Raw genomic sequence first — 250,450 nt, forward strand, 5'->3', positions numbered from 1 at the left:
CAGTTACCTTTTATGAGAAGTTCCTAAGAATAAAACAGTAATTACAGACTAATAATTAGTAATTACTAATAACAGTAATTAAGCACATGATAGGTTCACCCCTCACCTGAGCACAGCCATTAGCTACCCACTCCATCTCACCAGGTTTCCTTCACAAAAAAATCTGCACAGTCCACCTTTAATACCTACAACTCTTTTTCTAAGCCATACCTTGAGGTTCTGATGATTCTTATTCCACAATGGATCCAAAAGTGTGCCTCTCTTCACCTGTCAAAACTATCTTTAAACACTCCTAAAAGGGTGTTTCTCCTTCTCTGTTCTAGTTTTGCTCTGCACAGCAGGACCTTCATTTATTTCACTCACAGTTATATATAATACTGGGTGGCTTTTTTGATGTGACACAAAGTAATCTATTTAATATAAAAATGATTGCACAAAACAATACATATTTGCAAAAGTTGCAAAAACAAAGAAAATGATCGTCAGTCCTGGCTGAGCTTTCAAGCTCAGTTTTTTGTTGTTCATTTACCTTCAGACACTGAGTATTTTCCAATAGCTTTTCAGTCACCACTGAGACACCTTCCTCACCTGAAAAACCGTCCCTTACCTGCGGGGCTCCACTGACACCAAATTTCTCCTTCCTACTGTGTATCCTGAACCCCCATTTACAACCTGGTTCTCAGGACTCATGATCTCCCTTGGCTTCAGATGGACATGCACCTGAGGCGGGGGCTGCAGGTGTTAGTGGGGCGGAAGCCTGGTACCAAGTCGGCAGCCCCAGCCCTGGACTGAGATTGGGGACAAGGCGAAATAGGGGATGGTGGGTGGAAAACCCAAGACCTGAGTGAAACAGGAAAGGGGGCTAGGGTTTTCAGCTTTACAGGGCTTCTGGCAGGAAGGGATCAGCAGAAGACCCACAGGTGAAGATCACCCCCTCTACACTCCCAGACTCTCTCTGTCCAGCATCTGGCTTGGCACCTGGGCTTTTATGGTTGCCCTTCACAAGCCTGGCCAACCAGAGGCTGAGGCCCAGACATGTCACAACAGGACCCTCTGGTTCCCATCACCCATATGGACCTCATCGTTTGAGAACCCTCTGAAACTGCCCCGATTAACCTATTCCTCCACACCCTTCCCCTTCCGGCTCCTGCCTCAGTCTCCCCGGTGCCACCTGCTCTTTACCATGCATAATCAGATGTCCCACATTTACCAGAGAACTCGTAGCACCTCAGAGACAATGACTTGCAACGATCACGTTAAATGGAAAAGAGGAAACCCCCCCAAATTCGGAGTCCTGGGGCAGCTGATTGCAAGAGAGGCCAGAGCCCAAGTCCTAACCTGGGCAGAGGAGCCAACCAGAAGGTCTTCCCGGAAGGGCTGGAAGACCCCTCCTCTTTGGCAGTCCCAGGACCTTGTACCCCCAGCCCCTTCTGAAGCTCCGCCCAAGGTGCCTGCCCGGTTTCCATGGGGACGGCAAACAAGACTGCAAGCCGCCCATCCCCCACGCAGTTGAGTGACCCAGAAGAACAATGCAGATACCCAGATGGGAGAGTGGGACCAATGTGAAAGGGAGCCCACGTGAGAGCGAGACCTGACTTGGGGCGTGGGGGTCAGGACACCAAGACCTGGCTCTGCTGGGTAGTCGCGCACACCTCAGGAACTGGCAGCAGCTCCCGGGAGAACCAGGAATCGGGCTTGAAGAAAGAAGTGCAGATGGAGCCCTGGTAGGCACATAGCCCCACAAGACAGGGCAGGAGAGGGTGCCTGGGCCTCATACCAGGCAAGACTTTCTGGTGCTAGCGTTTTCCTAAGGCTGAGGGCCCTGCCCAGAACAGGCGCCCGCAGGACAAGGAGTGTGAGCAGAGGCCTGAGAACTGCGTCAGCGGCCCCAGCACTGGAGGGTGGTCAGAAAGAGCTGATTCAATGTGAAGTGTTTACTTTGAAATCAAATTACACATTGACATTGTTTGAAGTGTACACTTTTAGAATCCTTTTTTTTTTAGCAGTACTTTTATACGCTTCATCCCATGACTTTTCCTACATGACTATTCCTACAGAATACCCTTTTCCAACATGCCACTTGTATTTTATTTAAAGTTTTTCCCTCTGAGCACTGCTACCTGTATCTCCTCCTGGTGTCCTTCCCTCTTTGGGGCCCAGGGATCTGCAAGTATGTCTCATGTAGAAATGGCTTTAAAAAAAAAAAAAGAAAGAAATGGCTTGAGTTCAGTAAGGGTTGCCCATTTTTAATAAAAAATGGGTACAGTGATAGTTGGCTCATACTACCCCTCCACTGCCTGACCCTTTCCTCTCTCCTACGCTTCTGAAATTCCATTTCTCCTTTAACTTCAGCTCTAAGGTCATCTCCTCCAGGAAGGTTCCCCTAGCTGCATGGTTGATATCCAGTCCCCCACCTTACCCACACCCATCCCCATTGTCTTTGCTAATCACACCTTGCACTTGTCCTTCGCATACTCTCTCTGTTACAGGCAATTGCTTGCGGTCTGTCTCCTGCAATAAATAGCCACTCCATTAGAACGAGAACAGTATTTTTTACAAAATTGTAATCCCCGTGCCTCTGAGCCTGGTGTATGCACACAGGAAGTCATTAATAAATGTTCACTGAATGACCTCAAGAACTCATTAGGAGAAACCGTGTCATGTGTAGCGTGGGCACTTGAATCAAGTGTTTATTGATCATCTGTTAAGAACCAGTGCAGGCACATGTATGGCCACTGGGAACACAACTCTGAACAAAAGACAAACACATTCATCTCCAGGCAGCTTAAAGTTATTATTAAGTTTCCGAATGTGTGACCTTTGGGGATTCCCCAGGTGTGCTCTAATGGAGAAGTCCCCCACGAGGAGCCTTGCCTGACCCCAAATCTTCATGACTTCACAACCTACATTTTAACATTAGAGGTGGGATGTTTTCCAATCAGCCACCAGGGGACCCTATAGGCACTGAAAAAAATCCTTTTGGCTGTTTTTTTTGTTTTCTTCAGACAGTAAACAGATGATCTGCAATTTGATTACAGCAGCCAGACCCTCAGAAGGTAAGGTCTGCAGCTGCTGGCATCTCCCTTAGGGGGAGAACCAGCAAGGAAACTACCAATAATGTGCCTGCCTTTTGAGGAAGAGTAAGAAAGATCATGTACTGCTGGATTTATAACAGGTGACAGGCACTCAACGTAGATCCATGCTATGGTGTCTATTTCCAAATCCTGAATTGCTTTGCCATCCTGGACTATTGGTTCTTCATTTGGTCACACATTCTCCACCTGTAAGGTGGAAATTTTTGGGAGGGATGGTGTGCAAGATCAGAAATTGTGGGAGTCATGGTTTTGCTTGGTGCAGTGAACTTCAGTCATGCAACTGTGCATTTTTCTAGGTCTTGAAGACTTGGTGAATCAGATAAATGCAACAAGCCCTCTCTCCATGCATGCACTGTTAGGCCCACAATCTTAATTCATAATTCCGATTCTGATACCAGTACCAGTGGGTGGCTTTTCCTGCACCACCAAGCAATTCTCTGACACCAGCTGGGTGTCCTACTCAGTTCTGACATATATACCTGGAGGTAGTATCAGATCCCACAGCTTAAGGGCTCACTCAGTTCTACAGGACTACCCCTGTGCCCCACTCCAGATGCCAATTGCAAGTCCAGGTTATCACCTGGGCCTCTGTCCCACTATAGCAGGAGCCTCCATGGACCCTTTCCTTGGGTTCAATAAATTTGCTAGAGTGGCTCACAGAACTCAGAGAAACACTTCATTTACTAGGTCACTGGTTTATTATAAAATGATGTAACTCAGAACAGCCAGATGGAACAGATGCATGGAACAAGGTATGGGGAAGGGGCGCAGTGCTTCCTTGCTCTCTCTGAGCACCCACCCCCCAGTACCTCTATGTGTCCACTAACCCAGAAGCTCTCCAAACCCTGAGTTTTTGGGTTTTAAGACAGGCACGATTGATTAAATCATGGACCATTGGTGATTAAACTTAGTTAATATGAAGTTCATAAGGCAAAACTTATCCCCATTGGAAAAAATAATCAGTACAGTGATCATCTTTGTGGGGATACAGGTGGAGATAGGCTGGAAAAGGGTATGAGATGATTTTGTGGGGTGAAGTTTAATCTTTAAGTTCATAGGGGCTTGTGTTATTGGTGTACGCATTTGTTAAACTCATAACATTTAATTGTAAGCAAATTTAAATTAAGTCTGTAAAAATGTTGAACTCTAGTTAGAAGGCATTCTGAATTATTTAAGGAAATAAATTTGAAATGTAAAGTAATAATATGGGTTGATGAATGAGGGATGGATATCCAACAAAACAAATACACTTAAATGTTAATGATAGAATTAATGTCCTGGAGACACAGGTGTTATCTGTAAAATTCTTTCAGTCCATTGTGGTTTACAGTTTTCATAATCAAATGCTGGGGAAAAAACTTTATGAAGCCCTCCCTACTGTCACACTTTGTGGTGGTCCCCATGCAAAGGGATGTGAAGTTTCAGGGTAGCTGATTCATGGGGATGCCAAGACAATGGGGGAAGAAGCCTGTCCAAAGCAAGAATACAGTAATAAGTCATTACTCAGATTCCTTTAGGGACTGTCAAAAACCTCCTGCCCTATATGAGAGGTACCCTCTCAAAAAAAAAAAAACCTCCTGCCCTCACTGTTCACTTCCTTCCACTATCTGAACAGGTGGATGGGGGCCTTACACAGCTCAGAGGGGAACTGTGGCACACAAGGAGCATGAATATGACTCCTTGTACGTGGTTGGGTGTTAATGTCACAGGTGGGACCACCTTTGTGCTGGCACCACCTCCCTGAAGAGATCATTAGTGTAGACTCACTTGTTCATTCATCCGCTTGATGGAAAAATGCCTTCAGTGAGGCTGAGTGTGCCACATGCCTTCTTCCTTGTGCAGACCCACAGCCTCTTGACTATGGTGCTCATTAGGGCTCTGACTTTTTTGTTTCAAGATTCTACCTACATCTTCCTCTCTGGCTTGTGCTACATACAGTGAGCACCTGACATGAGTCAGCCTCCTGAAGGTTCATCCAGCCCCTGCTCACCTGCTCTCTCCATTCTCCTGGGAAGAGGTCTGAGCTTAAAAGTCTTGATGTGGGAAATAGCTGGTGTCTGTTCCTTCTGAGGATCTTTTTTTCACGCTGGTGTTCTGCAAACAGATTTTACTGTGGACAGCATTTCCACACCCTTGCTTCTATTTCCTTCAGCAGCCAGAATTCTCTAAGCTTTCTGCACTTTCCCATAAGACTGGGGTCATTGAGCTCACGATGTTGTTCATTTGGGCAGTGTGCTTCCTGTTGTCATGCTCCACCAGCATCAGAATTTGGGTATTTCCTTCCGAACCTAATGCAGCTCAGCTTGGTGTTTCTCTGCTTTTTCTCTAACTCCCCGAAGGCGTCAAGAAGGCAGATATGGTGAGAAGTGGGAGGCCAAGTCTACCACCTGAGACTCCGAAGAGGAGCTGTGGGTCCGAGTGGTCAGCTTTAAAGCACTCCTGGAAAAAGGGATCCCAAGAAAAGGAGCAGGAGCTGGGGGGATTCCTCAAAAGTGCAAAGACTGTGTATAGTACAGGCCCTGGAAACCTTGGCTTTTATCCCCACCCTGCAACAGCCAGGGCCAATCCCCAGCTAAGGCTCCAGGCGCGCACCCCCAGCCTGACTCCCACGGGTAAGTCATCCTGGAGGGTCCTAACTCTCCTCCATCCCACCTACTCTCTGCCCACTGTCCAGTCAGGAGGTATCTCAGTTTATTGGTGAATTTATTGAAGTGCAGAGATGATCACACTGTTCCCGGGAAGTCGACAGACCCTGGAATCCAGTTCGCGTGGGCGAGCTGACAACCAGTAGAGGGCGCCCAAGCCCAGCGCTGCGTAAGTTCTGGTGGTCATGGGCAGGGGAGCCCAAGGCCCCTCAGAAGCCCGACCCTGTGCTCAGGATGTCCTTGGTGACGGTAAATAAGCCTTTTCAATCCTCTTCTAATCTCTTAATTTGTTCATTAACCCTTTGCTTTGCGTAAGTATTTCTTCTCGTTTGTCATTCGTCGGCCTTAATTACAGAGCTTTTTTTCTTTTCTAGCTCGGTGTTTCTATTCATTGACCTTTATTTTGGCAACAGATAATTATATTATTTAAAATTAGGAAGATGTTTAGTAACGAAAAATAGAATTGAAGGGGCCGACAGAAGTTTTGACCCGTTTGCTGTCAAAAAATAAAGACTGATGGGAAGAAGACTTCCTGGAAAAGTGCCCTTTTAGATATATTGCCCCTGGTGTTGGGTGAACTGATTTAGGGAGAACACAAAAAAGGAACGCGAACAATTCAGGAAAAGAGATAGTAAAACTCTGAAATCAACTCTTATTTTCTGAGGTGGTATGAGGTCGCTGTGGGGTTTGTCTTGAGATTTACTGTCACCTACACCCCAGTAAGTGAACACAGCCCCTCGGAGTGGATAATTCACACAGTGAGTGCTGCGAATCAGGCTTTTCCCTGAAACTCTGAACCCCCTCTTTGTTCCTCACGAGCTTTCCATCAATAAATCTGGGTTTTCTTTCTGCACATTTGTCACCATAATGATCCATCCAAGATACACCATCTTCTTCCCCTTTAGAGGAGAATTTAGAGGCAATGCCACATATCTCCATTACCCCGTGACTCTGCGCCCCCTTCCGTCTCTCTTGGGCATCCACGCCAGCACAGCAAATTGGCGCAGCACCATCCATTTTCAGAACTTACCTCCAGGGTCACTGTCCAGGGTCTAAACCGACACCGTTTCTGGAGGCTGTTGAACGTTGGCATCTGCCAACCTGGCTTTGGGTTCATGCCCAGCACGGTTCTGTTGAACCGAAGTGCCCACTCCTCCCGTGCATCCACCGCGCTCAGCCCCAGAGGGCTGCGCTTCTTACCCACTTAAAGCCTGAGAACAAGTTTAGATCCGTTGGGCCCCAAGACCTTGAATCGTTCGCTTTACCGGAGACAGCCGCGTTTTTCCTACTAGAGAGACAGCTGCTAGACCGTTCGATTACTCCTTGGCCCGTATATCGCGGCATGACGGCCGATTTGCACGCAGGACCCTGTGGATAGCCACCGGCGTTCACCCTCTTTCCAGTCCTGACACCAGCGCTCCTGCGCCACCTGCCCGGGCCACCTGCCAGTGGGCCACTGTGCTCCCTGGTTGGGCTGGAGGGGCCTCGCGATTCCCTCACCCCGTCCCCGCCAGCGCACTACCCTTCCTCTTAGCGATTCTTTGGTGGCTTCCGTGCATCTCCCTCCTGCACTTGTCAGGGTTTCAAGACATCCAGGTGGGAGGCGACGTCGCTGCGGACTGGGTGCGCTCGCTAGGCCGCGAAACTTGCTCCTCAGAATACTGGCGGCTGTGGCGCAGGGGTAGGAGTCTCCTCCCTTCCAGGTCCCGCTTGTGGGGACAGAGCGGGTGGGTAAGCGCCGTGCCGTGGGAGAGGCCGCTCCATCTGCTAGACACCGGAGCCACTGCGTCGGAGCGGAGAGGGAGCCTTGATGTGGAAGGCGGGGAGGGCCCCTCGACAGTCCTGATATGGCGACCATGGCTGTTGGCGGCTGTAACACTGTCCCTCAGGCGGAGGGGGGAAGTTGGCTTCTCTCCACCCTCCTCTCCCCCGCGCCCCGCCATCCCAGCCTCCCCGGAGCAGGTCCCAGAGCCCGGAAGGGTGCAAGTGCGTCCCCACAAGGCGCCACTCTACAGCTCGGAAAGGCACAGAGGAGTTGGGAGGAGCGCCACCTGTTCCCTGTACGCGACCCCTCGGGGCTTGATTCCCCCCCCCCCCCCCCCCAACAGGCAGTCTGCGCGGACTCCTTCCTTTTTAAAAAACAAAAACAAAAAAGTCGTAATGGTGTCATTGAACTCGTTTGCATTGAGCGGTGCCCTTGAACGCTCCCTTCACAGTTCAATTTCAATTTCTCCTTACGGTGCTTATTGACCAGGGACAGTGGCTGCGGTTTTGACCGAACCTCCCATGGAGTTTACCACCCTCTTGAGGCTGCTGTTCCCTAGCACCTGGAGTCGGCGGAGACTCTACCCTTGCTCCAGGGTCTGTAACTCCCACCCTCCAGGAGCGGATCTTCAGCGACGGGATCTGAGGCTCGCCAGAGGCGCAGGGACCAGCTCTTCCCCATCCAAGGGGTCCGCCCTCTGCGCGACGGGGCTGTGACCCCGTGCTCCGCATTCACTCGCTTCGTTCACCGAGGGAGTCCTTGTAATCACTGGACTAATTTGCTGGAACTCAGTGGGCGCAGTCCGGTCCGAGGGTCTGATCTTAGGTCGCAGCTCGGGGTGCCGGTGGGGGCCTGGCAGCGCACAACTGCTGCGGAGGCTCTCTCGGGGGCGGGGAGGCAGGAAGCGCTGTGTCCCCGCACAGGGAACTGGGGAGCAGGGAGTGCGGGGCCGCAGAGATGCTGCCGGAGGGACCTCCCAGTTGCACCGGAGGGGCGCCAGTGGCACCTGCGTCACCCTCTCCATCTCCCCTTCCCCATGCCTGCCACCCGACACGAGCGGGGTCCGCAGGCACCATCTGAACCCACCACGCAGACGCCCGGAGTCTGGGAGGCCCTGAGAGCCGCTGCGGGAGAGCGCCACGATGACGCCTCCGTTGGGTGGAGAGCTGAGGGGCGCGCACTTAGTTTTATAGGTACAAATGCCACGGTTTTAGTGAAGGAACGGGGCGCGGGGAGAGCAGTTTATTTCAGGGGGACTTGTATTTCCCACTACAGGATCAGCTGCCTATGCGTTTCTGCGTTGGCAGTGTTTATGCATTTTCAGCCAGATGTAATTAACCACGAGATAACTGCCTGTTTACTTAAAGTTCTGTGCATTTCATGGTGGGAGGTCTCAGGCTTGTTCCTGCCAATTACGCTTCATAGCGCATCACAGGCCACTGGGTGGAGAGGGCACTGAACAGCCATGTGGGAAATTGTATCTGTAAGAGAGAGTAAATCGCCTATTATGTCATGCTGCTTATACAAATACCTCCTCTTAAGGTGGGGCATATACAAGAGATAACCTCCATCTATGAAATGGAGCTGTTTGAACATTTCACTTCCAAGAGTGACCCAGGAAAATGGACCTTCCAAAACTGTGGGGGAGCTTGTTCACTCAAGAGTCTGACTAAGTAAGCAAGAAAGGAAATGCAGGGAGGGCCTTCCCAGGGATGTCGCTTCTTAGACGATTCACTTTGGGCAGCTCCCTCCTCCTCTCTGTTTCCTCTTCAGAAAAGTGGGACTTAACGAAAACAATGTCTACCACATAGAGTGGGTAAGAAGATTAATACTATAGCGTGCTTAGCATGGGCAAGTGGAACATAGCAAGCATTCCACTTAAATGTTACATGTTACACTTCATGAATTCATTTACACTTTTTTGTCGAGATGTAATTGACATACAAGTTTATTAGTTTCAATTATACAACATAATGATTTGATATGTGTATATATTGTGAAATTATCACCACAAGTCTGATTAACATCCGTCACCTCACACAGTTAACACTTATTTTATTGTGATGAGAACTTTTAAGATCCACCCCCTTAGCAACTTCCAGATATACAGCACAGTATGCTAACTATAGTCACCATGCTGTATGTTACATTATTTCCTCTCATTCTTTTTTTTTGTATCATTAATCTACAATTACATGAGGAACATTATGTTTACTAGACTCCCATGATCACCAAGTCCCACCCACATACCCCATCACAGTCACTGTCCATCAGCGTAGTAACTCTCCACCCAGCGTAGTTAAATCACTACTTGTCTTCTCTGTGTTGCACAGCCCTCCCGGTGCACCCCCCTACATTATACATGCTAATCGTAATGCCCCCTTTCTTTCCCCTCCCTTACCCCTCCCTTCCCACCCACACCCCCCAGTCCCTTTCCCTTTGGTAACTGTTAGTCCATTCTTGGGTTCTGTGGTTCTTCTGCAGTTTTGTTCCTTCAGTTTTTTCTTTGTTGTTATACTCCACAAATGAGTGAAATCATTTGGTACTTGTCTTTCTGCGCCTGACTTATTTCACTGAGCATAATACCCTCTAGCTCCATCCAGGTTGTTGCAAATGGTAGGATCTGTTTTTTCTTATGGCTGAATAATATTCCATTGTGTATATGTACCACATCTTCTTTATCCATTCATCTACTGATGGACACTTAGATTGCTTCCATTTCTTGGCTATTGTAAATAGTGCTGCGATAAACATAGGGGTGCATCTGTCTTTTTCAAACTGGGCTGCTGCATTCTTAGGGTAAATTCCTAGAAGTGGAATTCCTGGGTCAAATGGTATTTCTATTTTGAGCTTTTTGAGGAACCTCCATACTGCTCTCCACAATGGTTGAACTAATTTACATTCCCACCAGCAGTGTAGGAGGGTTCCCCTTTCTCCACATCCTCGCCAACATTTGTTGTTGTTTGTCTTTTGGATGGTGGGGATCCTTACTGGTGTGAGGTGATATCTCATTGTGGTTTTAATTTGCATTTCTCTGATGACTAGCGATGTAGAACATCTTTTCATGTGTCTGTTGGCCATCTGAATTTCTTCTTTGGAGAACTGTCTGTTCAGCTCCTCTGCCCATTTTTTAATTGGATTATTTGCTTTTTGTTTGTTGAGGTGTGTGAGCTCTTTATATATTTTGGATGTCAAGCCTTTATCGGATCTGTCATTTACGAATATATTCTCCCATACTGTAGGGTACCTTTTTGTTCTATTGATGGTGTCCTTTGCTGTACAGAAGCTTTTCAGCTTGACATAGTCCCACTTGTGCATTTTTGCTTTTGTTTTCCTTGCCCGGGGAGATATGTTCAAGAAGAAGTCACTAATGTTTATGTCCAAGAGATTTTTGCCTGTGTTTTTTTCTAAGAGTTTTATGGTTTCATGACTTACATTCAGGTCTTTGATCCATTTCGAATTTACTTTTGTGTATGGGGTTAGACAATGATCCAGTTTCATTCTCTTACATGTAGCTGTCCAGTTTTGCCAACACCAATTGTTGAAGAGGCTATTATTTCCCCATTGTATGTCCATGACTCCTTTATCATATATTAATTGACCATATATGTTTGGGTTAATATCTGGAGTCTCTATTCTGTTCCACTGGTCTGTGGCTCTGTTCTTGTGCCAGTACCAAATTGTTTTGATTACTGTGGCTTTGTAGAAGAGCTTGAAGTTGGGGAGTGAGATCCCCCCCTACTTTATTCCTCCTTCTCAGGATTGCTTTGGCTATTTGGGGTCTTTGGTGGTACCATATGAATTTTAGAACTATTTGTTCCAGTTTGTTGAAGAATGCTATTGGTAATTCAATAGGGATTGCATCAAATCTGTATATTGCTTTGGGCAGAATGGCCATTTTGACGATATTAATTCTTCCTAGCCAAGAGCATGGGATGTGTTTCCATTTGTTAGTATCCTCTTTAATTCCTCTTAAGAGTGTCTTGTAGTTTTCAGGGTATAGGTCTTTCACTTTCTTGGTTAGGTTTATTCCTAGGTATTTTATTCTTTTTGATGCAATTGTGAATGGAATTGTTTTCCTGATTTCTCTTTCTGTTAGTTCATTGTTAATGTATAGGAAAGCCACAGACTTCTGTGTATTAATTTTGTATCCTGCAACTTTACTGAATTCCTATATTAGTTCTAGTAGTTTTGGAGTGGAGTCTTTAGGGTTTTTTATGTACAATATCATGTCATCTGCAAATAGTGACAGTTTGACTTCTTCTTTACCAATCTGGGTGCCTTGTATTTCTTTGTTTTGTCTAATTGCCATGGCTAGGACCTCCAGTACTATGTTGAATAACAGTGGGGAGAGTGGGCATCCCTGTCTTCTTCCCGATCTCAGAGGAAAAGCTTTCAGCTTCTCGCTGTTCAGTAAGATGTTGGCTGTGGGCTTGTCATATATGGCCTTTATTATGTTGAGGTACTTGCCCTCTATACCCATTTTGTTGAGAGTTTTTATCATGAATGGATGTTGAATTTTGTCAAATGCTTTTTCAGCATCTATGGAGATGATCATGTGATTTTTGTCCTTCTTTTTATTTATGTGGTGGATGATGTTGATGGATTTTTGAATGTTGTACCATCCTTGCATCCCTGAGATGAATCCCACTTGGTCATGGTGTATGATCCTCTTGATGTGTTTTTGAATTTGGTTTGCTAATATTTTGATGAGTATTTTTGCATCTATGTTCATCAGGGATATTGGTCTGTAATTTTCTTTTTTTGTGGGGTCTTTGCCTGGCTTTGGTATTAGGGTGATTCTGGCTTCATAGAATGAGTTTGGGAGTATTCTCTCCTCTTCTATTTTTTGGAAAACTTTAAGGAGAATGGGTATTATGTCTTCTCTGTATGTCTGATAAAATTCTGAGGTAAATCCATCTGGCCCGGGGGTTTTGCTCTTGGTAGTTTTTTTATTACTGCTTTAATTTTGTTGCTGGTATTGGTCTGCTTAGATTTTCTGTTTCTTCCTTGGTCAGTCTTGGAAGGTTGTATTTTTCTAGGAAGTTGTCCATTTCCCCCAGGTTTCCCAGCTTGTTAGCATATAGATTTTCATAGTAGTCTCTACTAATTCTTTGTATTTCTGTAGGGTCTGTTGTGATTTTTCCTTTCTCATTTCTGTTTCTGTTGACGTGTGTTGATTCTCTTTTTCTCTTAATAAGTCTGGCGAGAGGCTTATCTATTTTGTTTATTTTCTCAAAGGAACAGCTCTTGGTTTCATTGATTTTTTTCTATTGTTTTATTCTTCTCAATTTTATTTATTTCTTCTCTTATCTTTATTATGTCCCTCTCTCTGCTGATTTTAGGCCTCATTTGATCTTCTTTTTCCAATTTCGATAATTGTGACTTTAGACTGTTCATTTGGGATTGCTCTTCTTTCTTTAAATATGCCTGGATTGCTATATACTTTCCTCTTAAAACTGCTTTTGCTGCGTCCCACAGTAGTTGGGGCATTGTGCTGTTGTTGTCATTTGTTTCCATATATTGCTTGATCTCTATTTTAATTTGGTCATTGATCCATTGATTATTTAGGAGCATGTTGTTAAGCCTCGATATGCTTGTGAGCCTTTTTACTTTCTTTGTACAATTTATTTCTAGTTTTATCCTTTTGTGGTCTGAGAAGTTGGTTGGTAGAATTTCAATCTTTTTTAATTTATTAAGGCTCTTTTTGTGGCTTAGTATGTGGTCTATTCTGGAAAATGTTTCATGTGCACTTGAGAAGAATGTGTATCCTGTTGCTTTTGGATGTAGAGTTCTATAGATGTCTATTAGGTCCATCTGTTCTAGAGTGTTGTTCAGTGCCTTAGTGTCTTTATTTTCTGTCTGGTGAATCTGTCCTTTGGAGTGAGTGGTGTGTTAAAGTCTCCTAAAATAAATGCATTGCATTCTATTTCCTCCTTTAATTCTGTTAGTATTTGTTTTACATATGCTGGTGCTACTGTATTGGGTGTATATATATTCATAATGGTTATATCCTCTTGTTGGATTGACCCCTTTATCATTATGTAATGTCCTTCTTTATCTCTTGTGACTTTCTTTGTTTTGAAGTCTATTTTGTCTGATACTAGTACTGCAACACCTGCTTTTTTCTCCCTGTTGTTTGCATAAATATCTTTTTCCATCCCTTGACTTTTAATCTGTGCATGTCTTTGGGTTTGAGGTGAGTCTCTTGTAAGCAGCATATAGATGGGTCTTTCTTTTTTTATCAATTCTATTACTCTTTGTCTTTTGATTAGTGCATTAAGTCCACTTACATTTAGGGTGGCTATTGAAAGATATGTACTTATTTCCATTGCAGGCTTTAGATTTGTGGTTACCAAATGTTCAAGGTTAGCTTCTTTACTATCTTACTGTCTAACTTAACTCACTTACTGAGCTATTATAAACACAGTCTGATGATTCTTTATTTCTCTCCCGTCTTATTCCTCCTCCCCCATTGTTTATATGTTAGGTGTTTTATTTTGTGCTCTTTTGTATTTCCTTTAACTACTTTTGTGGGTATTTGATTTTATTTTTTGCCTTTAGTTACTATTTGGTTGGCCTGCTTTCTTTGCTGTGATTTTATTTTCTCTGGTGACATCTATTTAGCCTTAGGAATGATTCCATCCAAAGCAGTCCCTCTAAAATACCCTGTAGAGGTCATTTGTGGGAGGCAAATTCCCTCAACTTTTACTTGTCTGGGAATTGTTTAATCCCTCCTTCATATTTATATGATAATCATGCTGGATACAGTTTCTTGGTTCAGGGCCCTTCTGTTTCATTGCATTAAATATATCATGCCATTCTCTTCTGGCCTGTAAGGTTTCTGTTGAGAAGTCTGATGATAGCCTGATGGTTTTTCCTTTGTAGGTGACCTTTTTCTCTCTCTGGCTGCCTTTAATACTCCGTCCTTGTCCTTGATCTTTGCCATTTTAATTATTATGTGTCTTGGTGTTGTCCTACTTGGGTCCCTTCGGTTGGGAGTTTTGTGTACTTCCGTGGTCTGAGCAACTATTTCCTCCCTCAGTTTGGGGAAGTTTTCAGCAATTATTTCTTCAAATACACTTTCTATCCCTTTTTCTCTCTCTTCTTCTTCTGGTACCCCTATAATGCAGATATTGTTCCATTTGGATTGGTCACACAGTTCTCTTAATGTTCTTCATTCCTGGAGATCCTTTTATCTCTCTCTGCACCAGCTTCTCTGCATTCCTGTTCTCTGATTTCTATTCCATCAATAGCCTCTTGCACCTTGTCCATTCTGCTTTTAAGTCCTTCCAGAGATTGTTTTATTTCCATATTGTCCCTCCCAACTTTATCTGTTAGCTCTTCCATTTTTCTCTGTAGCTCCATCAGCATGGTTATGACCTTTATTTGGAATTCTTTTTCAGGAAGATTGGTTAAATCTATCTCCCCAGGTTCCGTCTCAGGTGATGTCTGTGGGATTCTAGTCTGGATCAAATTCTTCTGCCTTTTCATGGCAATAGAGGTAGTCATGGGCAGTTGGTGAGTGTGTCAGCTGGGAGAACAAAGCCCCTTCCTGTTAGCTTGTCGCCTTCCACTTCTGCAAGAACAGCAACCCCTAGCAGCTTGTGCTGGGCAGCTGCGTGCTGACAGGGCCTCCTAGTCTGGCCCGGAGGGCTGTGGAGGTGGCTCTGCATGGCTGCTATGGGCATGGCCAGTCTCAGGCTGCTGCTCTGCTGTGGTGGGGTTGCACTAGAGGGGGAACAGGCAGGAGGCTGTTTATCACTGTGAGGGGCCTCAGAGCTCTGCTGCCACCCAGGAGGTTAGGGCACCCAGAGTTCCCCGGGATTCCCAGCTGCTGGGCTGAGTGTGCCAGGAAGCTTCTGTTCAGATGTGAGAGTCCTGCCCCTTTAAGACTTTCAAAAAGCACTCACTTTTGTTTTGTCCCAGGGGTGCTGGCTGTGGGAACCTGCTCGCAGATTTTACTGTTCCGTTTTCCTAGTATCCGGCACACCACGCACTGTGTGTCTGCGCTCCCAGTGCAGATGACTAGGGCTGGGTATTCAGCAGTCCTGGGCTCCCACTCCCTCCCCACTCTGACTTTTATCCTCCCACCAAGGAGCTGGGGTGGGGGTGCACTCAGGTCCCACCAGGCCATGGCTTGTATCTTACCCCCTTCATGAGGTGCTGGGTTCTCACAGGTGTAGATGTAGCCTGGATGTTGTAGTGTATCTTCTGGTCTCTCTTTTAGGAATAGTTGTACTTGTTGTATTTTCAAAAATATATATGGTTTTGGGAGGAGATTTCCACTGTCCTACTCACACCGCCATCTTGGCTCCTCCTCTCCTCTCCTCTCATTCTTAAAAAACATTGACAGTAGATCTTACAATCATAAATTTACAGTGAATGAAGGTCCTTTTCCAAGGAACCCTTTCACTCAATTTATTTTGGGAACATTCTTTACTACTGAGGTGCCTGTTTGCTATCATCATCAGTGCTAGTCTCTCTGCATCTTTTCTTAAAATTCAGTAGTCTGAGCTGCTACAGATTCTACTGATTCCTTGCTTGATGTCCTGACTGCACTCTCCTATCCAGCTAGACTACTTATACAAATACTTGCACTATAATAGTTCTTCCGCCTTGTCCAGACCCATAATCCATTATTCCAAATCCTGTTTCTTAAGAAATCAAATACTCTCCCCTAAATAAACAACAGCAAAAACCCCAACAAGCAAATAAACAATTGGTTTTCTTCTCCCTGACCCACTTTAGCTAGTTGCTTCCTTATAAGTCTTTTGAAACTGGCTTCCTGCTGTCTCTTTTCTCTGGTAGAATGCCGTCCCTGGTGAGCCCATATCATTTACCTGTAACTGCATGATGTCAGCATGCAAGTGAGCATTGCTGGAGAAAATAACAAAAAGTGGCCAGATGCTATCAAGAATTCAAAATTACCTACACACCAAATGGAAAAGAAACATTGTGCAGTGTCAAAAGCAAATCTGGATTTAGATAAGGGGAGACTTTATTGGAAAAGACTAGTGCAGTGGGGAGAACACTCTGACGTCAAAATCTGCAAGTATCTCAAAATCAAGCAGTAAAGGGGTTCTTTTATAGAGGAGAGGTGAGAGGGCTAGCAGGAACTTTGTGAGGAAGGAGGGGTGAACAGACAGCATGAGCAGAGGGGATCAACAGGAATGTTTCTCCAAATGAGCTGCTCAGAGGGGATTTTTCTGCATTTCACTGCTTTAGGGCTTGTAGGGTTCATTCAAACCCACGCTGAGGGGCATGTGGAGGGAAGAGAAGCCTGACCACTCTGGTCAAGCTGAGGTTCCATTTTCCTGGGTCACTCTTGGAAGTGAAATTTTCAAACAGCTCCGTTTCATAGATGGAGGTTATCTCTTGTATATGCCCCACCTTAAGAGGAGGTATTTGTATAAGCAGCGTGACATAACATGACATAGTATAACCCCCACATACATAATGGATGACTGAGCAGTTCATCCCTAGAAATCAGTAAGTTAGCCCCTATTCCCTCTTCCCTCACCTGGTAATCTTGCCTAATAATTCAGTCAGACGTAGGTCCCCTTAGGTGAGAGCTGATCATCTTCCCACCACCCAGCAAAAGAATAGGCACTGGTCTCTTCTTTCCCTGATTATAGTACAACATAGTCTGCCCTCTTGATAGAAAAGCCAAATCAGAAATAAAGATTTAGATTGCCTCCAGCCTCGCATTTAAAGGGATTTGCTCTGTTGGTTACATCTTTCTTTTCGTCATCTTCAAATACTACCCTTTCATTTCATCACTTCTTCAGTACGCTAACATACCCTTACCTGTCATCTTAAACATTCTATTAAAGCACCTTGGCCTCTTCAAGACCCCTGTTTCTCTGAGTCACTTCAGATATTAAACTTCCAAAAATACTTGTCAACACACGTACTCATAATTCTCGCCTGCCACTCACTTGTTATTTCATGCCACTTTTATTTCTACCAACTCCAAAAAACTCAGTGTCTGTGAAAAGAAACCAGTGGACACTGTCTAGGGACCATTATCCTAGATGTTCATCTCTGTTTCTTAGATTCCTCTCCTTTCTGAGCTTGTTTTATTCCCACCTCTCTTGATGCCCCTTCACAGCATTTTTTTTTTTTTTGCCAGCAAGTATTCCCCTACCTGAGTTTTACATTTTGAAGTGTATTGTAGTTCAATCCTGGGCCTTGTTCTTTTTTCTCCACCCACGTGTTTTTCTTACATTGGTGATCTCATGCCTAGTTTCTAAGGCTTTAAAATATCAACTCTGTGGTAATAAGCCACAAATTGTTACCTCCAGCCAGAATTATGTGTACAATTGCTGCACTGACTTTTCTGACTTGGATGCCCCATAAATATTACATATTAAAAAGATAACCCAACGTCAAAATCTTGTTCTTTCTCTTATTTTACCTTTGTCTTAAGATTTCTCATTTCAATAAATTGTATCACTGTTCACCTAGATACTCCATTCCATACCCTGGAGGAATTTCCTCACCATCTATTTCCCAGCATCAATAATAATCCATTTAAAGTCTTGTGCATTGTTCTGCAAACACATAACTCCAAACAGCATTTCTTTCATGTATACTACCATCCTAAGGTGTTAATCAGTCTTCTTCCCCCCTGGACTATCTCCATAACCCATCTCTGGAGGTCATTTGATGTTTTAAGTATGATGTTGGGATCATGTGGTTTTTGTCCTTTTTGTTGATGTGGTGGATGATATTGATGGATTTTTGAATGTTGTACTATCCGTGCATCCCTGGAATAAATCCTACTTGATCATGATGGATGACATTTTTTTTTTTAGATAATTATTTTTTATTGAAGGGTAGTTGACACACAGTATTACATTAGTTTCAGGTGTACAACACAGTGATTCAACATTTATATACATGATAATTCTAGGTACCAGCTATCACCATACCAAGTTGTTACAATATTTTGATTATATTCCTTATGCTATACATTACATCCCGGTTACTTATTTATTTTACAATTGGAAGTGTGTATATATATTTTTCTGTGAGGGCATCTCTGATGGATGACCTTTTTGATGTATTTTTGAATTCAGTGTTGAGTATTTTTGCATCTATGTTCATCAGGGATATTGGTCTGTAATTTTCTTTTTTTGTGGGGTCCTTGCCTGGTTTTGGTATTAGAGTGTTGCTGGCTTCATAGAATGAGTTTGGAACTATTCCCTCCTCTTCTATTTTTTGGAAAACTTTAAAGTGAATGGGTATTAGGTCTTCACTAAATGTTTGATAAAATTCAGTGGTGAAGCCATCTGGTCCAGGTGTTTTGTTCTTAGGTAGTTTTTTGATTACCAGTTCAATTTCGTTGCTGGTAATTGGTCTGTTCAGATTTTCTGTTTCTTCCTTGGTGAGTATTGGAAGATTGTATTTTTCTAGAAAGTTGTCCATTTCTTCTAGGTTATCCAGTTTGTAAGCACATAATTTTTCATAGTATTCTCTAATAATTCTTTGTACTTCTGTGGTGTCTGTAGTGATTTTTCCTTTCTCATTTCTGATTCTGTTTATGTGTGTAGACTCTCCTTTTTTCTTGATAAGTGTGGCTAGGGGATTATCTATTTTATTTATTTTCTCAAAGAACTAGCTCTTGCTTTCATTGATTCTTTCTATTGTTTTATTCTTCTCAATTTTATTTATTTCTGCCCTAATCTTTATTATGTCCCTCCTTCTACTGACTTTGGGCTTCATTTGTTCTTCTTTTCCTAGTTTCATTAATTGTGAGTTTAGACTGCTTATATGTGATTGTTCTTCTTTCCTGAGGTAGGCCTGTATTGCAATATACTTTCCTTTTAGCACGGCCTTGGCTGCGTCCCACAGATTCTGCAGTGTTGCATTATTGTTGTCATTTGTCTCCATGTACTGCTTGACCTCTGTTTTTATTTGGTCATTGATCCATTGGTTATTTAGGAGCATGTTGTGAAGCCTCCATATGTTTGTGGGATTTTTCATTTTCTTTGTGTAATTTATTTCTAGTTTTGTACCTTTGTGGTCTGAGAAACTGGTTGGTACAATTTCAATCTTTTTGAATTTACTGAGGCTCTTTTTGTAGCCTAGTATATGATCTATTCTTGAAAATGTTCCATGTGCACTTGAGAAGAATATGTATTCTGCTGCTTTTGGGTGTAGAGTTCTGTAGATGTCTGTTAGGTCCATCTGTTCTAATGTGTTGTTCAGTGCTTCCGTATCCTTACTTATTTTCTGTCTGGTTGATCTGTCCTTCAGAGTGATTGGAGTGTTGAAGTCTCCTAGAATGAATGCATTGCATTCTATTTCCCTTTTTAATTCAGTTAGTATTTGTTTCACCTATGTAGGTGCTTCTGTGTTAGGAGCATAGATATTTATAATGGTTTTATCTTCTTGCTTTGGATTGACGTCTTTATCATTTTGTAATGTCCTTATTTGTCTCTTGTGACTTTCTTTGTTTTGAAGTCTATTTTGTCTGATACAAGTACTGCAACTCCTGATTTTTTCTCCCTATTAGTTGCATGAAATATCTTTTTCCATCCCTTCACTTTTAGTCTGTGTATGTCTTTGGGTTTAAAGTGAGTCTCTTTTAGGCAGCATATAGATGGGTCTTGTTTTTTATCCACTCTATTACTCTGTGTCTTTTGATTGGTGCATTCAGTCCATTTACATTTAGGGTGATTATCAATAGGTATGTACTTATTGCCATTGCAGACTTTAGATTTGTGGTTACCAAAGGTTCAAGGGTAACTTCCTTACTATCTGAGAGTCTAACTTAACTCACTTAAAATGTTATTACAAGCACAATGCAAAGTTTCTTTTCTTTTTCTCCTCCTTTTTCTTCCTCCTCCATTCTTTGTATATTAGGTATCATATTCTGTACTCTTGGTCTATCCCTTGATTGACTTTGGGGATAGTTAGTTTCATTTTGCATCTGCTTAGTAATTAGCTGTTATTTCTTTAATGTGGTTTTATTGCCTCTGGTGATAGCTATTCAACCTTAGGAACACTTCCATCTATAGCAGTCCCTCCAAAATAGACTGTAGAGATGGTTTTTGGGAGGTAAGTTCTCTCAGCTTTTGCTTATCTGGAAATTGTCTAATTCCTCCTTCAAATTTAAATGATAATCTTGCCGGATAAATTAATCTTGGTTCCAGGCCCTTCTGCTCCATTGTATTAAATACATCATGCCAATTCCTTCTGGCCTGTAAGGTTTCTGCTGAGAAGTCTGATGTTAGCCTGATGGGCTCTCCTTTGTATGTGATTGTATTTCTCTCTCTGGCTGCTTTTAACAGTCTGTCCTTATCCTTGATCTTTGCCATTTTAATTACGATATGTCTTGGTGTTGTCTTCCTTGGGTCCCTTGTGTTGGGAGATCTGTGGCTCTCCATGGCCTGAGACACTACCTCTTTCCCCAGATTGGGGGAGTTTTCAGCGATTACCTCCTCAAAGACACTTTCTATCCTTTTCTCTCTCTCTTTTTCTTCTGGTAGCCCTATAACGTGAATATTGTTCCATTTGGATTGTTCTTACAGTTCTCTCAGTATTCTTTCATTCTTAGAGATCCTTTTTTCTCTCTGTGCCTCAGCTTCTTTGTATTCCTCTTCTCTAGTTTCTATTTCATTTGTCGTCTCCTCCACCGTATCCAATCTGCTTTTAATACCCTCCATTGTGCTCTTCAATAATTGGATCTCCAACCAGAATTCATTCCTGAGTTCTTTAATATCTTTCCATACCTCCATTAACATGTTAATGATTTTTATTTTGAACTCTCTTTCAGGAAGAGTCATGAGGTCCATGTCATCTTTCTCAGGGGTTATATTAATTTAACTCTGTACCATTTTCCTTTGGCATTTCATAGTTGTGTATGGCGCCCTCTAGTGTCCAGAAGCTCTACTCTCTGGAGCTGCTCAGCCCCTGAAGCAATATCCAGGGTTTCAGGGGAGTGGGATTGGTGCCTGGGGGAGGAAAGAGCTCTTTCCTGCTTCCCAGCTGCTGTGCCTGTCTCCACTGCCTGAACCAGTGGGCCAACCACACGGGTATAAGCTTTTGTCCCAGAGCAGCCAAATATGGATCCCTGCTTTCCACAAGCAGCTGGAATCTCAGTCTCTCCAGGAATTCTGCTTGTCTTAGCTTTCCAACCCCGTAATCACAAGAGTATCATGAAAGCACCATGAAATGTAGGTTTGTGCTCCCAGAGCAGATCTCCAGAGGTAGGTATTCAGCAGTCCCAGGCCTCCTCTCCCTCCCTGTTCAGTTACTCTTCCTCCTGCTGGTGAGCTGGGGTGGGGGAAGGGCTTGGGTCCCACCGCAACACAGCTTTGGTACGTTACCCTGTTCCATGAGGTCTGCTCTTTTCTCCAGGTGTGTGCAGTCTGGCGCAGCCCTCTTTCCTGTTGCTCTTTCAGGATTAGTTGTATTAATTATATTTTCATATTATATGCGGTTTTAGGAGGAAGCCTCTGTCTCACCTCTCACACTACCATCTTTAATCCTTATTACTACCTTATTCTTTTTAATTGTTTCATAGTATTTCAACTTATGGAAATACTGTTACCTATTCAACCAGACCCCTGAAAAGGTACAGTTACATTATTTCCAAGCTTCTGATATTTAAATAATTCTATAATCAACATCCTGTTATATGGCTTTGATTATGCATGTAACATTAAGTCCTAAAAGTAAGCCTGTTGGATCAAAGGGCAGGTGCATCTCTAATATTGGTGATCACTGTTACACTGCCTTCTAGAAAGCTATACCAACTGACACATTCACGAGTAATACATGAGAAGCCTGTTTTTGCAAATACTTTTACAGTTTCTATTTTACATTTAAATCTTCAGTTTACTTGGAATTATGTTTGTCGAGTAATTGAAAAGCTACTCAAGCTCCTTCAGAAGAGACACAAATACTGTTCTTCACATGTCAAACCGGTAAAACCCAAAGCTATGACAACCTAATCCACTGGTGAGATCGTGGAGAAAGGGCCCTCCCATTCACTGCTGGTGAGAATGCTAAATGATCCATAAGCTAAGGGGGGAAATCTAACATCTAGGAAAATTACACATGCATGTAACCTTTGACCTGGAACTCGTATCTCTAGGAACTTATCCCAGACGTATAATGACTAAAGTGTGAAGAGGCATATGAACTAAAGTATTATTTGTGGCACCATGTGTAATAGCAGAAACTACCCGATGTTTATCAATAGACAATTGGAGTAACTATGCAGTTGTAAAAAAAAAAATGAATTTCTATATACTGCCATTATCTCTAGTATATAGTAAGTGGAAAAAGGCTCAAACCTGTATATATTACCATCTGAAATGTTAGAAGGTGGCAGTTCACAGACAGACACTGATTTGAATACAGTTTTGAAAAAAAGAAGCAATGGAAAGGATAATTGGAGTCATAAAAGTGCAGAGAGAAGGAATAACATGGAGTGTGGATGGAAACTGGACTTCTCTGAGTGTATCCTGTTTTATCTATGGTCTTTGGAGCAATTTAGGTATTTTACTTTACATAATTAAAAACAAACACTATCAAAAAGAAAAACATAAAAATCCCTAAAAGGTTAAAACATACTGAACAAATCAAACTAATTTTATCAAGTTGGTGATGTAACCAACTAAGAAAATTCATGTTACTTTAAAACAATTATGATTGTGTTTTGTTATCTCCAGTATCCACAGAAGGATGTATACTAATGATAAATGAATCACAAATAATTCTTACACTGATTTCAAAACCTTACTGTTAATAATGACATTGATGTCATTTTGAAGTTGTGTGTACTAAGATTGCTCAGATAATTATGAAGGAACATTTGTGTAAAAGTAGATGATAATATAAAATCAAAGAAATTATGTAAAAAGTCTGTAATCCTAAATCTTAATTTGGAGTGTCATATGAACTAGTCATTTGGAGTCTTCTTCCTAGAGGATATGTGTATCTTTACCTCCCCAAAATCCAAATTACAATCTCTAAATAGCATTTCCAACTGAAAGAAACCAGGGCTACTTGAAGAAATAGCCAACTTCAGTCTGAAAATGTACAAGATGGATACTTTGTTTCTGGCAAAAAATCAATGAAGCTATCTATCAAAGACTACTGTGGTCAAACAAAAGAATAGAGGAATCAGTTTGAAAGGGCTCTCACTGGCCAAAGTTGGAAAAGTTGCATCAGAAAGAGTAGCTACAACATATTGTGAATCATGAAATGTTTATAAAATTTCACCAGTTCATAAAGATAACACAGCAAGGACCTCACTGGTCACCTTTGGAGTTAGCTATGGCATCAGTGCCTACTTATTATCCTGCCATTCCTATAGGTAAGGCCATGTTCTTCTATCTAGAATTACACAGACCTTCAGTTAACAAATGCAGAAGGAAGGGCAGACTTAGAACATCACCATTTTGCCACAGTGGACACAGACAAAGGTGATAAATGGCCGCTAAAATCAGCAGCTGAAAAGCTCATAGGAACAATAAATGGAAGGATCAGACTGACACTTGAGCCCAAGGATCAACATTAACATCGCAAAAGGGAGACAACCACAGTGCTCCCGATGTGATGCCATCAGAAGTGCACAGCACCATCTACGAAAGACTCTGCCCAAATCACGGAACTTGAAACTAATCAAGCCTCAGGAGCCAACTGCCCATTTACAGGGAAAATAGGGATAGAGTACATGTTAAAATGACACCATGACGATGAAAACAAACTCCAGAACGTAGTAAATTCTATAGAACAAAATGACTCGGTTTTTCAAAAGTATAAGAAAAAGCTTAGTAGTAGTATCGCAGATTGAGAGTCTAAAGAGAGGCCCGACGTCCCCGCCGGTGGGGAGGGCGCGCGGCCGCCACCCCAGCCCGCGTGCTCCGCGCCTGCGGCCGCAGGGACAGAGCGCCCTCGGCTCCCGCGGGGGGTGCGACGCGGACACTGGGCTGGGCTTGCGGGGCGGGCTCGCACCCTGGCCGCGCCCGCGCCTCCCGTCCCCGGGTCGCCCAGCCGGGAGATGGCAACTTTGCAGAAAGAATCATCAGAAGCATCTTCCAGATACAAAACGCAGTTGGAGAACCCACTGACCCCGAACGAATGACAGGCCTGTGCTGAGAGGCAGCGGTAAAAGGCTATTATCTGTGGAGACGGTACCCTCGGCACCCAAGCCTGCCTTCACATGAACAGTGTGAGCACAGAAAGGACAGAGTTGCTTTTCATTATTTTGTCAACTACTGGTGTTTTCACAGTACTTTAATGCCTGATTTCAAATTACAGCAATACAATATTTATTTTGAAAGATAGGTTTCTGTATAGCAGATATTAGCAACTTCCAACACAATCTCTAGGAACAATTCGCGGTTCTGAATCATGCTTTAGCTAAACATTTCCTGTACAAACAAGTATTTAAAAGAGCACAAGTTATCTTAACATTCCAACAATTATCATATACAACAAAGTAGAAAAGTACAGAAGTTCAGTCATTATCAGAACCCAAATCCATGCTTTTTATGGTGTGTCCCTCTTCCCTTCACATCATTGCAACCCTTTAAGTAAGCCATTGAACAGTTTAAGAACACTAGCCGCATTGCTAACAATACACTCAGCAGTAACAGTGTAAATTAACATCAATACTTGCTTTAATACACAATAAAATACCTAAGGAAAGAAAAAAAATAGTTAAGTCTAAATTACCACAAGTGACAAACATTTAGAAACCCGACCTGACCTGTTTTTGTTCAATTGCCTGCTGAATTTTTCTTCATGCCCCATGGAAACACAATTCACCTTGTAAGGGTAATGTTACAGGCAACATGTTAGACTAAGCAGTAATTCAAATTAAGATAAACTAATGAACACTTCTAGAATAAGAAAAAACAAAACCTATATTTAAAACCCAAGTTTAAGGGCATCTGTACAATAAACACCTCATGATTTTCAATGAATATAGCCTTTTTAATAAAATTATATGTACATTACGCTACTGATTAAAGTGAAGATAACTTACAATTGTAAGTCCTTCTTCATTGTATGACTGAATTTCAATCCTATGAGGACAATGTAATTTTGTTGTGATACAAAAGTACTTTATAATAATTTAAACATAACTACTGCTCAAGACTGAGGTTACACTATGTGAAAACATGCTTAATTTCAAAGCATTATAATTAGATTATAAGCCAAAAAGGGTACATCTAAAAAATATAAAACAACCTGTGTCGGAAGTCGGTCCGAACCTGCCAGCCTGATGACACAGTCCAGGCAGTCGGAGGGAAGGGACTGCTCAGCGGCCTTCCCAGAGGAGCAACCCCGATATCCCTCCTGCTCAAAATGCCCCTCCTAATAAATTTGCTTATTTTGGTTTCAAGTCAAGCTGCCCCTTCAGGGAAGAGGCCATATCCAATTCTCCCTGAAAATTTTAGGTACCGGCCCTAAAGGAAATTGGAAAAAACCACTACTGCCCTTGTGATTACCCCTGATGATGGGAAAGTGAGACCCCATGAGAACTGGACCCAAGTTTATGGGAAAAAAGATATGGAAAATTTACTTGGGTTGAGGTTCCTTCCCCCGCCCCTACGTGGCTTCCAAATGACATATTCAATGATAAATGGCAACAGGTGGGTACAGAGAACAAATGATATTCTTTGGCTAGCCCGCCAAAGAACAGCCTGGCAAAGTATAAAACGAATGAGAACAGGGCATTTCCTAACTCCAGATCAGAAAAATCTCCATTGTAAGTTTTACTGAAAATGGGTCCAAAGCATAGTCTATAAAATTTGTCCCTGCCTGCCAAAAAATCATTGTGTTATTTTAGAGACAGCCTCCTTCTTTCCTACCGGAGATGAAGAATGGGAGTATAGCTATGAAAGAATGAGAGCCTTACATAAAAACAATAGAATAGTGAACTTTAGATAGTCATCTGTAAAGAAACCAAGTGTCTGGCACCTACCTAACCTTTGTAAGATTTTCTAGCTGCAATAACTAAAAATCAAGGTTACTTAGAAACAAGTTAACTGCTAAGACCTGCCAAATGATGTAATCTCATTCTCCAAACTCATGTAACTGTGCTATGTGTCAATTATATGATTAATATCTATACTTTACTTTATGTAATCAAAGAGTATATAATCAAGCTGCTACTTTTCATTAATGGTCAGGCTCAGCTTTTGCTAGTGTCTGTGTCCTCACTCATTCAGTCGCCAACGCCGTTCATCCTTCATCCTGGACTTGCTGGAGCAGGACTCCGGCAAGTGGCGCCTGATCAGGGACCTGAAGGTAAGCATTAAACTACGGTCGCACCGTGGAACAAATAGGCCTCCACCTGAGGGTGCTGTGGACCCCCCTGTAGAAGGTAGGCAGGGTGAGTGGGGTGGATAAGTCAGAACTTGAGAAGTCATGGACCATACTGAGTCTAAAGAAAGAGGACTCTTCATTGAAGTTTTAATGCATATGCTTGGAGGTAGGGGTATAAAAGTCACTAATGAACAATTAGCAAAATTCTTACATTTTGTCCAGGAATGTTGTCCTTGGTTTCCTGACCAAGGTACAGTGAGTCTCGCAACCTGGCAGAAGGTTGGAGAAGAGATAAGGGAACATTATGCCAGCCACAGACCCGAGAAGGTCCCTACAGATGCCTTTGCACTGTAGAATTTAATCAAAGAGGTTTTAGAACCTAAAGAGCAGGTAGAGACCCTCCCACAAAAACTATCCAACTCCAGATCTCAAGAGGAAAGCAATAGGCAATAGGCAAAAGACAGAAGGTAATAGGAAAGGATATGGCACTAATGAAGTAAGAGACAAAAAGGATAATTCCTCTGAGGATGCTGATGAGGATACTCCTTTAGTTCCCAAAAAGGGGAAACAAACACCACCTAAAGTCATACTGGCATCAGCTCCCCCAGATGATGATGACATCCTTGACCCCACAGATCAGGCAGATTTGGAGGAGGAAGCTGCCAAATATAATAAGAATTATCCACCTAAATTAGTTGCCTCTGTTTCAAGGAAAAATCTTTCTTCCAAGAATCCCTTTGTAGGACCTTCTGAGTCTATTCCTATTAACAAAACTCAGAAACCACCACTGTTTCAGTCTCCTCCCCCCAGATTTGATCAGAAGACTCCTACTGGAGTAAGGGCTGCCTTAAAGCAAGCAGAACTAGGAGACACAGAATTTATGTGTTACCCAATTATTTTTGGAAGAGAATTTGAAGTTGAAAGCGTATCCTGGGAGCCCATCCCATATAAATTATTAAAATAATTAAAGATTGCCTACAAAGACTATGGTCCCTTGGCACCTTACACTTTGACATTGTTAGAGGCCTTTCTAATAGATGGATGACACTGCTACTCTCTGTAGCAAAACTTCAAGTGATGCTGGCCTCTGCCCCCACTTATGATGAAAGATTAATGCCAGAAGAAAAAAAAAAAGAATTTAGGAGAAACTGCAGCCCAATATCATCCCTTTTGGAATAGGTGCTGCTCAACTAGCTAAAAAGCCTCCAGATTCCAAAGTACTATAATCAAGCAAACTAAAAAGAAAGAAGGCAATTGAATATTAGTAACTCAAATCTTTGTGTCAGTTTGTCTATCTGTGTATATGTTCCTTTGTGAAAAGTGTTGCTAACTGTAGTCATTGCATCTTAATCTGTATGTTTGTATGTCTAAGTGTGTAAGTGGAATATATATTTTTTTACTTCCAGATGGCATTAATAAAAATTTATTTAAAGACAAGGGCTTGTAAAAATTGGGCATTCTAAAACTTCCAAAAAATTCTAATAAAAAATATTAAGCATTAATGCTAATTTAAGTTAAACTGAAATGGACATGTCCTTACGGTTATCAGCTGCCTAAGTTTACCTAAAGTCATTGAAGTTGATATGATCTGTTAAATCTTTCAAGATAAAAATGCTTAAAGAGAGGCTTGACTTTATTGTTTGGTAAAAGTTTTGTGAGCATGGTTGTTAGGAATGGATAAACTAAGTGTAGCAAGTAAACATCTTAATAATAGTGTGTTAATGTATTACAGTGTGTTACAGTGTGTATACCTACAAACCACCTGAAATATGGACTCAAGCATTTAGGGCCATCTAATTATACTCAAGAGTCCATATTTCCTGAGAAGAAGGACATGGTTTTAAATAACCACAGTGCAGCCATCAATGCAGCCAATGTAACATCCGTGTGAGGTTTTTGTCTAATCACTCACCATGCTCCCTTTCTTCAGTTGACCTGGGGGCTCCTTCCATGGCTCTTCCCCCCAGTTCAGGATCCAGCCTGAGGGTTATTGCATTTAGTTGTTATTTATTGCAATCAGTGGTTTTAAGTCTGTAGTCTCTTTTAATCTGGGACATTTCCTCTATTTCTTAAAATGTTTTCATTATCAAAAAATAATTTGTGATTGTTAAGTTTTTGCTGGCTTTTGATTTTCTTCTCAGTTTAAAATCCTTATTTTTCTCACTGATTACATCTTCTCAACCTTCCAGGTGTTCACATCTCACAAACACCATGTAACCGGGGTTCTGTGGCTGGGGTCAATCCTGTGTTACAGCTGAGCCAGTGAGCACCCCCCACAAGGAGGATAAGCATGGGCTGGAGGTCCCACAGCTCATGAGTGGCAGGAGGGAGGGCAAACCCAGGCCACCTGGCCGAGTCTTGCCAACTGCTTCCTGGTCTCCTGGCTCCTACCTCCACTTGAATCCGGGAGGCCACAGCGCTCTCCTAAACGGGATGCATCCCCTGCTGTGCCTGCAGGAGCCCTCAGGCTGCCCAGTGTATCTCCCTGCTCTTTTACAGCAGCTTTTCCCAATCCTCATTCCAAGGGATTTGAGAGACTACGAGCCTCTAGGTGCAAACACCACCCTTGATTTACTGAAGCACATGGTCTCCTAGACTCTCATGCTGCCCAGCCTTTCTCTGAGGGCCTGCGTATGTTGGGATCTGTGGTCTCTGACACCCACAGCCCTTGGCGTCAGAGCAGACTATGCCAGGAGCGTGCCACGCCCTGGAGGGGGGCTGGGCCAGGGCTTCCTCCAGTAGGGCGCCTGGTCTGACCTGATGCCAGAGTCCTCATCTCTGGCACAAGGGAGGACAGGAGAGGGTCTGCACCAGGGCGATGGGGCAGCTTTGCATCAGGCAGTCCTGACGTAGAGAACAGTCCAGTCCTGTTCTCCAAAAGGTTGTGCAATAACTGGGCCACCATGTTACACAACTCCAGGGGTTGCTGTTCACACAGTGCCATGTGGGATCCTCCTGTAATGGGCTGCGGGTCAAGGAGCAGCTGGCTCTTAAAGAGTTTATCCCAAATAGGGACCATCTTTGGGGTCATCCCCTACCATTGCTTTACACGTGGGCTCCTGACTCAGGCCGGCAGCCAGAGGCCCGCCCTGGCACTTTGCCACCGAGAACAGCACCGGCCCCCAGGAGCCCAAGGGATGAATGTGCAAGCTTCAGGTTTGTTTCATCTCCTTCCCAGTCCTGCCCACCAGCTGTAAAGAACAGAAAAGTAGCAGACAGTTTAATAGAGAGAGAGGAGTGTGGTCGATCTGTTACCGTGAAAGACGCCCCACAAAGAAGTACAGACTGTAGAACCTCATGTGTGTATGGACCCAGACAGGCGGCAGTGAACCCCTCTGTTGGGAGCCAGGGTAGTTTTCCCCCAGGGTGATGACTAGGAGGAGGTATGTGGGGACCTCTGGGGACCCCGTGTCTTCTATTGCCTTACCTGGGTGCTGGACACATGCAAGCGTTCTGTTCATGAAATCCACCATGCAAAAAAGAAAGAAACCTTCCGTGCTTTCACTTAGGATTTCTGTGCTTTTTTTGCATGTAATATCTCAATCAAACAGTTTTTTAGGAACAAAAAAGGAGGCATTCCCCGGCAGTCTGACGATGTGGCTTTTTCCTGATCAGGGTGCAGCCTGCCTGCTAATTGTCACCAGCAGAGGGCTCTGGCTGCCCTCCCAGGTCGGCCCTGGGAAATGAATGCTCCAGGCTTCTCCAGACTGGTGGGTGCCAGCCATTGGAGCACGTCCCCCGCAGAGTTCCTGAGGCCTGACTTCTGCCATGTGATCCCAGAGGGTGTGCCAGGGAGCCACCTGGCTCACACCTGCAAAGCGGATGCCCTTCTGTGTGTCCCTCTTGGTTCCCTTTTCATTTTTTAACAGCCTGCTTGAGATAAAATCACATACCAGACAATTCACCTGCTTAAAGTGCGATAGTCACCAAGTTATGCAACCATCTCCACAGTCAATTTTAAAACATTTCCTTAACCCCAGGATTTAATAATATGGGTAAACTGTTAAACCACTGTGCTGTACATTTGAAACCAACATAAGATTGTATATCAATGATACTTCAATTCAAAAAAACATTTTTCTCACCCCTAAAAAGGGAACCCTGTGCCCCTTGGCCATCACCCCCAATCCCTCAATTTCCAGAAAATACTGCAATTACCTGCTAATGTTGTGCTTTTATCTTTTAGATAAAAATGGATCATGTTTCCTTCTGTGTACCAGTTGCCAAAGATTTCAAAGGGAAATGTGTGGCACACCTCTGACACTACTGAGCCCTCACCTCTGGCTTTGTCTTATTTTCCCTAATTTCCTAGCTCACTTTTGTTTTGTTTTGTCTTGGCATATAAAACCCCACTTCAAGATTTGGTTGGGTAGCACTGCATTAATAGATGAATTCAGAGGAGAACTACCTTCCCACCTGTAAGCATGGTAGATGTCCATTTATCTAAGTGTTTTTAAAATTTACATCACTTAGTTAGTTTTACAATGTTATCTGTAAAGGTCTTAAGCAACTTTCATTAAATCTACTCCAAAATACCTTATATTCTGTTTTGGACTATTTAATACATGATGCTAGGACAGTTAGCTATCCATATGGAAAAGAATAAAATTAGATTCCCACCTCCCGCGTAAGCAAAACCCAACTCCAGATGAACTAAAGAACTACCTTTGAAAAGTAAAGATGTGAAACTTTGAAAAGAAAATGTAGGCTAGGGAAGTGTAATAGACTAGAAAAACCCTAAGCAATAAGTTGCTTACATTAGCTCTCTTATTTATGATCACTTCTATCTCAGGTATCATCACTCCAGATGCAGGCAACAAAACAAAACCAGAAAAACTGTATGACTGATGCACAGTGATATCAAGAATTAGGCTTCTAACTTTCTGCCCTTCTGTACTCAGCATGTTACTTCCACATGGAGGGAGGTCACCTCTGAGTCTAAGATAACTGCTGGAGCTCCAACCATCACATCTACCTTCTAGATGGTAGAATAAGAACAGTGAAGAAGGGAAATGTCCTAGAAGTCCCACAAAACACTTTCATCCCCATTTCATTGGCTGGATGTCAGTCTAACAGCCACCCTGAACTGGAAAGGAGACTGGGAATTGTAGTCTTTTAGCAGTTAGCAATATGTCCAGCTAAAAACTGGAATGCTGTTACTAAGGAAGAAAAGTAGAATGGATATTGGAGGCTACCAACAGAATCAGCCATCAAAAGTTTTTCTGAAGTAAGATGCAATAAGCACGAACATGGAAAATACTGACAGGTATGACTAAATTAAAGTCTAAAACTTAAAATATATATATTTATTTAATAAATAAAATACTTAAATAATTTTAATAAATATTGAAAACAAAATGAAAAACAAATCCTAGTTTGGGAAAAGATTAGCAGAGCATATGGCTGGCAAAGGGTTGGGATCTATCATATATAAAGAATTCCTACAAATCACTAAGAAAAAGATTAAAAACCCAGTACATGAAACTTATTCTCATGCACCCAATGGAGACCAGAGAGCACGGTTTTGGTCTGGGTAGGGGGTTCCAGATAAACCATCAGTGGGGACACTGAGCCCAAAGTCCACAGCTGGGGGCTGAAGTGGTGACTTTAAGGACTAAGCCCCTACAATGGGACAAGGTCACTTCATAAGGCACAGGATGACCCTAAACTAACTGCCATGAGTGTTACATGCCTGTGGTTACAAGTGGCTTTAAATCCTCTCTGAAACAAAGGGCAGTCCAAATAACTGAGTAAATGAAAGGATTTCACACAGACCCTTACTTCGAGGGTGTCTCAACCTATATAGCTGCAGTCACCCCCCTTCCCTGCGGCATCTGCAACTCCACCCTCAGACTGCTTCCACCACCTTGTCTATGATGCTTGTTCTCCTTCCCAAAGAGTCGATCCCAGAGAAACAGGACATTCTGGCTGTCCTCACTCAGATTCCCCAAGGATATGGGTGTGAGGGATTGGGAAGTGACCCCAGGATGCCTGTGATGGGTGGGACAGTGGAGAAAGCCAATGATGAATGTGTTAGTGGGCAGGTGACCTTTGGGACTCAGTCTTGCTGGGGACGCTCAGAGAGCTGGGGAGAATGTGCCCCTGGATCGTCCCACCAAGTGGGGTCAGCTCGGGGCTCAGTCACCAGCTCCTGTGCCTCAGTGGGTGAGGGTCCTTCTCTGGGCATTCAGGCACTCCCCTGGGACCAGACGTCATCCTCAGGCAGAGTCACAGGAAGCTGCTGAGGTGGCTGCAGGTGGTCTGAGGGCATACAAGGACACCAGCAGCCTCAGCCACGTGGGTAGAAGTACCACAAACAGTGCCACGTCCCCTCCGACGTGACTGTGAGGGGTCCAGTCCCCCACAGCAGGGCCCGTCCTGACAGGCCTGCTGCTTCCCTTTCGTGCCTTCCTTCCTGCGGTTGGATCACGCTGGACCTTTCCTGTGCTGTCCCCTGGGCTGTGCTCAGGCCTTTTCCTCCCCCTAGTCTGTCCTCACTCTCGCATCACTGATGTCCTGCTCAGAAACTGGGGCCTCTGTCTTCTCTCTCTCCCCTTCTCTCTCTAATTACGTGGTATGTCTGTCTCCCCAACTAGGCCTGGGCTCTGAGAAGATGCAGATGCTCAGATCTGCTTCCCCTGTGGGTCCCAAGGTGACAGATGCCCTGCATGTGACAGATGCTCCATAAAATTCTCCTGGACTCTCTTGGCCCCCTCCGGGTGCATCCAGCCTAGCCAAGGAGAGTGTGACCAGGCGCTCAATCACATGTCCAGCTAACATGGTGTGTCCTGCCACATGTTGGAAATGGAGGCATTTGGGGGCAGTCAGTCCCATGTGCCCAGGCCCGTGCTAAGCCACATGTGGAACTAGGAAGGCCTCTTGTCAACTGATGCTTTTCAGTGGAAAGCAGAAGCCCTAGGTCCTAAAGATGCCTTCCCCTGTGCCATCTTTCTGCATTTTCCTGGGGTGTCAGGGACCCAGGCAGTGCAACCACCCAGGCTGTAGTAGGTGGGAGCCTACAGGAAGCTCAGTGGAAGATTCAGGGGTAAGGGAAAGCAGGCGTGATGGGACCTCACGACTGCCCCTGGATCTAGCACCTTCTTACTTACCCTTCATCGAAGATTTTCAGTAAAGTTACATGAAAGCCAGAACTGGGTTATTGTTATAGGGCATGTGGTGGACATATTGCTGCATATAGTGTAAAGGGGTGAGATGTGGTGGTTAATTGTCTCCTGAAAGATCCAAATTTGATTTAAAACAAGTATCACCAACATGAGATGAAATAAGACCTGCTACGTGGCTATCCCAAGGGCCAAGCCTCTAGACCTTGCCCATTGCCAGTACAAAGGCCTGCCTTTCCCTGGCAGCAGTGCTACTTCCTTTCGTGAGTTTCATTTGTTGAGAGGGGACAAGCAAGCCCTAACATCAAAGCTTTTTGCCAGGCAGCTAGTGCAGCCAGCATTAAGAGAGTCCTCTCAGCATGGAGCCCCAGAAGGAACAAGATGCAGCTTAAAAACACACTTAAAACAACACTTAAAAAAAGCACTTAAAAAACAAGTTTTAATCAGTTTCATAAAAATTGTTCCTGTAATTGAACTTGGATAGGCCCACTTGCCCAGCAGGGTGCAGGTGACAGTTTCACATTTACAGGCTCAGGCGGGATGGTCTCTGCAGGCCAGAAGTGTTTGAGTGACAGTACAGATGCTTGACGGGGCGGGAGGTAGGAGCACAAACTACGGCATCTGTCTATGGGGTGGTCTGCAGCTCCAGCCTGAGGTGTGCCTCAAGCACTGCCCAGCAGGTGCCCCAAGAAAGTAAGTCCAGATGAAGAAAACCCTCACACGTAGAGTCCTGCACCCCTCCTCTCAGCTTCTACCACCATGGAGAAGGCACAGCTTCTGAACTCGGCAGGATGCGGAGAAAGTAGGTATGACCTGGCCTCAGCTTCACCTGAGGCACCAGCCCCTGGGGTCACCAAGAGCTGGTGTTTAACGAGGCCCTGAGGGGAAGGGCCGTTTTCCATACAGAACTGCTGAGCATAAACCCTTCCCTGGTGTCCTCCCCTCCCCAGGGGGCGGAGTGTAAAGAGTCCCAGACAGGTGCTGATGCCTACTTGAGGAACCAAACTGGAGCACATGTCCCCTTTAAAAAAAGAAAAGGTTACAGCAAAATGACAGGGAAACGGAGACACATCCCCACAGAAAGTAAACCACAGTGTGTGCCTGCCGGCCAGCTCCAGCCAAAGCTGCACCACGCTGGGGTTAGAGAGTTAAGTGCACACTCCCAAGGATGGCTCAGAGTTGTCCCCAACCACCAGGCCCCTCGGGCTGCTCTGAGCTTGGTCCAGCCGCTGTCACTGTCCACTGAGGAAGGCCAAGTGCCCTTTGGTGCATCTGTTGGCATAGTGTCCTTTTTCACCACACTGGGAACGGGAAGGGGAGAGAAAAACAGTTTTCAAATGCTATTTTCAACGACAGCAGCACCCACCAAACACCAGATTGGGGAAGGGGGAATCTCAATTCTCAGGGAAACTTCTCAAACACAAGGGAACAAGAGCTCCAAGGGCACAGCAGCACAGAAACTGCAGAAACTGCAGCCAGCAACTCAGCAGGCAGCACCCGAGGATGAGCTGAGAGCACAGCAAGGAGCTCCTTCCTGCCGGCCGTGTCAAGTAGAGGGCCCGGAAGGGCTTGCGCTGGGTGGCAGGATGAAGAGAAGCCCATGACAGCAGAGTTCCCCGCCTGTCTGAGGGCCAAGCCCCTCTGCACTGCTGGCCAGTCACTTACCTCTGAGGCACCGCTCTGGGATTCCCTGGCGGCAGGAGGCGGAGCATGAGAGAAGCCGCCGGGCTCTCCCCCAACTCGGGGATTCATGGCTGTGGACCCTGAGGGTGGGCTGCACCTAAAGGGTTTTCCCTTCTGCTCCTGCCTACTTGCCTAAGCTACCCGAGGACAGGTTTTGGTCATAGGATCAGAGAGATGGGACAGTGGTTACATGTGGGTGAAAAGACCCCAGAGAATCACCTCATGAAATCTTATCACTGACCCTAACTTGTCTCTGTTCTGATTATCTAGGCCCTTCCTTAGCTTCTCTTCCTTCATTCCTGTTACTCCTCAAAAAGCTGAGGGAGAATTACAAGGAAGGGAACCACAGCCTGGAGCATTAACAAGGGGTCAGGAGTCAGGTGGGCACCTACTCTGTGCTGACCACCTGGTGCCTCCCAGCCTCTGCTTCCTTGGCCTGGAAGGCAGGGCTCTACTCGGTCAGGGCAGAATGTTTGCCTGCTCAGTTCCCAGTCCCACTGACCCATGTGTTCAAGACTGTCTCATCTGTAGGTGTGACCTGCAGCCTGAGTATCGGCCAGTTGGCCCTTCAGCTGATAAGATAACCAGAGGGAGGGACTAAGCAGGCATGTCCGTGGGCCTCTGCGGCATCTCTAATGTTAACTGTGAAGAACTGGCTTAGTGAGAGGTGTTTAGGTCCTGTCTCCCACCCCCCTACTTTCAGGGTTCTAGGACAGAGGAGAGCTCGCTTCACAGAGGTGCTGCTGAGGAGTCCTGGAGTGCATCAGGATGAAGCTAAGCTTCCTTATTGCCCTTGAGGAGCTAGCTACCCTCCATGGGGCAGGTCCCCCACCTGCCTCATCACCACAACCCCCTTTCTGTACTTCCCTCACCTGTTAGGGCTCAGGCTCATAATCTGAGGCGCCCCCTGAAACTGCCCACACTTGCAATGTTAAGTGTTTCAGGGCACGTGCCTTCCCTTTCCCCCAGTACACAAAGGCCTCCCAGGAAAGAGCAACGGCACTCTGCGTCCTCAGCAGGGCTGGACCCAGCAGGTGCTCAGTGATCACATGTGACGGCTGTGGGAAGTGACCGGCGACTCAGCCTTGCCTGAGGGCAAGTTCTATGAGCAACTGGGACCTTCTACTTGTAGGCATGGATGATACTGACATTAGAAAAAAACTCACAAATGCCTAAGTATCAGGTTCAGCACTATTTTTAGCAGCAAAAACTACAAATAACTAACTGTCTACCAATAGAGAACTGGTAAAATTAATTGCAGTCATGTTATGCAGCCACTGAAACAGACTGGATTTACATATGCTGACACAGCATGATCCACAACGTTATAAAGAACACAGATTATGGAAAGTTACACTATAGCCCTGTTTATGTTAAAGTATCTACTACCCTTGTGTTTGTGGGAATAAAAGTTTAGAACAGTTCTCCTGGTGGGGGCCCCCTTTAGGAGTTTTGTAGTGTAAACGTGTACCAAAATCAAAAAGTGTAAGAAAAGAACGTACTGAATAAAGTAGCTGTTTTAGGAAAGGTGGGAATAAGGAAAACACTTTGTACCCTAACACTTCTGTATCTAAAAGTTTTTAATGAAAAACATGAAGTAATTTATATTTTGTTAGTAATTCCCAAATATGAAGTCTTTATGCATCTAGTTCTATTATCGGTTGTTTCTGCTGACTCACTTGTTGCTCATTTTGTGACTTTTACTTATGAACTCATTCTTCAGAACTCTAGCTGTGGGAATTCTGTGCAGCCTGGGTTGAGAATAAATTCCTCAAAGAGCCAGGTGCCCACCCATGTGGTTTTAGATTAGAAAACTAAGTCTGTATCTTTTCAGCCCTCATCACAGCAGGAACACAGGCCCAAGGTCATGAAAGGGCTCACCAGGGACTTCAAACTCTTCCCCCTTTCCATCTAGAGCCAAGAATGAGGCAGATAAATTTTCGAGCAGGTTGTTTAACAGTTTATCCTTTCCCTGAGGGTCTCATTTTATCTGTGTGTGTACGTGTGGGTGGGTGGGGGGTCGGTTCTGATCTGACTGCTCTCTAAAGCTTTGTTCTCCCCTGGGCGTGCCCAGGGAGATGTGAGAACATGCAGAAGCTTCGGGGCCCAACCTCCTCCCTGGATTGTGCTTCCACTTTGTTCCTAGTTTCTGGAAGACTTCCCTCCCTTTACACAAGCTCAATCGTTTGATCCAACAGTGTGTGTTTAATTGTTCACCTGACCTTGGTGTGTCAGAGAAGGGAGCAGGATGGTCTCTAGTCCACCAGAGTAGCTCATTTTTACTCTTACAAACAGAAAAAACAGAACTATTTTCGTCTATCCAAACTATCTGGGGAATGAGGGACTAGCCACTGGCTGTGAAGACCCCCCACTGCTCCCCCCAGTCCCGGAACTCACCTTGTAGCAGGTGACCTGCTCCAGCGGCCGAGGTCCCCGGTTGCCTGCACTGCTGTTTTGACTCTGCATGACCCCGATGACCTGTGGGGCTCTCTGCTGATTGGGAGAAGAGTTCTGACTCGTTAACTGGATCAAGGAGGACGACCTTTGTAATGGCGGATTGTTACTTTGCTGGAAAGAGTTACACAACACGGTTTTACTGCGGAAAACACGTGCACGCAGACTACCAACAGGGATAGGAAAAAAGAGAGCGGGACTGCTCCCGCGTGACCAGCAGGAAGGACTTCCGCAGTGGCCCCGCTCAGGAGAGCAGGTGGAAAAGAAAGATCTGGTGGTGATGGCAGGAGCCGCTGCCCGAAAAACACCATGCAGACACACAAAAACGAAAAATAAAAGTAGAAAACAAAACAAAGAGACAAGGAGGTCTCTGGGGCAGCAGGGCGAGGGCATGAGCAGGCCTTACTTTTGTTTCTGAGGTTCTAGCTTCAGGTCAGGATGAACGCTTGGTTCAGCCAGATGTTTAGCAGCCTACACGGCGAGCAACAGTCACAGAAAAACAGTTGGAGGCTGACGTGCTGACCTGCTGTCTAGGGGCTGAGAGGGCCCTCCGCTAGGGAGTCATGTGAGCAAGGAAGATGGGCTCCTGGGGTGGGACTGGACAGCTAGGTTGGCTCCCAACCAAGTGGGTTCCTGGCTCTGGCCCCCATAAATGCAGGAACCCTGAGCTAGAAATCCCAAGGTTGTCATGGCTGCACCTACATTCAGGAATTCCCGGCTTTGCCGACAAGGAGTTCTATTTGACTTATCCCACAACGTCTGGAGGGTGGGAGTCACTGCAGCAAGCATAGCACATGTCCTCCTGGCTGCTCAGCCCCAGGCACTGAGGAGGGCTGGGCAGGGCTTTGGCAGTGGGCTCAGAGTCCCACCAGCTAAGAGGTAAGGCTTCAAGATTGGTGGGCAGGTTTGTTCAGCCTGTTGAGACCCTGTCTCACTCACCTGGCTAGCCCTTCCTCTTGGCCCCCAACCCCCAACTCCTGTAATCAAATCGGAGTGACCTTGGTTTTGGGGGGACTGCTGCAGATTCCCATTTGTCTAGTTCTAACTGGGCAGGGCACTGCCTGCACTCCTCATGCCTGAGGGAACAGCCCACTGCTGGGTGGTGGGACCCACTTGTCTAAAAGCGAGCCAACTGGTCCTCCAGCACCCTGCCCCCAGCTCTCCCTCCCACGGTCAGGAGCCTCCAGGCACTGCGGTTCACACACAGGCCAGAGGACCGGTCAGCCCTGGTTCTGCTCCCAGGTCTGCTCCTGCCAGCTGGTCCCTCCCTCCAGGAGCCTATCTTACCATTGGTACAGGGAAGGGTCTGAACCAGTGGCAAGAGCAGCAGACATGTGGCACTTATGCTGCCCCCCACGCTGGCACCTTGAGCGCAGCCTCGGAGCTGCCACAACACTGGCCAGGATGAAGGGAAAAGCCAGGTGAGCTCCTGGCTCTGGCAGCCCTCATGCTGCTTTGATCCCAGAATTCCCCACTGGAACTTGGGTGTCTCCGCAAATCCTCCCCTGCCATCACGAGGTCTCCAGCAGGGGGGGGTAGGGCACCAAGGTCTCTGCTGAGGGGTGCGGCCAGGGCAGGCAGCACCACAGCACCCGGGAGGGGCCGGAGCACGGTACCTTTGCTGGAGGCTGTGTCTGCTGTGGTAGTGGGGGCTGCTCGGTGGTTCCCATGGGCAGTTCAAATCGAGGGCTGGTCACCCCGCAGCCAGAGAGGGTCAGAACAAGAGAAGGAGAGGCAGGGATGAGATGGCGGGGCCAGGCATTGGTCTCAAATTCTGGCCTCTGGAATATCCCAGCCAGCCTCTGCCCAAGCACAGAGCAACAGGAACCACCTGGATGAGATGGGTGCTGGCTCTCTGCTCTGCCCTGAGGCTGAGGGACAGCGGGGAGAACAGAACTGAAACGCCTGAGCTCAGACCCAGCTCTGCCCAGATGGCAATGAGACCCGGGCAAGTGCTGCCCAGAGAAATGATGTTGGTGGCAGTCAGCGCCGTCAGAAGGCACAAGGGACCCTGTACACAGAAGCCCCTCCTGGCACACACCCTTCCCCAACTGCAGTGTAGACCTCCTCTGACAACACAGTCCCTGGGGGACATACCTGCCCGCCCCATGAGTGGGGCTGTCCGCAGCCTCCGGGGCTCACATCTAGGGAGTGGGATCAGCATCAGCCACCTGCCCGCCGTGGGGCGGTGACCAGGACACCTGAGCAGGTGTCAGGGTGCAGATGCAGGCAGCATGGGGGTGTGTGGGAAGGGGGGAGATTGTACTCTGGTTCCAGTGCTGCCCCAGGCAGAAGTCTGGCCCCCCGACCACCCAAAGTGACCGACACGAACCGAGGCCCAGGAGAGGAGCACTGAGCCCTACTAGGCAAGGAGATCCCGGCTCCAGAGGCCCACAGACCTGCCTTTGATCAGGTGCTGCCACCCGCCTCCATGTGACCCCAGCCAGTGGGTGTGCTCTGAGCCTCAGGGATGATGTGTGTGTAACAGGAATGTTCTCTCTCACACTTGTAGTTACATGAGTTAGGAGTCTGTGGAACCCCAAGCTCAGGGCCTCTGTACAATGGGCCTGAAACTGTAGTTCTCTTTCTCTAGGGCACAGATTGTTTACCTGAGGCCCCTCGATGTGCAAGGCTCTGTGGCAAGAGTTTTTCTGCAGCACAGGGCCCGTGGCTTTCATCAGGTTCCCAAATGGCCTATGACCCAATAAAGGTCAAGTGCTAGTCTAGGCAGAGCCACCTCTGAGCTCAGGAAGCTGTGGTCCCTCCCTGACCTCCCACCCTGGCCCCAGGCCCTGTTCTGATACCACCCAGCGACCAAAGCCCAGCTGGACCCAGGAAGGACACAGATGGCAGCAGGCCCCAGGTGGGAGCAGGGCTGGGGAACAGCGGCTGGCTACTCACTGCATGAATTTACACGAGGGCCCCTCCGGGCAGAATCCCACGAGGTAATTTACACAGATGACTCTCCGTGTGTGCCGGTGCCGGCAGAGGGGACCTATGGGGCCAAGCCTCTCGTCACTCAGACCATCCCCTCTTCGGGGGCTGCCCTCAGCTCCTCTGCCCACACCACGCCCTGGGGTGCAGAGAGCAAGGGCAGGGCTTCACATGCTTGCTTTGCCTCTTATTCATCAGGACAGTGGGCAGGGCATGTGGCCTCTCAAGCATTCGTTTCCTTATCAAGTGCAGCTGAGAACATGGCCCCCACAACAGCTCTAGGAGGCTCGAGGTTGCTGAGTGTCATGTGGGCCCAGGGAGGGTGGACTGGCTTCATACCAGGGAGCCCAGCCACCCCGACACCTACCATGCTTGCAGAAGCCTCGGTCATACCAGGGGCAGTCCTTGATCTTGGACTCAGGGTCAATGTGTAGAAAGGGGCACTCCTTGTTGCTGCACTCCCCTGTGGGGAAACCCACAGGCGTCACCTGGGAAGCCAAGGCGCGCTGCACCAGACGCCCCCCAGCTCCCCCCCAGGCCAGGCCTGCTGTGTGACAAGGATGGCTAGGTGGTTCTCGTGAACAGTCCTGGCCTGGGAGCCCTGAGACCCAGGGCACAGTGTCTCAGAGCCTGTTTCCTGACCTGTACATGGGCTGTGAGTCCTTCCCTCACACATCCGTGTTACCGTGAGGGTCAAGGACACAGACAAAGCCGGGCACAGGGACACTCATCAAATAACTCATGGCTCCATCCCTGACCCAAAGGGGGTCTCCTAGGCTTTGGGAGGTCTAGACAGGCAAATGCACCAGTTGAGACCGAGAAATCATTGTTCTACTCTGATCAGTCCTTCACATCTACTAGCTGGCTCAGGGGCAGAGCCTGAGGATTCTACCTTTGAGAACAGAAGTAGGGAAGATTTGCGAACTCAAGGCTGGGTCCCTGTGGCAGATGCCAGAAAGCCTTGGGATGAGAGCTCTTCTCAGAAGTGATCAGCCCTGCTGGCCACGGGCATCCGTCATCCAACTTTAGGAAGCACCTGGCTGCGTGGCCATGCCACAGCCACACTTGCCCTCTCCAGTCCATAGTCGACGCGAAAGGCCAGTCTGATCTCTCCTGGCCAGAGGAAGTGCAAACTCCTTCCAGACCCATAAGCCCTGAGGTGGTCAAGTCCATCTCTACCCTTCAGCCACACTGGCCCCCTCAAGCTGTTGTACTAAGGCCAGTCCTCTACCAGGACCTGCCCCGTCTTAGCTTCAGATCCCAGCTCAAGTCTCATGTGCTCAGAGAGGCCTCCCCTGACCATCCTGACCCCATTGATGTTTTCCTTCAGAGCACTTACTGCCAACAGTTAATCCTCTCCTTTGTTTCCCTGCTGTATTGGGCCTCTAGAGCAGAGCACCAGAGAGCAGGACCAGATCGGTCCTCTTTACAAGTAGCACCCTCACCCGTGTCACCTGTGGTACAGGGAAAGGGCAGCAAGGGAAATGTCATGGAGGCCTGGGGGCTGCCGGGACCAAGGCCATCAGTGGGAAGGAGGGAACCCATGCCAGCCTGCAGAGGCGCCCTCGGAAGTCTGCTCAGGAGGGCTGGCCTGCTGCCTTTTGGGCCAGATGGGAGGTGCTCCCACGGAGCAGTGCTGCCCCCCTTCCAGTGCTGGTTCTAGTGCTGCTATAAGGAGGGACGGGGCACGGACAGGGGACTCAGGAAGCTTGGGCCCTATTTCTGTTTGTGCTTTGACATCTCAGTCTATGCTGCCTGTACAACAAAAGCCACACTGTTATTAATAAGCCAGCAATCCAAGCCTGTCGGGCTGCTGAAATAGTTAATGTCTCCTCTAGAAGTGCTTTGAAAGTCTGCAGCATGCCAAGCACCCTTTGGCCCAATCGTACAGCAGGGTTCCTGCCTCCCGCCAGGCCCCACAGAGGGCCTGGGGCTAACGCCAGCCCTCGTCATGATCAGCAGGACTTCTTCCTGGGCGACAGAGAATGGGGGATCCTACTTCCATCAGGAAGCACAACAGTTCAGCAAGCCCTGTGCCAGCCCCAGCCCCCCAGCCCACTCTGCCTCTCCAATGGGTCCACTCTGGACAGCGGAGGCTACATGATCTCTAAGCAGGGATCAAGGCAATCTGTTGCAAGGTGAAGAGCAGGGTTCTTTGCCAGCAGAAGACAGTCCCCAAGACCTGCTCTTCTTAAGGGGTATTTAGGACAGACAAGGTATTACCTGGGATCATGTTCCCAAAGAGAAGAACCCACACAAGCCTGAGGGCAATAAGTCACCAGGCCTGAAGAAGCTGATTTAGAGTAGAAGGCCGACTGGAGCAGCAACAAGACTTCCAGCCAGCTGCACTGATTACTCACCTACCGTGAGACCCCCATTAGTGTCAACTACCCAAAGTACCTGAAAGTGCTCAAAAAACAGAAGCACTACAAAGACGTGGGAATTATCAGTGAGTAACCGCAACCCCCCCGCAAAGAAGGGGACCAGAGGAAGTGGCCAGGCACTGCCCAGGGGTCCCCTCTGATGCCAGAAAGATGGGAGGTGGCAGATGCCACAGGCACCCTCTGGGCTGGGCTCTGGGTGGAGCCTCCGAGGCTCCTGAGGCTGGGGGTCTGGGCAGAGGGAGGGGCCTGGCCGCAGGCTCACCGAACTTGGAGTAGAAGTAGCACTCAGGCATCTTGGTCATGTCGTACTCGTGCAGGAACTCGCACTGGTCCCCCTTCTTGCACAGCCCCCGCAGCCAGTGTTTGCACACAACCGTCTTCTCGCCGCTGATGTGGCGGAACGGACACATGCCCCCTGCCAGGGAGACGGGGGTGTGAACACAGAGGTGGCCCTGGGCCTGGGGGCCAAGGTGCCTTCACCTCACACTTCCCTGAAGCCAGAGTGGCCTGCAAGGTGGTTGCCCCAGCAGAAAGCAGTGATTTTAGTCAGTACACAGGTGCATACTTTAAGTTTTAATTGCAATATATTTTATTTTAACATATTTTGGAAAAAATCTAACTAAAACATCAAGTCATGACTTCACAGATAATTACTGTAAGATGGAAACTTAACATACGTAGGACTGTATATGGGTGGGGGGAGTTTATTTTTTCATTAATTAAAGAGTTCCAGTGATACACAGATATGGCAAAAATTGTAGGGGTAGTATAAGACTAGATTTGGGAAACACAGCCCCAAAAGACAAGGTATAGAGGACCACTAGCAGCCTGGACTCCAGGTGGCTCTATCTCTAGTTATAAGTGCCCACTCAGCCTCCAAAAATTAGGAAAGAAAATCAACTTCAGAATCGAAGAAATGTACTGTACACAAATCGGGGGAGGTCTGCCTTCAATAGCAAGACCTGAGAGATTATCTTCCCACAAGGGACAAAGCCACACCCTGGGAAAGTCATGTTTCCATCTATTGACCTGACGGACTACTGGGAAGACCCGACCAGAATAAAATTGGGCCTGGGGAAGATTCAGAACATCCCTGTCCAACAGAACTTTCTGCAACAAGAATGTTCTATATCTGTGCTGTCCAACATGGCAGCTACTAGCCTCCTGTGGCTACAAAGCACCTGAAATATGACTTGCATTTAAAACTTTATTTGATTTTAATTGATTTAAATTTGAATAGCCACATGAGGCTGGTGGCTACTCTATTAGTTAACAGACACAGTCATTACCGATCAAATGTGGGAATGAGCCCAGGAGCCCACGGGGTAAAGTGTTCTGACCAGACAGCCTGAGGTCAACATGATTGACCCTACCTGACAGGTCTACTGCTTCAGAGGTAAATGACTGAGTTATAGAACCAGAACTTGCCAAAATCATCCATTAAAACCATTCCCTTGCTCTAATTCTGTGCTCCCTACTCAAGCTTCCAATAAAATTTAGTTTCCAAATTTGTCTATAGCAAGAAAAATGCCCAGGCCTATAGATGGCATGTAAGGTTCTTTCCAGTGATAATTTCTTATGAATTAGAGGATAGTCTGGCTCATGCAGCCTCTGTTGGGGTCTGATTAGCAGGAACAAGACAACATGAGACAGACTGTTGGGAGGTTTTTTTGAAGCTCACGGAGGACACTGAGTTTGTGTAGTCTGTAGAATCAGAAAGGCCTGGGTTCAGACACTGGGCCCTGCTACTCACTAACTCTGTGACCTTGAGAAAGTTCCTGAACACCTCAGTGCTAGGGGCCTCTGTCCATGTCACAGGTCAGCTTGTGGTCACAGGCAAAGTGAGTTGAGAAGGCAGACTCAGAGCCAGGTTCAGTCCTGTGTTTTAGATTTCAGGTAAAACACCCATCACGTTCCTCACCTATGAAAGCACCACATCATCTAGGAACACTGTTAGTCTGCAGAGAGCAACGTAAGCCAGAGACCTGAGGGCCCACGCGTCTGCTAGGGGGCAGGGTGGCGGTGAAGGCATCTTAGGAGGAAAGTTGGGGCTCTCTTACCTTTGCCACAGGCAGCTTTCAGAAAGAATTCACAGACAGCAGCCCCCGACTCTGCAGAAAAGAGAGAAAAGGCATCACAGTGAGGTACAAGAGCTACTGGGGATGTCTGAAGATGTGGGAGGGGCCCTTCTGGCCTTTAACCCACAAAGGATTTGGGGCAAACCCAGAAAACAGGTGGCAAAAAAATGCAAAGCCTGACTAAGAGAGGAAAGAACTGTGGATTTTAGTCACTCTGCAGAATGAGATGCTTATGTTGAGACCAGACATTACTCAGTGCTGAGAGCCTCCCATAAGCAGGTTGCTTTCAAGGAGTTAGGAGTGGGTGGGAGAAGGGAGGATGGAGCACAGGATCACAGAAATTAGTACCCCAGCTCGGAAGTTCGAGGGCCAATTCAGGGGCACTTTAACGTGATGCAGAGGGATCTCACAGGAAGCACAAATAAGTGAAGGGGACTGTGGGGAGGTGGCTCCAGAGAAGAGGTTGGGTGCACTGGAGATGCTCTTCTGGAGATGACAGGAGGAGGACTACTCTTAAAATTCAATATGGATACACAATTAAAGGAACACAGTCTTTGGCTCTCACAAAGGCAACCAGTCCAGTTGAGGGGAGCAAGAGAATAAAGGCAGAGTACAATGGGAGTCCATGGGCTCCCCAGGCAAGCTGGCCCAATGAGCCAGGAATGCACAGGCATGGTTACCAGAATAAATCATTCAGGGTTTCATCAACTGTTTTCTCTATCATCAGGCATCTTAGAACTGCTGAAAGTCCACTGACAGCATCTCTGAATGCCACTTTTGTGCTTCTCCTTCCTAACTTGCAAGATTCCTTGGCTTCTTGGTAGCAGGCAGATTATGCTAGGATAGACTTAAGGTTGTAGAACTGGGAGTCATGGGAGTGACATTCATTTGCCTTCAAAAAGCCTTTAAAAAAAAAGTATCACTGAAGAGTATGTCTGGACCTTCACTCTTTTCAGAGGTTAAGTCTGCTTCATTCCTTAAAGCCAGTCCACAGTCCTAAGGACTGAGTCTCAGGCAGACAGAATAAAAGAGTATGCCTTCAGGGCAGAACTAAGATGGGAATGAAGTGTGGGGACAAGGAAGAAAGGCGTGTGGATTCCCTGGACATTAACACACTAAACTTGATCATGGGCAGCAGTGAGTACTGAGGGCACCTACCTGCACCAGGGCAGCACCATGGCTAGACATGTCATTGACCATCACTAAAGACAGGTATGTGGGCCCTCATCACTGTGCCTGCTTTCACAGACTCAAGTATCTCTGGTTCCAGGCTGGAGAAGAGTCGGGAGGGAAAGAGCTGCCCAGGAGGATCGTTCCATGGCCTGAAGCCAGTGCCATCAATACAGGACAAGGCCATGTGTGCAAAGGTGGATGTCTGTGCACTAGCATGGAGTGACCATATGTTGAGGGATAGATAATAGAGTATGTATATCTAACATTAGGCAGCTGCTTTTGTATGTGTACCCTAGAGATGGCGCTTGTGTGTGTATAAAATAGGGTTGCTTGAAATGGACAAACAGTTACCAAAGGGAAAGGGACTGGGGAGGATGGGTGTGAAGGGAGGGACAAAGGGGGAAAAGGGGTATTACGATTAGTAGACATAATGTAGGGGGTGGGGGGCACAGGGAGGGCTGTACAACACAGAGAAGACAAGTAGTGATTCTATAGCATCTTAACTACACTGATGGACAGTAACTGTAATAGGGTATATGGTGGGGGGAGTCTAGTAACCACAATGTCGTTCATGTAACTGTAGATTAATGATATAAAAAAAAATAGGGTTGCTTGAGATGTGTCTCTTGGGTATAATATCTTGTACAGAAGTGTCAGCATGAGTGGGACAACTCAGAGATCATGTGTGCAAGAGAAGTGCGGCCACTGGAAGGGGAGGAGGCTGCAGGGAGGCTCTTCTAGCCCTGTGGCCAGTGGGAGAACTCAGGCTGCAGTCCTCTGGCGGTTCTGGGAGACAGCACAGGAAGGTCAGACAGAATGGGTCAAGAGGGCTGGAGAGTTCACCAGGCTCTCAGCCATGCACTGAGGGGTCTTCAGCAAGTCCCTTCTCTGACCCAGGACTCAGTTGCCCCATCTGTGAATTGAACTCAGTGACCCCTAAGCTTTGATGTGACAGCATTAGATTTCAAGTGTGTCCAGAAAGGAGAGGAGAAAACTGCTGCTTTCTTTCAAAGTGCTAGACATCCAACTAAGTTGTGGGGTGCAAAAGGGGAGAATGAAAGGAGCTCAGCAGCTGCCTGAGTGTGATGAGTGACCCAGAGATGGGGGTCCAGAGAAAACGTGAGGGATAGTCTCTCCCCGGCAGTGTGAGTCCCAGTTGAAGAATGGTGCTTGAGAATCTAACTTGGGGTCTCCTACAGGAGAGAATGATGGTCGTTGCCTCAGCAGGACCCCTCCAACGGCCCAGTGCTGATGAAAGCAAAGAGAGGGCGCTCAAAGTTTGGGGGCTGAAGGTGGGGAAGGGGGCCATCAATATTTCCTGTAGTTGGCGGAGGAGACTAATTCCTAATCCAGGATACCCGCCTTCGTTAAAGAATTATTTGAACTACCGGACATGGTCCTGCCCTTCTGCAGACTGTCTTAGAACGGCCCCGAGGGATAAAAAATCCGAGGAAGGGGGGCTCCCGAGTCCGAGTGAGTGGAGTTCCAGGATCGGGGAGAAAGGAGCCCCGGCACCGAGAGAGAGGGCGTCCCGAGCCGAGGGGCAGCAGTCCCGGGCTGAGTCGGTCAAACCCCTCGTCCCCGGCCCCAGACCCGCGCTCACTGTCCATGCCGGGGAAGGGCAGCGGCTGCGCCCCGAGCTGCTGCTCCACCGCGATCTCCAAGTCAAACTTGATGTGGTCCACGCTGGCGATGATTTCCTGCATGGCGGCGGCGGCGGCCCACCGGCCCGACTCCCCCTTAGGTCCCTCGCCGCCCTCACACCTCTCCCCGCCGCCGGCCCCACCGCACAAAGTCCTTGTCCGCCTCGCCACGATTCGCCTGGTCTTGCTGCCGTCGCTGCCGCCCCCGCCACCGCGCGAGGGTTGCCGGGAGCGCCCGGAGCCTGTGAGGCCCTTCGCCTTCCAGACTGGACCAATAGAGCGCGGAGAATGGGCCGCTCTGGCAGGCCTGGCTAGCCGCCAGCCGAACGCCTCGCTGTCGCGGGTAACGTTAGCCCACGCGCGCGAGTAGCTGGCTTCGCGGGCCGCGCGTGCGCAAGGCCGGCTCGGGTGCGCGCTGAGAAGGAAGCTGCGAAGGGCAGGTGGGTGCGCGGCGCGGTGAGGCGGAGACCCGGCCGGGAGGACGCGGGGCCCGGTGAGGGGAAGTTTTTTTTTCCAGAAAGTTCCTATTTGACCCTCAGGAGCCCGGGTCCCAGGCAGAGACAGGCCAGAGGGGCAGCGAATGTCTCAGCCGTGCTCAGGGTCAGGGGTGTCCGGTGAGAAAACCGAGACTTTAAGCCCAAGTGACGGGGTCGGGTTGGCCAGTCGGTCCCGGGAAGGATCTGGAGACCAGCGGGTGTGCTTGAGAGAGGGCGGCGGCAGCGTGGCTCTAATTCAGGGGTTATTAGCCTGGACGGTTTCATGGGCTCAGGTAGGAAGAAAATTACACCTTTATTGTTGCAGTGCGAAACCGAGCATTTCCTTCTGTGACTGACCGAGTAGCGTTAGCACTACCTGAAACTAGGTTGTGATTTCAGGTAGGGAATGAGTGTAAATAGTAGTTGGAGTATCTGCAGCCACCCCAGGCTGGCATGTACACTCAGCACTGCTTTTGATGAGGAAATCATGGAATGGTGAGGAGGATATTGCTTCAAAATGGCTGGTAGAGCCAACAGGGGAATTCCAGTGCCCCCCTTCTCCCCGGAGGCTCTTCCGGGTTCTTCTTTCTGCCCTGCTTGCCGCAGGCGCGCCAAACTGCCACACAGAAAGAAGTAGAAAAGTATGAATTGCTCCCCTTGCTTGTGCTCTGGGCTCAGAATTTTAGAGATCGCTTTCCTCTGAGCCCGCCGGTGTGAAATAAACCTATCCTCCTAGACCTCCGAGTGCCGCTTGGTTCTTCCGTCGGGTGATCCAGTCCAGGTTCCGTGACATTTGTTCCCTGACCGGGAAACCCAACCGCGCTGGCCCGTTGTTGCCACCTGTTTGGGGCAACCGTGGGGCGGTGACGGAAGGGACGGTCGTATCGGAGAAGGCGCGCCGTGCCTGCTCTTTCAGCAGTCTCCCACCTGGTCGCCTTGGACCAGTCCAGTTCCGCTGTCGCCGCCAGACTCAAGGCTTGGAAGGTGGGGACCTGGTCCTGACGTCGGATTACAAGGTAAGACCTGGGGCCGCTGACGCAGTCAGACCCTGGGGCCCCTGACAGAGTGGAGGGAGAGCCTGATAACCTCCCAGAGACCTTTTAGAGGTGTCACAGGTAGGGATTCCCAGGGAGGGAATGTTTAAAATCTGGTCTGAGTGTGTGAGTATGCAGACCGACTTGACTTGTCCAGTCAGGACTGATTCTGTGGCTCCACAGGGGGGCGCCTTTAAGGTTCCCAGAAGCCTACAGAGCCTAAGTGGGCCCGTCTGCAATTCCATGGTGAACGGCATAAAGTCTATGGTGGTAGCGGAATAGCTTTCGATCAGAAATCACACTGCTGAGACCGCTACGGCTAAGCGTCATCTAAATTCCTTGGGAACACGGCCAGATGGGCATCTGACTGGTATCCTCTCTGAGGGAGACACCCCCCCTTTGTTTGTCCTTGCGACACCGCTATACAAAAATGGGGATGGGCCACAGTAATATGACAGTCCTTGAAACTGGGGTCAGGAATTTCAAAAAGGGCTTTTCCAGGGATTACGGATTCAAAATGACTCCTGAAAGGCTCAGGACCCTATGTGAGTTAGAGTGGCCCTGCTTTGAAGTGGGGTGGCCACCTGAAGGGACCCTAGACATCCAGGTGGCCTGCTGTGTTTGGCAGGTAGTCACCGGAAAGCCAGGGCACCCAGACCAGTTTCCCTATATAGACCCCTGGCTTGAAATAGCCCAAACCCTTCCCCCTTGGGTACGATTCTCCTGTAATAGGCAGGGACAGGCTAAGGTTCTAGTCACTTCAGCCAAGCAGTCAACAGGACACTGCCGGAAGATCGTGCAACCTCACATCCTCCCCAGTGATCCAGAGGAAGAGCCCATCTTCCTCTGTTCTATGCACCACCAAGGCCATCAGCACCTGACCCCACCGACCCTAGACACACTGCCTCCATCAGCCTCCCTGCCTCTGCCAAGCCCACCTGCCCCAGGTCTGGCAGCCCGACTGTGCTCACATCCAAATTCAAGTGCCCTCCAGATGCCGGTCTGAGAGACGCGGGAGCCCAAGAGGCGTGATGAAGATGGGACCATCCAGCCTGGTCAGTCCATGCTCTACTACCAACCCTTCCCCATGACTGACCTCAGTTGGAAACACAACACCCCATCATACTCAGAAAAGCCACAAGCCCTAGTTGATCTCATAGAGTCTCTCTTCCAAACCCATCAGCCAACCTGGGAAGACTGCCAACAGCTTCTCCATACCTTGTTCAACACAGAAGAGAGAAGGCGAATTATTAAAGGAGCCCGCCAATACCTCGAAGAGCACACACCAGCCAGGGTCCTTGACCGAGGTGCATGGGCCAAAATTGCCATGTCTGATGGGGGCAGCGTGTCCAGGGTCGGTGGGGTCAGGTGCTGATGGCTTTGGTGGTGCATAGGACAGAGGTAAGATGGGCTCTTCCTCTGGATCACGGGAGGATGTGAGGTTGCAGGAACGTCCTGTATGGGACTTCACCACGACTGAAGGACAACCCAGATCTGTCGGTATCAGGAAGCCCTCCTCCCAGGAATCAAGGCTGGGTCAAAAAGCCCATCAACATGACCAAGATATCTTCAGTCACCCAACAATCGGAAGAGTCCCCTGGGAACTACTATGAGAGGCTGTGTGAAACTTACTGTATCTATACTCCCTTCGACCCTGAGTCACAAGAGAGCCAACAAATGGTCAATACCTCGTTTGTGGCCCAAGCTGCCCTGGACATCAGATGAAAGCTCCAGAAACTTGAAGGCTTTGCTGTAATGAACATCACCCAGTTGATAGAAATTGTTAACAAAGTATACATGAAAAGAGAAGTCCAGGCTGAGAGGGAGGCTGAGAAATGGATGAAAAGAAAAGTCAGTCTCCTTGCAGCAGCCCTAAGGGATGATCAAAAGGTAGAGAGAAACCGGCCGCCAAGAGGGGGGAAGCCTCAAATCCCTCTAGCACAGGATCAGTACGCCTACTGCAAAGAAAAGGGGCATCGGAAAAATGAATGTACCAACTGAGGAAAAGTCCCAAGGCCCAGCCGGTACCTAAAAGAACCTCATGAAAGGGGACTCATTGGCCTGGGAGGGGCAGAGTTAGATTGACAAGGACTGGGCCCTCTCACTCTGGGCCCCCACAAGCCCACGGTCACAGTAAAAGTAGGGGCCCAAACTGACCTTTATAGTCAACACTGGGGCTGAGCATTCTGTGGTTACCTCCCCTGTAGTCCTCTTCAGCAAAAGGACTGCAACTATCCTTGGGGCCACAGGGACATGGGCAATACAACACCCTTTTTCCAGACCCATCGATGTGAACTTGGGGGCCACAAGGTCCAGCATGAATTTCTTTACCTACCCTAGTGCCCCATTCTCCTCGGCTGAGATATGCTCTCAAAACTCGGAGCCCAAATAACTTTTGAACCAACTGGACTCACCAGCCTCAAGCTAAATCCGGGGCAAGAAGAGTCAGGGTCCCTCACACTGGCAATAACCACACCCTGGGAAGAGGAATGGAGGCTATTCTGTATCCAGGCCCCATCAAGTAGCCCACTTGAATTCAGAGCTGCCTTCCCCTTGGTATGGGCTGAAGACAGCCCTCCTGGACTTGCCCATAACCTAGCCCCTGTCATTGTAGAATTATCTCCATGGGCCCAGCCACAGAGACAGCTGCAGTACCCTCCTTTCAAGAAGGAGGGTACTGACCAGTTAAGACCTGTGGGCCATCAATAGGGTGACTCTTTTTGTACCCAGTGGTCCCAAACCCATATACCCTCCTCAGCCAGATCCTGGGGTCCACCAAATCCTTCACTTGCCTAGACCTAAAGGATGTTTTTTTCTGCCTCCGGCTTGCCCCCCAGAGCCAGCCCTTGTTTGCTTTTTAGGGGACTGAACCGGACATGGGGCAGCAAATGCAGCTAACATGGATGTGGCTTCCACAAGGGTTCAAGAACTCACCCACTCTCTTTGGAGAGACATTGGCCACAGACCTTGCCAGCTTTCCGAGGGAAGCCATGCACTGTGCCCTCCTCCAGTACGTAGATGACTTCTTCCTTGCCAGTGACACCCAAGAGAACTGTACAGAGGGCACAAAGGCCCTCCTGCAACTCCTGTCAGACTTGGGATACCGAGTCTCATGGAAAAAGGCACAAATCTGCCAGCAAGAAGTCCGGTACTTGGGCTTCCTCCTCAGCCAGGGAAAGAGGGCACTAGGGCCGGAGAGGAAAAGTGTCATTACCTCCTTACCCCACCCCCAGGCAAAGAAGGGCCTACCAGACTTCCTGGGGGCTGTGGGTTCTGATGATTCTGGATTCCTGGATTCTCAGGGATAGTGAGATTCCCCCTACAGTCTCTTAGGGGGGTCAGACCGAGAGCACCCTGTCTGGACAGAAGAGGCAAAAGCTGCCTTCCTAGGAATAAAGGCTGCTTTAGGACAGGCACCAGCCCTAGGCCTGCCAGATATAGAAAAGCCCTTCAATCTTTTCATACATGAGAAGGAAAAGGTAGCCCCTGGGGTTCTCACACAGACTGTTGGCCCCTGGCAGTGGCTGGTACCATACCTGTCAAAGAGACTGAGGAAAGTGGTTGCGGCAGGATGGCCTCCATGCCTTGGGGCACAGGCGGCCACAGTTCTACTCATTAAGGAGCTGGACAAACTTACCCTGGGACAAGAACTAAATGTCAAGGTCCCCCATGCTGTTGTGTCCCTCATGAACACACAGGGACACCACTTTCTCTCCAACTCTCGGCAAGCGCAATACCAAGGGCTGTGAAAACATGCAGGTCACTCTTGGAACAGTACAGACACTGAATCCAGCAACCTTCCTTCCCACTGAAGAAGGAAACCAGATCATGACTGTTCTGAGGTAACTGATGAAGTCTATATGAGCTGTCTGGATCTGCGGGACCAAACAATATAGAATCCAGCGCTCACACTATTTAGTGATGGCAGCCGTTACCTACAGGAAGGTATCCAGAGAGCAGTTTATGCAGTGACCACTGCCACTGAGGTCTTAGAAGCTAAAGCCGTACCGGCCAGATGATCAGCACAATGGGCCAAATTGCATGCCTTAATCCGAGCCCTCACCATCAGTGAGGGCAAGTCAATATCTACACTGACTCCTGATGTGCCTTTGCCACTGTACACATTACATACATGGGGCAATCTATAAGAAAAGATGTCTCCTCACTGCAGCAGGGAAAGCAATCAAAAACAAGGAAGAGATACTGAGACTCCTCGAGGCCATCTGGCTCCCAAAAGAAGTAGCAATTCTACATTGCAAAGGGAAACAACCCTACGGTGCAGGGAAATCACCTGGCAGATGAAGGAGCTAAAGCAGCAGCCAGTAAAGAGACAGGTGAAGCTCCTTCCCTCACCATGGCCCTGACGCCCCCAGTGGAGGCCTCTCCACCCAAATACACTGGAAAGGAAAATGACTGGGCTGTGGCTGAAGGAGCCACCCTAATCAAGAAAGGGTGGTGGATGCTGCCCAACAGACGCATCTTTGTCCAAACTGCAACTGAGGGCATCTAGTTAGTGAGTACCACCAGCTCACCCACCTAGGAAAGACTGCACTGGAAGCCCTCCTCAAAAAGCAATACTACATCAGCCAGTTGACAGCATTGTGTCGGGCAACACGTCAGAGGAAGTGTGTGACTTGTGCCAGAAATAATGCTCGATCTGTGCTGCAACCCCCGCTAGGTGTCCAAAGGGCAGGAGCTGCCCCCTTTGAAGACCTAGAAATAGACTTCACAGATGTCCAGCCAAGCAGAAGGTTCAGATACCTCCTAGTAATGGTGTGTACATACTCTGGGTGGGTCAAAGCCTTCTCAACCAGGACAGAACGGAGCTGAGAGGTAGCCAAAGTTCTCCTGAGGAAGATGGTACACCAGTTTGACCTACCGTCCACAATCCACAGTGATGATGGATGTGCATTTGTAGCAGATGCTGTACAGATTTTAACCAGATCTCTCAGCGTCGCCTGAAAATTCCACACCACCTATAGGCCCCAGAGTTCAGGGGAAGTGGAGCAAATGAATCATACCCTCAAGGGAAACCTAGCCAAGTTTTGTCTGGAAACCAGCCTCCTGTGGCTGGACCTACTACCCCTGGCCCTTCTGCATGCCCATTGCACAGTCAGAATACAAGGGTTCTCCCCTTTTGAACTAGTATATGGACGTTCCCCCCTCCGCCCATGTCTGAGGAGCCTTCCAGGGAACCTACACCAAATAGGGGATGAGGGAATAAGAGAACAGCTCCAAGCCTTAGGAGCCACCCTAAATGAGCTACAACAATACACTATAAAGAGAGCCCTGATCTCCTCAAGGGCCCCAGTACATTCCTTCCAGGTAGGGGACTCAGTCTGGGTCAAAGATGGGAGAAAAGACCCCCTCAAACCTCAGTGGACTGGGCCCCACATTGTTGTTCTAACCACCCCTACTGCCCTCAAGGTCTCAGGCATCACCCCGTGGGTCCACCACTCCAGAGTGAAGAAGGCCCATCATCCTAAGGAGGGGCTGCGCCAGTGAGAAATCCAGCCAAACCACAGGCTCTGGCTCCCCTCCACCTTTACATCCGACGAGGACCTGTCAGTGGACATCTGCACGTGTGGTTCCTGGCCCTCGTCAGTGTAGGATCCCTCCTCCTGGGGACTGGACTCTCCCTTGCCACCCCTTCTGATTGTATCTTTCCCCACAAACTTGCAATTACTGCTGCCTATTGGGTGACTGTAGGATGCATTGCTGTGCTTACTTGTTTACATGTCTTCTTTCCCTTCCCTTCCTCCCCCTTGCTTCCGGGGAACCTCAGTGTCAGTGCATAAAGACAGACAAGTGGGGAACTGGGTTCAGTGCCTACACCTTCATGCCTGCCAAATGTTATGATAAAAACAAGGCCACCCTTTGCCTCCAAGATGGGAAAAGGTATTGGACTGGGACGGTAACTAAACAAGACTCAGACTGCATAATTAGGGGAACAAAGAGGGCCACTGTCTGTTGGACCTACCTCACCCACACTGGGACGTCTGATGGAGGGGGAGTCCAAGATCAGGCACGAAGGAACAGGGACAAGAAGGTCAAGGAGGTCCTTAAGGCACTGACTGAGGGATAAGCCTACTGCAGTATTGACCTCAGGAATCCAAAAAGTGACTCAGACCCTAGCCCTCATCCATCAGGTCACCCAACTCTTTAATGCAACATACGAGTTAATTCAAAATATCAGCAACAGTATGCAAGCTTGTTGGCTATGCTTACACTTAACTCACAGGGCCTATATTGGCACCCCCGTGCCCTCATACTGGAATTCCACCCGAACAGTCAAAGGTAATAACCAGACTGAACTAATTGGTCCAGTAGTTTACAACATCCAGTTCCTCAATGCAGGCAATATAACATGCCTGACTGACCCAGGGGTGGGCAACATTAGCCGTGGCTCTGTACCGGCCCAGCTGCGTTCCAAAAACCAAACCACCAACCAGTCAGAAACTTATTGTGCCTCCCCCGGGAGTTTCCTCCTGTGTGAAGGTACTGTCTTCTGATGTCTCCAAGTCAATTGGACAGGTTTGTGTATGCTGGTCTTCCTCACCCCCACCACCTCACCCCCGACATGTCTGTCCAGTCTGACCAAGAAATTGAATGGGCCCTTGACCCCCTTCCAAAGATACAAAAGCAGGCAGTTGTAATCGGGGCTCTGTTGGGTGCAGGAACACTCTCAGAAATCAGAGCAGGGTCAGCCAGCCTAGGCTCCTCACTCCATTTTTATCACAAACTTTCCCAAGAGCTAAACGAGGACACAGAAAAGGTTGCAGACTCCCTCCTCTCCTTACAAGGTCAGATCAATTCACTTGCGGCCTGCAAGCTCTAGACCTGCTCATGGCTGAAAAGGGAGTAACCTGTGGTCCTAGGAGAAGAATGCTGTTACTATGTAAACCAATCAGAGTAACCACAAAAATCAAAGAACTAACTGCATTTCAATATTTCTAAGACACACATTTTTTTCATACTTTAACAGCTCTGAAATTGCATCTTGTAATGCATCCTAAAGTAAATGGCACGTCATAGTTTAAATGACTGTATTATTTTCTTTTGCAGTAGTAAAGAAAATTTTGAGGCATCTGGCATCCAGTGCATTCTAGATTGGATGAAAATCTGCAATAGGATATTCTTTTTCTGTTTATTGCATGTTGGATGTTCATCTTTCAGCTGATTTGTAAGAGCAGCTTATCAAGAGAGTGTGTCTCATCATTGTTACATTTTCTGTTTCTGCCCTGACTTTTTGTTCTTTTGAAATTGAACTTTAACATATTTCATAGTAAAATTTGTTAGTTTATATCCTTAAAAAAAAAATCAAAGAACTAAAAGAAAAAATATTAAAGAGGATAAATGAATTAGAAACAGGGCATATGGGGGCTCAGCCAGTGGTCCTCCTGGTTGCTCCCATTGGCTGGGCCCTTTGTCTCTATCCTCCTCCTCCTCACTGTGGGCCCCTGCATACTAAATGCCCTTATAAAATTCATAGAAAACACTGTCATAAATTGAGTCACCGCTCGTGTACTGGCTTTGCAAAGCTACCAGTCTATCATAAATCAAGATGATGCCCCTTAAAAACAAAATGTTTAGAGGGGCATCAGGGGGGAATGATGAGGAAAACATGAATGGTGAGGATATTGCTTCAAAATGTCCAATAGAGCCAACAGGGGAATTCTAGTTCCTCCCTTCTCCCCCAGGGCTCTTCTGGGTTCCCTGCCCTGCTTGCCACATGCCCCAAACTGCCACGTATAAGGAAGTAGAAAAGTATAAATTGCCTTCCTTGCTTGTGTGTTGGGGGCTCAGACCTTTGGAGATCACTCCTCTGAGCCCACCGGTGTGAAATAAACCTCCTACCCTCCTAGACCTCGTGCCGTTTGGTTCTTTCGGGCAATCCAGTCCATGTTCCGTAACACTTTCACAAGATGACAGGGTCTCATTTTTTTAGTGTGCAGAAAAAGAGGTGTATATACTGGTATAGTGTAAGTTAAAAAAATTTTTTTTCACTATTGACATTATTTGGTATTGTATTTTTTTGTAATCCTGTGTATTTCATGTAATGATGCGAACACTTTATTTAACATGGTTACTTGAAAATTTTAAATTACTTAGGTGCTGTCATTATATTTCTGTTGGAGTCACAAGCATCACCAGTTAGGGACTGGTAAAGGCTCTCTGCCCTAGTGTCACTAGGGTGCTGGTCAGAAGAGGCTGTCTATTATGTGGACCTGAATTCAAAGCAGCGGCCGGTCTGGCCCACCATCCTGCTGCAGGATTCCCAGGAACAGTTACTAATCTCTTCAATCTGCTGTCACTTCTGGGGTCTTCTCAGTGGTGACCATCTAATATAACTGGACCTTAACATATTTTCATGCTGGCTGTTCTGACATTTTGTATAAAAGAGTATCCGGTATAAGGAAGTACAGCACGGAGAAGACAAGTCACAGCTCTCTATATAGCATCTAACTATGTTGATGGACAGTGACTGCAATGGGGGAGTGAGGATAGATACTATGGGTGAATGTTGAAACCACAATGTTCATTTGAAACCTTCATAATATCAATGATACTTTAATTCAAAAATTCAAAAAAAAAGTTGCTGGTATACAGACCAGGATCTCTAACTGTTCAATAAAAATACAATCGGAGTACGTCAGTAATTTAAAATTTTCAAGTAGCCCCATTAAGTTAAACAGTTGTGAAATGAATGTTAAATTTTCTTTAGCCAGGTATAGCCAAAATACTGTTATTTCAACGTGTAAAAAAAAATATTCTGTATTTCACCATTTTTTTTTTGTACAAAATCTGTAACATCAGATGTCTGATTTACACTTGAAGTACCTCTCTGTTCAGACTAACCATGTTTCAAGTGTTCAGCAGCCACAGGTGGTCAGTGGCTATTACATTGGACATTACAGCTGTGGCCCATTTGTCCACAAATTTTGCAGGAAAGAAATGCTTGCATTAGAGGCCCAGAATGCTTTTCCTAATAATAAGTAATAGCTACAAATTTTTCAGCACCTGCTAAAAATCAGGAACCGTGCTAAGGACATCTCACATAACTTTCATAACGTTGTGGTGAGGTGAGAGAGATTACTCTCTTGCAGCTGAAGAAATCCAGGTGCAGGAGGGTCAAATAATGGGCCCAATTACACAACTCTGGCCAGAACTCAAACTTACCTCTGGCTTCAGTGCCCCATCTCTTGGATCATGGCTTGATAATATCATTCGCTTATGTCTATCAAGGGCTTACAGTGCCAGCACTGTGCTACATGTTGTATTATCTGAGACCTCATTTGATCATTGTTACAGTGCTGTGTGGGCAAAGGTTAACCCCAATTTACAGGTGAGGAGACTGAGGCCAGAGCAGTGAGTGCCCTGGAACTCATGGATGGTTGTTTGGCAAAGCTGAAGTCTGAACCTGGGCTTTCTAATCTTAGGGCTGGGACTTGTAACCACATCTCTGTCTTCTTTCTGCCTTTTGTGATTATGAACCTAAGTTGACTTCATTATTTTTTTTTTGACCCACGCCAGGCCCTGGAGGGGAAAGCCGGAGATGGACTTCATGAGAATTGCCTGGCTCTTCTCTGGCCCCCGTCCTGTGAGCCTGTGTGCCCTGCAATGCCCTGGCCCTCTCAAATCCAGGTGGGCAGGAGGCAGAGAGGGACCTTCGTGGCTGAGGGCCATGGGGCTGACCTGGCCAGCGCCAGCAGCCTTCAACAGCTCTGTCTCTCAGCTGCCTCTCAGCCAAGGGAGCCAGAAGAACATGGGCAACCTCAGCTCGGAGAGCCAGTCCGGCCCCACCGCCACTCAGGAGGAAGAGGAGGAGGAGGAGAGCTTTGGGACAATTTCCACCAAATACTCCTCCTGGAGATTGTTCCGCAAATCGACAGCCCAGTTGTATAACCTACGGCTCAGAGAACAGAGTGTTGAAGATGAGGAAAGGGAGCTGGAGCCAAAATCATGGCAGGGCCGGAGAAACACCCCTTACTGGTACTTCTTTCAGTGCAAACACCTGATCAAGGAAGGAAAGGTGAGGATCCTGCTTCCCTAGTTGCTCAGTATTTTGTGAGGAGCCCCTACCTTCCCAATCTCTAAATGTTGGGATGCTTAGGGCTCTTCTCTGTCTTGACTCACCTCCTGGAGACTTCCAGGGTCCCTTCCTTGCTGCAGTTCTCATGCCCGTGGACTCCTGATCTGCATATCCAGGGATCTCCTTGCCATCTCCCCTACACATTGGCCTGGAATATTTGTTCCCAACCTTACACTTTGTTCTTCTTACTAAATGGCAACCCTGTTACTCCATATACCAGGCCAGATGCCTTCAGTCATTCCTAACTCTCCTTTTTCTCTCACCAGCTCTAGCCTCAAAATGTCGCCAGTGCTAACACTTCTTGAAACCCGAGCCCTGCACCCCTGCGCCTAGCCTTCTCCTTGTCCCCCTCAGCTGTTCCAGCACTTGTCCTGCCTTCTTGCCACCTCTTGCCCATGTCTTCTTGCAGCACAGAACTGTCTTGTTAAAGCAAAAAGCAGATCACATCGCTCCTCTCTCCAGAACTCTTGCTGTATTCAGTGACATTGGTGTTCATTTCCTTAGGTATTGATAAGGTCGTTGGCGTTTAAGTCTCTTAGAGGAACGTGTTGGAAGACTTTATGAATGAAATGATAGTATGTCTGGAATTTGCTTTAAAAAATTCAGTTTGGGGAGTGCAGAGTATGGATGAAACAAGATTGGCCAAACGTTAATAATCATTATAGTAATAATATTCTCTTTACTTTTGTGTTATTCAAACTTTCCCATAATGAAGACTTGAGAAATAAACAGAGAAGCCAAAGTTCTAACAATGGCTTAGGAAGCCTGCAAGATCTGCCCTCCATACCCCCCCACTTACCCCTCACTGACTCTGCTGCAGCTGCCCCAGCCTCCTCTCTGCTCCTCCACCTCCTAAGCACACTCCTGCCTCAGGGCCTTTGCACTGACTGCTCCCTCAAGTGACCTTGAGGCTCCTTTCTGCAACTCCTTCACAGATGTGTTCACCTCTCACCTGAAGGAGGCCATGCTTGGCTGTTGTATCTAAAACTGAATCTCCTATGCCCTTCTTCTGGCACTTCTTTATTTTGGTCCATAACCTCCATCACCATTTGAAGTACCATATGTTTTTCTAGTTATCTCATTTGGCATCTGTCTTTCCACCCTAGAAGATGCGTCCTGTGAGGGAGCTTCTCTTGATTCACAGCTGTATCCCCAGCAAATACACCCTGCCTGGCACAGAGTAGGACTCAGTAATTACTGGTTGAATGAATGGATAGAAAAAACAAAGTGGTAAAGGAATGAACTGAATATTTAAAGGGGATGGTGTAGGAGTAGGGATGGGACACAGGTGGCAGCAGGCCAAGGGGATTTGCATTTGGAGGGAGCTGGTCACCCAGGGCTGCTGTCCTGTGCCATCTTAGGACACACTTGCTGTGAGTGACCCCCTGTGACAAGTGTGGCACAGTGGCCTGCCATCCAGCTGAGACCCATGAGCTGGCATGGGTGAGATCACCAAGGAAACGGGGTAGGGCGGACCCCAGGATTCACAGAATTCATGCTTTCATTAGTGCCAGGCCCTGGCTTCACTCTCCACTTGAGGCCCATGGGTATGCAAAAACATGGCCCCACCCTCGAGTCCACCTTTCCTCTGGCAGGAAGGCAGCCATGGCAGTGGGGCTGAGAGTTTTCATACGTAGGAGTCAGGGGGTCTTTTCTTCCTGGCTACCATGAAGCTCCCTTGGTGCAGAGCACAGGGACCAAGAGTCTGGTTGCAAAAGCCTAGGCTGGGTGTTTGGCTCCTGGGCAGGCCTGGTCTTGGTCCTAGGGAGGGTCCCTCAGCCCCAGGCTCCCTCCCTCTGCTGAGGGTCTCTGAGGCCACCCTGAGCCCCTCCCTTTCCCACCCCAGCTGGCTGAGGCCCTGGACCTGTTTGAGAGGCAGATGCTGAAGGAGGAGCGCCTCCGGCCCCTCGAGTGCAACTACACTGTGCTGATTGGTGGCTGCGGGAGGGCTGGCTACCTGAAGAAGGCCTTCAGGCTCTACAACGATGTGAGTGTGGGCGTGGGGCGAGGCTCCAAAGAACATTGGCTTTGGGACCAAAAAGAGTGGGGTGCAGATCCTGAAATGTCACCTGCTAGTGTGTTCCCTTGGGCAGATGATTTAACCTCCTCAGTCTCAGTTTCCTCATCTCTGAAGTGGAGGTGACCTTGGGTAATTACATGAGATGGCGTGGGAAGACCTCCAACACCTGCCTGGGGACCTTGGCAGGCCCCACCCATCCCACCTCCTTCTCCCTTGCTACTCCCAGTTTGTTCACGTCCCCCTTCACCCCAACACCATGGACACACACACTCACCTTTCTTCCAAAGCTGGTCCTTTGAAAAAGGTCTTCAATTCTTCTTGGGAGATAGTTCTACTTTATAGTCACCCACCTCTTGGTTTATATTTGTCATTCTTAGAGCCAGGAAGCTGTTTCTTTCTTGAGTCAGGAAAGAGCTTTGCCTGGGAGGACCATAGGCTCCAGCAGAAGTGGCCCCACCTTCTCCTGCAGCCAGAACTTGGGAACATCCTTTATCCCAGCAAGAGATTTTGGGAACCCTGGTCTTGCCACTTGAGACACTCCTGCTCCAGGCCTGATCTCTAGCTGGAAGCAACAGGGAGAAATCGTAGGTACAAAAGATAAAATAACATGTTCTCTGAAAGACCTAATTCAATGTCATGGCATAAAAAGATAAGAGGCTTCCCTGACTGACTAGCCGGCAGAAAAGCATCAGGATGCTAAGTGAGGGGGTTGTTTATTGCAGTTCTTGTTAACAGACGACCAGCAGCACTTTCTTACACTTGGAGGTTCCTTAAGTGACTTCCCACATGTCATCTGCTCAGAGAAGCCCAGGCCACTCTCTTTAACCTTAGTTGCTCTCTGTCACTCTGCTGTTTTTTTTTCAATAAACCTTTTATTTTGGAGTAATTTTAGATTTATGGAAAAGTTGCAAAGGTTAGTATAGTAAGTTCCCAGATGCCCCTCACCCAGCTAACCCCCATGTTAACTCCCTACATTAAGATGGTTCACTTGTCAAAATTCAGAAACCACCTTTGGTACATCACTCTTAACTAAATCCAGACTTTATTTGGGTTTCACCGGTTTTCCCACTAATATGCTCTTTCCAGTCCTGTATCTAGTTTGGCTCCCCATCCTGGCTCCTCCACTTGGTGATGTTTTCTGAGTTTCCTTGTTTTTCATGACCTTGACAGATTTGAGGAGCACTGGTCACGGATTTTGTAGAATGTCCTTCAGTTGGAGTTTCTCATGACCAGACTGGGGTTATAGGTTTGGGAAAGGAGATCACAGAGGTCAAGCACCTTTCTCATGTCAGGGAGTACACAGCGTCAGCGCGTCTCATCACAGGTGACATTTACCTTCGTCACTTGTGGAAAGTGGTGTTTGCCAGGTTTCTCCACCTGTGCTGCTTTCCCTTTCCATCCTCTGCTTTGGGGGTGTCCTCCATAGCTGTTGTTACTGTTGTTGAGTTATTTGTCTGCTGGGTGCTTTGCTGTCTAGAGCAGAAGCTCACTGAAGCCAGGCTGTGCCTGTCCTGGTAGGTGGTGGCCAGTACCTGGCTCCGAGCAGGTCCTTAGGACACATCTGCCGAGCATGTGAACGCACAAAGAGCACATGTCCTCCCTGAAGCTGGCATCCCTGTCCTCATTTTTCAGATGAGGAAATGGAGGCTCAGAGAGATGAAGTGCCATGTCCAAGGTTGCCTTGCTTAGGAACATTGGGGCTGAATTTGCACCCCAAATGGCCTGACTTTAAGGAAGACCAAAGCTTTTTACACTCCTCTGCAGCAGCTTGTCGCCTGCCCTCTCGGTCAGGTGGCCCTTCTCTGGGAAACGGTGCTTGGCTTTCCCAGCAGCTTCTCCCACTCGAGTGTTGGCCTCGCCCCAGGTCTGTGGCTTCACATGACTGGGGCCTGAGAAGGGCTGCCATCACACGCTCCTGCTGCTGCTCCAGGAGCCCCTCTCCCACCTGACCCTTGTAACAGACTTTCATGGTGATGATATCATCCCCATTTTTCCAATGAGGAGCTAATGTGCCCCTGGCCCTTCAGTAAACGCTAAAGCTAACATTTGATTGCCCCCTCCCGCCCTTTTCCAGACCAGATCCACCCAGTGGACCTTAACAGTCACGGCGGCCTGGTCAGCCAGAGGGTGGCAGCATTGGGAGGACCCTGTTGCCAGCACCTCAGGCCCAGAGTGGGGCGGACGAGTCTCAGGGCATGGATGGCTTCTTGCTTGGTGTGTCGGGGATGTGGACTCAGTTTTCAGACTCCCTCTGGCTGAGTCGATTTGGAGAGCTGAGCTTTGACATGTTACATGGCTCTGCCTGAACACGGGCGCAGCTCCCACACCTGTTTAATGCAGTAACAGTCTCTAGCTTCCACCCGGTGAGCCTCTCACCTGTTCAGCTGATCAAAAGCCATCTCCAAGTTTCTCCCCATCTCTACAGATGAAAAAGTGGGACCTGGAGCCCTCAGATGCTACGTACACAGCCCTGTTCAACGTCTGTGCTGAGTCCCCCTGGAAGGACTCCGCTCTGCAGAGCGCCCTGAAACTACGGCAGCAGCTCCAGGCCAGAAACTTCCAGCTCAACTTGAAAACATATCATGCCCTGCTGAAGATGGCTGCCATGTGTGCAGACCTCAGAATGTGCCTCGATGTGTTCAAGGTTGGGGGTGCCCCTTCCTGCTGGTTCTGGGGCAGGTGTGAGGCTGTGGCCATCTGCATCCCTCATGCAGGAAGGCTTGGGCCGATGAGGGGTCCAGACCCAGGCTGGACTTGGGTTCACAGAGGACTCTGGCTCTGAGGCCTGTCTGATAGAAAGGCCCCTGTGAGGGTGGCGGATTGCGTGCAGTGCCAGGAGTGGTATCCTGCTGTGTGGGACTTGGTGGTCCTGCAGGGAGGGTGGGCTGCACAGTGCTAAAGGTGAGCCCGTGCTCGCCAGGGAGGCCCTCCTGCTTAGAAGGAGCAGCAGGGCAAGAGCCCCAGCGTCCAGCAGCTGTGGAGTCCAGTGGTAGGGGAGCCGGGCTTGAGGGAGCAGCTGTGGAGGCGTGGGGGTGTTGAGCGGGGGCCCATCTCTATCAGCTCCTCCTGCTCCCTAGCCGCCCACAAGAAGGATTTTTATTCCCAGTTCACAGAGAACAAGGAGAATAAGGAGGTGAAGTGAGGAGGACTGTGAGCAGTGTGGCGATTCTGCCTTCTCAGGTTGCAGCTAAGTGAGACAGACTAGTTAGACCTAACCAAAGGCTTATGGCCAGCAGGGAAGGTCCTAGGGCCCCACACCAAACCTCAGGAGAGCCAGGAAGTATTGGCACAGCATGCCCTCTGCAGCCTTTTCCTAGGCCTGGCAGGCAGGGCTCTCTCTGCTTGATGTTCTGCCTGTCTTGCTCCCTCCATCTCTGACCTACTCCTCATGAGGTCTCACCTGCCCATCCCAGGAAGGAGGGCCCGATGGACTGTCTGGGCACCACATAGAGCAGGGCAGCCTTTGGCTGCCTTCAGTGGCCTACCCCGCCAGAAAGGCAGGGCCACAGGGCCTTGAGCCTGGAGACCTCCCTGTGAGTGACAGTTCCATTCACGGGGTGCTGTGTGCAAGGCAGGTACCTGAGGCTTTTGGAATAGGGCGGTGTGGATGATAGGCCTCTGGCCTGACTTGTCCAGAGACATCAGATGGGTGTTTTTAGGCAGGTCGCTCTGGCTGATGGGAGACAGCTGCGATTATCCAGGAGGAGAGCCCAGGCTGCAGGCTGCCTGAGGTGGAAGGGTGGGCAACAGAGGAGAGGCAGGAGAGCAGCAGGGGTGAAGCAGGAGCACTCACCTGATGAGAGGGACAGAAGACGGGCCTGAGGAAGAGACCCAGCAGGGCTGAGAGGTGCCAGGAGCATCTCCAAGCAGCAGCTAACCCCAGCTGGCTGTAGCTGGTGCCGTGAGCACTTGCCCTGTGCAGGCACCACCCCTCAGGGTCGTTCCAAGGATTCTCCAGGGCAAGTCCTGCCCATGATCCCACGGCAGATGAGGAAACAGATTTGACGCCTTGCCTGCTCCCACAGCTGGCCTGGGATGAAGCTGGGCCTGGAAGTCAGCTCTGTGCAGTCCCAGTGCCTTCAGTACAGCAGCTAAAAGTGGCTGCTGGGGTGGTCTTTGCAGAGGGGCTGCACAGAAATGATTGTAGCAGCCAGGAAGAAAGGTCTGGGCAGGAGAGAAGCACAGGCCACAGTAGGACAGCTGTGCTCCAGGGCTGGTTCTGAACCAGCCACACAGCAGGTGCAGGCCCGCCTCTTCAAGATGTGCACACCTGGGCCTGCCTCTGTGGTTCTGCCCAAGTCAGACCCATCAGGCTGGGCCTTGGATCTGCCATGGGTTCTCAACAAACCACCGTGTTCCTTCTCCCAGGAAATCGTCCATAAAGGGCACGTGGTCACAGAGGAGACCTTCAGTTTCCTGCTCATGGGCTGCATCCAGGACAAGAAGACTGGTTTCCGATATGCCCTGCAGGTCTGTCCCTCCCGCTCTGCCTCCCTGCCTCCCCTGCCGCCCTTACCCTGCATGCTGTGTGGGGTGTAGATGATGATCCTGTGTGCTTTTCTTGAGCACCACTACTGCCCTGTGCTGGGTGTTTTTACAGTTGAAATCTTTCAGCCTTCCCAGAGCACACTGCTCTCCCCATTTTACAGATGGCAGGGAAAGGAACCTTTGGAGGTGACATGGCTACCATGTGAGTGGGGGCACAGCCCCACTCTCCCACTCTGCTGGGTGGCCCTTTGTGCAGCAACCCAGATCTGCCAAGCTTCCGGTCTCTGAATGCCTACAGCATACTCACCTGTGGTGCATGTTCAAGCCATGCCCCATCTCTGCAGCATCTCTGCAGGTGGGACCCTGGAGTCTGCCTTTGGTCCTGAAAGACTCTCACGCTGCTCTGACTCCACCTCAGATCCCCAGAGGGAACTCCCCGGTCAGGTGGGAGGCAGGCCAAGCAGTGGCACCACGGCTGCTTTCCTAGCTCCTCTGAGTTGGGAAGAACTGGTGCTCACCTCGGGCCTCCCACTTAAGGTGGGGCCCACACACTAGCAGCATCAGCCTCACCTGTAAACTTGTCAGAATGTAGGCTCTCTGTCCCACCCTGGCCTACTGCATCCAGATTGGCATGTCAGCAAGACCGCCAGATGGTTGGTCCACTCAGAATCTGAGCTCCAGGGATCTGGGACAACCCTGGACCAAATGCTTGCCTCCCTTCTGCAGACTCCCTAGAAGCAGTGGCTACTGGCCATCCTCTGGCCAAGGTCTGGTTCCTCCCTTTCCTTGGCCTAGATCTGTTCTATTTAGAAACAGCCTTTGATACTAATAATCAGTTTGTGCTGCACACTTGCTAATCTGCTCAAGCTAGGCACCATGAGTCCTGTTTTACAGAGGAGGAAACTGAGGCTCATAGAAGTTAAGTAACTCACCTATGGTCCCACAGCTACTGAGCACTATAGGTGAGATTTGAACCAAGGTCCATCTGATTCCAGAGCCTGAATCCCTGCTGCTGTGTCCTGCCAATCCTCAGTTCTGTCCGTGTACCCCATGGAGGTTGCTGCCAAGATGCTTCCCTCCTCAAGACCCTGTCCCCTGGGCAGTGGCCCTCTTGCTTGCTGCACCACCTGGGCCTGACCAGCCCATGCCTCATCTGCGCACTCGTCCCTTATGAGGGAGTGAGGTGGGAGCACTCAGCCCCAGTGAATGTGGTCTGCCTTTGAGCCTACAGGCGGAGGGGCCAGCGAGACCATTGGCATCTTAGAAGCAGCACAGTCCGGGTTTCAGAGTGACCCAGACATGATTAGAGTGGCCCTTTGTGGAGAACACAGCAAGTAAACCAGACACTGTGCTGCAGGGTGAACACGATCTCATCTCAAGAGGAGCGGCAGCAAACAGGGCTGCTGGGCCCAGAGCCTGAGAGACATTCTTCCTGGCTGAGTTCCCTTCACTCATGCCTTGTCCCTGTCTCAAGGAAGCCTGAGAAGGGCTTCAGTAGACACTCAGGAAGTGCAGCTAATTCAGTCCTTAAACCAGCCTAGACTCTTCCAGAACCTAGCCTCTGGTTGTCCCTCCCCAGGGGGATACAGAGAAGGCAGGCAGAGACCCAGGGCAAAGTCTGCTTCTTGGTACCAGGGCCTGGGGAGAGGGCTGAGGGGTGATACTGTAGAACAGTTGGGGTGAACTAGAGAGAGGGAAGGCGTGGTGCCCCTGTGGAGTCTCCTGGAGTGTTCCCAGGTTCTCAGCATTCTCTGCCATCCAGAGCATGGTGCTGGCTGCCTGTGGTCCTTCCCACGGCCTGTGCATCTGCCGGCTGGGTGACCCAGGACCTGCGGCACCAGAGACTCTTCTCACAGAGCACAGAGCTGACGCTTGTTTCTCTCGGGCAGGTGTGGAGGCAGATGCTGAGTCTGGGGCTCCAGCCAAGTCGGCATGGCTACAATCTGCTGTTGGGGGCAGCTCGAGACTGTGGCTTGGGGGACCCAGAAGTGGCCTCAGCTCTGCTCCTGAGGCCAAGGGAGGAGATGGTCCTGCTCCAGCCCCCAGCACGTGGACGGTGGGCAAGGCGGAGAGCTCGGGCCAGTGTGGGTAACAGTGGGTCAGCCAGGCTGCATGTTGAGGCCCTGGAGAGGCAGCTGTTTCTGGAGCCTTCTCAGGCATTTGAGGGACCTGCAGGACCTCAAGAGGCCAAAGTCCCTGGCAAAGCCCTGTCAGAAGTGGAAACCAAGGTAGAACCTGGCCACATGGTGGCCGTCACCCCCGTGGCCCCGGAACTGCCTTCCTGGGGGCTGGAGGCCAGCCTCCTGGGCCTGGAGGCTGTCCCACCGACAGTTGTCTCCTTTGGGACTGTGACCACACCAGCTGACAGGCTGGCCTTGATGGGGGGCCTGGAGGGCTTCCTGGGCAAGATGGCAGAGCACGGGCTCCGGCCCGACATCAAAACCCTCACACTGCTGGCTGAAGTGGTCGAGCCTGGGGGCCCTGAAGACTCCTCACTGCTGACCGTTCTGGACACACACCAGGTGGAGGCTGACGTGACATTCTTCAATACACTGATGAGGAAGAAGAGCAAGCAGGGCGACTTGGAGGGGGCAACGGTGAGCAGCTCAGAGGCAGGCCCTGGGCTTTCTCCTGGGCCCCTGCCCCTGCCCTCCTCTGCCCCTCCGGCTGCAGACCTGGCTCCCCTGTCAGGTGTGTCAGCCATTCCTGCAGTGGGTGGGCAGACACTCTGGAGCTCTTGGTGAGCCAGCCAGCTGCTCTGCCCACCCCGAGGAGCTCACAGGTTGGGCGGCAGACACCAAACACATCCTCACTGACGACGGGCACAAGGCACACAGGCTGATGGCACCTAGTGTCCTTGCAGTCAGCCACCTGCACCTCACTGATGTGGCGTGTACTCTGTGCTAGACGCTGTCCTAAGAGCTTCACACCTGCTGTTTCTTTACCAACCACAGTAGAAGCCCTGCTGGTGTGTGGCTTTCTCTATTTCACAGATAAGAATCACCAGGGCCCTCACAGGATTTTATCCCTTCATCCAGCACCTTCTATGTGGTGCCTGCCTTTTTTTGCCAGAAATACTGACCTGGGCACTGGTGAGCATTAAAAATGGCCATAGCACAGCCCCTGCCTGCAGGCCCCCAGTGCAGAGCACACCTTTCTCTAGACCAGCTGAGCATGGGGGAACCCTCCCTGGGGCACCCCTGACCCAGCTGGGCCAAGCAGGCATCCTCTTCCTCAGCCCCAGCCCAGGCTTCCTTGAGCACTTCCCACACTTGCCACAGCCTTGGACCACAGGACTGAGAGTCCCCGACACCCCTGGTGCTCGATGGACATAAGGCCTGAGTGCAGGGATAGATGGCCGAGATGGCAGGAATAGAAGGGGCATTGGGGAGGAGGGACAGCATGTAGACAGGCAGGCTGGAAGGCAGGGTGTATTTGCAGAGTGGCTGAATTCTGGGCACTGGGTTCTGAGAGGTGGCTGGACAGGACACTGGACCCTTGAACGCCTGTCTGAGTTCAGTGCCCACTGTGGTCAGCAGAGGGAGTCATGAGGCCCTGGAGCAGAGCTGTGCCACAGGCTTTTCCAGAAAAGGCTCTTGCCAGGGCTGGTAGGTTACAGCTTTTGGTGATGCCATGTCCTCCCCTGCAGGCACTGCTGCCAGTTCTGGCAAAGAGGGGAATCACCCCCAACCTGCAGACATTCTGCAACCTGGCCATCGGGTGCCACAGGCGACGGGATGGTCTGCAGCTGCTTGCAGACATGAAGGTGAGCAGGCCCAGGCCTGGGCAGGACCCACGGCTCCGGGGGGCAAGCTGGGGCTGTTCAGGAGGAGAGCTGGCTAGGAGGCAAGCCTGTATATGCAGGCAGCATAAACAGTGTGTGTGGGAGCAGGGGGAGCGGGTTCACTCGGCTCCATGTGTAGAATGAATGGTGATTGCCCTGGTATGGGGAAAAGGGGAAAGGGAGCTGCTGTAGGAGTGGGCATTGAGAGCAAGCAGTGTTACCATCTTGAAGGTGGTGGCGGTGGGGTGAGACTGAGGAGTGGGGACAGGTCTTGGCCCCAACACTGAAAGGATTCAGAGAATGACCAGAGCAGGGCTGTTTCAGAATTCTTGGGGGCGGGGGAGCAGTAAACCCACAGCCAAGAGCCAAGGAGGTGGTCTCCTGACGACAGGCACAAGGCACACAGGCTGATGGCACCTAGTGTCCTCGCCAGTCAGCCACCTACACCTCACTGATGTGGCCTGTACTCTGTGCTAGAGTTTACTGCCTGAGTCCATTGATATCTGTGAGCAGCATTTCTTTTTCTCTGAGTTCTTTGGGGATGAGAGGGTAGGCCCTGCTTGGGACGGGCCCACAGGGGCACATAGGCTTTCCTTCTGGAGGAGAGAGTAAGGTCACCATTACTACAAGGTTCTGCCCTGTCTCTGGCTGCTGGTCTACAGAGCAGATGTGACTGGCCAGAACTCCCCAAGAAATTGGGGACGTGCCACACTGGGCCACCTTTCTTCACACTGTGTCCTATGTCACCATCCCCTTGATTGTATTTGTGATGTTCCAGAATTGCCAGATGACTCCCAATACCCACATCTATAGCGCCCTCATCAATGCGGCCCTCAAGAGGCTGAACTACACCTATCTCATCGACATTCTGAAGGACATGAGGCAGAACAGCGTCCCGGTGAATGAAGTGGTCATCCGCCAGCTGGAGTTTGCAGCCCAGTACCCACCCACCTTTGACCGGGTAGGTGCACCACGCTCTAACATGCCCACCACTACCTTAACCAGCACCCCCTCTCCATACGCCTTTCTGTGGTTCTGGCCTTCTGGGATTGGCATTCTCTTGCTTTAAATTCTCAGTGGCTTCCCTCTGGAGGAATCCCAAACTCCTTAGACCAAGGTCTGCAAATCCTTCTCTATGTGGCATGGTCATCTCAGGCCACTCTTCCCTTTGTTCACTCTGTTAGTCCCATTGGCCTTCTGTCATTTCTAGATACCGCCAGCCTCTTTCCTGTATCAGGGTTTTGTATTCCCTGGTGCCTTCAATAGGCTCCCCTGCTTTTCACGTAACTGTGAAGGCTCTCTCATCCTACAGGTCTCCACTTATGTGGCTCTTCCACAGAAATGCCCTGCTGTTACATACAGCACTGTTCCTTTCACATGTTACACAGCCTGTAATTACATGTGCATGTGTGACTCTGGCCCTCATGAACCGTAAGGCCCTTGAGATGGAGACTGTCTTGCTGGCCTAGAGATGCTCAACACTGTCTGTTGAGTGAACTGGGATGGCTGCCGGGCAGTGATAGAATCTGTTTTGTAATGGCCACTTCCTGCCATTCTGAGGCTATCAGGCTGTGGTGGTTTAGTTGTTAGTTACTGAGTCAGACCCTGTGCTGAGTACCTCCAGAGCAGCTATGGCCTGGAGGAGCACAATCCTGACGGGGAGGGAGGCAAGTCGACAAGGACATGCCATGCCGTGCGGGCAGAGGTCTGGGCAGCTGTGCAGGTACAGCTTTGAGCATCATTTTGAAGGTTCAGTAAGAATTAGCAGTGGAGCACATGCCAGGCAGAGGGCATAGCTGTGTACCTTTGAACAGTTAGTGGTTAGTTTTATCTTACTGATTTCTCAAGAGTTCTTTATGTATTCTGGATACTAGTCTTTTGGTGGTTGCATGCTGCAAGTATCTTCCAGTTAGTGGATTGTCTCTTCACATTATAGTGTAGCGCCCATTAGGGGTCTTCTCAGGTTTAATCAAGTCACCAGACACCGCAGGCCTAAAGCTTACTGTATTCATATCATACATTCATACTCCCTTACATCAGTGGACTTGTTTTTCTTTGTGATTACGAAGTTTTTGGTTTACGTACTTGCAGGCTACATCAGGTACATCCAAGTTTAGAATTGTTAAGTCTTCTGAATTAATCCTTTTCTCTTCATGTGCTGACAGTCTTCATCTTAGATAATTTTTGTCTGTTTTTTCCTATGTATTCTTCTACCAGCTTTCTTTTGCTATCTGCCTGGTCCATCTTATTTCTTCCTTTTCTTCCTCTTCTCTAGAGACCATAGCAGCAGTGCTGAGATGACAGAAGAAAGGCAGTGGCTGTGCCCAGGGGGAGGCACTCAGCAGACTATGGGTTGGTGGCACCCAGCGATTCTAGCTTGGGGGGCTGGGGTGACATCCCTGGATGTAGGAGCACAGCAGCACCTATTTAGGAAGTGTTGTGAGCAAATGGGACTCTGTCTGCTCCATGGTGCAGCCACTTTTGTTTCTCTCCAGTAAGCTCCTCAGGTATTCCACGGCTTTTGTGCCCTCCCTGCTCAGCCACCTGGAAGAACAGCTTCCCTGAGGCTTAAGCCAGCTGCCATATTTCAGCACCTGCTGTAGGTAGTGTGATGCTCATCATGGCTCCCCTGAACCCCATGCTTTTCCAATTACAGTACAAAGGGAAGAATACCTACTTGGAGAAGATCGATGGCTTCCGAGCATATTATAAGCAGTGGCTGAAAGTGATGCCAGCAGAGGAGACCCCCCACCCATGGCAGAAGTTCCAGACCAAGCCCAAGGGGGACCGAGACACTGTCACCAAGGCTGATGTGGATGGAGGCCTTGGGAGCAGGCGATAGTGAGGCCCCTGGGGACCTTCAGCAGGACTGGAACAAAGCACACACCTTCACAGTGCATTGTGGGAGCCCCAGGAGTCCCTTTCCTGTTAAAGCCAGGTGAATATGCTGGGATAGCCTCAAGCACCGGGAAAGGGTCTGGCGCAAACTAACAGCTGCACCATTCTACAGGCACTGGAATGAGGACAAATGCTAGGCCCAGGATGCCTGACACATCCTCTTACACCATCCTTGCCTGAGAGGTTATCATCCCCATCACTGATGAGGAAAGTGAACTTGCTTAGTCACACAGCACCTACGAGGTCAGGTCAGGACTGAGTCTCAAGGGCGAGTGCTCTCCAGTCTCTTCCCACTGGGCTCCACAGACTGCTGACTCTGAAAGAATGAACACAATGCCCAGAGGTTTCAAAGTTTTATTTCTACAAATCACAGCCAATAAACACCAAAGCCTTCATATGTAGAGACTATGGTCCAATTCAGGCCTGGGGCACTACCCTGTGAGAGGAGCTGCTCCCAGGAAAGTGGGTGGCACAACAGGCAGAAAAAGTCCATGGTGGAGAGAGGCCAGGGCCAGTAGGCCTCAGCCAGAGCAGCCCCGGCAGCCGCAGTGCGTGCACTCGATGATCCGGCCCTGCAATAGAGGACAGCTGAGATGGGTGGTGCCCCCACCTCGTGCCCCACACCACCCACACGCCACATGCAGTAATCCTCCCCCATGAAGGGTGGCAACGGGACATTTCACTCCCTACAGGACACTTCTTGGAAACCCCTAACAAACAGTTCTGGATGGGAAATTTGGTTCCCTCGTGAAGATAAAATGGCTGCTGTTGACACTGAAGTTATGTATGTGCATTTATCTAATTTATGCAAACGCAGTGTGCACACTTGCCCCCAAAAAAGCAAGAGCTGTGTGGATGATGCTTGTTATTCCAGGAAGTAAACAAGACATACTCTGCGTTGAGCTGGTTGTGGGTCCCCTACTGCTAGGGGGCTCAGCACCAGGGCCTTCAGAGCCTCCTCTGGGCTGGGGAACTTTCTAGTGGGAGTCTGGGGAAAGAAGGGTTTGCACTTGAATCTGGCAGCCTAACAGTTCTGTCCCCAGGCCACACATGGCCAGTGTCCACCCAGGGGGCCTGCCCAGCAGGCAGACAGGCCTAGAGTAGTGATTTGTGATTACTTTTTCCTCTTTCTTAGAAGAACAAGACCCTTATCTAAACTTGCAAGATCTGGTGGTGAGTCTGACTTGAAGCACCCCTGACCAAAAGCCACCACAGAACCCTGGGGTCCTCAAAGGAGGGAAGCTTCTGCTGCTCCGCCATCCTCTGTGCCCCCACTAGAAAAGCAGCAACCAGAGCCTTCCTTCAAGAAGGCAGCCCTCGCTGCCTCTCCACTGCACAGCATGCCCATCCTGACCTTCCAGATGATTCAGGGAGACAGGGCTGCCTGCTGAGCTAAAGCCCTTGGCCCTGAGCCCAAGCTCTACAAATTAGTCTACAGAGTGAAGGGACCCTGTGATGAGGTGCTTGTGTGTAAGAAGGCCAAGCTGATAGGTAGGCAATATGGCAGGACCTCCTAGCTAGGCCCACAGCAGTCAGCCAAGGGGCCACATACAGGCCACGAATGGCCAGCATCCCTTCTTTGGCTCTACTTCGGAGAGGTTTGCACTACTCCTGAGCTGCTCAGCCTTGTTTTGGAACAGAAAGGGACGGGAACTCCTGCTGACCAGGCCACCCTTCCTTGGCTTAGCCCGTGCAACCCCGTGTGGGGTGTCGCCGCACCCACTTTGTGAATAAAGAGGATCTCAGTAACTTGTCTGAAGTTGGAGTTGAGATTGGTCTGCAGACATGACTACAGCCATGGAGACCTCAACAGAGGGACTCTCTCCCTGGGGGAGTGATATACAGAGACCACACTATATTCCTACCAAACAAAAAAATCCCTTGGCATCAACTAGGGCAGAATTCTGAACTGCAAGTAAATCATCAGACATTATGGGATGGAGAAATTACCACTTCCAGCTTGCTTTTGGGGACCCGGCAGATACAGTTTGTCCCAAAATTGGTGTCCCTTGTCTGAATGCACCGCAGGCAGCACAAATTCTCATAACCCTGCTTTTTCCATTTTGCAATCAGGTTTTTATCTGCATAGCCTTCTTTAATACAGTATTCATACAGTTCTGTCAAAAAGATGGGGAAAAGGCATCAGACCATGGCTTAAAAAAGCTTCCCCACCCCTGGTCCATCACTTGAATCACTTTCTTTAATCAAAAAGAAAATGTGGCCAACATTGTCCCTTTCCCCTTTAGTGGCAAGAGAAACCATGACGCTGAGGTTGCAAGAATGGAGCCATTATGTAAACAAATCTGAAAGCTACTCAAGTTAAAAAGGGCAGAACAGAATTTGGCTGATCACCTCTGCTTATGGCTTTCCGCTTGTAGAAGAGGTCAAAAATATAGCGGGTTTTCTGGTGGTGGATCCTGAAGATGGGCCACAGGGATTCCACTTTCCTCTTTCCTTCATGAGGCTCTGTCTCAGCTAGGGAGAAACAAGTGTGTGTGTTTTTGTCTTGGCAGGTAGGACTGATCTGCACAGGATATAGCGTTATTTTTTTAATAACTAGGAATAAAAAAACGAATCCTACTTTATACCCACAAGGGTAGTTACAATCAAAATGACAAGTGGTAAGGATGTGGAGAAACTGGAACCCCATGCACTACTGGTGAGTGTGAAATGGTGCAGCTGCTGTGGGACAGCCTGCTAGTTCCTCAGGAAGTTAGTTACCCTAGGACCCAGCAATTCTCCTCCTAGGTAGACACTCAGGAGAACTAAAGGCACATAATGTGCACACAGAAACACATATATGCACATTCACAGCAGCATTAGTCACGACAGGCAAAACAGAAACAACCCTGTCCCTCAAGTGATGGATTAACAAAAGGTAACATACCCACATTATCGCATGCTGCAATATTGGTCAGTTGTTAAAAAGGAATGAAATACTGATACCAGCTACAAGCTGGATGAACCCTGAAGACATTATGCCAAGTGAAAGGAACTTGGCCCCAAAGCCCACCTATTGTTTGATTCTATGTATAGAGACAGAAAGTAGATTAGTGGTTGCCTAGGCTTGGGAATGAAGAGAGGCCAGAAGTGGCGGGCATCATGGTACAGACCAAGGTTTTTGCCTCTGCTAATGCCAAAAACTGCACAGTAACATCGAAACCTGAGCAACAATTCTTTTAAAGTCCTATTCTTAAAAAGTCCATATAAATGTTCATTATGCAAATGTTAACTGTTTGATTTCAACTAGTTCTGACAAAAGCAAAGCTACTTACAAGTCCTGGTTACAATCTACAGAGATAGTGCCTTTATCAGTCCCCCTTACACCCTCTGCCACACATAATTTCCCCTATCTCTGCCTCTCAGTCCCTATAACCAGGCTCCTTTTGTTTGGGAACTTGAAGGACAACAGTGACTGTACAAAACCTGAGTAACGAGCTAACAGATACAAAGAGCTGAATGGTGTGCTGAGCCAGGAAATACTGGGGACAAACTTAAGAAGACAAGAACCTCCCTTCCTAAGATAACAGCACCAAGCACTTCGGTAGTGAGCATCCTGTAAATGGTCCTCAGCTCAAAAGCAGCCTGGGAATGCCACTGGCTTTGGCCTCCCTGTGCCAAAGGCCAAACGAGGTCCTCCATGGTATAGGAGTGTGGCCACAGACCCCAAAACAGGTAAAACTTGCACTCAAGGCCACCAATGAAGCTGGCAGCCCTAGCCAGCCTGAAAGGCAGCTTTGTTTGGCTCCTCTCTCAAATACTTTTAAGTTAGAAGAGTTCACATACAACAGCTGGATTTCTGGCTTCTCTTGGAGGGAAAAAAACCTGCAGCAATCCTGGCAATGCTGATCCTTATCCCACATGATACAACGGGTTCTGGTGACGAGCAGCTTCCGCCCCTGCCCAGTCTGCCCCTATCCTGATATCCCTATTGTTCTGACACTGAAGCCAAGTCTGGTATCACCCACCACCCAGGGTTTTCTTGATAGTGGAAGTAAGAGCAACATCAAACTACATCTTAAACCTGTGTATTGTATCAAAAATGGAAAAGCAAAGAAATGCTGAAGAGCTATATGGCTAAATAAAAATGGGAGAAGGAATACACTTCTTTTGGAGGTAAGGAATCACATATGTCCTTACACTCTCCCCCAAAAAGTCATCCCCTAAATGAGGAAGAAAGATCTGTTTATGAGGAGTCACAGAATCTTTTCTATTAAAGCACTTTCCAAGTTCCATTATTTTGAACAAAGATCTGCTTGGGGAAGAAATCTCTCAGCCCAAAATAACCCTGAGTACAACAAGTTCGGGGTATTGAACAGGTTACCTGATAACAATCTGTTCTGAAAAAAGGCAATCTAATTCAACACTGACTTTGTAATTATTGCTGTAGGTATATGACTTCATAATGACAAGAGTTAGATTAGCTACCAAAAAGCTTTAAAAAGGAAAAAAACAAGCCTGCTTTAAAAAACAATTCAGTAACTGGTCATGGATCTTCTAAGACCAACAGACACTAATGGCTTCAGAGAGAATTTCCAAAAACAGTACCCTACACTGATTCACAAACTGCAAGACTACACAACATTCAGAGGGAAGTGAAGATAGTATGTTCTAGAAAACTGGTTGGTAGATGGTGCAAAAACAAGATGATGGTTACAGTGCCAGAGAATCACACACACACACAAATCTGAAGGAAAATGTTTCAGAAAATGTAAAAGTGAAAACAGGATTTTCCAAGTAAATGTATTTTGTGTGACTTTAACCACAACAGGAAATAATTATAAATAGACTTTGATTTACATGCCATAAGGCTTTTACTTTCAAACTGGCCCCCAAATACTTTGAGGATGTTTACATTAGGGCTTTGTTGCTTTTCCTGAAGTTACAGTATTCCTATGAGTTAAGTAATAAGCAAACAAAACATGTCAGCATCAGGAGGCCACAGTGGTATGGTCTGCTCGCATTTATACCTGGCCCCTAGAGGGTTGTAAGCCTGTGACCCTGGGACTGAGCCCACCCAGGTAGGAACTCCCCAACTCACCTTCTCTCATCTTTTGATCTAATTCATCCAGTGTTGGCTCAATCAACTCCCAGCCATCTGGAGGAGCTTTCCGGCTTCTTTTGACTTTAGGCATTATTTCCCCACAAGATAATTTGCAAAGATCTGGGAGGAAAAATTAAATGAATTGGTTTCTGAAACTCATCCCCAAAGGCCTTCATCAGCCACCATTTTGGTGCACATTTACTTTCCTAAATCTGTTTCCTCATCTCTAAAATGGGAGTAATAGAACCTACCTTAATTATAATTATATGTAATATGCCTGGTGTTTAATATGTGCTTAATAGATTTATGGCTGTTATCATTAACGACAGCAACTATGAGCCTGACCCCATGCTGGATGTTGAGAACATAGGACAAAGAATAAGACACAACCTCTGTCCCTAAGAAGGTGACATTCTAAGCAAGAAGGAAGGAAGTGAAAAGACAGTGTGGGGGAGCAGAGAAGATGAGTGTTTAAAAGGGAAAAAAACAAGTACCTTTGGGTCTGCTTCCCAAGAGTGTAACAGAAAGATCTCTGGTCTCTTCAGTTACACAATTTGGTTTGGTTCTTGTCCAGCTCTACCAATTACTCTGTGATTTGGGGGAGGTCACATTCCCTCTTTGGTCCTCAATCTCTTCTGTAAAAATGAGAGCAGTGGATTAGTCAATTGTCAAAGCCTCTTTTAAACTCAACAAGCAAGTTACATCAAGGCAAGTCCAAATCTAAACAGCAAAGCATTTCCAAGCCACACAGCATTTCCCAGCTGGCAAAGAGAACTCGTACCTTTAGGCACAGCAGACCCCTCTCCCCCAAATTCATCAGTTCTTCCCTTTTGTACGGTTCCTGACTTTACAAGGCCCACCTCCCACCCTGACACACACACACACACAGCCTCCTTTCATAAGGCCTCCATAACAACCTTACAGATGAGGAATCAAACTCCAAGCGGTAAAATCAGGACCGCACTGCTGGAAATTGGCAACGCCCGACTCTGACTGGGGAGGTCCTGACTCCCAGGTCGGTGGTCTTTGCACTTGTATCCTCTGCACTGAAGCTAGAAATGTCTAGAATATAGTCCCTGCCCCATCGCGCAAGGGCTGGGAGGACAAAGACACGGGACTGACCACTTCTCTATAATCAGGGGAAATTCGAGGGCCCTCGCCCAAGTCTGGGAGTCACAGAAAGCCTCCCAGGGAAGATAACAAGGTCAATACGAAAGGGGTGTCGGGCGGTTAAGAGAGGTGGTAGCGCTTGGGAGAGACGGCGAGTGGAACGGCGTTCAGAAGAGGGAAGACTTTACAGCTGGTATTGGGGAAAAGGCTCATACAGAGGACGGCATCTGCACCGGATTCTCAAGAAAAAGCAGTATTTAGACAAAAAACGTTATCGGCAGAAAAAATAGCGTGGGGCCCGAGGGGAAGCCCGAAGTCCGAGACCCCCAGTTTCCCGCCCCCTGGGCAGAACGAGCGAGGCACCGCCTCCTCCTGGTCCAGAGGCCCGCACCCGTCGCTGTCCAGCTGCTCAGATCGCCCTCTGTGCCAGTGCAGACCGCCGATCCCTGACCCAGCCGTTACCAAAGTCCTGGAGAACAGAAGAAATACACTCACTCAAACCTACAGCGCCGTCTGCCGCCACTTCGCCAATGGGCGGCTTCCGCTTCCCAGGTGATGTCTTCAGGATGAGGTCCTCGCTGAGCCTCTCCCTCTCGCGCGTAGAGTGCCGCCATCTGAGGTGTCTGTAGCTCTGCCTGTATAGAATTCCACAGCTAAGGTTGCCTTTTGCGTTCACTTCCCTAGGGATGGCCGGCAGGCTCACGCGTCTCCTCGGGCGAGGAGACTGGGGGCGCTGTTGCCCGGCAACGAACGGGCGTGCCAGGACTCAGGCGGCGCGCGGGACAGTCCAGCTTCGTGCGCAGGCCTCCCTGAGGTTCCGGTGCTCGCGGCGACGGCGGCGGCCCGCTGAGGGGACTGGCCTGGGCGGAAGAAGTCAAGCCCGAGGCATTTCCGGTTCCGGTGTCAGGCCGAGGCCCCGCCGCCGCAGCCGCCGGAGCCGCGATGCCTAAAGGAGGTGAGGGGCGGGAGCGCGTGGCCCGCGGGCCTCGAGGGGCGGCCCGAGTGCGGCTCTCGTTGCCCTCTCGGTCCGCGGGCGTCTCGGAGAAAGGCGCAGAGGAAGAACATTCGCGCCGGCTAAGGGCTAGGGCTGGGCTTTGACGCCCAATTGTCCTGGGGAAACTGAGGACCGTAATGGCCTCGAGCCACTCCCTCGGGGGTCTGGGGAGAAGCAGAGGCTCGGGGTCCTTGCCCACTCGGGAGGTCGGATCTAGGGCGCGCTTCTCCTGGCTTGTGGTGGTGGTGGTGGTGGGGTGGTCTGGAGTTGCCTCCTACTTTGGGCTCGCCGGGGACTGAGTCACCGCATCCCGCGCCAGTGCCGGGCCCGCCTGCCTCGTGTGTAAAAGTTGGGCCCTCTCGGCCTCTGAGCGAACCAGATTTGCCTAGTGAGACGTAAATTGATGCTTTTGAGCCTGGAAGACCTAGCTTTGCCGTATTGGGTTAGCGGCTCGATGTGTTCTTTTGAGCCAGCCGCTTAGCCTTGTGTCAGTTTCCTTATTTGCAAATAGCGTTATAGTAGTGCCTATTCATAGTACTGATGGGAGGCTTACACTAGGTGATACACGTGGAGTGCGCTGTACAGTTCAGAGCAGTCATTAAGTGCCCAGTAAGCATTAACTGTTGTAAGACTGCCAGTCCCTTGGGCAAGAAGGTAAATAATCCATAGCTTCCTAGTATACTGGAGACTGTCCTCAATCCTCCTTCCTCAAAGAGTCAGTAGTTCTAAATTTGAAGCCCAGCTGTGTCACTGCCTAACCTTGAAGTCTTGAACAAGTCATTTAACTTCTTCCAGCCATCTGGAACACCTGGCTAATACCGCTTAGCTTGGAGAGTTAGGTATAGGGGTCATAGAATGACAGAGCACTCGAAGTGCCTGGCTAACTTCTGGGACAGAACAGGTAGATAGATGTTTGGTTAATATTAGTAGCTCTTATGTTGGTTAAGATGCATCAGCCTCAAACCTGCATGACTTCCTCTCTGCATCTAAAGATATTGGAGTTTACAGAGCTGAATCCATTTAAACCTAGCTCTCTACTAATTTATTCTATGTAGGAAGATCCATGCTCTATGTTCTGCAAAAGGACAGTGCTAATTGAGCTTTTTCTGCTCCAGAATCCTGGCTCTAAGAATCCTACTTAATGGATACTTTGAACCAAGGTTGGAGGTTACAATGAGAAAATCCAAAATAAGAATTCTTGGTTAAATTATTTGGCCTTTTGGCTTGTTAAGTGTGTGGGCAGACAAGGTTTACACTTCTTTGTGTTAATTTGCTTCAAAATCAAAAGAAAACGATTTTTTTTTTAAAGAAAAGGTATAAAATTCCCCAAGAGCAAATAAACAACTCTTTGTTATCTGTGAAGCATTTTTAGAGGAAAGAAGAGCTTCTGATACAGGTTACATAGACCAAGCTGAGGTCAGTATCCCATAAACAAATGTGCAGGGTGAAGGCCTGTATTAGCCAATTTTGAGTTGTTACTATTGCTTGGAATATTAAGAGGGCAAGAAAGGGTGTTGGCTTTTTTTAATGGCAAGCTTGATCTCTCACAATAGGACTTTCATGAGCGTAGATGGAGACACCCCTGGGAACCCAAGTAGTCATTAAAAATGGGTGGTGTGGTCTAGCAATGCAATTATGGCTCTACAGCTGCTATCTAAGAAATCAGGAGGGGAGGCCAGTATCTCTGTTACTCTGCAGTCTGAAGCATCTCTGGTTAATTACATATTTTTTGTGCTGTTAGTGAGAGACTGGAAATCAGGTGGGCCCCTGCTTCCAGGAGAGGTGTGAATGGATTGAGGCAACAGCCTCCCCAGTGTCTTCCAGGACCAGCAGAGGGTGTGCCACCCTGCTATAAAACTGGCAGATGGCTTTCCCAGGGGGCAGTCTAGTATCCTGGCTCAAGACTATAAAATTGATACTCTTAGATAAACTCTAATTGCTAGTCACATTTTTAACTTAGTTGGGTTTATTTCCAACTTCAACTTTGTTTGCTAGTTGTGTTTCTTTTCCAAATATAAAGAAAGTTTTCTCCTATAGATTTGAAGCTTTAATTTACCATACATGACCTAGGCGAACATGAAGTATTATATTCCCTCACATCTGTAGTGAACTGCGGATGTGGCCAGTGGCTTTGTTTTTATCTCCCCACCAAATACTGTATCAGAAAGAAAAGTAAGAGTCATAACACATTTTTGTAGTGCTTATCCAGTGCCAGGCACTGTTCCAACAGCTTTACATGTATTAATAAATCCATTTTCATGACAATCCTGTGAGGCAGGGACACTAGTACAGAAAGAGACTCTTGAGAGGTTAAATACCTGCCCAAAGTCACAAAGCTAGTAAATTGTTGAGCTGAGATTTGAACCTAAGGGTCAGACGCCAGCAATGGTGCTCTTAACCACTCTGCTTTTATCTTAAGTTCTCCTTGTCTATAGAACAGGACCTGCCATGATTACTGCACCACAGCTTTGTTCTGAGGATCAAATGAGCCCCTGGCTGTGACAGAACATTGCAAATAAAAAAAGCACTGTAGTGACAGGGGCTTAAGTGTTACACATTCTTGTGATTGCATCTGAGTCATCTGTGTTTGGATTCTAAGGGACCAGGGGATTTAACCAGTCACTCGATGTGGTGCACCCTCCCCCATATCTTCCCCTCAGGTCTTACTTATGGGAGCCTGCGTCTGGGACACAGCATGGTACTGCATCACGTGCTCATGTGTTGCCTCTTTTTTCCCTTTGAACGCCTCAGGTTGGGGGAGTATTGGTTTGGGTGGTGCTTGGTGAGGGGTAGGTGGGGTCTTGTAGCTTCTGGTAAGAGTATCTTGAGCAGAGCACAGCCCTCTGGGGCTCAGAGCAATCATAGAAGCTGCTTCCCTCCTGCCTCCCTAAACTCCAATCTCCGTACAGGGAGAAAGGGAGGCCACAAGGGCCGGGCAAGGCAGTACACGAGTCCTGAGGAGATCGATGCACAGCTCCAGGCTGAAAAGCAGAAAGCCAGGGTGAGTACGTGCCTGTCCAGGCCAATCCTGTGGTCCAAGGTGGTGCCCTGGAGAGGCCAGGCAAGGACTACCCATTCTCAGAAGCCAGCAACTGAGGTTTGTTTGGGGTAGTGGGGTCAGTGGGCAGTAGAGGGGAGTTCCAGACCAACGGTGACAGTCAGGAGGGGGCCATCCTCTGACTGGCTCAGTTAGAACTTTGCTCACTCAGCAGTAGTTGCCTTAGTGGGTCTCCGTTCTTGGTCCTGTGTTCCTGCCCTCCTGGGGCTCACTCTGCGAGCCTCTGCCCATCCACAGCTTGAGTTTCCACAGCTGGAGCACCCTCCACTTGTCTGCTCCAGCCATGCAGGACTGCTTGCCAAACCCAGCATGACACAACACTCTGCCTTCTTACACCTCCAACAAGCAAAGTACCATTCAGTCTAGACCTTGCCCAGTGTCACCTCCTCCGTGACTTACTGATGCCACCCACCCTTCCCCTCCAGTCCAAGCTTAGTAATTCCCTCTACTCTGTTACCACAGTGTTTTTTCCAGCCCCCTTGTCAGAAAGTAGAATATGTTTCCACATTGTTGGTGTTCACATTCACCCCCACACTGTTAGATCCTCACATGGATAAGGGCCAAAGGGAGCACGATCAGGCCAGATGAGTGGCATAACTGTGAAGTGCCTGGGTGCCCCGGGGAGGGAAGGTCACATCTAACCAGGGGAGAAGGGAGGTGGGCTAGGTGGAGCTGCTGGTAGCTGAGCAGGACCTTGGAGAATGTGTGGGCAAGTGCTAAGGGGAGAAGGATATACAGTTTTTGTAGGTGATATTTTTAGTGGGGAGGCAAGAAAGGCGGAGGGAAGTGGTATGCTGGGGTGTTGTCTTGGGAAGCCAGCATAACAGGGTGTCTGCTTGGACAGGTTGGAGGGGCTGGCCTGCCATTGACCATGCATGTAGAAAATAGGGGAGGGCTTGCCCAGGAAAGTGAGAACAATTTGGCAGCTGCATGTGACAGCTGGGGAAGCAGGAGGAGAGCTGAGCAGGACTATAGTGCTCAGTTCCATGGCTGAGTCCTTCTGACCCACACTGCCTGAGATTCCTGGGCTGAGAAGGGGAGCAGGGCCTTTCATGGCTGTGTGAGAGGCTTGGTGGACTTTGGTAACAGATTCCAGGCCATGAAGCTGAGTGGATAATCGGTCTCTGAGCCAGGTTTCCCGCTGGGGCCAGAGTAGCAGAGTAGGACCCAGCCTTCTGGGCGCTTAGTTTCTCAAGGTCCACAGTTTGGGGTGGTGGGGACAGGGTCACAGTCTTGGGGGTTTGTTTTGCATTTTTGATTCTGCAGGTTGTCCATTTCTGAAACAGGAAGAAGAGGAACAGGGAGAAGAAGGTGGAGATGGGGCTTCAGGTGATCCCAAAAAGGAGAAGAAATCCCTAGACTCAGATGAGAGTGAGGATGAAGAGGATGATTACCAGGTGCTGAGGTGCATGTGGGCCTGGGACCTAGACTCACTCATTCAACATTTATCAAGAGCCTATTGATTACCAGTCCCAATGGTTGAAGCAGAGTTCTTGCTTTTAAGGGTTTATGTTCTATGGGAAGATATAAATAATGAAGTAAATAAGCAGTGTAATTCTTAGTGTTGAGAAGTAATGAATAAAATGGACTATGATTGAGGGTACTTGGAGTACTGTGGGGTGAGGAGGTGACTTTTTTTTTTATTAAGGTATGATTGATATACACTCTTATGAAGATTTCACATGAAAACACAATGTGGTTACTACATGTACCCATATTATCAAGTCCCCACCCATACCCCAAAGTAGTCACTGTCCGTCAGTGTAGTAAGATGCCACAGATCCACTATGTGCCTTCTCTGTGCTACACTGTTCTCCCTGTGATACACCATGAGTACTAAACATAATACCCCTCAATCCCCTTCTCCCTCCCTCCCCACACCCCTCCCCTTTGGTAACCACTAGTTCATTCTTGGAATTTCTGAGTCTGCTGCCATTTTGTTCCTTCAGTTTTGCTTCGTTGTTGTACTCCTCAATGAGGGAAATCATTTGGCACTTGTCTTTCTCCCCCTGGCTTATTTCACTGAGCATAATGTCCTCCGGCTCCATTCCATGTTGTTGCAAATAGTAGGATTTGTTTCTTTCTTATGGCCGAATAGTACTCCACTGTGTATCTGTACCACATCTTCTTTATCCATTCATTTACTGATGGACACTTAGGTTGCTTCCATATCTTGGCTATTGTAAAAAGTGCTGCGATAAACAGGGGTGCGTATGTCTTTTTGAATCTGAGTTGTATTCTTTGGGTAAATTCTAAGGAGTGGGATTCCCGGGTCAAATGGTATTTCTATTTTTAGTTTTTTGAGGAACCTCCATATTGCTTTCCACAATGGTTGAACTAGCTTACATTCCCACCAGCAGTGTAGGAGGGTTCCCCTTTCTCCACATCCTTGCCAGCATTTGTTGTTTTTAGTCTTTTTGATGCTGACCATCCTTACTGGTGTGAGGTAATATCTCATCGTGGTTTTAATTTGCATTTCCCTGATGATTAGTGATGTGGAGCATCTTTTCATGTGTCTGTTGGCCATCTGAATTTCTCCTTTGGAGAAGTGTCTGTTCAGATCCTCCACCCAATTTTTAATCAGGTTATTTGTGTTTTGGGTGTTGAGGTGTATGAGCTCTTGATGTGTTTTGGATGTCAACCCCTTATCAGATAAGTCATTTTACAAATATGTTCTCCAGGAGGTGACTTTTAAACTGAGTTCTGAAAAACACAGTGGAGCCAGCCATGTGAAAAATTGTCATGCAGAGCAGTTGAGGTAGCCAGATAAGGAAATGCAAAGGTCCTGGGGTGGGAATGACCTGGGCATGTTCAAGAACCAGAAGAAACTGGTGGGTAAGGAGGAAAGTGGCTAGGGCTGAGGGGGAGAGCTTGGCAAGGGTGGCTCCTTATGGCTGTCAAGGGTTTGGGGTTCACTGCGGTGGATGGTGGGCAGCTGGTGGAGGCCGTGAAGTGGGGGAGAGAGGTGACCAAATTTGGTCTTATAGGATTGTTTTGGCTTCTCTGCAAAAAGTGAATTGTACAGTGTTGATGGTAAAGCAGGGAGAAGGCAGCATGTATCCAGACAGGAAACTGTGGCTTGTGTTTGGGTGGTGGCAGTGGCCATAGAGAAATAGGCAAATTCAAGCCATATTTTAGAGACAGACTCATTGGGGTGTGCTGAGGGTTGGGTGCAGGGGTGGAGGGAAAGGGGAATGAGGCCACGCTTAGGATTGTAGGAAGGAGCAGGTGGGTGAGGGGTGAATCTTGAGTTGTATTTTAGCCACATTCAGTTTGTGATGTCAGGTATTAGCTGGAGGTGTGTATGTAGCTGGGGCAGGTACTGGTGTCTGGAGCTCTGTACGGTGACCAATGACTGGTGTTGGGAAGCCATCTCTTGGTTGTATAAAGAGGCTGACAGGGCCTGAAACTTTGGCCAAACCTGCTACATTGAAAACTTGTGCTCCCATTCTTTTTGCACTTCCCCAGGGGAGGTGGCAGGTGCAAGCTCCAAGTTCTCAGGCCAGCTCCCCAAACCCATAGACTGTGTGATCTGATGGCTCACTCTCAAGTCGCATGTCCCCCCCTGTGAACTGAGATGCCCAGAATTGGAGTTGGTCCTGAGAACATCCTTGGCACCCCTGCTCTGGGGGTCCAGCGCTGCATGTGCAGTCAGACATGAGATTCCCTGGAAAGGCGCTTTCAGGGGCTGAGCTTGAAATGGGGGAGAGGTGCTCTGTGTCGAGAGCTTGTAAGCTGGGCTTGGGTTCCCATTTCATCTACTGCCTGCTTCCTGGCTGGCCTTTGACAGATTATTTAACCCTGTGCCTCTCTTCTCGCCTCTGAACCCGGTGTGATGGTCCCTGGAGCTGGACCTTGGCAGAGGATGGGCTCTTGTCACGCGCACTCGTTCTCCCAGGCTGGTGACAACCCTGCTGAGTGCTTGCTGTTCCTCTGTGAGGCTGGCAGCAGAACAGGGGTCTGTCCCCATCCAGATGGGCTGTTGGGAGATGGGTGGGAATGGCCTTCAGGGGCTCTGCAGAGCCAAATCTCCCCAACAGCCAGCATCTTGTCCTGTCTTAGCAAAAGCGCAAAGGTGTGGAAGGGCTCATCGACATCGAGAACCCCAACCGGGTGGCACAGACAGCCAAGAAGGTCACACATCTGGACCTGGACGGGCCCAAGGAGCTTTCTCGGAGAGAACGGTAACCTCTGCTGAGGGCCTTGTGACCTGGGTGCACAGTCCAGGAGCTTACCTGCGGGGGGTTAGGCACCCAGCTCCTCTGCCCTTGCTTCCTGGAAGCTTCTCCAAAACAAAACAAAAACCAGTATGTTTTACGAGTAGAAACATAGCAAGGAAAATAAACAGCAGACTCAGACCTGAGCATTACACTTGAAGTAAGGCCCAGGGATAGAGGGTTATACTACCATCCCTTCCTTCAGAGCACCCCACTCTAGGGAAACCCCTTCTCTGGGCTGATCTGACCATTCCTGGCCAGCAGCCACATCTCATGTCCTGGCCACAGGGATTGGGAGGGGATTTGGGGCCTGTGCCATCTGGAAGGCGGCATAGCCATCCCTGAGGCCAGGTGAGAGTGGAGCCTGAATGGTGGTCAGGTACTTGAGTGCCCTGCATGGGCCAGCCCTGACTTGACAGCTGCCAGATGACATCAGGGGGCTCACAAGAGGTTGAAAGCTGCTAAGGGAAAGCCGCCCTGGTTTGTCTCCTGACTAGGCTGCTAGGATAGAAGTCCACCTTCCTGTGCTGACCCTGTGATGGCTAAGGGCACCATGAAAACCACATGAGGAAGACCCAAGCACTTGGGGTGTGACTGGAGGTTGCTAAGGACTCTACCCCTCCAGTAGCTTCCTTCTTTCTCATTAGTCAAAAGGGATCCTGTTGCTATCCCTGCCCTCTGAGGTTACAGTGAGAGTCATAAAGGCCAGCATTCTGTCTGACACTCAGCCTGTACTGAGGTGGCCCTACAGAGCCTTCCAGCGGCGTTGCTCATCATTCCAGATGCGTCTGTGGCTACCATAGGTTTGGAGCCCTAGTGCTCCGCTTACAGGCTCCTGACTCTGCACCTCCCAGTATAGGATCTACTGGGCTGATGGCTGTTCCATTCTTGCCACTGTAGCAAGTGTCTTGTGCAGAGTCTCCTGGGCAAGGTCTGCTCAGCTGACTTCCTCTAGCTGGGTTTCTCCCTCCCTTCTGGCCAGGCCCCAGGCCTCATTTCTCATTACTCCTCAGCCTTAGGTGCTGTGAAGGCCTCCAGCAGGCTGAGTCCCTCCCCAGGCTTCTGCTAGACAGGGTTCCCCTTGCCCCTCCTCCAATATTTGGCTTTTCCAGGAACCTGGTGCAAATGAGCCCTCCAGTCTCACCCTGAAGGGCACCCAGCCACACTCAGAATCTCAGGCTTAGGAAGGAGATCCTCAAAGGGAACTGTGGACCCTCACCTCTCTCTGTATCAGTGAGTTGGTGACTGGTGCCTTTGTCCCATGAGAGTCCAGCTCTTACTCCCACCCCCCTTGGTGGCAGCCTCTTTTAGTCATCTGAGCTGCTCTGACCAAGTATGTGCCACATCATATAGACCTGAGATGGGGTGTGTCTGGCTCCCAACCATGGCCACTCGGTCCACTCCATATAGAAAGTGGCTTCCCATGCCTGCTTTTTCCTGGTCATCTCCTCTGACATACAGTTAGTTCACTTGGTTTTGGTCTCCCTTTCTCACTGTGGACACCAGAGCCTAGTCATTCACCCCCTCACCAAGTCAGACATGTTTACTCCATGCTAAGGCTTTCCAAAGGCCACTGGTGCTGAGCTCACTTCCATCCTGTCTTTTCCATCTGGGGAAGCCAAGTGCACTGCTTGAACTCTCCCTAGCCACTGAAGCCCCTCTGTGCAGAGGTCCAGGCCTGTCCCTCTGCTTGCTCGTTTGGTTAGTGTCCATTAAGATGAGGGCACACAGAGCCAGGGCCCTTCCCTCAGCCAGAGTGTCCTCCTCCACTTGAGTTCTTGGCCTTTATTCTGGCTCCCATGTCCAGCTCAGTTGATAATGGTAGAGAAGACATCCCCTGTGACGTTGTTTTATCCAAACAGAGAAGAAATTGAGAAGCAGAAAGCAAAAGAGCGTTACATGAAAATGCACTTAGCTGGGAAGACAGAGCAAGCCAAGGCTGACCTTGCCCGGCTGGCCATCATCCGGAAACAGAGGGAGGAAGCCGCCAGGAAGAAAGAAGAAGAGAGAAAAGGTAAGTCCTGAGTCACAGTGCGGCTGCCTCGTTCTGATTCTGGGTAGGCTACCAAACCCTGCACTTAAGTGTCTTTGTTGTAAAATGAGATGGGGTCAGATTATTCAGTAGAGGCCCACCCAGCATGTATGCCCGCACGCACCTTCCTTGCCTGTCAAGGGGAGGTAGGTGTTCATGCCCACCACCTCCCAGAGTGCTGGGGGCGTCCAGCAGCAGCATGAAGTCAGATATGGGCTGGAATCTCAGCAGAGTACTGTCCATGGCCTCTCGGGGAGGCCTCAGGAATGCATCTAGTGCAGACATTTGAGGCTGGGAGGTCCCACAGGCTTCTGGTGCTTGGTAGAGCTGGGAGGATCGCCTAGGGTTAATGCTGTCCATCCCAGAAGCTTGGGAGGTGGGGTAGGAGTGAGGGAGATTTCACAGTGCAGACCCAGAGAAAATCTGGCCCAGGTGTCCCTCTTCGCTGTGCCATCCTTCCAGAAGGGCCAAAGGTGGTAGGGGGTTCCTCTAGGCCAGGTTGTCTGTGGGCAGTCGGTCTGGTCTACAGGAGCATTTAACTCATGACTCTTGTCTGCTGGCCTCACGCACTCTGTCCACATGCAGGACCACAAGAGCCCTTAGGGATCCTGGTGTCCTGCCTGCCTCCTCACCAACTCATGGAAACCAAGGACTAGAGAATGGAAATGAGTGCCCTGGTGCATTGTCACCACACTGGATATACCAGTTATCCCAGCTCCCCACTAGTAGCTCTTGCTTCACAAACCCCACGTAGGAAAAGACCTCACGTGTAACTATTTGAGTATTGCTGCTGATTGTAGGTGTCAGAACCCAGGGAAGATTTGGATTATGGGGTTTTGCCTGGGGGTGGGGTGGGAAGTTCCCATTTGCCCAGTGGGTTGCAAGTTGGTGGGTCTTTGTGGAGGTGACATGGGAATGTCTGGACTGGTGGTTCCAGCAGGAACTCGCTCCTGTGGGAGAGTGTTAGGCTGCGCCCTTCTGGGTCTTTCCTCATCTGCCAGCTGTGCCAGCTGCAGGGTATTTTCTGAGGTCTTTCAGACCTACAGTGCTATGATTTGGGGTGTGGGGTGTGTGTAACTAGGAGGGTGGTTTTAATTCCTTCTTTTCCCACCCCTCAGCAAAAGATGATGCAACTTTGTCAGGAAAACGAATGCAGTCACTCTCCCTGAACAAGTAGCCCGGCCTGTGGGAGGAGATTCCAGGGAGCAGGGCCAGGCTGCCAGGACCTCTGCCGTGTCTTGCCTACCCTGTGCCCTGGCACCGCTGCAGCAGCCCCCACGGCAAGGGGCCCCCCACAAACTGGGGCCTCCCTTTCATTTTGGCACAGAAATAGTTTGGGGGGGATGGTGGGAGGGCTGGGGGGAGGGGCAGCCACTCTCTTTGAGACAGAAAGACGTGGGACAGCATTTCATATGTAACCATTCAGATGTTTTTGCTGTTTTTAGAATTCAGAACCCTTGTTGAGGGTACTTGTTAGGCGGGGTAAGAAGAGCTTGCATTTGTCCAGTGGATTGCGCAGCGGAGGTAGTTGTGCTCGGTGGCTGCGGCTGAATATTGCCTGGGTGCTTGCTTACAGGGCTGTCTGCAGGCTGGTAGCCTGGGGCCCTGGGGCCGTGAGGGTCATGGCTTATCCCTGGCCAATCCCCCCCGAACAGAAGCCTCCCTCTGCACTCCCCACCCAATTCCCATCTGTCTGGCGAGGGCCCGGGCCCATTCTTAGCCCCAACCATTGATCATTGAAAGAAACCTCTGTTTACTGTGCAGCACCCAGGCAAAACATGCTCCAAAAATCCAACTTGTATATTTGGCAGATTAAACTTGATGTTATCATAATCCTTGTTCCGTGTTCTGTCATTGGACCCCCATGCGTGGGCCATTTTCACCTAGCAGGACATGGTGTCACTCTCAGGCCCAACCCACAAGGTTCAGGTAACATGGAGCAGATGTGGGGGCTGGACCTCAGGCATTTGAGCTGGGAGAGACCTCAGGTTACGGGAGCCAGCCCCCTCCCCTGAGTAGGGACATTCAGAGTGGCCAGGGTCTGTCTAGGGCCCAAGGTGGCAGCAGCCCCTGACCCTCCTTGTCCTGTCCTCCAGGTGCCCCCTGGTGGTAACAGCCTCAAGGTTGCAGTGCTGGGAGGAAGCGTCCCCACACCCAGCAGACTGCCAGGCATTATCTCATGCATGCAGTCCTCACCACCCTTTATGGTGGGGACGATAAGGTGGAGGAAGGTACAAGATGTTTCACTGACAGAGTGCTCTGTCATTGACTCCAGAGGCCGCTAGCCAGCAGAACTGGAGCCACACGGGGAGTAATGGGGTGTATTGTAACACACTTGCTGGAAGCCAGAGGTCCCCATGAATGGCTGGCACGTAGAGGCCATGTTTATACCCAGGACAGTCCTTGTTTGACCTGGGGCCAAGGCCAGAGGCAAAGACTTCCTTAGTGTCTGTAGGCCTGTGGTGGGTTCTGCAGACCTCACCTGTGTACATGGTGATGTGGCAGTAAGGGTTCCTGGGGGCTTGGAGCCTTTCCCTGCTTGCTTAGCTGGAGACCTGGGCTCACACTGTGTGTATGTGAGCAGATGCCCCTCCAGCAAGACTTGGAAGTTAGACTTAGGTTTGGATCCTGGCTCTGCCACCTTGTGCCTGAGAGTTGGGGAAAGTAACTTCTTTATCCCCCATTCAGTTTTCTGTTCTTAAAAGTGGGGATAAGCCCTGCTTCCCAAGGTGGGGACACATTGGCTCTTAAGTGTTGGGACTCCTCCAGGTGCCCACCATTCACCTGAGTCACCCAGGCCATCCCAGCAAATCCCTGCCCCTCACCTCCTATATCCTGTTGGTCCCCAGAATATGTGCTGCTCATGTCCTCCCACCCACACAACTGTAGCCGCAACCTCATGGGCCTCTAGATGCAAGCCTAGCCACGTCTCTCCTTAAGTGGCCTGACTCCCAAAGGCAAGGGCCTCCAGGAGCTGGTCCCTGGGGACCTTCCCAAACTCATCTCCATCTTGTACTCCATGAGTCCTTCCACTCCTGGGAAGTCCAGACTCTTGCTCATAGCCCTTCCTGCATGCTGTTACTTGCCTGGGACCCTCCCTTCAGTCCCTCTTTTTCCTTGCCCCACTGGGACACTGGGATGTCGTCACCTGCTTCCTGCATCAGATTGAGCTGCCTCTCCTCAACTATCTCAGCATACAGAGGGGCCTGGCACAGAGGAAAGCCTAGCCAGGGGTCCTCGTGTTGACTGGTGATGTGTGCATCATGAAGCAGGGGCCAGGGTCCCTGCCTTTCCTGATGGGATTCCTAGCTGCCACAGGTGCTTCAGCCACCCTTGGAGGAACCCAGCCTTACCCAATGGTGCCACGTAATATCTTTTCCTAAAGGGAAGCAAAAGACTCTAAGCCTGTTAATTTGCAGGTGGGAGGGAGGCTCCTGGGTTTAGGGATACATTTTGATGGCAAGAAAAATTAAAGTTCTCTTTGACCAGCAAAAACCAACCTCCTCTTCCAGACAGGCAAGCATGTCTACAATTGCATTTTTATTACCTCTGTGTTTTGAGGCAGTTCATAACCAGCAGAGTGCTTTGGGACTGTTTTTCACCATAAATGAAAGTTTTTTTTTCCTTCTTAAGAAAAAGGCACATATTCCTTCAATAGGTAAGAAAAGCTTCCCATCCCTCCCCTCCCCTGCAGAGGGAGCAGTCCCTATGGGACCCAAACTGGTACCCTAGAAACATCAGCAAAGCAACCTTAGCCTCCCTGACCTCTTCCCCCAGCAGCTGGGATGAGGGCAGCACACTCCTCACAGGTCATTTGATCTTGAGGTCCTTCAAGGCCGATTCCAAGCTCTGGAAGGAGAGAGAACAGAGAGGCTGGTTCTCAGCTGTCTTGTAGAAATGCTACCTGCAGGGAGGACCTGGCAGACAAGAGTTTGACTCCCAGCCCCAAAGAGAGGTATCCCAGAGCATACTAAAGCCTAGATGTCAAGGGGCCACCCCTTATTCCCCCACCTCATCTTAGCCAACTGCTTTTTTCCTATAGGAATGAAGGATAGGGGCATCCAGGGTGTCTGACGGAGAAGGAGGGGTTTGGGAAGGGGCCCAAGGGCCTGGCAGGAGCCAGGGTGGGCCAGCCTCACCTTCACATCCCAGATGCTCATGCCGCCGTCCATGCCCGTGGTGCAGAACTGTGAGCACTTGTCCTTTCCCCCGCTAAGCACTGAAATCTGGCTGCAGAAAGGATGAGGGCGTTAGGGATCCCAGCTATAATCATGCTGGACTCAGGCCACCCTGCCCTCCAGAAGATCCCACACTCCGTGGGGAGCTGACCCCAGTGAGAAGTGCTGAGATGTACTGCTGGGTGTGCAGCAGGGACAGCCTGGGAGGTGGGCTAGGAAGGACCCCAGGGGACGGGGCTTCTGAGTCTGCTTTAGGGACCAGCAGTGGTGTGTATGGAGCAAGGAATAGAGGGCAGCCCAGGCAAATGGAACAGTTCATACAAAGGCATGAGCAGGATGTGAAGGGCGTATGTCTGGGAATACAGAGCGACAGCAATTTAGCAGGATGAAGGAAAAAAAGGCAGAAGCCGGGGCTGGTTCTGAAGTGCCTTGAAAGGGGGCAAAGGTGTTTAGTCTGAAGACAGGGCAGCCAGAGGAGGGCTTAACTGGCCGAGGGGCTCGGTCAGAAGTCGTCACACTGCCCTGATTTGCGGCGGGGACGCCCGTGGCTGGCGGGGCTTGGGGTTGTGGCAGGCTTCTGCTCCCTCCTATCCGCGGAGATACTCAAGGCGGCTGCGGCGGACCCCTCGGTTCCGCTCCAACTCACCAGGCTCCGGCGCTGCCCGTCGGCTGTGGCCGCGCCCGCGAGCAGCCGGCTGGTCAGTGCCCGCCCCGCCCATGGCGGCACCCCCGCAGCCGCGTCCTAAAAGTGCGGTGCCAGCCTACCCCACCTGACGCTACTTACGTGCCACCTGGGACGGCGAGCGGCTCCCTAAGCCACAGGGCCGCCGCTATACTGCGCCGCGCCGGGCCCCGCCCATTCCGGCCCCGCCCCTCACCTGACGCTGTTCTTGTGCAGCGAGTCCACGCCCGCGGCCGGGCCGCCCTCCGAGCTCGCTTTCTTGTCCAGGTTCTGGAAGCGCTCGCGGGCCGTCAAGCCGCGCTGCGAGCTCTGCTTGGGCACGTCCAGCCGCCCGCCGAAGCTCAGCGTCCCCGCGGCACCGTCGTAGGTAAATAGCACCGGGAAGCAATCGTGACCCTGCGGCGGGGCGGGGGTGCTATTGGAGAGCAGGCGCAGAGCCCCCTTCTTCCGCGCGGGGAAACCGAGGCCGGAGCGAGGCACGACAGCGAGGGGCTTCTGGCCACGAGTCTGGAGGCCCGGGAGGCAGGATGCAGGACTTTGGTGGAGCTACCGAGAAGCTGATTCCAGCTAGGGGCACACTAGAACTAGTGCCCCTAGAACTAGGGGCACACCCGGGCTGACCTCAGGTGTATCAACAGGGACCCCAGGAACCCAGGAATACCAAATAGGGACCAGATGTTGAGGGTGAGCATCTAGGGGCGGCCTTCTGCTGACACCTGCTCTGCGAAGGCCCCCACAGCTGGATACTTCTCTAGGAAAAACAGGCCTGATCCCCCTAAGGACTCCCAGTGTGGCTGTTACAGGGGCGAAAAGGTGGGCAAGAGGAGGTAAGGAGTAGCACCTTTCTGGACACACGGTAGAAATGCATTCCCTACACACACTCACTTTTGAGTTCCCTGAGGCCCCGCCCTTCCCACTGGCCAACAAAATCTAGGCAGAAACATTAATCTAAGCATCGGGGCATGATTCTCCACTTCCCCCTCTCCATCCATGGCAGCTGAGGACCATGTTGGAGACAAAGCATCTGCGTTGAGCAGAGGTCCCCTCACCATGCCCATGCTAGACAGAAAAAGGGAGCGAAGAGTTAACTTTACTGTGTTAAGCCTCGGCAGTTGGGGTTTTGTTTCTGCAGCAAAGCCCTACCTATTCCGACCAGAACAGAAGGATGGATGATGGATGGATGGGTGGATGGGAAGGAGGAAGAACAGGAGCGAGGCCAGGGACAAGCAGAGAGCTAGCTGCCTGGGCATCTCTGGGCTCACTGAGGGACCTGCTCTAACTGGCCACTGCTCCCCGCCCTCCCTCCTCCTCACCGCTGCCACCAGACTGTTTTCTGTGATGAAGGTCAGGGCCAGCAGCGGCAGCGTTTCAGAGGCCAGAGTCGCAACCCTGAGTGAGAGAGAGATATCAGCCACAGCGGCCCCCACACTCTGTGCCTCAGTTGCCCCCTCTCATAACCTGTACTCACGCCATCTTCTTGTTGGCATCGGCCAGGCACACGGTGCTGTCATGACTGACCCAGGCCACTCTGCTGCCACTGGCTGAAAAGCAAACACCATGCACCCAGCCGCAGCTGCTGCTGGACTCAAACATCAGCTCTCCGAAGGGCATCTTGGAACCCCATGGGGTAGGTGCTGGCCGCTCCTCCACTTCCTTGATGTAGGCGGAGAAGATCCTAGAAAGAAGAGGCAAAAAAAAAAAATGGGATTGTGGGGTGCCTGGGACCCGGGAGAGGCCTGACAAGGAACTCCCTTTCCCATACCCGCCTGGCAAGGTCAGAGCACCCAGTTAGGAGCTCATGGGGACCAAAGCCCACTTTGCAGGACCTGCATCTTCATGACTGGATAGATCTGGGCCTCAGCGCTCTCTGGGTGATGCAGTGAGGCTAGGACGTCTTTCAGCTCAGAGTCCTGATAACTCCTGGGGCCCTCACGTGAAGAGCATCCAGAGCTGATGTGGCGCCCCCAGTGGTGCCCTGAGCCCATCATGCTGGCCACTCCCCAGCCAGCCCCTGGATGCCTCTCCTCCCTCCTGCTTCTGCACCTTGAACCAAATCTGCCCTGCACACTGCTCTCCCACTCCTCCCCATCCCAGTGCCGGTGTGGGGTCACCCAACAGATCTGGGTGCCAGTAAACCTGGGTGTCCCTCATGCCCCACCACCGCCCTGCAACAGAGCCTCATAGAAACACCATCCTCTCCCTGCCCGGGCCTCCAGTGCCTGCTGGAGCCTCGAGTCTCAGAGATTCAGAGACCCAGGCCTTCTGCCTGGAGCTGGAGGCGTTGGGTGAGAGACTCGGGGGTACTGGGCCCAGAAGTGAAAAACAGCCAATGACAACTGGAGGTGCTTAAGCAGAGTAAGGCTAAGTTTGTCCCAGCATATCAGTCATTTATACTTTAGCGTGAAAAAGTACACCCACTCGTTTTCCCTCAGACAGAAGCCAGGAAACTGAAGGGATGTGGGTTCCAAGGAGGCAGGAGAGGATGGCTTAGGAAAGAAACCTCGCAGACATTAATAGATGGCAAGTGGCACATCCTGCTACAACTCTCCCTGGGCTGGAGACAGGACCCAGTGACGGACCCTTCAAAGAGCAAAACCTCACAGGCGCTCAGCCAAGGCCCCAGGCTCCCCTGCCAGCAGCAGAGCTGGTCTGGAAGGCGGGGCATGGGGTACCCAGGATAGGCTCTCCCCCACCCCCCAATCCTAGTTCCTGTGCTGTCAGGGCCCCTCCTCTCACCGGCACTTGAAGTCACAGGAGCCGGCAGCCAGGAGCACATTGTTGGGGTGCCAGTCCAGGCTGAGGACTGTGGAGCGAATGGGCTTCTTGATGTGTTTGCACACCCACCTGGATACAGTGGTCAGACAGGTTGGGGGACAGGGACAGACATGTGGCCACCCACCCACCTCAGTGCCCAGGTCTCCGGGCTCCCACTGCAGACAGCTGAAGTCCCAGGAATGAGGGGCCTGGGCACTGCCAGCCCACGGGTGTGTCAGGACCCTGGTTCAGGCCAGTAATGTGCTGGGGCCCCTTAGGTGGGAGCTCTACCCCTGGTCTCCTTTACACCTCACCACAAGCCTTGGGCAGGCTCAGCAAGGAAAATCACAGCTACTGACTGGCAGGGTGGAATCTGAACTCGGGTCTCCCAGACTCGAGCCTGGGCTCCTGCCTGGCCTCTGCCTTCAGAGACCTGGGGGAGAGAGGATGTGGCTGAGAGCTTATGTGTGGGCCCTGGAATGTCACAAGCTGGGTGCCTCGGGTAAGGGACTGGGCCTTACTCTGCTCCACTGTAAAGTGGGGACACCAGCTGACCCCCAGTTGAGATGGTGGGGGCATCGATACCAGGACGTGTGCAGGGCTTAGTGGATGCCTGGAGAGGTGGCCTGGTGTGGTGTGTGCCCTTGTTACTGGGACAGGTCTGTGTAGAGAGCCCCTTGCCTCCCCTATGAGGGTGAGTGGACACACTTCCCTGGGGTTATGACACGTCTCTGGGGTTATGTGAACAGAAGCCTAACGTCCCACCTCCTGCCCTCTGGAACTCTAGGCCACTGCCTGTTGGTCTGTAGCCTCAGTCCCTCCCAGCCCACCTGGCCCTACTTAGGCACCCACCAGTCATTTTCTCGCTCAAAATAGCAGATGGAGATGACACGGGAGCCGCTGCCCACAGCGAATTTGTTCTCCTGGGGAGCCCAGCGCACACAGCGAGCTGCCCGGTTGATGCGCAGAATGACAAGCGTGGGCTTCCACGTGCGGCCCTTCAGTGTCCACACGTAGGCATTGCGGTCTGTGCCACAGGTCACAATGCGGTTACTTTCAGGGGCCCAGTCAATGCCTGTGGGGTGGGGGAGGACACCAGGCTGAGGCCATCCAAGCAGAGGCAGCTCTAGTGTCCACATAGGAGAGGTTTAGAGGCCAGTATGGGTGAAAGCTGCTCAAGGGGGTGGTAATAAGCCACCAGAGCTTACTGGGAGTGTCACACCCTCCCATCTGCTACCAAACATAGTGGAAAGCCATGCAAGGAAAAGAAAAATGGGTTCTTGGTAATGCTGAGCTGCTGGATCCAGCCTTTTCTGAAGCCCACAAATCTGAGTTTTTCAGGAACAGGGACCGACATAATCCTCTATAGCTTAAGCCAGTTTGAATCATGGCGGTGTTACTTGGAACCCAAACTCTCCTACCCGGCACAGTGAGTGGGTAGATGGCCTGGTTGGCCCTGCCCTGGCCTCAAAGGAGGGAGATCCCAGCCAGCCTAACCCACCTGTCACCTGCCCGTTGTGCTCCTTGAGCTCGTGCACCTTGACCCACTTGGCGCCGTTCTTCTCATAGATGTGCACCTCATGGTTGTTGGGGCAGATGGCGATCTCTGCGGAAGACACAGGCAGGGAATGGGGGTGGGAAGCACGTGTGCCCAGGTTGCCCACTTCTGGCTTGACTGCCTTCCAGGAACACCCTGCACAAGCAACATGTCCTACGAGATGCTTTCTTCCTCCTAGGAGGGATCCCCTGAAGGCTCTCAGGCCCTGCTGGGCCCCCATTGGGACACCTCGCCAGGGACGGCCACCCCTCACCTGCACCCACCACTCCCGGATGCCCCCGCAGAGGTGCATTGAAATTCTGGTAGCTCTGCTCCTCTCCCGCTACTGCCCTCTGCTTCCCACCTCTAGCCTGGCTCCTTGCTGCCCCTGGTCTCCTTGGTGTCCCTGATGCTGCCAGGCTCCCCATGCCCTGCCCTCCCCTCCCCTCCCGCGGCACCTCGGGCTCCCTTCCCTACTGGCCATGGCAGGTTCTGCCTTCATTTGTCACCCCCAACTGCTGTCCCAACCTATGAGCCCCTTGCCCACCTGGGTCCAGCGCCCACAGCAGGGCTGGTGTGGGGTGGGGCTATGCTGTCACCTCAACCCTCATGGCCCACTTGGCTGGTGGCCCCTGCTCGTTCCCTGAGCTGTTCATGCATTCCCTCCTAAACTCAGGAACAGGGGTGAAGGAGGGGGATGGCGGCCCTGACAGAGCCCCCAGGCCAGGCGCCTGCGGCTTTACCCTCCCTGTCACTCAGCCGGCAGAGGGCACTCACGGGTGCGGTCCTTGTTCCAAGCATGGCAGCTGATGGGCTCCACCAGGAAGCTGTGGTAGGCCATGGCTGCTCGGCTCCTGTGCCCAAGAGAGGGGAGGGACCCCATGTCAGCCCTACCCCTGCCCCAGACCAGACCCCAGCCAGCCTGGTGAGAGGGCAGCAGGGCCACCCTGGGCTCCAGACCCTGGCCTGGTGCACTGCTTCCTTCCATGGCTTCAGTTAACCTCATGAAATGGGAGCTCTCACAGGAGGTCCCCGAGGCTCCAGGCAATGAACATAAAGGATGGGGTGGGGAATGCAAGATGTGGGTGAAACTGCCACCGTGAGTGGGGTATGCAGGGACCTTGTGCCACCAAATGCCTGCCCTTGTTCTGCGCGGCAAAGGCCTACTCTTCCGTAAAGACCTGAAGTGAATGTCACTTCCTCAAACCCATTCTGCTGGACTCAGCTCTGGGAGTCGCAGGCACTGGGCAGGGGCAGGAGGGGGCGGGTGGCAGCACCCATTCCCCAGCTCTGGGACCCCAGGCACAGCATGCACTCCCTCTCAGCCTTGATTTCCACATCTGCAAAATGGGAACTCAGGAATCCTGCCCCAGAGGTGTTAAGAAGGTTTTATAAGATATATAGTAGGTGTTCATGAAATAGCAGCTCTTTGTCCACACCAGATGGGGTGGCACTCAGCCACCACCCTCCTGTTTAGGAGTCACCCTCCTCAGCCAGACCAGCGGCCCATCCTCGAGCAGTGGGCCTCAGGCCTTCGCACTAGCCGTTCGCTTGGCCTTTGAGTCTCTTCCCACAAGATCCCTCCCTGCTCTTGCAGCTACCATTCAAGTCTCTGCTCAAACGTCATCCTCACAGGGAGGCCCTCCCTTACCTTGCTGCAGCCCCCACCCAGCAGCCCTGTTCTTGACTGGAATGATCTCCACAATCACTACAGAATGTTCCTTATACTGAAGCATTTCTTTTATTTTTCTCTGCCAGCTGGGCTTAACAAGCTTGGTGGAGACAGACAATTTTGACTCTCTGGTTCACATTTCTTTCCCCTGTGCCTAAATGCTTGGCATATACTAGGTGCTCCATAGATATTTGATGAACACAGTTGTTTACTGCCATTAGTGCCCCACAGAGTAAGTTCTTTATTAAAAAATGAACAACAGCATCACCCAGCATTTCCTTGCTTCCCAGCTCTAAGCAGGCTACATAGTCTTGACTTTGGTGCTTAGATGCCACAGCCCCAGGTGACAGATGTGGAGGCTGGGGTTCGGCAAGCGGAAGCCACCTGCCCAGCAGCACACATCCCCCATGTGGGTGTCACCAGGAACGTGGCTGTCCCCCCCCACCACCAGACTGGCAGGTTTGCGTCCATGGACTGGCACAGGAAGGTTGCTCCCCAGCTCTGGGCCTGAGCCCTTAACACCCTGGGAAGGCTGGCTGGTGGGGAGCCCTGCTGGAGCCCTGGGGTCTCTTCCTCCTTCTGCTGGGGTCTCTGCCAAGGCTGCTCTGGGAGGGACAGCATGGAGTTGGGCGCAGGCATGAGGGACACGCAGCGCGATCCATGGTACAGTGGAGGAGTGGGGGGCTCCGTGACCAACTTGCCCAAGGTCACACCACAAACCCTCCTGGGCCTGGCTTCATGCCTCCCAGCCCACCACCTGGTGGCCCTGCCTGGCTTGCCCACCTCCAGCTTTCATTCACAGCAGGAAGTCCTGGGGAGTTCCTGGGTGAGTGTACAGGGCAGGGACCACGTCTGGGCTCCCAAGCCTAGAGCAAGGCACCAAGTGGCTCCTCAGGCAACATGTGCTGAGAAAGAGAAGCACACCCACACACACCCCAGGCTCAGGCTGAGCGTTTTCATGCATTGTCAGCCTTGCACGCACACACAACCTGCTTCCACACACACAAGTGGGTTCATCCTTGCACATGTATACAAGTACCTGTTCCCACATGCACATGCCTGTTCAACCTTGCGCACAAATGCAAGCATGCTGCTCTTACCACGGCTCTTATCGCCTCCCTCTCCTTGTAAGGCTAAGGCTCCTGAAAGTGGCGCCTGCCCCAGAGCCAGCAGCCCAGGTCAGTAGGCCTCATGGTGATTTCCCCCAGCACTTCCCGTGAGTTTGTGCTGGGCCAGCACTGGTGTCCAGTGTGGATGAGGTGGGGTGTCATCACCGTCTACACCACAGTCTCAGGAGTGGAAGCACCAGGCCTGTGTGACCACTATATGGTGCTAATTGGCCCATCCCGTTTTCCTAGGTCACCAATGGGGCAGGGGCAGGGTTAAGGCCAGAAGCCTAATTCCAAACCCTAGTTGGGCTCTTATTGGCCCCTGGGCTCTAGCTGAGGCCAGCCACCCCTGACCCCTTTAGCTCCATGTGGCCCAGAAAGGAGAGGCCCTCTGGCTGCAGCCCAGGGAAGGGTCCCTGGACCCTAGACTGGGGCCTTGAGCTAGTTAGCAGAACCGAGCCCCCAGCTCCAACTATCACAGACTGGCCATGTAGCCGGGCACCTCTGCCCATTGTAGGGTCTTTTGTAAGAGTGTCCAGATATGGGGCCAGGCAGAAAAGCCTGTCTAGTGTGATGTTCTTAAGTTCCAGGCTGTGAAACGGAAAGGTCAGGCTGAAGACAGTGGCCCCCATACTAGCAAAGAATGCAGCTGAGAGGACCTGGGGCACCCTGACCATTGTTTCCTGGGACACAAAGATTCCTGAGTAGAAGAGGGAGGAGTGGGTGAAGATGGCCACAGGCACAGTGGGACAGGCAGGGGAGGGAGGTTCTGACCACACCTAGCAGCTAGTCTCTAGCATGAATTCAGACAGAATACTTCCTAGTCCACTAAACTAACACCTTAAAGGGAGTACGGGGAAGGGTTGAAGGAAGAGGGAGAGAGGAAGACACATTTCCCCCTTTTCATAACTTATGCAAAGCAACTGAAACTAGCAGGGCCTCAGCGAGTACTCCCAACCCCCAGGTTACAAATGAGGAAGCGGGAGCCCAGCTGAGGAGGGAGTGGTTTCTCCAGCCACTGTGGCCTCAGGGATGTAACCTCCAAGCAGCCTTCACACCGGACCAACCTGCCACAGGACCTTTGACTTAGTGATCCCAGGACAGCCTCTGCCCTGGGCGGCAATGGCCGAGGAAGATGCAATTAGGGCTGCTCTGCGTTCACAGCTGGATGCTTCAGCTACAGCTCCTGGTGGAGACAAAGGCAGGCTCTGGACACCCAGCCCCCAGTCACCACGGCCCTGGGAGGCAGCACCCTGGGTCCATTTGAAGACAGAGGAGGGGGCCCTGGGATGGCCAAGGCTCCTGGGCTTCAGCACTCCTGCCTAATGGTGCTGGGGTCAAATTCTGGCTCGCTCCACTCTGGCTGGGCACCCTCAGCCAATGTTTTCCTCACATTCCCGTCCAGAAAGGGCTGGGGCTGGATGAGGCACTCACTGTAGGTTCTTTCTTGCTTTCAGAGAAGCTTTGCCAACCTTCTGATTCCAGAGGTTTGGCTGTATACTTGAGGCTAAATCAGGCAGGAGCTGCCTGGAGCAAGGATCTCAGCCCTACAGGCACTCAGGGAAGTCCCCACCCAGCTCACACTGCTCAAGGGAGCTGCCAGGGAGCCATTTTGCACTCAGGCTAAGCGGTTACTCAACTTCCTGTTGTGTGTGGAACAGCTTTTGCCACCCCTAACAGACAAGCCCATCCCCCTTCCCTAACTGTGCTTTTGAAGTCTCACAAACCAGGCAAAATCAAGGCAAGATTTAACATAGACTAATCATAAGGCACCGTGAAGCAGTTAAAGTAATCCAAACAAAACAAAATCTAAAAACCCATAAAACTCAGTGCTAGCAGGGTTGTGGAGAAATTATCGTTTGTTGCTAATTTCTTCAGCCTTTTCTGAAGAGCAACGTGATAACAATTCAACGACTGGGTAGGTACAAACAGAACAGAACAACATGAGCAGGAACTTAAAGACTGAACACTCTCTGGTGGCATAAATTCTTTTTGGTGCCAAGAAAATAGCCACTGACTTTTTAAAAGCAAACATGTTCATAATAACCCTCTTTATAAAGGTGACAGAGTGGAAATATCCGGGTGACTACAAATATGAAAAGGGTGAATTCTGATATTAATAGGTTGGAATGCTATTTATTGAAAGAACCTATATGGATTATGTACTAAGACATATGTAATAAACTAAACTTCACTGGCATCTTTAAATGCCCAGGATTTGCGCTGCACTTTGATATATACTCTCTTTTACCGCGTAAAGCAAATCTAAGATGTTTTTTTTTTTTCTTTTAACTTCAGGAGGAAAAAGACTCAGACAAAACCAAGATTTGCCCAAAGTCACAGAGCTCCTAAATGGCACAGCTGGGGATTCTGACTCCAAATCTCAGAGGTTTGGTTCTGGTGGGCAGGCTTTATAATGGTAATGCAACGAGAAAAACACGCTGATACGCTGTTTGCGCCTGGCACAGGGCCAAGTGTCTCACACACGTTATCCCGTTAGCGCCTCCCAACTTAAAAGGTCCCCCTTTTCCGGGAAAGGAAAATCGAGGCTCAGAGGTTGGGTGGCTTGCTTAAGTCACCGCCAGTGAAGGGAGAAGCTGGCACTCCCACCAGTCTGCGAAGCCCGCAGGGATGCGTGCCTGGCAGCACTGCCCACCAGGCGGAGGAGCCCGGGACGTCGGGAACCACCCGAGGGGGGCCCGCAGCTCGCGCCCGCGCCGGCTCGCCGCGCTGGTCATCACCGCGTCGCTGTCCGTGCCCCAGCCCCGCCCTGGCCGCCGGCCGCCGGCCGCCAGCCCGCACCGCCACGAAGGGGCCACTCGGGCTTTGCGCCCGGTCGCGTCCCGGAGCGGGGCCAATAGACCCTGTCCCGGCCTCCCGGCCCCTTCCCGGGGCGGCAGGGGGAGGGCGGGCGGGGGCGCCAGCTCATTTCCCGGCTGGAGCGACCCGGAAGGCTGGCGGGCGGAGGGGAAGTGACTGGGCGCGGGGCCCTCGCGCACGAAACAACGGGGGCGCCACCGCGGGGCGGTGGGGGCCGGGGCAGGGGAAGGCGGGAGGGACCCGGGGGCGCCCCGAGAGCGCGGGGAGCTGCGCTTCCCCCGCGTCCCCTCACCTCCCGGCAGCCCCCGGCGAGGTGCCCCGTCCCCCAGGCGCCGCCACGTCCCCGGCGGTCCCACCTGCGCGCCCCCCACTTGCGCGCGCCCCTCACCTGGGTCCCCGGCCGCGGACTCTGGGCAGTCGACGCGCCGCACCGGCTCTGGGCTCCGCGCTGCGCCGCAGCCACTTCCTCGTGGGCGGGGGCGGGGCCTCGCAGCTCAGCCCCGCGGGGACGGGGGCGGCGACCTGGGGCCGCGGTCGGAGATCAGAACCCCGCCTGCCCCCCCTTTGAGGGCCGCACCGACCCAAAGCGCCGCGGAATCGTCCGCGACCGGCCCTCCCTACTTTTAGGATGGGGAAACTGAGGCTCCGAGACAGGCGCGCAGCCCGAGCAGCCGCTGGGCGGGCCCGGGGATCGGCAGGGCGGGGTAGGAGAGCCCGGGCCGGCGGGCTCGGCGCTCACGGGCTGGGGCCCGAGCCGCTTAGCGAAGCTCTGCTGCCGCCCGGGGACCGTCCCTTCGTTCGTCCCCGCCCTCGGTGTCCCCGCTACAGAGCGCGGCCGCTGGCCCCCGGCTGCCTGGCTGGCCCAGCACCTTCTCTCAGTGCTGGAGGCCTTGCCGCCTGACTCTGGGGCTTGGGCCAGCTGGGCCCCACGGGTCTCTTTCCAGCGCTACTCTCGGCCCCACCCACGGAGATGTGGCCAGGTGGCCCGGCAGATGGAGACCCTGGGAAGCCCTGCACCCCCCCAGTTCACAGGACCCCTCCCTAGGACTCCTCTCCGCCTAAGCTCCAGGCAGCAAGCAGCAGGAGACGTGGCCGGGTGGGGTCTTCACGGTCCCAGGAGACTGGGGGCCTGACCCACCCTGTCAGGTCTAGGGGGCTGTTCTTTTTGCCTAGACCCCGTTTCCCACCCTGTCCCCACTTGGCCAACTTGGGTTCATCCTGCAGGACTTGTCTCTTGGGTCACTGTATCCACGACCCCCTCCCCCCCATTAGAGGTGTCTACTGGACTCTCAACAGGACCCTGTGCTCACCAGTCTCAGGTCCTGTGGGGCGGGTGGGAGGATTAAACGTCCAAACATGGGGAGCACTTCAAGCAGGGGGCACACCTCGAGTGCCAGTTAACTTTAGCTATGGCCTGTTGGACCATGAGCCTTCCTGGCTGAGGAGCCTGCGGGGCTGTCACCAGGGCTCCCACCGAGCCTTGGCAAAGCCCTGCAACAGCTTGCGTCTAACCAGAAAGTTTCCCACAGTCTGTACCAGCAACCTCCTCCTTGTGGGCACAAGTGCAGTTTTTTTTGGTATCATTACTCTACAATGACATGAGGAATATTATGTTTACTAAACTCTCCCCATCACCAAACAAGTGCAGTTTTAACACTGAGGTGACACCTGTTGTGTCTCTGGCTTCATTCTACCCTCACCAGCTTTGTAGATGCCCGAGCAGTGACCCCAGGTAGGACTGACCCTCCACTCTGACGGAAGGCCCTGAATCCTCTAGCCCAGTCAGGTTCTGCTGTCCTGTCCTGCACGTGTGACCTAAAAGGACCAGGCCAAGGCAAAGCCCAGGACTTTGGATGATGATGGAGGGGAGGAAGCCCCTTCCCAGGGGAGTGGTTTGAACCTGAGTACAAAAGTGGAGCAAACTACAAGGGAAGCTCAGATGGAGAGAATCCCAGAGAAATGACTGGTGCCCTGGTCAGCCTCCAGCTGAGGACCCACCTGCTCCCACAGTGCCGGATACGTGAGCCAAGGATCTTAAGCTCATTTGAGTTTTTGATCCCCATGGCGAAGAGCATCCTGACAAACACATTTGAGGACTTCTTTTTCCTCATTATGAAAACTGAGCTCACAAGCTCAGTATCAGCAGAACCCTAGTTTGTATTGCCCCAGGGCCTACGACAGCGCCTGGCAGAGGAGGTACTCAAATGAGTGAATGAACAAGTGTGAACAAGTAGTGTTAGAAACTGAATTCAACCCTGGCTCTGCACTTGACCTGTAGCGTAACTTCAGGCAATCATCCTTCCTTGCAGGGCCTGGCTTCGTGTCTGCTAAGTCCCGTAGTCACTGTGGGAATACAGGATGGATGCAAAGGCATGCCTCAAACCGGCCAGCTGCAAGAGGTGTTCTTTGAAATGGCTCCCTCGGTGCACAAAGTTCCTAATTTTAAGTGAAGCCAACTCTTGGGTGAGGGGAGCGTGAGGGTGGAAGAATGTCATTAGGAGCTCTGAGAACATCTCAGGAAGCTGTTTCTTCTGGGCCCGCCTCCGGTGAATGGGATGAAGATGCTGAGCTTTGCCTGCTCAGGTTTCCAGGAAATGCAGCCACACCCCAGGGCTGCCCGAGTTGGAAGATGGGTCACTGGGGGCTTGTGCGACCTCTCCAGGTCGGCACAGTTCTTTCTGCTCCTTCCTCCTCACTGCATTAGCCTTTCTGCCTCCTGGTCACTAGAGGGCAGCCAAGCCCCAGAAGTCTGGACTCAGCCGTAGTGGGGCTGACAAGGCAGCAGGAGAGAAGGGAGACCTCCCAGAAGCACCCAGCATGATGATCTCCTTTGGCCTCAGCATGTGCCTACCTCAGAATGTGGGCCTTGGGTCTGCCTCTGAAATCAAGGGATTGCCAACTGATTGCTGTCCCCAGCCACACATACATGTGAAGCAGCCAAACCCCAAAGGGAGGATGTTCATCACAGCTGAGGCCCAGCAGGTGCTCAGCATCCCGCAGCAGGGCCCTGCTGCAGGATGCAGGTCCGATGGGAGTGGCACCCTGTAAACTGAGGTCTACAGTGAACCCCCCCAGGTATCCGCAGAGGGGCCCCTCCCACCACTTCCAGTGCCAGCAGCCTGCCCCGAAGCTTGGGTGGACTCTACTGGGTGGGCGTGGTCACTCAGCATCGCTGCTCCGCCCCGTGCCCAGGAGGGAGCATGCTGAGTGGCCACCGCTCACTGGGGCTCTGGAGAGGCTGCCATGATGCCAACATAGGCTGTCAGTCCCCTCTGGACATGAGTTCTGTCATCTTTAAAATGTGGCAGTAACAGTTCCACCCCTACAGGGTTGTTTTGAGTAGTTAATGCCTGTGGATCTCTTACCTGTCACCCTCACAGCTGTTCTTCAGGTAAACCATATGCAGCAAGGCTAACACCCCTCCCTCTTCATGGGCTCCCTCAGGTGGCTGGCTCGATCTTAGTGGCTTTCGAACTGTTTTTGGTCCCCACCTGCAGTGATACACATTGCAACCTGGTACACACCCACGTATACCTGAAACCATCACTATCATGAAACAATACTTACTACATGGACCACAAAGTGTGTTCTTTCCTGTTTCTTTTTTTTTTTTTTTAATGCTAGTCATGACCTACTAAATTGATTTTTACAACCACTAATGGGCTCTGATCCTCCACTTGGAAAACTGCTCTGGACCACATTCCTGCTCCTGAATCGACCTAGTGTATTTATTTCCCATTGCTGCTGTAGCAACTTACCACAAACAGGGTGGCTTAAAATGGCACAGATGTGTTCTCTCACCGTCTGCAGGCCAGAAGTTCCACAGTCCCAGTGTTCAGGGTGGTGTTCCTTTTGGAGGCTCCGGGGAGAACATGGCTTCTTGCCTGTTACAACCTTTAGAGGCTTCTGGGCAGCCCAGCCTGACTCCATGGTCACTTCACCTTCACCCTCCTGTCTCCCTCTTAAAAGGCTGCTTGTGGTTCCATCGGGTGACCCAGGCTTCCTCCCCATCTCAAAGGGCTTCAGTTCAATCACAGCTGCCAAGTTCACAGGTTCTGGGGTTCCAGACCTGGACATCTTTGGGGGGTCAGTACTCTACCCACAACAGCTAGTGTTGAAGCTAAACACACACATACCCTAAATGTCAAACCCTGTGATTCATGTCCTGATCTGCCCTGACTGTTCCACATGGGATGGCCCCACTGCCTCAGCGACAATGCAGGCACCTGGTGGAACCCAGGCCCTTTGCATCACTGCTGCTAGAGTTGCACACACCTGGGAACTAAACCATGTATGCAATGACTGTTGGGCCAAACTGAAGAGTCAGGCCCAAGCAGTTCATCCAGGTTGAGACTGAACCATTTTCTCAACATAATATTCTTTTTTTTTACCATAATATTCTGGAAAGAACTACTGAATATTTTTGGTTAGCAAAATCCTTCACACACCGCTTCCTACGCTAGCCCAGTGTAAGGGTCTTCAGGGCCTAGTACAGGGCCGGTGTCATGCCTGAAGGAAAACTGCAGCTCTGCTGAGTAGCTGAAATTACTAATCCTGGCCCCACTTCACAGGTGAGGACCGAGGCTGAGAGGCCAACTATACTGCTCAAGGCCACACAATTTGACAGAAGTAGTCTGACATCAAAGCCCAAAGCCTGGAACCCCAGGGACGAGGACCCCGTCCAGGCGTGGTAGTCGCTGTGGCCCCGAGCCTCGCTGTCTCAGGAAAAGGACGCGTCCACTGCTGCAGGAGAAGCCGTGACCCAGGCCTTTTGCTGCCCTGACGGGAATGGGCTTTCGTCAGGAAAGGTAACTCTGGCTGAATTCTGGGGGCAGTATGTAAATTTTGTCTCCGTTGCTGTTCTTTCATGGAATACATTGTTTCTCTAAAAGTCTCTGGGCTTGCCAGCCAAACCATGTGGTTTAATCACACTAAAAAGCCATTTCCGGCTGACTTGTATTTTGGCTTGCCTTTGTCCCTTCCCTGCAGCAAACAGGAAGGAGGCAGGCCCACTGAGCTGGCAGCCCAGGCGCTGGGGTTCTTAGGTGGGGGGATGTAATACTTTCCTTGACTCACTGAAAGGGCAAAATTATTTGGTTGAGAGTATCACAATGTCCTCTGAGAAGCCCTGCTACCAGTCCTAGAACTAGAGTCGGTCCGAATGACTGCTCTCTCCTTGGCCAGCAGGATCAAGGGCATGGCCATGCTCAAGGCTACTCTGTACTTAGGAAATTTGCTATCCACTTATATTTGCATCTCTCAAGATTCTCAGCCTTGGAATGTGACACTTCATGCCTAATTATGATGAAAATACCTAGCTTGGGCACAATCATCTGTCAACCCAAACGATAACGTGTCCCTTTCCTCTTCCCATTGCACACACCCTCACGGGTGTGTTGAGGGCACAGAGGCCGGACCTCGGGTCTCAGCAGGTTCCAGTTTGGGCCTGGATGCCAGGGTGGTGGGTGTCTCTGGTGCTCTGCGTGCGATATGGTAACAGGACACCTACTTTGCAGAAGTATTGCGACACTACAGGATGGCATTCAATAAATGGTTCATTTGGCTAAAGGATGTATAGGATGGCTCAACTTAAGAAACTAAGATTTTACCCTAAAAACTAGCCTAATGAAGAATTTACCTGTATTTCTTTACTAAAATTAGGAACAGTACAAGGAAACAAAACCAAAAACATATTCAGTATTTTTATTTTTTAGCAGACAATTTACATACCTCCCCACCCTTTCCTTTAAGTTAGTGTGACAATTTTCCATAATAAACTACTTAAAGAGAAGCTTTGGTCAAGAATGGAATGGAATAGCAAAAACAAAAAGCAAAACAGAAAACAACCCACATCACTTCTGCTTTAAAAAAACCAACACTTTCACCAATTATATTCAAACAAAAACACACACACAATAGTTGCGATACGTGTCTTCAGTGTTTCCTGGCGGCTGGCTCTCCGCACCAACATGCAAGTGGCGGGGCTGGCGTAGGTGCAGCTTGTCAGTTTGTCAGGCTGGACCTGGGAGGCTCACGCAGCTTCACATTATCCGAAGGCCCTGGATAGAAGACTCTAAGGTCTTGAAGGCGGCAGGAAGCACACAGATCATTACTGCGGACCGTCCATGCTGGTGGTCTCCCCAGGGCACTGCAGCCCCGCCCCCTCCCTGGCTGAGGCACAGGCTCCTGCACCCTAGTCTGGCCCCACCCCATCTCTGGGACCCACGCTCCCAGGTCTCTGCCTTGTGGAGGCCCTAGGACAGCCCCTGCTGGCCCCGCCACGCCATGTGCTCTGTTCTACAGCCCCTGCCCACAGGCTCTGGGCATAGTCCTGTGCCTGTAGGGAACACATCTGTCTGTCTGTGTTACTGGCCCTTACTGGTGAGGGCCATCTGGAGCATGTCCCTTGCCTCTTCACCACACTCCAGATGCCTCAGTGGCAGCTACCCCTATGTTCAGGCAGCACAGCAGCCAGCCTGCTACACAGCACCCAGCATGTGCTCCAAGGTGGATGGGTAAACAGAACACTGCACTGGGACCTCCTGGCTTACGTGAGGACAAAAGGAGAGATGGGTGATGTCCTGAGGGATCAAAGGATAAAGGGCAGAGCTTGCTGCCCAGGTGTAGCCGACCACACAGTGCTGCTGTGCCTGGGATGTAAAGCTCATGAAGGTAGAACAGGGCGTGGGGGATGCGGCTTTTAGAGGAAGAGAGTTTGCCCAGAGTATTCTGAAGGCTTTTCCATACTATGTGTTTGACCCAAGAAGGGGGAAAATCAAACATCATGGAAATGCACAGGCAGTAGCAAAATTCAATAAATATTTACCTTTTTGGAGACTAACACCCAGGAGATTTAAATTCCCAGGGCCACACACAGGAGCCACCCCCTCCCCCTCCCTGTTCCTCCTCCCTGGCCCCTCATCTCGCCCACTGTCTACCTAATCCCCAAGGATGTGCACAGTCCTCCTGGCTGTCTCCCTCACTGTCACAATGCCCTTCAATCTGGCCTTCTAAATCTCTCTTGAGTCCACAACCTCCTGGCCGCTGCTGGGCTCACCTGTTCACTGGACTCAGCAGCCTCTGCCTAGAGCCACAGCTGCCGAGCCATCTGCACCTCACAGCCTGGTGCTTCTCTGCTTCGGCTCAGAACAGCTCCTAGCTGTCTGCAGACAAGGCCCAGCTTCCCCTTCCCGACTGTGCTGGCTCCTCTCTCTAGGTACAGCTTGTGCTTTTGTAGGACCCACACCACAACCCAAACCCTGGCAGTGCCTCGAACACAGCCCACACTCTGAGCATGCTGCTGCTCTTGCAGCTTTGACGCTCACTGGCGCCCCACCCCTGTGCACCCGGAAATGCAGCTCAGGTGCAGTCTCTCCCCTGTGACGCGGGTGGTCCATGCACCCCCCAAACTCCTCAGTGTAGAAGAGGCACTGGCTTGTCTTCTTGGGCAGGCTCCACCGACCCTCACCTTCCACCAGACAAGCCCCTCAAGGCTCCTTCCCCTCAGCGTCCTCAGGGCCCAGCAAAGGCCTGGCAGCCAGCAGGCACTTAGTGGATATACAGAATTTTGGCACTGCCTGTGCATCTTCCTGATGCTTGATTTCCCACCTCCTTGGGTCAAACACATAGTATGGAAAAGCCTTCCGAATACTCTCTGAAAGTTCCATTTCCCTTTCCCCCTGCCCCTTTTTACCTTCACGAGATTTATGTCTTGGGCATGGCCACAATATTAAATTAATTTGTATAAACCATAAAAAGATATCTATATAATTAAACACACTGGAGCTCAACTAAGAGCCCATCATTCCTAAGAGTCTGTCCTCAGTGAATAAAGGGGCGCCCGGAAGCATGGGCTCCATCACCCTGAGGGAATAATGGTTTTCTCCCAATGACTTTTAGGTTTCAAAGAGAACTATAGTTAAATGTACCATATTTCTGATGAGCACTGTACTTGAAATTTTGTTTTAAGAAATGAGAAATATCCTTCTCTAGGAAGAGTTTTAGCATAAACAGGACTTGCTCTGAAAAGTACACAATACCTTGAAATCCCAGATAGTCATGGCTCCATCAATGCCAGTAGTGCAAAATTTGCGACAATCTTGCTTGTCCACTTCATAGATAGACACTTGACTGAAAAAAAGCAAAAACAAGACAGTGTAAGGTATATGGTGAAGCAAGATAACAGTGTCCTAAGGGACTGAACCGGCAGATACTGAATATTAAGTTGACCATCGATATTAGACAGCAGCAATCTGACCCAGAAAATACCCAAATGCATTTCCTTACTAGACGTCCAGAAAAGACAAGACTGAAAAGAGGGAAGAGTTGAGAAGCCGCATTAGTTAGTGACATGGGGAAGCAGGACAGTCCAGGCCATGCAGCATGCGAACTGCCTGGGCGCAGGGCATGGGCAGGCCCACAGCAATGACTGAAATGGAAACCAGTTTTTAAAAAATAACTAGAGGCATCATGAAACACGCCTGAAACATAACTGGCTCCAAAAAAACCCTCCCAAATCACCCTCTTAGACAGCGAGGCATATAGGCCAAGTCCTCTCCTTGCATTTGAGATTAATCATTATAAATGTTGGCAACATTCAGACACACCACAGGATTCCAACCAGGCAAAGCAGAGGGACAGATTAATGCAATAACTTGCCTTAGCCTGAAAAGCTTTAAAGAAATCAATTCCATAGCTTAGACAATATTTTTCTTTCTCCTCTGAAATGTCTAGAACATTCCTTCTAGGGAAGGAAATGGCAAACTAGAGCACATACTGTTTCTGTACAGCCTGTGAGCTGAGAATAGCTTTTACAATTTTAAATGGGGATAAAAAAATTTACAGAGTATTATTTCATGACGTGAAAATTATGTGCATTTCAAATTTCAGTGTCCATAAAGTTTTACTGAAATCCATCCATGCTCATTTATTTACATATTGTCCATGGCTGCGTGCACGCCATGATAGCAGAATAGAGTAGCTGTGACGGAGACTGTACGGCCCCTCAGAGCTTTACTTTCTGATCCTTTATAGAAAAAGTGTGCTGACCCTTTGTTGTAAAGAGTTTAGTATCTGCAAATATAAGCAGACATGTCAATCTGTAAGGGTTTGTCTTTTTATTTTTAACCTAGAAGTCTCCAAGTAGAGAGTTGTTTCCTTCCTGATACACAGTCTGCATAGAAGCTGAAGAGAAATTCCTAAGAAATAATTCTGAAAGTCATTCAAGACACAGAAGCTTGATAAGCGTGGAGACCCGTGTGCTGTGCCTTCAAGTTCTTGCTTTTCAACAGCGTGCAGGCACTCTCAGCCCGCTTTAGATCCAGTGGCCCTTCCCGCTGAATATGAGGAGAAGCACAACCTGCACTTAAAAACTCTCGCCAAGATAAGGTCTAGAGGTTTCCATTATTCATCCTGCCATCACCACCGTGACACAGGTCTCTTAACACAGGTCAGAAAGAAAATCCTACGATACCCTACTCTCAACATAATTCAAAAGATCAAGAATATATTGCCATTTCTCCTCTAGATTAACAAGAAAAAAAAATCTTTTTGGACAAAACACAGTTCTCACAGTTCTGCTCTCTTTTATAATCATATAAGCCTGATGAAAAATATATCAACAAGTGCCTCAGCTCCATCCTATTGATGCTAAGGGATCCTACCTCTCCAGTTGAATGGTCTTACTTGTACACATTACCTGAAATCCATGGTTGGAATGACACCTGGAATTTCAAACAGGTTACAACTAATCTTCCTGGTTCACAGCCAGAGGAACATGACATTCAGGAAGTTCTCCTTTTGTTCTTGACCAAGTTTTAGAGAAAGCAAGCCCCACGAGAGGCCGCAGTGGCTCCAAGCCCTCATGCGGGCTGCCCTGTACCACCTGCACCTTGAAGGACAGAGTGACAGGTGGGGGTGGCTCACTCTCTGTCACATGATGAAAATAAGAGCCACAGTTGGAAAAAAACAGGCTTCTCACTGATGCTCTTGTTCCTGAAGAGATGTCTGGGCCCAGAGTGCACAGAGCTTTCATAGGGCCTCAGTCCAGGGAACAAAGGGGAAGAAAGGCATCTTGGTTACTTAAAAATTCTCTGCACATGGTCAGGGCCCTGGCCATAGGGGGTGCCCAGGGACTCAGATCCCAGTCCAGGGGCCCCAGGGGAGGGCTGGCACCTACGTGATGCTGTTCTGGTGCAGTGTCTCCAGGGCCGTATTGCGGTCCTCGGTCGTGGCCCTCTTGTCCATGTTGCGGAAGCGTTCCATGGCAGACATGTTGCGCTGGATGCTCTGTTTTGGAATGTCTAGCTTGGAGACGAAGGTCAAGCAGCCACGGTCATCGTAGTTAAAGAGCATTGGGCAGCAGTCGTGGCCCTGCAACCAGATACCAGTCAGTCCCAGAGGGTACATGGCCTGCCCGCCAGCTCCCAGCTAGTGCACAGCCACAGAGCACGCAGTGTTGCTGTTCTGGAGGACCGAACACAGCGTACTACAGCGAACAGTGCAGAGAGATACTCACAGCAGCTACAATGCTATTCTCCGAGACAAACGACACACTCAGGAGGGGCAGGAACTCAGTTTTCAGAGTTGAGACCCTGAACACAAGAACACTTGTTAAGCAGAGATGAAATGGACACAGATGACAAAGGACCATTCTCCCAGGAACCCTGGCAATGTAAACGAGCACTCTTGTTTAAAGGCACTCCATGACCTAGACTTTCAGGAATCTCAAGCATGAGCCAGCCCTGAGGTAGCCTGCGGAAGCAGAGGTCTTTGGCCCTCTCTGGTCTGCGCTCCATCTGCTTCTGAGTCCCTCCCAATGACAAAATGGCCTACAGAGTGGTCGCCAGCGAGCCTGCTCTTTCCTGTATCTGCCTTTGCTCCCATGTGCCGCCTCTGCTCCTGCTTATCCAAAGTCCACCCTAGTCTTTGAAGCTCTAATTTGATCACCTCCATGACACTTCCCTTCAGCCTTCCTCCTCTGACCTAGAGTTCTTGCCGCTGCTGTCACTTGAGACAGACGCCTTCCTGTTACCTTCTCTGCGCCTGTGCTCACCATGGGCTCCCAGAGTCACTGGGGAGAGCCTATTCTCGCTCCTCTGCCAGGCCCTGGGGTAGGAGCCAGGGCCACCGATGAACAAGACAGTCTTAGCTAGCTGGGAGTTCACAGGCAAATGGGCCGGGGGTTTGTGTGTGTGTATATGTGTCTACTAAGTTATCTGCTCCAGCACCTGGCCAAGTGGTTACACAGGTAGGGATGAGGGTCACAGAGCTTCACGTGAAAGATGATGCACTCTGAACCAACTAGGTCTCAGGAGACCTCTTTACCCAACACTGGTACTGGATCAAAGTTCGAACACCTCACCTTATGGACCTACTGTGGCACTCCTGGCTGTTACTATGTGAAATATCTATGTTTGAGAAGGGGAAGGGGCAGGATTGGAAAAGCTAAATAACAAATCAAGATAAGAGCAGACAGGGGCTTATAATAAGCATATGCTAAGAGTTTATTATGTGCTACAATAAACTGTACACAAATCAAAGAACTGTGACATCAAAACATTATTGAATGACAAAAGGCAAATTACTGTACAAAATGTATACCATAATCCCATTTGTGACAACAGAATTGCCTCTTATATGTACAGAAATCCTCTGGAAGACTACATCATCTATAATGGGGGAAGGGGTAAGAAAAGAAAAATTCAATCCAGCTAGGGAAGGAAAATCCTCTCTGAAATGTCACTTTGTTGTCACTGTGCAGCATAGGCAGAATCACTGGGTGTGAGCGGTTCTTGGCATTCAGGTTGGCAAGTCAGGAAACCTTTAAAGGTACATTACTCTCAGCTGCCAATTTTCAGAAAAGGATCCACCAGGACAATAAAGACTCTTATGAGGAAAAGGATGCCAACATCTTTTCTCTTCCTCCAACACATGATGAGCAAATCCTCTCACGCTGGACCAGATGCCTACTGCTCTCCCCAAGGGCAGCAGGCAGCTCACTTACAAGCGAGGCATCACATTCAAGTTCTTCCAGCAGCCGCAAGAGGAATTGCCATCGACGGGTTAAGTATTACTGAATGGAGCCCAAGTTCATGGAGTCATTGTTCACTGCCTACCCAGAACAAGAACTTATCTCCTATTTAAGGCCAGTAGATGGCATTTATGTATCGTGAGAGATTCACAGTAATAGACCAAATGAGCTACTTGAAGGAACTCTTACCAGTAGCAAACCAGGGGGCTTTCAAAGGAATCACTATTTCCATTAAGAAGTGTTCCCAGAATTGAAACCTAACTCTTTAAAATTTGCTCAAATGGACAATCTATACATGTTTCTGTAACTTTAAATGTAGCCTTGCAGCTCTGGGTGGGATCTGTCCACCCCCATCCCGCACTGATGCTCAGGCAAGGGCAGCCTTAGCCGAGTTCACGAGAGGTCACCCCGAGCCCAAACTCCACCCGAAGGCAATACTCACTGCACGGTTTTGGAGGCATCGGCGACGGACACGGTGCTGTCGTGGCTGACCCAAGCCAGGCGGCTCCCGCTGGCAGAGAAGCTGACCCCATGTACCCAGCCACCAGTGCCACTGCCACCAAACTCTGACATCAGCTGACCAAAAGGCATCTTGCTGCCCCACGGTGTACTGGCTGGCTTTTCATCTACTTCTTTAATGTAGGCAGAAAATACTCTATAGTTTAAGGGGCAATGAAAGAAAAAGTGTATGAAAATATATGTATATTGAAATAGGCCACAGGCAGCTCCATAGGTGTCCCAGAATGCCCATAATGACTCATAAAAAATGACTCATATAAAGCCAAACACTATGGGCAAGTTCAGATGTACCAACCTCTTAGGAAATAGAATGATCCTAAGGGCTGCCTGCAAGCTGATCGAAGTTTGGCAAATCTATATTCAATCAATGGATCATAATAGAGGGTTTAGGAGGAGTCAGGCACTGCTCCGGGGACACAGTTCTAAAAGTCATGAGCATGAAGCCCTCCCTCCAGAGAGCACAGGCTGGGCGAGAAGCACGCTGTCCTGGTCCTCCCTGGCCTGCAGCAAACCTTGCTAAAGGAGCCCAGCAGCCCTTCCGGTCTACTTCGGCCTCAGTATCCAGGGGCCTGCACAGCTGAATGGTTGGGGACAGGGGACTGTCTGCCGCCCTGCCATAAACCTACAGCACTAGCCCACTTACAGACAGGGACTTCCAGAGAGAATGCCAAGGCAGGCCAGTGAGAAAAGCAGGCAGGCTCTCCCTGCAGCGTCAGCTGGAGGGCTGGGCCCACTGTCTGGCCACCAGGTACAGTCTGGGCTGAAGGCAGGTCCTTTACAGCCTGGGGTCATCAGCCTCATTCTCTAATTCCATGAAGCTGTGTGTGGATGCTTGACCCAGATTTGGGAAGCAGAAGGGATAAAGAACAGCTGGGAATCTATCCTTATAGTCCCCTCTGCCCTCCAATGCTGTTTCTACTTTGTACAGCTTCTCTTCAAAAACTTCTGAACCTAAAGACTCCCTGAACGATGCTGGGTACGTTCCCTCCAAAGTACAGTGGCAGCCACGCTGGAAGGGTAGGGTGCTGGAGGTGAAGGGCACGAGTTACGTGTGCAAAGGGCACGAGTTACGTGTGCGTTAGGATGTGACCTGAGAATCGCCGTGTTCTACGTCAGCGTCAGGATGGCTCCTGCTTGAGTTACCGGGAGCCAGCCAAGAACGGGTGGCTCTCAGCCATCAACTCAAGTGTGCGAACGGAACAGACCCACACCCACAGGACCACAAGTCAAAGCAGTTTATTTCTGGAAATTTATGTTAACAAAAGAATTGCAACCTGTCTTCACAACCAGATGTTTTGACACAGCCTGATGATGGTATGGATCACTTAGTTCCATTTTCAAAGGTAGCTAGAATGACTGGATAACACATCACATACAAAACTCCTGAAAATATGAAAAAAAAATCTAAAGAATGCTTATGTATTTTTAGTGTTATACTGGTTCTTCAGCAGAAGAACCACACTTTTCCCAAAAAGTGCTCTGACGCTACTGCACTCCCAATGCACAGCCAAATTCCTTCACACATCTTAAAAAGAAAAAAACAACCCCAAATAAAGAACCCTGGGGCAAGGGGAACAAAAGCAAAAATGAACAAATGGGACTATATCAAGATGAAAAGCTTCTGTACAGCAAAGAACACCACCAATAGAACAAAAAGGTATCCTACAGTATGGGAGAATATATTCATAAATGACAGATCCGATAAAGGGCTGACATCCAAAATATATAAAGAGCTCATGCACCTCAACAAACAAAAAGAAAATAATCCAATTAAAAAATGGGCAGAGGAGCTGAATAGACAGTTCTCTAAAGAAGAAATTCAGATGGCCAACAGGCACATGAAAAGATGCTCCACATCGCTAATCACCAGAGAAATGCAAATTAAAACCACAATGAGATATCACCTCACACCAGTAAGGATCACCACCATCCAAAAGACAAACAACAACAAATGTTGGCAAGGTTGTGGAGAAAAGGGAACCCTTCTACACTGCTGGTGGGAATGTAAATTAGTTCCACCATTGTGGAAAGCAGTATGGAGATTCCTCAAAATGCTCAAAATAGAAATACCATTTGACCCAGGAATTCCACTTCTAGGAATTTACCCTAAGAATGCAGCAGCCCAGTTTGAAAAAGACAGATGCACCCCTATGTTTATCGCTGCACTATTTACAATAGCCAAGAAATGGAAGCAACCTAAATGTCCATCAGTAGATGAATGGATAAAGAAGATGTAGTATGTATACACAATGGAATATTATTCAGCCATAAGAAGAAAACAAATCCTACCATTTGCAACAACATGGATGGAGCTAGAGGGTATTATGCTGAGTGAAATAAGCCAGGCGGAGAAAGACAAGTACCAAATGATTTCACTCATATGTGGAGTATAAGAACAAAGAAAAACTGAAGGAGCAAAACAGCAGCACAATCACAGAACCCAAGAATGGACTAACAGTTACCAAAGGGAAAGGGACTAGGGAGGATGGGTGGGAAGGGAGGGATAAGGGCAGGGAAAAAGAAAGGGGGCATTACGATTAGCATGTGTGATGTGGGGGGATACGGGGAGGGCTGTGCAACACAGAGAAGACAAGTAGTGATTCTACAGCATCTTACTATGCTGATGGACAGTGACTGTAATGGGGTTTGTGGGGGGGACTTGGTGAAGAGGGGAGCCTAGTAAACATAATGTTCTTCATGTAAAAAAAATATATATATATATATATATATATATCATTTTGGGGGAAAATAGAGGTATTGAAAAATAAATAGGAATAGACAATGCAAAAAAAAACACAAAACCCTGGGGTATTCTCAGATATAAATCACTAGCCAGGTTTTCTGGAAATTCTCCACATAGCCTAGTAAGGAAAGACACATCCCATCTTCCAACCCACCACAAAGCCAACAGGAAGCAACATTTACTGGTTTTTCTTCTGGCTAAGGAGAAAAATGCCTTCTTGATACAAACAATTTTAAAAAGCAATTACACTGTATGACCCTTAAAGCTCTTAGCAAAGTGGCTAAGTGTTTCTTCTAGCCTCAAGCTAATGACAAAAGCTTTTAACTGAAAAGGAGCTGCACTATAATAGCCCTGCAGTACACTGTTCAGCTATGTTTTGTTAATCTTCATTTCTCTCTGGAATTTGCCAAGACTGCTGCCTGAGTCATCAAATGGGAAATACTGTAGTAGGAGAGCAGGAGCGAGCAGGAAACCTCCACTCCAAACCCCGGATGTTCTGCCTGAGGGAAACTTCCTGGCTGCAGTGGGGCTCCCTCCCAGTGCCCCTCCAAGGCCACTTCTTTCCATCTCAATGATTTATGTGCTTATTTTAGCTCTTTTCCTAGATGATAAGCTCCTTTCATCTCTAAGGGCTCACAGTGCCTAGCATAGAACCTGGGAGATAAAAGGAACCTTAAAGTATCTGTTGAAAGATGAACAATGAAGAGCTCAAGCCTGTCTGCCAACTCTCATTTGTTCCCACCTGCATTTGAAATCGCACGATCCTGCTGCCAGCAAGACATTGTTGGGGTGCCAGTCCAAGCTGAGCACTGTGGAGCGAATTGGCTTTTTAATGTGCTTGCTTACCCACCTGCAAAAGGAAAAATCCATTTCAGTTTATCCACACATCAAGCAGTGGTCCCCAAGTGACCTACTAATGTGTGTCAGGTCAACACACCTCCGCGTGGTTCCTACGCAGCTACGCGTCTCCTGCCAGAGAAGGTGCACTTCTAGAGGACAGAAGGAACCAGAGCCAGCAGAGGTCCTTTCTGTTCTCCTGTCTTTCAGGCTTTGACGTTCAGAGTGGCTGGTTCTGAACTTTCCTGCTACCAGGGGGATCCTCCTTAGTAAATGTGTTTACAGATGAACTCTGGTACTGTCCATGGAGTTTCTGATTACATGTGACTTTAACCTTTGAAGTAAAAATTGAGGTCTGAAATTACTTGAATTTCTAACTATGAATACTCAGTGACTTACTTCATTTTGGGGGAGGTTTGGGTTGTAAGATGACTTAGCTTTCTACTCTCCATAGAGCTACAAATTCTTTTTTATTTTTTGTCACAGAGAATTACAGCTAAGAAATCAGCAGACCCTCTTGTTGGAGGGTTTAACTTATTCTCTAGAGCCACCCAAAAAGTTTATGTTTCTAAGATCAGTTATTATTCTAGCTTGACTAATTTAATTTCTGCCCCTAAACTGTGGCTTAAAAACCAATCATATTCTGCTGTTCAAGAGCTCAGAGACTTAATATCAAGCCAAACAGCTTTCCTTGAATGCTAAATTACTTCTCTATAGAATGTTTTTTTTTAGGAATCTAAAATTTCATTCTGAAAAAATAGGCGTATTCTGACTTGTTTTATAATGCAGTTATTTTAAATGAAAGGCTTTTGGAGGTTGTTTTAAAGCAGTCACATCATACCAATAAAATATTGTTCCATAGCTGAGAAACTCCCCTGAACACACAGCTTGTTCAAATGACAATATCTTGTACTACAGTAAAGTCCAATTTGCCTATATTTGAGACTTCTTTTCAACAAATAAAAAATATCAACAATCTCTGAGGTTGAAGGTTTATCTAGGAAGAAAAGCTGTTTATCATTTGTTCATTACACTGAGCCTTCTAAATTATTTTTGTCAGGCAACGTTTTGCCCACCCTATTGAAAGAAAAATGCATGTCTTAAATTCATAATCCAATCTTGTTGCAAATTCACTTTCTTTTCGAAGGATAAAACTTTCTGAGGTTTTACTTAATTACAAAACGTAGATGGTAATCTCTTCCTTTCATTGTTTCAGCAGAAAGCAAACTGTAACACTAAACAAACTAATGTGTACTTTGCTATTTTTAGTGCAAACACAAACACTGCCAGTTTCATACTAAATGATAATTCCATGTTGACAGGTATTTACCACCCTTTCTGAATGCATGCCAGACAGAATAGAGTCGTTTTCTTATCAGAGCAAGCAGGAAGGAGTAGTTAAAATAAGACTTGGCCATAAAATAAATCTGCTATTTTGAGTGGCTCGGCTGCAAGTGATTTATAAAAAAAGGTAATCCAGGTTGATTATATTTACAAGAGTCTGGTCAATTTTTACTTCAACAGTTTAAACAAACAAAAACGTTATACCAAGACACAGATTTGGTTAACAAACTTTAAAGAAAGGAGACCACTGTTACCTGTAAGAATCCTAGATATTTTAAGTGGATAAAGATAGAGAGGGGAAAGTTATTTCCCAGGGTACTGGAAATCTTTCAAGTTTATGATTTATGTATCAGAGTAAGTAAACAGCAATCTGGACAGTAGAGTGAGAAAAGTAACAGCTTCTTACAGAACAAACAAGTTAGGAGAGCAGGACATGGGAACTCTAACTATGTTAATATGGTAAAGATGCCAGATTTGACTCCATGGGCATGTAAGGAGGGAAAATGTCCAGAGACAAGGGAGAATTCCATAGGGAAAAAAATCTCTGGATGAGGAAAAACTGAAGTTATTGTTAAGTCTTCCCCCAGTGCCTCAAAACATCACCAGTAACACAGTGGTCCAAATGCATGATTCTGCAGAGATAAAAAATGTTCAGATGTTGCTCACCAGTCATTTTCGGACTCAAAGTAACAAACAGAAATGAGTCGTGCTCCACTTCCCACTGCAAATTTGTTCTCTAGTGGGGACCACTTGACAAAAGTGGCTGCACGGTTAATTCTCAGGATCACCAGGGTTGGCTTCCAGACACCATCTTTCTGACTCCAGACGTAGGCATTGCGGTCTGCCCCACAAGTGACGATGCGGTCGCTCTTGGGAGCCCAGTCAATACCTGCAAGTGAGACACGGTGTCACCTGCTTTGCCCCACCAGTGACCGACTGACATGGCACAGGCAGGAGGGCTGGCACGGTGGGGCTTGAAGTGGGCTTGGTACCTTCCTGCCCAGCCTTTCTGTCCCCCATCATGGTCCTCACCACCTCACACACAGAGGTGAGGAAGTCTCTCTGCAAATTGGGGAACTAAGGGTCCTCCATGAGGCCAGGTAGAACACAAAACACAAATGTTTTATAATGCTGTTTTGTAATCGTGGAGGTTACAAAACCAAGTAAGCACATTCTTTCCACCCATTCATAGGCTTCCTAAGAGATCTGGTCAGAAAACCTTTCCTTCCCTCTTTTATTAGATTTCTTTTTTCTTCCCTCTTTATTAGACTTTTTTCTGAAAGCACCTTTATTCATTCATTAACAGATCTCATTCCATATTTGCTATATACATTCAAATAAAACAGCACACAGGGTAAATAACCTTCAGGATATATAGGGGAAAATATAAATTGTGATTCTTTATATATTCTTCCGAAGGTCACTATCATTTAAACTAACCTAAATAACTTCTCTATATGATACAGTTTCCATGAAAGCATCCTTGAATTATCTTTGGATCTAAACTAGGAAGAGACCTAAATATGTATCTGAATGTAGGTTTTTTTCTTATTTGACCAGACTTCTACTTATTTGGTGCCTCTGTGAAGGACCCCAAGTCAACGTCAGTTTGTTATATACCAAGAGTAAAATCTGCTATGACTTAGTCATTTTATAGTTATCTGATGAGGTATTTTCTATAAATATAATTTTAAAGGTATAGAAATATTACTAATAAGCTTTTATTTTATAGGTATATCCCCCTAAATTAATCATTAACATTCTTAACACTTACATGGAAAAAAGTAAGATGAATATCAATCAAAGTCTCTATTATTCATAAGTCACTGTGACTTTAGTAGCATGAAGAGTTTATTCATTCACCTACAAGAATAGTCAGCTCAATTATTTGTACCAATGAGGGGAAAAAGATATGGGGGAGTATATTCTAAGTGATATGTATTTTGATTGTAAGTCTATTCATTACAAGGTAATTTTGCAGCCCTCTTTATTAGATTTAAAAGTTATTTTTAATTACAAACGCAATCTCCACACTTTGTTATAAGACAGACGTCACAAAGGGACATGCAGAATGCCCTGTTCTCCACGTCCCTCCCTGAAAATGATATTACTACTATGGCAAACATTTTCTCCTGCTTTTTATAAATTCATGGTGGTTATACATTATATTAGACCATTGATCTTAGCATAATAATTACCCCAAATATCCCATTGTTGAATGTTTTGTTAGTTTCCAATCATTTATTAGAATAGATGAAATTGGAATAAATGTTCAAGCACATATTTGCTCTGATTAAAATGATCTTTGATAAATCCCCAGAAGTGTGATGCAAAATAGTTATTTTTTATGAATGCTTTGTTTTCCTAACTTGATTACAAGCTTCTTGACAATAGGAATCAAATCTCTGAAACTACTGTGGTGGGTAGATCTTGGGTGGCCCCATGACACGGCATGTTCATGCCTCCATGTGACTCCCTCCCCATCTGTGTGGCGCTTCTAACCCATGGAGCGCTGTAAGGGTGGTAAGATATAACAATCAGTGTACAAGGTGACATGAGAGGGTGGGGCTCCTCTTGCTGGAAACTCTCATGCTGTTTCTCCACTGCCGGCTTTGAAGAAGCAAGCTGCCACCAGCCTTACAGCTGCAAGGAAATCAACTCTACCACCAATAACCTGAAAGAGCTTGGAAGTAGGTCCTTCCTTGGTTGAGCCTCTGATGAGAACGCATACCCGGCTGAAACCTTATAGCTTGTGATATCCTTCAGAGAGGTCCCAGATAAGCCATGCCCAGACTCTTGACCCACAAAAACTGTGGGTTAATCAGTGTGTTTTGGTTTAAGCTGCTAAGTTTCTAGTATCTGTTACACAGCAACAGAAAGCCAACCCATCCTCTAATCCAGAATACTGCCTTATAATGAGCAAGCTCAGTGATGTTTTGATGATTTGACAATCTAAAGTTTTACCCCCTTTTCCCTATGACCACCACCCTGTTTAAATATATGTGTGTTTTATAAGAGTTCCTGTGGTGCTTAAGCATGAAGGACTTAAAAAAAATCAACAGATGCTTATTCTCTAAGAAAAACACAAGAGCCGTCTTCTGCTTGGTTTTACAGTTCTAAGTCTGCTTCTGTAGCTAAAACTTTCATTTGAATACAGAAGCTGTAAAACCAGGTAGAGCCTCAAATATTTTAGGTGGCATTAGCTTTTAAATCTTTTTAAACACATACTTGTTAAAGAGCAATGAGAAGCGCAAATAATCAGTAAAAGGCAAGTTCTTGTCTCTTCCTAATTTAGTTTTGCATCTTTTTTCTGTTTTCCTGCTATCAAAAGACTTTAAGACTTAACCTAGACTTAGTGGGAAGTTGTGGAAGCCAGAGTAAGTGAGGGCTTCTTTAGAGAGCAATATCTAAGATCTGACGGTGGTTTGAAATGTTTGATTAGGTACAGGATGACTGAGGGGCTGGTGGATAGGAGGGTCCAGACAGAAAGAACAGTGCTGGTCAATCCTGAGTCAGAAAGGACTATGGCAATTCAAGAACTAAAAGGCCAGTAGAGCCAAAATACAAAGGGGTGGAATGAAACAAGGTGAACATACAAAGATCATGAAGGATCCTGAAGTACCTGTTAAGACTTTTGGTCTGTATACTTCAAGTGACATGAAAGCCACTGAATCATTTTATGTAGAGGAATGGTATGATCATATTTGAGTTTGTAAAAATCACTCTAGCTTTAGTATGGAAAGGAATTAAAGTGGAGAATGGTTGACATTCAAGTCATTTTTTGTGTTAGAAGCATTGAAAAACACTTCTAGTCCTTCATATAAAGACTTAGGAAAACAGTATACTTTTTGATGGTCAAATTCTAGTTTAGCATTGAAATATTCACATGATTAAATTTACTATTTGAGGTCTACAACCATTTTATATCAGATATTTCATATTTAATAGAATGTTATAAAATGTATATATGTAAAAACATACAAAATAGTAAATAATAATTTTAAATAAATAATTGTGGTAGATGCTGCAAAAAATACAGTATAACTATTCTTATTAAGATAAACTTTTCACTAATGCTAGGAATTAAAAAAAAAAAAAGACTTTAAAGGAAAAGGAAAAGACTCAAGCATCTATCCTGTGTTTCCTGTACTAACTACATCTCAGGGGAGCCAAACAGTAAAGGTAAGCACCACTTTTATAAATGTATTGCAGCTAACAGAGAAGAAATAATAGATTTAGAATGTTACCACGTTGCAGCCACTATGACGTTAATGGGCACTGATCATCAACAGTTGCTAATATCACAGAAAGAATGACAACTAGACATTATGTGCCCCCTTGATGAAAGAATCTACTACCACGTAACTTTCCATTAGCAATTTACAGGAAATACAGAAGACAGAGAAATATGTAAAGTACCATGGGCTTACAATCAGTAAAACGTAGGTTCTCGAAAACACCTCCTCAAAGACAAACAACATGATTTCTCAATTTTTTAAACAAATAAATTGCAATGGAAAAGAAAAAGAGAAGGAACCTATAAACAAAATAGAACAAAAGACCTGAACTATATCAACTAGTCACAATCATGTGTGCACCTTATAGGATCCCCATTAAAACCAACTATTGGTTATTATAAAAAAAAAAGTCCTTACATTTTTGACATACAAACTGACATATGCAATGATACAATGTCTGGAATGTGTTTCCAAATAGTACCAGGAGGAAAGTGAGCTGGAAACAAGGTTGGCTGTGAGTTGATAATTGCTGAATCTAAATGATGGATTTACATAGGGGCTCATTACATTATTCTGCCTTTTTGTGTTATCTGTTTAAAACTGTACATAGTAAAATGTTTTTTAAAAAGAGACAGTGATCACTTAACACAGAAAAATAAACTCAGAGAGAAAAGCCCTAAAACTCTGATATCCCTTTGATGTTTGCCTTACCCTGTAGTACTGACCAGTCTTTTCTTCTAGTAAGCTTCAGAAGATAACTTTTTTCTCTATAGTTACTAACTTTATGAGAAAATACCTTTGATCCTTGATCTCTTGCCATATACTTGTATTTAGATTTTTCCAACAAGTTTTTTTTCAGATCTAAGCATTTGGACAGAAAACAGGCCGAAGTTCAAAAGATTCCAAGAGAGAAGCAGGGGAGAAAAAAAGAGGTAACTAAATATTTCACTCTTTTGGTTATTTCATCTTTTATCTTAGCCCTTTCTCATTTAAAAGTTATTTCCCAATGCTAAAATTCCAATTTAAAATATGAGTGCTCTTATTTTTAGGCCATAAGGCCATGGGTAAAGGAACTTAAATAGGCCAAACCTAATAGAAATAAAGTTGTGGGAAAGCAATAGCAACAAAAATAAAAGTGATATGTTATGTCTTTGTGCCTGCTGGGTTATACAGTCAGCCGGCTCCCCGTGGACACAAGCATCACAAACAAATCCCTCCTAAATGTGAGATGGGATGGTCACCAGGGTTTGCTGGGGAAGACAATGTAGAGAGTGCAGAGGGTCAAACATGGTTTTTCTCTCATTTGGGGGAAGAATATCTTTAAGCTAATCAGTGAATTAGGGAATTAGAGGCAAAATTCCAGGGTCCGATAAAAAAAACTTCACTAGCAGTCCCTTTGCTGCCCACTTAAGTGCAAATGTCACTGTCAAGAAAAGACAAACCTGAGACTGCAGTGAGAGGTTTGTGATGGGAAAGTTGGATCAACTCTGTCAGAAAACAGGATAAGAGACTATACTAGTAAGGCTCAAAGAATAGGAGTTCTTTGTGAACATAGCAATACATGAATTTTTTTGTTTTTGTTTTTTTTACATAGCCAGATATGACTTAACAGCAAAGCAATACATTGTCTTGAAATTTGGTATCAGAATTTGGTTCACTAAATTCTGAAAACCACTGTAAAAATTCTCTGCTTTTGCCTCTTCCTTCTCCTTTGACACTTGCTTAATAAAACTCAGCACTGGTCGGCTGGCCACCTCTATCTATTCAGGAGAGTTTTTGTCAGAGACAAAAGTTAATGTATACTCAGTAATCTGCCTCAGAGCCAAAGCTTTAAGACCCAGTCTTCTACAAATCAACAAGAAAAAGACAAAAACTCAATGGAAAAATGGTCAGAAATTATGAACAGTAAAGTCACAAAAGAGAAAATCCAGAAGGCTAGTAAACATTTGAAAATATGCTCAACCTTTCTGCTAAGCAGGAAAATGCAACCCATAGAGACACTGCCTTCCGTTCATCAGTCTGACCACTTGAAGGATGCACAAGGTGTGGGAGAATAAGCACCCCACACAGCTAGAGGGACGTGGGTGATGGGATGGTGCCTGACTAAGCTGAAAATGTGCACACCCTGTGGCACGAGTCTACCATAGATGAGCATTCACACGTGCACAAACAATCTGCACAGGTGATGCTGGATTTAGGGTCTCAATGTAACAAGAAAAAGCCAGAAACAATCTCAAGTACTCCAAAGGAGGAAAGAGTAAATAAATGAGGTCTAAAATGTGAAACAGTAGTTCAAAGGAATAAGCCTGACCTAGATACACCAACAGAGTTCAGAAACTATGTAGAGTGCAAAAGCAAGCTATAGCAGATACATGATATGGAGCCATTCATGTAGCATCATTAAAACCACTAGCCAATAGTCCTAAGGGTGGCTTGGGTGTGTGAGAGGATTAAAAATGAACTGGGACACGGTCATACCAAATTAGACTACTTCCTGGGGACAGGAGCAGGACTAGTGCTGAGAGGGGATGTTACCATTATCTGGAATAATCTTCACTATTGTTAAACCTTTGTTTCCTAAGTGTTCTTGCACAGGAAAAGAGATACATAGCTGTTGATTCTGGGTGTTGGGGAATTTGGGCTTTCCTTATATTACTCTGTGTCCTTTTCAATATGTTGGAATGTCTTCCGTGCCCCAAAAACCTACAGGAAGCCTGGAAGACTTTGTGTTTCCTCGGCATCCGGGAACACCGCATGTGGGACCTTCTCACACCGCTGATGTCCTGCCTAGTGTCGGCCCCCGTGCTTCATCTCCTGACATACAGCACTAGGACATCAGTCCCTGCAGTAGGTAGAGCACTGGGTACCCAATGGGCTAAAAAGCACTTACAAATTGAGATCACTATTACGACTGTCTAGTTTTCTAAAGAAAACTCAGTAAATGCTAAACTTTAAATATTATGGCTGACTTACGTTAATTAAATTTAATTAAAGGCTCTTTAATTAAACACAAGAGGGCTACATTTGGAAATACCACACATAAGCTCACAGTTATCTTCTTTACCTGTGATGTGTCCGTTGTGCTCCTTGAGTTCATGAGCTTTCACCCACTGGCTCCCATTCTTCTTATAGATGTGGACTTCATGATTATTGGGGCTAAGGGCAATCTCTGGGGAAAAAAGTCAATGGTTAATACCTGAACTTGAGATTGTCACCGGAAAAGGGGAATGTTACGGTTGGCATTAAAAAAGGATTGAAGGAAGGAACAGGAAGTGTTTCAAAAGAATGGTTCCCAATATTCACCCCTGAAGAATTCTTTCTACTATTTTTACCTCTCCTTGGACGCTGTTATTTTTTAATGTTTTATAGAAAAACTAAATTTAAAAATTCATTTTATCAGAGACATATACAACTGTCAAAGATTCTAACCATTTAGAAATAAACAATGCTGCTATATTTAGCTGACATACTTGTAGCTCACAGTAAGGATATCTGACATTTTACTTCACTTATTATATACATCAATAGTGATAAATACTTAATTTGTTAGAATTCCTCAAACACTGAAAAAAGCTCATAGGTTCTCATTACTGCTATCATGGACCCAGGTTGCAACCACTAGTTTATCCAAAACACTTGATTCTGCTGGTAAAATGTATCAAAAATTTCCTTTATAAAGCCAATATAAATCACAAAATAAAGTTCTGTTTTTAAGAGAAAACTCTTGGACTAATCTGAAATATTAAGAATATACATACGTATGATGGATTTTTAAAACTTAAATATTGGTTTTTTTCCCCTTTCTAGTTCATCCATTTGGAAAAAAATCCATTAATTTCTTAAAATTAAAATTAGGATCTATGATGCAAACTTTAGGCCAATCATTCCCCCTTCTATTTTATCACCTTTCCTCCCCTCCTGAGGAAAGCTACATCTGTTTTACAGGTGAAACTGTGGAACTAGATAAATATTTAGCTCTAAAATCCTAAGATTTTAAGTTATTTCTGGAAACCAGTTACATTTTTCTCTAAATTCCTAAGATGCCTACAGGGATTTCAAAAGCCAAATCCAAATTTAAACCTGGAAAATAACATAAACTTCAAGTTATAATGTGGCATAACAAAAAAATTGACTTAATATATTGAATTTATCAAATAGTTTAACTGAGGACAATAACTTGCACCTCTTTTAAAAATAATTGGAAATATTCCAAAAACTTATTTTTAGATGGGAAAGTAGAGACAAGAGATGTAGGAAACTCAGTTATGAAGCTGAGAGGATCATGCAACAGCAGCTCTAGGTTCACCACCCTGCTAAGTTACATATTTTGAAATACCCGATAGAGATGCTTGTTTCTAGGCTGTCTCTCTGCCCAACAGTAACTTGGGAGTGTACTGTTTATATACCAAGGATTTAAGTAAAAGAGTGAACCATATCTGAACTGTTTTAAAAAAGAAAGTGAATCTATAGATTCAAAGCAATCCTACCAAAATCCCAGCTGGTTGCTTTGCAGAAATTAGTAAGTTGATTCTAAAATTCATATGGAAATGCAAGGGACCCAAAAGAGCCAAAACAATCTTAAGAAAGAAGTATAAAGTTGGAACTCACACTTTCCAATTTCAAAACTTATTACAAAGCTACAGTAATCAAGACAGTATGGTCCTGGCATTAGGATAAAGATCAATGAAATTGGATTAAAGAGTCCAATAAACCTTCACATTTACAGTCAATTGATTATTGACAAGGATGCCAAAATAATTCAATGGGAAAAAAACAGTCTTCAACAAATGGTGTTGTGACAACTGGGTATCTACAAGTAAAAGGATGAAGCTGGGCCCCTACCTCCCAACTTATACAAAAACTAACTTAAAATGGATCCAAGACCTAAATGTAAGAGCTAAAACTATAAGACTCTTCGAAGGAAACATAGTTACACATCTTTGTGACCTTGAATTAGGCAACAGTTTCTTAGATACAACAGTAACAGTAACTTGCATTTCTATTAAAAATGAACAGAAATACTCCAATTATCTGTTGCATAAGCAACAAAAGAAACAAGTATTTTGGACTTTTTCAAAATTAAGAACTTTTGTGCTTCAAAGGACACCATCAAGAAAATAAAAAAGACAACCCACAGAATGGGAGATTTTGTAAACCATATATCTGATAAGGGACCTGTATCCAGAATATATAAAGAACTCTTACAACTCAACAATAAAAAGACAGCTAAACCAATTTTAAAAATGGGCAAAAGATCTGAATAGACATTTCTCCAAAGATATACAAATAGCCAATAAGTATGTGAAAAGATGCTTAATATCATTAGTCATCAGGGAAATGCAAATCAAAACTATAATGTGATAGTACTTTATACTCACTAGCATAGTGATAGGAGGCTATTATAACAAAGACAGATGATAACAAGTGTTGATGAGTATGTGGAGAAGTTGGAGCACTCATACAGTACTATTGAGAATGTAAAATGGTGTGCCCACTTTGGAAAATTGTCTGGCAGTTCCTCAGAATGTTCAACATAGATACCATATGATCTAGCAGTTCAACTCCTAGGTATATACTCGAGAAGTGAAAACATGTGCACATAAAAACTTGTATGTAGCAAGTCTGGTGATACACACCAAGTGCTGTGTCAAAGGCCAAGACAGAAACAGACTGAGATATGGTCCCTACATTGTAGGAGTTCAGTCCAGCAGGGGAGAAAAAGACAAAAAACAAAAAACAACTTGTATGTGAATGTTCATGGCAGCATTATTCACAATTAGCCAAAAAGGGGAATATCCACCAACTGAAGAATAAACAAAATATGGTATGTCTATACAATACTGTTCAGCCATACAAAGGAATAGAAGTACTAATATATGCTACAATGTGGATGAACCTTGAAAACATTATTCTCAGATGTAAAAAGCCACATATTTTATGATTTCATTGATATAAAATGTGCAGAATAGGCAAATCCATGGAGACAGAAAGTAGATTAGTAGGTGCCTAGGACTGAAAGTTTTGAAGAAAACTGGGAGTGACTGCTAATGGGTATAGAGCTTCTTTCTGGAATGATGCAAAATTCTGAAACTAGAGAGTGGTGATTCTGCATAACTCTGGGACCATACTAAAAACTGCTGAACTGTATAAAAGACAGTGAATATAATTTAACTTTTTAAAGTAACTCATGGGCAAAATACTACACTTCTCTGTTTTTTTTAATGTTTTTTGCCTCTTCCTTGTCATCCTGTTATTCTGCTTGTTGTTCTGTGCTTACTTCTAAGAATCTTGTCCATCCCTTTCTAGTTTGCTGGAGCTAGAAAACTAGAAACTCAAGCTTATTACAAATAACACAGTAAATGCTAGTTGATGCTGCTCTCAGTGCCTCAGGAGTAACCGTATGTCTCGTAACAGTTTATTTCTAGGTCCTGGTATGCTGACTAAATGCTGAATGAGTGTGGTGTTATTGCACAATTATTTCATACACTGGGCTCTTAGGGCAGTGCAAGGTGTCTGTCCTCCAAGCAATGCTGCAGAAAAAGAAGTGTATGAGGAGCCAGAAGGCAAGGTGCTTACCAATGGCTATGACACTGGCTCGGTGTGCAGCCGCTGGGAAGTCTTTCGAACACTCGAGGCCTTGGTTTCTCCATCTGTAAGCCAAAGGGCTGACCTAGTTCCCTTCTGAGTCTATGTCTATGTCCTTTCATAAGTGACACTGAAGTAAGTGATCCCTGAAAGTGCCTTCATCTGAAAGTATCACAGGCACTGAAATAAAAGGGCCAAGTTAAGAGCAGACTTACGGGTACGATCCCTGTTCCAGGCATGACAGGTGATTGGCTCAAGTAAAAACTGATGCAGGGCCATTATTATTAGTGTTTTCCAAGGATAGAAAGCTGCAAAAGGCAACAGAAAAAAACATTAAAAAATGGCAGGCAAACCATATTTAAGTTGTCTGGAGATCAATAAAACAGCATTCTCCCATTAAGAAAGAATCAATCACAATGTTTAAATATGACTGGCATTGTAACCACCAATGCATAATTTAGTCTGTCAAGCATCACAGAGGGGCCCTAAAACCATGGTTTAATGATTGTTGGGGTACAGGATACTCACAGTCTTGAATTACCATCCCACAAACTACTTACTAATTATAAAGAGAAAAAACATGCCTTTATGGTAAAAAGAAAATCTGGTAGTCAACCTCCTTAACCAAATAATCAAACTTAGAATCACAGATAGTGAAACAATCCAATCTGATGGGCCTCCTAATGAATGGCAAGAAGTGCCCATCATCGCTTTTAAATGGCGACCAATGAATTTACCATCCAGACCAGAATAATTTTAAGAAAGTAAAAAGGGGCACTCTAAATAATTATGCTGTACAAGTCACAGGACTACTGTGGAGAAACCTGGTAATATGGCCAAGCTACCTATGAAGTATCTATGCCAAACATATTTACCCTAAATCCGATCAAGATCCAGACCAAATTTCCAGTTTACAGGAAATGAAGGGGGGTGCGATGAGTTAAATAACACAAAGGGAAATAAACTGTTACAATTGGCCTGGACTACTCAAAGAAGGCAAGGGGGTTGGAGCAGGGTTGAGGGAGCACTGTTCTAGATTTAAAAACTATGAAAACCAAATTTAGTAAGTGAAACTTGATTGTAATCTGTATTTTAAAAATAGCCATAAAAGATGTATTTTGTACAATAAGGAAAATCTGATTTTGGACTACATTATTACATAACTGTATGGTATTATTGTCAATTTCTTAACTATGATACTGGCTTGCCATTAGATAGGAGAATGCCCTGTTAGGAGATAAACATGACAGTGTTTAGGGATGAAGTGCCATGATGTCTTCTGTAACTTATTTTCAATCATTCAGGACAAGCAGATATGTAAAGAGTAAATGGGGCAAAAATTTAATAACTGGTGAATCTAGGCAGAGTATGCAGGGTTTGTTGTATTACTCTTTAAACATTTTATTGTAACTAATGAAAAGCAGGGATCTGTGAAACATCATTAAATTAAAAATCAAATACAATTCTGTTTTATAAGTACCCAAACCTAGACCCACTAAAGCAGCAACCATTACCTGAAATAGGAGAAATTGTTTCAAAAAGCAGCCAGCCCCGGCACCCCCACCATCCCTTTTTTATCGCTCTCCTAACACGTTGAAGTTTCAATACACTTCAGGACAAGTCATGTTAATCATAGGGTGGAGACTGAAATGTAAGATAGGAAGCTGATGCAAACACGAAATGAATGGAGGGGCCACCAGAAGGTTGTGAAGTGAACAATGGAAGTTCAGCAGACAGAGCAGAAACCAATCTCAATGGAAAGCAGAAGACATGTCTCTGCTGTTGTAAAGAAACCCAAGGGTCAGAAAGAGAAAAGTGCACCCTTAAATAAAACATCTGATATCTTGAACTGGCAGAGAGAAATGTCAGTGTTTCACAGTCTATTCTGAGTCAAGGTATTTTGGTCATTAATCTTTTACTTTTATGTGTTCTAGAAAGCAAACTGCAACTCACAAATGAAGAAAAACCCATTAACTGGAAATTTTAAACACTTTAAAAAAATAAATTCAAATGAGACCACTTAATTTGTTTTAAAAAAAAATAAACTTCCAGATAATTATGCTCACTGCATAATTTTCTGGTATCAAAATGTTCACCCATCACAAAAGGATTGATTCATAGTTACTCAAAATAACACATTTGTGTCACAAATATCTCCTTAAGTACAAGCAATTTAGTTCAAAAGCCACACTATATAGGTGCACTTGTTAAATGAAACAAAACTGACCTGCAAGTTAATAGTATGTGAATATCTACATGTAATAAAAGCACATATTTCATGTACAGTTAAAAAAGAACAGTTGCAGACAAAGGCTTTCTCATTCTTCAACTCAGTTTTATCAGCAATGTAGCAAAGCCTTCAAAAGAGGTAAACATTTACACATTGGCATAATTACTCCCAAAATTGCATTGATAAGTTCATTACATCATTCAAGTTCCCTATGTGGACATGCAGTCGGACCTGTACTTTTTTTATAACCTAAAATATTTAAATAATTTTATGTGGTTAAGTCTCTTGGGCAAGACAACACTCAACATTTGTCAAATTTATAAGGCACCCAGGGAACACAGCCTGTATTCATCAAACTCACTGAATGCAGAATAAAAGCTTGAATTTTGTACCAAGAAAAAGATACCTTCTGTCATAGGATGATAATTACCATTTCGAAAGTCTGATTCATATTTAAGTGATATCTGAAAATCTTTGTCTTAGCAAGGGTAGAGAGAAGAAAAAGAGACAGGCAAAAAGGTGGTGACATTAAATTTATTGAGTTTCTAATGATGACCTTTTACTGTCCAGCACTGAGAGAATGATTTATAGCACAGTCTGATTCCAGGAACTCCCTGCACCTCCCAACTCCTTTTTTGAACCTATCACTTTGAATACAGTTATTCTGATGTTTGGTTAGCAATGGGCTCTGAAGCCAATGGCGCCTAGTTTGAACCCTGGCTTTGACACATACTAGCTATGAGACCCAGGCAGATCACCCAGTATCTCTAAATCTCATTTTTTGCATGTAAAATGGACACATCAGAAGGCTGACATCCCAAGGCTGTTGGCAGGAAGCAGTAACATGTGAAAAAGCCCAAAACAGATACTCAGTAAGTTAGTTCCCATTCTTCCTTGACCCAAGGCTTTTGAATCATCCCTAGAAGTACACACCAGTTAGTATATCTGAACTTGGAAATGTCTACATATGCTTTAAATTCTTGGCTCTGGAGCTTTAAAGTATTTTGTACACTGGGAATTTCAGTTCCCTGTTGAGGGTTAATTTTCAAGACTGTGATTCACCCAGTTTCTAGTTGCGTGATTGCCCAACCCAGCAATACCAGGTACTCCAACAAGGTCACCACACCCTCCACAGTGTCCAAAGACAAGGTCCCGATACCAGGCACCTCACCAGCAGACCTTTTATGCAGAATTTGTTTCAGCATAGGATTAGTTAACTAGATAAAAATACTGCTACTCTCCCTCCAAGCAGGAGTTTTAATTTTCCAAGGTGATCCCCTCCTTTATTTTTTAAATTAAAGTATCATTGATATACAAACTTATGATGGTTTCACATACACAACACAGCGGTTCAACATTCACCCATATTAGACAATCCCCTCCTTTAACTGTGATAAGTAGATGAAGTAACCTTGGAAGGTACCCTAATATTTTGTGGTAAGAAACAGCCAGTTACACCCACTTCCTAACAGAGCAGAAACACCCTCCTGATTGATCTCTCCTCTTTTCTTTTCTTTTACCTAAAAATGCCAGGGCCTCCTCTAAAACCAAAAAGTTAGATAAAATTGATGAAAGAGGGCAGAACTAGGATAATTTAGTTAATTTAGGCAATGAATTGAGGTAGAAAAAAGTAGGTTAGCATTTCCTTCAGGTTCCAAAGGCACAGTATGACAACAGATGGCTTTATAACTCAAGGATTCTAAGCTACAATTTATTAAGTGCCTACCATGTTCCCAACAGTGTAGTCAAGTACCAGGTTGGGGCCAGAAACAAATAAATCTGCCACTTTTCTGGTCCTCAGATCTCGGGGTGGGGGTAGGGGGGTAGGAAATTACAAGCACAGAATGTCCAAAAGCAGTAATAATACCTAATATTTACTGAGCACCTACTCGGGGCCAGGAATTATTCCTAACAATTTATGCAAATAAACTCAGTTAGTCCTCAGAAAAGTCCTAAGAATCGTCTTGCTGCAGATGAGCAAACGGGGCCTCAAAGAAGCCACCTTTCCAGGGCCACCCAACGAAGTGACGGTGCCAGGATTAGAATTTTGGCATCCCTACTGGAGGGTTGAACAGGAAAAGTCGCTACATAAAAAGTTCCACGGAGCGATCGGAAGCGAATACGGGCAATTCTGACTTAGGGGAAAACGGCTCGAGTAGGGGAAATCTTAAAAGAACTCGGGGACAGGTTTTTCCCGAGCTCAGGCGGCCTCCCCCATCTCCAACAACTGAAGGGCTGGGGGCTGCGCTAGGCTGGAGACAAACATCCCATGGCGCCTACTGTATGCAGGGACCTATTCTAGGTACTAAAGAAAAAAATGTTCCTAGTGACATTTGATAAGGGGGAGATCGTCTGTTTATCAAAATTTTACAGGTTGTGACAAACGCCCACTAATACAAGTGGAAATGGGGCTATGGAAGCGCAGAAGGGGCCGTTAATTCTGGCACCGGAGGAAGCTTGGAGCTCCAAAGTCTTTGAGAGAAGCAACCTGTGAGCGCGGAGACCGCAGGGGCTCGGCGGACCCCAAGAAGAACAGGGATCTCCCCTGCAGAGGCCGGGCAAGGAGACCGCCGCCCCTTGGCCTCCGGCCCCCAAGGCCCAAGTCCCCGCCTGATCGCCCCCACGGGCTCAAGCCCTGTGCGAAGCCGACCCCATGGAGGCCGACAAGGCCAGAAGCTCACCCCTGCCGCCCCTTATCTGGGATCGGGTAGGTCCGGACAGGCTCGGAGCGGAGAATTCGCGGACTCTGGTCAGTCGACGCGAACAGGCTCCGGAGGGCGCGGGCGAGGACCGAGGCCCAGAGGGAGCGGCTGACAGATCCCGGAAATGGCCACGGCGCCTGCGCAGCACGGTTGCGCGGGCTATCTGCGCATGCGCGCCGCTCGGCGCGCGGCCGATCTCCGGAGCCTTTGGGAAGGAAGGTCGAGCGTTCGGGCGGCTGCGGCCGTTCTGTGGGGCGGCGTTACAAAACAGCTAATGGTGGTGGCCAAGCGGTCTTACTGCTTTCTTCGAAAAACTTCCCAGACTCGCGGACAGAAGTGTAGAACCTTGGCGCTTTCACAAGTGCTTATCAGGAAATGAATGAGAATTGGGGCCTCTCGAGCCACAAGGACCCAACCAACTACTATGTTTTTTTCTCCCCTCAGGGAGCCCCCGTCAGAGCCAGTCTCCTAGTGGGGAAGCCTTTTAGGCTGTCTTCGAGGAACTTTGTCGACCCTTCCACAGTCAGAATCGCTTGTTCTCTGCTCCCAAGATGGCGCCACAGGACGGAGGAGTTGGAGGAATCCAGCAGTTACCCGCAAACGTGTGAAGACCGCGCTCGCCGTACCGGCTTCCACCAACTGTCCTGAACCCCAATTCCAGTCGCCCTCGAACCAGTAGAAATTCTGGAGCAGCACTTAGGTCCTCGGGGCCACTGCAGGTCGCTAACTGAGCACTTCGTTCCCTTTCCTGGTTTATGAGTTTGACCCCAGTGCTTGGCTCTAAGGTGATGAACATGTCAAGATTTTCCAGTCCAGAGCCACACTGTGTTCTCTGGGGGTAGTTATCCAGCTGTTCATGGAGCACTAATGCACTGGAAATCCCATGGCCGCAAAGTTTTTGGCCATAGGGAGATGGAGGACAGTTTGAGAGAGCCGAAAAGGATAATGTTGAATTGATAACTCCTTTGCAGGGGCAGCAGCACCACGGAAGCAAGAATTCCTTGTGTGCCTGCAAGTTAACGGAAAGTAAGCCAGAAGTATGCTGAGTTGGCACCTAGAGTCAAAATACCAAGTTTTTTTTTCTACATCCCACCTCTTTACAAAGGACAGTTCCTTTGAAGGCGTTTATGTTTGGGTAGGTGAGAATAACACATACAAATCAATAATGCCAGACTCTCTATGTAAGTAACAAGAAAAGTAATTTAGCCCCAGGAAAGTAACAGTAAGACATTTAATACTAATCTCCAGTTCTATTTTTCTATTGGTATTTTGCATTTTAGCTCGAACAAAACTTGTCATTAGATACATTTCATTTCGTATTTTGAGTCATTCCAGTTGGTAGAATCTTAGCTGTAAATGAGTGGTTTAAGTGAAACCGCCTTATCTGTAACTGAGGAAACCGTACCAAAGGATTTTGAGACCTGATGAAGGTCTGATACAGGTCAGTGCCAGGGCTGATTTCCTGACGCCCATCCCAGAGCATTTCCCATTATACCATGGTGCCCTGGTGTAAGAACCACTGGAGTTCCAAGGATGGTGAGTTATTTTTAGTGTTTTAATTTTCAGACTTGCATAATGACACTGATTTCACATCCAAAATGAGGGCTCCTTAAAAAAATTAGTACCAGGGAACATACTTAGCAATGGGAAATGGGAAGAAGGGTTGGAGACTGTCAGAGCAGGATTTTGTTTGCTTTATTGATTTTATTGGCATTGGAGCAGGGTTGAACTGGAATTTGTCAAACTTGAAGTCATCAGTATTTAAGGAGTACTCACCAAGTGCCAAGTATGTTTTAAGCATCATGCAACGTACAGGAGAGTTCACATAATAAATTTATTATGACCAGTTCACATAATTTTAATACAAAGATATGCACAGTTCCTTGAATCTGGAAGGTCTTAATTAATGTTTGTTGAATGAAACTACGTATAAATGAAACAATGGAATTTCAAAGAACAGAGATTACCATCAGTTGTAAATGGGAGGAGCTTGTATAGACACATCAGGAGCAAAATTAGTCAAGGGTTGGAAAGGTGGTGTGTTTGTAAAGGCCTAAGGATTTCCTTCTGCTCAGGAGAGCTTTGATTTAGAAGAGAGGATCTTGCTTGTGCTACCAGCTGAACAATAGTGAATAGTTACTGCCAGTCTGACTCCTGTCCCTTACATGGGCTGATGTCTACCACCTACTTACCACAAAGACTGTTGGAAATATTATTGAATCAATGCCTATAAAAGCTATAAGTAAACAAAAGGCCCAAAATATAAAATGCATGCTCTGTATTAAAACTTAATAATCCTTAAGCTTTAGATATTTTCCCAATATGATCCCAAGGAGTTAAGTTTCCTGCAGGAAGGATCTTGTACAATTCAGTGCAGAGGGACTGAAAAATGCATGCAGTTTTCCACTCTAAGATGTTTACCCAGTTCATTTTCTTAGTGCAGGGATGGGACCAGTTTATGGGGTGTAGGAGCATAAGGTAGTCCTGATGGTATATAAATAGCACACTATTACGAATACCGTACTTATAAGACAGGCACATAAGCATACATCTGAATACCAGGTATTGTTTTCTTAAATTGGGAAGTGAAGTCTGTAGTGCTAGCCTGTAAATCTCCTGGAAGGCCCACTTAAATGTTTTGTTTCTAATACTTTTTTCATGTTGTTATGCAATTTTAGATTACTTTAATAAAAAGGTGGTGTGATGGAGTGCTTAAGAGAGTTCTTTAGAAAGAACTAAAACTGGGTTCAAATTCTGACTACAGATTACCAGCTTCAGTGACTTTGGGCAAGTCAATCAACTCAAAATTTACCTGTCAAATGAGGATAATAGATCCCACTGCTTAGGGTTGTTCTAAGGATTAAGATGGAGAATGTATATATAGTGCCTGACAGTTCTTGGGACATTAGAAGCAGTCAATAAATTGTGGCAATTATTATCTAAACATACTGTACCAAGTTGATTGTCACAATTATTTTCCAATTGTGGCTTCTCTCCAGGCATTCTCTTAATATCTTTCAGGGAGCAGAAGTTCTGAATTTTGAGGAAGTCCATTTATCAGGTATCATGCCCAAGAATTCTTTGCCTAACCCAAGGTCAGGTAGGTTTTCTCCTATTTTTTTCTAGAGATTTTATAGTTTTTACATTGATTTACAGTGTTAAACTAAACTTTTGTTGGGAAAAGTCCTACTTGGTCTTGATGTATTATTCTTTTTATACATTACTGTATTCAGTTGCTACGATTTTGTTAAGAAACTAATAAGTTAATATCCTATTTAACTTTTTTTCTCATGAAGGATATTATTTTGTAGTTTACTTGTAATTTCTAGTTTTGGTATGAGAATAATTCTGGCATTTTAGCATTCAAAAGTATTACTTTCTCTTAAATTTTCAGGAAGAATTTGTGTAGGATTGCCATTTCTTAATTTCTAAGCATGGAAGTTTTACGTTACGTTTTATTACTGATTTCTGCCTTAATTGCGCAATTTCTAGCTTAATTACTGACTTATTTTTGCTTGCTTTTCTTTCAGTTACTAAGAAAGGTGTGTCTCCCAAATGATTGTGGATTTGTCTGTCTACTCTAATTCTATCATTTTTTCTTTATGTATTTTGAGGCTATATTATAGATGCCTCTGTGTTATAGAATTATCATGTCTTCTGATAAATATTTTATCATGAAATATCCCTTTCTAACAGTGTTTTTTGTCTTAATGTTTACTCCTCTGATATTAATACAGCTATACCAGCTTTCTTTTGGTTAGTATTTGCCTAGTATATTTTTTTCTCTTCTTAAACTTTCAACTTTTCTATTACCTTATGTTTTTGGATGTGTTACTCATAAACAATGTATAGTTGCTTTTTATTTTTATTGTATATTTATTTTTTAACTGAAATATCTAGTCTATTTATATTTAAAGTAATTACTGATATATTTGAGTTTAACTCTACCATCTTATTATATGCTTTATTTTTGTCCTGCCTATTCTGTCCTTTTTGTCTTCTCTCCTTTCTTGCCTTCTTTTGGATTTTTAAAAATTATTCCATTTACAAGGACTAATTTAAAGGTGTGCTGGAGCCAGCTCACACTGACTCAGGACAGCTGATTGTGCCCATCTCTTCCCAACTCCATGTTCAACAACCACTTGTTGAAATTGGCCATGGTGGGAGCATTTACACCATGGAGAGTGGCAAAGGCTATAGGACTTTTGTCCTACAGAGAGCTGGTTGTTCAACATTTACCAGTATACCCGTGGTTAGTACTTTATGCAAAGGTCTTAGAATATCTTCACTCCATTATTATCCTTCCCCACAGTTATATGCTATTCTTCTTATGTATTTTAATTCTATAGTAAATACTATAAATTTACCATTTTCTTGAGGTCCTGTGGGATTTGTTACCAACATGTTGTTCTGACTAGTTCTCATTTATGTTCTTGTCTTCTCCTATGCTTGGTTGCCAGCATTGTGTCTAACATTTTATTTTTTTAATTGTGTAGGAATAATTTGAGACCTAAAATGATTTTATCTTTGCCCAGATAAGATTTCCATTTTCATTTTGCCAGGTGCCTGAGTATGTCAGCAACCTGGGGTCACCCTTACCTAATTTTAGGATTTGAGATTTTCTGGGTCATCCAGGTGAGTCAAAACTAGGCTCCAATCCTTGGAAGAATATTCATCTTCTAATTCACCCTTACTCCTAGTGTCCCAACCCAAAGTACAGGTGTCATGGTTAATTTTATTTTTCAATTTGACTGAGCCATGGGATACCCAGATATTTGGTGAAAGGCTATTCTCGGTGTTTCTGTGAGGGTGTTTGGGATGAGACTGGCATTTAGATTGGTAGACTGAATAAAGCAGATTGCTCCCCCTAATGTGGGTGGGCCTCACCCAATTAGTTGAAGGCCTGAATAGAACAAAAGACTGTCCTCCTGCCTGACAGCCTTTAAACTGGAACATTGTCTCTTTCTAGTTCTACAGCAGCTTCTGGCCTTTGGACTTGAACTGGGACATCAGCTTCTGCAGATTTTTTACTTACTAGCCTCCATAATCACTTAAGCCAATTCTTTATAATAAATCTCTTTATATCTATCTCCTTCTCTCCCTCTCTCCCTCTCACTCTTGCTTTCTCTCCTATTGGTTCAATTTCTCTGGAAAGCCCTGACTAATATAACACACACTTATCTGGACCCTTGTTCTTGCAGAGCTCTGAACTCTATACCTTTTGTGTCTGTAGATATGATAAGCTGTTAAAAAGTATTGCTCAGCCTCTCAACCATTTGTTCTGAAATCAGTAAATAGCCGTTTAGGTAAAGCATTCCTAAAATGCTGTGCTCACTCTCTGATGTTCTTTTTTTTCTTGGGTATTGATTTATATTTACTACTTATTAGTTCTTTCTTATCTTTGAGTAGATGTTTTGTATATTCTGTCCACTTCTCTAGTTACCATTAGTGGGAGAGTTGTCTGTTGTCCTAGTCCTCCATTACCAAAATTATTTGGTAAGTAACCATTTTAAAAAATTACTGTATTTGTCTATTTTATTTTGCCAGATTTGATTGCATGAATTATATGTCTGTAACACATTATTACATTGTTTGCTTTGCAGTATATGTATAGTGATTGTTAAAAGAGAAGTTTAATTCTTATCTGATATGGTGCATATCACTGTGTACTGCTCACAAATGTGATCACTATGGAGTTCATTAAATGTTAAATAATTAGGCAATTGGTGTTTAAAAATGTTTATGTTGTGCAGAAATGGTTGGAGAATTTTTTATAGGTGTTGAGGGTTTTAGTGATATTTAGAGAAATTGGTTGGAGTTTTTGGACAGGCAGTGAATGCATTCTTAATTTCTTATTTAATATAATATAAAATAGGTTCCTTTGATTTTAGAGTTGCTTTCAGGAATGCATTAACCTGGGATGACTGTAGTTCTGTAGCATATAGCATGCCTCTGATTTTGTGTGCGTGTATTTGTAGGCTTCTTATGTCACACTCCCAAATGAAGATGTTGGCAAATGCTGAGTAATTCCACACCTGAGGTGAAGTTAACCAACACAGAGTGTTTCTTCAGGAACAAATTTTGAGGTAGCAGAAAACTACCTATAATCAGGATAGTGATTATTTTGCAAGAGTGCTGAGTGAAACAGCTGGTTTGCTCCTGAGCATAGCTGTTCGTCTTTGGTCCTGCTGTGGGCCTGAACAATAATGCATATGAACCCAAGTTCTGCCTCCCCCCATACACACCCTAAGTGATCACACAGGCTCTTGGCTTCAACCATCACCCTTAGGTTGCTGACCCTCATGTCATTTCATTCCTGACTCCTGATAGTTCTGACTGCGAGCTGCTCTGCCTGGTGTCTCATCAGCTCCCACTTCAGTTCAATATGTTTAAGACCCATTATTTCTCCTCCCCTCCCCACCTCAGCGTCTACTCTCTTCTTTACTTCCCACTTCAAGGTGTCATCCCCTACCATAGATTGGTTACTGCCTCCCAGGCAGTCAGTCACCAAGTCATATCACATCTACCACCTATGTATTTCTTTTATTTCCCCCTAAAAAAGCTTTCAAACCTACAGAAAAGTTGCAGGAATAGTATAATGAATATCAGTATACCTGTTTACTTAGGTTCACCAGTTAACATTTTGTCACATCTGCTTTATCATTCTATCTTATATGTATACATATATGTAAATAACAACAATGGTTATTATTTTTATTACTCATTGAACCATTTGAAAGTCAAAGACATCATGACTCTTCATTCCTAAATTTTTCAGTATGTAACTGAACAACAAGGACCTTCTCTTATGTAACCGTAACACAATGGTCAAATTCAGGACATTTAACATTACTTCAATATTAGTATAACAATAATTAACATAAGCTAACTGCAGAACTTATTTATATAACACATAATTATAAGTTCACCTTCAAATTTCACTGATTTTCCAATAATATCCTTTTGAGAAATTTTTTTTCTTGATCTTAAAGCCAATCCAAGATCGTTTGTTGCATGTCATGCATGTTTCTTCAGTCTTATTTAAAACAGTTTCTCAGCCTTTTCTTCTTTGCCTTTCAGGACATGAATAGTCTTAAAGAGCTCATATCAGTTATAGGTGTTCTTCAGCTGGAGTGGACACCACCTTCACTGAGAGATCACAGCTGACATCACTAACAAAGCACCCACTGACATCATGTGTCATCCAGCAATGCGGTGGTGGAAAACAGCTCTGCTTCCGTAGTATTCCTGCCAAAAATATATGACCTGAATTGAATCATGACAAACCTCCCTTGCTTTCTGCATAAAATCCACACTCCATAATAGGTCACCAAGGACTCTCACCATGTCTTTTTTGTGGCAGACACTCTGGCTATCCACACATCATCTTTCCTCCCTTGGCATCCCCACTTTTGTTCAGGTGGCCCTAAGGGAAGTCAGGCCCTTTCCTAGTCCAGGGAATGAACCACATTTGGTCCAACCCCACTGCCACTTGCTGCTGATTAGGAATGGGTATGTGACTCATTTCTGCCAATCAGGACTTAAGAGGAAGTCTCCTGGGGAGCTTCTGGGGAGAAAATATGCTCCCTGATAAAAAGAACGATGAGGAAGTCTTATCTTTTTCCTGTCTTGAAAATGGTTGTGGGAAGATATGATGCTTAGAGCTGTGGCAGCTATACTGACAAAAGAGTAAAGTGATGTGGGAGGATGGAAACTGGAGTCCTTGACTTGCACTAACTCTGAAACTGACTGCAGGGTTTGGAGTGTGTCTTGCCAATGGGTTTCAGCCCGTGGCAAGAAATGACAGTAGATTGTTTCTTTGGGGTGAAAGGGTTTTATTACCCGGCATGTTCTTCTGGCAGTAGGTCAAGCACTAGCATCTCTGCCTCCACCCAGAGCACTGGGCCGAGCTCTCTATATAGTGCAATAAGAGCTTATTGCGTAAAGGTGTGGAAGCGGTAGCCTAGCAACAGGCCAGTTACATCATCAGGTGGTGTAAGTTCAGTGAGGATCCTGGCCATAGGAACCCCAACTTCCCCACAGAGTGTAAGACCACCAAGTGCCTCTCTGGCTATGCCGCTCTTGGTTGGTGTGCTGCTGCCTGCCACCGAGTACCCTATTAGCTGGTCCTACTCCCACCTTCTGTCCCCACATACTCTTCCTCCCCTTTGTGCCTAACTCATACTCATCCTTAGACTTTGGCAAACATGATTTCCTCCAGAACACCTCCCTTTATCTTTCAGGACTGGGCTTAGTGTCTCCCCTGTAGCATCTTGTACCTACCCCACAGTAGCTTTCCTAATCGCTAAACTAATTCTCATAATACAGGTTTCCCCTAGTCTAAATATCTGTTTACTATTTTGCTACCTATTTTTAAAGGTTGGTTTTTAAAATGTCTGTAGAGAAAGTTTTATGGAATCACTGCTTTAGAGTCACAGGATACATTTTTCATGAGGCTAACGCAGGGTTCAGGAAGTAGGGGAAATACGGGCCCTTATAATAGCCAGCAGGTTCCATTTCAGCCTTGTGATTCTATGATAACTCAAAGTTGGCCTTGAGTTCACAGCAGATCTCCAACCCCAGTTCCTGGTAGTTTGTGGGTGGAAGGGTCAGGGAATCTTTGTGACAATTTTGTGATTCCTGGAAACACCTAAAGGTGTACTCCACAGGGTCCGTGGGGCAGACCCAAAACCTGCTGGTTTCCCCACAAGGACCCAAGATTGCTTCACATGTGAAAGGAGGAGGAAGGCAGTTAGTGTTTTTAAATGTACCTTGGATTTGTTTTACTCAGGTAGGTAAGACACTGACATGGAAATGACTGTCTTGAGGGAAGAAGTTTTTATACTCACAGACCCATCCCTGGAAGCAGGAGGCACAGCATGGCATGCCACTGAGGGCCACGTTGGGAAGCACCAGGGCTGGTCAGGAGGCAGAAGGCATGAGGAGAAAGCATGGGCACAAACCTTTACTGTGGCTTCCCTGGGAAGGACCAGGTGAGGCAGGGTAAGCAGGTTTAGAATTGGCTAGTTTGGATAATTTCATCAGACTCTGGGGTATAGGGGCTGTCCCTACCTGCCTTGGTATTTAGCCCTGGGATAATTAGGGCAGGTGAGAATTGCCTCCTAGAGTATGAGAGCTAGACAGAGAAGGTGATTAGGAGTGTGGCCTCCAGATTGGTTAGTCTGTGTGTGAAAGCTGTTTCTATCTTTTTAAGAATTGGCTAGCCCTGGAAGAGGCAGTGTCTCCTTAGTCAGGGAGGCCCCCAGGTGCTGGAGCATCAAGAATACAGAAGATAAAATACAGTTAATACAATTAGTGATACAGATATTAGCGGCCTTCAAAGTCAGCTCAAAACATTTAGCAAAATTATTTAAATTGTCTTTGCTCCATTTACTCTGCAGAACATGGTACCAGTGCCCTGATTTCAATCATCATGGACACTAACTAGTGTTACTGTTTTGCAAGGCCATAGATATTCTTTGAGGCTGTCTTGCCAATGGGTTTCAGTCTTGGGCAAGTTCGCTATGGATTCAATGTGACCAAACAAAATGACAGCAAAACGCTCTTGGGGTGAAAGAGTTATACCCAACTTTATTTCGAGGTGGCAGGTCAGTCACTAAAATCCCGTTCACTCAGAGTGAGTCTGTATGCAGCAAGCTGGTCTATGCCTCTGGGCCTCTCTGCCTGCACAGTCATCCCGCACAGCCATCCTCTGGGCCTCTGTCCTTGGCGCTGCCACCACTCCAGCCTCTGCTCTGCTCTCCTGCAGCCTTGCATCCCTGCCACCGTGTTGCACCCAGAGCACTGGATGGAGCTCTTTTTTATAGAGTCAACAGCCATGTATTGCCCACAGGTGTGCAGTGAGCCAGTCAACCACGGCCAGGTGAGAATCCTGGCCACAGGAACTCTCATTTTATCCACAGAGGTCTTCAAGCCATTCTGAAATTACATGTCCTTAGGTAAAAACAGCATGTGTAGCTAAGTGAATACTGGGTCAGAAACCTCACCTCATCTCATGGTACAAAGAATTTATAGCTGTGCCATTAACTGAATGGTCTTGGGCAAGTCACTGAGCCTGTCTGCACCTGCCCCCCTCCTCCTCCCAAAGTGATGAGTTGCTCTGCAATTCTCTGGGTGTGGGGAAACCACGTGTGGACTATCCTCCCACGGAATGCAATTGCATTTCTCTAGCAAGAGGCCTGCTGCTGTCAGCTACTAGACTGACAGGCCTTACCAGGCCTCTCTCAGGAAACCAAGTGTTACGTCCTACGGAATGCGGAAAGAAACTTGGCAAGTGTCCAAGTGTCATGCACAGATAGGCTCTGTGCCAGGTTATCTTGTTTAAACTTCACATTCCTATGGGGCAGATGCTGTTATTATTCCTCATTGAATCGTTGAGAAAACAGGAGGTGAGATAGGTTAAGTTGCCCAAGGTCAAGGTCACACTGCTGGGAAAGTGGAACCTGTAGCTGTCTAACTTCAAAGTGTAAGAATTAGACTCATTTATGTAATTACAGAGGTGAAAAGTAGATCAAAATAAGGGCAAAATATACGGTGACAAATTCTGGCTCAGTATTAGGTGGGACTTCTGAACCATAATTGTCAGCAAAACTGCAACAGGCTGCCTTTTTCCACCGGGAGGGCTCAGGTACAAGTTGGATCACCGTTTTTTCAGGGCGGTTATGGAGGTAAACCCCCACTTGGCTGAGAGTTGGTCTAGACACCCTCTGAATGTCCCTTTGAGTGCTGAAATTCTAATACAATTCTAAGATTCCGTAATTTGGTGTCTCCCAGGAAATCCACACACGCAGTTGGAGACCCCACCAGCAGAGGGCAGTGTCTTCACATTTGGTCCATTTGCACAGAAGGAACCAAGTGTTTCCACTGGAGCACCAAGCTTAGAACCATCACAAGAAGGACAAGGGCCTGTGTGCAGGTAGAGAGGGTCCCCAGAAAAATGCTAATACCCCTTCCTCTACTAGTCTGGACAATGATTTCTTCCTGCCAGTGGATTGAAGGAAGTCAGAGTGCTGAAAGTCAAAGGGAAGGCGCTGTTTCCAGCAAGTGGGGGAAAGGTGCTTTCTGAGGGCTGTGAACTGTCAGCCCTCTGCCCCTGCACTCCAAAGAGAGTGAGGAGAAGAACAGGGTCGAGAAGTGGTAGAAAGTGACAGTGGAAACCCTGTCATACTTGGGAAGGTTGGCAGACCCAGGAATATTCAGTCCAGGGAAGAGAAACTTGAAGGAACCATGAGGACTGTCTTCCATTAAGGTTGTTCTGCAGGTTTCCGAGTGGATGCCACCAGGGGACAGGCCTCAGCTTGATTTAAGGAAAAACTTTCTGACAATGTCAGGTAGGATAACCTTGGAGCACCTTGTTCTCCATCATTCATTGACTACATGTATTTATGCCCACTAGGCCTGGCAGTCTAGTTGCTGAGGATGTGGTAGTGAATAAAACACAAACCTGGCTGTCCTCACAGAGCTGACCTGCCCATGTCTGAATATCCCAGGATATGCTGAGGTGGAGCTTGCCCGCGGCCTCATGGGTTGTTAGCCTGGATGGATCTTAACATCCCTTCAGATTCCATAATTTGCTTGTTTTATGAAATCTTGTTTGTCTTCCTATCTCTGATACACCCTTTCAGAATCTGCAGAGAAGTGACACCAAGTCTCACCAAGACTGCAGAGTTTTCATGGTTTCCAATAGAAATAAGTCTGTGAACTCTGATATATTGTAAAAATTGCCTTTCAAAAGTCTTAGGTTTGGAAGTCTTAGAAAAATAAAATTTCTTCACTTAAAAACAATCTTAAGTCAGTCTATTTTTATGTTTCTTTTATTTAAGCTGTATTGGGTCAAAGCATTAAAATTGCCAGTGTGAGAAATTATTTCTAGAGAACAGCCAGGTCACACAGACGTTACATATTCCATCCTTGACATGAACATGGAGGATCTCAACTAAAACAGACCCACTGTTACTGGCATCCAAGAGCGTACACAGCTTGTGACAGTCTCAGAGAAGCCACACTAATTTTAGCTCCTCCTGGCTGGATATTTACATCCTTAAACCCATTACCCCTGCCCCCCTAGCTCTCTCTATTCTTTAGCACCTGTTTCTTTCTGGCTTGCACTTTCCTTTGCATAGTAAACATTATCAGGATAGACCCAGTTTTCTATTTTTGTATATTTTTCTTCTCAATGGTGTGGTCTGCTGTTGAGATCTGCATCACCCTGGAAGAAAAAAAGAGGGGGAGCTGGGAAAATCCTCTTGGGCCAGAGCTGGGAGTTGACATCTTTGTCCACTTCTTGCTAGAAAGACAGTACCCCAGGATGCCAGGACTGCTTCTGCACAGGCTTCCTGCCTTGTAGTGGACACCATTGGGTCACACCTGGCTCTGTGAGGCTTTGAGGCCTGAACTCCACCCAGGTGCTGAGAGGGCGCGAGTGTGATTCCTGGTGTGCAGTGCCCACCATAAGCCCAGGGGTCTTCTGAGGAGCCAAGAGGCTCGTTCTGCCATTGTGACATGTCTTCCTGAGAAAGAAAAGCTGCTGTTCATCATATCCCACAGATGGGTTTTAAAAATTGGCAAGATTTCTGTATGGAGATTGTGGAATACTTGGGCTCAACAAGGCCCTTCATGGCCTCCCTGACACCTGTCCCATCAGCCTCGGCTCCTGCCCGGTCCAGCGCTCTTGTCCCATCCTGAGCCCCGCCTCTGGCCACGCTGTACTCTTGTGTGAATCCCACCTCTGCACTTTGGCATGTCGGATCCTCTGGAACTCATTTCTTTACCTGGTGAGGGATCGGTTTTATGTTTTCTTTTACATTTCCATTAATTTTTTTTCATTTGTATTTATTTTAATATCAGAGTCTAATACTTTCATAAAGTATGTTGATAATGCACTTGGATGTCATGGCAGCATCAACTGCTATAAAAATTTCTGAAAACTTCCTCTCAGTTTCTATTCATCTGTTGTTTTGAGCAGGTAACAAGCAGGGACCACCCATTGAGTGGCACTGCTCTAGACTCCTGTGCGGGTCACATTCTCTGTGAAGCTGCTCCATTCAGCCACCGCAGGTAGAACCAGTGGCTCCTCCCCTGTGATCTCGCCCCGTGAGATGTAAACACCACATGTCACAGAACATTCGCTCACAGCCTTGTGATTGAAGTGTGCATCTACCTCTCTGCCTGATTCTGAGCTCCACGATGGAGGACATTCTTTCTTATTCATCTCTCTATCCCACAGTACAGGTCTAGCCCATATTCAGAGCTTGGTCAGTATTTATGGGACTGAATACAGTGCCACTTTGGAAAATTCTGTGGGATGTTGGCTCAATGCTGACTCATGTACTAGTTTGCTTTAGACATCTCATGGCTTACCTAGCCCTGTGGCCAATGAGGAGAAATGGCATAAGAGTGAAGATGGATCAGGACTTGGCGAGCAGACCCCAGGGGCCCAGCTGCATCGCCAGTGGGTACTGTGGGCAGTGCTGTGGCCTGGGGGTGTGGAAGGAGACAGACCAACGATCAGGGCCAGCAGAGCCCAGGAATAAAGTCACCAAGCCAAGGCAGGGGATCTGCTTTACAGGGTGTCTAATACTGGCCACTAAAATTTAGCAGGTGGAAGGAGCTAAAACTCCTGCATCCGGGTAGTATGGGAAGCAGCCAATGAGTAAACCCCTGCCAAGGTGAGAGCTTAGGAGAGGGACTCCTTTCAGGTTTTTGGCCTAAGGGAGATAGTTACACAGTCATGGGCTTCATCCAGAGATAAGCCTCTGGTTTCCCTGTCTTCCCAAGCTAATCATTGCTTAAGAGTAAGAGAATTAAGGAAAGATATTCTGTTCTATTTTTTGTTTCCTCCCTAACCAAGTGGCAAGAAAAGCCTCGGCTTGAATTCAGAGGTCAGTGGGTTATCACTTTTGGCTACAATCCAAACTACTGCCCAGCCCTGAGAGAGAGAGAGAGAGCTGTAAATGAGCAGGGAACTTTCCCCTAACTGAGGGCTGGTTCAATCAGATGTCTGAACATGAAGCCAGAAAAAGGTTCCCCGAATTCGCAGAGGTAGAGCATCAGCCCATCGGCAGGGAGACTCCATTCCCCTGCTCCTCACAACCCAAGCCAAGTCCTTGATCTTGAGTCATCCTGATTAAAGCTAAACAGTAGTTGAAATAAAAAATAATATAATATAATAATAAAAGCTTGCCTTTCCAAGGCAGGGGGCTGGTATGACCATGGGCAAGTCACTGAACTTCTCTGAGCTCATTTTCCTTACCTGAGAAATGGAGATGTTTGTATCTACCTCATAGGATAAAAAAGACAGTGAAAAACACTTACCACATGCCTGGCTCTTGTAAAAGTATGAGAAACCTCCATTCCCTGGCTCTGCTTCTCCACAAGGGATTTCTGCTGCAGCATTTGTTTGCCGACTTGATCATCCCTGTGAATACCTGGAGGGCTGGCTCACCACAGATGCTGGGTCCACCCCAGGCTTTAATGCAGCAGGTCAGAGTGAAGCTCAGAATGCTAACTCCCCTGGGCATGCTGATGCAGCTGGTCCAGAGGACTGTGTTCTGGGAACCCCTGCTCTCAGATCATGTTCTTTGCCTCTCTCCTCACCTTTCCCTTGCTCCTGTCATGGGAAGAAGGATTTAGCCTGATATTGGAAGAAGGAACCAGGAAGACAGGGTTGAACCCCCTCTGGTCTCCTTTGAATCTAGCTGCAGGGTCAGTGGGTTCTGGCCATTCCTCCTCGTGGAGCAGAGGCTGCTCCCCAGGGAGCTGGGCTGTGGTTGTTCAGCTTTGTCGGCACCTTTAATTCTGGGGTGAAGAACAATGGACACCCATTAAATTCTCAATCTAGAATTATAGCATAATACAACTAGCTTTTTGACTTTTATACATTGGTCTGTATTGTTTTCTCAGTTGATTCTAGTTAAGGAAAACTGATTCTGAGATAAGAAAGGATTATTATAAATTGTCCACCTAAAATCCCACTTGTATTCAGTGCTCAAGAAATGGTAGCCATGATTATTATTTCCTTAATGTTAGAAACCTAAATTCAGATGGTACTGAAATGCTCAGGGCTAATGATTCTGCAGGGGTGTGGAGGTGAATACACCCTGCCCGTGAGCTTGCAGATGTCCTTGTGGGCCTCCACTGAAAACAAACATGTACTTTGTGCCTATCTGCCGGGTTTCGTGTCAGGTGGCGTTAGACGAGGGACCTGCCTTCAGAGAGCTTCCGCTCAGGTGGGGGAGCGTCATGACCACCAGTACCTGTGATTCAGGTGGACAGCACCACGCAAGAGCTTTGAGAAGCCAGGGGGAGTGCTGCAGCTGGAGGGACAAGGGCAGCTTTGGGGTTCCTGAAGCAGGAGATCAGGCCCTGGCAGACTGGAAGCTGGGAAGCAGAGAAGTGGGAAGGCGCACAGCAGGAGCAGGGCAGGTGAACTTGGAGCTTGGGCGTGGAGAGTGGAGCCATACCTCCTGGCTGTGGGGAGGAACACAGAGGCCCTCCTCAGAAATGGTTTTGAAGGAGCCTGTCTTGGACACCTGGATGGTCTCCACTGAGATAATGCCTTTGCCAGCCACGCGGTGTCTGATGAACAGCTTGTTGCGAGTGGTCTCGGCCATGCTGGCCCGCTCCTTGGCGTCATCCAGCTCGCACACTGTCTTCCTGTAGCAAGCCAAGGTCTGGCTGGCCTGCAACTCCTGTGACAAAGGCGTGGTGGAAGGAGGGGTGTAAACCCAGCTCGTTCTGGTTAAGTGAGCATTGCTACCAGTTTAGGTGGATATCTGAGAGTGCCATTATTCTGTAAGTCTTGTTACAATACACAGCAGTCCTAGGACAGGGACGTTTTCCAGCTCATCACAGACAACTTGTGTCTTCAACACTTGCAGCTGATTTCTTTTTGATCTTGACGTCCGTATTTCAAAGTAAAATGTGCTCTGTTGCTGCATCTGTAATTTGTGGTTTCAGGCATTAGTTATTGGTGTCCCACTGTGGAAGATGGGATTTAGCATTTCACACCCCTCATTTCCCAATAGAGGATTTTGATTAGACACATATTTACTGGAAGTCTGGTCTTTATTGAGCCTTTTGGGAAGGGCTTTGGGTGTGTGGGTGGCTGATGGATTCAATGTGGTGGCCCCAGAATTGGCAGCAAATGACAGCGGAATCAAATATCTATGTCTGGGGATGGGGTGGGATGTGGACATGTGGTGTAGGAATGACACTTGAAACCTCCATTTGCTAACCATTTGACTTTGACTTTTTTTTGCAAACATAACATACATCCTCCATTCTGGTCTGCTCCCCACTTGCAGAACAGACTAAACATACCAGCCTTCCTGCCTTGTGTCAGGAGGATCAAGGAAGGGCAGGCCCTGTGTTTAACAGTGTCACCAGGAGGGAGAGGCCACAAGTGGCAGTGGAAGCAGGACAATGGCCACCAGGACCTTCCCTGAGCTTAGCTCACCCCAGCAGAGGGGACTTCAGTTGGCATGGGTGGTCTTTGTGGGTAGTCTCATTTATCACACATCTTCTCTCCGGCACGCAGTGCTCAGTCCACTTCCCTCCTGACAGTGAGGATGAAGTGCCGTGGGCGTGGAGCTCACAGGAGTCGTCCTTTGGCCAGTGCTTGGTTAATTCTAACCAAGTGTTGAGACCTGGGCTGGGAAGGGAAGGAGAATCAGGGATGCGCAGTGAGCAGCCATCACCTCTTCGATCTGCTGCTGTGGACCTTCAGCTTGTTCTGCAGCTTCTCCACCAGCTCCTGCAGGCGCTGGTTGGTGTTGTGGTCCCCCTCTGTCAAAGACCAGGTCTTTGAGGTGGCACTCGTTCTTCCGCAGCATCTTGTCCATCTCCACGTGCCATTCCTGCTCGCCGTCCAGCTCAGTCTCCAGTTCCTTGATCTGGTGGAGGGAGAGAGGAATGCGGCTGCAGGAACATGTTATTTTTGAACTTCGGAGCTCCACTGAAGGAGCTCCGGGCCTTGGGCAGGGGTGTCGTGGCTCTGGTGTCCACTTCTGGCCCAGGGTGAGCAGGGGAGCCCTGGACACAAGGGTTGGGTGGGCTCTGCCTTTCACAGGCTGGGCCTTGGTTGTCACTGTCCCTGCGCCTCAAGTGTCCTCCTCTGGGAAATGGGGCAGGCAGGGGTCAGACAAGGTGAGCAGACCTCCTGGGCCCTTGCAGCTCTGACATCCCAGGAGGTAAAGACTAAGGCTTGCTGTAAGTGTGGGGACAGAGGAGGAATACTGGGAACTGCTCTGCTTGACGGCTAAGGCCATTCTGGGGGAAAGGTGGCAGGAAGAGGAGGCCTTCGCATAAATAAATTAGAGCTGTTGTCTCAATTTCCTTTTTTTTCCTAGCACCTGAATAAACCCGTTCCTCATCAACCACAGGTTTGTGGGAAAAGGAGCCCTCTGCCCTTGCCTGGCCATATCTCCCTTTTGTCTCTCCTGGCTCAGCTCAGTGCTGCCCTCAGCTTGGCTTCCGGCTTCACGATCCTGCGCTTCCCTCCTTTCAGCTGCTCAGCCTCCTCCATCTCGGCCTGCGAGTCTTTGATGGTGATCTCATTCTTCTTGATTTTCTTCAGGTGCGTGCGGTGGCCCTGCTCTCGCTGCAGTTCTTCCACTGTGCGGCAGATGCAGGGCGGGCGGCTGGGAGGAGAGCAGGAGCTGGAGCGGGGTTCCCTTCCTGGCTCATAGAGCCTTTGAGAGACAGCCACCTTGTCTCCTGGGAAGCTAAGGGGTTCACGAGGCGAGCCTCGCTGACATGCTGCTGGGGTTTGGGGGAGGGGACTCCCCGTGCTCCGAAGGAAAGGTCGAGGAGGCAGGCCGGCCAGTCCCGCGGGCCCCCCAGCTGGTGCTGCCTGGCCACACTTATTCTTCTCTGCGCCTTGAGGGGCACAGCCCAGAGGGTGGGGAAGGCATGATCTGGGATAGGGGATGCAGGTTGGTACCTGCCCCTGTGTGGCCTTCAGCAAGTCGTTTTGCCCACTCATTCCTTTTTTTTTTTAAGGTATCATTGATATACACTCTTATGAAGTTTTCACAAGAAAAACAATGTGGTTATTACATTCACCCTTATTATCGAGTTCCCCCCATACCCCATCACAGTCACTGTCCTCCCCACTCATTCTTGCATTCATTCCACAAGTACTCACAGAGGGTCTGCTGTGTCCTCGGTGTGGGTCTGTGCTCTCAGGACATAGTACCAAATATGGTCAACAGTGTTCCGGGGAGCCTGGCGTTTCAATCAAGTGTGAGACACCTGCCCATAAAATCTGTATTTGCTCATCTTTAAAGTGGGATACATAGTATCCACCACTCAAGGTCGTATGTGTGAGCCCCCAAAGGGACGCTGGGGCAAAAACCCCCAGTGGCACATCTTGCCGACATCCATCCCTGAGCCCCTGGGCATGGCACCCATCTTGCTTCCATTAAGCCTTCCCTCACGGCTGCTTTAACCTTCTCCTTGCCAAAAAGCCTGCCCAGATGAATGAGCCCACCTCTGTGGCTCCTGTGGTCTGTGTCCCCAGGCCTCAGCTCTTACCTCCCACATGATCATGTATAGCTTGTAATTATTCCTTACTTTCATGTTTAGCTTTTCAGAAAAGCCTCTGGCCTCCCCAGAGCATGGCCCATCCTCAATGGGGGTGCGCCGAGATTCCACAGCGACCCATGAGAGGGGAGACAGCCTTCCCTGGCCTGGGCAGCCGGGTCCTCAGCAGGCAGCCCGGCTCGGGGTGCTCACCACTTACTTGGCCCTCTCGTCAGCTGAGCCGAACTCACTGATGAGCAACTCATGCTCGGTGGAGATGTGCTGGACATTGGACTCCAGCTTGTGCTTGACCACAAGCAGGCTTTGGTTTTGGAGGAAGAAACGAAGACACTGCCGTGAGCCAGGAGTCTACACAGCCCTTCCTGTATCCAGGAAAGAAAATGACCTCGCAGACACAACTGCCAGATACTCCAATAGGAAATGGCCCTGGACCCCCTGCTCACAGTGAGAGGGCCTCTCCCCTGCATTCTTCTCTGGGTTTCAGAGGACTTGCATCATGAGGAGCCCAGGAATAGCCTTATTTACGCTTGGGGTGGGTGGCAGTTCTAGAACAATCCTGAACTCAGCTGGGAAAATCCAGGTTCAAGCCCCTGTTCTTCTACCATTTGGATAAATTACTTACCTCTAAGCTTTGGTGGTCTTATCTCTAAAGTGGGGTTGTAAACCCTGTATGTCCTGTGCATTTTTTCTTTTGATGAATTCACATGAGATGGTAAGTAGGGTTAAGTGGTGATGGTGAGGGGCTGCGTGTGGACAGTGAGCAGTTCTGGTGTTACCACTGGCCGCAAACGGGGTCCCTGATGTTGACTGTGGATAAGCCACTCAGCTCTCTGGGCCATATTTTTTCATATGTAAAATGAATCCCTTCCAGTGTGAGGGTCTGTCCTCAGCTACACTGGTGGTAATGGTGGTCCTTAAAATTGGCTGAATCATCAGAACCCCTGAAGAGTTTCTTAAAGTTTAGATTTCTTTAGTCCCACCACTGACCCATTGGATCATCTCCAGGGGAGTCTGAGAATCTGTAAAAGCTGCACACTGCCATGTGTGTGTGGTTATTACTGTGCACTGAGGAAGGGTCCAGGTGGCACATTTCATGTCACAGGTTTTGCCATAACAAAGAGAGCTCTGCAGGTGAGTTCCCAGTATTTGCCAAGCAGGGACCCTTCCTGCCTCTGAGTTTTGAGGAGAGCCACAAGGTTTGGGCGCTCTCCAGCCCTCACCCGACTGCCCTGAGTGTGAGTCCCCGTTGCCCCGCCCTGGGAGCTGCCATCCTACCTGGGCATTGACCTCGCTGTGCTGCTCAGTGATCTCCACCACCACCTGTTCACAGCCTGCAGGAATGCTTGCTGCCCTCCAGGCTGGAGCGCCCCTCCTTCAGCTCCGTCTGCTGGAGGCTCAGGTGGCGCTCCTGCACGTTGTATTGTTCCCTCAGCTCCTCGTGCTGCCATGCATCCTTGTCCATCTGGACCTGCAGGTCCTGGGGAGCACGAGGACCAGGCTGAGCCCATTTCCTGGGCCCTGGCATGGCCCAGGGCTGGCTAGACCTGAGGGTGCTGTGACTTATCTAAATCAGACTCAGCAGGGAGCTGGGGTGGGGGTAGTGAGGTGGAGGCCACAGAGGAAGAGTATGGGGTGTAGACCTGCCCCTGGGGAGTTCACGGTCTGAAAAGGTCTCGCTAGGCCAGGACCTGGGTGTCTGGAGGACGCTAGGTAGGTGGTCTGATAAAGGGTTGACATCCAAAATATATAAAGAGCTTACCCACCTCAACAAACAAAAAGCAAATAATTCAATTAAAAAATGGGCACAGGATATGAACAGATACTTCTCCAAAAAAAGAAATTCAGATGGCCAACAGACACATGAAAAGATGCTCCACATCGTAGTCATCAGAGAAATGCAAATTAACTCACAGAATTGGAGAAAATATTTGCAAATTATATAGCTGATAAGAGTCTAGTATCCAGAATATATAAAGCACTCTTACAACTCAACAATAAAAAGACAACTCAGTTTTTTAAGTGGACAAAGGACTTGACTATACATTTCTCCAAGCAAGATATACAAATAGCCAATAAGCACATAAAAAAAAAACAGTCAACACATTAGTCATCATGGAACTGTGATTTTAAACCACAGTGAGATACTACTACTTCACATTCACTAGTTTGGCTATAATCAAGAATATAGATAATGATAAATGTTGAAGAAGATTTGGAGAAATTGACATCCTCATACACTGGGAATGTAAAACAGTGCAAATATTTCAGAAAGAAATCTGGCAGTTCTGCATGAAGTTAAACATAGTGTTACCACATGACCAGAAATACTACTTCTAGGTATCTATCCAAGAGAAATATAAACATATGTCCACACAAAAACTTAGATATGAAAGTTTATAGTGGCTTTATTCATAGTAACCAAAAGGTGGAAATAACCCAATGTCCATCCATTGATGGAATGGATAACAAAAGGTGGTGTTATCCAACAGTGGAATGTTATTCAGGAATAAAAATGAATGAAATACTTGCTGATTCACACACTACAACGTGGATGAAGCTTGAGAACATTATGCTCAGTAAAAGAAGCCAGGCACAAAGGACCACATGGTGTATGATTCCATTGATATGAAATGTCCAGAACAGGCAAATCCAAAGAAACAGAAAGTCAATGAGTCGTTGCCAGGGCTGAGGGTTGGGTGGGGTGGGGAGAAATGGGGCACAACTGCAAAAGGATATGGGGTTTCTTTGGGGGGAGGGTGATAAAAATGTCCTAAAACTGTAGTGATGATTGCACAAGTAAAAACCACTGAATTTTTTCCCTTAACTTGGGTGAATTGCATGGTATGTGAATTATAGCTCAATAAAACTGTTGCAAACAGACACCCACAAGAGACATTCAGTGACAAAGCTAGACATTTAAGGTGGGGGTCAGGTTTCACCCAATAGTAGCTGCAGAGTCATGGGACTTCTCCCAGTGGCTCTGCCTACAGCCCTCTTAGGAGTGATTGTGGGGATGTTGTAAACTCAAGAAGTGACGGTGCGGGAAGATTTCAGGCAGACAGGTTAGGCGGGGTGCCAGTGTGGACAGTCCCAAATGGGCTGATCTCAGAATCACAACAGATCATATTTGTGTAAAACCTAGTGATGAATCCAAAAATTTCTTGAACCCTCAAACAGCAGCATTGGTCACTGAATTAAAAAGAAATCTCCAAATCTAGTACTCCTTAGCATTCTTACAAATCAGTTCTTTTCCATGACATGTTGGATGTTTTCTAAGAGTTCATGAATATTAATGTAACATATCTGTATGGCTTTGTAGGTTCCAATGTGCTTTCACAGCTCCAGCCTCCTTTAATCTCCACCACATCCCAGAGCAATCATGAGGAAGGTGTCGTCATTCTCATCTCTTAGGTGGGATAATTGCACCTATCTGACAGGGTTTTTTCCCCAGTTTTTTAAATTGTAAAATACACATAACCAAAAATGTACTATCCTAACCATTTTTAAGTGTACAGTGTAGTGGTATTAAATACGTTCATAACGCTGTACTACCATTACCATTATCCATCTCCTTATCCATCTGTTCATCTTGTAAAACTGAAACTTTATACCCATTAAACAATAACTCCCCCATCTCCTTCTTTCCTCCAGCCTCTGGCAATCATCATTCTACTTTGTGTCTCTGATTTTTTTTTTATTATTTTGGTATCATTAATCTACAACTACATGAGGAACATTATGTTTACTAGACTCCTCCCTTCACCAAGTCCCCTCCACATACCCCATTAGTCACTGTCCATCAGCGTAGTAAGATGTTGTAAAATCACTACTTGTCTTCTCTGTGTTGCACAGCCCTCCCCGTGCACCCCCCACCACATTATACATGTTAATCATAATGTCCCCTTTCTTCTTCCCCCCCTTCTCCCTCCCTTCCCACCCATCCTCCCCAGTCCCTTTCCCTTTGGTAACTGTTAGTCCATTCTTGGGTTCTGTGAGTCTGCTGCTGTTTTGTTCCTTCAGTTTTTCCTTTGTTCTTATATTCCACAAATGAGTAAATCATTTGGTACTTGTCTTTCTCTGCCTGGCTTATTTCACTGAGCATAATACCCTCTAGCTCCATCCATGTTGTTGCAAATGGTAGGATTTGTTTTCTTCTTATGGCTGAATAATATTCCATTGTGTATATGTACCACATCTTCTTTATCCATTCATCTATCAATGGACACTTAGGTTGCTTCCATTTCTTGGCTATTGTAAATAGTGCTGCGATAAACATAGGGGTGCATCTGTCTTTTTCAAATTGGGCTGCTGCATTCTTAGGGTAAATTCCTAGAAGTGGGATTCCTGGGTCAAATGGTATTAATATTTTGAGCTTTTTGAGGAACCTCCATACTGCTTTCCACAATGGTTCAACTAATTTACATTCCCACCAGCAGTGTAGGAGGTTTCCCCTTTCTCCACAACCTCGCCAACATTTGTTGTTGTTTGTCTTTTGGATGGTGGCGATCCTTACTGGTGTGAGGTGATATCTCATTGTGGTTTTAATTTGCATTTCTCTGATGACTAGTGATGTGGAGCATCTTTTCATGTGTCTGTTGGCCATCTGAATTTCTTCTTTGGAGAACTGTCTGTTCAGCTCCTCTGACCATTTATTAATTGGATTATTTGCTTTTTGTTTGCTGAGGTGCATGAGTTCTTTATATATTTTGGATGTCAACCTTTTATCAGATCTGTCATTTATGAATATATTCTCCCATACTGTAGGGTACCTTTTTGTTCTATTGGTGGTGTTTTTTGCTGTACAGAAGCTTTTCAGCTTGATATAGTCCCACTTGTTCATTTTTGCTTTTGTTTTCCTTGCCCGGGGAGATATGTTCATGAAGAAATCGCTCATGTTTACGTCCAAGAGATTTTTCCCAATGTTTTTTTCTAAGAGTTTTACGGTTTCATGGCTTACATTCAGGTCTTTGATCCATTTTGAATTTACTTCTGTGTATGAGGTTAGTCAATGATCCAGTTTCATTCTCTTACATGTAGCTGTCCAGTTTTGCCAACACCAGCTGTTGAAGAGGCTGTCATTTCCCCATTGTATGTCCATGGCTCCTTTATCATATATTAATTAACCATATATATTTGGGTTAATGTCTGGAGTCTCTATTCTATTCCATTGGTCTGTGGGTCTGTTCTTGTGCCAGTACCGAATTGTCTTGATTACTGTGGCTTTGTAGTAGAGCTTGAAGTTGGGGAGTGAGATCCCCCCAACTTTATTCTTCCTTCTCAGGATTGCTTTGGCTATTCAGGGTCTTTGGTGGTTCCATATGCATTTTAGAACTATTTGTTCCAGTTTGTTGAAGAATGCTGTTGGTAATTTGATAGGGATTGCATTAAATATGTAGATTGCTTTGGGCAGGATGGCCATTTTGTGTATCTCTATGATTTTGACTAAGTATTTAATGTAACTGGAATCATACAATAATTGTATTTCAAGGCTGGCTTATTTCACTTAGCATATGTCCTCAAGGTTCATCTATATTATAGCATGTGTAGGAATTTCCTTCATTTTTAAGGCTGAGTAATATTCCATTGTATGTATAGACCACATTTTGTTTATTCATTCATTTGTCAATGGACACTTAGGGTGTTAACATGGTTTAACCATTATGAATAATGCTGCTATGAACAATGGTGTACAAATATCTCTTTGAGCCCCTGCCTTCAATTCTTTTGAGTATATACTCAGAAACAGAGTTACTTGGTCATATGGTAATTCTATTTAAAACTTTGTAAGGGGCCTCACCATTGCTTTCCACAGCAGTTTGTACGATTTTACATTCCCACCAACAGTACACAAGGATTCCAGTTTCTCCATGTCCTTGTCAATTCTTGTTATTTTCTGTTTTTTGGATAGTAGCCATCCTAATGGGTGTGAGGTAGTATTTTATTTTATTTTATTTTATTTTATTTTATTTATTTTTTTTTTTAGATAATTATTTTTTATTGAAGGGTAGTTGACACACAGTATTACATTACATTAGTTTCAGGTGTACAACACAGTGATTCAACATTTATATACATGATAATTCTAGGTACCAGCTATCACCATACCAAGTTGTTACAATATTTTGACTATATTCCTTATGCTATACATTACATCCCGGTTGCTTATTTATTTTACAATTGGAAGTGTGTACTTTTTCTTGGTTGTTGTTGTTAGGGCATCTCTCATATTTATTGATCAAATGGTTGTTAACAACAAAAAAATTCTGTATAGGGGAGTCAATGCTCAATGCACAATCATTAATCCACCCCAAGCCTAATTTTCGTCAGTCTCCAATCTTCTGAGGCATAACAAACAAGTTCTTACATGGAGAACAAATTCTTACATAGTGAATAAGTTACATGGTGAACAGTACAAGGGCAGTCATCACAGAAACTTTTGGTTTTGCTCATGCATTATGAACTATAAACAGTCAGTTCAAATATGAATACACATTTGATTTTTATACTTGATTTATATGTGGATACCACATTTCTCTCTTTATTATTTTTAATAAGATGCTGAAGTGGTAGGTAGATACAACATAAAGGTAGAAAACATAGTTTAGTGTTGTAAGAGAGCAAATGTAGATGATCAGGTGTGTGCCTGTAGACTATGTGTTAATCCAAGCTAGACAAGGGCAATAAAACATCCACATATGCAGAAGATTTCTCTCAGAACAGGGGGGGTGAGGTTCTAAGCCTCACCTCTGTTGATCCCCAATTTCTCACCTGATGACCCCCCTGCGACTGTGCCTGTCTTAGGTTGTTCCTCCCTTGAGGAATCTTACCCGTCTCTGGCTAACCAGTCATCTTCCGGGGCCATACAGGGAAATGTTAAGTTGGTAAGTGAGAGAGAAGCCTTATTGTTTGAAATGGTTAGCTTTTTATTTCTTTGCATATTTATGCCCTGTGGCTTCTATGCCCAGCATTTGTCTTGAGGTATCTTTACCACTTGGAGGAGTTATGATACTCGGTAAATTTGATATGAGGCACGAATTCTATTTAAGAATTCGTTGTAATTAGGAAGAAAGAAGAAAAGCTATAGAAGTAGCAGGCGGGAGAAAACATGGGAAGATTGATTATTTCTTTGACATATCTTCTTGTAGAGTAACTTCAGCATGTATAGATTTTAAGCTACTACTTAAATTGCGCACACACATTAACATAATAGGAGTATAGTTACATAACCAAAGCATATCTGTAATTACCAGCCATCTCCAGTGAAACCAAGAAAACCAGTTAGGCACCCTAGGCATTTGTGAAAACTTATCAATGATATGGTGGATATTGTCCAACTGAACTTGAACAGTCTGAGAGAAATCAGACAAATTAAAACAACCCATTCCTGGGCACTGTTCACATCCCATATGTTCTTTTAACAGTAAATAGTCTGTAGTTGTAAGATTTTGGAGCGCTACAATTTGCACTTCTCCTAATTCTTGGTTGAGTTCCAACAGTATAGATCCAGTCAAATTTGTTGTTTTACTGTATGCACAGGCCAGCTTAGATATCTCCTTCATTCCCATGGCAAGTCCAGGAGCTGGTGGGATGAGTGCATCTACAGCTGTAGCAGTGCGTGGATCTTTGTTGGGGTTTTTTGATGATCATCTTCTGGCATGAGTCTTCCAGAGAGTGCTGATGTTGGAAGTTCTCTTTCATATCGTTTCTTAGTTCATTTTCGGGGTAGCCAAATTAGGCTTTGATCCTCTGTATAAACACAAACAGACCCTTTGCCTACACTTTTATATGTCCTTTATATCATTGTGTAGAACTCATTAGAGGTCACCACATAGGAACTGCATTTTTTTTTTTAATCATTAATCTACACTTACATGACGAATACTTTGTTTACTAGGCTCTCCCCTATACCAGGTCCCCCCTATATACTCCTTTACAGTCACTGTCCATCAGCGTAGCAACCTGTTGTAGAATCACTACTTGTCTTCTCTGTGTTGTACAGCCCTCCCCTTTCTCCCACCCCGCTATGGATGCTAATCTTAATACCCCCCTACTTCTCCCCCCCTTATCCCTCCCTACCCACCCATCCTCCCCAGTCCCTTTCCCTTTGGTACCTGTTAGTCCATTCTTGAGTTCTGTGATTCTGCTGCTGTTTTGTTCCTTCAGTTTTTCCTTTGTTCTTATATTCCACAGATGAGTGAAATCATTTGGTATTTCTCTTTCTCTGCTTGGCTTGTTTCACTGAGCAAAATACCCTCCAGCTCCATCCATGTTGCTGCAAATGGTTGGATTTGCCCTTTTCTTATGGCTGAGTAGTATTCCATTGTGTATATGTACCACATCTTCTTTATCCATTCATCTATCGATGGACATTTAGGTTGCTTCCAATTCTTGGCTATTGTAAATAGTGCTGCGATAAACATAGGGGTGCACTGATCTTTCTCATACTTGATTGCTGCATTCTTAGGGTAAATTCCTAGGAGTGCAATTCCTGGGTCAAATGGTAAGTCTGTTTTGAGCATTTTGATGTACCTCCATACTGCTTTCCACAATGGTTGAACAAGTTTACATTCCCACCAGCAGTGTAGGAGGGTTCCCCTTTCTCCACAGCCTCGCCAACATTTGTTGTTGTTTGTCTTTTGGATGGCAGCCGTCCTTACTGGTGTGAGGTGATACCTCATTGTAGTTTTAATTTGCATTTCTCTGATAATTAGCGATGTGGAGCATCTTTTCATGTGTCTGTTGGCCATCTGTATTTCTTTTTTGGAGAACCGTCTGTTCAGTTCCTTTGCCCATTTTTTAATTGGGTTATTTGTTTTTTGTTTGTTGAGGCGTGTGAGCTCTTTATATATTCTGGACGTCAAGCCTTTATCGGATGTGTCATTTTCAAAGATATTCTCCCATACTGTAGGGTTTCTTTTTGTTCTATTGATGGTGTCTTTTGCTGTACAGAAGCTTTTCAGCTTAATATAGTCCCACTTGTTCATTTTTGCTGTTGTTTTCCTTGCCCAGGGAGATATGTTCAAGAAGAGGTCACTCATGTTTATGTCTAAGAGGTTTGTGCCTATGTTTTCTTCCAAGAGTTTAATGGTTTCATGACTTACATTCAGGTCTTTGATCCATTTTGAGTTTACTTTTGTATATGGGGTTAGACGATGGTCCAGTTTCATTCTCCTACATGTAGCTGTCCAGTTTTGCCAGCACCATCTGTTGAAGAGACTGTCATTTCGCCATTGTATGTCCATGGCTCCTTTATCAAATATTAATTGACCATATATGTCTGAGTTAATGTCTGGATTCTCTAGTCTGTTCCATTGGTCTGTGGCTCTGTTCTTGTGCCAGTACCAAATTGTCTTGATTACTATGGCTTTATAATAGAGCTTGAAGTTGGGGAGTGAGATCCCCCCTACTTTATTCTTCTTTCTCAGGATTGCTTTGGCTATTCGAGGTCTTTGGTGTTTCCATATGAATTTTTGAATTATTTGATCCAGTTCATTGAAGAATGTTGCTGGTAGTTTCATAGGGATTGCATCAAATCTGTATATTGCTTTGGGCAGGATGGCCATTTTGACGATATTAATTCTTCCTAGCCACGAGCATGGGATGCGTTTCCATCTGTTAGTGTCCCCTTTAATTTCTTTTAAGAGTGACTTGTAGTTTTCAGAATATAAGTCTTTCACTTCTTTGGTTAGGTTTATTCCTAGGTATTTTATTTTTTTTGATGCAATTGTGAATGGAGTTGTTTTCCTGATTTCTCTTTCTGTTGGTTCATTGTTGGTATATAGGAAAGCCACAGATTTCTGTGTGTTGATTTTGTATCCTGCAACTTTGCTGTATTCCGATATCAGTTCTAGTAGTTCTGGGGTGGAGTCTTTAGGGTTTTTTATGTACAGTATCATGTCATCTGCAAATAGTGACAGTTTGACTTCTTCTTTGCCAATCTGGATTCCTTGTATTGTTTTGTTTTGTCTGATTGCCGTGGCTAGGACCTCCAGTACTATGTTAAATAACAGTGGGGAGAGTGGGCATCCCTGTCTAGTTCCCGATCTCAGCGGAAATGCTTTCAGCTTCTCGCTATTCAATATAATGTTGGCTGTGGGTTTTTCATAGATGGCCTTTATTATGTTGAGGTACTTGCCCTCTATTCCCATTTTGCTGAGAGTTTTTATCATGAATGGATGTTGAACTTTGTCAAATGCTTTTTCAGCATCTATGGAAATGATCATGTGGTTTTTGTCTTTCTTTTTGTTGATGTGGTGGATGATATTGATGGACTTTCGAATGTTGTGCCATCCTTGCATCCCTGGGATGAATCCCACTTGGTCATGGTGTACGATGGTTTTGATGTATTTTTGAATTCGGTTTGCTAAAATTTTGTTGAGTATTTTTGCGTCTACGTTCATCAGGGATATTGGTCTATAGTTTTCTTTTTTGGTGGTGTCTTTGCCTGGTTTTGGTATTAGGGTGATGTTAGCTTCATAGAATGAGTTTGGGAGTATCCCCTCCTCTTCTATTTCTTGGAAAACTTTAAGGAGAATGGGTATTATGTCTTCCCTGTATGTCTGATAAAATTCCGAGGTAAATCCATCTGGCCCGGGGGTTTTGTTCTTTGGTAGTTTTTTGATTACCGCTTCAATTTCGTTGCTGGTAATTGGTCTGTTTAGATTTTCTGTTTCTTTTTGGGTCAGTCTTGGAAGGTTGTATTTTTCTAGGAAGTTGTCCATTTCTCCTAGGTTTCCCAGCTTGTTAGCATATAGGTTTTCATAGTAGTCTCTAATAATTCTTTGTATTTCTGCGGGATCTGTTGTGATTTTTCCTTTCTCATTTCTGATACTGTTGATTTGTGTTGACTCTCTTTTCCTCTTAATAAGTCTGGCTAGAGGCTTATCTATTTTGTTAATTTTCTCGAAGAACCAGCTCTTGGTTTCATTGATTTTTGCTATTGTTTTATTCTTCTCAATTTTATTTATTTCTTCTCTGATCTTTATTATGTCCCTCCTTCTGCTGACCTTAGGCCTCATTTGTTCTTCTTTTTCCAATTTTGATAGTTGTGACATTAGACCGTTCATTTGGGATTGCTCTTCCTTTTTTAAATATGCTTGGAGTGCTATATACTTTCCTCTTAAGACTGCTTTTGCTGCGTCCCACAGCAGTTGGGGCTTAGTGTTGTTGTTGTCATTTGTTTCCATATATTGCTGGATCTCCATTTTGATTTGGTCATTGATCCATTGATTATTTAGGAGCGTGTTGTTTAGCCTCCATGTGTTTGTGAGCCTTTTTGCTTTCTTTGAACAGTTTATTTCTAGTTTAATGCCTTTGTGGTCTGAAAAGTTGGTTGGTAGGATTTCAATCTTTTGGAATTTACTGAGGCTCTTTTTGTGTCCTAGTATGTGGTCTATTCTGGAGAATGTTCCATGTGTACTTGAGAAGAACGTGTATCCTGTTGCTTTTGGATGTAGAGTTCTGTAGATGTCTATTAGGTCCATCTGTTCTAGTGTGTTGTTCAGTGCCTCTGTGTCCTTACTTATTTTCTGTCTGGTGGATCTATCCTTTGGAGTGAGTGGTGTGTTGAAGTCTCCTAGAATGAATGCATTGCATTCTATTTCCTCCTTTAGTTCTGTTAATATTTGTTTCAGGTATGTTGGTGCTCCTGTATTGGGTGCATATATATTTATAATGGTTATATCCTCTTGATGGACTGAGCCCTTTATCATTATGTAATGTCCTTCTTTGTCTTTTGTTACTTTCTTTATTTTGAAGTCTGTTTTGTCTGATACCAGAATTGCAACACCTGCTTTCTTCTCTCTGTTGTTTGCTTGAAATATCTTTTTCCATCCCTTGACTTTAAGTCTGTGCGCATCTTTGGGTTTGAGGTGAGTCTCTTGTAAGCAGCATATGGATGGATCTTGCTTTTTTATCCATTCTATTACTCTGTGTCTTTTGATTGGTGCATTCAGTCCATTTACATTTAGGGTGATTATTGAAAGGTATGAATTTATTGCCATTGCAGGCTTTAAGTTTGTGGTTACCAAAGGTTTAGGGTTAGCTTCTTTACTGTCTTACTGTCTAACTTAACTCGCTTGTTGAGCTATTATAAACACAATCTGATGATTCTTTATTTCTCTCCCTTCTTATTCCTCCTCCTCCCTTCTTCATATGTTGGATGTTTTGTTGTGTGCTCTTTTTAGGAGTGCTCCCATCTAGAGCAGTCCCTGTAGGATGCCCTGTAGAGGTGGTTTGTGGGAGGCAAATTCCCTCAACTTTTGCTTGTCTGGGAATTGTTTAATCCCTCCTTCATATTTAAATGATATTCGTGCTGGATACAGTAGTCTTGGTTCGAGGCCCTTCTGTTTCATTGCATTAAGTATATCATGCCATTCTCTTCTGGCCTGTAGGGTTTCTGTTGAGAAGTCTGATGATAGCCTGATGGGTTTTCCTTTGTAGGTAACCTTTTTTTTCTCTCTGGCTGCCTTTAATACTTTGTCCTTGTCTTTGATCTTTGCCATTTTAATTATTATGTGTCTTGGTGTTGCCCTCCTTGGATCCCTTGTCATGGGAGTTCTGTGTACCTCTGTGGTCTGAGAGGCCATTTCTTCCCCTAGTTTGGGGAAATTTTCAGCAATTATTTCTTCAAAGACATTTTCTATCCCCTTTTCTCTCTCTACTTCTTCTGGAATGCCTATGATTCTTATATTATTTCTTTTATATTGATCACTCAGCTCTCTTAAAATTCTTTCATTCCTGGAGATCCTTTTATCTCTCTGCATCAGCTTCTCTGCGTTCCTGTTCTCTGTTTTCTAGTCCATTAATGGTCTCTTGCATCTCGTCCATTCTGTTTTGAAGTCCTTCCAGAGCTTGTTTTATTTCTGAATTCTCCTTCCTTAGTTCTTGCATATTTCTCTGCAAGTCCATCAGCATGGTTATGACTTTTATTTTGAATTCTTTTTCAGGTAGACTGGCTAAATCTATCTCCCCAGATTCCTTCTCAGGGGAAGATGTAGCAGATGCCGAAGCTGTCTGGGTTAGTCTTGTCTGGATCATATTTTTTTGCCTTTTCATGTTGACAGGTGCTATTGACTGTCAGCTGGGAGGGCCAAAATTTTCACTTACTACTGGCCTTTCTTTACTGGGGCAACTGCGACCCCTAGTGGCTTGTGTTGGGTAATTGCGTGTAGAGTGGGTCTTTGTGTCTTGCCTGGCCGGGAGGGAGAAATTTCCCTTTCTGTGGGCGGAATTTGTCTCAGGCTGCTTCTCTGCTTTCGCAGCGCCTGGTGGGGTGATGGATGGGGGGGCTGCTTGACTGTTTGCCTCCGTGAGGGGTCTCAGAGCTGTTGCCCAGGGGGTTAGTGCACCCGGTTTTCCCTGTAATTTCCAGCTGCTGTACTGTGACCTGGGTTTTTTCCGTCAAGCTGTTAAGTCCCTGTCCCTTTAGACTTTCAAAAAGCCCCCGCTTTTCTTTGTCACAGGGGCATCAGCTTCAGCACCCGCTCAGAGGTCTTACCCCCTGTTCTCCCAGTATCCAGGGCCCCCTGGGCATATACTGTGTCTGCGCTCTGGCCCGGATGGCTGGGGCTGGGTGTTCGGCAGTCCTGGGCTCCGTCTCCCTCCCGCTCTGCCTATTGTTCTCCCGCCAGGAGCTGGGGGGAGGGGCGCTCGGGTCCCGCAGGGCCGGGGCTTGTATCTTACCCCTTTCACCAGTCGCTGGGTTCTCGCTGGTGTAGCTGCAGTCTGGCCACTGTCCTGCGTCTTCTGGTCTCTCTTTTAGGGCTCGTTGTGTTTGTTGTATTTTCAAAAGTATATATGTTTTTGGGAGGAGATTCCCACTGTCCTACTCACGCCGCCATGTTGGCTCCGCCCTCTGAGGTAGTATTTTATTGTAGTTTTGGTATGCATTTCCCTAATGACTAGTGATATTGAGCATCTTTCCATGTGCTTATTGGCCATTTGTGTATCTTTGGAGAAGTGTCTTTTATGTCTTCTGCCATTTTTGAATTATTGTTATTATGGTTCATTATCTCATGGGTTTTTGTAACAGATACAGTATTTTAAAGTGTTTGTAAACCAGAGTGCCATATCAGTATAAGTGCCATATCTGAGATTCAAGGAGGTTCACCTTATTTGCTCAAGATCACATGATTAGTAGGTGACAGAGACCTAGGTTTCTGGACTCTGCTCCATCATGCTACCTAAAGTCAGCTTCCAACCCATCAACCACATACCTCATAGCTTCAAATTCCTCTTCTTTCTCATGGATTTTCCAGTCAATGTCAGCTTTAACCTGGGCCAGTTCCAGCTGAATTTGAATCACCTTGCTGTCTTCAACCTGCCAGGAATATAAACATTAGTCTGTCTGGCCAAGCATGTGTGTGGTCCCTGGTCAAGGGTCCAGCCCCTGAGGTGATGGCCATGTGGTTACCTTCAGGGAAGACTCAGTTTCTTCCAGGGCCACCTGGAGTCCTCCCTTCTCAGTCTCCAATTTTTTCTTCAATTTCTGCATCTCATGCATGCTCTGTCCTCCACCCAGCTGATCAAGCAGTTCCTTTATCTCCTCTGAAAAAGGAATATTCCTGTTTACAAGGCATATGAAGACTACCAGCTTCTCAGGGTCACGGCATGCAGCACAGACATTCCTTTGTTGGGGCCAGAAGCAGGCACTCCTAGCCTCGTATCAAAAGAGATCCGATAAACTCCATGTTGTATTGTGGAGCCTCTGGGCTTGGACACTGGAGAACAGTGGGCTCAAGCTTCTCTTTTTATAGATGACAAAGAGTGAGCAAGCACAGAGCAGCTCTGGGGCCAGTGCCCAGGAACTCCCCAGGCCTATTAGTCCTATATGAGAGGCCTGCCTTCCTCAGGCAGCCCCCTTCCCCCAACCAGGTCTCAAAACCCACCTCACAAGACCACTGTTGGGAAGATTAGAGCCTTTCTGATCTCCTTTCTCAGTTGGAGACTTCTCAGTTGCCCACCCAGAGGAACTTCCAGGGACCTACAGCACTTTGGAGTAGGTACAAATCTCAGCCCACAACCAGAGATGTCCAAGAAATGAGACTGTCTGGATTTCTCCATCACCAAACTCCTTCTACACCAAGCATCCTTGCCTTCAGAGAAATCTCATTTAATCCTGGATCTCCCTGCTGGGGTTCTAAGTTCTAGGGGTTTTGGAGAGAGCACTGGGGGCATCACCTAAGCCTCAGCTCTTAGTGTCCACCTGGTCTGGCATCGCTGACACACCTGTGGCCCACATGGCTTCCCATCATCTGGGTGTGGTGGCTGTTTCTGGAACATTCTCTAGTGCGCTGCTCTGGGACTGCCCTCTGCCCCCACAGCCTGTGTGGCCGTTCTCCTCCATGGCTCCCACCAGGCTGGGGCTGCTTTCAAGGTTTGCTCCCACCTGCCAGATGAGGTGCATATTCCTCTGCTCTTAACCTCCAGGTTACCTGGGAGTTTCTCATCGGTGCCAGGAGCTGGTAGGGGGGTGAGGAGGCAGGGACCCTCACTGGTACCTGGTATCAACCCCATCCTATTTTCCTTCCTCTCCTAGTCCAGGCAAACTTTTTCTGGTTTAGTTGCTCGTCCCAATATCTCTGTCATGTATTTAATTTAGGTTCAAGTCCTTCAGTACTTACACTTTTGGTGTTAAGAAAGCAGAATCATCCTGTTCTGTGTTCTGCCCCTGCCAGCAGAGCCTGTCTGGTCCTCAGGGAGCTAAGCTGTCCCCAGAAGCCCTGGGCCTTTACCTAGATCTGAGGTGCCTCACACAACCCTTGAGCAACAGCAAAATGCTGTCCATGTGCCTGGGCAGGAGCTGAGTCATACTGGCAACGTCAGCCCACCTTCCCAGGCTACATGACCAACAGTGCTCTGTGTTGCCTGGTGCTGTGAAATTGGGCACGTCACCTCCACCCACTTCTCCAGGCTTTCTTAAGTTTCCCATCTGCGAAAGGTGCGGTGGGAAAGGAGCTGTCTCCAAGGTTCTCTCCAGCCCAAGGATTCAATGATTCTGTGATGAAACCTGTGTTCCTCTAAGTCAGTTGCTACACACAGCACGTCTTAGTTGGAAGGAGGCCAAAGCTAACAGTTCTGGCAAAATGTTACAATTTTGCTAATGCCCACTTGCTACAAAGCAAGCTCCAGGGAGCTTTGGACTCTGTTTGCTGGGGTGTCCTCATAGCCTGTGTCCCTGTGTGTGTCCCCATGATTGGCACACAGGAGGGGCTCCCTGAGCATTTGCCTAGTGACCAGATGCGATGGATGTACACGTGGCCCAGAGCTTCCATGCACATTGTGCCATACCAGGCTTGTGCACCTGCCTGTGCCTCCCATGTTGCATGTTGCACCGTAGATCTAGCTGGCCCTTACAATCCTGACAGGATTCTGTGGGGCCAAGAAGTGGGACAGACACAGGCAGGCCAGGCCCCATGAGTCACAATCAGGTGGCCACTCTGTCTGAGTCAACACCGACTCACCTGCCAGCTCAGGTCTGGAGCTTTCAGGTGGATGGACTGGGATTACAGTGCATCACCCCCAGACGCCACCCACACACACAGACAGCTGTGCCCTGGTCAAATCTGGGACCTTGATTCTGACTGACTTCTTTTATTCTTAGCAACCTGGGGCTCATACAGTCACAGGAAATAATCCTCTACTTATTAAGTACCTCTGTCTAAGCTGGGTTCTGACCCACATTACTGCTCATCACCCCCAAAGCCAATAAGATTGGCCTTAACCAGTCTTGGTTTTTAAGAGGGAGAGACTGAGTCTCTCAGCAGCTGAGAGGCTTGCCCAAGGCAGACAGCTGGCCTACACTGAGCTGAAATTAACACCCTGAAGCCCACCGTCTTGGGACAAGGCTGAGCAGTGTGGCAGGGGCACCATCAGAACATCCTACCTTGGTGTGTCTAGTTTTGTATTCACATCCAGGTCAGTGGACCCCAGAAGCAGCTTTGAGGCCTCCTTGTTGTCTGTGAGCCCCAGAGGAATCACACTGAGGTTCTGCACTTGGTACCTGATGGAAGAGAGATGGTGACAGTTGCCATCATTCCCAGGCTGGCAGCTCAGGAAGCATGTCAGTGTGGACACCCATTGATCCTGAGATGGCCTTGGAGTCAGGAACTGGACTTGTCTTGCAGATGCCCACAGTAGGCAGAGGAGACTTTGGGAGCAAATGTTGGTGTGGGTTGGGAGTTCAGGGGAAGGTGCTCCTAGAAATGAAGACACCAAGATCTTTCCTTGCTGATCCTTTCTTCAAGGCTCAGGAGAACTGCTTCTTGTCTGACCTGCCAGCAGCCCCCATTGTGATTTAGACAAATCTTTCTCCAATTAGGAACTTCACAGGGCTTGGACAAGATGACCTCTAGGGACCCTTCCTGCTCCATTAGGCTGTGTTCATATACTCTAGCAAGTGGGGAGCAGGTAGAACTAAAATAATCCCTAAGGTGGTCATCTTAGTTTGGGGTCCTCCAGAAGCCAGCCCTGAGACAAGGATGCAAGTGCAAGTAGTGTATTTGGGAGGTGATGGAGTTGGGAAGTGGGGCAGGGAAGCCAATAAAAAGCATGTCATCAAGCCAATTATTACAATAGGCTGCTGAAGCTTAATGCTGCTGGGAGACACTGGGAATGGTGGTGTGTTGGGACTGGCTCCCACTGGCTCATAAGAGTCAACTGTGTGCATCTCTCCCTAACCACACTTTCAGTGATGTCACATTGATCACTCAAAATCAGCCAGAGGAGTATTTACACCATGAAAATTGGCAGACACTACAAATCAGGGCTTTTTTTTTTTTAACCAGGAGAGCCTGTTGTTAACACTTACCAGCACTCCTGAGAGCCAGTATATAACACATCTTAGAGCTAGTTTACCAATGGTTGAAGGAGCTGCAGTATTTATATGCCAACTGTCCTTAGTGATTGGTTGAGGGCTGCTCCTGAGGAGGCATTCATTCCTGATACATTCAGCCTGCCAGGTAGCAAGGCAGCCTCTGGCAGCCAGAGTAAGCTCTTAGGCAAAGAAAGGCAGGTGCTGGCAGTTGAAAGTTGGGCCAATGTGTACTAATGAAGTAACAATGAGGTGGTATCATCATCCTATCCATGGTGTGCCTACGATGGGACTCTATTTAACACTAAACAATCCGTGGGAACTCAGAACTGTACTCAAGGTATCAGGAAGACATCACTCACCTCTGTTTGAACTCTGGGTACTGCATCCTGTTTGGAAAGCCCTTCCTGCAAATACGGATGCCTTCCAGGACTCCACTGCAAGCCAGCTGGTGCATGACCAGGTGGGCGTCCACCACGCCTGCCAAGGGGGAGGACATAGGATTAGGGATCACGACTGTACCATGGCACAGGCCACTCCTTGCCACTCGAGGCTGAACTGAGCATCCACGTTGTCAACCCATCTCCTCCCATCACTGTCTGGGGAGTCCCAGGGCCCCCACCGTTATCCAAGGCCCAAAGGCTCTCCTGAGTGTGACTTCTGGCTGATACCCATCCAGCCAGAACATGATTTTTGCTTTACAAATAAGCTAGAATGTGATATTTGGATGATCTACTGTTGGGGAGTCTTTCAGTGCCCCCATTTGCCCCAATCATCCCTAGTGATTAAAAATGAACTTAGTTTGGAGCAGACACTAGCTGCATAGCTCCTGAGGACTTCCAGCAGGGAGACAGGTCCCCATGTTGTGCCTGGTGGCTCAAACTCACTGGGGACAATGCAATGGGCGAAGTGGGGGCAGGTGCCGTGGAGGGTGGCCATCAGTGTGTTCAGGGGCTCCTGCGGATGGAAGGAAAAGAAAGAGTGAGCAAAACTCAGCATTCATATTGCAGGACACTCACACTCAGGAGAGCAATTTCTTTGGAATTTAATTAAAATAAAAAATCAGTTCTTCAGTCACACCAACCACCTTTCAAGTACTCACTAGCCACATATGGCTAGCAGCTGACATATTGGACGGTGGCTGCCATATTGGGTAGCCTGTTGGACAGAAGAGAACATTTCTGTCATTGCAGAAAATTTATTTGGGTAGTGCTGCCCCTGGAAGTCCAGTGACTTGCCCAAGGTGACATGGTTTACAAGAAGCAGGGCCCCTCCTGATTCAGTGCTGGTTGATGGGAGAGTCTTGGTACTAGAAGGAACTACACATAGAGTGTGGACAAACTCCTGCCATTGTTACCCTCCTTACTGGACAGTCCCTCGTCCTCTGCTTGGATACCTCCAATAAGGTGGCCCATTCTGCCTTAAGGCAGTCAGATCCTTGGGAAACAGTGAAGTATTTCTTCATGCAATATCTCCCCATTGGCTGCATTTCTGCACTTTGATGTTCCCAGAAATGTCCAAACTTGTGGATGTTGTGACCAGCCCAGAAGACCTGCCAGCTAGCTCTGGGGCACAAGAGCTCAGACACTGATCTTTCTACTGGCCATGCCAGGCAAGTCCAGGAAAAGGGAATTCTGAATTTCAGTCTGAAATGACGTGGTTGGACTGGACCATCTCTTTCTTCCCTGTGGTCCTATGGATCTGTGACTATTTCAGAAGGAAACAGACTCTGAATGAAGCAGGTGAACGTGGACATAAGAATGAAGTCACCCTGTCCTGGGCTGTGAGGTGGCAGCCAAACTACCACACTATTGAAAAGGAGGGTCAGTGGTAGGGAGGGTTCCCTGGGTATCAGGGGGCTTCTGGGGCAGCCTCTACTCATGCTGCAGAAGCTGGAGACGGTCATGAAGGAGGACCCTCTCTTCTTCTTCTTGCTTCCAGATGAGGAATAGGGATAAGTGTGCTTCATGTCAGTAGCCAGCACGGAGGCAGACAGCTCCATTCAGTGCTCTGTATCAGGGACATGCATTCTCTGGTTTAAAAAAGGCTTTTCTAGTTGAGGTTCAGCCCTCACACCAGGAAAATGCGGTCTACCAGAGAGTGGGTGAATGAACTGATTGTGATATAATTGCCAGAGTGTTATGCTTTCTGGAGAGTGTGTAGCCCTTTGTGATTTAGGGCTGGCACAGGGGCACAAACCGTTCCCATTGCCTGGGGAGGAAGAAGAGCCACCACACCATCTGGAGGAATCGCATGTTGGTGGTGAAAACATCTCTGAGCTCAAGGAGATTTACACTTCTTGCCTCCTGAGTGGCAGTCCCTTTGGGCAGCTCCCCCACAGGGTGCTCCCCTCTGGGCCCCATGACCTCTATTGGGTAGGAGATCAGACTGGGTTTGGCATTTGCCTCGGACAGAGGAGAGCAGAGAGGACAAAATAAGCACAGGGCATTTAGGTGGCATCTTCTCTAAGGTTGACGTAGGCTCCACCCAGAGGTGATATGGGCCCAGTGATCAATTCGGCTGCTGGATGCTCCCAAAATGCATCCACATCCCTGTTGCACTGTCATCCATACCACAAGGAACTTGGCATTCATTCACTCATCCATTCAGTGACTGCTGAATAAGAGTTTTGTTTCCTTCTTTCTATTTTGGCCACCAAAGGGCATTAGCACAGAGAGACTGGACACAATAAGGGGTCAGCTGTATCTGGAGCCTTTTCCTTGAAGAGAAGGCCCAGGAGTGCCAGGCTTGATTTCTGGAACACGCCCACCACTGTCACATTCAGGGGGGTCTTTGTTCTTCTCCAGCCAGCCTGTGATGTTGTAACCCACCTGGAGGGGGACAAGAGCCAGTGGTTGCCTTTCAGCCTGCACCTTCCGGGTCCCACAGCCAGAACCTCTCCCTACAGTTCTGCCTGCTCTGGGTTCCCAGGACCAAACTTCACCCCATCTCCTGGGACTTCATTCTTGTCCTGTTGCCTTGCGTGGATCTTAGGATATTCCTGAACCCAGGTCTGAGGGGGAGGCTCCATAAACCTCTTTCCTGGGCATTTGCAGTTTGCCTGTTTGTCTAGGATACCCTGTCTCTGAGCTTTGCCCACAAACCAGGACTCCCCAGCTATTCTCTGCTGGCTATGTTTTTCTCTTGCATGTCTTACTTTGCTGGCCATATTGAGCCTCCCTGGCCCCTGGGTCTCCTACCCAGTGGACTGAGCCTGGACGATCCAGTGGCCTTGACCACCGGAATCCTGAGCTGCATGAAGAACTCCCTGTAAGGGTATCTGATCCCTCCTTGCTGAGGCTCACACGTCCCCTGGCAATTGCCTGGTGGAAGTGGGGGCTCCATCCATTCAGAATTGGGGGTTCTAGATATCCAAGTATTTGGACATCCACTAATTTGTTTCTCATTTTGCCATATGGCCCCAGCTGAAGAGGCAAAGACAAAGGAGACTTTCAGATCTTTCCACTGTGCACAGAAAACCAAGGGGAGCAAATGAGAAGCCAAAACCTTTGGGTTTGCTTTCTCCTCTGCAGGGTATAGATGTTCATCGCCCCTGGGCCTCCCTTTAAGCCTTCTTGGAAGTGCACAGGATGCATTTGACTGGATAGTCCATTGCTATAAATACAGAGCTCTTATTTCTTTGTGGGAGGTGAGGTGAAGCACTGCAGTCGGGCTCCAAGCCTGCCAGTTGCTCTACGTATTGGCAGAATCCATTTCATGAGTAGTTGGCATTGTTAAGGTTGATGAGATCATAAAATCTCGGCCCCAGTAGCCAATCCAATGGCAGTCTTCCTGACAGCTCTGTCCTAAGGCTGCCGTTTCCCTGAAGTTAAACCCACAGAGGCTCAGCAAACTGGTGTTACAAGGAACACTAGCATTTAGGGCATCTCCTGAAACCCCAAGGAAACCAGACACAGTCTTACAAGCTTGCTGAACAGAAGTTGTCTTCCCTATCAGTTATTCAAATAGAACCTGGTTGCTCTTAATTCCTTCCAACCCAAGGACTTAGTTTGTCATGAATGAAAAAGCCACTCCGTCAATGTTGCCTTGTTAGTTTGTTGACCACCAGCTGTGAGAGGGACAAGTTAATCAATTGGGGAATAATTGACTGGCTTCTGAAAAATTTTTTTCTTTTTGTGAATGTTGTCTTCTCTAACCAAGATTGAAGTTCAGCCATCAAACTGAGGGCTTTAGACAGTGGTGTGGCCCTGGCAGGTCTGAGAGCACAACATGCTGGTCGCTCCTAGCAGGCCCCATGGTTGGATTGCTTCGGAACTCCCAGAGGGAAAAGGGTTGAGGAAGTATGAGCCAGGGCTCACTGCAACAAGCTGATCCCCCTGTTACATCCCAGCGATGCTCGTTAGAGGCAGAAAGCCTCAGGAAAGGCTTGGCAGTATGGACCTACAGTAATAGAAGCTGACAGCAGGAGGCAAGTGGCCACAGGGGGCGCCGAGGCAGCATCACAGTGCCTGCGCAGCCGACGAGCTGAAGTGGGCCCCAGCCCCGGGCCCTTCCCCGCCTTGGGCTTGAGGGCGTTGCTGGACTTGCCCAGGTGGTTGTCCTACAGGGCCACCTTGAATGTGGCGCCAGTGGCCTTGGGGAAGACACACTTTTCCTCCAAGATGGAGAAGATGCCCATGGGCTAGAAGGGAAGAGAGCAGATGGTGTCAGAGGAGGACCCCAATGGGGCCGCTCTGTCGTTGGTCTGGGGTCGATGGGAGGGCCGCCCCAGAAACCTACTTGGCCAGCCAGGAACAGAACTCTGGGCAGTGACCTGGGAATGGTGCTGGCTTGGTGCTCCGTGGTCTCGTCTTCAAATGCCACAGCCCTTCAGTCTTGAAAAATGCTAGAATTCATCGAGTCCAGCAGAAGGGAAGACTGAAGTCTGAAGGAGTTACATAGTTCCCCAAATGCTAATCCCACCCAAACAGTGGTTCCAGGCGGGTTTGGCCCTCAAAAAAATGGTGAAATCAATGCCACCTGCCCTCTGCATGGATGTCTCTCCTACCTGCTTCTGCCCCTCAGTGGTTTTCCTGGCTGCCAGGTCCCTCATTGGTTCTAGTTCTCTTCTCACAAAAACAGGGAGCTCATAAATGCTGTTAGTGACTTAATATGCCCACCATCCATGGGGGCAGTCTGGACTTCTAACGAAGACTTACCTCAAAGCTCAAGCCTGAGGACATCTCAGGCTCTGGAACGGCTGGACAGGGAGGATTTGTAGGTGTTAGGGAACAGTCGTATTATGCACACAGTCTGTTTTGGGGGACACTTCTCCTGGGAGTTTAATGCTGGCCTCGCATCAGAGCCCCCTGGCTGCCTTGATGATAACTTCTCTGTGATGGGCCCAAGGATGAGCCTCAGAGACAAGATGTGTTTGTTCTTTTTAAAAATTTTTTACTTTGAGATAATTTCAGGCTTGCATTCCTACATACCCTCCATCTAGCTTCTCCAAATGTTAACATAACTTCTGTATAATAATGAAAACCAGGGAATTAACACTGATACAGTACTACAGACTTTGTTCAAATTTTATCATCTGTCCTGTTCATGTCCTTTTTTTAGCCCTTTTCTGCATTTAACCAAATAATATATAGTCTTAAACTAGACCATTTGCTAAAATATTCCCTATGGTACAATTGCAGGAGAGACTATTAGATTGCCTAGGTTAGAAACTGACTGCCACTCACAGGTTGAATGACTGTGGACAATGTCTTTCCTTCTCTGTGCCTCACTGTTCCCATCTGTGAAATGGCAGTGATAAATTAACCCCCTGCATACAGCAGCCAGTAAGTAAAGGCATACAGCAGCCCAAATAACAGTGCCCATTGTAGTCACTTGTACCCATTTTGCAAAGAGGAAGCTAGATGTCATACCAACCAAGGTCATCAGCAATGTTGCTGACTGCCCAAGTCCACGTGCTACCTTCCCACAGGCCCCAGTGAAGTCCCCTCCTGAGGTGTGCCTCATCAGGGCCCTGGCCTCTCTCCAAGACACTCCTTTGATAAGCAGGTTACCTCCTGGAAAGGAGGTTGATGTAAGCCTGCAGGTCAAGGCCAAAGTCAATGAAGACCCATTCAATGCCCTCCCTCTTGGACTCCTGCTCCAGCACGAACATGCGGTGGTTGAAGAACTGCTGCAGCTTCTTGTTGGTGACATTGATGCACAGCTGTTCAAAGCTGTTGAACTGTGGTGGGAGGGCAGAGGGGGGAATCAGGCCAGACACAGTCACAGCCCCTCCCAGGACCAAGGGGTGAGCCATAAGCACAGCTAAAATTGCTGAGGGCTAACCAGTGCCAGGCACCACCCCAGATGCCTGCACCCTGACTGGCAGTCCCACAAGAAGCCCTTCTCTGTTACCCTCCCTACAAAGCACAGAGCAGCATGTTGCTCTGTGCTTTGTAGGGAGGGTAACAGATGCCAGGAACCCAAATTCTGACACCCACCCTGGGTAGCTAGTGAGAATCACTGTGGAAAGAACCATTTTCTTTCCAGAGATGGAAATCATTTAAGAGACTTTATGGTTGATCAATAAATATGAGAGTTGCCCTCACAAAAAAATAAATATATATATATATACATGCACTTCCAGTTAAAATAAATAAGTAACCGGGATGTAATGTATAGCATAAGGAATATAGTCAAAATATTGTAACAACTTGGTATGGTGATAGCTGGTACCTAGAATTATTATGTATATAAATGTTGAATCACTGTGTTGTACACCTGAAACTAATGTAATACTGTGTGTCAACTACCCTTCAATAAAAAAATAAATTAAAAAAAATAAAATAAAATAAATAAAAAGAGACTTTATGGATCTGCCTCCCTGAGTGCCCTCATCAGTTCTCTGCATAGTTTTTCTCACCCTCATCTGTAGGATGAAGGAGTTTGAAGGGTTTACAAGCACCTCCTCACCTTTTTTTTTAAAGCAGGGACTGCTTTCTCAGAATGAAACCTCATGCTGAAGCCTCATATGCGAAAACAGGTTAAAGCAGAGGCGCTGTGGTGTCCCAGAGCAGCATTCATCAGCACTCACATGCACCAGACCCTGGGCTAAGCCACACCTGCTCCAAAACCTTATAGGGCAAGAATGATCAGTGTCCCCATTTACAGTGGGGAAATGGAGGCACACAGCTTGGAAGTGGTCGAGTTGGGGTTTGAACCCTGTTTGTCTATTTCACACACGGTGCTGGTGGCCCAGGATGCCCTCCTCCCCTTGTCTCACACTTTCTGGCTGTCAGTGGCTGCCTAGGACTCCAGGGAACACACTTGTGAGACTCTAAAGCTCCTTCCACCCATGAAATTAAGCGATCCTACTGTAGATAGCAGCCAAACTAGCCTTCAGAGCCTGAAAGAAATTGGGGTAAACTGTTTGAAAACAAACAAACAAAAACTCCATCTGTGGCTACTAGAAATCAGAATGATAGGATAGCAGAGCTGGAATGGATCTTAGAGATCATCTCTTCCAGATTGCTCCTTTTAAAGAAAACTAGGTCAGAGAGGGGAACCCACTTTCCTAAGGACACACAGCTAGTTGGTGGCCAACCTGAGTCCAGAACCAGGTCTACTGACTCCTAATCATGCTGTCTCCAGTTACAAAGGTAAAAATCTTCCTGACCCACAATATTAGACTTGTGATGAGACCCGAGCCTCACTTGTGGGCAAGAAGTGGGAAGCTACCAGTGCTGCACTAGTAAATCAGCTCTCTCTTTCTAAAACAAAAAAAGCCTGATTTGTAGTGTTGGCCAATTTCCATGGTGTAAATACCCCATGGCCATGTATCAACATAATGACAACTGGCTCACAATATTCCTGAATATTTAACAATCAGCTCTTATGACCTAGTGCAGGGGGGCTCCAGCACACCATTCTTCTTACCCATTTTGTTCACAGCATCCTTCATGACTTGGCACCATACAAATGAAGGACCTTCCTGGAGGCCAAAAGTCAGAGACCCAGAAGCAAACTGAGACTGACCCACCCCAGGTCCAAGGTGAGCAATAAGAGAGCCATGGTGAAAGGCAGCTTATGAAAGGAGGACGGCCACCCCAAAGCAGAAATGAAATGCGAGGCCAGGCACACCTTAAAGATCTCGAAGCCGGCGATGTCCAGCACCCCAATGAAGAACTGCCTCTGCATCTTGATGCCAAGGTCTTATTGATCCTGATCACCTGCCACTTGAACATCTTTTCACAGGGGGCCTTGACCAGGGCCCGATGGAGTTGTTGCGTCGTTCTGTGTTCTGGCCCTTCTGCCCAGACACGTTGCCTGCTTTGACCTGGGGCCTGGTGATGCCCTTCTGGAGCTTTCTGGAATTGAGACCCATGAGGTGGGCAACTTTGCCAGTCACTCAGTAAGGATGGGAGAACCAGGTGAGTGAAAGAAAGATGGTGCCATGCCCTGGGGAATCACAGCACCATCTGTGTGGTTAGGGAAGTTGGGGTGGGGGGAGAGACAAGGTCTGAGGAGGTTTCCACACTCAAAGTCAAGTGGCAAAGCAGACTGTAGAAGCCAAAATCATGTCTCTGACTCTCTGTCATGTTTCTGCGAATGTCAATGTCTGGACCTCCGAGGAACATTCTTGGTTTACAGCACGTCTCTGAAATGTGCGTGAAGCTCAGGAGAGCCGTGAGCCCCTGCTGCTGGCTGTCTCCTCAGCCCCAGCTGAGCACCTACCCCCCGGGGTGTCCACTTCAGCTTGCTCCTCTCTTGGCTTCTGCTTGAACTTCATGTTGCCAAAGTGCATGATGCCCCCAGTCAGCTCATAAATGCCCATCTTCTCTTCAGCACTGAAGCCCAGCATGTCAAAGGCAACCTTTGAGGCCACAGGGAGGAGAAAGCCGAGAAACTCCTGCTTTCTCATTCCACCGAGTGTAGGCCGTGGCACCGCAGTGGCGGGGTGGCGCCCACGGGCCACTGTGGCAGGGTGTGGGCTCCGGAGGCCAGGCACTCTGACCAGGGAGAAGTCTGTTTTCCTCCAAGGAGCCCTGACCGGCTGCTCCGTGATATAGTCGCTGTATTTAACTTCTGTGGCCTCTGTTTAGTCATCTGCAATATGAGGATAGTAGGTGTGCATAAGGATAAACCAGAATGATGTGTAAATGTTTAGTCTAGTGCTTGGCACATAGTGGGTGCTTGACAAATAATAATAAAGGGGAGTAGCATTATTATTACCATTATTATTACTGTTAAGTCTTCCTGCTAGGTACCGGGGGAAGGGGCAGGCAAAGTGTGTCAGGAGTCAGTTCTGCCATCCAGGGAGAGAATACACAGAAATGCCCAATGGAAGTCACAGGTGCGTGGTGTCAAAGAGGAGGAGAGGGGCCGTGGGGACTGAGGAGATGAGAGGGTCACTTCTAGCTGGGCTGGGAGGAGGAAATGCAATGTGGAATATATGGCCCCTTAGATCCCTGTGGAATCCTAGCTCAGCTCTGCAGAGAGAACCCCTGCTTCCTATGACAGGCTTGGGATAAATGCCAACTCAAGGGAAGACCTGGGGCTGCTGCCCAGCAGCTCTGAGTGGTGCCCCTCCCCAGTTCTGGTGGCAGTGCACGCAGGGCTCCAACGTTTCTGTCTTGGCTCTCCCGCCTTTTGCCAGCCGCACCTGCCCACTTACATCTGCGATCTGCCGCTCCTCCCCATAGTCCATGTTTTCCACCTGGTGATGCCCTGGCTCACTCAGTGGTACTCCTAGGGTGGGGGACCAGCAGCAAAGTCTCTGCCGAGAGCAGGAAAGGTGAGCAGCTTGGGGACATGTGGGTTTCTTCTCTTTCATTTTTAACTCATGTCTCTAAATGCCTTTCATGGGCCAGGCATGATGGGAGCTTCCTGGGGATTACATAGCTGAATAAGACAAGTCCCTGCCCTCTGGGATCACCCAGAATCATGGGGCACTTGAATAGGGTGCACAAGGAACTTCAGAATGGCAAGAGGGTCTCAGAAACTTGGTTATGTCCTTCCTCACTTGGCCCAGTACCTGGCACCTAGTGGGCACCAATAGCTATTTTTGGAATAAATGAAGTTATATTTTGCTCCTTTCTCTCTCCTATAAAAAGCAGGTCATACTTCAAGGTGGAAGGTAACACAATGATTGTAGGCAATAACAATCACTTGCATATAATATGCATGGATGTTGTTGCTTTTACAAAGATACACTCACTTCTATTTTTTTCAAATATGTGCCCCTCTGGGTTTTTGTTTTTCCACTTTTGGAAGAGACATGGGTACAAGAAATATTTTCCTTTCTTTTTCTTTCTTCTGTTGAGAAAAACTACAGCCCAAGGAGGAGGATAAATGGTAGCTACCACTCTGCTTCAAGGTCAGGGGGCAGTAAGGCTTGGTGGGGAGTGTGGTAAATAGGAGAGCTTGAGCTCCATCCAAAGAGGCCACCACTACTCAACTGCCTTGATTAATGTCACATTGGAGGGCAGGCCCATGGGTACTGGATCTTCTACTACACAAGAGAAACCAGGAAATTGTATTTTTATATGAAATCTTCCAATTTCAAAATGCCATCCATTACTTAAAAAAGATACTGTGTACAACACAGAAAAGTCCACCTGTGAGTGGACGATTGCACCTTGTCTCTGGCTGTGTTAGGAGGTGGGTATGTGGAAGGTTGAGTGTCCTTCTTCCAACCTTACATCCTGAGTAAGTCTGCTATGGATGGTTGAGCATGTTGGTGCCTGCACAAGGGCATCCCGTGAGTGGGTGAGTGTAGTGTGCTCACCGAGCTATGTACCCAATGTGGGCTGTGTCCACCCAGAGGGGAGCCTCTTGTTACTGCACATGCAGTGGCCCCAGGCTGACCTCTGCTGCTCTCTGAGCTTTGGGCCTAGAGACAGCAGGTCCAAGACCTGGGGAGAGGTCTAAAGCCCTATAGGCTTTTTTTCCCAGATCTATGTCTCAGTCATGAGTTATAGGCATCCCAAACCCCATCTGTGAAATGGGCCAACAATGGTGTTAAGACTCATAAGGCTGTTGGGAAGATGATGTGTGAGTAGCTCTCCCTGTAACCAATTTACTCGAAGCTAAAGGGATTTGTGCAGAACCACAGGGGTAACACCAGACCCGGGCACATGGGGATTTTTTGTTATTGGAACAAGAGGAAAAGCAAGTTAAAGGGCAGGCAGACAGACATAAAGATCTTTACCAATAAGTTCAGGCTTCTTGTTAGAATCTGGTACTGATAGAAAATGTGGTAGCCCCTCTCAGCTGTTTACTGAGAGATGACATGAGATTTCTCTAAGAAATCTGGAAGAAGATGTGCACATATATCTGTATGCAGACCTGTTCTGCCTGGAGTGCAGGGCTCCCTGGAAAGCAGGGCTCCCCTCTCCAAAAGCTCTGTGCAATAGCCAGTCATGGGTCCATTCTTGCCTCTCCCCAGGACATACAGCTTCCGCAGGGCCTGACTGCTGATGGAGGAGAGCTTGGGAGCAGGGCCAGCCTCCTGGGTGTGAGACTGGCTGCTTTCAGAAGGGCCCTCCACTTGGTCTAATGTTTCTTTGTTGCTGTTTGGAAATTCTTACTTTTTGAACAAGGGGCCCCTCATTTTCAGTTTGCTCTGAGCCCCGCACATTCCGTAACTGGTCTTGCCCAGAAGAACCCTCCAAAAGGGGCCTGACTCACAGCTCCCCACGTCAGCTCCAGCCTGTCTGCCTGTAGTTCCGGAGTGGATTCGGATGAACCTGCCCTGAGCAGGGAGGAGAGGGGAGGTCGGTGAGGGAGGGTGCATAGTTCTAAACCAACACAGAGCTCAGGTTTGGCCACTGTCACCCACTGGCAGCTCCCCCACTGGATTCCAGGGGTGCCGTGGGGCGTGTAACTAGCCAGATGTGGTGGAACACAGAGCTGTGGCTTTCCCACACAGGTGGGCAGAGAAGGAGATGGACAGGTGCAGAGCTCAGTTTAGGGTCTGTGGGGGGTACTGTAGTTTTGGGGCACTTGTGGGGAAGAGGAGCACCAGCGGGAGGGGCTGGGACCCTTTGGAAGCTTGCTTAGAGCCAGGCATGGTGGGAATTTGGCCAGCGGGCAGACAGCACTCTAAGAGAGTAGAGACTTGCATCCTCTCTCTGACCTCTGCAGAACTGTGGAGAAATTCTGTTAATAGGAGGCTCTGTATATCCTTCTCGGCCGCTCCTGTCCATTTGCCCTCCCCTCTGTTCCTCACCTGCCCCCACCTCCTCCCCGCCCAACCCTGTTTTCATAGGTTCCCTGCCAGCCCACTGGCTCAGGCAAGGAGAGGCCCCAGCAGGAGACCGGGAGTCAGAGGGGAAGGCCAGGTGTTTCTTCTCCCTGGAAGACACCTCAGGTGGTGCTGAGCTCCCACTGACGGCCAAGCTAGAATCCACCAGGGCCCTGGGGACAGCCCCTCTCCTACACCTTCCCGTGGGGCTGGGGGACAGTTCTGGGGTCTCTATCACTGTGTTACCAAGCCTCTTTCTTACTCAAGCCCATGGATTTAAATACTGACATGGGATCCCTTTAATCTCTTTGATACAGACCCTGGGAAAAAGGTGCCATGACTTACTTCATCCCATTCACATGTTTAAATCAGCCCCAGTTTCCTGCCTGGAATGGGGTGATGACACCTGCCCACCCCCCACCCCCTTCAGGGCCACCGTTGGGCGCTCACACCCTCCCACATACAGACCAGGAGGCGTTGTTGCTCCTGAAGGCCTCCAGCACAGGGTTTGCCTGGATGATTCGATCCTCTAGGGACCCCTGGCCTAGAGAGAAACACAGGCTGGGTGGCTCCTCGTCTGCTGCCTGGGGACCCAGGGATTACAAATGACAGTGACTTGTGTGCCTGGAACCAGAGGGGAAAGACCTTGGGGAAGCCGGGACATCAGGGCTGGAGGGGACCTGGGAAGAGGGTCATGTCCTGAGAATTGTCCCCACTGAAGCCCCAGACACTGGAGGGGCACCTGGGGAGATGCTAGGCCTTGATTCTTAGCTGCTGTTTCCTCACTTTGCTGTTGGTGGAGAGATTCCTGAGTGAACTTGAAAACCCTTCCCTAGGGATCCTTGGTTTTTCTCCCAAGCTCTGTTTTTTTGTTGTTGTTGACTTTTTGCAGGCTCCACTGGCCCAGCTAACGCTCCTTGTGCCCCAGCGTCACCTGGGCCTGCAGAAGCATCTGAAGGGGGAGCCGGTGACCCACTTTCTTCCCTGCTAAGCATACGGGGCTCTGTCACCCGTCTTCTGGGGAACAGACATGGCCTGGGGCAGCAGAATCCTTCCTGTAGGAGGAAACCCATGTCTGCGGCCACCTTCTCCCTATGCGATCCCACTAAGTTGCTTCTTCCTCAGCCTCTGCTCACACATACAATGGCCCCAACCCTTAGAACAGCTGGGAGGGGGGCGTGGCTCTGCCGTGTGTGTTGCTGCTGTGGGTGACTGAGGGTGGGGCGGGCTGGGGATGACAGTCTCTCAGTCTGCCCGGGCGGCCTCACCTTTCCATCTGAGGACTGTTTGCCGGTTCCTCCGAGGCTGGCCAAATACTGGATGACCTTCGTGTTTTCAGTCTTGCCAGCACCACATTCTCTGCTGCAGGTGGAAAATGGGAGCAGACAAATGAAGCACAAAAGGGGGATGGCAGCAGAGATGCAGAACAACAAAAGGTGCAGGCTGAGTGTCGCCACATTTCACCCCTCAGCCAGGACAGATGGGTGTGGGGTGGCTTGGGGCTGAGCCGAGGGGGGTGCTTAGCAGGTGCAACCTACTGTCCTGTGGAGCCTACTCACTGCCTGCAGATTCCCACATAAAGTCCCACCAATTAATTCTAAGAAGGCTTAATTACATGTGTGAGACACAGACCTAATTATGTGTATATAGACAGAGAGACAGAAGGGACACTTACGTGATTAGCATAGACTGATATTCACAATCTGCAGGGAAGAAAACAGCAACAGGAAGATGTAATTAGGAAACACTTAGGAGCTAGATATTTGACATCACCCTAGCCAAATCATTCTCATCTCCCTGCATCCCACCCAGCTTGGAGAGTGGCCACAGCAGCCCGCGGAGGCCGAAAACCCAGAATCCTGTGGGGTCCATGGACATATGTCTGACACTACAGCATATAACCATGTAGAAAAAGGGCCAGGAATTTACCAGCCACTCCATTTTTACCAGCCCTGTCCCATAAAGCTGCCTAGTCATAAGCACCATAAAGGGCAATGGTAATAAAAATCACTTCACAGGTTACTGTACCACAGGGCAGAGATCATGCTGGGAATGGTTAAGTGTTGCCTTGAGTTCTGAGACAGCGTGTGAGGCAGGGCTGGTATTTGTCTCTGAGTCCTCGCTGAGTGGGGGTACCTGGTATTAATGGCACATGCTGCTGCCACTCACATTTAGCAAAGATCTTGAATGGGTGGTGTGCAGTCAGGGTTGGGATTGGGTAGCACATGGTTTTAATATGTGTGGAGCCACAGTGGCAAAGGAATTTTCATTGCCCACCCCTCAGCCCCCTCAGCCCCACCCCACACACCCATGAGCATGTGGTAATAGGCGTTGTCCAAGAGGGAGAAGAGGTGGGGCCGCATCTCTGTGCGCTTCCTGCCTTTGTACACGTTGGCCACTCAGGCCCCGTAGATGGGCAGCCACTTATAGGGATTGTCTCACACAGAACAAGCCCAAGTAGGTCCGGAGGGAGGAAAGAAAGTGGTTAATTGCCTTTCCTCCTGGTGTCCTCTTCCATCCAGGGCCTGGCCTGTCATAGAGCAGCCTGGCTGGAAGTTACTGTCAGCCTGGAGAGAGAGGGTGGTGTCCTCTCTGGGGGCAAAATCTATGTCTTGAGTCTCTTCTATTCAGTAAGCAAAACAAGTCTTCTGTTTAACATATACTTGTTTCATTTTCTTTAGGTTTAATCATTTGAATAGATAACATAGTCACTGTATGGACAGATACACAGCAGAAATTCCCCCCAAATGTTCAGTACTGGCCCCCTCGTCCCACAGGTAAGCACTGCTAGTTTCTAATATCCCCTTCTATGGTTTTTGCTGTACATACAAATACACTCAGAGCCACATTCTGATCCCCGCCCCTTATTTTTAAAGCAAAAGATAGCATTCTCTACTACTGCTTTATGTCTTGCTTTTTCCATTACCATATCTGGGGGATTTTCCATGGGAGTCCACAGATTTCCAGGGTGCCTTGACAGCTGTGGCGTCCTCACTGCACAGGCACCATCGCCTACGCAGTGAGCAGCTGGGTTTGATCTGCTCTTAAGAAGAGACACCAGCTTTTCTTTCCAACCCAAGGCAATTCCATAAGGAAATCATTCCATTAAAAAAATTCATAAAAGCCAATGAGGTAGTCAGATTATGTGAGGGTGGGAAATGGCCAAATCCATGGGTCCCCAACTCCCCTTCTTGCTGGACACTCGTTTGGACCTGATGCCTCCTCCCTGTGCCCCTGTCATTCAGCTTTAAAACCTTCCACTTTGGCCCAAGTGGAAATAAACACACACCACCACAGCTTGTCCTTAGCATAGCTGCAGTCGACTGAGTTTTTTAAAGGAATCTTATATAGAAAGTGATCCAAGGAAAGAGAAGCAGAGAGGAGATACAGAGAACCCACTTGCCCAGCCGAAAGTATGACACACAGTGTCTCATCCCGGGACACCAGCCGCTGAGTCGCTCCGTCATTCCCGCCCTGTCTGAGGGGCCTGGGGCAAGGCAGACGGTAGTCTGGAAGCCAGTTATGTCCCTGTTTTGGTCAGAGTGAAAAGGAGAGAGTCTCTATTCCCCCATGCTGGCAGGAGGGACCTGAGAAGGAAGCAGCCGGGCTCTGGAGCGGCCCCTGCCTACCAGAGTCACTCAGAGACCTGTACTTTAGGAGGAGCCTCCCTGCCCTGGCCCCTCAGGCCATGCTCCACAGCGCCCGCCGCCCCTCAGCCCAAGGACATGGTGAGCCTCCTGCAGGGAGCAAGGGCCTGGCTGCAGGGGAGCCCCAGGGAAGCTGCAGCCCCAGGCTTGGCCATCAAGCCTGCACGGATGTTCTCAGACCAAGCTCCGTACCTGAGGCCCAGTGATGCCCCCACCAGCCTGTCGGCCTGCTAATGTCCCCAATAGCTTTCCAGAGATCCTCCATGCCTCCTGGGGCTACAGTGCTGCAGGGAGCCTGAACCTGAAACTAAAGAAACATTGAACTAGGATGAAAGGAAGCAGCCATCTTGGCTGTCACCATAAACCCAGGGAGGGCAAGTCCCAGTGACCCCTGACCTTGAAGTCAGGCCCCCACCCCAACTATCCCTACCAAATAGGTATCTTTCCTCTTTAGTAAAGCTAGCTAGAGAAGCACACACCCAAACTTCCTTACATCTCTTGCTGAGTGTGGCCACCAACACCTGCAGGAAGCCATCCTTCTGTCTGAGGAGTTCCAGGGTGGGACTGATGGTAACTTACTTTGCGCATCTTAGCACAGTGCTCAGTGCTTGTTGAATGAATGAATGACTGGATGGTTGGATAGAATGGAGAAAGAAAGGAAGGAGGGAAAGATGGAAGGATAGGTGGATGGCTGGGTGGACAGGGAATGACATCTAATAAGGCCATATGAAGCAGTCAAGGAGAAAATGATGTTTTGATTAGAGAGTTTGCAGGGGTGAAGTGGGAAGGAAAGTTCTGGATGACATCCTCAGCAAAAGGTATTTCAGCTCCCTGTGGAGATGGTGCCATCACTGAGATGTTGAAGGCTTGGCATGGAAATAAAAACATGTCAAAAACATGGTCCCAGCCTTTGCCTATCAGGAGAGGGACAGAAGATCTGCAGCCACCCTTTGCTCCCCACCCACAGCCCCAGGTGTTCACATAGATCCTCATGTTGGTGTAGCATTGGCACAGATTGTTCAGGACACTGGTCTCATTTAAGAAGGTCATGTCCACCATGTCACTTGCCTGGTAGAATTTAGGTGGATTCATCTGCTGGACATCATCCTTCTTTTTAGTGACAGTCTGGGGGGTTGGGCAAGACACAGTAGCACGTGAATTAGGAAATAGTACTATCACAGGCATAGTGGCATCTGGCCCAGGGTACCACACACTCTGGTGTCCCAGAAGCAGCTAGAGTCAGGTGTCCAGTGGGCCCAACTCCTTGTCCACCATGGCCCCTGTGCAACTTGGGACAGGGAGGAACTTCCACTTCTGAGGCCATATGAGCCCTACTGCCTCCTCTTTAAAGTATGGAGAACAGTAGCTGCTTTGGCTTGTTGCTAGGAGAATTACATGAACTTAAATGGGATCGTGTAAAAATGCAAACTATGAAGTTCCCTCCCTACATTCAGAGCACCTCTGGCCTGGACTTGTCTTCCCACCAGTCCTCTCTGATAGCTGATCAGAACTTGCTCTTTGATCTCAGGGACGCTTTGCAGAGATGTGACTCTCGGCTGTCTGCTTTGAGAATTAGTTGTGCTTTCTAAAGGGCGTGGACTTTTTCACGTAAAAAAAGAGACAATTCCCTGCTTCCATCAAACCATCCTGCAGGATAAAATCGAAAGCAAGCAAACAAACAAGGCAAAAAAAAAAAGACAATGAATGTTGAGCAGTAGATGCATCAGGGTGAAAATATTACAGCAGTCAGAGTCTGGAGCTCCTGTGCATTGTGGGTAAATTCCATCCCCACTCTGCACCCTGATTTCTTCATCTGCAAATGAAGCTCTCAAGTTCCAGCATCTGGGACCAAAGCTCAAGACAAGGGATCCAGAAAACAAATAACTTGGAGCAGCCTGAGATGTGAGGTCTGATCACATACTGGGATTTCTGGAACTCTTAATAATTTATGAGCCCAATAGGCAGATAATTTGAAACCTTGACAGTTCTGGAAAATCCTCCCAGTAATGGTCACCAACAGTCACCACACCCCTAGTAAATCAAGCTGGGTTTTTATTCAGAGTCCATTGCTGGTAGTTTCCATATCTCTGGGCCTTGCCCACAGGCAAATACTTCTCTTTCAGCTCTGGTAGAGGAATGGAGGCCTCTGTCTTTAGCTTAGAAACCAGGTGAGTTGTCCTTTCTTTCCCAGTCCTGGCTGGATGGCGTCTCCACTGGGGATGCTCGCAGAAGGTGAGTGCTGTCCTTAAGTAAGTGGTGCCCTTAAACCGCATCCAAACGGAAGCCGCTGGGGCTCCACTCACATGTCCATCATTCCTTGCAGCACTGTCATGCTCTGCCCTTCTGAGAAGTAGGTTCTCCTGAGAATGAAGCTTGACTTTCATAGTAACCCAGCTATGGACACATCTCTTTCCTGCCACTCTCCTTGAAGGGACACAGGGCACAAAGGAATGCCAGCTGCTCTTAAGTTCTGATCATGGAAGGTCTCTGGCTTCTTTTATTCCTGAATTAACCAAGGATTGACCTTACACTCTCTCTTTGCAGCCCACCATGGAGAGAAGGCATGGTAATGTGAGGGGGCACCGGGGTGTGAGTCAGATACAGTGAGGTCTGAATCTGAGTGTGTCATTTGTGCTGTCTTTGTGACCGTTGGTATGTTACCCAAAGTTTCCTTGATCTCCTGCAAAATAGGGTCAATCAATCCTACTGCAGAAGGTTATTTAAAGAATTAGGCAAAATGTCCAGTGCCTCACCAGGTGCCTGTGGCAGAGTAGGGATTTACTAAGCCAAATTTTCTGTCAACCCTCTCAATTCACCCCAGTCCGACACAGTGTGGACTACAGAGAGAGTGGTGTGCTGGCAAGCCGACTGTATGAGGGGGGACAGTTCCTGATTTGTACTGTTTGTCACTTCCCATCATGTAAATATTTCCACCATGGCTGATGTCAAGCTGCCAAAGGCTTGACCACTGGCAGAGTCCCTGAATGTGTAGTGTTGGGTCCTTGCAGGCCAGCATAAGCCGGCTCCAGCTCACCACCACTGTGCGGCAGGGGGCTTGGGAGCCGTTTGTTGCTCGTGCAGGTTGGCTGGGCTGTTGTGGGCCCTGTGTCACATTCGTCATGCCATCACGGGCACATAGCGCAGCTGCTGATGGGCATGATGCTCATTCCCACTCTTAGAAAATAGATTCCGCATGAGAGCTGTTGAGACTTTAACTCTCACGAAGTTTCTTTTATGTACACGCACTGTTTTAGAGCACACAGAGGACTTTCATGAGTCCTATTATGTTTGAATCTCTATTTCGAGAGAGTCAAAGCTTGGAGAGGGACATGTCTTGCCCAGAATCACGCAGTTTGAGCGTGGTTGAATCTGAACTTGAACCCAGCACACAGGACTTGGAGGCCTCTGCGCTTCTTGTCACTCTGCTTCTTGAGTGGACAGCAGTGCCTGGGCGTCTGCTGCTCCCAAAGGTCAGGCTCCTCCTGGAGGCTATTCCCCACTCACCTGGTTGGTGACCATCTTCACGGTGACCTGGCTGCCCTGTTCAGACTGGATCTCCCCAGCAAGGAAGCCCTCCTCCTCCTCTTTGACCCAGCAGGAGCTTTCAATGTCATCGGGCTTGCTCCTGGCCTCCATCCTCTCCTTTTTTTGGAGGAGCCAGGAGGGGCATCGGGTCCACGTCGTCCCCACACTCACCTTTGTACCCACCAGGCATCGTGGCTTGGCTGAGGGAGGAGCAGGAGGTAACCCAGGGTGGGAACCAGGACGCCCCTGGCTGCCATGGGGAGAGCGAGGGTGGTTTGCCAAGGCTGGTGTATGGGCCAGGGCGGACGCCCCGGAGGCAGGGGTGCTTCCCGCAGGTCATTTTGGATGCCTTGTGCCATTAGGTCTTAATAACCGAGAATAAGAAATAAGCTAATAAATCCTCAGAGCCACGGATCTCGACCAACCACAAGAGACATCTGCATTGGTCACCTCCTATGCCCCCCAAACTAAGGCTGTGAAGCCGGGGTCGGGAAGCTCATTTTATGCAGGAGAAGACGAGGCCCAGGAGAGGGTAAAGCAAGGATTTTTAACCATAAAGTGGGACAGGGAAACAATTACCATTTTCATGTAAGGGTTTTCACTTTCCTTTAAGGTACAAACAGAGGCCACAAGGCACAGTAAAACCAGCACTTCTGTGGTTTGTCCCCAACTGAAATACTGCTGTTCTGCTTCCATTTTAATGTAGTTGCAGACACCTCAAAATATTACTCACCTCGTGTCAACTTTGACATTAGGGTCTTACTAGACCCTCAGTTAGATGTTGTTATTTAAATCCAACAAGGAAATATACTTTTAATTAGTATATCGAAAATTGGTTTTTAAATTTTTGATAACTGTGTCTTAAGACCACTGGTTTTCTCTGTAACCCTATGTAGTTTATTTTATGCATTTAAAGACTAATCTGAGCCGAGGTCCACAGGCTTTGTGAGATGCTTAGTAAGTGCCTGGCACAGAATGATTGCCTGGGTTTAATGATCACCTCTCTCCAGATGAGGCCAGCCTAGGGTCAAGCCTGGGCTTCTTGGTTTCAGAATCCAGACAGTTTCACCAAACCACCAGGAAGGAGAAGTGGGGACTCAAAGTAGCAAAGAGACAAGTCAGAGGTAGTCCCAATTTATCTTGGGGAAGCTTCTGGAAGGCTTGGGGAGTATGTGGTTCTGAGCCCCTTTGCCAGCAGTGCTATTTTTTTTTTTAATACCATATGTGTTTTATTAAAGAATTTAATTTAACAAACCACCTATAGGAAACCAGTCTTTTGTCCCTGAGACTATTTGGGATTATCAGATTACAAAGTAGCAATTTATTAGAATTCTAAGTATATTGTCACTGAGGAAATAAGAAAGGTGAGGATAGCATATCACTCAGATTCCTGTAACCCACTCATCTGCCCGCCAGCAGTGCTATTTTTGAGGCCAAGAGTACAGCCTCCACCTCTAAGTAAGCTACCTAGAAATGGAGGGTCTCGTGACTGTGCCCCGAGGCCCTGGCTGCACCAAGCTATGCTCGGGGAAGCTCCAGCTTTTCCGGGGAGGGGCCCCAGGGTTTCTAGAAGAGGCTGATCCAAGTGGTGGAAGCAAAGTCAGCAGTCCTCCTCTTCTCTTCTCCCCCTGGGGCCCAGCTTAGAGCGTTCTGGCTTCCCCAACCACAAAGCTGGTCCATGTCACAGAAAATGAGAATGAGAAGAAGGGACAGAGGTCCTGTGCCATCTGCTGATGTCTGTGGTCCACTTGGACAAAATGTGTTAAATTCAGGTAGTAAAATGCATAGGAGCACCAACGAACAAATGACATTAAAGTATAATTAACAAAATAGTAAATCTGCATGATATGGTAATAGGTGTACTTCTTTACTAACACGTCAGATAACACAATCTCACAGCAGGTCCGATAACCACTGTAGTTTTGAAGTAACAGTGAGAATTAGCAATCTTTTGAGTTCTCTGCAACAACTGTAATAAGATATGAAAATGTTGGTGGCTTCTGTTGCTGACAAAGTCTTGTACAAATAATAAAATTGTGTTTAAAAGGGGAGGAAATGATACAGTTCAGTTAAAGGTAGGGAAAATCCCAATGGAATTTTCCCACCGGAGATCCCCAAGCCGGGTTCAGAACCCTGCCTTATCCCTCCTGAGTCCCATCACTGGGGAGCATGGGGCTGGGAGTTCTTGGTTTCTGCCAATAGCTTCCAGCAGTCTTTGCCCAGCATCCAGGAGATTTGGGTCTCTGCTCTGCCACAATTCACCTTGTTGCCTTGTCTTTTTGCTGTCTCATTTTCCTGGTTCTGTTTAACATAGATGGAAGTCACCAGGGAAAGGAGACCAAAATTCACATGAAAAGAAAATGCACGTATCAGCAAAATCAGATTAACATGCACTAGACTTGTCATTAAAACAACTGCTGGTGTCTGCGGGCTGGGTTAGTTTTTAATTGTTCTGATGGGGGATGAAGGACCAGAAATCCTCCTTTGTTTATTCCCATTAGGTTGCCTGTATATATATTTTTTTAATGGTGGTTTTGCCGTGAACCACAAGCTAAGGTGTCATTGTTGTGTCCCGGCCTGGTGGCATGGTTGCCTGGGGTGCAGATCCCTGGGACCAGGCACTGCCTAGCAGGCCGCGCAGGCCTCTGACACCACGTCCCACCCCATTCAGTGGCCACCAACCTCCTACTCGGTGTGATCCCACTTCTCAGCAGCCCCTGCATCTAAGCCACTCCCATCCCCCCACAGACAACAGCTCTTTCTAGGCATCTTTGATAAGCAAGACCCACTTTGTAAAAAATCATGAACCACAAAACAGAAAGAATTCAGCTCATGGAATGCAAAAGCTAAAAGGGGCCTTAGGGGGAAGAGAAGCATTACAGAGTGTGGGAAGGGCTGGTATTGAAGCCAGCATGGACCCAGCATCCTCTCTGTCCACTCATGGAAGGAGGCTCGTGCAGTGAAGGGGGGCTGGTCTGGGTTCAAATCCCGGCTGTCTCACTGTGGAAGGCAGCACGAGTCCCAACAGCCGTCTCCTCACCTGCGGGTCGAGGGCCCGTGGAGTGTGGAATGAGAGGCCCACTCTGCAGCCCCAGAAAATGCTCATCCCCTGCTCCGCCTGATTATCTCTCATCATTATAACCACGTTCCGCAGGCACACCCCTCCCATTTCCATGGGCCCCAGCATGCCCTGTAGTACCCACCTGAGACCACCCCAGGAGAGACTGGGTGTCCAGCAGAGGCTGGCCACTCCCTTTTATACCTGCCCAACAGGTCTGAACCAGCAAAATGATAAAAAAGAAAAGAACCCCTCAGGGCTCCAGTAGCACAGCTGGCCTCACCTCCCCAGGCCTGACTGGATGCTCCCGGGTCCCTCGGGGGCATCAGCGAGGGCCCTAAATCTGGGACATTTGCCTTCCTCCCATTGCCCTTGTGGGAAACTGATGACCTCAGCCCCAGGGTGCAGGTTTTGGGCAGAAATGGAACAACTAGCTAATGAGTTTTCCTCTTAAAGCTGTAACTGCACTCATGGAGGGGACTGACTCTCAAGGAGTAAGGCATGGGTTGACTCCTCGAAAGCATTCAGCACGGATGAGCCCAGACAGCCAGTTGGTTTACCCCTTTACGTGCTCACATCGGAAGACCCGTCTTCGCTCTTCGGACCCCGGCCATGGGCCCCTTCCAGCCTCCTGCGGCCAGCAGAGGCCATGACGCATCACGGGGCGGTGCCAGCTTTGAGGTCTAAAGCCCTGCCTCTAGTTCCTCCATGGTTTCCCCTGCATTTCGTGGCCTTGAGCAAGTCCCTGCTCTCTCTGGGCTTGCCTTTCCCATCTGGAAAGTGGGATGAATGGACCCTAAGGGTCCTTTGTACCCTCTCAAGCTTGGAGATGGCCTCTGGCTCTGGAGGGAGGAGCTGCCTGGGGACTTCCTTGCTGGCATCCGCCATCACTCCTGTCTCCACCCCCAGGTCCCTAATTCACTTTTTTTTTTAATTGAGAAAAAATTAACAACATAAAATAAACCGTTTAAAGTGAGTAACTCAGTGGTATTTAGTACATTCACAATTCTGTGTGACTACCAACCACTTCTATCTAGTTTCAAAACATTTTCATCAGCCCAGAGGAAACCAAATATCCACAAAACAGTTTCTCTCTCAGCTCCCTGCAGCCACCTATCTGCTGTCTTTTTGGTTTTGACTATTCTGGGCATTTCACGTGAATGGAATCATACACTATAGGACATTTTGTGCCTGCTTCTTTCGTTTAGCCTAATGTCTTCAAAGTTCATCCTTGTTGTAGTTCATTCCTTTGGGGCCATTGCATATAAATACCACAACTTCTTTAACCATTCTTTCATTGATGCCCATTGGATTGTTCCCACTTTTAGCTGTTGTGAATAGTGCTACTGTGAACCTACATGTACATGTATCTGTTTGAGCACCCGTTTTCAATTCTCTGGACATTTACCTAAGAATGAAATTGCTGGATCATTTGGTAATTCTGTCTGGCTTGTTGAGGAACCACCAAACCATTGTCTACATTGGCTGCAGCATTTCACATTCCCACCAGCAATTCACAAGGGTTCCAATTCTCTATATTTTCACCAACACTCATTTACCTTGTTTTTATTATGGCTACCTATTGGGTGGGAAGGGGTATCTCACTGTGGGTTTTATTTATATTTCTCTAATGACTAATGATGTTGAGCACCTTTTCATGTTCTTGGTCATTTGTATACCCTTAGAAAATTGCCTATACAAGTCTTTTGCCCATTTTTAAATTGGGTTGTTTGTTTTCCTGTTGTTGAGTTGTAAGAGTTATTTATATGTTTTAGATACTAGATCCTTATCAAATACATGATTTACAAATATTTTTTCCCATTCTGTAGGCATATTCACTTTCTTTATTATGTTCTTTGATGCACAAAATTTAATTTTAATGAAGTCCAATTTATCTATTTTTCTCTTTTGTCACTTATGGTTTGGTGTCACGTTTAAGAAAACACTGCCAAATTCAAGGTCATGGAGATTTGCCCTTTGTTTTCTTTTAAGAGTCGTATGGTTTTAGCTTCTATGTTTGTGCCTCACTTCACTCTTAAACGAAAAAGAAACCCACCTGAGTGTGGAGCTGATGTCCTTTTTTGTCCCTCTGGGTTTAGGCCTAGGAAGCAGCTCCTTTAAACCTAAAGAACCTTTTACTTAGTACATATTAATGTTTTGCATGTGCTTTCTATTATTATCTGATCCCTACAGCATGTTATTGTATCTTGAAAATTGGAATCCTGCAATGAAGAACCCTATTAATGAGCAATTATGACACCTACCTTTACTAGCACCTGCTCTGCCTGAATACTTCACACCTGAGAATGAACCTCACGTCTCCTGTGCTCGGCCTCAGTTTCCCCAAAGGTAAAACAAGATTTTGGCTGAGAGGTACCTGCAAGCATGGCTGTTGTCAGTGCTGCTAATTCCTACCAAACATCTCCCCAAATTCAGATCCCTGATGGGGTTGTTTTTAATTTCCTTAGCAGCAGAACTTCTAATGGGCAGGTGCTTGTGTAGATGTCTGGTTTGTAAACAGATGAAAGTGGAGCTTCTCTGGGAAGAGCAGGGGAGGAGGCCTCTGCACTTCCCACCCTCCTTGAGGCCTTTGAGGACAATACCTAAACACCCAGGAGAGGCTGCAGGGGTGGCCCTTACCTGGCAGCCAGGGCCTAGAGCCCATCCTTGGTGTGCCCCACCCAGGGTGCTTCTGGCTTATTCCCACATGGTCCTCATCTTCTGGCCAGTGAGAAGGGAACCCTGCCCCACTGTGATTGTGAGAAGGATAGTCCCTGGCAGGAGGTTTCAGTCTGGGCCCCAGCAGGAAAGAGCACACTCTCATGGGTTCATTGCCTAGAATTTAATGAAGAGCGTATTGACTAAGGGAGGGCAGGGTTAAGGGATATAAGTAAGGCATGGTGAGGTCACTGCTGGAGGGGTGATAGGAAAGCCACCACGCCACGGACATGGCTGTAGGAAAAGCATGGCCCTCGGGATGGCATGGCTACTTTCTCATAGACACTTTCTCTGCTTTCGAGGAGTTTGCTCCATTGCCTCTTGTCCTCAGGGGCAGAAACACTGAGCTGAGCACTATAAGGGGAGACAGACTGGGGAGAGCAGAGGAATCATGGGAGATAAAGGTGGACAAGTGGTGCCACCATCAATCCCGTGCCTCTGCCCCTTCTGCCAGCCTGAGGACCCCACACTCAGGGCCCGTGGAAGGCCCCCCAGTGCCAGGACCAGGGACCAGAACCTCAGATGGAACCGAGTTCTCCATCAAGGTATGTTGAAGTAAGTCAGACCAGGTCCGGGGCCCGGAAGCCAAAGCTACAGATTTCCTGCTGTGTGCAGGCCCTGGGCTGGGAACCAGCTGCTCCTGGGACACACCTTCTTTCTATGAAGTGAATCTCTAGCTATGGAAGATTTCCCAGACTGCACGAGCCCCCACTATTGAACATCCAACAGTCATTCTTCCCACGCATTTATTGGGCAACAAAAAGGGCAAGCCTACTGCTTCTGAGGCTGGGCTGCCCCTCCATGATGCCGCATTCCCAGCTGTTGTTTGCTGCTTTGGAGGAAGGAGGATCAGTACCCTCCCTGGAGGGTTGCCGGAAGAAGCCCTGGCAGGTGGAGGGAAGTTCACAGTGTGCTCCTTGAAGATCAAACATGGACATGGAGACTGGGCCCAGAAATAGCCCCTTGGAATTCTGCAGGGTCATCTCAGGGAGGGGAGAGCCCGGGCAGCCCTCCCTTGCAGGCTCTGACATGGAAGATGGGGCCAGAGACAGGCTCCTTTGAACACAGTGCTCTAGAATTGGGGCAGAGACATGTTGGGACCTAGAACAAGCCCAGCTTGAAAAGTCTCTGATTCCAAGCTAACTGGAGATTCCCTAATTAATTGTAATTCTGTGGGATCCCAGAAATACGGTGGTCAAGGCTGCTGAAGATATATTTCTCCAGCTGCATTTCCTTCTTTTTCAACTGCATTTAGGCTTATATCTCAATGTGATTTCATTTGGCACTAAAGTGCCATTCTCATTTATTATCTTGAAAATATCTAAATCTAAGTATCTAAAAATCTTTTCAACTTTTCATCCCCCGGCATCATTCTTCTTTGTCATGAAGTATTTATTCTTATTTTTCCAAAGAAGAAAGTCTCTTTCCTTTCTGTAAATCTCCCAAGGTCAAATAAAGCCCAATGTCTGAAAAGCTCAGGTGAAGCAAAGCCCAGCTCACCTGCATAATCTCTCATCTATCCGCCCATCCACTGCCCATCCATCCCTCCCCCACTCATCCAGCCAGCAGCCAGCCAGCCATTCAGCACGGATTTTAGGTGCTCCCTCTGGGGCCAGGGCCGGGGCCGGAATGAACCTTGGCATGTTCTCCTGTACTCCGAGAGGACAGTGTGGTCTTCACCCGCCATCACAGGGAGTGGGACAATCGTATTGGACACACAGTACTGTCTTGAATACCTACCTCACTTCCTTATCTGGGATGATGATATCATCCACCTCACACGCTGTTACACAGGAGAGTGATAACACTGCACAGAGAGGCCCTGTGTGATTATTAGAGCCTAGCTGCTCAAGCACCTACAGCTGTGAGGTCTAAGTTCCTTGCAGCATGGGCTCTGACCGGTTTACTCCTGTGCCTCGCAGGGACCAGCACAGAGCAGGTGCCGCGTAGCTGCTCCTGGATGGAGCCTTGTCCGTGACCTGGCTGCTGACATCACATGGCACCAGGTGAAAGCTGCACATGACCCTGGACTCCGGGTACTGCCATCCATTGTTTCCAAGGAAGAGGTGATTCTGTAGACTGCTCCCACACCCCCAGAAAAGGAAATGCTCAGAACAAGCAGTGGACAAGAACATTCAGGAACATGGTGTTGGGCCAGCCCATAAAACAGGACACACTTTCAGGAAATAACTATTGTATTGAGGGATACAGGCTCGGATTTTACTGGCAAGACCTCAGACCTGATAAATCATCAGTCTTTGGTTTCCCTTTGCTGCCTTCTCACCCCACCTTTTTCTTTTCTTAATATCCCCTTTCTTCCTTATCTCCTAGGTCTGGGCCAAATAGCGTCTACCAAGAATCTAAAATTAGCTCCTTAAGGGGAGTTAAGGTTTCCTCAGACCCTGGGGACTTTCTGACACAAGTGCGCACACTCCACACACATTTGCAGGCACAGACGCAGAGACACACACATGCAAACACATGTACACAGGCCAAGGATGTTGACAGCTGCATTCATCAGGGGCCAGTGGATTCCCAAGGACTGACCTCAAGCACAAAATCTTCCCTGAATTCCCCGAGGAACTGTGACATCAACTCTCCAGTTGCGGGATTCTTTTTTTTTTTTTAACCCTTTTTATATTAATAATATAATGACTAGGCATTTACAAACACCCAGTTATGTGCCAAGTTGGGGGAATGGTGGGAGCAGTTGGCCAGGGATATGGGCAACAAGCGGGTGCCCCGACTGCGGAGGATTTGAAAACAATAATGAACACTGAGTAGAGCTCATTCTGCTTGATTAGCATCCTGTGCTGACCGCTGTGAACTGGGTCGATGGGGAATACGCCTCTCTGCCGGGGAAGACATCTCTCCCCTCAGCCCACACTTGGAATGCCACTGCAAGTAACAGTATTAATGATACTACAAGAACATGAAAAGCGTGTCCTTAAAGCTGAAGGAAGGAAATTCTGACACCTGCTACAACATGAATGGACCTTGAGGACATTATTATGCTCAGTGAAATAAGCCCGTCGCAAGAGGACAGCGACGGAAGGATGGTACTTAGACGAGCTCCCTGGAGGAGTCAAACTCAGAAACAGCGAGAAGGGCCACTGCCAAGGGCTGGTGGTGGGAGTGTGGGCAGTTAGTTTAAAGGATAACAGTCTCAGCTTGGGAAGATGAAAAGATTCTGGAGATGGATGGTGGGGATGGTTGCAACACAATGCCATTGTACTTAATGCCACTGAACTGTCCATTCAAAACTGGCTAAAATGGTAAATTTTATAGTATGTGTATTTTACCACCATAAAAGTAAGCAAGCAAGAAGTCAGGCATGATCCCAGCACAGGGAGGACACTGAGGCAAAGATGGGGCCACACAGACCGGCCTCCCCCATTGTGGAGCCTTGGGCAAGTCACGCTCCCTGTTAGCCTCTTTAGCCACCCGCTCTAAGAACTGGGATTGGTAATTCCTACTACATCAGAGTCAAGGTGGGTTAAACAGACCAGGTAAACAAGCCCATCCGGGTCGTTCAGTCACGAGAAGTTAATGTAGGAGTTTGTTACAGAGGCGATGTAGGAAAGTGCCTCCAGCCCAGTGAGCCACTGGCCCTGTGGTCAGCCCAGAGAAGAGGGTGGGCGGCCCAGTAGTGGCCCGGTGGAGGGAGGGGCTGATGGAGGAAGGAGCTGGGAAGGGGAGGCCGATGCCAGGCTCCCAGTCTGGGTGGACAGGGAGGCCCTTACACAGCATTGGGGCATAGGAGTGGGGAGGACTATGGACTTCTGTTTGAAGACTCGGATGCCATCCAAAGTGCTTTCTCCCTGCTTGTCTGCGTCCTTTGGTCAGTGACTGTGGGTGCTGTTGTGGTGAACTGATGATATTTATTCAGAGGATGCCGGCTCGATGCTTGTCTTGGGAAGAGTATTGAGCAGGCCCACCAGACCCCCTGGGTGATGGAGGAGGGGCTCCCCTAAGCACAGCAGGGGTGGGGCAGAGCCTGGCTCTGGGGCCAGCATGCCCGCTTCTGCACTCAGCAAATATAATGAGCAGTGACTCTTCCTGGCGTTGGGCATGAGCTAGTGAGTAAAACAGCACCCTGACCCTCATGGAGCTTAGATAGTTCTGGGGGAAGGGATGGAAAACAAACAAGCAAGTGAATGTGTTGCCTTTCAAACATTAACAAGTGCTGCTGGGGAGAACAGCAAAATGAAGTGGGCTGGATGGGAATGCAAGTTGGGACAAGGTTCCATTTTAGGTGGGGTAAACCAAAAATGGTCTCTTAAAAACTAGGAAGGATGGAAGGGAAGCACAGGGAACAGCAGGTGCAAAGGCCCTGAGAACAGCATGGGTCTGATCGGTTTGAGGGTCAGTGGGGAGGCCAGGTGGCTGGAGTGGGGGAGTGGTGGGAGTGAGGTCAGGAGCAGGTGGGCTGTGGTGGGGGCAACGCGCTGCATGAGGGGGCTCTTGAGCACTGGAGTATGTAAAAAGCAAAGTGGTGTAAACTGACATGCATGTTTAAAGAACTCCCTTCGACTATGTGTGTGGAAAAGCCCAAGGGAGCCTGGACCAAAGCAGGGAGGGACAGGTGTGATGGGGTCCCAGGCAGAGGAAGGTGAGCTGTCTTAGATGCCTTGGGCAGAACAGGGAGGCTTGGGGCAATCCCTTGAAAGCCTTGGATGCTGCAGGGTCAGGCCTCCAAGAGGTCATCTTGAACCCCCTCTTCTGATGCCACCACTCACCAGTCACCTCAGTTTGGAACCACAGAATTAGCCTATGCATCTCTATCATTGTCATCTGTCTTGCCAATGGGTATCAGCCCCAGGCAAGTTTGCTATGGATTCAGTGTGACCAAAGAAATTGACAGCAAAATGTTCTTGGGGTGAAAGGGTTATACCCAACTTATTTCCAGGTGGCAGGTCAGTCACTAGAATCCCATTCACTCAGAGTGAGTCTGCATGCAGCAAGCTGGTCTCTGCCTCTGGGCCCCTCTGTCCACACAGCTGTCTTCTGGGCCTCTCTGCACAGTCGTCCTGTACAGCCGTCCTCTGGGCCTCTGTCATCAGCGCTGCACCACTCCAGCCTCTGCTCTGCTCTCCTCCAGCCTTGCAGCCCTGCCACCATGTCACGCCCAGAGCACTGGGCAGAGCTCTTTATATAGAGTCAACAGCCATGTATTGCCCACAGGTGTGCAGTGATCTAGTCAACGAGGGCCAGGTGAGAATCCTGGCCATAGGAACTCTCATTTTATCCACATCATCCATCACCACTCCAATGGGTCACTGTATCCTGCCCCAGCTCTGAACCACTGGCCTTTGCTGCATCCCCACCTCAATGTCCTCCATGGCCTCTAGACTGGCTGTGCAGGCAGAGAGGCCCAGAGGATGGCTGTGCGGGCAAAGAGACCTGGTTGAGGGTCAAACCCTGAACTCCATGCTTCACCTGCTCAAAGCCCTGACTGCTAGGCACCCCTCCTCTCCTGTAACCAGAGCATCCTGCGATCAGAGCTCCTCGTCCTCTCTCAGTGCCTGGCAGCCACCAGCCATGCCTGTCTGCGGGCCCCTCCTCCTGCCCACTCTGGAAAGAGTCCTCCCCTTCCCTGAGGCAGGCCTAACTATTCTAAAATGGCCACTAAGAATGGCTATTGATTTTGCCAGGTGGGATTGTGTATTTTGGTTTTAGTTTTCAAGTCTTTATCTGTTAGAGATTCATTCTGAGTATTTTTGAGATTTCCTTTAACACATGCCAACAAAAATCAATAAATTTAAAATTTAAATGTTGGGGGAGGAGAAGTAAGATTGTGTTGGTAATTGCTGAGCCAGGGTGACAAGAATTTGAGGATTAATTTGGACCATTCCCTCTAATTTTATGGATTTGAAACTTTCCATAATAAAAATGTAAAAACAATGTGAATTGGAGCACAACCCTGATGAAGCCTCCAGGGGCTCCCTGCTGCTCTCAGGACAAAGTCCAAACACTTTCAGAGTGGGTAAGAAGGTGGGGTGCCGCTCACTGACCGCTGAATTCCTGGCTCATGATGATAATAAAAAGCACCAGATTTGTAATCAGTTTTATCATTGGTTTAAAATCCCCTACAGACAGTGCAACCTCTTACTGCCTGGATCAGGGTGGAGGGCTCCTGCTGCCCACTCCCCTGTACACAAGGCTGTCTTTGCCCTGGCACCTGACCCTGTTGTCCCTCTGGCAGTCCTAACAGCCTCTGTTCCCAGGGGAACATGGCCATTTTTCTTGCCTCAATGCCTTTTCCTCTGCTGTTCCCTCTTCTTAGAGTATTTTTCTCAGGTTTTTCACCTGCTATGTCCTGCCTTCTTGAGGACTTGACTCCAGTATCACCTCCTCCAGGAAGCCCTCTCTGACTTCCCCAGTCCTGTGTTGTCTGAGCTGTGGTTCTGCCCCTGCTCTACCCATCTCTGCTCCTGATGGGAGGGTAGGGACCAGTTTATCTTGTTCACTGTTGCATATCAGGGCTCCACACACAGTGGGAATTCAGTATTTGTTGGATAAATACATGAAATTTGGTTCCTATTTCCATTTCAATACAAAACAGACCCATTCTCACTACCACCCAATCTCCTTGCCTGCCATGGAAATAAATACATGCTAACTGCTCAACATCAACTTTAAACCTGATACACCAGTTTTAGGAAGAGACCACTCAATCTAGCCAGATTCCAGAAACCATTACCACCCAGAATGCAAACCCTTCCCTGGAGGGAGAGGCCCCCTGTCCCTCACCTTTTCATCTGAGGGTCTCAAAGGCTGAAGCCCTAGGCTGCTACGGTCTTACCTTCCCAAAGCCCACCCAGAGGGGCAGCTCCTAGAAGGCCTAGGCTCTGTGTCTTCTGAGGTTCCACCTGTACCTTGTCTGGACATGAGAATCACCTGGAGACTTGGGCCTCTGCCCAGACCAACTCAATCAGTCTCTGGGCCCAGGGCCCAGGCGCAGGGTGTTCAGCACTCTCCACATGATTCCAATGTGCATCCAGAGCTAAGAACCATCGACTTGGATCAGAAACCCACCTGTGGGGAAGGGCCAAGTGCCCCTAAACACCTGCCACCTGCTGAAGGCATTTAAGGTCTACCAGGGGCTGGAGGCTGTAGCTCTCTTGCCAGGTGAGTCGGGACTGGGTGGGGGCCCTGTCCGCATGGGAGAGGGTGCCAGGGGCTCCTGGGGTGGCTGTGTGTTCCTCAGTCCTCTGACCAGACACCTTGCTCTCATTCAGGCAGTGAGCCACGAAGCTGTTTGGGGGCCCAGCAAGGCTGCTACGGCCTTGCCCTTCTCAAAGCCTGCCCAGTGGGGCAGCGCCTAGAAGGCCTGGGCTGGGTCTCTCCTGTGGAACTCAGCCTTGCTTTACACAGACTCGGCCCTGGGCTTGTTTCCTGGGTGGGCAAGGAGGACGTGGCCGTCATTGGGTATCTGTTCATTCTGGTAGGTGTGGGGTCTGTGGAGTCATGTCCAACCCCATGGCAGCCTGTAGATCTGTGTGCCCTGCACAATGGCTTGTGTTCCTGCTCCCCGAGATGTCCCTTGGGATATTTTCTCCTGTGGGAATCGTACCCCTGACTCTCTTTCACCCATAAGGCTTTCCTGAGCCTAGGAGGTGGAATCTCCTGCCTCCCCTCTGGGCTGCTGTGGGCCCTGGAGGCATGGCTGGTTGTGTGTCTGCCTGAATCAAGCATGGCACCTGGACACATTTTGTCCATGCTGGGAGCCAAAAAATGCTGAGGTGGGGACCTGGTCCTGGGACCTGCGATCCCCTCCCTCCCTGGGGACCTGGCCCCAGTGGTGCCTGCTTGCTGACCAGTGCACCTTAGAGCAGAGGTGGGCTTGGTCCTTCATGGGCTCTAAGTCCCATTCATTCCAGCCCAATGTGTATTTTTAGCTTAAATCCCACTTTGGCTGTTAGCAGTGCAGATCTGACTGTAGGACATCAAAAGATGACTGCGGTGCTCGTGAAGTGGAGAAATGTGTTGCAGAACTGTTTATTAAGCTCAGTTCTGTAATTAGACCCTTGTTGTGCATGCAGAGCAGCCAGGACACAGAGAGGGCAGTGCAGGTTTGGAAAGGTTAACTCGGAGGAGGAGTGAGGTTATGGGAGTTGAGGTCAATACATTTCTGAAGTATTTAATTGTCTATACCACAAGCATGTGTTAATTTAAAATTGGAAAAATACTACTTTGTAGAAGCCAACTCTTGCATGATGAGATGTATCTTCATTTAAAACAGTGTTCAGTCCTTGAGAAGTGTTCACAATCAAAGCTTGGCTTGATCTAGAAAAGCATAGAAAGAACCAAAATGGCCTGTAATGCCCCAGCCAGAGAAAGTGACTCAGTGCCATTAACAAGACTCGCCCAGGGTCCCTTGGCTGGGTCTCTGCCACCTGATGCCCAAGGTTGGGGTCTCAGTGTTGGGGGAGCAGCAGAGTTGGCCTGAGGCTGGCAGGGCGTGTGTGTGGATGAAGCCCTGAGGTTGGTGATAGTTGCCTAAGTAACCAATTTGGCTTTCTCTGCATCTCAAACTTAGAGAATTGATGAAGAAAGTACTTACTTTGATCTTGTGCCTAACTCAAAGCCTCCAACTTGGCATTTTCACGCTACTGGTAAAGGATGGCAGGGTAGCTGTCTCTCCTGCATGCTACAAATAGGAACATGAGGGGAAGGAAGCACATTTTGAGCTGTGACCACAGACGCTTCTGAGAGCCAGAAGGATTTGCTTTGCAGCTGGTTTTCCAGACTGTCCCCAGATAAAGTGGTTTGGCCAAATCTGTGACTTGGAACCCGCTCCTTCAAGATGACTCAGGGAGAGGGGAGGGTCCTGTCCAGTTTGAAGCTGAGCTTTCTCTGCTGATGCCATCTCATCCTGGACTTCTATGTGCTATTTCCTTTGAAGGAAGGTGGCAGCCGTCCACACCCTGGGTCCACCGCTAAGGTTCTTATGGCCCTAGCTTCTGGGATGTGGTAGAAGGATGGAAGATTCCCAAGGCAGTGCTCCTAGACCTGGGTGTCCCCAGAAGCAAAAGCATTTCAGCCCCTTGGACCACAGTGGCCTCTTATGCACATTTGGTCTCATGAGCTGAACTGGTTGGGCCACTTACGCAGCAGTGAGGTAGCAACGCATAGCAGATATGTCAGAAGCAACCTCTGCTGTTTCCATTGCCTGAAACATGTGCTCTTTTACTTTCCAACATCTGACCTCATTTATTAAGTGCCACCATGGTGGTGACTTGGCATTCTCCTAATCAGGCCTTGATACAGATTGTTGGCCATAAAGCTTAGTTCCAGGGCATGGAGGTAGGAGTCAGATCTAGGCTGAAGCCTTGACTCTGATGTTTAACAATTCTGGGAACCCTGGCTTTCTGTGGGAAATGGCATCCGAGATGGTTACCCACCTGTAAAATGGGGCCACCTCTCCCTTACTACTCATGTTGCCTCATTTAATCCTAGGTGTTCGGTATTCTTGGCACATAATAAATGTTTTCTGGCCGTTGCTCCCAGAACTAGACCCATAATACTGGTCTACTCCAGACCTGTAAAATGCCATGTGTCTTATCACTTGGAGATGTAGGTTATGGCTTCTCATTGAAACCCAGATCTCAATTCCAACTGCTAATCTTCTTGACCCTGGTCATTAGAGCAAGTAAATAACTCTTTTGAGATGCTCTTTTAAAGGGTGTCATGATTAATAGCAATGATTTACCTTTTGGTCATAAAAAGCAACTCTTTTCTTCCTGAGGGGCAGAATTTGACATTACTTAGCAGTAGATGACAGGAGAGGACGTGATTACTCATGGGCCTAAGCTTCCGGTGGTGAGATGGTCCTGCAACACAGTCCTTTCCTCTTTTTGATGTGCTGGCTTCCACCGCACTGCTGGAGGCTGAAGCCACCTTCAGCTTTACTTTCAACTGAATTCATCTAAAGCCTCAGATTGTCTTGAAACCAACTTCTGTGAGACGCTGCTCCTGGTAAATACACAGCAACCAATAGACTGTGGATGTCGCTGAGGCCCCCCTATCCTATGTGGGGGTGTGTGGGGAGGTGGTCAAATGATGACAGAATAGTTGAGCGCTTCCTTAGTGCTCCTTGGAACCCTTGTTTCACTCTCCACCTCCCAACTGGGCTGGGGCAGAGGGAGGGGTAGATGGGTCAGTTCCGGGAAGTAATTTGCATTTCCCACTTGTAGACAACTTGTAGACCCTTCTTGCCCAAGTTCCTAAGGAGACTAATGATTTAATAGGCAAAGTCACCAAAATGAAGCCTCTGTGTGAGGCTGTCTGCTGGCTTGTTTTATCTCGCTGTGGCTAGTTGATGGCACTTTGGTTTCGGGACCAGGACCTGGTTTCCAGTAGTGCCTCTGACACTGTCATTCATTTTCCTCTGTCTCAAATTCCTATCTTGCGCCTGGTTCCTTCCTGGTTCTTCCTTCTCTGAGGCCTAATATGAATGTCACCAAGGCTGAATTGTTGTTCTGTTCTTGGAGACTTCATCTTAAGGCACCAGTCTTGGCTTTCTACTCACTTATAAAATCTCTGAATTGTCTACACTGTCCCATCTAAATCAACATGTCTAAATTAGTCTTTCTTGCCAAAATTGTTCTCAGCTGTTACACACTCAAGAATAGAATCAATAGATTCTGGCCGTCTTTATCCAGTTTTCTTTTTCCTGTAATGTGGTCTGGCCCACACTGTGTACTTGGAAGCAGACATGTTCATTGCACGCTTGTAAGAAATGCTGTTCCCTGCCCTATTGTAGAAAGTTCAGTCTTGGCCTGATTTGAATAACCTCCTCCAGCTGAGAGTATCATCTGCTATCCTCATCCAACACATCTCTGAGCACATAGTTACTATATGCCACACACTGTGGAGGGGCTGAGGAATCATGCCTAAGACACACGTGGTCCCACTGTTACTGGCAGTACAGGGAGGAAGATGCAGAAACAGGAAAATACTGGGTGGGGGTGAAAGCTATGGAGAGAATAAAACCGACCGGAAAGTTGCATAGACTCTCACACAGGGAAGAATTGTTGCAGATGAGGTGAGCTGGGCCAGCGCAGGCAGGGTGCGCGTCACAGGAAGGCGAGTTTTCTTCTAAGCTCAATGGGCAGCCAGGAGAGGGTTCTTAAGTGGCGGAAATTACACTTACCATCAGATATTTTTCTTTGAAAGATAACATGGTTTCTTTGTAGAGAACAGGTTGGAATCTGACAATGGTAGAAGCAAGGAGAACAGTTGGGAGGCAATTGCTGTCTTGTGGGTGAAGAATGGTGGGGGCCTTGGTGGGGTGGAGGCAGTCTACTGAAAAATTAGGAGCGGGTGCTGCTTGCCACTGGTCTGCCCAGTGTGCCGGTGGGCTGGGTGTAGTGGGGAGAGGCCACCTTCCTGCCGTAGCCTGGTTGGGCTCCTCACCAGCCAGCACATATGGTCTGTACAGGGCTCCCTGGATGTGAAAACGTTCTGTTTCCCTCCTGCTTAGCCCAGCCATCAAAGGCTCAGTGCCAGCCAGAGTGCCTGTGAAAGGTTTCCCTCACTCCTGAAGCCCAGGCTGGTCTCCTCTGAGGCCCCACAGTGCTCATCACCTCTGGGGCGGGCGCCTGGTGATGCCCACTGAAGCTGACTGCCCTAGTCTGCCCTCCTTGCCACTGGGAGCCCTGTAAGGGCTTAGAGCCTGAAGTCTTTAACATAGTAACCTATACACCAGGCACTAAAAAAACCTCTCTGCGACTGTCCTACCTACAGGTGGTTCTCTGCTTCCCGTCAGTATGCCGACTTTAGAAGCCCCAGAAGAAAGGCTGAGAAAATTTAAGTACCGCGGCAAAGATGTCTCTGTGAGTATGACACCATGCCTCACTCTACCAAGGACGAGTACAGGGAACAGTATGTGATGGAAACGCAGCCGATGTGGAGTGGCGGTGGGGAGATGGAGGTGACAAAGAAAGCAGAGTAAAATGTTCATTGTACATAGCTGCATGATGTCCAGTGAATAATTTGTTCAGCTTTTCCATGATAACATATTGAGATGGGGGAGGACAAAAACTCATGGACCTTGCAGTCAGACAGCTGAACTCAAATCAAGGTCTCCAGGTGATCTTGAGACTATTGAGCTTGAGAGCTTCAGTCGTCTTTAGGGAATCAGCCTGAAGGGCCTTCAAGCCCTACTCCAGTCCCCAGCATTTAAGGCAGACACCTTACTGAGGAAGATTAAAATGAAAGAGCTGATCACTTCCCCAGGATTCTCAGGACCAAAATATCTGTGAGTTATGGATAGAGGGGTTTTAGGTTGACGACTTATTAATTATAAGGAAGTCAATCTGTGAGGTTTGCCTATTTAAGAAGAGTGTTTTTTTAATAAAAATTTTAATCTTCTTCAGTATGATTTTTAAATTTAAAATTTTAATCTTCAGTGTGGTGCCCAAGTTAAACTCTGGGGACTGGAGCAGGGCTTGAAGGACCTTCAGGCTGATTCCCTAATGATGGAACGAGGACATCTGGGAACGGGCTTTCCCTTCAAAGTCCCCAGCCCCACCTGGATCCGCACAGCTGGGAGGCCCAGGCCTGCTCCTTAGGAACCAATCAGCGCCAGTGAGGATGTGTTCTCTGGGCAATGGGAGTCTTTGCTCAGATGTCCCTACAGCCAAGGGTGTAGATGAGCATCCTTCACTTTGGGAGGAAGATTAACTATTTTCCTAGATGTAGTATAGTAGGAAAAACTAGAAGAGGTAAACCAAGCCTTGACTATCCAGTAGCTCTGTGATTTTAACCATTCCGGTTTGTTATATCTGTAAGTAGATCAGATGCTTTGGAGTTTGTCCTGAAGGCTAAACATGGCGGCAACTGACTCCCCAGCTCTAACAGCTCCAGTTCTTTCTTTTCCTCACTAGATGAGGCGGCAACAGCGAATGGCAGTGAGCTTGGAGCTCCGGAAGGCCAAGAAAGATGAGCAGGCCTTAAAGAGAAGAAATATCACCAACGTCTCCTCAGACCCAGCTTCTGAACGACCATCCAAAGAGGTATGTCAGGACTGTGGCATTTAGAGCAGTGTGTGTAAAATATGTCCTTAGCAAGTTTCTCTGGCTTGAAAATGTTTAATAGGTTCAGAACTTGTAAGCTTTAGTTGAGGGGCTTTAAGGAAAGGGATGGGGAGATCATGCTAGAGCTAAGCCAGGGTTGTCAGAAAGCTAAGTGTCATTACGTTTGTGGCTGTGAGTGTCTGGGATCTATGTTCTCAGGGTGGGGAGGGTAGAGAAGGTGCTGCTGCTAATTGAAAGTTCACTTGCTACCACTCATCTGGAAACAGGAAATGAGGGGTTAAGAAGGTTGTTTCTCTCTCTCTCTTATCTAGTCACTCCACATGTAAAGTTGCCTAGTGCTTGAATGCTGTCCTCTATCTTCCCTTCTCCATCTACCTCAACCTACTCAATTCAATCAGGAGTTGACGTCCAGGCCAATATAGGTTTTGTGAACTCTTTGCAGAATGCCCTGACCAAGAGGTTTCCCTTTGTAGACCTCCAACATCATTGTATCTATGTGCCATTTATGATCCACCCCTGTATACATCCCACCTTAACCATCCATGTGCACCACTGCACCCAGCGAGGCTACAGATCTTAGAGGGCAGAGGTTGGTTCAGTCTGGGCAAGCAGATCTGATGACACGTTATCAGCCATTGAATGGAACACTTCTAATCACTCTCTGAATTGTGGAAGGACTCTGAACCATATCTCTGCTTTGCCTAATGTGTCCAGAGGAGTCCCTGGGATTCCTGCCACCCAAGGAAGGTGAAACTATGAAACAAAACTATGAGAAGAAAGGGTGGTTTTCCTTCTTTCTTATATTAACAGGTTCCTTAAAAAAATTAAAGCAATTCACAGACCACAGAATTCGCCCTTTTAAAGTATATAATCAGTGATTTTTTAGTATATTCACAGGATTGTGAGACCATTACCACTAGCTAATTTTGGAACATATTCATCACCGCAAATAGAAAGCCCATCACACTGAGCAGGCACTTCTCAACCCTTCTTCCCCCTAGCCTTTGGTGACCATGAATCTCCTTTCTGTCTCTCTGGATTCATCTATTCTGGAGAGTTCATATAAAGGGAATCAAATAATAATCAGCCTTTTGCGCCTGGCTTCTTTTACTCAGCATAATGTTTTCAAGGTTCATCCACATTGTAGCAGGTATCAGTACTTCCTTCCTTTTGTGGTGGAATAGTATTTCATTGTATGAATATACCACATTTTGTTTGTCCATTCATTAGTTGGTTGACATTTGGAGTTTTCCACTTTTGGGCTATTATGAATGATGCTGCCATAAACGTGTGTGTGTGTTCTGTGTGGATGTGTTTTCCATTCTCTTGGACGTATCCCTGGCACCATCAGGTGGTAACTGCCAAATAATGGTCCCCTGGGGTCTCAATCTCCGAATCCCCAGAATCTGTGAATATTATCTTATATGGCCAAAGGGACTTTGTAGATGTGATTAAATTAAGGATCTTGAGTTAGGGAGATTATCCTGAATTATCTGGGCCCAGTGTAATCATAACAATCCTCAAAAGAAGGACTAAGGATGATTCTGAGCAGAAGGTGATACGGAAGAGGCATGATGAGAGAGATCAGCATGATGGGCTTTGAAATGGAGGGGTCATAAGACGAGGGACACAGACAGTCCCACTAGAAGCTGAAAAAGGCGTGGAAAATAGATTGTCTACTCAGAGCCTCCAACAGGAACCAGCCCTGTCAATATGACTGTAGCCCATTGAGACTTAAGTATGAACTTCTGACTTCAGAACTGTAAGAGAAGGATTCTGTGTTGTTTTAAGCCACTAAATTTGCGATAATATTTACATCGTAATAGGAAACATGCTGCCAAAGTGGCTGCACCATCGTACATTCTGATATTTTTGTCAACACTTGTCATGGTCCATTTTTGGATTTTAGCCCTTTATTGAGTATGAAGAGCTGTATCACTGGGATTTTTATGTTTTCCTAATGACTCATGATAATGAGCATTTTTTCATGTACTTATTGGCTATTTGTATATCTTCTTGGAGAAATGCCTGGTCACGCTCTTTGCCTGTTTTTTAAATTGAGTAATTTGTCTTTTTATTGAGTTGTAAGGGTTCTTTGTATATTGTGGATACAGGACTCTTACCAAATACATAATTTGCAAATATTTTCTCCTGGGGGATGTCTTTTTACTTTGATAAGAATCTTTCAAGCACACAAGTTTAAAATTTTGAAACAGCCCAATTTATCTTTTTTCTTGCTTTTGAGTTATGTATCATATCTAAAAATCCATTGCTTAACCCAAGGTCACAAAGATTTATGCCTATGTTTCTAGTTTTATAGGTTTAACTCTTACATTTAGGTCTTTGATCCATTTTGAGTTAATTTTTGGAACGGTATGAGTAGGGGTCCAATTTCATTGTTTTGTATGTGGATATCCAGTTATCCCAGCACCTTGAAGATGATTCTCCCTCCACTGAGTGGTCGTCTTAACACCCTTGTCAAACATCAGGTGGCCATAGATATGGGAGTTTATTTGTGGGCTCTGAATTTTTTTCCATTGATCTCTGTGTTTGTCTTTATGCCAGCACAATACAGACTTGATTACTATAGCTTTGTAGTAGGTTTTTATACTGGGAAATGTGTTGCAACTTTGTTCTTTTTCAAGATTATTTTGGCTATTTGGGATCCTTGTGTTTCTATATGAGTTTTAGAATCAGCTTGTCAATTTCTTCCATAAAGGCAGCTCAGATTTTGATGGAGATGGCATTGAATCTGTAGATCAATTTGTTGAGTATTGCCATCTTAACAACGTTGAGTCTTCCCATTCATGACCATGGGATATTTTTCAATTTATTTAAGTCCTCTTAAATTTTTTTTATAGTTTCAGCATATAAGTCTTGCACTTCTTTTGCTAAACTTATTCTTAAGTATTTGATTCTTTTTTATGCTGTTTTAAGTAAAATGTTCTTAATTTCATTGCTAGTATATAGAAATATCATTGATTTTTGTCTGTTAATTCTGCAACCTACCTGAATCTTTTTTATTAGCTCTAAATTTGTGTGTGTGTTTTATTCCTCAGGATCTCCCATAAACAAGTTCATGTCATCTATACATAGAGATAATTTTACTTTTTCCAACTTGGATGCCTTTTATTTCTTTTTCTTACCCAATTAACCTGTCTAGAACTTCCAATACTATGTTGAATAAAAGTGGCAAGAATGGACATCCTTGTCTTGTCCCTGATCTTAGGGGAAAGCTTTCAATCTTTTACCATTAAGTATGATGCTAGCTGTGGGATTTTTGTAGATGGCTTTATCAGGTTGAACAGGTTTCCTTTTATTCCTAGTTTGTTGAATGTGTTTTATCATGGAAGGGTGATGGACCTTGTAAAATGCTTTTCCCACATTTATTAAGATGATCATGCATTCTCCTCCCCTTCCAAATTCCATTAATATGATAACTGATTTTCCTATGTTAAACCACCCTTGCATTCCTGGGTTAAGTCTCAATTCATCATGTGAATGGATAAAGAAGATGTGGTACATATACACAATGGAATATTATTCAGCCTTAAGAAGAAAACAAATCCTACCATTTGCAACAACATGGACGGAGCTAGAGGGTATTATGCTCAGTGAAATAAGCCAGATGGAGAAAGACAAGTACCAAATAATTTCACTCATCTGTGGAGCATAAGAACAAAGCAAAAACTGAAGGAACTCAACAGTAGCAGACTCACAGAACCCAAGAATGGACTAACAGTTACCGAAGGGAAAGGGACTGGGGTAGGGGGTGGGTGGGAAGAGAGGGAGAAGGGGAATAAGGGGCATTATGATTAGCACACATAATGTAGGCGGGGGCACAGGGAAAGCATCATAGCACAGAGAAGACAAGTAGTGACTATAGTATCTTACTACACTGATGGAAAGTGACTGTAATGGGGTATATGATGGGGACTTGATAATGGGGGAAATCTAGTAACCACAATGTTGCTCATGTAATTGTATATTAATGATACCAAAATTTAAAAAAACCTAAATTCATCATGCTGTATAATCCTGCTTATATGTGGATGCATTTTATTTCCTAGAATTTGTTGGGGATTTTTGCATATATATTCATGAGGGGTATTGGTCTGTGCTTTTTCTTGTAATGTTTTTGTCTGGTTTAACATTAGAGTAATAATGGACTCAGAATGAGCTAGAAATTTCCTTTTCTATTTTTTGGAAGTTTGTGAAGGATTGCTGTTAATGCTTCTTTAAATATTTGGGAAAATTCACCAGCGAGGCCACCTGGAATGGGCTTCTCTTACATGAAAGGACTTTTTTTTCCTTAGGTAATAATTCAACCTCTTCTTATAGGTCTATTCAGATTTTCTGTTTTTTCTTGGGTCACTTTTGGCAGTTTTTGTGTTTCTAGGAATTTGTCCATTTCATCTAGATCATTTAACTTGCTGGCATATTTTGATTGTATAGTCTCTAATCTTTTCATTTCCGTAAGTTCAGTAGTAATGTCCTCACTTTCATTCCTGGTTTTAATAGCTTGAGTCTTTATTTTTCTCTTGGTCAGTCTAGCTAAAGGTTTGTCATTTTTGGTTTTACTGATTTTTTCCCCCTTTATTTTTCCAGTTTTTGATTCACTAGAATCTAATATTTCCTTTTTTTTTCTTGTTTTGGGTTCACTTTGTTTTTATTATTCTAGTTGCTTTTTAATGGTGTAAAGTTAGGCTATGGATTTGAGATCTTTCTGCTTTTCTGATACATTTATGGCTATAAATTTCCTTCTAATCCCTGCCCTAGCTGCACCTCATTAGTTTTGGTATGTTGTATTTTTGTTTCATTATCTCAAAATATTTTATAGTTTTCCTTTGATTTCTTCAACCCATTGGTTATTTAGAGTATGCTGCTCACCTTCCACAAATTTATAATCTCCCCAATTTTTTTCTATTATTGGTTTCTAATTTCATTGTGTTGTGGTTGGAGAACATACTTGCCATGATTTCAGTCAGTTTCCTGAGATATGTTTTATGGCCTTAACATATGGTCTATTGTGGAGAACATTCCATGCGCCCTTGAAAAGAATGTGTATTCTGCTATTAATTGGTCTAGATATCTGTTAGGTCTGTTGATCTGTGGTGTTCAAGTCTTCTATTACCTTCTTGATATTCTATCTATTTATTCCATCCATTGAGTGTGTGGGGTTTGAAGTCTCCAACTACTGTAATTGAATTCTCTTTCTCCCTCCAATTCTGCCACTTTTTGCTGCATGTGGGGGCTGTTATTTAGTGGATATATGTTTATAATTCTATCTGTGTGACAGGTGAATTGACTTTTAATATACAATATCCTTCTTTGTCGTCGGTAACAACTTTTGTCTTAAAACTTATCTAATATTAGTATATCCACTCCAGCTCTCTCTGTTTACTGTTTGCATGATATATTGTTGTCAGTCCTTTGACTTTCAACCCATTTGTACCTTTGAATCTAATGTATCCTGTAGAGAGCATATAGTTGAATCATGACTTTAAAACCCATTCTGCCACTCCTTGCCTTTTATTGGAAGTAGTAATGTATTTGCATTTAATTCAGTTCTAATAAAGTAGGATTTGTGTCTGACATTGTGCAACCTATATGTCTTACATCTTTTATATACCTCTATTCCAACATTCCTATCTTCTTTTGTGTTAAATAGATATTTTCTAGTTTAATATTTTAATTTCCATGTTGTTTTACTAATTTTACTAATTAGTGTTTACCCTGGGAATAATTAAAATAATTAATACCTTAACTTGTAACAATTAGTTTGGAGTAATACTAACTTAATTTCAATAGTATATAAACCTTTGCTCCTATATAGCTTTGTTCCCTCCCCTCCCCCAACTTTTACTGTTATTGTTATACAAATTACCTCTTATACATTGTGTGTCCATCAATATAGGTTTATATATTTTTTGCATTATACAGTTGTCTTTTAAATCATATAGAAGAGTTATAATAAATATACTTATATTGTCCTTTATATTTACCAGTATATTTACCTTTATTGGTGTTCTCAATTTACTCATGTGCTTTGAGTTATTATCTGGTTTCTAGTACTGAAGAACTCTCTTCTTTTTGCTAACTGGACACTCTCAGTTTTTTTCTGCAAATGTCTTCCTCTATTTTATTATGATAGTTTGGGTATAGCATTCTTGCTTGATAGTCTTTCTTTCAACATTTTGAATGTCATCATGCCACTTTCTGGTCCCCATGATTTCTGGCAAAAAATTAGCTCTTAATCTTATGGAGGCCTTATGCACAGTGAGTTTCTTCTCTTTTGGTGATTCTGAGATTCTGTCTCTGTTTCTGGTTTTCAGTAGTTTGATTATTATTTATCTATGTATGAATCTCTTAACATTTATTCTTCTTGGAATTCTCAGATGTGTAGATCTGAATTCTCAGATGTGTAGACTAATTTTTTCACCAAATTTGGGAAGGTTTTAGGAATCATTTCTTCAAATACTCTTTCTGCCCCTTTCTCTTTCCTCTCCATCCTATTACACATATGTTGATACACTTGATGATGTCCAACAGATCTATAAGGATCTGTTAGTTTTCATCTTTATTTTTTATCTTCCTCAGGCTGTATAATCTCAATTGATTGATCTTCAAATTCACTGATTATTTATTCTGTCTCAGATCTGCTCTTGAGCCCCTTTATGAAATTTTCATTTCAGTTTTTATACTTTCTAATTCCAGAATTCGGTCTCTTCATCAGTATTCTCTGTTTGGTGTGGGATATCATTCGCATACTTTCCTTTAGTTCTTGAGACATGGTTTCTCTTAGTTCTTAGAACATATTTAAAGTATTTGTCTAGTAAGGCCAATGTCTGGACTCCTGAGCAACAGTTCCTATTGATTGCTGTTTCTTTTTTTTTCTTGAGTACAAGCCATACTTAGCATGTCTTATAATTTATTTGGCAACTGGTCATTTAAATTATTTAAAATAATAAGGTGGCAACTTTGGATAGTCAGTCTCCCCCTTGCCCAGGGTTTGATGTTGTGACTAGTCATTTGTTCAGTGGCTTCAGAACTAATTCTGCAATGTCTGTATTCTTTGTCATGTGTGGCTACTGAATTCTCTGCTCAGTTAGCTTAGTGATTGGCTAACGGTTGAACAGAGATTTCCTTAAACCATTGGAACCAAAAATTCACCCAGTTGTTGCCAAGGGGTTGTGTGTGCATGCTGGGGCATGCCTCCAGCACTCAGCCAAGCCATTGACACCCCTACCTTCAACCTTTACTCCCTGCTGCACAGTGCCTCAAAGTCAGAGGTGAGAGCTCAGGACCTTACCAGTGTTTCGTGAACATGTGCATGGCCCTGTCCATGTACATGGCCTACTAGTATTCTCAGAATTATGTTGGAGCTTTCAAAGCCCCAGTGAGTATCTCATTCCCCAGCTTTTCCTTTTACGTTATTTGGTTGGTCTTTTGTTTGCTATCAGTTATTATCAACACCTCCCAACCCTGCTCCCCCCCCTCTACCAGCTGTGAAGTAAAACAACTTCCTCTAATTGCTTTCGACAAATACTCCTGGGGGAAAAGACGTTTTGCATTGTGTGAGCTCTGAGTCAAATAAAACAAAGTAAATCTTACATAATCTTCCAGGGAACCACCACATGCCAAAGAATAATTCTCAGAATGAGGTTTTAAAGGAGTGGCAATTGCCGCCTCCACTGGCTGCTGGGTTACTGGTTTTCAAGTCTGCTGTGGAGCTGGTGGGGCGGGGGCAGGGGTGGTAGCTGAGAATAAGGCAAAGCCGAAATACCAGGGGTCACTCTTTTAACTGAGATTTATCTGTTTTTCTTGAATAATCTCTTTCTGACTTGAATAAAACAAATTGCTGCAAGCCTTTGGTCTGTTTCTAGAGTTCTGAACAAATTGATCCCAATTGTGTCAGTTTTCTTTTGCTTTTATAGAGGAGAGAACTTTTTGCAGGTCCTTACTTTGCCATGTTTGGTGGCATCCGCTATTGCATGGGATAGAAAGGTGCTGGGGATCCAAGTGCTGATAGGAGTCATCCCTCCCCCAGAGCATGGGGGGTGGTCCCACAGATCTGTGAGACTTACGAGGCCACCAAATGTTCTTCCTTCTCCTAATATGCACTAGCATGCAGATTGCCACAGACCGTTCAAGCCAGCCTGTTTTAATCAGATAGATGGCTAGGCAAGATGACCTTCATGATTCGTTTTGAAGAGCCTCTGACCTGAATGTGACTTTCCTTGCAGGTCAGCCTCACCCTGCAAGAAATAATCAATGGTGTGAATGCCTCAGATCCAGATATATGCTTCCAGGCCACCCAGGCAGCCAGGTATTCCCAGACTTCTGCTGTTTATATAGGTTCATAGCTGGAAATGAGCTCTGGTGGCCTACTTGGTTTCTTGGCAGTGGCAAAATGCCCACACAATATAGGTGAAGCCGAGTCCTTCCAAAAGTGAGACTAAATTGCTCCTCTACACTGTCCTTGAGAGCACCTTAAGATATGCAAGTGTTGTCAGAGATGAATTGCTTAATTTAAATTGGCCTCTACAGCAATCGGAGCTCATACCTGCAGGGAAAAGTGTCGCTTCATCACGGCAAAGTGCTATAGGATGAACTTTAGGATATTAAGTAGCTCTAGTCTCCAGCCATTCGTCTCATTTGATAGCTAGGAATGCCAAGAACATCTATAAAACAGGTTCTTAATCTTTACCCCATGTGACTTCTTCTTGTTTTTTTTTCTCTTTCGTTGTAAAGGAAAATGCTGTCCCGGGAAAGAAACCCTCCGCTGAACCTGATTGTTGAAACAGGGCTCATTCCCAGGCTGGTGGCGTTCCTGAAGCCATCACTTCATCCCTGCCTGCAGTTTGAGGCAGCCTGGGCGCTGACCAACATTGCTTCAGGGACTTCGGAACAGACCCGAGCTGTTGTGGAAGGTGGGGCTGTCCAGCCTTTGATCGAGCTCCTGTCTTCCCCCCACATGACTGTGTGTGAGCAGGCAGTGTGGGCTCTCGGGAACATAGCAGGTGAGATTTACCTCTGCGTGGGCTAAGGAAACAGTGGGCTATGCGTTCCTTAGCTTAGGAGGCAAGCCATGGGAGTTGTGATCTGGAACGCCCGCACTCCCACTCCTCCCCAAGTATGAATACCTAGAAATGCTGAGAAAAGTACAACGGGCTTTTCTAAAATTGATCAAGTTCAAAGGCCAAAAATTGTGCTGCTGAAACCAAATGACGCCGTGTGTATTGAAGCTACAGGCTGCCCAGAGACTTCAATGCCAGGTACCTCCAGCCTTAGGGTTTAATGGCTTCAGGAACAAATGACAACCCTTTGGCCCATGCCGTGTGAGGGTTTATGACAGACCCTAAAAGGACTCTGTCTCCAGTGAAAGTTGCCAGAGGAGCTTACCAAAAACATTTTCCTTAACTTGGGGAGAAAAAAATCCCTCCTGAAAATGCAATCCTAAAATCGGCTGCACAGATTTGGGACTTGAAGCTTTCTTCCGTGCATGGTCTGGGAAGGCCTGGGCTGAGGTCGTGCTGCAAGGTTGGGGCTCCCGGATTTCTGGCTGAATATAAATTCAGTGCTCTCTGGTTGAAGTGAATTCAATGGAGTCCCTCAGAATTTTGACAAATTAAGGTCAGCCAAATATTGGCAATTTCAAGTTCAGAGAATCAACAATTCACCACAACTGAGTCAGCAGAAACAAACAGTATGATTAGACCTCCAAGGACTTCAGATATTGGGATTAGCACACACAGAATATGAAATAACTCTGCTTTTAAAGTGCTTGCAGAAATAAACACCTATTACAGAAACTTAGTCTCTCATTTTGCTTGGTTCAGTAAGGGACTTAGGCCTTGCCTGACGGTTGAAGAATGACAGACTTACAGGGTCTAAAATTGGTATTCTAGTCAAAGTAGTGGACAGGTAATAGCTTGCACCTAACCATTTTCCATACTGTTCTGAGTTGCATTTGGAAGTTGCTGCCTCATGCTGAAATCTTCTGCGAAGACAATTTAGTCTGCAGTGGCCCTCATCTTCCTGAGAATCATGCTGTGAAATGCCACCAGCATTTAGAAAATGCCTGGGCCCAGTTGGTCGGCTCATTTATGTATCCACGGCCTCCACTTATAGCAGCTGCTACTGCGTGGTGCCTGCTCTTCACATCAGGCTTGTTCACCAGCCTGCAGGTTGGAGACTCAGGATCTAGCTCATGGCTATACTATCTATTTGCCCAATGCAGGAATGACTTTCAGCCTCTTACTCTTTGCATAGACTTATTAAAAATTAATCACTCATCCCAGGATTCTTTGTTCTCTCTTTGAATGTCATATTCTGATCTATTTGTAGGTGATGGCCCAAAGTTCAGAGACATCATTATCTCTAGCAATGCTGTCCCACACCTGTTGGCCCTGGTCTCATCAACTGTACCAGTGAGTATCTTTAAATTAGAAAGCCTAGCTAGGTAACAAGTTCTCAAAGTTGGGAAATTGGGAAGTCCTTTTAAATTAGCGATAGGCCAAGTGTTGGCTGCCTGGCCCCTTATGCCAGCATGTATAAACTAGGCTTAAAACTGAATATCCCTTTGGGTGGAGTTTAATCCAGATTTGACCGCAGAGGGCAGTAGTGCTGATCTTTATTTTGCAGGCATTGGAAGAGGTCTAGTAAAGTTTTTCTAAGCTTACAATCCTACAAAAGTACATGACTAAGCTGTCCATTTAAGGAGCATGGATAGGGGATTAGTGGCTCACCAGTTCTGCTCCTGGGTAAGAAGTCTAGGTTTGAAGCTTAGAGTCAAAGTTGATTGATGTGGCAACAATAGAGGATTCCCTGAATTAGGAATTAAATTCAGGTTTTAGATTTGCATCGAGCAAAAATGAAGAGAAAAGCCAAGAGAATATATGCTCAGTCCTCAGGGTGGGAGAAAACCTGACATGGGTGAACTGGAGAAAGGCTGGCAGGACCAAGGGGTTTGCAAGGAGGCAGCTGCATAAGATGACTCATAGGCCAGCGACTTATGCATCATCTTGGTGGCAAAGGGAAGGCTTTTGGGGGACTTCAAGGCAGGAAGTGAAGTGATCTGGTCTTTTAGGAAGGCCTTTCCGGCTGCTTGTTGTAGGATTATAGCAAAGGGAGATGGCAAAGCAGATAGACCGGGGATACTGGATGCTGGACACGGAAGGGAGATCGAAAGAAGCAAGGATGCACCAGGTTTCAGGTTAGGTTGTTTAGCTGACTGTCTTCCTAGAGAAATTGGGAAGATGGAGGAAAGAAAGAATCAGAACCTTGCGTACATGTTCAGTTGAAGTGAGTGAGTGGCACCCCTGCAGCGGCATCAGATGATGGTGCGTATGTCACCCAGCTGGATCCTCTAGAGCAGGGTGGCTAACTTAACATGACCAGCTGCTTGCTTTTATAAGTAAAGTTTTGTAGGAGGACAGCTGGGGCTGTTCATTTACATATGCATTGTCTATGGCTTCTGTAGTATTACAAAGCCAGAGTTGACCAGTTGCAACAGAGATTCTATGGCCTGCAGATGGGAAATTGTTGACTATCTGGCCCTTTACAGAAGAAGTTTGCCAACCTCTGACCTAGTGTATGAGGAGAGCCTGGGACCAAGTCCTGGGGGCTCTGACATTCAGAAGTCAGGCAGAGCCTGCCAAGAAGACTGAGAAGAAACACCCTGTTCTGCAATAGAAAAGGAGGTTTGGTGTCACAGATGTCAAGGAGAGCTTTCTCAAAAGGGCTATGAAACACAGCGGAAAGGGACAGTAACTTTAGGACTAAAAAGCAGCTGTTGGATTTGGCGACTTGGAAGGAGTTGATTTCATCACTCACTACAGAGGAGTAGGGGTGGAAACCAGATAAGGGGTGAGAGAACAAATGGGGAGCTGCGAGGCAGACCGTGAATACAGGCGCATTCTCGAGGATGGACTCTGGAAAACGGAGGTGGGGTGATGGCTGGAGGGGTGCCAAGCGTAGGGATTGAAGGTTGCAGAGTCATTTGTATACTGGTGGGAGTGATCCAGGTGAGAGAGGCAATCTGGGGAAAGACTATTTAAAGGCAAAAACGGGTGGGATCCAGATGTGGGGTAGGAAGACTGATCCTCTAACAGATCAGAAATGTGGTTGTGACATGTCACTAGAGCTCTAGGCTGGTGGGAAGACTGAGTATCTCTTGCTTGATCTTTGTTTTGTCAATGAAAAATGGAATGAGGCCATCAGCTGAGTCAAGTGGGGGAAGGTATTTTGAAGAATATAAGGCAACCTCCATCTAACATTTGAATATGAAACATAAAGCTCATTCTCTATGTCCATAGTACACATTACTACCTAGAACAAATTCCTGTTTGAGGTTCCAATGCTTTGGTTTATGCTGGTCGATAATATTGATCAAAGAAGGCAAGGATACATTGCTGTTTGCGTTTTGCCTTTTTTGCACCTGATGCTGGAAGCAGTCCCCTTGTTACAGATCACTTTTCTGCGGAACATCACGTGGACCTTGTCCAACCTGTGCCGAAACAAGAACCCATACCCTTGCAAAAAAGCAATGAAGCAGATGTTGCCCGTCCTCTTCTACCTCCTGCAGCACCAAGACAGCGAGGTTCTCTCGGACACCTGCTGGGCCCTGTCCTACCTCACCGATGGCTGCAATGAGCGCATCGGCCAAGTGGTCGACACGGGGGTCCTGCCCAGGCTGGTCGAGCTCATGAGCAGCTCCGAACTCAATGTCTTGGTAAATGTCCCAGGTCCTGACTCTCTCTGTGGGGGCCTCCAGGTTAGAGTCTGAGAGTGCCATTCACTTTAGCAAGTTCTGTCCTCCCCACCTCCCATCTTGTGCAGTCCCCCTAGACCTTCACCCAGAGCAAAGCTTGTCATCTGCATTTCCCTGGTCTCTGCTACTCTTGAGCCAAAACTTGAATCTATTTTGGATCAATCTGAAAGCCTAGTAGATATTAAGTCACTTACTTTTTCTTAATCTGATAACTAGAAAATAGAGAAAAGCACAAAAATAAAATTGCTTATAGTTCCTCCACCCAGTGAACTCTGCTTCTGGGGCCTTTCCTTCTAGTGGTCTATGTATTTAGATGTTTACAAGATGGCTTAACAGGATGTGTATATGTGTATATTAATGTAAAGCTCGTTGTAACAATTGAATTTCATACTCAACTATAAAAGAAAATTTCCTCTTATCCTTTCCCCAGTTTGTTCTCTTAGACTACATCAGATAGAGGTGAAAAGTAAGTAAAATCAACGTGAAATATTTGCTCTGTTATGACACATGTCACTTATATACTTCTTAAAGATGTAGTTGAAAACGTGGGTGCATCTTTTGATTGCTATGCCTCATATTGTATATTACACAGCCTTAGTGTCCCTCTAGTCCAAGATTAGCACAGTATTCCTTGCATGTCCAGGTTAGCTGGGGGATAGTGCTGGGAGCAAGGAGGGTATGAAGAGAACATCTATGAGAAGTTGCTTCTCCAGGAGGGCCACGGCTCCTTTGAAGAAGTCCTGGCAAAGCTGTGTTTGGCCTGTTGTGCCACTTCCACCTCTCACTTGGGTAGCAGATACTTGCATGATAGGCTAGGAAAATTCTAGAACTGTTGGTGGTCTGTGCTGGGGCTGCCACAACAGTGCAGAGAACCCAAAACAAGTCAGTGCTCAGAGGACAGTTGTTTTGAGCCCAATCATAGACTTGTCCTCGGAACCTTCAGTTACTAAGAGGGTCCAAAAAATGCATTTGAGATCTTATTAGCTCCACTTAAATATACAACAGAAACTTGACACTGGTGCTAAATAGAAATTCAGCAGAAATTATTACATTAGGAACTCTACAATCAGGTTAGCAATTTTCCCAATGTAAGGATATGCAAAGGGCAGCCTCATTCCTTAATAAAGGTATCCCTTGGCCTCTATCACTGAGCCAGAACTATTTGAAGGCTGGCAATTTGCTTTAAACTATGTGAATGGCCATGGATACACTCAATTAATAAAAACTGTGGATTTAATCATTGTTCACAGGCTTCCAGAGAGCCATAAGCAAAGCACGATCAATGTTTGGGAGGGTACAGAGGTTGGTGTGATCGTCACCTCCCACTGAAAAATCTGCAATACTTGGTCACACTTCTAGCCTTGTTCTTCCAGACCCCCTCGCTCCGCACTGTGGGGAACATCGTCACAGGAACGGATCACCAGACCCAAGTGGCCATTGATGCAGGCATGCTGAGGGTGCTACCTCAACTCCTGCTGCACCCCAAGCCCTCCATCCAGAAGGAGGCAGCCTGGGCGCTGAGCAACGTGGCTGCAGGGCCCTGCCAGCACATTCAGCAGCTGATTGCTTATGGCTTGTTGCCTCCCTTGGTGGCTCTGCTAAGAAATGTAAGTGGTGTACTCAGGGTCCCTGACAAAATGCTGTTTTTCCAGCAGACCCTGTGTTAACTGAGATCACAACAAAGCTATGAAATATTAGTTTCCTAACGCTCCTGAATAAAGGAAGGGGCATCCCATATTGGGCAACCTACTAAATATTTAGAAGACTAAACAAGCATTGTTCAATGAAAAGGTGATCCCACAGCTCAAATATCCAGAAAAATCTAGACCTGGTAAATATTGGCTTATCTCTAGTGTTAAAAAAAAAATGTGCCCATCTACTCTCTATTTGCTAAAGGAGGGAGGAGGCTTTGTTTTGTTTCAGGAGGAAAAACATATCGGATTAGGGTGATGCTATTACACGCTGAAGAAAGGTGGCCTTTTTAATGTAAAAATCACATTGATTTAAGTGGTAATCTACCCAGAAAAGCCAGATATAAAAGTAGAAATACAATAAAGCTTCCTTCTTCCCCCAATTCCTACTTCCTTCCCCAGGACAACTACTGTTGTCAGCATTTCTTTCTGCTGCCTTTTAATGGATGAGCTATGCTTTAACATCTACATGTAAACAAGTCAGGAGTGGTTACCCCTGGTCAGGGCAGAGAGGCCAGCAGAGCAGGAGAGGGAAGAGAAGCTACTCGTGGTGTTCCTGCTCAGAGGTTGGATGGGGGCTCCCAAGCATGCATTAGGTATGAAAAGCTAGACCAGGTGTGCAGCCCAAATCATGGTATCTTCCAATGTATGAGACACTTCCTGTCCTGCATTCTACTGTGAGTCTGTACATTCATCAGAAGCATCCAGTCACGAATCAAAGAGTGATTTCATTTCGAACTGTGCCGTTGAACTATTAACTCGCTTGGAGCAGTAAGTTGTATTGGCTTTTTCTATTTTATTTTGAACTGAGGTCACAGTTTTCCCCAGCCATAATATGGGAATAATTCCTTCTGCCCAGGGATATAGAAGGATCCACGATAAATTACTCCCATATCTCTGGGCAAAGTGCTTTCTATAAATACAAGAAGTACAGTGAGTGACTATTCACTGGCCTTCCCCTGGTGGGCTTAGTCCCTGAGATCATGTCTGTGTGGTCAGCTTTGTAGCTATGGAGCTTCTTGTCCAAAGTTTTACTGGATCAGAAAGACTAGAAATGTAGAGATAGGCCACTACAGTTTGTAATTCCAAGCATAATTCCTAATCTCTGTAGATCCCCTAGATTGGTTTATGTTGGTTCTATTTTCACTGATTTGAGGAAATGAGTCTGTTTGATCTTAGTACCTCCCTCCTAGGCCCCATGGGAGTCGGCTTGCCTGCTTCTTGGCTTCTCAAAGATGCTGTCATCTCTCTGTTCAAGAACTAAGAGTCAGGTCGCCAAGGTGTTCAGTGTCAATTTCATGTATAGTCCTGGCTGTCACCAGCCTACCTAGAAATCAAACGAAGTTAGCCTCACTATATTTAAGTTCTTCAGGACCTGTAAAGAATGCCAACATTCTCCTGCAGGGAGAATTTAAAGTCCAGAAAGAGGCTGTCTGGGCAGTGGCTAACTTCACAACTGGGAGCACCATGGACCAGTTGATACAGCTTGTCCAGTCTGGAGTCTTGGAGCCACTGGTGAATCTGCTCCCTATCCAAGACACCAGAATTGTTATCATCATCCTCAACATCATCTCCTTTATCCTCCAGGTGAGCTGTTCTGTACAGGCTGATCTCTAAATAACAGTCTCCAAATTTAAGGTGTTTAATTTGGTTCTTAAAACCCAAGTAGGATCTTCTTTCCTCTCCAAGCTCCCACCACCTCCTCCTGTTTTCACATCCTCCAGATAACAAAAACACAAGGCTTTTCAAGGAAACTCCATGTTCATTTTCTCCAGTGAGTGTCTTTATGCTTAGCACTGTTTGAGCTGCTCAGGATACTGCAGAGCAAAGTCCTTGTTCTAACAGAGCTTATATGTTAGTGAGGCAGGAACAGACACACTAGGTAGGAGTTATGGGTAAAATGTATCTGACCAGGGGATAGTCACTGATGCTCAGAGTGGGGAGGGCATGGTGCTCTCATATGCAGTAGTCAGGAGAAACTTGTCTAGGAAGAACATTTGCATAAAGTCCTAGGATATCTTTTGGACACATATTTGTACTCTAAATAAAAGGAATAGCAAGGAGAGGCTGTGGCCAGAGCAGAACAAGTGGATGGAAGGTGGTGGGAAGTCAGGCTCAAGGCATCCAGGGGCCAGATCACTGTAAGGTCTGTTAGAACTTTGACTTACTCTGAGTGAGATGGAGAAGCCGATTGAAGGTTCATAGCAAGAAAAATCTAGCCAGTGAACCACATGGCTGGCTCTTTTAGAAGGCTAAAACTTAGGGTATAGTTGAAGGAGCAACAAGAAGTTGCTCTTAAATCTTAAGGGGCCATACTAGAGTTCCTTTTCCATTCATCTATATGCCTGAGAAAATGGACTACAAAGCCTTTCGTTAGAATTCTAGAAGAGTTTCTTTTCTGAAATAAAGTCAGTTAAGCCAATATTTATATACTATTGGTGTCATTTCTATATTGCATAACATATTGCCTCTTAATGGGCTTAAATGAAACATTTATTGTCTTGCATAGTTTCTGGGGTTAGGCATCTGAGGGCAGCTTAGCTGATGGTCTGGCTCAGTGACTCTCATGAGGTACAAGATGTTACTCAGCTGGGGCTGCAGTGTCATCTGAAGGGTTGTTGGAGGCTGGACGCTCAGCTTCCAAGATGGCTCACTCACGTGCCTGGGATGTTATCTCACCACATTTACTCTCCATATGTGTGTCCTCACATCACGGCAGCTCTGGAGCAAGTGATCTAAGAAAGCAAGGTGGAAGCCCCAATTTCTTTTATGACCTAGTCTTGGAGGTCATTTCAACAACATCCCACTGGTTACACAGATCAGCCCTATTCAGCATGGGAGGGACCACACAAGGCTGTGAATACCAGGAGGCAGGGGTCATCTGGGGCCATCTTGGAGGCTGGCTATTTTCATTTGGCTTACATCCTTTTATACTGAACCAAACTTGGAAAATTTCAAAGTAACACCAGGGGACTCCTTTTAAAAGCTCACTTTAAACATCTTTTTCACGTAATTGTCTTGGTAAGAACTGACATGAGTCAAGAACAGATTTGAAGTACAACCCTGTTAGGTACTAAGACTTTGAACAAATCACACAGATGAAAAGTAGAGATTTGGCTGCCAGTGGACAAAGTTGGATGTAACAAATTTGAAAGCACACTTGCAGGTTATAGAAATTTAACTTCATCTGCTTCATTTGAATTAGACAATGGGATTTTTTTCTTGGGAGAGTCTGGGTAAATCACTTCTGAGGGAAGGTGTACCCCTGTATCAGATGGAGGCATGTGAGAGAGCTTTGAAAGATCTAGATGGGACAGAGTGAGCCGAGGGCCTTTGAGGTAACTCGGGCCATTTGCTTTCCTTCAAGGTCGAAAATCCTTCTCCGGGGCTCCTACAGCCCTGGGTCATCCCCCACTTCCGAGTTTTCTTTCTGAGGCTAACCTAACGTGTTTCTTTGCTCAAAGCCAATGACTCATTTTGGACCTCCAGGCGGGACTAGAGGGTAGGTACCAAGGCTTAGAGTGCAAATTCTCATCTGGCCAACAATATGGCCTAAATAAGGTCTGCTTGCATCCACAGAAGGTTTTTTATTCTGGCTCACAAAATAGTGAGCAGAGCCTTTTGGGATATGACACCAAAAGTTTTTTCTTTCTCTCTCCCCATTTCCCCAAATATGCTGTTTGAATTACTCCCTCGTCTCTTAATATGCAACACTTACTCCTTCAAAACTTGGTCTTTGCTGTTCCTTTTGTCCCTGCTGTGATTATGCTATGGTTGACCCTGGCACAGTACAATTCCTTAAGAATTGGTGTGACTTCCTAAGCCTTCTGGGCACATCTTCCGTAACTCAGACTCTGGTTGTTTACTATGTTATACTTTTTATGCTAGAACAATTATTTACTTGTCTCCCCAGTAGTACCAGTTATGAAAAGACTTTCTTGAAATCACATCTTTATCTCTGATTTTGTGTGCCTCGCCCACAGAATATATACAAATGGAGTGAATTGGATTCAATCCATCCACATTATTTGGTTCCAGAGACTTCATTATGTGCCATGGTGTGGCTTCTGTTACCAAGTGTCTCCTTTTTTCCCTTCCAAGGCTTTCCAGGGAGCGTAGGGCCAGAACATCTGCATTTGCTTAGAATTACTTGAACATTCTTTCAAACCGTCAGTAAAACAACTTCCATTAATTAGAAGCGGGATATCGACTAAATAGCAATAGCAATATATTTCTGGGCGGCAACATATTCAGCAAAAGAAATAATGTGTTTTGTGCAACAAAGGTAAACCTAAATATATGTACATAGATATCTAAAATGGGAGGATGCTTGTGCAATTTTAAATCCATTTGGGAAAAGTAAGAGTGCATCTGCCCCTCCTGAAATGGGAGCCTTTAGTCCCCTCTCCTGGGGAGGGGGGGCGGGGAACTCTACCTCCAAAGGGCTTTTGCCCAGAGCCTCACTTTCTCTTATACCGGCCACCACAGGCTGCAGAGAAACTTTCAGAGAAGGAAAACCTGTGTCTTCTGATAGAAGAACTTGGTGGCATTGATCGGATTGAGGCTTTGCAACTTCATGAGAACCATCAGGTGGCCCTGAGTGCTTTGAACATCATTGAGAAGCACTTCTGTGAGGTAAGTGGCTTTAGAGTGTAAAGGAGGGCCCAGACCTCTTCACCAGCCACCTGGCAGGCGATCACCCGTGAGGCAGGTGACCAGACCTGTGGGCTTCTCTCATGGCTTAGCTCCAAGGTTCTTCCCATCCATTATGCATGGGCCACCCTTGAGTAGCAGCTTCCTGGCTCCTGGAAACTGTTCTGGTCCCACATGCTGCTGCCTCTAGTTTAGAATTTTACTTTTTTAAAATTTAATTTAATTTTTGTCCTACTTGCCTCTTTTTGGGAGAGGGAAGTAGGAAAGAAAGGGACCTGATGTGAAAGCAACTTTTTAGTGAGAAATGCACAACTAAGGCAGCCCCAGCTTTTGAAAATCCATTTTGCTACTTTATCTCTTTCCTGAATTTGAGGATGAACTCTACAAAGGGCTTCTAAGTTTTCTGCAGGAGTGGGAATAATGATCAGACAACATTATCTTTTTAACAGACACTTTAAAAAAAGGTTTAAATAGTAAAATATGTGTAACATAAAATTGACTATCTGAACCATTTTTGAACACGCAGTTTATGGCTTTAAGCACATTCACATTGCTGTGCGGCCGTCACCACCATCCATCTCCAGAACTTTTTCATCTTTCCAAACTGAAATTCTGTCCCAATTAAACACTCACTCCCTGTGCTCTCCTCCCCCCAACCCCCAGTAACCACTGTTTTACTTTCAGTCTCTGTAAATTTGACCAAGTACCTCACCTAAGTGGAAGCATACAGCATTTATCCTTTTGTGACTGGCTTATTTTGTAGCATAGCATCCTCAGGGTTCATCCATGTTGCAGCATATGTCAGAATTCTTCCATTTTTAAGGCTGAATAATATCCCGTTATATGGCTATACCACAGTCTATTTGTCCATTCATCCACAGATGGAAACTTGGGTTGTCTTTTTGACTGTTATTAATAATGTTGCTATGAATATGGGAGTACAAATATCTGTTCAAAATCCTGCTTTTAATTCTTTTGGGTATAAACCCAGATGTGGAATTCTTGGATCATATGGTAATTCTATTTTTAAGTTTGAGGAAGCACCATACTGTCATTGATAGCAGATGCTCCATTGTACATGCCCAGCAATAAGGCACAAGAGTTCCCACTTGTCAGGATCTTCACCAATGCTTGTTTCTTTGATCAGAGCCATCCTAATGGGTGTGAAGAAGTATCTCATTGTAGTTTTGATTTGTTTGTGTTAGATAGTTTTCACATGAGGAAGGTGAGCTCAAAGTTCCTAAGTGGCCAGGTAAACATGGGGCCAGAGGTTTCCAGAGTGAGTGACACTCTGTCAGGTGTCCAGTTTGAACCATCAACAAAATCCAGAGCCATACAGTAAATATGAACAGATTGGTGGTAGTTGCTCCCTGGAGGCAGATAATGGTTTGGGACCAACACGATGCTCTCAGAGTAGGGAAGACCCGGAAGAGCAATTAGCATCTTCTGGGTTAAAGATGCCAGTGAAAACCTTGTAATTGGGAAACTCAACCATTAAAGGGGGTTCAGATCCCTAGGACTCATCCAGAGGTTCCAGGTGAAAGACTTCTCATCTACAAGTAACAGCTCCCTTCAGGAAGGAGTCAGTCCTGTTGACACCTTCAGGTTAGCCCAGTGAGACTGATTTTGGACTTCTGACCTCCAGGACTGCAAAATAATAAATTTAAATTGTTAAAAAAAGATAGTGTCTTATGTATCAGGACTGTTCTATGTATCAAAAAGAGAGCCAGACATAAGAGGACAGATACCGTGGGATTCCACCTGACATGAGGGAACTAGAACAGTCTGACTCATAAAGAAAGTAAAACGGTGGGTGTGGGGGCCAAGGAGGTGAGAGAAATGGGGAATTGTTTGACGGTTATAGGCTTTCAGTTTGAAATGATGAAAAAGTTCTGGAGATGGATGGTGATGGTTGCACAACAGCTTGAATGTACTTAATGCCACTAAACTGTCCACTTAAAAATGGTTAAAGATGGTAAGTTTTATGGTATGTATATTTTACCACACACGTAAAGAAACCACATTTAAGGTCCGTGCTAATAAGTGTTTCAATGCTTCTCTCCTTCAATCTCTCCTCTGAGGGATGCTTGAGGATGATTTAGAGCAAATTCTAACCCCAGAAGATGTTACAGAGTCAATTGTGTGGTAATAACGTGCTGAGAGCTGGGAGGTATAATAGTGTGTCTTCTCCCTGAAGGAAGAAGAAAATGGCATATTACCACCAGCCTTGGACCAACATCATGAATTCCTAAAGTGCTTGACAAAAAAATCCCAAAGCCCCACAACTTCCAAACCAGGGACCAAATCCTAAAGGGTAACTTCAGGAGCTCCTTTATTCTGGTATACCACAGATGTAAAGCTTTTTAAACTGAATGTAAATAAAAATTTCAACACTTTCCCCTCCATCAAAAATGCAGTTATACCACCTGTGTCTCAAAATCATGTGGATTTACCTTCTAAGAACATGTAGTTCAGTGGTTACCTTTAAGGATCTTGAAGGAAGAACTTCAAAACAGAGTAGAATGACCTGTAGCTATTTAGACAAACTTTGACTTGTAGGCTTGGTTTATCTGTATTTTTTATATTGATTTGATTGTGGGTCCCCTACCCTTTTCATTTTTATGTAATGCCTGTTAATCCAGAGCATTCTTCAGGAAGTCTGTGTGGGTAGTGGTCAAAAGGTGAGACTGGAGTGGGAAGGACCTAAAACTGCACTGATAATGGGTGTGGGAGATGCTTAGAGGAGGATTGGACTGTATTTATATCACTTGAGTGTAGAGATTAGATCAAGTTATATTTTGGCTCTAAAGTGTCACACCAAAATGTCATGCCCAAAGCGTGCCTTCACTAGTTCTTGATAGGGAAGGAGAAAGATGAGTGGGTGTCCATCTAAATAAAATACTGCCGGAGGTTCATTCAGACTCACAAACTTCTCATTCAGTGGTGAGAATAAATGTATGATTCAGAGGGCATCGCGCCTTCCAGTCAGTATCTTCATGCCCTTTTGGCCTGACCACTACAGAGGGCTGTGTTGCTGGGATGGGATCCTTGAAGTGTTTCATTCTCCCACACAGAAATGGGGACCAGGGAGATTCAGTTTCCTCCTTCATTCATCAGCTCAGGACATCCTAGCTTGGCCCATTTTTGGCCAAGCAGAATTTCACTGTCCAAGGACTTTGAATTTTAAGCCCAGGGGCTGAGCACAGAAGGAACAAGTAGTTGGTGAGTGTTTGCTTATCCTAGTGGCCCATACACTCAGTGCAGTGGACGCTTTCAGGGGCTGCCTGCTTCCAGCTTCTCCAAGGCCTCCCTTTGGTCCTATACACTCTCCCACACTCTTCCAACAGATTCTCTTTTTGCTTAAGTAGCCAGAGTTAAGATTCTTCAGTTGCAAGTAACAGAAATTGACCAATACACATGAACGGTGAAAAACTAAACCATAACTAGTTTTTTAAATCCCAAAGATCTAGTAAATCCCATTCTGTCAAAATAGATACTGTATAAAATTTGTATTTTTAAGTTAAAAATGTAAAAAATATATATATAGGACTACATAGTATATATGTTTTAATATATATAAATATATTTTTAAAAATTAAAAACAAAATTAAGAGTGGAAAAAAAGGACCCTAGCATTCCAACACAATTATTTTTATGTTAATGTTTTCCCTTCCAGTTTGAGTTGACATACACATTTTTATTTTTAATTTGACTAGGATCAAATTTTTTTTCAACATTTTAGAACATCACTTTTACCCCCTATCAGGAGTCTGAAGTTGAGGGGAAGGCAGAAGGTGAGATAGTTTATAAAAATAGTTCTTTGAGAGAAAAATTTTTTTAAATTAAAAAATGTTTGAAACCCTAGTGAGGTTAGACACTGTTGCCCAATGGTCTGACCCTGTTGACTCAAAGTACTGTTAGCCTCTTTTCTCTCCTCTCAGTTAACTATTTTTTAAGTAAGATTGCGTAACAGTGGGGGTGTTGGTAGTTTAAAGATACTGATACCAACTTGTCTAGCAAGGTTTTAAAAAGAACTATTTGCCTATTATACATGGTTTGGGTGCAGAGAGATGGCGTTAGTCACCTTCTGGCTGGGTGCCCATGTGCTTGGATTCAAGTGTGTCGGGGTGACTGGCAGAGCAACAAAGAGAAGGAAGGAGGGACTGCCTCTGCGTCAGCTTTACAAAGTAAAAGCTGAACTGGAATAACTGACCCTCCTGCATTTACCCCAAGGGTGCCATCCATGTACCATAGAAAATATGCAATGGCTTTTGCTTAACCATATGCAATCCATAATTTAGCTGCTGTTTGTTTGTCTGAAACATGGAATGATTGTGTTTAATGATAATAGCACTTGATACTTAGGCATAGGGAAAAAACTGGGGTTGAAGTCACGAGTCTGGGCTCCAGTTCTGAATACAAGTCATGGACTTCCTCTGTTCCTTAATCCTTCATCTGCCAATTCTTCTCATTCCTTTGGGCTCCCAGTTGGGCTTGGGTTTGATAAATTAATAGCTATATAATGTGTTTTTTTTGGGGGGGGCGGTGAAAGGGTTTATACCCAACTTTATTCCCGCGGTGGCAGGTTAGTCACTAGAATCCCGTCCACTCAGAGCAAGTCTGCACACAGCAAGTGGGTCTCTGTCTCTGGGCCTTCTGTTCCCACTGCCTTCTCAGTCTCTGTCCTTGGTGCTGCCACCACTCCAGTCTCTGCTCTCCCGCAGCCTTGGAGCAGCTGTGCAGCCATGCCACCATATCATCCAGAGCACTAGGCAGAACTCTTTATAAAGAGTCAGCTAGCTATATAATGTTTTTATATATCTTCTTATGTGAGACTTATAACAACTATGAAAAGTTGGTGAAGCAAAAAGGTCAATTTCCAAGTAAAGAACCTGGAGCTCATGAGATTATCCAACTTGTCCTATACTTTTTAGTGGGAGAGCAGGACTTGGGTACAAAGCCTGATGTGTTAGTTATCTGCTGTATAACAAATTTCCCCCAAAACTTATAGCTTAAGAAGAAAAAACCCTTTTTACTGAACATAGTTTCTACAGGCCAAAAATCTGAATGCTTAGCTGGTGGTTCTGGCTCAAAGTCTCTTATGGGTTGCATTCAAGCTTCCACTGGACCTGCATTCTCATCTGAAGGCTCAACTGGGGGAGGATATGCTTCTAAACTGACTTATGTGGTGGGTAGTAGGTTTCAGTCCCTCCGTGGCTTTAGCTGGAGACTTCAGTTCCCTACCACATAGGCCTCTCCATAGACTGTCTGCATCCTTGACCACAGGACTACTTACTTCTCCAAGGGCAAGTGATTTGAGGGTGTATGCATGGGGGAGAATGCCCGGGACAGAAGCCATAGTCCTTTATAATCTAATCTCAGAAGTGATATGCTTTCATTCCTGTTGGTTACAGAGACTAATCCTGGTAGAATGTGGGAGGGCTGCCCAGGGTGTGAAGCCCAGGGATCAAGGTGATAGAACCACCTTGGAGGCTAACCACTACACTCGGCCATGCTACCATGTGTTCACATCTGAAAGGACATTTGGATGGCAACCAGGATCAGTGAAGTCCTAGCAAATAAAAAAAACAAATGGAAATTTTAGAATTGAAAAAATAACTAAAAACTTTACTGGATGGGCTCTGTAGCAGAATGGAGCAGACAGAGGAAAGGACCCATTAATTGAAGATAGAGCAATAGAAAGGAGCAATTAAATGTAGAGCTCCAGCTATCAATTTACAGCAAATATAGAAGAGAGAAAAATGTTAAGCTACAAAGATGTAGTCAGCAAAACCTAGACTGAGAAATTTGGCAGGACAGACAACTCAGTTTCTCTGGTGTCAATTCTAAACTTGCATATGGGGGAACCTATAAATTAAGATTTAAAAGATGATCAAGTAGTCAGAATGTGTGGAGCTTATTTGTATCCTGATTATAACAAACAGATTTAAAAATCAATAAAACACATGATATTTGAGACAATTGGAAACTGGAATATTGAATGGAGGGTTTGATATTAGAGAACTGCTAAATTTTTAAGGTTCAATCATTGTTAATTACAAATGTACTTTTAGAGCTATGTACTGAATGATTACAAATGAAGTGATGTTTGGAATTGGTTTCAAAGTAGTCTGGGAAAGGGGAGTAGATAAGGGAGAGAGCGATAGGGGCAGAACTGGCAACATGCTGCTGCTGGTGGGGCTAGTGGCGGGTCCGTGGGGGATCATTATTATACTATTCTGATTTACTTTTTCCTGTGGATATTTGAAGTTCTCCATCATTGGAAGTAAAAAATAAGCCAGTATATCTTCATATTCCACGAAACTGATCATCTCTTTCCCTACCCTGGTAGTAAACTGGAAGTTTTACTTTTTCAATTGGATAAAAAAGGAGTCTGCACTGGAATACACTGAGCAAGGATAAGAGATTTATCATGCTGAATTCAGCGAGCGGGATTAAATAAATGACATAGGGAATGGTGGGCCTCCCTCATCCCCACACCCCACTGGGTAAATGGAGTGCTGTCAACCAGGAGGGTATCCTCCATCCAGGAGATTAGAAGATCCTTCTCTGGGAAATCTGACCATCCCAAGAGGAAAGACCTAACGACACCAACATTGTGGGTTCCATAAGGAAACAATGCAGCCAGATCACCCCCAGGGTCTCAGAGCTTCTGGTCAGCTTTTTAGTACCTCGCTCTTAAATGAATAGATCAAGAACTGCCAGACATTTGAGGAAGTCTTCTGACATAACAGAGACAAAAACAAATGCTGCTGCCCAGGGTTTGGAAGATAAAATTAAACAAACAAAAATCCTAGCATACTTGAGAGGTAAGAGAAGATATTGCTTCCATGAAACAAAAATAGGGTGCTATTTTTAGAAGTCCATGAATAAAAAGGATTCTTGGAAATTAAAAACACAGTAGTAGAAATGAACCACTCAGCTGTAGGGCTGGAAGAGGCAGTTGAGGAAATCTCCCATAAAGTAGAGCAAAATGATGGAAATAAAAAAATAGAAAAGATGAGAGTATATAAAACTTGGAGTCTTGGCATTCCAAAACCTGAATATAGAGGCATTCCAGAAGAAGAAAATGAAAAAATAGAGGAAAGAAATTATTAAAAAATGATAAAATGATAATTCAAGAACATTCCTCAAAGCAGAAAACATTTCCAAATGTAAAGGATTCAATGAGTGGCTCTGAAAAATGGATGAAATTAACCTATGCCAAGCACATCATTGTGAAATTTCAAAACTCTGGTAAAAGATCCTACAGATTTCCAGAGGGGAAAAACAAGTCACTTAAAAAAGAGCAAGAATCAGAATGACTTTCTTCTTACCTGCCAGTCCGGAAACCTCTGATCACATCCATAGGACACCCAGTCAACTAATCTTTTCATGGGAGAACCCCAATGGGAGCACATAGATGTATCTATACAGGGAATCTGAACCAATTGTCCAGAAAAATTAACCCAGGTTCCCATTCTTAAGCATAATCAGTTAGAAGAAGAAAACCAGTACAATGAAAGAGAAACACAGGCGAATCCAACAGCAGTCCCCAGAAGAAAAAGACATAATTCAGAGAAGCTAGGGGAATTACCTCTCTAATTGTATTTTCAACAGATTTGAGAAGATAGTTACTATCACCATAAAACAAGAAGACATTATGGAACAGGAACAATCCCAGAAATCAAATAATTGCCAGGAAAAAAATTCAAGAGAAGGGTCTGAAGATAAAGGTAAGGAAATCTTTCAGAATATAGACCAGAAAGTTACAAAGAAATGGAAAAGTTGGGAGAAAGGTAAGAGGATCAATTCAGGAGGTCTACTATCTGAGTAGCATGTTCAGATGAACTGGAGTTCCAAAGGAACTTAAATGTTAATTCACAGGGAAAATGTTATCAAGGAAATCATAAAAAAAAATTATCAGAAGTGAAGGAATCTCTAGGCTGAAGGACTCATTGAATGCCAAACAGAATAAATGAGAAAAAAGTCAATACCTACATCCAATGATGTGAAATTTCAGAATACCAAGAATAATCAGAAGATTCTAAAAGTTTCTAGAGAGGAAAAAAAGTTACCTAAAAAAGAAAGAATCAGACCCACATCAGATTTCTCTTTGGGGACACTGAATGCTAGAAGATAATGAACAATGCCTTCAAAGTTCTGAGGGAAAATTATTTAGAGCTGAGGATTTCTATAGCAATATAAGGCATAATCATATTTTTAGATATAGACTCAGAAGGGTTACCTTTCAACTACTTTCTAAGTAAGCTACTTGAGAATGTACTCCATTTAAAAAGGATGAAACAATATATCCCCCAGCCCCTGCTAACCCCCACCAAAAAAGAAGATAAAATAAATGGTGGAACCAACACAGAAGTGCAGTGAAAACAATCCCAGGATAAGAGTTATACAGTGAAGCTGGAAAGCTGTTTGTTCCATATTAGATCAGAAAGGCAGAGAACTCCAGGTAGAATGTTTCAACAAGAGGAATGGAATACATCCAAGTAATAGACAGGATGACTAAGAAGCCAGATGATGTTAAGGACATAATGAAGAAAAACATTAGTCTGTTTCTTCCATCAATAAGAAGAAAGTAAGGCAATTAGAAACAACAGGAGAAAAATTGTAGCTAAACATGGAGCGACCCAAAATGTGGTGTGATTTTGATCTTGATTCTGAAACATTCAACTCGGGGATCAACAGACAAAGCAAGGAAGTCAGCTCTGCATGCAAAAGAGAATGTGAACGCGTCATCCTTGACATTGGCAAAGTTCAACTGACAAAAATGAAGGTGGGGGCACCTATATCTTCATCTCAGGTGGGGCAGGTCAGGAGCTACAGACTGATAGAAGAGCAAACAGAGACTCAAAAAAATTATTTGAAAGTACAAATACAAGAGCTGTAAGATAGTAACTATAAAAATGGAGCCAGGAGGAGGGAAGGGTTAGCTACTTAACTCCTCATTCTTTACAATGGGAAGCCAAAGGGTAACATCTTAAATCAGTGAAATCAAGAAATATAACATTATTTGTAAGAATTTTATTCATCTGGTAGTATATGTATAGAAAAAAACTGTGGGAGACTATTTAGCAAACTGCTAAGCTGTCTGGGAGATAGAATGGGGTGGTATTCAATTGTGTCATTGGTAGTTTTATAATAATTAAAAATAAAGAACTTCAGAGACATTAGAATTGTGTGACCTCATGGCATAGGGCATGAATATGGGTTTGAGTCCTAAATTCCTGAAGCAGAACTACATACAATGGAAGTGTGATAAATGACTGGGGAGTTACCAGTAATAAAAGGCCTTTCAGGGTGTGAGCTGCTCTCCTCCAAAGTAAACACCCTTTCACTCAGTTTGGGTGAATCATAAATGGGAAAATATTCCATATCCCTGATTTGCTTGTCTTTGAGAAATGCGATCGTTTAGAAAACCTTTGCAGGGGAGGGGGCAAAGGGAGGAATCATAACATTTAACAACTGTGGGAACTTTTATTATTTATAAAGTTCTGGCCACTACCTTCACATTCAGTTGAGTAAATACGTAAAGGGAACTAAAGTCCCTCTCTGAAAGCTTGCAGGTTTAGACACAAATACCCCTAGGTTAAGAACAATCATTGATATGACACAAAGTATTTTCACAGATGTCATCTTCCATGCCAGTAATACTTATAGGAACAGTATGATGTTGGTAGTGTATCTATTATGTAGATGAAGAAATTAAAGCTCAGAGATTGAAGGCAATCAGTCACAAGCACACAGCCAGCAAACGAGTATTGAAGCCCACCGTGCTGATGCAGGTCTGCTCTATGTTATATCTCTAACGTGCAGATTGCAGGATATGAATTGCTCTGGGGTTGATCCTTGGGACTGTATATGCTTTCGGATTTTAGTTCTCTATGCATTTTGAGGGAAGGAAATGGATGATTTTTAAACAGTGGGTGGCATGTCTCTAGTTTTGAGGAAAGGTGGGGAAAGTAACGTTTGGGTAATCAAGAAATCAGAATCCCCACGAAGCTTGAGAGCGATTCTTGCAGGACTTCTCTAGCAGGGTTTCCAAGGAGTATACCCGCCCTAATTACCCTGGTCTCCTGTAGACCGCATAGATTGGCTTCCTAACTGTATGTACTCTTCTGTCAAAACCCCAAGAATTTTCTAATCTGAGTACCTAGAGTCAAGGCAGCAACTCCTTCCTTAGAACTTTCATTCCAATTCTTTGCAATAAGACGAGAAATAGCTGTTCGGTGAAGCAACCTAGTGCCACCCAAATGCCAGAGTCCAGGCAACTGGAAGGATCGTGGCTTTCCTAAGTCATGCACTGTGGGTACCAATCCCCGACAGCTCCTTTTCCCTCCTGTTTATATAGGACTCATTCTGCAAAGGACTGCATTCAGGGAAAGGATGCTTCAGATGCTTCAGCCCCACGAAGTCCAGGAAACATCTCTAGTGATAGTTAGCTCCACCCTTTTTTCAAAGGAAGCATTCTCCTACGACCAGTCAATTATTATCAAACTATCTCATTCAGATGCAATATGGTTTATTCGGGATAAAAATGAACATTCTCTTTATTTCCATCAGACAAATGAGTTGAGAATCCATCCATAATCCACAAAATCTCTCTTTGCAGCTAGTACTTCCCTTAGTGAAAATAAAACTTTTCCCATTTGATTCCAAGGACTCTGGCTTATTAAAGAGAGGCATGGCAGCTCCATCCTGTGCTCAGTAAGACATCACAGACTTGCTTTCTGAGCCAACTGCAATGTCTAAATTGATTATTCCTCCAAGTGACAACCTAAGATGAAAACACAGCAGAAATAGACGTGTCTTCTTGAGAAAGATGTGCCAAGCCTTCTGAAAAGCAAAGGTTGGGGGCTGCCTTATGAGAAATAAAGTTACCAACCATACATCCCGAGTATAAACTTTAAATTGGGGATGCTCTTCAAGCACTGCTAATTTTTGAACCTCTTTAGAAACTTGCTGCTTAAGATACATGGCAAAAATGCTCAGCAAGCAGGTGGCCTACCACATGCACCCAGGTGATATGCTCAGCCCTTCCCTTTGTCCATGGACATCATCAGCATATTGGTGTCTGCAAGAAAGGGAAGTTCAGTGTGGCTTTTCCACCTCATTTATGCATTGTTTTAATGATTTGCTTATGTGATGGTCTCCACTGCTAGGTGTGAATCATAAAGTGCAAGGAGCATACCTTATTGACTTTTTAAAATTTCTAAAAAAGTATACAATCCATTTCAAAAATGGGAAAAACACTTGGATAGACATTTCTCCAAAAAAGTATACAAATGGACAATAAACACATGAAAATATGCTAAATGTCATTAGTCATTGGGGAAATGTGAACCAAAATGGCAATGAGACACAACTTCACACCCACTAGGATGGGTACTATCAAAAGCTAGAAGATACCAAGTGTTGGTGAGGATGTGGAGAAACTGGAACCCTTGTGCACTGCTGCTGGGAATGTAAAATGGTGGAGCTGCTATGGAAAAGAGCATGATGATTCCTCAAAAATTAAAAATGTAATTACCATATGATCCTGCAGTCCCATGTCTGGGTACTTACCCAAAAGAATTTAAAGGAGGTTCTCAAATAAGACATTTGTACATCCATGTTCACAGCAGCATCATTCTCGACAGCTGTAACATGGAAGCAACTCAAGCGTCCATCAACAGATAAACTGATAATCAGCGAAGTGGTCTATCTATACAATGGAATATTACTCAGCCTTAAAAATGAAGGAAGTTCTGATACATGCAACAACATGGATGAACCTGGAGCACATTATGTTCTGTGAAATAGGCTAGTCACAAAAAGATGAATACTGTATGATTCTACTTACATGAAGTACCTAGAGTAGTCAGATTCACAGAGGCAGAAGGTAGAATGGTGGGTGCCAGGGGCTGGAAGGAGGGGTGGATTGGGAAGTGAGTATTTAATGGAGACAGAGTTTCACTTTCACAAGATGAGTCCTGGAGATGGATGATGGTGACGTAGCACAATGTTATGAATGTATTTAATGCCACTGACTTTGTACTTACAAGGGGCTAAGATGTTAAACTTTATGCTATGTGTACTTTTGCCACAATAAGAATATTGGAAAAAAGAAAACCGAAAGAGAGCTCATATCCCAAAGAATGCATATAAATCAGTAAGAAAGAAAAATTCCATAACAAAAAAACTTTGAATATACACTTTGCTAAAGGGATTCTAAATAGCCCAAGTAATACCCTATTAGTAATTCAAAAATGCAATTTTATATAATGTTCATATAAGTCAAAATGCAATTTAACATTATGTTAAATTCACATTAGCCCCAAGTTGGAACATTCAAATGTCTATGAATGGATAAACAAATTGAAGTATTGTCATACAATAAAATACTATACAAACAATAAAAATAAATGAACTATAGCCACAACACAATAATATGGATGAGTCTCAAAAACAATGTTGAGAGAAAAAAACCCCAAACCAAAAAAACAGATGGAAAATAGCACAGACTGTATGGTTCCACTTATAGCAATCTCAAAAACAGGCAAAATAAAACTATGCCTAGGGATTCATACTCAACTGACAAAACTATGAATAAAAGCAAGGAATGATTACAAGAGTCTGGAGAGATTGGGATCAGAAGGATGAAGGTAGGCGTCTTCTGGGGCCTGGCAACATTCTGTTTACTTACCTACTGACTGCACAGGAGTGTCACTTTTCTCTAAGTGCGTCATATGGCACAATAAAAATGTTTTTAATAACAAAAAAATATTCCTTATTAGCACATTGCCTGGTACATTGAAGGTTCTTAATAAATGCTCACCTAATATTCTACAGTACAGTAAAGAGGAAAAGTGAACTAATATTATAAATTGGTGCATACAGATGGCAAACTGCTTTCTAAAATACGGTTCCAGGGAAGAAAAAATGGAAGTCTTAAAATTCTTCTGTGGGCTAAGCCCCATTCATCCAGGGAGGCCCTAGGGGGATGGACAGATGGACAAAGTGGAGCTTTCAGCACACCACAGTGCTGACAGGTAACAAAAAAGGGCTGAACCTGGATTTGAAATAACTATCCTTGAAAATTTTTATCATGTTCACTAAGCAAGAATAGAAGCTAGAAATTATACAGCATCCCTCTCTCACAAGCAGAACCCCAAATTAAGTTAATTTGTTTATATTAATGCCTTTAAATAACGAGGTACAGCTCCCACCCCTTTCTTGATACTAGGGGAATTGTCACATTCATCTGCACTTGCTTCTATTTTTGCACAGTCAGGGCGTGATTAGAGCCTCGCCTGATTGCAGCAGAGATGTTTGACTTAACCCTGTGCAAAACGCAAACAGTGATGATTTGGTGAGGGGGTCAGTGCAGCTGCAAGACTAGGGAACTGAGTCACCTCCCTGCCCACAGAAACCGGGGTTCATCGTTGCCACAGATGCACACTTACCACAGCTCTTCTTTAATAATTAGTGCCAGAGTGTGTGATTCGTGGACTTCCCAGTTTGTTTTAAATCAGACTCCCTTCAGCCAAGTCTACCCTCGGTAGGGTGCCTCCATCTCCATTTTGGAGTCAATATGTCCTTGGGGAATCAAAAACCAGTTTAACCAAATTATAGGAAATGTCAATCTGCTGCCTGCCTTCCCCCATCATGTGCCCGAGGCCAACATTAGCCTTTTTGGGGCTGTTCATTTCTCTTCCCGTTTGGGAGAAAGCCCTACTGTGTGCATTTTGGGTGCAAGCAGTGCCTCAGTTCCCACTACAGAAGTAGGAGTGGTTTCATTTTTCCTCCTCGCTTTCTCCAGGCAGCCAGGGCAAGGGGACTGGTCTAGACTCAGCCACCTGGGAATTCCTTCTGGAGTTTAGCAATCATGAGATAGAAGGACAGGTGGCATTAATACCTAAGAAGCAGGGGTGGCGTCCCGGCCATACTGTTTCGGAGAAAAGAATCTCCTTGGCTGTTCAGATCTATCTTGGTTGCCCGTTTTCTATCGGAACATCTAGCTAAGATTCCATGATCCCTTGAAATTCTCATAGATCCCATCTCTGCTTACATTACCTAAAGCAGCTTTTAATGCTCTGGCCAGAATGCCTTGTTTTGGATGTCGCACAGCACTGCTCTCTTCCTTTAGTTAGGACAATAGGAAGGTAACTGTATGCATCTCACAGCGGTTCTCAAACACAAGTCTGAAAATACGGATTGTCCGGCCCACCTCCTGAGTTTCTGATGCAGTAAGTGGGGGGTAGTGCCTGAGAAACTGCATTTCTAACAATCCTTAGGTGATGCTGCAGTTTGGTGACCACACTTTTGAGAACACTGGCCTAGAATATAGTAATGCTTCCCCCAACCCTGTTCAAAATCTAGCAGTAATATTTAACCAATAAACTGATTTCGGGGTCTTATTTGGAATTTCCTTTGTTAATATCCATGGTTATTATTGCTTATGTATTATAGATAAAATACAACACATTCATCAGAGAATTTTTATGTTGTATTTGTGGACCAACAGAAATTATAAAATCTTGACTTAGTAGTAGACCAGAAACTCAGACATCTCCTTTGTATATTTACCATAAAATTGTTACATCTGAATTTTAAAAATTACACTTAATAGTGTCTTAATTGTATTAAGATAATCAATTTAATTATTTAAATCACTGCTCATCTAAGTGGATACTACTCTATAAACAAAATTACATTTTTAAATGAATAATAGCAGTTCAATCATTTTCTCATTTTCACTCATGACCTTAGCTCTATCTGAACAGAGACTGTGGGGTTCCCCTAGGATCTTTAAAGAAAGACAAGAATGATTTTTCTAGAATTGTCCCTAAGTATTTGGCTGCATATCTTTGAAGAAATAATCTCTATCTCAGATAATTTCACAGCCATAAAACATAACAACTCTACACCTATCAGGATGGCTAAAAGGAAAAATAGTGACACCAGCAAATACTGGCAAGGATGCTGAGAAACATGACTGGTAGGGAAGCAAAATGCTACAGCCACTCTGGGGAACAGTTTGGCAGTTTCTTATAAAACACAACATGTAATTTCCATATGATTCAACAATTGTATTCTAGGGCACTTGTCCCAGAGAAATGAAAACTTAGGTTCACCTAACTGTCTGTCCACTCATGTTGACAGTCATTTATTTGTAACAGCCAAAAACTGGCATTAGAATAGGTGTCTTTCAAAGGGCAAATGGCTAAACAACCTGTGATACAGCCATACTGTGGAATACTACTCACCAACAAAAAGGAGCAAGCGAGTGATCCAGGTAACAACTATGATGGCTCTCCAGGGAACCATGCCCAATGAGAAAAATCTATCCCCGATTACATTCTGTATGATCCATGGTTATAATTTTTAAACTGACATTTTAGAAATGGAGGACAGATTAGTGGTTGCCAGGTGTTGGGGAAAAAGTATGGTTATAAAAGGGTGACATGGGGATGAAGAGGGAGGGTTTGGTATTGCAACCATTTGGTATTTTGACTGTGGTGGTGGACACTTGAACCCACATGGGTATTAGAACTGTATAGAACTTAATCAACACACATGCATGCACACACAAATTGGTCCAAGTAAAACTGGGAAAATCTGACTTCCGTTGGGTTTTATCAGTGTCAGTATCTTGGTTGTGTATTACAGTTTTGCAAAATGTTACCATTGGGGGAAACTGGGCAAAGTGTACAAGGGGTCACTCTAGATTATTTCTTACAACTGCATGTCAATCTACAATTATCCCAATAAAAATTCCAATTTAAAGGAGCAATTAATAAACCCATTGTGATTATAATATTATTAAGACTTACATATTGGTAAAATTCAGTCATTACTTAGAGGAAGATCCTAAAAGGCTTCTGCGCATAAAAGGATATATAAATGTGCTAATTAATCACAATTTTGTACACCCAATTGTTTTAAAAACTTGATTTTAGGTGAAAAACAAAGGAAGCCTAGATTCTAGATCTAGACAAGACCTTAAAGGCCAGTCTAATATAGCCACTGGCTCGAGAGGCAGCACCTAAAGTACAATAATATTCTCTCAGGAGGTATTTGTTAGAGCCTTCCACTGCCACCAGGGAGCCTCTGCACAATACTCCAGATTTCCTGAGGGTAATAGCACTAATAGGTTTGGGGGCAAAGAGTATTAGCACATGCACTTTATTTGTACTAATAACAATTACCATTTACCGAGTACCTATTATAGTAGGCCACCAAATCTACTTTTAATTTAAACCTCATATCATCTTTGGATGAGAGGCATTATTATCTCCATTTTACAGATGAGCAAAGTGAGGCTTAGAGAATTTAATTAGCTTGCTCTGGCACCAGCTAGTAATGTGGTGGAATCAGGGTAGAATGTGGGTCTGTGTAGGTCATAGCTGGCATCTTCAGCATACCCACTGCCTTCAAGAAAGGGGCTTTTGTGCTGACTCCTGAATATACACATATGGAATGTGGAATATTCCCAATGTCATATGCTTGATCATTGCCTTTGGATTAGATGTTCTTAATTTAGGGGCTCTGGAAATGTACAGGATCCACAACAAATTGGTTGTAGGAGATCATGAACCTACTGAAATTGGATGAAAAATCTGGTATTTGTATACTGCATTCAGAAAAATCTGAATTTTCAGGGGAAAGGGTCCATTGTGTCCATCAGATTCTCCCAAGAGGCTTGGGACTCAAAAACAGGTTAACACCCAGGAATTCCACTTCTAGGAATTTACCCTAAGAATGCACCCCTATGTTTATTGCTGCACTATTTACAATAGCCAAGACATGGAAGCAACCTAAATGTTCATCAGTAGATGAATGGATAAAGAAGATGTGGTACATATACACAATGGAATATTACTCAGCCATAAGAAAAAAACAGATCCTACCATTTGCAACAATATGGATGGAGCTAGAAGGCATTATGCTCAGTGAAATAAGCCAGGCGGAGAAAGACAAGTACCAAATGATTTCACTCATATGTGGAGTGTAAGAACAAAGGAACACTGAAGGAACAAAACAGCAGCAGAAGCACAGAACCCAAGACTGGACTAATAGTTACCAAAGGGAAAGGGACTGGGGAGGATGGGTGAGAAGGGAGGGACAAGGGTGGGGGAAAAAGAAAGGGGGCATTAGGATTAGCATGTATGGTGTGGGGGTGGCACAGGGAGGGCTGTGCAACACAGAGAAGACAAGTAGTGATTTTACAGCATCTTACTACGCTGATGGTCAGTGACTGTGAAGGGGTATGTGGGGGGGACTTGGTGAAGGGGGAAGCCTAGTAAACATAATGTTCTTCATGTAATTGTAGATTAATGATACCAAAAAAAGAAACCACAACAGGTTAACAACTACTGCAGTCAGATCCAAAGAGGCATTTTTTTTCTACTGGAAAATGTTTCACAGGGAAGTCATACATTTGGGAGAAATAAAATCAGCTGCCAAATCTACATAGAAAGCAGGGTCAGAACTGCTCTTTGTGAAGTCATTGCAAAGAGGATACTTAAAGAAACTCAACCAATTTCATCTCTGTCTCAGAATTGTTTGACATTTCCCATCTACTTGTTCCAAATATCTTTGGAAGATGGTATTTTTGACAAATTTGATACATGATGAGAAGATATCGAGGTCCACCTCAAGTTAATTATAAGGGCTGGCCCACCGACTGAGCACAACACTGTGGCTGATGATTGTTAAGTGGTCAAATATCTTATCATCTATCAGCTTTTCATGGAGTTAGGTGTAAGGATGGAAGAAGATACAGCAGTTAGGTAACTGCACACTGAAGACTGTGCTGGAATACACATTCATTTTCCTGCTTTTGCAGAAGCTGTTCCTTGTCAATGACGCCCTTCCCCACCTCTTTGCCAACAAACTTAACATTGCCTTTAAACCCTAGGTCAAGGTCTATGATCCTCCCATTTCTCTCCTCCTAGGCAGAAGCGTCCTGTTACCTATGTGCATGTGCTACATCTCTGCATACAGCTCCTTCACTGTACCACTGTCAGTTGCTCATGTCTGTTTCATCCAGTCAACTGAGCCTCTAAAATGCTGTAGCCATGATTTATTTGTGTTCCTTGTCCCTGGCCACATAGTATGGTCATTGGCTGATGAATAAACCATTAACTTCCACTTAGGAAGGTCCTCCTTGTACAAGCTGTGTTGAAAGAAACAGTTAGGTATATCTAGTTAAACGACAACAGCAATTACTTGTTAATGAGTAAACAAAACGTCATTCAGTAACCTCCAGAAGTGACCTCCCCACTCAGGTGTTGAGGAAACAATAAAAAAAAAGCAAGGCCCAGACATCTAGGCAGGCAAGAAAACAATGAGGTTAGGAAGTGAAAGGTTTTTCAGTCGAACAGCTGGGCATCAAAAGAGAGGCCAGCACTCAGGTAAGCAGAAAGGTGTTTGTTGGTTTAGAGAGGAGAGACTTCTTGATTATGGGAATAAAGAGGGAAGATACTGATTGGGCTGAAGGAAGAACGGGGGTTGCTTGGGGTTGTCAGAGACTCTAACTGGATTTATTCAGACCCAGCGACTCACTCTGTGACAATGGAGAGGATTCTGGATCTACTGTTCTGTAAACAGCTTGTATTCTTGGATAGTCGACTAGAATCACTGAAAGTCTGAGCTGGGAGGGGCCATAGGAATGTTCTAGTCCCGTCCTTTTATTGGACTGATTGAGGCTCCAAGAGGCAGCCTTGAATCCAGGCCAGGAGAGACTGCTTTTGAACTGGGGGGAGTTGGCTGGGCACTTCAGAAACTGTAGGGTGAAGGCTCTATTCTGGAGACTATGACTCCAGGGAAGACCCCTGACTGCAGGAAATGGCTTCAATGGCTCAGACTGGCTTCCTTAGGACACAAACCAAATAAAGGCATTTACAGAATTAGGTGGTTGGTCAAAAACACGTTTGAGAAACAAACTCAGCTTTTTCCTTTTACTTTAACACAGTATTTCATCTCTGCAACAGGCTAACAAAGAGAAGCGTTTGTTTGCTGGAGAAAGCGTAGTGAGCTTTTAATTCTACCCTGCAACCCTGGGAGAGGGAACATGTTAGCAGTAAAGCAGGGAAACAGACCGTAAAGCGGCCAGTTCGGTTAAATTGTATGCAGATTGCATAGCAAACATCTACCTCTCAAATTTTATTCCTCCCTCGCCTCGTTACCTTGTCCATATATGGCACTTCCTGCGATTATCGCAACTTTGTTCCGGGTCACTAGACCGCACTAGTTGCAGCGCACTCCTGGGG

The 250,450-nt window shown here is 46.7% G+C and overlaps 7 protein-coding genes, 1 long non-coding RNA gene and 1 pseudogene across 17 annotated transcripts; 4 read left to right on the plus strand and 5 right to left on the minus strand.

Moving 5' to 3' along the window:
• Positions 1–34,344: 34,344 nt before the first annotated feature.
• CPSF4 (cleavage and polyadenylation specific factor 4) lies at positions 34,345–48,494 on the minus strand. 3 transcript variants are annotated; one of them, XM_036897062.2, is made up of 8 exons: positions 48,235–48,494; positions 45,441–45,491; positions 43,643–43,795; positions 41,364–41,459; positions 40,964–41,057; positions 39,679–39,751; positions 38,006–38,176; positions 34,345–35,226 (listed from the first exon to the last, which is right to left on the minus strand). In XM_036897062.2, exons 1-8 carry the CDS (start codon positions 48,335–48,337, stop codon positions 35,158–35,160), a joined length of 810 nt encoding a protein of 269 aa, XP_036752957.1. In that variant the 5' UTR covers positions 48,338–48,494; the 3' UTR covers positions 34,345–35,157. The 3 variants fall into 3 exon arrangements, with proteins under 3 accessions (XP_036752957.1, XP_036752959.1, XP_036752958.1); XM_036897064.2 differs by having other exon boundaries at positions 38,006–38,098; positions 48,235–48,493; XM_036897063.2 differs by having other exon boundaries at positions 38,006–38,101; positions 48,235–48,493.
• Positions 48,495–48,594: 100 nt separating this feature from the next.
• PTCD1 (pentatricopeptide repeat domain 1) lies at positions 48,595–74,826 on the plus strand. 5 transcript variants are annotated; one of them, XM_036897106.2, is made up of 10 exons: positions 48,595–48,714; positions 49,487–49,766; positions 59,319–59,817; positions 61,724–61,864; positions 64,323–64,541; positions 66,266–66,367; positions 68,275–68,982; positions 70,035–70,151; positions 70,948–71,130; positions 72,826–74,826. In XM_036897106.2, exons 3-10 carry the CDS (start codon positions 59,341–59,343, stop codon positions 73,009–73,011), a joined length of 2,133 nt encoding a protein of 710 aa, XP_036753001.2. In that variant the 5' UTR covers positions 48,595–48,714; positions 49,487–49,766; positions 59,319–59,340; the 3' UTR covers positions 73,012–74,826. The 5 variants fall into 5 exon arrangements, 4 of the variants coding, with proteins under 4 accessions (XP_036753001.2, XP_036753000.2, XP_036753005.2 ...); XR_005027121.2 differs by having other exon boundaries at positions 48,611–48,767; positions 70,983–71,130; XM_036897105.2 differs by having other exon boundaries at positions 48,611–48,767.
• BUD31 (BUD31 homolog) lies at positions 73,408–79,850 on the minus strand. The gene is made up of 6 exons (XM_036897115.2): positions 79,717–79,850; positions 78,606–78,746; positions 78,109–78,231; positions 75,420–75,542; positions 75,018–75,184; positions 73,408–73,639 (listed from the first exon to the last, which is right to left on the minus strand). The coding sequence occupies exons 3-6, from the start codon at positions 78,200–78,202 to the stop codon at positions 73,589–73,591; spliced, it is 435 nt and encodes a 144-aa protein (XP_036753010.1). The 5' UTR covers positions 78,203–78,231; positions 78,606–78,746; positions 79,717–79,850; the 3' UTR covers positions 73,408–73,588.
• A 182-nt stretch (positions 79,851–80,032) lies between these two features.
• On the plus strand, positions 80,033–91,355 carry PDAP1 (PDGFA associated protein 1). The gene is made up of 6 exons (XM_036897114.2): positions 80,033–80,176; positions 83,125–83,216; positions 84,560–84,670; positions 87,336–87,457; positions 89,353–89,504; positions 90,641–91,355. Exons 1-6 carry the CDS (start codon positions 80,164–80,166, stop codon positions 90,697–90,699), a joined length of 549 nt encoding a protein of 182 aa, XP_036753009.2. The 5' UTR covers positions 80,033–80,163; the 3' UTR covers positions 90,700–91,355.
• Positions 91,356–93,042: 1,687 nt separating this feature from the next.
• On the minus strand, positions 93,043–104,807 carry ARPC1B (actin related protein 2/3 complex subunit 1B). Its single transcript, XM_036897111.2, has 10 exons — positions 104,663–104,807; positions 99,451–99,527; positions 98,638–98,742; positions 97,989–98,211; positions 97,119–97,226; positions 95,851–96,057; positions 95,696–95,771; positions 94,579–94,778; positions 93,662–93,752; positions 93,043–93,371 (listed from the first exon to the last, which is right to left on the minus strand). Exons 2-10 carry the CDS (start codon positions 99,512–99,514, stop codon positions 93,333–93,335), a joined length of 1,113 nt encoding a protein of 370 aa, XP_036753006.2. The 5' UTR covers positions 99,515–99,527; positions 104,663–104,807; the 3' UTR covers positions 93,043–93,332.
• Positions 104,808–109,962: 5,155 nt separating this feature from the next.
• ARPC1A (actin related protein 2/3 complex subunit 1A) lies at positions 109,963–137,615 on the minus strand. 2 transcript variants are annotated; one of them, XM_057487367.1, is made up of 10 exons: positions 137,483–137,615; positions 132,787–132,879; positions 129,051–129,155; positions 122,415–122,637; positions 120,310–120,417; positions 116,748–116,960; positions 114,791–114,866; positions 114,452–114,645; positions 112,314–112,404; positions 109,963–110,333 (listed from the first exon to the last, which is right to left on the minus strand). In XM_057487367.1, exons 2-10 carry the CDS (start codon positions 132,848–132,850, stop codon positions 110,316–110,318), a joined length of 1,092 nt encoding a protein of 363 aa, XP_057343350.1. In that variant the 5' UTR covers positions 132,851–132,879; positions 137,483–137,615; the 3' UTR covers positions 109,963–110,315. The 2 variants fall into 2 exon arrangements, with proteins under 2 accessions (XP_057343350.1, XP_057343349.1); XM_057487366.1 differs by having other exon boundaries at positions 109,963–110,354.
• A 76-nt stretch (positions 137,616–137,691) lies between these two features.
• LOC118918370 (uncharacterized) lies at positions 137,692–151,312 on the plus strand. Of its 3 annotated transcripts, none has more exons than XR_008992217.1 (6): positions 137,757–138,222; positions 140,525–140,603; positions 142,943–142,999; positions 143,482–143,589; positions 144,584–148,439; positions 148,920–151,312. It is a non-coding gene; the product is annotated as an uncharacterized LOC118918370 (long non-coding RNA). The 3 variants fall into 3 exon arrangements; XR_005027122.2 differs by having other exon boundaries at positions 144,584–147,386; positions 148,298–151,312; XR_008992216.1 differs by lacking the exon at positions 148,920–151,312 and having other exon boundaries at positions 137,692–138,638; positions 144,584–144,833.
• A 168-nt stretch (positions 151,313–151,480) lies between these two features.
• LOC118918355 (myosin-16-like) lies at positions 151,481–193,428 on the minus strand (annotated as a pseudogene).
• Positions 193,429–210,768: 17,340 nt separating this feature from the next.
• On the plus strand, positions 210,769–233,943 carry KPNA7 (karyopherin subunit alpha 7). Its single transcript, XM_036896976.2, has 10 exons — positions 210,769–210,854; positions 211,908–212,036; positions 220,304–220,386; positions 220,812–221,080; positions 222,408–222,490; positions 224,530–224,793; positions 226,206–226,439; positions 227,928–228,110; positions 231,012–231,158; positions 233,374–233,943. Exons 1-10 carry the CDS (start codon positions 210,789–210,791, stop codon positions 233,485–233,487), a joined length of 1,572 nt encoding a protein of 523 aa, XP_036752871.2. The 5' UTR covers positions 210,769–210,788; the 3' UTR covers positions 233,488–233,943.
• The last annotated feature ends 16,507 nt before the right edge of the window (positions 233,944–250,450 follow it).

The sequence above is a fragment of the Manis pentadactyla genome, chromosome 10, assembly GCF_030020395.1.
Source record: "Manis pentadactyla isolate mManPen7 chromosome 10, mManPen7.hap1, whole genome shotgun sequence".
Lineage (NCBI taxonomy): Eukaryota > Metazoa > Chordata > Mammalia > Pholidota > Manidae > Manis > Manis pentadactyla.

Bases quoted from the DNA above. Each gene is read 5' to 3' on its own strand.
- ARPC1B (XM_036897111.2), bottom strand. From the start codon at position 99,514: ATGGCCTACCACAGCTTCCTGGTGGAGCCCATCAGCTGCCATGCTTGG. The intron at 98,743-99,450 runs GTGAGTGCCCTC...TGTCTTCCGCAG, and splicing joins TTGGAACAAGGACCGCACCC to AGATCGCCATCTGCCCCAAC. The intron at 93,753-94,578 runs GTGAGGGGCGGG...TCCTTTCTGCAG, and splicing joins CTGCACAAGAACAGCGTCAG to CCAGATTTCAGTGCTTAGCG.
- BUD31 (XM_036897115.2), bottom strand. From the start codon at position 78,202: ATGCCTAAAGTCAAAAGAAGCCGGAAAGCTCCTCCAGATGGCTGGGAG. The intron at 75,543-78,108 runs GTGAGTTGGGGA...GTTTCTCCCTAG, and splicing joins AGATCAAAAGATGAGAGAAG to CTGAGACAGAGCCTCATGAA. The intron at 73,640-75,017 runs GTAATTTCTCCA...CCTCTATTGCAG, and splicing joins CCAAAAGCAAGCTGGAAGTG to GGCCGGATCATCGAGTGCAC.
- PDAP1 (XM_036897114.2), top strand. The intron at 83,217-84,559 runs GTGAGTACGTGC...TTTCTGAAACAG, and splicing joins CTGAAAAGCAGAAAGCCAGG to GAAGAAGAGGAACAGGGAGA. The intron at 84,671-87,335 runs GTGCTGAGGTGC...GTCCTGTCTTAG, and splicing joins ATGAAGAGGATGATTACCAG to CAAAAGCGCAAAGGTGTGGA.
- PTCD1 (XM_036897106.2), top strand. From the start codon at position 59,341: ATGGACTTCATGAGAATTGCCTGGCTCTTCTCTGGCCCCCGTCCTGTG. The intron at 64,542-66,265 runs GTTGGGGGTGCC...TCCTTCTCCCAG, and splicing joins TGTGCCTCGATGTGTTCAAG to GAAATCGTCCATAAAGGGCA. The intron at 70,152-70,947 runs GTGAGCAGGCCC...GTGATGTTCCAG, and splicing joins AGCTGCTTGCAGACATGAAG to AATTGCCAGATGACTCCCAA.
- ARPC1A (XM_057487366.1), bottom strand. From the start codon at position 132,850: ATGGCCCTGCATCAGTTTTTACTTGAGCCAATCACCTGTCATGCCTGG. The intron at 122,638-129,050 runs GTAAAGAAGATA...TCTCACTTGCAG, and splicing joins GCACAACGGACACATCACAG to GTATTGACTGGGCTCCCAAG. The intron at 110,355-112,313 runs GTATTGTGTACT...GCCGCCTTCAAG, and splicing joins TGACTATCTGGGATTTCAAG to ACCTTAGAGTCTTCTATCCA.
- KPNA7 (XM_036896976.2), top strand. From the start codon at position 210,789: ATGCCGACTTTAGAAGCCCCAGAAGAAAGGCTGAGAAAATTTAAGTAC. The intron at 220,387-220,811 runs GTATTCCCAGAC...TTCGTTGTAAAG, and splicing joins CAGGCCACCCAGGCAGCCAG to GAAAATGCTGTCCCGGGAAA. The intron at 226,440-227,927 runs GTAAGTGGTGTA...ATTCTCCTGCAG, and splicing joins TGGTGGCTCTGCTAAGAAAT to GGAGAATTTAAAGTCCAGAA.
- CPSF4 (XM_036897062.2), bottom strand. From the start codon at position 48,337: ATGCAGGAAATCATCGCCAGCGTGGACCACATCAAGTTTGACTTGGAG. The intron at 45,492-48,234 runs GTGAGCGCGGGT...TCTTTTCTGCAG, and splicing joins GCCCTTCCCCGGCATGGACA to AGTCGGGGGCTGCTGTCTGT. The intron at 35,227-38,005 runs GTGAGTTCCGGG...TCCCGTTCCCAG, and splicing joins AGCAGGTCACCTGCTACAAG to TGTGGTGAAAAAGGACACTA.